This window comes from Natrix helvetica (assembly GCF_964273705.1).
Source record: "Natrix helvetica genome assembly, chromosome: 4".
NCBI lineage: Eukaryota > Metazoa > Chordata > Lepidosauria > Squamata > Natricidae > Natrix > Natrix helvetica.
Window position 1 is genome coordinate 113,643,023 of NC_138550.1, and position 288,358 is coordinate 113,931,380.

The 288,358-nt window shown below is 37.6% G+C and overlaps 1 protein-coding gene across 1 annotated transcript; it reads right to left on the reverse strand.

Annotated features, from left to right (window-relative positions):
• Positions 1 to 70,507: 70,507 nt before the first annotated feature.
• CDH7 (cadherin 7) lies at positions 70,508 to 202,600 on the reverse strand. The gene is made up of 12 exons (XM_081950529.1): positions 202,470 to 202,600; positions 183,662 to 184,081; positions 135,899 to 136,193; positions 116,869 to 116,988; positions 105,573 to 105,740; positions 103,497 to 103,684; positions 96,511 to 96,764; positions 91,324 to 91,460; positions 90,421 to 90,542; positions 86,548 to 86,665; positions 80,439 to 80,690; positions 70,508 to 72,393 (listed from the first exon to the last, which is right to left on the reverse strand). Exons 2-12 carry the CDS (start codon positions 183,869 to 183,871, stop codon positions 71,900 to 71,902), a joined length of 2,358 nt encoding a protein of 785 aa, XP_081806655.1. The 5' UTR covers positions 183,872 to 184,081; positions 202,470 to 202,600; the 3' UTR covers positions 70,508 to 71,899.
• Positions 202,601 to 288,358: the final 85,758 nt, after the last annotated feature.

Consider the following 288,358-nt stretch of genomic DNA (forward strand, 5'->3'; position numbering starts at 1 on the left):
ATTTGCATTTTTTAGCTAGTCATTAAGGTCACCTTAACATAGATAGTCTCACTGACCCCTTTTTCAAACCAGAGGTCCTCTGAGCAATGTAGTATATGCAATTCAAAGCAGGGAGCCATGTGCAGATCTGTACATCGGGGAAACAAAACATTCACTTCATGGACGCATGGCACAACGTAGGAGAACAAACCCATCAGGAGTATATTCGGCAGTCCATCCAACCATTCTTTAGGGACCGTTCGAAGTTAAAACAGCACTGAAAAAAGTGACTTATGACCATTTTTTACACTTACGACCGTTGCAGTATCCCCATTTAAAAAACAAAGGCTACTCTTTAGAAGACAGCAAAGTCCACATTTTGGACAGAGAGGACTGCTGTTTGAAAGAGGGATCAAAGAGGCTATCTATGTTCAAACTGACCAGCCGTCTCTCAATGGAGAGGGAGGGGTACCACATCATCTTTCTCCAGTCTATAACACAGTTCTATCAACAGTTCCAATAAGGCTCTACACCCATGTGCACCACTCAGGTGACTCTGATGACACAGATAAATCTCCAGGTGACCTTAACAATCTGCTAAAATAATGCAAATAATCAGCTGTCTCCAAGGAGTATAAATCCTTCCATTTCCCACCATCTAGTCAGAGCTGAAGAAATGTTTTTTTTATTAGAAGCAAAACATCTTCAGAGAAAAAACAGAAAGTCGAACTTGCCTCTTGAAAAAATAAAGCACCTTTGAGTCAAAACTGCTCTGCATTCAGTTATTACCATGCACCACGTGGTATACAGACATCTACAAATTCATTGAACCTCCTAAGCTTAAAAATTATATTTGGTTCAGAGCAGTGATGCAGCTTCCCACAAGAACTCTGTGAGACATTAAATATTTGGAGCCAGTGATGGATGGAGCAATTTAGAATAAAGATGTTATGTCATCAAATACAGAGAAATTCTTTTCTGAGAACAAATAAAACTATTGTTGCATAATTGCCAGTGAGGTGTCAGACAAAGTTTGGACTCTGAAATGTCTGTGATTCACATCAAGAAGCAGAGATAAGAAGGCACATTAAATAGCTTGCAATAGTTTCTTTAAGGAAATATGATGTATTTATAAATTAGAATCAAATGGTTTCATTAAAAAAAATCCATGAGAAGAATATTAGAAAACTGAAGTAAAGCCTAGTTGAAAGAAGGGTGAACCGTTTAAATACATTGATTTCAGTCTTCTGTAACATACTTCTACTAAACGGAGAGAGGAAGAGAAAGAAACAATATTATTGTTCCAATTTCTCAATGTACAGGGAGTCCTCAACTTACAGCCATTCTTTAGGGACCGTTCGAAGTTAAAACAGCACTGAAAAAAGTGACTTATGACCATTTTTTATACTTATGACCGTTGCAGTCACATGATCAAAACTCAGACACTTGGCAACTGGCATGTATTTATGACAGTTGCAGTGCCCTGGGGTCATGTGATCCCCTTTTGCGATCTTCTGGCAAGAAAAGTCAATGGGGGAGCCAGATTCATTTAATAACCAAGTTACTAACTTAACAACTGTAGTGATTCAGTTAACAGCTGTGGCAGGGAAAGTATAAAGTGGGCCAAAATTCACTTAATAGCTGTCATGTTTAACAACAGAAATTTGGGGCTCAGCTGTGGTCATAAACTGAGGACTACCTGTAATTGAGATATAAGCATTTAATGTAGTATAATCTTTATTGCCATTGTACAAAATAAATACAATGAAATTGGTTTCACTGGTGCAAAATTATAGCAGAAAGGAAAAAAGAAAGAAAAAGAAAAAACTAGTCATACATTTCCGCCTGTGCATGGAGTGATTGTGGTTGTATTTAAAAGTCTGACAGGCCAAGGATAGAAACTATCTTTAAACCTATTTGTTCGGCTGGCTATACTTTGATGTCTTCTGCCCGATGGTAGAAGTGCAAAGAGACACTGACCAGGGTGGAAATCATCTCTGAGTATCTTCCTTACTCTGCTAAAGCTGTGAAATCTGGCAATGTCATCCAGTGGTAATAATACAATACAATACAATACAATCAATACAATACAATACAATACAATACAATACAATACAATACAATACAATACAATACAATAGCAGAGTTGGAAGAGACCTTGGAGGTCTTCTAGTCCAACCCCCCTGCCTAGGCAGGAAACCCTATACAGTTCCAGACAAATGGCTATCCAACATCTTCTTAAAAACTTCCAGTGTTGGGGCATTCACAACTTCTGGAGGCAAACTGTTCCACTGATTAATTGTTCTAAGTGTCAGGAAATTTCTCCTCAGTTCTAAGATGCTTCTCTCCTTGATTAGTTTTCAAGTGGTATTAACTCTTCACGTGACCTTGATTCTATCCCTCTGTTCATGTAGCCTAGAACTGTGTTCGCTTTTTTGGCAGCTGCTGTACACTGCTAGCTCATATTTAAATGGTTGTCCACTAGATCCCTCTCACAGTTACTACTGTTGAGCAAGGTACCACATATACTGTACTTGTGCATTTTGTTTGTTTTTTTGCCTAAATGTAGAACCTTACTCTTTTCACCATTGAATTTCATTTTATTAGATAGTGCCCAATGTTCAAGTTTGTCAAGATCTTAAGCCTGTCCTCTGGAATGTCGGCTATTCCTGCCAGCTTGGTGTCATCTGCAAATTTGATGAGTTCCCCATTTATTCCCTCATCCAAATCATTGATGAAGATGTTGAAGAGTACTGGGCCTAAAACAGAGCCTTGGGTACTCCACTGCACACTTCCCTCCATGTAGATGCAGTTCCATTGAGGACTACACTTGACTGCAGTTGAGTGCAGTTGGTCAGCCAGTTATGAATCTATCTGATGGTGATGATGTCCAACCCACATTCTTCTACTTTATCTAGTGGTAGGTAATAGTCTACCTTATCAAATGCCTTACTGAGGTTCAAGTAAACTATATTGAAGGCATTCCTCTGGTCCACTAATTTTGTCACTTGTTAAAGAATGCAATAAGATTAGTCTGGCATGATCTGTTTTTGATAAACCCTTTTATTTATTTACTTTACTTTATTTGTGCTTATAGACCGCCCCCTCTCCCAGAAGGAACTCGGGGCGGTGTACAGTCCATACATAAAAATACATAACATGAATAGTTAAATAATTAAATAGTTAAATAGTTAAATAGTTAAATAGTTATGGAGGAGGTTAAAAGAAGAACTGTACATCTAAGTAAAGTATCTAAAATATAATTTTAAAAAACCCTTAAAAAAATATCCCATAAGTTAAATTTAAAAAACAATTCCCCTAAAATACCAGTTAAAATATATCTGCCAGGAGGTAGAAGTTATGAATGTGCCAGGCCAGCTAATCGGAACAGGTGAGTCTTCAATTTTTGACAGAAGGAGCGGAAGTCGGTGGTGGTTCTAATGTCGGGGGGGAGGTCATTCCAGAGGGTTGGGCCCATCACAGAGAAGGCCCTACTCCTAGGCGTCGCCCGTTGGCATTGCCTGGTGGACGGCACCAGGAGAAGTCCCTCCCTGTGAGAGCGGATTGGTCGCAGGGATGTGTGTGGCAGGATGCAATCCCGCAGGTAACTAGGTCCTGTGCCATGGAGCGCTTTGAAGATGGTAATCAAAACCTTGAAACGCACCCGAAAAACCACAGGCAGCCAGTGCAGCTCGCGCAGGAGAGGTGTTACGTGGGAGTACCTAGTACTCCCCATGATAGCCCGCGCGGCTGTGTTCTGGACTAGCTGCAGTCTTCGGGCACGTCCCAAGGGAAGCCCCATGTAGAGAGCATTGCAGTAGTCAAGGCGAGACGTCACCAGTGCGTGAGTGACCGTGCGTAGGGCATCCCGGTCCAGTAGGGGGCGCAATTGGCGCACCAGGAAAACCTGGTGGAACGCCCCCCTTGCCACGGCTGCCACATGATCGTCCATTGACAGCCGGGCATCTAGGAGGACGCCCAAATTGCGCTCCCGTTCCACGGGGGGCAATTGTTTGCCCCCTATGGCCAGTGATGGAGTCAACTGGCTGAACTGAGATGCCGGTAACCACAGCCACTCAGTCTTGGAGGGGTTGAGTTTGAGTCTGTTGTCCCCCATCCAGACCCCGACGGCTTCCAAACACCGGGACATCACTTCGACAGCCTCGTTGGGGTGGTTTGGGGTTGAAATGTACAGCTGGGTATCATCAGCGTACAGATGGTACTCAACCCCAAAACCACGGATGATCTCCCCCAGTGGCTTCACATATGCGTTGAACAGAAGGGGCGAGAGGACCGACCCCTGTGGCACCCCACAAGTGAGTGGCCTCAGGGTTGACCTCTGCCCTCCTGTCAACACACATTGCGTCCGGTCGGAGAGGTAGGAGCCGAACCACCGCAAAACGGTGCCTCCGACTCCCATCCCCTCCAGCCGGCGCAATAAGATACCATGGTCGATGGTATCAAAAGCCGCTGAGAGATCTAATAGGACCAGGATAGAGGAACAGCCTCTATCTCTGGCCCTCCAGAGATCATCAACCAACGCGACCAAGGCCGTCTCCGTGCTGTGCCCGGGTCGGAAGCCGGACTGGCGTGGGTCTAGATATTCAGATTCGTCAAGGTGTCGCGGAAATTGCTGTGCCACCACATTCTCAACAACCTTCGCTAGAAAGGGAAGGTTGGAGACTGGACGGTAATTAGCTAGTTCCGTCGGGTCAATTGAAGGCCTCTTGAGTAAGGGCCATACCACCGCCTCTTTCAAGGCAGTTGGTAAGGATCCCTCGCCCAACGAGGCGTTCACCAGGCCCAGAAGCCAGCCTCGTGTCACCTCCCAGGATGCCAGTACCAGCCAGGAGGGACACGGGTCCATTGAACATGTGGTGGGTCGCAGCCGTCCACGTAACCTGTCCAAATCCTCGGGGGCAACAGAGTCAAACTCCTCCCAGAATGGTCTCACAAGACTCACTGTTGACGGCTCCCCTGGTCCACTGAAGGGGGCCCATCTGCTCCGGATCTGAGCGACTTTGTCCGGCAGATATTCCCCAAACTCCTCTGCTCTGCCCTGCAAGGGGGCTTCCCGCGTCCTCTGCGATAAGAGGGAGCGGGTTACCCTAAACAGGGCGGCAGGGCGGTTATCAGCGGATGCAATAAGAGTGGCACAGTGTCTACGTTTGGCCGCTCTTAATGCCACAAGGTAGGTCCGTAAATAGGCTCTTACCTGTGTTCGATCAGATTCGGAGTGTGAGGACCTCCACCTGCTCTCTAGACGTCTCCTATGGCACTTCATCACCCTCAGCTCCTCGGTATACCAAGGAGCCCGGGTGGGTCGCTGCCGTAGGAGAGGTCGCAAAGGCGCAACCTGGTCCAAGGCCCCAGCCGCCGCCCTATTCCAGGTGGCCACTAGGTCCTCCGACCGAGAGCGGGTCAGGGCTACAGGTAGTGCCCCAAGCTCCGTCTAGAACCTATCCGGTTCCATCAGGTGCCTGGGGCAGTACCAGCTTGGACAGTCTGGTGGGGGGTAGTGCCAGGGAAGTCCAGCCGGAGGGATGAGTGATCTGACCATGACAGGGGAGTAATAACTAAGTCCCCTATTCCCAGATCACTTGTCCACTGCTCAGATACAAAAACAAAGTCCAGTGTGTGGCCGCCTCCGTGTGTGGGGCCCTGAATTAATTGGGTCAGGTCCATGGCTGTCATGGAATTCATGAACTCCCGAGCCACCTCAGATGCTGCTCCCGTCGACGGCAGGTTGAAATCCCCCATAACCAAAAGTTTGGGGATCTCAACTGCCGTCTCTGAGATCAGCTCGAGGAGCTCGGGCAGGGCTGCTGATGTATAGCGAGGAGCCAAGTATACAATCAGCAGACCCCACTGCCTCCCTGGGCCCCATTTCACACCTAGGGACTCACACCCGGGTATCTGAGGAACAGTGAACTCCCTCGGCTCTAAACATTCCCGTATAACTACCGCCACTCCACCACCCTTACCCAGGGCCCAAGGCTGATGGAATGCACGGAAACCCGGTGGGCACATTTCCACAAGGGGTAAACCACCCTCGTGGCCCAACCAGGTCTCCGTTATCCCTGCAATGTCCAGCTCCCCCTCAGAGATCAACTCACTAATGAGGGGGGCCTTGTTGGTCACGGACCTTGCATTGCAAAGCATCAGCCGCAGGCCCTGGCTCTGTAGTTCCTGGCCACCTAGACTGCGGGGGTTGGTACAAACGACTGGGCGTAGCCAGCAGCCACGGTCTCCCAACCGACCTTGTGATCTTCTCTTGTCCTCGCATCCCCCCCTCCCCGCGACCGTTGTAATAAAACAACCCTCTGTTGGAATAACTTGTTCCCTCCCCCCCCACCCCACTCACTTCCCTCCTGGACTCACCTGTTCGTCTGGCACTGGCTCCCCTCCCGGCCTGGTTAACCCCCCCCCACCCTGGAACCCCCTAACAACGATACAAAACATTTACTTAAAAATCCCCTTAGCTTCCGTTTCTTCCACCTCTCGGGGTTCACAAACCCGTCATCAAGGCAGGCCCTTGAGAGAGCCAAGGGCCATGCCTGCGAGAGAGGGGCCTCCTGCAGGCGGAGCAGGTCTGACCTCGAGTAGATTGTTAAAAACCCGGTGGGGTCAGGGTGCTGGTGATGGAAAGTTAGTATCGGTCAGGGTCTCAGTAGGAAGTAGGAGGCTTCAATGTCCAGTTAGTACTTGGATGAGGGGGGAGGGGGGCGGGAAATGATCGAATGTCTCCAAATGGTGAAAGATGGCAGAGATGACAAAAAGGTGGGTGGTAGTCCAAGGTGGTCCCAGGTGAGTGTGAGTTCCTTAATGGGTGGGGGGGTGTTCTTGGCCCAGTCGTTCTTGGCCTAGGTAACCACTCCGGCCTATCCATGGCCCTGAAACAGGGCTTCCGGTGGCCTCCGATGTTCCAGGCCACCCCCAACCATTGTCCTGTACCTTCACCCTCACTCCTGGCTCCCATCCAGAAAGCCCGGTGGGCACACTCCACCCTGGCCCCCACCTGACACTCCGAAGTTCTTAATAAACACTCGGCATCCTCTGCTGGCGCCGGCAGGCCCAGGGGCATAGGAGCCGCCAGGAGATGACAGAAAACCACAGAGGAATCCCTGGCAGCGGCGTCACTCTTCTCACTCGTCCCGCCGCCGCCGCCATCCCCATCTGCCTCTCCCGACTGCTCCGATATTGTCAGCCTCGTTCTCAGCCTCGTTCTCCTCACCGGTGTCTCTCTCTCCGCCAGCGCAATCCTCATGCCGCGCGCTGCCGCCATTACTTCCCAGCTTTCTCTCCCCGCCTTCTGCTTACTGCCGTCCTTTCGTCCTTCTCCTCCGACCTCCCCCGACCACCCTGGCGGACCAAAACGAGCCCGAAACAAGCCAGGGTGGTCAAGCTGTCAAACTCTCGGCCCTCCGATGGAATGAGGGCCGGCCGCAGTCCCTTCCTCCGTCGGGAGCTCCATAACGTTCTCGGGAGCTCAGGAGGCGACCGCCATCACTGGAAGCTCCTCCTCCAACCCATGTTGGCTTTTGGCTATTACTTTGTTTACTTCTAGGTGTTCACTAATTCATTGCTTGATTATCTTTTCCAGAATCTTTTCTGTAATTGAGGTCAGGCTGATAGGTCTGTGGTTTCCTGGATCTATTTTTTTCCTTTTTTGAAGATAGGAATCACATCAGCTCTTTTCCAGTCCTCTGGCAGTTCCCCGTTGCTCCAGGATCTCTGAAAGATATAGTTCAGTGGTTCTGAGATCTCATCTGCCAGTTTCTTCAGAACCCTGGGGTGTAATCCATCCAGTCCTGGTGATTTGAACTCGTCTAGGGTAGACACTTACCATTTTCTTTCCTATTTCAATTTGCGTTCCTAATCTGATTTTTGTGGTGCTGTTTTTGATAGGATGGACTGTTTTATCCCTTTGTGTAAAGACAGATGCAAAAAAATGAGTTAAATAGTTCTGCTTTCTCCCTGTTACTTGTCACCTTCTAGCCACTTTCTCCCAGCAATGGACCAATTGTTTCCTTAACCTTTTTCTTGTTTTTAACATGTTGGAAGAAGCTTTTTTTGTTATTCTATGGTGTCAGAGGGCAACCAATGGTTTCTTGTGCCGAATTGATCATTCTCTTTAGTGCTTTCCTGTCCGCAGCTTATTAAACCAGCATACCATACTATAATGCAATATGTGAGGACACTTTCTATGGTGGACTGATAGAAAGAGGCTATCAGCCGTTGTTCCACCAGATTTGTTCGCAGGACTCTAAGGAAATGAAGTCTCTGTTGGGCCTTTCCAATCACCAGAGATGGGTTGTTTTTCCAGGTGAGATCTTGACTAATAAGCACTCCCAAGAATTTAAAAGAGGAAACCCTCTCCACACAGCGCCCCTCGATATACAGTGGGGCCGGCTCCTTCTGTGCTTCCAGAAATCTAGCACCATCTCCTTTTTCTTACTAGTATTTAGTTGTAAGTTGCTTCTTGAGCACCATGCAGATACCTTCTGGACTTCTTCCCTGTATGCTGATTGGTCCCCTCCAGTTGAGACCCAGCACCGTTGTGTCATCTGCAAACCTTATTATGATGTTGGATGGATCAGAAAATATGCAGTCATATGTATACAGCGAGTACAGTTTGGGGCTGAGCATACAGCCCTGAGGGGAGCCTGTGCTGAGCTTCAGTGTGGAAGATGTAAAGGACCCAACCCTTAATGTTTGTGGACAATCCATCAGGAAGTCTTGGATCCATTCACAAGTGAGGGGAGGGAAATTCAGGTCAGTCAACTTTTCAATGAGAATGCCTGGTAAAATGGTGTTAAAGGCTGAGCTATGGTCTATAAAAAGCATTCTGACATAATTCCCAGATTTTTCAAGGTGGCTCAGTGTAATATGTAGAGCAGTGGCGATAGCGTCCCCTGTCGACCTGTTGCTTCTATAAGCAAACTGGTGTTGATCAAAATTTGGTGGAAGACAGAACCTGAGATGTTGTAGGATCAGTCTCTCAAAGCACTTCATCATTATAGATGTCAGCGCAATGGGTCTATAGTCATTCAAGCTATTTATGGCTGCTTTCTTCAGAACTGGGATAATTGCGGCTGCTTTAAAGCATGATGAGACTCTAGCCTGTTGCAGGGAGAGGTTAAAAATCCTTGTCAGGACCCCTGTTAATTGGTCAGCACAGGTTTTTACCACTTTCCTCAACACCCCATCTGGACCTGCAGTTTTTTGGGGGGATTTACGGCCTTCAGCTCAGCTCTTACTTGACGTTCATCCAGGGTGAGTGGCTGGAGGTTAGAGGGACTTTTGGCTAGAGCCACAGAGACTGATCCTTTGACCTCAAAGTGGGCAAATTTATCACTTATAATAAGCAACTGACCTTATTAAAATATGTTTAATATAGTGTCATTAGGAAGATCAAAATTGATTTTGAATCAGAATAGAGCTGGAAGGGACCTTGGAGATCTTCTAATCTAGCTCCCTGATCAAGCAGGAGACCCTATATCATTTCAGAAAAGTGACTGTCCAGTCTCTTCTTAAAAACTTCCATTGATGAAACACTCACAACTTTTGACACAAACTGGTTAGTTGTCCGCACTGTTAGGAAGTTTCTTAATTCCAGTTTGCTTCTCTCCTTACTTAGTTTCCATCAATTGTTTCTTGTCCTGCCTTCTAGCACTTTGGAAAATAAATTGACTCCCTCTTCTTTGAGGCAGCCTTTTAATGATTTAAAATGATTGTAATCAGGAAAAATCATTAAAATAACCATTATATATAATTATTTAAAGTCCCTATCCCAGCTCCTACCCATGGTTTCCAATAAACCATTTTACTACCTATTTTTAAAGCATTTTTTTTGCCAAGGGTTATATGAATCATAAGTAATATAAAAGCCCAGTCTATGCCACAATATGATACAGAGATTACTCATGCACTCCTGGAAATAAAATAAAAAACTTTTCCACTGTTAAGTTGTTCCAAGAACTTACTATGACTGTTTTAGAAATACATAATCACTTTCCAACAAAACTCAATATTTTACTAGATTTTCATTCCATGTACATCTGGTTGCCAGAATACAAGCCCAATGATAATTTTGCAAATGCAATAAATTGAAGTTTCAACCCTTGAAAGGTAATTCTCAGTTTAAATCCTTGTTAGGCTATTATGTCAAACATTATTTTCTAAATAATCTATCAAGCTGAATAAAATATTTGGAGTTATCATTGGGATGCCTCTTAAAGCATAAATCAGATGAGGGACAATGTTCATTTTAATGGTGTTAATTTTTACCCACAGACTCTTTTCTTCTTATTTCTTGGTTAGTTTAATTTTAATTTTGTTATTGCTATGCAATTTCATACCCGTCTTATATTTTTGTAATCTTTCAAAATAAATAGTAGAATTTTTTTGAGTCCCCTTATAAAATTTACAGGAAAATGGCAATGTATAATCAATGATAGTGATCATTTGAATAACTTAAGAGTCCTCTGTTAAAGAAGTCATTCTGGTTTTAGAGTAATGATTTATCGAAGGAATGCTGAAAGATATTGAAAGAGTGAAGAGAAGAGCAACAAGAATGATTAGGAGGCTGGAAGCTAAGCCATACGAAGAAAGATTATAGGAATTGGGTAGTCTAATGAAAAGAAGGAGTAGGGGAGACATGACAGAAGTGTTCCAGTAATTGAAAAGCTTCTGCAAAGATGAGGAATTCCAAAGGATTCAATCTGGGTCGGTCACTGGGACCAGAGGAGGTTTACTCTTCCAAGCTTTCAGACTCATGCTGGAGCCCACCTTCAGGGAACTTCTGTCTAGCAGACTCACACACTCCCTGAGAATGAGCTCCAGCACAAGCACAGGTACAGTATAGGTGGTACCTTGCTCATTAGTAGTAACTGTGAAAGGGATCTTGGAGTCCTAGTGAACAACCATTTAAATATGAGCCAGCAGTGTGCAGCAGCTGCCAAAAAAGCCAACACAGTTCTAGGCTGCATCAACAGAGGGATAGAATCAAGATCACGTGAAGTATTGATGCCGCTTTATAATGCCTTGGTAAGGCCACACTTGGAATACTGCATTCAGTTCTGGTCGCCACGATGTAAAAAAGATGTGGAGACTCTAGAAAGAGTGCAGAGAAGAGCAACAAAGATGATTAGGGGACTGGAGACTAAAACATATGAAGAACGGTTGCAGGAACTGGGTATGTTTAGCTTAAGAGAAAGAAGGACTAGGGGAGACATGATAGCATTGTTCCAAATCTCAGGGGTTGCCACAAAGAAGAGGGAGTCAAACTATTTTCCAAGGCACCTGAGGGTAGAACAAGAAGCAATGGGTGGAAACTAATCAAGGAGAGAAGCAACTTAGAACTGAGGAGAAATTTCCTGACAGTTAGAACAATTAATCAGTGGAACAGCTTGCCTCCAGAAGTTGTGAATGCCCCAACACTGGAAGTCTTTAAGAAGATATTGGATAGCCATTTGCCTGAAATGGTATAGGGTTTCCTTCCTAGGGGGTTGGACTAGAAGACCTCCAAGGTCCCTTCCAACTCTACTATTGTATTATTGTATTGTAAGTCCAAAAGCTTAGAAGACTAAATTTCTGGTCCTGGTGACCAACCCAGATTGGAACATTATCCTGTGATATGTATATTTGCCTTCATTCATATTTTCCAAAGCATCAAAAGGCAAGGCAAGGCAAGAGACAATGGATAGAAACTAACCAAGGAGAGCAGCAACCTAGAACTAAGGAGAAATGTCCTCACAATGAGAGCAATTAACCAACGGAATAGCCTACTTTCAGAAGTTGTGGGCTTTCCATCACTGAAGGCTTTGAAGAAGAGACTGGACAACCATTTGTCTGAAATGGGTCTCCTGCTCGAGCAGGGGGTTGTACTAGAAGACCTTCAAGATTCCTTCTAACTTTATTATTCTATGTCCTAAGAACTATCTCACCCATTATATATATTCTAATATAGAAGACCTAAGGGATCTGCAGGTTTCATTGTAATTGCTTTTTCAAACATATTAATCCTTGGTTTTAGCCACATTTTATTACTAATAATTCCATTCTGTTTCTTGTGACTTTCACCTCCTAGCTATCAGTGATAAATATTAAAAGCCATTTTAACCGTGTTACATTTCAGGATGTACCATCTGAGACCATCGTTGCCAGAGTGTTTTGGGCTCTGCAGTTCTGGTTCCATCAGCTGGTGTAAGGGAGGGAAGCCAGACACTAAAACCTTTGTCTCCTTCCAAGACAAAGCAAAATGATCGTGCCACTTAGAGGTAGCGTTTAATGTCCTCTACAACTTTGGTTGAATGCTATCACATAGGGAAAGTGCTGAACATAATAAATGTGGGACACAAGCATGCCCTACTCTTACATGGACATCAATGTGTTGATCCTGTAAATATCTCCCAAATTCAATTAATACTTTTTTTTGGTAACATCCCAAGGGTAACCTCAAGCGAACCTGGTCCTGCATATGTCCCTGTAGGTTTTTTAATCATAGATTATTAAACTGCCTCATTCTGATGGTGTGTTGTCGTGATAAATCATTAGAGTATGCTGCTGCTGGGATGAAATGTGGCATCAGTATGCCATTGAAATTGTCAGTCTGATAATGTATTATTAAGGCATACTGATGATACCTTCTGCAAAAGATGGCTCAGCCCAAGGAACAAAAGGCTTCAAAGCCGATTCAATGTAATTACAAGATAAGAGTCAGCCAGCACATGGCAGGCTACAAATGGCTTTCCCGGCTGCACTAAATCACCTTAGAATCTTGATTTCTTATTTCCTCCCCCCACCCCCACCTCACCTGCTCCCACTTGTCTGAGGGGGAAATAAAGACAGGACTTGTTTCAGAAGCACTAAGGTGCCAAGGTGTAAATATTTTTTCCACATGAAAAGCAACTGTCAGCTTTTAATCATACTTCCACAGAACTATCAATTATTAAAATTAATTTTAACTACCATTTACATTAAACAATGGCAAAATCATCCTCTTTTCTTTCTTACCATTCAAATTACATTTTAGATCAATTTAGTTCTTACACGGACACTAAGGAATTCAGCTTTGCTGCAAATGGAGTTTAAGGCTGCAAGTGAAAACTTTGCAGTTCAATATTTCCCCTGATATACAAGTGAAAAATATGAAAAAAATAGAAATAAAGTTTCAGCACTAGCTTACCCCTTCTACTTTTTAAGGTTTTATGATTCTGTTTATTTAAGAGCATTTGACCTTAACATGAATATGAAACAGCTTCTGTATGATGACCCTGATATTGCGTAATTTAATTTTCAAGCTAAGACTATGATATTCACCTAACCTTTTATGGTGAAATGATTTTTGATTAACTAATTTAGATTGTGTGTTATTGTTTTCCAAACATAGAGCCAGTTAAAAATATTTGAATAAATATGCAAACGTTCAATTAAAATCTGAAATAAACCTTTGTGGGTTTTTTTTAAAGTTGATTCTACCAGCAGTTTTACTTTCAACATTTTTTGTTCTCTCGTACATTGAAATGATAGACAATGAAGTGTAGTGGGAAGATTGTTATGACTTTTGTGACTAATCAAAATTCTTACAGACACATAGTAGTGGCCCATGATTCTTGCTTTTACCACTTTTACCACTTTTTCTATGGGCAACATATAATAATATTTTTGTGGTTGGTTTTGCCAATCATTAATAGAGTCCCACAGTCTATTTTTTTTTTCTTTTTACTAAGTGCCACTGGCAAAAAAAAAAAATCTCTAGATTTGAATTCAATTGTTTCAGGAGAATATCTTCCATGTGTATTTGATTTCAACCCAGCTAATCAGAATGTCTCTCTTTGCCAAATGAGGAAGGGAGACATTTTTGATAGGATAGTTATAACAATTTTGAGAAAGATGTGATAAAGCAGAATTCTTTTCCATCTCAATGTTTTATCTGAGATAGAGAAGGCTTTCTTTTTCTAGCAGATCCTTCCATCAACCTCAAATTCTTGACATGTAGGAAATCTCCTGGGTTCTCTATTGATTGCCAAAGATCTAAGAATGAAGGAAAAAAATAAGATCAAACACCATTGTATTTTTTTCGTGTTAAAGGAAGCTTAGTGCCTACAATTAGATCTGCTATTGCTCAGAATAGGGCTTCCCTTTCAGTATGGTTGGATTTTATATCAGCTTTTTATGGTTTTGTTTCTTAGGCACTGCATAAACTGTCCTCAGTGACTTTGTACATAGAAATCAAACCATTCTTTTTAAATTATTTTTTTTATTTACAAACATGTAAAATACACAGGCACAAAACTTAGACGTACACTACATTTACACAATGCAATACAAACAGGAACTTCCTGTTCTTTCTAATAGCAATTCCCAATCGATATCACTCACCTTATATTATTTCCCCTTCTATTATATTTCATTTGCATTTCACCATTCTTAACCCTCTTATTTTACTCATCTGTCTGCTATATTGGCTTATTACCTCTAGTAAATTTAAACCACTTGGTTTAAATTAACCATACATGTGTTAATTTTCCTTAACTACTATTTTGGGGCTTTGTTGTTTTCCTTCATTGATCCTTGTTTCTTTCCTCCATCCATCATTTATCCCATATCTGGTAGTATTCTGTTTCTTCTTTTCCCTAGATTTCTTTTGTTAATTTGTCCATTTCAGCACAGTCCATAACTTTTCTTATTATTTCATCTTCACTTGGAATTAATTTGTTTTTCCATTTCTGGGCAAAGGCAATCCTCGCTGCCATAATTATATGTAATTGTATTTCGCAGTCATTATTCCAAATAAAAAAAACTTCAGGTTTCCATTCTATTTTGACACCTGTTATTGCCTCTAGCCACTTTTTTTTTTCAAAGAATTTTATTGGTTTTTAAAACATTTATAGGGAAAAGGGTAAATGGAAGGGTATACAAATTTTGGCAGTTGCAAGTGTGGCAGGCGCCCCCTCCCTCCAAACTCATAAAATACATTTGAATATAAAACATTAGTACATAATCATATAAAATCAGCATATTAATTCTAAAAATATATTTTCTATCAGTTTATATATTGTAATATATATTCTACATGTAATTTCATTACTACTTTCGGTCTGTTTATAACAATGTGGTTTTCTTATTCATTTTTGTGATCTGAGCTTTCTTGGTGTTGCCCCTTCTCCCCCCGCTGGCAGAGCTCCGGCCCCTCCCGTGTCCTGCATAACAGTTGTAGAGTCTTCTGCTTTTTCTAGGTTTGCTTTGTTTTTTTCCATAAAGGCCTGTGCCTCTATGGGTGTATTGATTCTAATTCTTGTCTCCCCCCAGAATATCAGCATACCTTCAGGCATCAACCATCTAAACCACACCCCCTTCTGGTATAATTTATTCGCCAATTGCGAATAATTTTTCCTTTTTTCCCTAATTTTTTTGGGGATCTGCTTCAGGATGGTTATTTCCCTGTCGTGGTATATCAATGCTTGCCCCCTTTGTACACCCAGAATTTCGTCTCTTGTGCTTTTCCTAAGGAATTTAATATGGACCTCCCTGGGTACATTGTGTGTTCTGGCATATGCTGAATTCACTCTATAGACCAGATCTATCTCCCATTCCATCTGCTGTTTATCTTTATGTATGTATTCAGCTAGAATATTAGTCATAATGTCCCTTATATTTTCCCCATCTGCTTCTATAACATTTTGAAATCTAAGATAAAAGGACATTCTCTCAAACTCTGTTTTCATTTGTTGGATATCAAGTTCTTTGTTTCCCTTCTGCAATGCTTCTACCCCCCCCCCCTCACCTCCGCCACCCCACCCTCCACCAGGTCCAGTCTCTGTGAGTTCTTATAGATTTGGACTTGATTCTCTTTAATTTCTTCCTTCATTTCCTTTAATTGTTTCTTAATTTCTTCCTGGCCCTGTATAAGTTGCTGGAGCATTTGTTGCAAATCCATCTCTGTACTCTTAGGTTGCATCAGTTCTGTAATCTTTGACTGTGTGGCAGGACTGGATGTTGCAGATGTCGGTGCAGAAGTAGCAAAGCCAGGTTTTCCAGGGGGTGGTCTTTTTGGAGACATAGTTTATAAAGTAAAGAGATCAGTCAGTATAGAGAATGGACAGCTGGAGAAGTAGAGCAGACAGATGAGTCCAGGAGGCAGAAGATCCAAGCAGATGGGAGTTTCTTTAGTCAGTCTAGCAATAGAGAGGAATTTTCCCCCCCAGAGAGTTCAAGAAAATAACAATCCACAAGAGATTCTTCTGGGTGACACGGAGACAAAGACCAGAAGCCTGAATTTTAAAGGTGGAGTCAGGTTTCACAGTTCATGAAGACAATGGAAGTGTGCCATCTTGCCCTGCCAGCTTTGGGCTCAGAGGCATAGTAAAGTTTTAAAAGTTCACAAAATTCTCAGGTCATCAATAAATTCTGGAGCTAAATCCAGTGAAAATTAGTTTTACAGGGGTGAGGCATCATTGGTTGGCTCTCCCCCCTCCTCCTTCCCCTGGGGGCAAAAGCAGAATTTTCTCAAGCCGCTTGTCCAAGGGGGGGGGAATCCCCCTCCCTCCAGCCGCACCTCCAAAAAAATCCGAGAGTTTAACTTTTAAAGTTGCTGAAAAGTCCATCAAGTCAAGAGAAAGGGAATGAAGACAGGAAGCGCCTCACCACACCGCCGCTGCTTCCTTCAATTTTGCATCGTCCGATCAGCCTGAAGCGAGACGCACGCGCACCCTCCGAGACTGCTCCTCGATGCCTGGAGCAAAGCGGAGAAGCCCCCACCAGCCACCGCCGATGCCACGGTCCTCCACGAGCCGCTCCTTCGGCAGGACGCCTCTCCGGGGCGTCCTGTGCCCCCCCAGAAGCGGGGAAGCCTACCGGGGAGCGGGAGCGGGCAAGGGACTTGCCCGTCACCGTAGCAGCCGGAACCGGAAGTCCTGCCTCTAGCCACTTTTTGATCCTTTTCCAAAAATATTTAGCCTCCTCATAGGTCCAGCATAAGTGGTAGTATGTTCCATGTATTCATTCACATTTCCGACATTTGGGGGAGGTATTTGTTGAGATTTTAGCTAATCTTGTTGGTGCCAGGTACCATCTGTAAAGCATTTTGTAAAACCATTCTTCTGCTTCCTTTGTATGTTACAAATCCTGTCTAATCCAGATGAACCAACTACTTGCCCTCCATTGGTGGGTTTCAAAAAAATTTGGAACCTCTTCTGTAGGTGTGGCCTGCTTTGTGGGAGTGGCTTTCCTGCCATGTGAACTAGGTGGGAGTGGCATGCCAGCCATATGACCGGGTGGGAGTAGCTTGGCAGTCATGTGACTGGATGGGAGTGGCTTGGCAGTCATGTGACTGGGTGGGAGTGGTCACGACGATGTCACTGAATTATTTGCCCCAATGGATGATCTACAAAAAGATATAAAAAGGGAAATTTATTATTTTGTGTACTTACTACTTAAATAAGATTAAAATAAGTGCACAAAACAATAAAACAGCTACTTACAGAAGGAAGATGACTGTCCTTGCCAGTCTTCAATATCACTGACTCCAATGAATGGTCTGCACAAAGAAGAGACACAGAAATGAACTCTTTCATTGCATGCACTGCATTAAGATGAAACCAGCACACAAAATAATAGAAAAGGAAGAGTACTGTCCTTTTGTGTGTTGAAGTCACCCACTGACCATCTTGCTCCAATGAATGGCCTGCACAAAGAGATACAGAAAGGAAGACTTTAATTGCTTGCACTACTATATTAAGGATGAAACAAGCACACAAAGCAATAAAATAGCTACTTACATAGGAAAGATGACTGTCTTAGTGGTCATACTCTGTTGCCTCTTCATCCTGTTAAATAATACTAACTGCAGAAGAAATAAAACAATATTGGACTTTATTGTGGTTGTAAGCTGAGGACTACACTACAGGTAACAGAAGGGACCTCTGTTTTCACCCAACAATGTAGTCTTTTCAGGAAGGATGTCCCCCAACAAACAGGAAAGATATAGTTTTTCACCTAAGAAGTTAGATCAAGAATAAATGTCATAGGTAGATTCACAGAGCAATACATATTTCTTTTTCTGAAATTTATTCCTCAGTTCAAAAAATAGGAATATATGAATTAAGTTCAGTACTTAGGACAGACCAAGTAGCTATTCAAGAGTTAGTGGTGTCATGGTTAGAAGCAATGGTAAATTAAGATATGGATTTAAAACCAGTACTATTTGGTTGGTCATTTCAAAGGGAATACAATACATATTTAATTTTACACATGTTAACAGCTGCTGGAATTGTGTTTGCACAACAGTGGAAAAACAAAGATATAAAAATGAATAAATATTAGTATGTGCAGGAATGAATAAACTGACAATTAAAATAATGAAGGCTTCAAATACTTTTTCACATGAGATTTGTTTTATCAATTGCTAATTAACAGAAACAGAAATTTGAAATCTAAAAGTATGAAAGAAAACACCAATTATGTAAGGAAAGGTCACTAAAATGTATAAGGAAATATTATTAGATCATTATTAATGTGTAGATAACTGTGGAACATTACACACCCACAAACACAAACTATGACAGTGCCAGGAAAACTCTAAAAAATAACAATTTCCTCCCAAAAGACTGCAGATGAAACCAGTTTTTTTCCCTAACCCTAAGGACAGGAAAAACAAAGCCACTGGAATAAAAACCATGAAGGCATTGTGGGAAATTATAAAGGACAGTGCCAGGAAGCTCACAGAACCAAGAACCACAATTACCTAAACACCCAGATATCACACAGAAACACACAAAATCTGGCAAAGCTGCCTTGCACCAACCTGGCCTGCCCATAGAAAAGCAGCCACTTTGAGACACATAAAGCATGCACCAACCTGCACACTTAAAAGCAACATATTGCATCACAAATAAAACATTTGCAAAAAGGAATAACATTTCTTGTAATAAACATATTCTATAAACAATAAATAAATAAAAAATCCCTAAAATATATCTTTTTAAAAAAGATATTCTATAAATAATTTTAAAAATACTTAAAAACCATTTTAAAATATTCTATACACAATTAATTAAAATAAAACTCTCCCTACCTATCTACTGTATTTCTCTAGATCTTTCTTTTCTCTATATATATCCCTCTACCTACCTATCTATCTACACACACTCTCTCTCTCCCTACCTACCTACTGTATCTCTCTCTATCTCTCTTATTTTTTTTTATTATAGCAGAGTTGAAAGGGATCTTGGAGGTCTTCTAGTCCAACCCCCTGCCTAGGAAGGAAACCCCATACCGTTCCAGACAAATGGTTATCCAACATCTTCTTAAAGACTTCCAGTGTTGAGACATTCACAACTTCTGGAGGCAAGCTGTCCCACTGATTAATTGTTCTAACTGTCAGGAAATTTCTCCTCAGTTCTAAGATGCTTCTCTCCTTGATTAGTTTCCACCCATTGCTTCTTGTTCTACCCTCAGTTGCCTTGGAGAATAGTTTGACTCCCTCTTCTTTGTGGCAATCCCTGAGATATTGGAACACTGCTATCATATCTCCCCTAGTCCTTCTTTTCATTAAACTAGACATACCCAGTTCCTGCAACCGTTCTTCATATGTTTTAGTCTCCAGTCCCCTAACCATCTTTGTTGCTCTTCTCTGCACTCTAGAGTTTCCACATCTTTTCTACATCGTGGCGCCCAAACTGAATGCAGTATCCCAAGTGTGGCCTTACCAAGGCATCATAAAGTGGTATTAACACTTCACGTGAACTTGATTCTATCCCTCTGTTTATGTAGCCTAGAACTGTGTTCGCTTTTTTGGCAGCTGCTGCACACTGCTGGCTCATATTTAAATGGTTGTCCTCTACGACTCCAAGATCCCTCTCACAGTTACTACTGTTGAGCAAGATACCACATATACTGTACTTGTGCATTTTTTTTTGCCTAAATGTAGAACCTTACTCTTTTCACCATTGAATTTCATTTTATTATATAGTGCCGAATGTTCAAGTTTGTCAAGATCTTAAGCCAGTCTTCTGGAATGTTGGCTATTCCTGCTAGCTTGGTATCATCTGCAAATTTGATGAGTTCCCCATTTATTCCTTCATCCAAATTATTGATGAAGATATTGAAGAGTACTGGGCCTAAAACAGAGCCTTGGGGTACTCCACTGCATACTTCCCTCCTTGTAGATGCAGTTCCATTGAGAACTACACATTGAGTGTGGTTGGTCAGCCACTTACAAATCCATCTGGGGGTGATGATGTCCAACCCACATTCTGCTACTTTATCTAGTAGTAGGTTATAGTCTACATTATCAAATGCCTTACTGAAGTCCAAGTAAACTATATTGATGGCATTCCTCTGGTCCACTAATTGTTAAATGCCAACTATAAAATATTTACAACAATAATAGTGGAGAGATTGAAAAAAACTGTTAAATGACTATATACATCCAGACCAAAATGGATTTCTCCCAACAAGACAAATCACGAATAACACTAGAATAATAGCAAATATTTTAGAGTACTATGAGGTGCATCCAGAGAAACAAGTGGCACTCGTCTTTCTGGATGCACAGAAGGCGTTTGACAATTTAAATTGGGAATTCATGATACAACAAATTAAGAATATGAAATTAGGGGACCAATTTGAAAGATTAATAGAAATCATATACTCCACCCAAAGGGCAAATATACTACTAAATGGGGAAAGTACAGAGACATTTAAAATAATGAACGGAGTAAGGCAGGGTTGCCCATTATCTGCTCTTTATCCTGACACTTGAAAGTCTTTTAATAAGAATTAGACAAAATTTGGAGATAAGAGGAACTAAAATTTAAAAAGAGGAGTATAAAATCTATATTGACGGCATATCTCTGGTCCACTAATTTTGTCACTTTGTCAAAGAATGCAATAAGATTAGTCTGGCATGATCTGTTTTTGACAAACCCATGTTGGCTTTTGGCTATTACTTTTTTTACTTATAGGTGTTCGCCAATTCGTTGCTTGATTATTTTTTCCAGAATCTTTCCTGGTATTGAGGTCAGGCTGATAGGTCTTTGGTTTGCTGGATCTATTTTTTTTCCTTTTTTAAATATGGGAACCACTTCAGCTCTTTTCCAGTCCTCTGGCAGTTCCCCGTTGCTCCAGGATCTCTGAAAGATATAGTTCATGGTTCTGAGATCTAATCTGCCAGTTCCTTCAGAACCCTGGGGTGTAATCTATCCGGTCCTGGTGATTTGAACACGTCTAGGGTAGACAGGTGCTCACTTACCATTTTCTTCCATATTTCAATTTGCGTTCCTAATCTGATTTTTGTGGTGCTGTTTTTGATAGGTTGGACTGTTTTATCCCTTTGTGTAAAGACAGTTGCAAAAAATGAGTTAAATAGTTCTGCGTTCTGCCTGCTTGTCACCTTCTTGCCACTCTCTCCCAGCAATGGACCAATTGTTTCCTTAACCTTTTTCTTGTTTTTAACATGTTGGAAGAAGCTTTTTTTGTTATTCTCTCTCTCTATCCCTTTATCTACCCACCCACCTAACTAACTATTCTCTCTCTTTCCCTACCTATCTACTGTGTTTCTCTCTCTTTCTCTCCCTCTCTCTTCCTCTATCTACCTACCTCCTTTTTTTTAATTGCCTCTTCAAAACCTTGCTGTGTCTTATACTCTGGTGCATCTTTTTTTATTAATTAATTTATTTTTTGAATAGACACAAACAAACAAGATACAACAAACACCATAAAAACATATTCCATTACAAATTATAAAAAAATGTGTCAATTGGTTACAAAGAACTTGCATGCATCCCTTCCTCAGTCATCACCTATAATCCATATCAAATTATATATTTACATCAAATATATTTATATATATTACTATCATCATATCTCATCCTTTATATGACTATAGTTGTTTTAACATCCCTTTATACCAAATATTCCAAAATTCAAAGCAAAACCACATAATGGCATTCCATTGTCTATTTTCAATATTATCCAACAACATTCTATCTTCATGAAACGTTCTAAATAAAAATTAATTATGTTTGATAACAAAGTTTCTAAACCTCCTTTCTTAATCACTGTTTACAATTTTTATCCAATTTCAATATTATAGGCTTTCATGCATAACGAAATTTCTAAACTTCCTTTCATGGTCACCATTTAAAAAGTTATACCAAATTTTCTCTTGTCAAACCAATACATATGTATACATTATATCATTATCAATTATCTATCTAGCTATATCCATTATCAATTCATTTTTAACATAATGCTCTAATTTTAACTATTTAGCTAGTATTTTGTTAATAGTTTTCATATCTCAACCTGTGTCTTTCCAGTAGTAGTACTGTCTTATTTCTTTTGCCTTATGGGGGATTAATCTTCTGGTTATTTCCTTAATCAACTTTGTGTGGATTTCTCTTCACACCTTGTTGCTTGTTGCATGTCTTATAAATTCTCGAAACCCTCCATCAGCTTCTTTAATCAGCTTCTCTTTTTTTTTCCTTCTATACCTTGAAATCTGGGGTAGAGCTCCTTTCCATCTCTCTTCCAGTTCCATGTTCCATTCTTTCCATTTCCAACCACGCACAGATCACTGTCAATATCCACAGTTATCTTGCCTCTTTGTTCATTTTCCCTTGGGTTTTTGAGACTCTAACCTCCACTTTTTCCATTAGCTGGCTATCTTAAATTTCATCAAATGTTGCTATATTACCATCTATATTTCCAATTTCTTCTCAATTCTCTCTGATTTTTCTAATAATTTTTGAATTTCAAACATAATCTGTTATAATGTTATGGTTTCTTCTTGGTATTGTGTCATTGTCCAATTTATAAACACTGCCACTCTAGTTGGAAAACAAAACTTTGTTTTTCACTTCTCTCTCACTGCCAAAGAGACATCCAAAGGGCACCTGCATAAACAACCCATCTTATCTCTTTGCAAGCTAAAATCTTTGAAATGCTAGGTCAAAATGATCAAAGAAAAGAGAGAGAAAAATATTTCCAGAACTCAGCCTCCAACCTCCAAGTGGCAGTGTAACTTCTTTTCCTTCTGATGTTACTGCTCTCTTTATATTCCTTTTACATCCTCTTTATATTCCAAGCTTAAAAGAAACAAGGCTCTTAAATAGAAAAAAAGGAAAAGAAAAAAAAACCCATCCAAGCCAGTATTGTGAAAATAAAATAAAAAAAGATTTAATCCATAGGTAAAAAAAAAAAAAAGTAGAAGAAGAAAAGCCAATACTTTCACTTTAAAAAGTAGGAAGTGTTTGCAAAACTTCCATCCATAGAAGACAATTTAAAAAATAGGATAACACATTGTCCAAAATAGCTTAAATTTGCCGCTTGTTTTCTTTTCTTTTCTTTACAAGTTTGATTTGGTTTTAATCTTTTTTTGGGCAGTCTCTTTTGTAAAAATAAAATTTCCTCACCAGATGGACACACTTTCTCTTTCCGCTTTCCTCTGGTTGCAGAGCTGTCCTGACTTCAGCAGCTTGGAGCTGCACTTCTATCGCCGGCTAGAAGAGATTCTCTTGGATCAATCAGGGACTTTTTGATATCCCTGAGATCAGCAAGACGTACTCTTCCCTGTCACCATCTCTTCGGGATGATTTTTGTCCAGATGAACCACCCAGCGGTAAAAGTATCGGCTGCGATCTTGGACCTCCGAGATCGCACATCCGTATCGTCGCGATGTCAGCTCCTTTTTCTTACTCCGGTGCATCTTATACTCTGAAAAATATGGTAAATTCTTATGGGACACTTTATCACTTTCCATCAACTGCCTGATGCTCTAACACAATTGGGTTGGATTCTTCACTCCTAAACCTAAATTATTTCCAATTTTGCACTCCAGATTCCATCACTTATTTTTACAATTCCTTTATAGCTGCGTCGTGGTAGGTCAGTGGGTAATATACTGAGTTTTAGACCATTAAAGGTCTACAGTTCAGCACTAAGATCTGAGTGCTGTGAGATAGAGGGAACTATCATCATTTGTCCCAGCTCCTGCCAACCTAGTTCGAAAGCATGCAAATGCAAGAAGATGAAAGATACCACACGTGGGAAGTTAACAGCACTCCATATTTCATCATATGCTCTGTGCTGTGGCATGAGGTCATGACAGTCGCATGTTGTCCACATGTCTTTGGTCAATGCTGTCTCTTTGGCTTTCTATAAATATTTTCCCTAATGTGTGTTTTTGTATATGTACTTTGCTTTACTACATACATATTTTTTATTGCAGGATGCATCACCAAATTCTGCAAGCTGATATTTCAAATGCATATGCACTCTGATTTGCCTGTAAAATTACAAGGTGGAAATTGAATAACCTCAAATCAAACTTCAGACAGGATGAATTTGTCATTTATCATTACACATATGTCAAAGTATCAAAATTAATGCTAAGTGACAAGGGAATCCAATAGAAATATATTCTGGAAGGTTGGAAATAATTCACCCAATTCCTAAAAATATGTCTCTGAATAAAATAAAATAAAATGCTGAATAGATTATGTACTACTAAATAAAACTAAATAAAATAATATCACCTGCATTTTGCAACCCTCATTCTCTATATAGCAATCTGTCTTTAAAAAGAAAAAAGAAACACCTTTGCTAATGGCTTTTTAATTATAATGTCTGATTAGAAGGCTAAACTATGACACCATGACTGTTAAGGATCTTTTTTTTAATCATAATAGCAATATGTATTCCGCTCTCAATTAATGAGGCACAAATGGTCACTACTGTTTTGAACAACTTGTGGCTTGCAACTGAATGGTGATATATATCCAACATTTGATCAGAGTTTTTGGAACTCAGAGAACCATACCAACTCTTCCATGGTTTCCAAATATAAGGGTTCCTACATTTTGTGGAGTCAGATAACATCATTTAAAAAAAAATGCACACCTGCTGTAACTCCTCTGTAACTGCATTAAAGTGATATTTGATCAAGTTGATATTGTGAGAAACAGAGCCTATTGTTTTTACAGAATTGTAAGAAGACATCTAGCCTGTGAAGAAAATGCATTGTATGTTTCTAATGTCATGAGCTAGGCTGAAGCTTGAGAATTGTATATAGGAAGGCCTCCGCTATGCTAGAAACCGGCCCTAACCAGAATTTACTGATATGATAGTTACTCTAGAAACAACCCCTAGGAAGTAGGACCATAAAAGATCATTCGTAAATAAGTGCAAGGAGCAATAGAATTAGAGTAATGGGAGATGTAATCAGGGGCAGAGATAATGTATTCATTTTAGTTGCTTTAGATAGATAGTGACATCATAATGACTAAGCCAATGAGGAAAAAGGTGGGAGGAAAGTTTATAATGGCACTAGAGAATATAAGGCAAATGTACAGATGATTTAGGGCAGGCATGTCCAAAGTGCGGCCCGGGGGCCAAATGCGGCCCTTTTTCAAATTGCAAGTGGCCCGCAGCATCTTCTTCCCACTGGAGTTATTTGTTTAGTCTTTCATAAAATACCATATTTTTCGAAGTATAAAGATGCATCTTTTTCCCCTCAAAAAAGAGGCTAAAAATCTGGGTGCACCTTATACACTGAATACAGCATTTTTTGCCTCCCAAAACTCTGCCCCCTTCACCAAAATGGTTGTGCATAGCCTTTAGAAGGTTTTCAGAGTGCTCCTGAGGACTGTGGAGGGCATAAATGAGCAAAAAAGGGCCATTTTTTGCTCAACTTTGCCCCCCCCCCCAGCCCCCAGGGGCACTCTAGAAGCCTCTTAAGGGCTATTCATGCCCTTTAAAAAAAAGGCCCATTTTCACAAAAAATGGGCCGTTTTGGGGAGAGTGCACAAACTTTTTTTTAATTTGCCTCTTCAAAATCTTGGTGCGTCTTATACTCCGAAAAATATGGTAGTTAATTCGCATTTAATGTTAAGGGTTCAAAGAATGTCAGGCTGAATGATCGGCCCCACACATTTTCACCTCACCAAATCTGGCCCTCCTCGCAAAAAGTTTGGACACCCCTGATTTAGGATGTATTTACTGTACCTGAATGTGGATGGTCCACCTCTTTGCAAAGTGAAGAATAAAATTACCATTGTTCTCTTGGAAGTTTTGGCTGGTGATTGCATATTTCCAAACTAGACAATGAATCCCACAATATAAAGACCAGCTACTGATTTATAGACACATTTGAGCAACAACACTAGGATGACCATGGGCTAGAGGGGAAATAGCAATAAATTATAAGACATAGGTGGACAAAGCAACTAAAAATAGAGTTAGAAAATTAATGATTATTTTCACAAGAAGGTTTGGGATTGGGAATAGTCTACTCTTTTATTTTATTTTTTAAATGTAGATCCCATTCCCAGGATTCTTTTTATAAAATAATGAAGTAAGTTTTATAAAGTAATAAATGAATAGTAATAAATAAACTTGTTTCTCTGAAGAGGCAGAGAAGGTTGAGTTAATTGTTGGGGGTTCATGGCCGACTATTTTCAGATTGAACAGTTACATTTGTAATAAAAATATCTTAATGGAAAGCCATTATTTTAACCCGGTTGACTCTCAACTTGCTTGCTTTTGTAATTTCCCCACAAATATTCATCTGTCGTGTAACTTCCTTTTTCCTAGCTTTTACTATTTGCAGCACATGTTGTGCATCTAAAGCATATTGCTGTATAAATGTTCAATATGAAAACATTCTCATGGAAGACAGGAAAACAGAAGGATGATTTTCTTAGAAACTCCCAGGATTTGTAATACTCATATTACCTTATTATAATAATAATTACTATACAGCTTTCATTCCTTAGGATGAAACATTTCCTGATCTCTCCTATGTTTTTTGCCAAATATTTCAGCATCCTATATTGTAGACCAGGGGTGTCAAACTCAATTTCATTGAGGGCTGCATCAAGGTTGTGTTTGACCTTGGGGGGCCATGGTGGGTGTGGCCATGGTGGGCATGGCCAGCTCGACATCACTCCTATCAGAGGCACCTGTGGTGGTCCGAGCACTCTGCCCAAGTTCTGTTTTTGGCTGCCAGAGCCTCCTGCAACCCTCTGCCAGTAAAAATAGATTTTGGGAGGGCCGCCGGAGCTCCGTTTTCGCTGGCATAAGCACCGCAGGCCAGTAAAGGAAAATGGTGGAAAGTAAAAAAAAAAAATCCTAATCAGAGTAATAATAGACAGTATAAGACCATTTAGTTTGTAGCACTGTCCTGGATTATCACCTTTTAGTTTCTGGCTCTGAAGAAGTTCTGAAACATTTTATGGTATTCCAATTCTTGATTCTAATTCGGCTTTTATTTATATTCTTATACTTATTATACTTATCCGTGATAAAAAATGTTGAAATATGTCAATCGATTTGAAGTCTGTCTACCCTGTATCTGGTCTGAATTGGTTCTGGGAAACAGAAAATATTTTTTTAGCCAGTTAATGAGTAAATGGACACTATATAATTATTTTTAAGAATTCTAAAGCCTAATGACATAAAGACAAATTGAGACATATCACTGAATGTCTTGTCCTGACAAATAACTTCCCAATAGCACTACATCATCCAAGATACATTAAACATTTCAGAGTAGAATTATAGTTCTGTGTGATAGATTGATTTGTTTTCTTTTTTAATTTTTTTGTAGCTTATCACTAATTGGATCTATAATAATAAACAATGAACAAACATGCCTACATTATATGAAATTTTAAAAATATCTAATTTAAATGCAAAGTTTCCATCAGTCAGTTGCTATTAGTTTTCATCTTCTACCTATTAAATGAGAACTTTGTTTACATACCAATTAAAAGAATATAAATTAGGTAAGAATTATATTAGCATTGATTCTTTATTGTTGCTTACAGCTAAGTTTCTCAATTGTATCTGTAAAGAAAAAAAATAGCTTGGATTCTATATACACTTGAATATAAATAGATATCAATGTAGATACAGATAGATACAAAAGTAGAGCTACCATTTCTGCACTGAAAAAATAATAAACAAAAACTAGATTATAATTTAGTGGCAGGAGGTATATATGAAACATACTTTTTTTGTAATTCTGAGAGGGGAGGTGCCACGTTGCAATGACACAATGTGCGGTTTCGACACTTCGAGACCGCTGTTGACCGCTGGACGGTCCAGCTGGACCTAAACTGTCCCGTAGAGATGGTGACCAGGAAGACAAAGCCTTGCTGGTCTCAGGGACATTGCAAAGTCCCTGATTGACCCAAGGGAAGTTCTTCAAGCCGGTGGTAAACAGGTAGCCCCAGGCTGATGAAGTCGGGACAGCTCCAGAAGGGAGGAAATGAAAAGAGGAATGGTAATTCTAAGGTTATTTCCCCACTAGTGCAGCTTCATAGCCATAGTGGCAACTATGAAGTGCAGTGGTTCAAAAATGACAAAATGTATATCATGACATCAGGATACAAACCTAGCACCTTTCCATTCTGATGTATGTAAGTCATACAATTCAGTTCATGATGACACAGCACATGTTGCATCACATGTCCTCCTTCCCCTGTCATGGAAGCTTAACTTCATAGCCTCATGTCCCAACTGTTAAGGTAATAGTCTATCCTCATAGCTACTATCTTGGCCCAATAATAGTTTGACGGCTCTCAAAAATGTTATAAATTGAGAAATGACTAAAGCAGTATAAGTGAATCTTTTCATCTATTTCAAAAGAACAACATGCTAGGCAATGATGCTCTTGACATCAAGATGGGCAAAACATAAATTTAATTAATAAATAAAAGCACCAGCTCTCCATCAGCTATATTCTATGTTTAAGTCCATGTATTATCATATAAGCTACCAAAAATATTTTTGCTGCCTGGGCTAAATAAAATACTGTCTTATCCCTCAAAGTCCATGAAAAGAATGAATGAGTTTCAGGAAGAAACATTTTATTTCTGCCATTGACCCTCTGAAGATTGCAGGGACTATTAGAGAGTACAGAACAAACTCCCATGGGGTACCTATATCCTTCAATGGCCTTAATGACTCACTAAAAGGATGCAAATGACCAGCTGTCTGCAAGGAGTATAAACCCTTCCATTCCACACAATCTAATCAGGGCTGAAGAAGCTTCTTGGATGAGAAGTGAAATGTTTTCAAAGAAAAACAGAAAGTCCAGTTGAAAAAGCACCTTTGATATGACCATGACCTGGATGACTGAGAATCTCCATAGACATATACCCTTCAACATTTCATGGATTTTCCCCAGTATTATTTTCCCACCTGCTAGTATTTATCACAATTGTGTCAATGGACATGTTTGTGTGACACACTTAATTGATCATATATGTGGTTAGTACATGTCAGTCAGTCAGGTTTAATTGTAAGATCCAGTATCTTTGAAGGTTAAATTTATCTTCCTTCAAACATGGTCCAAACTGATTAAAATCAGTTTGGACCATGTTTGAGCTCAACCCTTCCAAGACGGAGTGGCTGTGGTTACCGGCACCCCGGTTCAGCCAGTGGGTTCCATCTCTGGCCATTGGGGGTGAGCAACTCACCCCCGTGGACCGGGCGCGCAATTTGGGCGTCCTTCTAGACACGCGGCTGGGCGCGCAATTTGGCCGTCCTTCTAGACACGCGACCACGTGACGGACGTGGCTAGGGGAGCCTTCCACCAGGTTCGCCTGGTGCGCCAATTGCGCCCCCTACTGGACCGGGACGCCCTTCGCACAGTCACTCACGCCCTGGTGACGTCCCGCCTGGATTACTGCAATGCTCTCTACATGGGGCTCCCCTTGAGATGCACTCGAAGGCTGCAGCTGGTCCAGAATGCGGCCGTGCGGGCAATTATGGGGAGTACCAGGTACTCCCATGTAACACCTCTCCTGCACGAGCTGCACTGGCTACCTGTGGCCTTTTGGGTGCATTTCAAGGTGTTGATTCTCACCTTTAAAGCGCTCCATGGCTCAGGACCTAGTTATTTGCGGGATCGCATCCTACCCATACATCCCTGCGACTAATTCGCTCTCACAGGAAGGGACTCCTCCGGGTGCCGTCCGCCAAACAATGCCAGTGGGAGACGCCCAGGAGTAGGGCCTTCTCTGTGACGGGCACGACCCTCTGGAACGACCTCCCCCCTGACATTAGAATCATTACTGACCTCCACTCCTTCCGTAAGGAACTCAAGACCCACCTGTTCCAATTAGCTGGCCTGACCCAATCGCAATCATGATCTAATCCCTTGATCTTCCTGACTGGTTATTTTAAATTGAGGTATTTTAATTTGGTTTTAATCATTAATTAATCTAGACATTATTGTACAGACTTATGTTTAATTTGTTTTTATGGGGTTTTGTAATTTGCTGTATATAATGTTTTTTATAATATTTTTATTCTGTCTGTACACCGCCCCGAGTCCCCTAGGGGAGAGGGAGCGGTTAACAAATCCAATTAAAGTAAAGTAAAGTAAAGTAAATATATAATCAATAGATCTCAAACTGATTGTGCACTCTTACAAAAGAACTAGTACCTCTGTGTTTTGGCAAGTGACATATTTTAACTGTGATTTATTGAAGGGTTGGAAGAAAAATGATTGTCCTTGCATTTGTAATTTACATCAAAAAAAGTTCCAAATTAACGAATATTATGATTATGTCAGATTACAAGAACTTGGAATACAAATGAACATCAAATTATGTTCCCTACAAACAACTTTCAAATAATAAGCTGCAGTAGAACAAGTTCCAAATATACACACTCTCTAAAACATTTATTCACAACATACCCAAATATTAATATTTATTAAGCTTTAGTGTAGGTCTTTTTTAAATCTTACTCTGTGAAGTTTTAATATTGTAATATTTTCTATTTGTTTCTATGCTCTATTATAACCTGTAAGCTGCCCAGAATCACCTTACGGGGGAGATAGACAGAATAAAAATTTGCTAACTAGCCAACTAACTGAGTTTGTCCAGTACCCATAAAAAGGAACCCTGTGTTGTATATTAAGAACAGAGATTGCTAATTTAATAATTTTCAGATATAAATTACAATGATTGTGAATTTCAGAATCTACTTTTTATCAATGATGTTAATTATTTAAGAGTTTCAGATGCTTCTAATCTTTCAAATTGACATTCTAAAGTAAAAATATGATTTACTTCAATATATTAGTGTTGACTGGTTTTCAGCAATCCAAATTTATTTTAGAAAACAAAGAAAAAATTAATGGACTGATAACAATGAATGATGCAAAGTATAATACAATTTCTTGTCCATCAGCTCCAGAATAAAAGTGTATTGGTGTCTTTCCAGTTGGGAATATTATACAATTTCAATTTCTAATGAGAATTAAGACCTCATTTAAGTTTTCTGTTCAATATCCTCACCGACTTTAGTGGAGGAATAACTGATTTACACTATAACTAAAACAAGGGAACAAATCCCTGCTCAACTATAAAATATAGAGAATAATAACCTAATCATGCCCATCATGGCTTCTGAGATAAATCATTTAAATTTCCTGAAGAAAAAAGGTCAGCTTGAAATTGAGAAAGAAAAATTCCATTCCTGCCCATATTCATATATAAATCATAAAGTCTAAAGTCATAATCTAGATTATTAAAAAAAAACCTTACAGATCTGATGTCCCATATGTAAGTGATTATGCGAGTTTGTGTGTTGGAGTGGCATTCGTTTTATTTATTTATTTATTTCAAAAACTCATGTAATTTTAAACTGTCAAAATACTAAACATTGATAGACAATAAATGTCAATTATATCAGTGAAGAAATACTTATAGGAATATTTTTTTACTGGAATATAAATTCAAATGCTCTGTAAAGCCCATTTTTACAGATATTCATTGAAATGGGTTGTTCTTATATTGTGATTACTGTGTATTGGTTTTTAGAGTCTTTTATTGTGGTAATCCTCTAGGAGTTCCTTTAGATTAGAGCTATCAAACTTGTGGCCCGTGGTTTCTGGATTTGATTATTTGGTTTTTCTCTTCCTGGTGTACCTCCATGTCTTGGAACAGTGAAGGAGAACTAACTTTTTACTTTCGGATTTGCCTGCTGCCCTGGACCAGCCCGGCTGCGCGCTCTGGTGACACCATTTTCTTTGCATAAGATTCACCATCTCTGAACTTAGTCAATGGGACCTAAGAAAACTCCAACGGTCAAGTCACTTTCGGCTCCTGCATCTGCGACTTCCAACCCAAGCACCCAGCAGCCCAAAATTACTTCATTGTTACAAAAAGAAGCAGCTGGAGAAAGTTCAAAAGAATTATCTGTCAACCAAATGTTTCAGGAAATTATGAGAGGTCAAAACGAACTGAGGAAGGAAGTGGCAGACCTTAAAAATGAATTCAGAGGGGTACAACATAACACAACAGAGAATAAACAGAGGATTGCGGTACTGGAGGAAGGTGCAGCTGGGATGGAGGAAAGGGTAAAGGAGGTCCGAAGGGGAAATTTAGAACTGGAAAACTTTATGGCCAAAATAGAATTGGAAAGAATGTCTTTTTTTCTCAGATTCCAGAATCTACCAGAGACAGAAAATAAAGATCTTAAAGATATTATGAGCACAATTTTAGCAGAATACCTTAAGAGAAATAAAGAGCAGATGTGGTGGGATATGGACCTGGTCTATAGAATTAATTCAGCATATGCTAGAATTCATAATGTTCCAAGAGAGGTACATGTTAAATTTCTCAGGAGGACCACGAGAGATGAGGTTCTAGGGGCCCAAAGGGAGGGACCTCTAAAATACCAAGATAAAGAAATTACCATTCTAAAGCAAATTCCAAAAAAGATTAGAGAAAAAAGGAGGAAGTACTCTTCCTTATCAAAGAAATTATACAATAGAGGAATTTGGTTCAGATGGTTATTGCCAGAAGGAATGCTGATTTTCTGGGAGGGAAGCTGAGTTAGAATTAAAACAGTGGATGAGGCAGAGGCCTTTATTAAAAAACATCTTTCCCTCCCAGAGGACGAAGATAGTGGAGGTGGGGAAAAAGGCAGCAATGTACAAGATATGGGGAGGGGGAGCCACAGCTCCACCTGGGGGCAGGGAGGAGGGAGCAATATCGAAAAGGCTCAGGTCACAAAAATAAATATATCTGAAATATTATTGCAATTGTTGATATATTAGAAAGTGACAAAGAAAGAGATGATTGAACATGTTGTTGATATAAAGTAAGCATTCTGTTTATGCTATCCTTTACACATTATCTTTAAAAATGTAAAAGTGTGAAATTTGGGGGGATTTCTACTGCTAACATGGGAGCTACTAAAATTTTCTATGTACCCTATTACCATTTCCCTATAAATGTTTTAAAACTAATAAAAACTTTTTACAAAAAAAAAAAAAACTTGTGGTGAGTGGGTGAGATGTGTCAAGTGCTGGCCATGCCTTGCCTGATTTAGCAGAGGGGTGAGTCGTGATATGTCATGTGATGCTATGAGTTTGACATCCCTGCTTTAGCTTGTCATGGTATTAAAATAAATAAATTAATACACTGTTATTTTTATTTTTTGATGTTATTAGAAATGCAGCAAATATGAGAAGGAGGTGACGTCGCAACAACACGACATGCAATCTTGGAGTTCCAAGATTGCAGAAGATACTTTTGTCACTGGATGGTCCTTTTGGACCTAAACTGTGCCAAAGAGATGGTGACAGGGAAGAGTATGTCCTGCTGATCTCAGGGACACCACAAAGTCCCTGATTGGTCCAGGAGAATCTCTTTTTGCTGAAGTGCAGCCATTGAAGCTGCTGAATTGGGACAGCTCCAGAACGGGAGGAAAACGGAAAGAGAAAGTGTGTCCATCTGGTGAGGAAATCTAATTATTATAAAAAAGACTACCAAAAAATTTTTAAAGCTAAATTACATTTGAAAACGAAGAGAACAAGCTGTGAAATTAAGTTGAATTAGACAGTGTATTATCCTTTTTTTAAATTTTCTTTTACGGATGGAACTTTTGCAAATGTTTCCTATTCTTTAAATTGAACGGATTAGTTTTTCTTCTACTACTTTTTACATTCTTTTTTTAATACCTATGGATTAAAATATTTTCCTTATTTTTATAATGCTGGATTGGATGGGGTTGGTTTTTTCTTTTCTTTTTTGGCTCCATTTAAGAATTTTGTTTTCTTTAAGCCTGGAATATAAAGAAGACATAAAAGGAATACAAAGAGGGCTGTAATAACAGAGGGAAAGGAAGTAACACTGCCACTTGGAGACTGGCTGCTTGGAAGGCTTGGAAATATTGTCTTTTCTTTTTTCTCTTTGATCATTTGACTTTGCATTTCAAGGTTCCTCAGCTTGTTTACAGAGAGTGATAGTGAGGAGAGCATGGGTTGTTTATACAGGTGCTCTTTGGGAGCTTTATTGGCAGCTGGAGTGGAGTGAAAACAAAGCCTTGTCTTGAAAGATTATAAATGAACTTGCATTAAATTTAATTTAAAAAAATTGAATGCCAGAGTGGCAATGTTTACAAGTTGGAAGAATGTCGCAACATGAAAAAGAAACCTTAACATTGCAAAAGGTTATGTTTGAGATTCAAAAATTATTAGAAGTAACAGAGAAAATTGAGAAGAGATTGGAGAACATAGATCGTAGAACAGTAAAATTTGATGGAAAAATTGAGGATGTTTATAAAATGAAGAAAGTGGAGGTCAGAGTTCTAAAAACTGAAGGAAAAAATAAACAAAGAGACAAGAAAATTGTTGGTACTGACAATGAACTGAACGTGATTGGAAATGGAAAGAGTGGAATATGGAAAGGAGAGATAGATGTACTGGAGCTCTACCCCAGATTTCAAAATATAGAAGAAGAAAAGAGAGAAGAACTGATGAAACTAAGGAGAGAAATTTTGCCAGAAGCACTAGTTATAACCAAAGATAAGCTGATCGAAGAAGCAGATGGAGGGTTTCGAGCTTATACAAGATATGCAATAAGCAATAAGTTGTGAAGAGATGTCCATACAAGACTTACTAAGCAAATAACCAGAATACTAATGCCACAAATAGCAAGAGACATAAGATTACATTATTACTGGAAAGATACAGGTTGATGTAATGAAAGCTTATAATAAAAAATTAAGTCAAATGTAGTTAAATTTAGAGCATTATGTATAAAATGAAGTGATAATGGATACAGTTAAATAATTGATTGATAATGATAATAATGCATATATATGTATTGGTTTGATAAGAGGAAATTTGATATAAATTGCAAATGGTGACTACGAAAGGAGGTTTAGAAACTCTGTTATTAAATATAACCAATTTTTATTTAGAACTTGTTATAAAGATGTTATGTTACTGGATGATATTGGGAAGAGCTAATGGAATGCCATTATGTGGTTTTGCTTTAAAGCTGGAATATTTTATATAAAACAATTATATAAAAACAATTATAGTCAAATGAAGGTTGAGGTATGATGATAGTAATATATATAAATATATTTGATTTAAAATATATGATTTGATATGAATTGTAGGTGATAACTGTGGAAGGGATGCATGGAAGTTTTTGTAACTGATCGACACACTTTCTACAATTTCTAATGGAAGATGGTTTTGTGGGGTTTTTTGGTGTGTTTTGTCTGTTTGTGTTTATTCAAAAATAAAAAAAATTCTTTAAAAAAATGAAATGCAGCAAATACGACATTGTTTTAAAGGATTACATGTTTTCTTTTCCTTCATGGAAACAATTTTCTCCCAATTGGTAAACAGAAATACCTTGCTTGAAATTCCTATTCTGGGAAAGTCAAATGATACTCAGGTTATTAATATGATGTAAGGATAACAGAAATGCTAGCAGATGAGCCTTGAAACAAAAATGTTGAATTATTAAGGAAATGACCAGGGTGAAATCAGATGGTGCAATGAAGGCTAAGAACCTTAAATGCCCAATAGTGCTACATTTTAATGAAGGCCAAAGTGACACTGCAATGGACCATTTCTTTTACCAGTCTCCATTAACCTTTTGGATACTATGCTCTCAAGTCTTTAACTTGTTAAGACAAAGTGCCTTTTAATGACAAAGGCAGCTGTTCTGTTTAAGTGTATCTTCCAAACTAGAATAAAATTACGGAGCAAAAATCAATGGGAACTAAATATGATACGCTCTGGCCATGATGAGGAAGCCACTAAATTAAGAAAAGGGCAGCTGAACATTGACATCTCTGGTTCATTGGTGGCATCGAATCCATTCTAACCTGACAGTCAAGGCAAAAAGAATTATGAAGGAGCAATTTCTCTAATCGTTAAATGCACCCATCTTCTGCTTTTCTAACATTTTAAATGCTTAGAATTTGGCCACGTATCATAATGTTTCATTCCTATTTTATTGTTTTCTTTTTCATTTATAGGAGAGACTATCCAAAATGCCAGATATTTCTTACTGCATTGTATATGTGAGCAGTGCGGTGGCCTACTGAAGAAGATGCTTGCCTCCCACTCAGAAGGTTGACAGTTGAATCCTAAGTAGGGACAGATGTTTCTCTCCTAGGGCGCAAAGAAAAAAAAAATCTGCTGCAAACCCCGCATGACATCAGGATGGGCAGCCAGACAGTAAACACTCAGCTCCATCAAATTAAAGATTACAGGGTCATAAAAAGGGAGTTATTGCACTTAGTGGTGGGTTGCAGGTGGTACGCTCCAGTACGGGCGTACTGGAGCCTGCCTGGAATATCTTGGGGGAAGAAGTTTAAAATATTACAATTGATGTGTACACATTCATTTAGTGATTACTCAAAGTTAGGTAAACGTAAAGGTTTCCTTCGCACATATGTATGTGCTAGTCGTTCCCGACTCTAGGGGGCAGTGCTCATCTCCATTTCAAAGCTGAAGAGCCAGTGCTGTCCAAAGATGTCCTCGTGGTCATGTGATTGGCAAGACCAAATGCCAAAGGCACATGGCACACTGTTAACCTTCCCACCAAAGATGGTTCCTATTTTTCTACTTGCATTTTTAACATTCTTTTGAACTGCTAGGTTGGCAGAAGCTGGGACGAGTAACGGGAGCTCATCCCATTATGTGGCTCTAGGGATTTGAACTGCCGAACTGTCAACCTTTCTGATCAACAAGGTCAGCATCTTAGCCATTGAGCCACTGTGTCCCATTACTCAAAGTTACACCAGTACTAAAAAGGGAATGTATTATTTTTATGTAACCTACTTCATGTTCTTTCCCAGCTGAGGGATCAGGGAAAGCACTTTTCTTTTTTCAACTTATGAATGAGAAAAGAGGAATGCTGTTGGAGCAGGATGATTTGTGGGGACCTCAATGCAGATGGGGAACAATTTAAGAACACATTAGCATTTTAAATGATCAATTATATGGAAGCATTCATTCAAGGAGAAGTAAATAGGTAAAATATGATGCTGAACATTCTTTCAGCATTCCGAGCCTCCCCAAACATTCCTACCTATTGCATTTTTGACTTCAAATGATTTTTTTTTAAATGGGAAAAAAATAGCCTCACGTAGAATACATTGAGAAAGAAGTGGATTAAGAATGAGGAAAGGTAGTTTCAATTGGGATCAATCACCACTTCCCACAACACGAAGACACTTTTTCTAATTAAGCAAACAGCAAGGTCAGGTGTCCATCAAGTATTGATCATAGCAAGTGTGATGCTACTTCGATTCAGATGAAAAAAAAATAGATCAGTGACATTTATGAGAGTAGGAGTAATATTCTATCTATATGTTAGGAACTTTGGATGAAAGCCATTGATTAGGATGATTAATGGAAGCATTACTCTAAAATTAAACCTACATAATTAGCAAGTTGAGTAATTGCACAGTACATATGTTGATTCTACCCCCGGAACTGTATGTCCTGCCAGCCCACATCTCCATGCTTGTCTACAAATGACAAACCAGCCCAAAGCAGATAGATGATTTCCATTAGTTGGGACTCAGTAAACTTTGAATTAGAGATATCAGACCAACATATGGACAACAAGGAAGTTGACTAACAGCAGATGTGAAGAAAACATGACCAAGACTCAAGTCATATGTTAGATTATTTTTTTAAAAAAAAACCTAATATAATAAAGTAAATTTTACATCCAAGTTGCTAAAACTGAAATAACAATAACCGGCTTATGTAAAGATAATTCTGTACAAGTGATTTTAAAAGTTGAAGCCATTTTTACCTATGTATAGTTTGATATTAACTATAGATACCTGAAAATGGGTTTACATTTAAGTGTCATTTAAAACCCCAAAATTAATATATGAACTGAAGGCTAATTATACAAAAATGTGATGTTCACAATTTTGTAAGTTTCTAAAGCCAAATTTTTGGTGCTAGATTTCTGGTTAGGGAGATGTGCTTCATGCTAACACTGTTTTGCTTCCAGGGACAAAAGTTGCAGATTTTCTATTCTCCCATCTCTTTAAAAAAAAAAAAAAAAAACCCACATCTGATGGTGGTGGTGAGAATTTGCCTGACCAGTTTAATTTGCAAACACAGAGGGTCTGTGTTCATTTGTATTTGTAAAGTAAATGTCTTTAAGTTTTACAAAAGATAAAGCTGCCTGCAGTTTTCACTTCATTTAAGCTTTATTTGAATCCATAAAGGAATAAGGTTGGGGAGTGAGGGTTAAGTTCATCGTTCGGGTCGGCTGTGGTTCAAAAACTTTGTTTTTTCTGGGTTCAAGGAAATATTTTAAAACTGCATAGAAATAAAAACAACCTTTTAGAAAAGTGATACATGCAGGCTATGGTTGTATTTTAGGGATTCTTTTTCCTATCTCCAAGGTGCCAATTTTAAAACTTCATGAAAATTAAAAGCATCATTAGGGAAGCATATATTTCCCAATGCACAAAATAGGGTTTGCTTCCCAAATATGATGCAACCAAGGGTTCTGCTAATTATTCATTTTAATTGGTTTTCAGATGGATACTTACAGAGTTAGGAGATTTGGGGTTAAGTTTATCATACAGTCTAGGGTTGAAAGTCTCCCATTTCTTGATGGGATTAAATTTACAATATCATGTCCAAGGTGTCATGTCTAGCATCATGTGGAGAGAAAGAATGCATTTCATATTCAATCAGGGTTTGCATCACATGAAATTTGTTTACTTTGATGATGTCACCAATTAAACAACCAATAAGCTACTGTTAAAGTTAGTATATACTTTTACTACTCGCAGGCATTGAGAAGTGACTCCTCTGACTTTCTTTAAAACTCCAAAGAAATAACTAAATAACTTTTATTGTACTGTAAAAAAAAAACAAAAAAAAAACCACAAAATGGTACCGCAATATGTTTTGCTGTAGGATAAGCTAAGTAATCTTAAAAATAAATCAATTAATCAAATGGACAAATTGTCTAGATTTGTAAGTATGTATTTTTTTTCCTTAATGAAATACAGTGGCTGCGAGGAGAGAGACTGCCTTCATTTATTTATTTTGATGAAAGGAAATAAACCACTAAATGCTAATTAGATGAGGAAAGCAAGAAATAAAAACGTATGGCGGCGATTTTCATTGTTCTATTTTAAAGCAGTTTCACAGACAACAAATGGCACAGTAAGATGATAGGATGATATAGTTTGATTCAAAGCGGTTGTGCTCCATTTTGAGATCTCATCTTAATGGAATCATTGCAGATTACCGTTTGATTCAAGATGGCACTTTAGTTCAGTTGTTCCACTTCTACACTTCAATATAGACATCTCAAAGGAGATGTTTTTCCAATTGCTTCAATCCACGAAAGAGAATCTACATGTTACCTCTTTTAGCTTTCAGTGTCTTGAAACAGTCAATCTGATGCTTCAAAAGAAAGTACCACTTTGCTTCAAGGATTCATTTCAACTAAAGCATTTATCCTTCTGAAGTACCTCTTGAAGCTCACATCCACTTTGATAAATTCCTTTCCTTCCATATCTCTAATCTAAACGATCCATAAGATGTAACCGTAGACAATCCCTGGACAATCTTAATTTGGTTTTAAACCTCATTAAGAATAGCAATATTTATTGGGCTAAGTGAAATCAGCTAGTCTCTGATTATACTGTTTTTGATTAATATTTGACTATGAACATAAAAAAATATCATATCATTAGTAGATATAGTCAAGAATTTTCAAATACTAGTGATAGCATTTGTCCTCTGAAGAGAAACTGAAGAATGATAGATTGCCAACTAACAAAGCTCTGAAAATCAAAGAGTTACTTTTTGATCACAGGATTCATCTGAATATATTAGGCTTAAAAATGATACAATTAATTTACAGTATTGCTGATGTTAATCCTTAAACGAGTCATATCAATATATTAAAAGTTGTGCAGAATGGATTTCCCACAGTTTAGGAAACTTTGGCCTCTACAGAATTGAATAATCAGATAATTTCTGTGTGGATTCATAAAAATCATGTCACTTTACATATATTTACTATTAGATCAAATGCTAACATGCCATCCTCCATCTCCCTCCCTCCCTCCCTCCCTCTTCCCCTCTTCCTCTCTCTCTCTCTCTCTCTCTTTCTCTCTCTCTCTCTCTCTCTCTCTCTCTCTCTCGTGTTGTTCTAATCATTCATTTCATAGACACAGAACAGAATAAAAAGATATCTTCTTCTTTAGTTCTCCAGCCAAAGTAGTGAGGGTTTTTTAAATAAAATATTTGGGTACTTCAGCTTGTAGCTAGCATCATGATGAATCCACTAAATGTCTTTTCAAGGATAAGGAGAACAAACTTTTTATTTTAGGATACCAGAATTTTTTTCACATTGCTAAGTTCCTTGGGAGACATTATAACCTCAGTTCATCTGTAAAATCTTTTCTAATAAAAGAAATAGTTGTCAGCTATTTGAGGGATCAAAGGATTACATCAGGCAACAGATAATGCAAGAAGTGCATGCTGGAAATCTATTATTGTTATAATAACAGAATCTTAAAATTGCAGAATATCTATCTGTCTCCAGAATTAAGACAAGGTTATTCTGTTTCACTTTCAACTCTTGTTCTTTCACAGGACTAAATAGTTTACTTGATAGTTCCTGAACCCCCTTTTTAACATTATCTCTATATATTTCGATACTATTTACAAAAGTTCTCATTTTTTTTTAAAAAACCAAACCCATCCTTCTTGCAAAGACAAGCAAACTCAATCTATTCTACTTGTTCCTGAATTTCAAATATTTTCTTTGCAGAGATGATTACAAAGGAAAAGACAGTGTAAGGTGATTTGATTTCATTTTACAAACTTATGTATATTATTTTAGGCTTCGAGAGATAATTTGTTATTGATAGAAGGGATAATTTGTTTTCATCAGCTTTCCTTTATTTTAAATAAATGAAAAAGTAATGTGCGATTCCAGTTTTTGTTTGTTTAATGAGTACTCGTCCTGGGTATTACTTTTAGTCGGCACATTTGTAATATAATATTTGAATTGTTTCAAATCAATTATATCAAATATAACATTTGGGTTGTTTAAAAAATATTAGCAGTCTTCAATTTAAGCAATATCCTTTCTCTTAAAGGGGCTGTCTCTTGAAGAAGGAGAACGAGACCATTTTTGCCAATTCTCTTTTTCATTACACTACTTATATCCTGATCTTCATGTTGTTCTGGAAAGTCTTCCAGCATGGAGGCAAATTTTCAAAATGCCCTTCCTTCATATGGCATAAGTCCATCCCTGCCAATTACAAACCTAGATCCCAATTTGGGTATGTATTTTACACAATTGTGTACATTACACAATGTACTATTTCTCTGTCAACCCAGAAAGGTCAGATTGCCCCAAGGATCTGATACAGTTCTACAGATGAATTGTTGAATCTGTCATCAATGAAACTGTCTGGTTCGGCACAGCAACCAAATGGGACAGGAGCAGACTTCAACGGATAGTTAGAAAACACAATTACAAGCAGCCTGAGCTCCATTGCGGGTCGAACCATAAGGATAGCTGAGAAAATAGACCCCTACATCCTGGACATAATCTATTTCAACTTCTCCCCTCAGGGCACTGCTGTAGAGCACTGCATGCCAGACAAAGATAGGTTTCTTTCCCCTGCGCCATCACTATGCTGAACAGTTAATTCCTACAGCACTTTCTCATTTCTCGCCTTTTCTCATCTCCTCATCTTTCTCATTATCTTCTCCTATGGCAGCGACGGCAAACCTTTTTTGGCTCACGTGCCATAAGTGGGGGGGAGCGCAGGGGAGTCATGTGCAGGCGTATCGCACCCATAATGCAATGCGCAACCCCCAGTGCGCATGTGCGCACTACAGGCCCTTCCCCCCCATTTTTACATGCTTTTTTCTCCCTCCCCAGACCAGAGGCTTTATAAGAGGGTGAAAACAGCCTCCCCCGCCCCCCCCGGACGCCCTCTGGAGCAAACTCGGAGGGTCATTTTAAGCGTTCCGAAGGCTTCAGGGACTGTCCGGAGGCTTCCCTGAAGCCTTCAGAGCTCTCAAAACGACCCTTGCTCTTTTCACCCTCCCCAGGCTCCTATAAAGCCTCTGGAGCCTGGGGAGGGCGAAAAATGGCTTTAAAAAAGGGTGAACTCAGCTGGCCAGCGCGCGCATGCCTTGCGTGCCCCGATAAATGGCTCCACGTGCCACCTGTGGCACGCGTGCCATAGGTTCTCCATCACTGTCCTATGGGTTTCTTATGGTTTATTAATTGTTGTTTGTAACTTATGATTAATGACTGTAACTATGATTTAAGATCTATGTCCTTTTCCTTGCTGTTTATATGTACACTATGTGCTTATGCACTGGAGACAAATTCTTTGTGTCCAATCATACTTGGCCAATAAAGAATCCAATCCAATCCTATCCTATCCTATCTACAGGACACTTTGAGCTACAAGTTCTGTGGAGTAGGATACAGATTTCTATTTGTATTTGGGGGCTTTAAATTAGTCCTGGCTCCTAGTACCTATATGACCAGTTCCCTGCAGTATTCTCAGCAACATATTTGAAAGTGATTGGTGGCCTTTTTCCTAGGGCTAAAACATGACTAGCCCAAAGTTACCCAGCTGGTTTTTTGCCTAAGGCAGGACTAGGATTCAAACTCTTTTGGTTTCTAGCCAATCACTGCACCATAGGGGCTCCAAAGTTAGAGATACATAATCTTTTATTCAGGTTAAAGGCTATAACTTGAGCTTTAAGTGGTATATCAAAGGCCATAGTAAACGCAATGGACAGAATGAGGACAAAGGATCAGCACAATTACATTATATTCACTTTAAAATAAATTTAAATTAATTAGACTCAATTAATAGAATCAAATGTATCATATTAAAAATTACAACTTGGCAGAAGCTGTAGGCCCTTTGGCCTTAGGCTGTATATCCCTGTGGTGGGATTTTACCTCATTGTCTTCTTTATTATACAATATTAATCCCAGGTTTTAATGAGAAATGTCTAGGAATGTGAATTGCTAACTTATGAACACCATTATTTCAAAGTGATGGCCCTGTTACATATCAGACCTATCACTTGTGAAATGAGGAGGGTCTATTTTAAAGCTCTAAAAAGACTTTAAAGTTTTACATATTTTTCTCCTTGGAAACAGATTTTTAAGCTAGCAAATTAAGGGCAAGGCATGAATGGAGAGTTAAAAAATAAAAACTAAACAGGAATAAGGAGAAACATAATATAAGTTTAATATATACTATATAATTTGAAGCATATTCCAGACTGTACAAATTACAGTGAGGTTGGCCCAACCCTCCCATTCTTTCATAAGGGCCTAAATATCTGGCTCTGCCAGTTGGCTTGGGACCCCAAAGGGGAAACAGTACAATGGAGGTGGTTGATCGAGTAACAACAGATCCCACCTACCCCATTCTGCCCTTGCCCTCCCCATGTGCCCTTAGATTTTTTTATGCTTGCTTTTATTTTATTTATGTCTGTCTGTGTGTGTGTGTGTGTGTGTGTGTGTGTGTGTGTGTGTAAATTATCTTTAAAGTATGAACTGTCCATGTGTGACATAGAAAGTAAGCTTAAAAAAAAAATCCCAATTGAGAAAATGATTTGGTTGTCAGACAGCTTTCTTAAAGAAAGTTAAAATAATCCAGTGATATGTCAATGGGATAGAAGAGGCTGTGGAATGGAGTCAAGTGGAGTTGGAGAGATATCATCAGTCACTAAGATATTGTAGATGGTGAAATAATGGAGCAATTAAAAAATTAAAACGCAAACCAACTTGACTGCCCACAGATTGAGCTGGAAATAAAATGGAAACAATGTTACAATGTCACTTAAAGCTGTTAGCAAGGCATTTCCATATGGTATGATTAGTAAGGATGTAAGGATGAGTCCTCTGATACATCTAAATATGAAAGAAGTAGGTTTTCTAGGATATCAATTACCCTATTGGTATTTAAAAGACTGAAAAGTTCATGTGGCAGCTATCTTCCCACATCACGCACAAGTGCTGACTTTCACTGTCACAATTCTCTTCTTCTAGGGGTGAATGTCACATATTGGTTTTTCAAAAGTTCAATCCATGGAAATATTTTTAGCTAGAACTTTTAAAACTCATTACACAGTCCCCAGCTCAGGATTAAATACATACAGCTTGAATGCTAAAAATCTAGTACAACATGAGACTTACTGAAAAATGTTGCCAGAGACACTCTAAATTATTTCTCTAGTAAGAAGAGCAGAGCTTTAGGGACAGTGGCAGTAAAAATATTGACTCTGAGGTATCAAAAGTGCCATGTTTCTTGGCATATTGGGATCAACAACTTTCTTTCTATCTCTGTGGGTTTCATTGATATGGAGACCAGACTTATCAAATCTGAGGAAAGAGGTGTCAAACTTTGCTTCATTCTTACTTAATATCTAAGACTTCCATTGTTGTTCTACAAAAGTCAATAATCTAATGATCTAAAAAGGGTTGATTTCCTATCTGGTTGTGAGGCATTGGTGGCATGGGGAAATAAATCTGAGCTATCAAAAGAAACCTGAACAATATCCCAACTAACTGGCCAAATAGCGAGGTAGTCCTTTAGGTATTGCTCCACGGGCTCCAATTACAATTGGGACAACACACGATTTCTTTTTCCACAGTCGCTCAACTTAAATTATTTATTATTGTTATTGTTGTTGTTGTTGTTGTTGTTGTTGTTGTTGTTATTGTTATTATTATTATTATTATTATTATTATTATTATTATTATTATTATTATTATTATTATTATTATTATTATACGATTGTATCACAGCGGCCAGTTGATTCGCCGGATTTGGCATTGATTACTATTCGGGCCCCACCCAGGGGCCTAGGACGTCGTAACGTATTTTCGTAATATGTGTGCGGATCCAAGCAGTGTAGCTTTTTGCATTTGACTGATGGTGATTTTGTCAAGTTTTAACTGTTTTAAATGTAATTCCAGTGCTTTTGGAATAGCACCCAGTGTGCCGATTACCAATGGAATTACCACTGCTGGTTTGTGCCATAATCGTTGGATTTCAATTTTTAAGTCCTGGTATTTCGCGACTTTTTCATGTTCCTTCTCCTCAACCCTGCTATCACCTGGTATTGCGATGTCTATGATTGCGATGTCTATTATTATTATTATTATTATTATTATTATTATTATTATTATTATCATCATCATCATCATCATCATCATCATCATCATCATTATTATTATTATTAATTATTATGTTAATCTTGGGTGAGATTCACGGACCTTGGGTCTGGTTGGTAGCTCAACAGCTCGAGTCCTAACCAAGGACCTAGGAACTGTTAAGGTAACATCGGAGGATATAAGTTGTTCCAAGTAGGGTGGTTTTTTGTAGAGTCAGAATGTTCAAGTCAGATAAATGTAGAATTTTCAAATAGCGAGGTAGCCCTTTAGGTATTGCTCCAAGGGCTCCAATTACAATTGGGACAACATATGATTTCTTTTTCCACAATCGCTCAACCTCAATTTGCAAGTCCAGGTATTTTGTGATTTTTTTCTTGCTGTTTATCTTCAATTTGTGCATCACCAGGTATTGCAATGTCAATGAACCATACTTTTTTTCTTTTCAATTATTGTTATGCCAGGTGTGTTGTAGGCCAAGTGTCTGTCAGTCTGGATTCTGAAGTCCCACAAGATCTTGACTTTCTCATTCTCTAAAACCTTCTCAACCTGATGGTCCCAGTGGTTTTTGCTGTACTCAAATCCAAACTTTTAGCACAATTTCCAGTTAATAATCTTAGCAATGCAGTCATGGCATTGTAGGTAGTCAGTTTGTGAAATTTTGCTGCACCTGCTGATCAAGTCGACTGTCTCATCTTTCTCATTACAGAGGCGACATTTGCTGTTATTGTTGTTGTTATTGTTGTTGTTGTTGTTATTGTTGTTATTGTTATTGTTGTTATTGTTGTTATTGTTGTTATTGTTGTTATTGTTGTTATTGCTGTTATTGCTGTTATTGCTGTTATTGCTGTAATTGCTGTAATTGCTGTAATTGCTGTTATTGCTGTTATTGCTGTTATTGCTGTTATAGCTGTTATTTTAATCTTTGGTGAGATTCACAGCCTTTGGGGCTGGTTAGTAGCATTATAATTGTTGTTATTGTTATTGTTATTGTTGTTATTGTTGTTATTGTTGTTATTGTTGTTATTGTTGTTATTGTTGTTATTGTTATTATTGTTATTATTGTTATTATTGCTATTATTGTTATTATTGTTATTATTATTATTATTATTGTTGTTGTTGTTGTTGTTGTTGTTATTATTATTATTATTATTATTATTATTATTATTATTATTATTATTATTATTATTATTATTGCATCAACAGAAGTGTATCACAGCGGCCAGTTGATTCGCCGGATTTGGCATTAATTACTAGTCGGGCCCCACCCAGGGGCCTAGGACGTCGTAACGTATTTTCGTAATATGTGTGCAGATCCAAGCAGTGCAGCCTTTTGCATTTGACTGATGGTGATTTTGTCAATTTTTAACTGTTTTAAATGTAATTCCAGTGCTTTTGGAATAGCACCCAGTGTGCCGATTACCAATGGAATTACCACTGCTGGTTTGTGCCATAATCGTTGGATTTCAATTTTTAAGTCCTGGTATTTCGCGACTTTTTCATGTTCCTTCTCCTCAACCCTGCTATCACCTGGTATTGCGATGTCTATGATTGCGAGGTCTATTATTATTATTATTATTATTATTATTATTATTATTATTATTATTATTATTATTATCATCATCATCATCATTATTATTATTATTATTATTATTATTAATTATTATGTTAATCTTGGGTGAGATTCACGGACCTTGGGTCTGGTTGGTAGCTCAACAGCTCGAGTCCTAACCAAGGACCTAGGAACTGTTAAGGTAACATCGGAGGATATAAGTTGTTCCAAGTAGGGTGGTTTTTTGTAGAGTCAGAATGTTCAAGTCAGATAAATGTAGAATTTTCAAATAGCGAGGTAGCCCTTTAGGTATTGCTCCAAGGGCTCCAATTACAATTGGGACAACATATGATTTCTTTTTCCACAATCGCTCAACCTCAATTTGCAAGTCCAGGTATTTTGTGATTTTTTTCTTGCTGTTTATCTTCAATTTGTGCATCACCAGGTATTGCAATGTCAATGAACCATACTTTTTTTCTTTTCAATTATTGTTATGCCAGGTGTGTTGTAGGCCAAGTGTCTGTCAGTCTGGATTCTGAAGTCCCACAAGATCTTGACTTTCTCATTCTCTAAAACCTTCTCAACCTGATGGTCCCAGTGGTTTTTGCTGTACTCAAATCCAAACTTTTAGCACAATTTCCAGTTAATAATCTTAGCAATGCAGTCATGGCATTGTAGGTAGTCAGTTTGTGAAATTTTGCTGCACCTGCTGATCAAGTCGACTGTCTCATCTTTCTCATTACAGAGACGACATTTGCTGTTATTGTTGTTGTTGTTGTTGTTGTTGTTGTTATTGTTGTTATTGTTATTATTGTTATTGTTATTATTGTTGTTATTGCTGTTATTGCTGTTATTGCTGTTATTGCTGTTATTGCTGTAATTGCTGTAATTGCTGTAATTGCTGTTATTGCTGTTATTGCTGTTATTGCTGTTATTGCTGTTATAGCTGTTATTTTAATCTTTGGTGAGATTCACAGCCTTTGGGGCTGGTTAGTAGCATTATAATTGTTGTTATTGTTGTTGTTATTGTTGTTATTGTTGTTATTGTTGTTATTGTTGTTATTGTTGTTATTGTTGTTATTGTTATTATTATTATTGTTATTATTGCTATTATTGTTATTGTTGTTATTGTTGTTATTGTTGTTATTGTTGTTGTTGTTATTATTATTATTATTATTATTATTATTATTATTATTATTATTATTATTATTATTATTATTATTATTATTATTATTATTATTACCTGGTATTGCGATGTCTATGATTGTAACCTTATTTTTCTCAACCAGTGTGATGTCTGGTGTATTATGCGCCAGTATTTTATCCGTTTGTATGCGAAAATCCCACAAGATTTTGACCATCTGACTCTCGATGACTTTTTCAGGCTTATGTTCCCACCAGTTTGTTGTTGTTTTAATATTATAATTTTTGCACAAATTCCAGTGGATCATTTGTGCCACTGAATTGTGCCGCATTTTATAGTCAGTCTGCGCGATATTTTTACAGCAGCTGAGTATGTGGTCAACAGTTTCATCAACTTCTTTGCAGAGTCTGCATTTGGCATCATCAGAGGATTTTTCGATTTTGGCCTTAATGGCATTTGTTCAGATAGCTTGTTCTTGCGCAGCCAGGATTAGTGACTCTGTTTCTTTCTTTAATGTACCTGTTGTTAACCATAACCAAGTTTTTTTACTGTCCACTTTATCTTTTATTTTTTCTAGAAATTGACCATGTAATGCTTTGTTCTGCCAACTCTCCATTCTTGATTTTATCACATCTTTTCTGTATTCTTGTTTCGTCTGTTGGGCCTTCAATAGATTTTTATTCTTTACTTCGATTAATAGATGTTCTTGACTTTCTTTTAAATAATCAGCCAGTGCATGTTTTTCTTCTTCAACTATTTGCTTCACTTGTAATAATCCTCTGCCACCTGATTTTCAGGGCAGGTATAGTCTATCAGTGTCACCACGTGGATGTAAACTGTAGTGCATTGTCATTAGTTTCGTGGTTTTTCGGTCCAAAATGTCCAAATCAGTTTGTGTCCAGTTAACTATACTAGCTGTGTATCTTATAACTGGTATTGCCCAGGTATTTATGGCCTTGATTGTATTTCCACCATTTAATTTAGATTTCAAAATTTTCCTAACTCTGTTGGTGTACTCTCTCCTGACAATAGTTTTTACTTCTCCATGTTTGATGTTATCCAACTGCAAAATGCCTAAGTATTTGTAGGCTTCATTTTCATTGCATTTAATTAGTTGGCCATTGGGCATTTCAATTTCCTCACATGTAGTGATTTTGCCCCTTTTTATGGATACAGTGGCACATTTTTCATGCCAAACTGCATTGAAATATCGGTGCTGAATACTCGGACTGTGTTTGTCAGTGATTGGATTTCTATTTCTGACTTTCCATAGAGTTTCAAATCATCCATATATAATAAATGTGAAATTTTTTCAGCTTCTTTGGCTGTTTGGTAGCCTAATTTCATTTTTTTTTAAGATTACTGATAGTGGGATCATTGCGATGATGAAGAGAAGAGGTGAAAGTGAATCACCCTGGAAAATTCCTCGCTTGATATTGACCATTCCGTAGTTCTCATTCCCTACTGCCAACTCAGTTCTCCATTGTTTCATTGCCTTTTCAGTGAAGGATGTAATATTTTTACTAATGCCAGTTGTTTCTAAGCATTTTATGATCCAACTATGTGGCAATGAGTCGAATGCTTTTTTATAATCAATCCAGACCATATTCAAGTTCGTTTTTCTTTTCTTACAATTTTCTAATATCATTTTATCAATTAGGAGCTGATCTTTTGTGCCCCTACTCCTTCTTTTGTTGCCTTTTTGCTCTACTGGCAAGATGTTGTTTGTTTCCAAATAATCCATAATGTTATCTGCAATAATGCCTGTGAGTAATTTAAAGGTTGTTGGCAAGCATATTATTGGTCTGTAGTTTTCAGGTATTGTTCCTTTAGTTGCATCTTTCTGAATCAAGTATGTTTTTCCAGTTGTCAACCATTCATCAATTTGGCCATTTTGTAAAATTTCATTCAGTTGCCTGGCCAACATTGCATGTAAACTGGTCAGATATTTGAGCCAGAAACCATGTAATTGGTCATTTCCAGGTAATGTCCAATTCTTTACTTTTTTTACTCGATTTTTGACCATCTCAGTTGTTATTTCTAATACTTGCATTTGTTTATTACCAATGCTTTCCTCAAAGTCATGTATCCACTTTGCTTCCTTATTGTAGTCCTTTGCATTTTCCCACAATTCTTTCCAGAATTCAACTGTGGCCTGCTTTTCTGGTTTTTGACTTTTGGTGCCACCATTCACATTAAGACTTTGATAAAAACGCCATTGGTCTGATCGAAATTGCTGATTTTGTTTATACTGGATGATTCGTGCCTCATATCTTTCAATTTTCCTAGCTGTTGCTGTTATCTGCTGTTTTACAATCTCTACAGCTTCATTGATGTTTCTTGTATCCAATCTATACCTTCTGATTAGCTGATCTATAATTTTGTTGTTTTTAAGCCGTTGCTCACGCATGTTCTTCAAGTTGCTAGCATCTGTCCTTAATTTTTTGACTTTTTGTTCTAATCGGATTTTCCACTTTGGCTTTGATGCTTTTTCCATTGTGTGATTAGGTACTTTGATTTTAATGCCTAGTTCATTAGTGACTATTACAGCTGCACTGTACATTAACTGATTTGTTTCCAAGATGGATCCCGATTCAATTGTTGAAAGCACTGCATTAACCATTTTCATGATAGACCCAAAATTTTCTTAGGGACAGTTTTTAGTGATGGTAAACGTTGCCTTTCCTCCCTAGCCAGAAAATGCTCCATGATCTTGTCCTTCAGTTCATTTTGTTTTTGAGTTGGTTCATCAGTTGGTTCAATGGTAACTAGTTCTGGTGGTAGTATTGTTATTTCCTCTCTGGCAGCTTCCTCTGGGAGTTCTCCTATGATTTCTTTAGTTGTGTCATGAGTATCAGTTATTTCCTCTTGTGATGTTGTTGTTTTGCAATTTGCCTGAATTTCCTCAAGTTCAACTTTGCTAAACACTTTATTCCGTATAATAAATCGCCTTTGATCTGCTAGTCGTTGTTCACTAACATTTGAATCTGGATATTGTTGTTTCCATAAATCATACATTCGCTTTAAATATCCTCCTTTTTTGGCTCTGAGTTGTAGTAACAGGCCATTATGGCACGATTTTCATCTGCACTATATTTCTTTCGTTTTGTTGGTTGGTCCACTTGTAGCCCACTTGTCGACGGATGCCCAGGGACCTCAACATCCGCCGCGGCCTTTGGTAACCCGCGCGACGACCGATGCGGTATAGAATTTTTATTCGTTTCTTTCACCATGTTGTATGGGTTGGTGAGGTTTTTTTTAATGGGGCCAGGTTGCCAACCTGACCCCAGCCCTCCTCCTTTCTCATCCGGGCTTGGGACCGGCAACGGCGGAGTTGTTGTTGTTGTTGTTGTTGTTGTTGTTATTATTATTATTATTATTATTATTATTATTATTATTATTATTATTATTATCACAGGGAAACTCCACTCTCTATTGAGATAGTACAATTCGTCTATTCTGATGAGTTGTCACATTACAGAGTTGGGAAACGATGGCCTTTCAGAACTTTGCTCCCAAACATCACTCGCTATTGCCTTTTCAATTCAGATTATCCAGAGGCTCAGTAGAATATTATTGCCACATGCTCAGAGTCACCATGTTTGTTGGCCAGGTCCATATTATTCATATGACTATAACTGAAATAAATTAGGAGCTAGTTTTATTTTAAAAAAAGAAGGCTCATCATTCTTTAAAGGGACAGTGAAAGCTAGACAAATAAGACTAAGATTTGAGCGACTATCTGGAACAATTTGAGGAAGTAATAAGGATTATTGTGACATATCAAATTGGGATATGGGACTTGAAATATGAAAAGAGTCTTCTTTGAATTCTGTATGGCACATAAAGGTAGAATGAAGGGACTGAAAACTGTTCTTCCACTGTGTGAGGTCAGAAGCAGACAAAATATTACCTCTGTATTCAATGACAGGGATACTTACCTTTGCCAGCTGGCATCACAATGTCTGCATAATAACACTGTTGCTGCTCTTGCTATAAATCAATAAATTCCAGGCTTAGCTCATCCAACATTTGTTTTTCAAGTCTTCAGTTCTGGAAGGGCTCTGTTTTCAAAATGCAACTGTTTTGATTAATATATTCAGATTAAATGGGTAAGTGTACTATAAAATTGGACAATTCTATTTGAAGCCGAACTTCTGAACTACACGTTCCTTCTGGATAAAGCATTTGGAACAATAAGTTGGCAACATCAGAACTAGAATTAGAAGCTCAATGTATTGTCCTCTAAAGAAGCAATATAGTATCTACCGCAATATATTCAACTCAAAGTGAGAAGACAATGTAGCAAATTATTTCTATTTAAACAGTGAAATCAAAATTAGAATGCAATGCAATCTGAATATATAATAGATTATGTTATGATTGGTAACTCAGCCAGCTGTTTGGCATTTTTGTCTACCTTTCAAGTCTTTTCCCAAGGACCTGGGATAGGCAGATGTTGTTGTTTGATGGTGTTAAAGTTATTGTTTCAGATTGTAAGCTGTTCCAAGTAAAGTCACCATTTGCAATTGACTGATAGTGATTTTGTCAATCTTGAGAATTGGTGCTTCAGTTGTTTTGGGATTGTAGCCAAGACATCCATTGGTACTCTCTTTGCTTTCTTTTGTCACAATCATTTTACTTCTATAATAAGGTCTTCATATTTTGTGATTTTCTCCAATTCTTTCTCTTTTATTCTGTGCTCTCCAGATATGGCAATGCCCACTATACAGAGATTTTTTTGTCATTAGGTTCAATAATGGTTAAATCTGGAATGTTGTGTAGCAGGTGCTTATCTGTTTGAATTCTAAAGTCCTTAAGCACTTTAGCATATTCATTTCCTATTACTTTCTCTATTTTATGATCCCAACAATTCTTGCTTGCAGGCAAATTGTGTTTCTTGTAGATTTTCCAATGTGCCATTTTTTATAGTCAGTTTGTGAGATTTTCTTGCAACAGCTAACCAGGTGGCCCACTGTTTCTTCAGGTGTTGTTGTTTTTGCAGGGGTGGCAATTGCTGTCTTTTGCTGTCTTCTGAATTCTGACTTTGTATGCCATTTGCTCTTAGCTTGGTCCTTTGCATTCAGAATTAGCCTCTCTGTCTCATTCTTGTTACTTTCTTGTTCTCTTACATTCCTATTCTTAACCATTGCCAGTTTTGTTATTATCTGCTTTACCTGTTAATTTTTTTAAGAATACTAGCTACACAATAGTTTGTCTTGCAATGTCTATTTTCTGTTCTTCATCTGGTTTTTCCTGTAGGCCAGTTTGGTTTCTCTACCCTGTTTCCCTAAAAATAAGACCTCCCTGGATAATAAGTCCAATCGGGCTTTTGAGCACATGTGCTAAAATAAGCCCTCCCCAAAAATATTGCAACACAGCAGCAGCCATGAGGTGACCACACTCCCCACTTCCTGCTTTTCAAAAATAATAAGACCTTCCTGAAAATAAGGCCAAGTGCTTATTGGGTGTGTGTGTGTGTGTGTGTCAAAAGAAAATAAGACCCTGTCTTATTTTCGGGGAAACCTGGTAGTACTTAATAAGTCTTTCCAGCATATTAGCTTCAGTGCATCTCCTTCACTGTCCTTCAGATGTTCTTTCAACGGCCCTGATTTTTTTAGCTGTCACCCCACATCCAAAGTAGAGTCTGTCAACTTCATTGTGTGAATGAAGGTCATGATTCATTGTCAACATTTTTCTGGTTTCCCTAACCAGGGCTTTTAATTCTGGTTGAGCCGAGTTCACTATTTTAGCTGTGTATATATTGACTGGAATTCACCAGGTGTTAATTACCTTGATGGTATTTTCTCCACTGAGTTTGGATCTACTTTACTGAGTAGAATCTACAATTCCTCCTTGATTTCAGTGTGCTTGATCTTGTCATCTTGAAGGATGCTCAATAATTTGTAGTGATCATTTTCATCCAGACTCTTGACGTTATTTTGATGGAGCACCTTAATTCCTTCGGTTTCCACTTTTTTCCTGTTGATGATGAGAGTAGCACATTTGTCCATACCAAACTCCACCACAATATCTTGGCTGTATATATGGAAAGTGCTGAGCAGTGATTTTATTTCAGATGGTGTTTTTTCATATAGCTTTAGATCATCTATTTAAAGAGCTGGAATAGTCCGGCAGATGTTTTTGAAGTTTTATAACCATGGCCTGATTTGTTCAGTATTGTTGACAGAGGTATTAATGCAATGACAAACAGTTGTGATGATAGTGAGTCTCCTTGAAAAATTTCTTTCGTGATATTAATCTTCCCTAATCTTTCCTAGTCTATCATCACCGGCCAACAATTGTGTTTGCCATTGTGCCATTGATCTTTGCACAAAGCCTATGATGTTTCTACTGTTATTTTTAGGAACTTGTTTATCAAATGGTGTATCGGGAAGTCAACTGCTTTCTTGTAATCAATCCAAGATACATTCAAACTGGTCTTCCTCCTCTTGAGGTTTTCCAGAATCATTTTGTCAATTAGGAAGTAATCTTTTGTTCCTCAGCTCTTTGGGTGGTTTCCTTTCTGCCCAGCTGGAAAGAGCTTGTTTTCAGCTAGATGTTGTTGGATTCATTTCAACTACCACACCAATTAGCAATTTTAAAGTTATTAGTAATCAGGTAATTGGCCTCTAGTTTCCTGGTTCTGCTCATTTTGTTAGATCTTTCATTGTTAGGTAGGTTTTGCCAGATGTTAACTACTCTTCAATTTCACTTTCTTGCAGTATGTTATTGAACTGCTTGGCAATGAGTGGATGTTACTAGTCAGATGTTTCAATTTACAGTTCATGCCATTCATCTGCATTTGGTGATGACCAATGTTTGATTTTCCTTGTCATTTTCTCCATTTCTGCTATTATTATACCTCCTTTCATTTCAGCTTCCTTTTAATTCTTATCTACCTCATTTATTCAAAGTGCATTCTTGTTGTATTTCCTTAGGGCAGTGTTGGCAAATCTTTTCAGCACTGAGTGCCAAAACGTTTGTGTGGGTGGGTGCGCGCAGCACGCGGAAGTGCTGAAACCAGAAGAGCAGCTCCCCAGCATGCATGTGCACGACAGGAAGCTAAGCTTCCAGTTTACAGCACTCCCAGCACATGTAAAGATCAGCTGGTCAGTGCATATGTGCACACCAGAACCCGGGAGAACAACAGGCGGTTGCTGGCACGCCCGGAGAGATGGCTCTGAGTGCCACTTCCAGCACGCGTGGCATAGGTTCGCCATCACAGCCTTAGGGTGTCCCATAGCTGTGCCAAGAGTTGTATCTTTTTTTGTCAAATACTCACTGGTTCACAAATTCTTCAATAATGGATTAGTAGAAATATTTCTGATTGGACTAATATTGAAATTATGTTCATTGTGTGCAGCCAAGGCATCTATGTTTGCTCTTTTTATTTTTGCTGCAGTCGTTCTATTTCTATTTGTAGGTCTTTATATTTTGTGATTTTCTCCAATTCTTTCCCTTCTATTTTTCTGGTATGGTGATGTCCACTATACAGACATTTTTTTATCATTGTGATCAACAGTTTTGTATGCTATTCTTTCTTGGCTATAGCTTTTGTTTGCTCCTTTATTATTTCTAGCGATGCCTTGTTTTTAGGTGATGTTTCTTGATCAGGTATTCTTTGAAACTTCACAATCATATCAAGGTAGGAGCTCCCTAGGTCATGATGGTAGTGATTTCTTCTAACTATAATATCTTATCTTTCCTATGGCTTCCCTATACTACTTGCTTTGTTAAAGATTATTGGCTTTAAATGCATTAATTTGAGATATAATTAGGCTTTACCAAGTTATTATTATTTTTTGTTATTTTCATTTCTATCCAAATGAAAACATCTCAACAGAGCTTGAAAGCTTTTGTCCTACTTCATCATTGCATAATGAGTCTGCAATAATAAATGGAAAGTTCACACTGTTTCTCACTAACAAACTCATCCCCAATTAACAAAGCCCTTATGTCTTAGAAAAAAAGTATACTATTTCTCAGACTAAAGTCTGCAATTCAGTTAACAGGACCAGAACAAAGAAAGATGAAGAGTTTAATTAAATGAATATTGGTAATATAATTGTTCTTCATATGTTTATAATTTCATCTTTAGCACAATACAACTTACAATTCAGCAACAAATGTAGTTTTGAATATAGGATTTATTGAAGATTTTCCAGGGCCACAAGTTATGAACGTCTCTCTCAAAACTGTGGTTCTCATTGACCAGGCTACTTGAATAGTTTCTGATTTATATTTTCCAGATACTAAATACTAAGTGGAGTCACTTTTGATAAAGAGGGAGAAAGATCCCTCCTGTTGCAGAAAAATAAGGGTTTAGCACAAAGGATATTCCAGAAATACATTGGCCTAGAAGGTCCCTTCCAACTTTGTTGCTCTGTTAAGATAGCAATCTCAACATATATGAGAGTGACTGGATAGGCAGATATAATTGTAAAAATATTTGTTCTCACCTCAATCATTGGTAATTGTAATTTAGCTCCAAAGGGAAAGAGAAAAAAAGGAAATATAATCTACTATAAACAAGCCTTTTTTATGTCAGGTTTCTTTCTGCCTATTTAATGGCCTTTGCCTAGAGTGTCCATTGCTGCAATACAAAAATTAAACATGTACTGAAGGGGAACTTGAAAGTGGGAGTTTCTTAATGAGTTTTAATTAATTTTAATTGCTGACATTTTGCGCAGTAGTGTAACATCTTGCATTCTCCTTCACCCTTTCCCTATTCGACTAATGACATTGGGACATCTGCCAATTTGGTTATTGCTTTGAGCTCCCTAAATGCAGTTTGAAAATGAAGAGTTTGAGCAGGTGAACAGTTTAACGTTGGCTTAAGTAAAGTGATTATATGGAAATAGAATATTGTGTGTGAAGTTCTCCCACTGCCAACCAAATCAAATATGAAGTATCAATGGGAGATGGCAATCTGTCTTGTGAGATTCATGCAGACACTCTGACTATATAGAATAAGTAATGAAAAATCTTAGAAAGCAGATGTGCATAAAAGCCTCTGAACTATATGGATTAACAAATACAGAAGCATTCCTGAATATGAAACTGCTGAATTTCTTTCTTTCTTAGTTTCCTAACATCAACAATTCACTCTTTATCTAATAGTAATAAAATATAGTTTGTAGTATCTTTAAAAATATGTTTACACTGTTAACTCAGGGCCAAGCTCTATATTTTCAAGTGTATATTGTAAATGTGTGGGTGGCCTATATCCAGTCATCAGGATATTCAATAGATCTGATTTGTAATGGCACTGAAAAAATCGTATAAGATACTGTTTAGCTTGGTATGGAATTGTTTATGTTACTGATGCAATTTGTATTAATATAAAGGACAAAAATTAATGTACAAACCATATCAGCTCTATCACATGCATATACATTCAAAGGGTGAACACTCCTGAATTAATAAATTTAAATATGATACTTATAACAGTGACACAATAAAGATCGTTCATAGTTCTAGCAGGATAACACCAATTATATTGTAAAAAAAATAAAACAGTAAAATGGATTGACTATAAGAGCAAACAAATATAAGGAAAAAGTGAATGAAAACATCTACAGAAGTAGCAGATGATAGCAACTCTGGTTGATCTCACGAAGCCAGACAAAGTTGGACCTGGTCAATCCTTGGAGAAAACTACTAGGATGACCTAAGCTAAACTGAGAAACTGAAAAAAAAAATCCTGGAATAAAGCAGTAGCAAACCAGTTCTTCATTAAGAAAACTATATATGTGTTTCTATGTCATCATCATGAGTCAATTTTGATTCCAGAAAGTATTTCGTTTCAAATTAAGATGAAGTGGAAGTAATCAGGAGAAGGAAAAAAAATCTATTTAAATAGTGCGAAGAGGCAGGTAACTGGTATCTTATTGTTTCCTACTAGCAATCGAATTTTAATTAGCCATGAATTGTTGCTTTATACATTCATGATCTAGAAGAAAGCTGGTTTCTTTGTATTTGTATGAAATACAATTATTATATTCAATCTCCTTTCTTCAGCTTTATTTATTCCTAATCGATCATAAAATTAGTATTTCCAAGTTGATAGTTTACCAATGGAAATCTTTGGATTTAAATAAGCCATCCTGGATATTTGCTGCACTTCATATTCTTACCTTATGTCAGGTTCGCATTATTTGTGTTTTGATATATAATACCTCAGTTCTTGTGTCTTCTAAAATTTTTGGTAATACTTAATTGGCATTGGAACAGTAAATGTCAAAGATCAGATTACTCATTTCAGTAACTCACTCTCTCTCTCTCTCTCTCTCTCTCTCTCTCTCTCTCTCTCTCACACACACACACACACACACACACACACACACACACACACCTTAGCAATAGAAGAAAATATATGTACCTCAGGGTTGAAGTGTGGAGTCCTTAGTGCTCTCTGAGTTTGGTTATTTGCTTGCAGACTTTCCTGATAATGAAATGTCTGCAAGCATACATCCACGGTCAGAGAGCACTAAGGTCTGCACCAAATGGAATTTGTAGAATGTTCAATAGGAGACCATGCAGGTGCCCTCTAGAACATAAGTGACTTCAAAAAGAATATAATTTAAAAATGAATCCAAAGATTCTGAAATTCCCACAATGTAGAAATGGTTGGTGAGAATGATAGAATTTTTGTTGGAAAACAGAGAAAGACGATCTTGTAATTTATGGGTTTGAAGATTAGAAAGAGTGGCTTATGGAAAGAAGGCAATTATTATGTAACTTTAGAGAGAGAGAGGGTAAAATATAAATATATTTATAAGTACTATCAAGGAGTTTGAAAGCTGCTTCATTATAATGGTTTTTTCTTGTTTCATTTTTTGTGATTTTCTTTCTTTCTTCGCTATTTATTATTATTTTTTTACTTTGTTAAAATATCCTCAAACACTCTGTGTGTGTGTGTGTGTGCCCATATATACCCATTGACATATACCTCAAATGGGTAGTTTTCTAAGAAGGAAAACCAGTCAATTATACATGTAGCCACCTCATTTACAATAAGACCATAGATAAGGGAGCTTTGTTACAAAGCAAGTTGAAATTTAGCAAAAGCCACAGCTTCTGACAATCTGGCAACCTGGCATAAGGACTGAATCCTGGGCAGGAAGAAGGAATCATTTTAAGATATCAACTTTATTTTTTCTATGGGTTTTGTGCATAAGAACAATGTGAAGATCTGTGGAATGATAAATCACAGCTAGAAGAAGATGTGGCTTCATTCCTAACTATGCATTCATTCACCAACAAATACACATTATTGCAAAGTAAGTTACTATTAATACTACTTTGTTCCCCCCCCTCCCAAGAAAAATGCATGGTGTGGGTTAATATATTTCACCATACTTTATTGTCCCAACAACCTTATGCTGAAGATAACATTACCATTTCCTTAAGAAATGACTTGTTCAAGGATAATGACTGGATTCTCTTGTGTTTAAACTTTATGCTTCAGTGATTTGATGTAGTGACTCTTAAAAATCTTCATCACATTTAAGCAATATGTTCCTTTTACTTAGTGATATGTGACACAATAAGGAAGATATTTCTAAGGGATTTTAACTCTTTAAGGGAATGTTGTCACATCAATAATGTAACTGGAATAACATATTCATTAATGATTGCTATTAGTCTGTTTACATATCCACAAGAACTCATGTCCTTTTCATCAAATTGTTATCTCATTTGTACAATTCCTATAATTCCATAACTATTACAAGCAACTATATTAGAAAAGACACTTGCAAATGATTCAGATTTTCCTGATTTAAAAACAATTTTGGATAAGTAACAACCTCAACATTTTTTAGGAGTCCAGATGACAATCTTAACCTTAAAGATTCTAAATCATTTAATTGACTCTATATCAATTTAAGTTAGACGTTAAGAACAATAGACAATCTCCTCAGAAGATGTCCTCCTGTTTGGGTGTCTCCAAAGTGATTTATTAAATTCTGTTTTGCTTCTCCACTTGGGCATTGAAGTATACAATAAGTGTAATGCCCTTTTTCATCCTAAAGAGCTATTTGTCTATTAAGTTCTCCTCCAAACCAGTTGTGATTATTGCTGTGATCATACAATTGAAACCTTTATATTTTAAATTCATAGATCCCTTACATGAGACACACATAAAAATGTACAATTCAGTGGTTTCATCATAGCTGCCATCTTAAATTATTGACACCATTCATCCCACAGACATCTCTGTCTCCAATATACCATCCTGATTTCCAATGCGCTCAAAAAGTTCTTCCACTTTTAAGTATTAATAATCCATGTAACAAAACTTAGATCCCATTGCATTTAGCGTATATGGATGAACCCCTTGCTATAAAATACATAGTTGCTTGCTATTAGTTATTTATATATTTTACATTTATATCCTAAATGTTTATGGAATATTTATGTTTAACATTATATATAAACCCAGTCACTATAGCTTAGCCAATAAATTACAGTTCACAAAAACATCACATCTTAGCATATTGGATGAACCAGCTACTATGATAGTAGAAGGTCCATTTGCAGAATTTTTGCACTTATAGTAAAAGCAGAATGGTCAATTGCATTAGGAGCATGTTCTTCCTTTCCTTTATCAATAGAATGTTAAAAAGAGAAAAGTCTCAAATGGCTTCTTCCCTGAAGTTTCATTTCAGTATTGACTATATTTGCATTCATGATGATCAAGTTGTGATCAACGCAGGCTGATGTCTACCCTTTTTTAGTTGAAAGTTTAAACACTGAGCAGAATTGCACTCTGAGCTAAATATTTCATAATTAAAAAAGTAACCAGCAATATAATGGTTAGAGTACTTTCAAATTCTGCTTGAACTAAAAATATGTTCCTGGCATATATAACGTAGCAGATACCTTCTTTAGAAAGCTTTGTAGTAGAATTTTAAATAAACTAGCTGCACATTTCCAAGAACGTGCACTCAATGGACTGAAAGATGTGGTTGAAATCTGTCTTTTCAATATACGATTTGCCCTCGGGCAAGTCTGATTCACTAGTTGAGGCTAGAACCTTATTAAGGCAAGAGAAGAGAGAAGATAAATAATGGCATGTTCTGGCCATGAGCAACTTCGGTGTTCATTTTTGCAACACTTTCATCTCATTGGTCTATTGTGCAGCCAATTTGTGTTTCATCCAAAATAAAAAAAAGTGCCTCTTCAAAAGCTTTCTCATCTCATGTTTGATGGAATAATAAGATAACTATTTCAAATCCTATTAGATTTGCTAATAAGACTAGCCCGCTGTTCTATTCTTGTTTTATATGGAAAAATACTGGTGTGTAATTAGAAATGTTCCTAAAAAGCTAAATTTAGATTTCAATGACAGCAATTCAGATATTTGGATGGTGATCAATGTATAAGATCTAATGTTAGGTTCATGTGGAAGATGAAATCGTTCCCTTAAATGCAAAAATACAACATCTGCACATGTTCTCATATTTACTCCCAGAATGATTTGAGAATGGAGGCACTCATTTAAGTTTTTGTGAAGAAATTACAATGGTGGGAACTACTCAGTTCTGCAAAAAGGACCCGTGAATATATATATTGAATGATACAATTAGCAGCCAAAGAACTCTAAGGGAAAAAAAATAGCTAAAGTTATACAGGCCTTTTATGTAACTGAACTTTGAGTCAACCCAGTTAAGAAACAAATTATCAGATATTCAGCTATAATTGAAAACTGGACCATTAAGATTCTGAGCTTCCATAGTTTATCAGATAAACAGTGTACTGCAATACTATTTGCACAGCTATAATCCGCAATAGCTTTTGTTAAGTGGGTATACTACCTGGATTAAAATAGTATCTTAAACATCCTGTTCTTTTTATTGACTAGAAAATTCCCCCAAGACAGATTCGTTTGTTTGTTTGTTGTGTAAAATGCTGTAACAATTGTGATTTCCCACCCCACCCCCTTTGTATTGTACACTGCCATGGCAGCCACTAGTTCTATAAACAGCATCTGCCTAAAACTGCTTGACAATGCAGCTCAGATAACCAGAGAGAAAAATTCTCCTAGGCCCAGTTTTGACCTTGAAAATATCTGTTCTGCTTTCACTGAAGTCAATTGATGCTAGCTTTCTGCATGTAAAGACCCTTGCAATTCCTCCTTCTGCTATTTCAAGCTATGTGTGTGTGAGATAAAGAAGGAGGAGGAGGAAGAGGAGGAGGAGGAGGAGGACATATTATGCCACTATTTTTATTATAATGCCACATTAAACTGTGGTCAGGTATGCAAGGTAAGCAATTGCACCTTCCAGAGCACGACCATAATGGCCAAGCAAACACAGAACTGATTGTTCACTTTATGCAATAAATAAATTGAGCAGAAACATTATATTTGCATTATTACTATTACATTAGAATTGTCTACCGACACATTGATTGTTGGGACATCTTTCTGGGTATATACTGAAATCCCAACAGTTGTCATTTTCTTTATGTGCCATCAGTGGAATTGATGCTGTGGGGAGGATGCTAAGCATATACCTACTGGGAGCAGTTCCACACACTGTGTTGAATGTCACCATTTCTCTCTTTTCTCCAATCTACCCTCACTGGCTTTCTCTTTTCTTCCATGTGTTTGGCTCATTTCCTCTGTTGTTGTTTTTAATTCAGCCTTACTGCGAACATCTCAGACATGTTCTCCTTTCCATTCACTTCCTATATATTGGCTAGACTGTAGAGTTTCTCCACCTAAGCAACATTAAGAAGAATGGATTTCATCTCCCAGAATTCCCCAGTCTGCATTGGCTGGGGAAATATGGGAGATGAAGTCCACACTTCTTAAAGATGCTCAGGTGAGAAACATTGTAGTAGTATGAAGTTGCAGTTATACCCATCACCTTTATTTCCCTAGAGGGCTTCAAGGGAAGGGAGGAAGAGCAAGGACAAGACCTCTCATTAAACTAAAATAAGGATATTTCTTTGAATTTGTGCACTCTCCAGGCTGTGAATGTCTTGGTTGGTCCTTGCAATTTAATATAAATAGTAATCCTGATTACTACATTTTTATGTGAAGAGAAAAGGCATTTTAGGATATTCCTAATATTTCTCAGTGGTAACAAGTTCCAGAAAGCTTCAATTAAGAGAGGTTAGCAAGCTGTTTTCAGGCAGCCAACTCTCAGTTACTATATTCTTTCCAAGGGACAACCACACTTTACTTGTTTCTATTTTCAGCAATCTTCCATAAGAACTATAAAATACATTTGCTACCAATAATACTGTCTTTTTCCACCCACGTTGCAATACTTATTTTTGCAAGCAACCTAAGGAACCCAAGGACATCAACTCTATGAGATTAAGTGCACTATACTGACAGCTATTAAATTTTGCCATTAAAGCATCCTTGCCAGAGAGTCACATAGAAAAAGAGCTTTATACTTATTAAGTTGCAATGAAATAAAAGCTCGTCTATATAAGGAGGGATGAAAAAGTAATTAAGAGACTGGTGGACCATTCAGATGTTATTTTCCTATCTTTATTTTTTTAATGGATCTAAATGGCTCTTTCATATCCTTCCCTTTGGCTGCATTGCATTATTTTGCAACCATTTAACTAATAGTCCATACCATCCTGCTAATGTGTGGTATTTTTCAGGGCTGTGTATCTATCTATCTATCATCTATCTATCTATCTATCTATCTATCTATCTATCTATCTATCTATCTATCTATCTATCTATCTATCATCTATCTATCTATCATCTATCTATCATCTATCTATCATCTATCTATCTATCTATCTATCTATCATCTATCTATCTATCTATCTATCTATCTATCTATCTATCATCTATCATCTATCTATCTAGAAGATGAGAGAGGGGGAGGGAGGAAGAGAGAAAGAAAGAGAGATTTAAAAATTCTGGTTCAACTTGAATTGTCTAATGGTATTTCCAGTTTTTGGTTTGATATCAAAGCTACTCACAGTTGATAAATAGTCTCAATGAGACATTGCACTACATAGGTAGCTTTCGACTTACAACAATTACAACACTGACAAAAGTGACTTTATGACAATTTTTCACAATTATGACCATTGTAGTGTTTCCCATGATCATGTGATCTAAATTCAGATGCTTGGAAACTGACTCATGGTTGCAGTGTCTCGGGATCATGCAATCACCTTTTGCGACCTTCTGATGAGCAGATCAAAGGGGAAGCCAGATTGACTTAACAATTGTGCCACTAACTTAACAACTGCAGTGATTCACTTAACAACTGTGGCAAGAAAGGTCATAAAATGGGGCAAAATTCCCTTAACAAATGTCTTGCATGGAAACAGAAATGTTGGGCTCTATTGGGGTTGTAAGTCAAGAGTTACCTGTAATTGTGCCAGAACGCTAAAGCAGTCATAATAAATTTTATGTGTCTGAATGTGTGTTTTAGACAGACAGAAAAATGGATTTTGAGCTGATTTGTTCCTTTTATATTTGTTTTACCTTTGTTAAGTGTCCGATAAAGCGTATGTTACAAAGGTGATGTAGAGATCATGTGCATAAAAGATATCTGGGTTTGTTTTGCGTGTTAACAATAGGTTATATTAAAAGGGGCTTAGAACCATATCAGAGACCTTTATTCAGCTTGAGGACTATCAGTCCTGTTAAAACAGTGTTATTTCATTTATAGTAACAAACATGGAAGGTGGTGAAATAATGCTGGGAGAAGCACAAGAAGCACAAAAAGTCATATCCAGTGACTTGAATGTCTTGCAAGGGTGAAGCTAGCAAGAAGGGTGGGGTGGGGGTGCAGTTTAATCTAGGGGTGGGATTCAGCCGCTTTGGACCGGTTCAGGTGAACCGGATGTTAATTTTAATCTGGTTCACTGAACTGATAGTTACAAGGACTGGCTGACCTTGCCCACCCCTCCCTGCCCTGCCCAACCTCCCAGGAGTCTCCATGTGACCTGTTCATCATGCCATCATGGGAGGGTGAACAACAGGCCTACTGGAAGTACTGGAAGTCTGGAAACAGGTCCATTTTCTGCCACCAGAGGCTGTTTTCACCCTCCAGGAGGCTCGGGGAAAGCCTCCGGAACCTGGGTAAGGTGAAAAAACAACCTACAAGAAGTACTGGAAGTTGGAAAATGAGCCTGTTTATTTTGAGGGTTTCCGGAGCTTGGGGGAAGCCATTTTCACTCTCCCAGAGGCTCACAGAATGCCTCCAGAGCATGGGTAGGGTGAAAATGCCCCCTTCCTCCATGGTGGAGGAAGCCTACTAAGCCACGTCCCCATGGCCATGCCCACCCAACAACCAGGCAGAGAACTATATATATTTTTAGCAGAGCTAAAAAATTTCAATCCCACCCCCGGGTTTGATCCCATATGTGGATGCTGGATGCTTGAGGAAGACAAAGAGATAAGAGGTTCACTCATTGTGACTTGATGGCATCAATATCTTTCTTCTCTCTCAATTAGGAACAATATGCATGAGAAAGGAACACATTGAGGGTTTTTTGGACCACCAGCCCTTTCTCACTTCTTTCCTTCCATCTGTAGTGAAAATGTTGTTTGTTAACAGAGCAACAGCAGCACAACCCTGGTTACTTACAAGTTTTAGCAAGATCAGGACAGAACATCGTGGCTGTGTTCAGAAGTAATCTCAATTGCATGAATTTGGAAGATTACCACATATTGTCCTAAACCATATTGTAGTTTCTTTTAATACAGCTTAACACGCTGTGTGAGCTCAGCCTTCGTAATTAGTAATGTAACTATAATTTGTAAACCATTGGTTATGGACAAGCATTCCATGCAAACTCCAGATGATTTTTTTTTCATGAGCCATTTTTAAACATATCATGGCTTAGCACTTTTTTTAAAGGAAGGTGAAACATCAGTGCCACTGATTCCAACAATGTGATGGAATTACACGACATTTTCCCTGCCAATGGAATATAAGCAAAGGAAAATAACATTTTAAAAAATAGGATACGGCTAGCAAAAAAGTACATGTTACAGAGTAGAGAATAATTTTTGCGTTCTGTTATATATTACAGGTATCCGCATTAGAAATTGTGACTTTGGCCCAGATTTTAAACAGAACAAATCCAATAGAGTTAACTCTGAGATTCTGATCTTCCTGAAACTTGGCAATGCAGTCTCAGCAAAAATGACTTGCAGAAAAATGTGCACATTCTTTAAAAAAAAGTTGGGTGTAAAAGTGTAAATGTTAACTTAATGTGATTTACAACTGTTCAAACATATACTGTGTATTAGGAAAAGTTGCATGTGAAATAAATGCAAAGCTTGCACACTTTTTTTTAAAATTATAGAATAATGTAGATATTTGGTGGAATAGAAAATCCTGAAAAACAAGACAGACAAAATATAAATATAATGATCGTATACAAAACCATAGCTAATTTTAGTCTAATTAATATCAGCAGAAGTCACAAATGTTACTTATATTTCATTTTAACAGTTCATCTATTGATACACTATGGTAATATGTTAATATCTAATGCATAATTTTGGACTAGGTCAGAAATTGATTTTGCTACAAGAATTGTGGATGTCCATTATGGCATAGCAAAATAACAAGATGTACAACAAACTAAGAAAAACAATGCATATTGCACACTTCATTGATTATCACTCATCAGATCTATAAAAAACAATTTAAAAAAGGTTTCACATGATGTAGTCAAGCACCACAATTCAACAATTGCTATAGGTGCATAAACTGATCACACATGGATCCTCACTTATGAGCAATTTCCCTCTCATTTCAATGGATATGGAATACTTGAGATGGAATCTATTTGTAACAAACTGGAATTATTTGTTACAGGATCCATTCAGGGTATATGCCCCGAAATAATTTAAAAACTAACTAAAAATATTTGTAATGAAGGAGCATGTGTGAGAGGTATAACCAATGGTAACATTTGAAGGGTTTTTAATGCTTCAGGTAGTATATATTGGGCAACAAAAACAATAATGCTCTCAATATTTTATAGAAATAATATCATACAGCTTTATATAAAAAAGAATTAGAGAGGCAAATTTGTACATTATAGTGGTTTACTCTGAACTGATATATGTTAAAATCTAAATGCAAATATATTGACCAAGAGTAACACAGATTTGAAAGTATAATTCTATGCACGTCTCCTTAGAAATAAGTCCAGTTCATCAATACTTTAACTTTATTAAAGTTAACTTTAACTTTATTAAAGTTAACTTTAACTTTATTAAAGTTAACTTTAACTTTATTAAAGTTAACTTTAACTTTATTAAAGTTAACTTTAACTTTATTAAAGTTAACTTTAACTTTATTAAAGTTAACTTTAACTTTATTAAAGTTGAAGTATTTATTTATTTATACATTTATACATTTATTTAAATACATTAATACTTTAATGTATGACCAAGTAAGAATACACAGGACATAACTAAAGATTCTCGTTGACTATGCTCAATGGGATTTTCCTTCTTTCTTTTTTAATGATGTCAGCTGAGAAGTCAATTTTGAAGGTCCCCTGAGTTTAAGTAGGAGTTTGCCACATAACATGACATGACATGATGTATTATTATTTAAGAAGCACATGCCAAACCACACCTTGGATATATTGATACGTAAGTTAATTGCATAGTTCTTTGGATCCTGGTCTTGAACTAGAATATATTTTTTCTAACAAGGTGATTTTTTAAAAAGATCTTCTCATACAACAGCTACATAACTCCTGCAGTTCAATTAGTTATTAATAGTTATTGAGTTTTATAGAGTTATTTTTTTTTTACATTTATTGAAATCTTACATTTGTGATGAAGAGTTAAGATAGTTTTTGAGTTCATTACAATATATATATATATATATATATATATATATATATATGTATGTATGTATGTATGTATGTATGTATGTATGTATGATGTATGTATGTATGTACACATACACATATATACATACACACTAAATTATGAAACAATGATTGTCTACAAAAAAGTTACTCAAGGTAAATAATTGTATTTCTCCATGGTCAAACTTTATTCCTTAATGAAGCTGAAGGCCACTTGGATGTAGTTCATTGACACTGCTGAGCTGCAAGAATTACAAAACCTTAAGGGGATTTCCCTTCTGTTCTTGATGCAGTCTAGATTCATCCATCATAAACATTGTATAAAAGAAAACATTTCATATTGAAAAATACGGTCTCTAACCTAGGTTTTCAAAAAGCCAGACGAGCCTTTCTATAGTGGTAGGTAACTTTCTAGGTGAAGGCACAAATTTGTCTTGGAGAGTGCCCTGATTTTTGTATATGTTCTTTTCAGTTCAGTAAGTAGAGAATAAAACTGCGTAATACTCCAGCTATGTTAATGGCTTTTATATATAAGAAACTTCTTAAATTTTAAAGGGCCAATATTGTTTTGGACCAGATTTCAAAATAGTCTTTGTGGAGGTACAGAATAACAATTCTGGAAGGGACCTTGGAGATCTTCTAGTTCGAACACCTGCTCAAGCAGGAGACCTATATCATTCCAGAAAAAATGGCTGTCCAATTTCTTCTTTAAAATATCCAGTAATAGACCACTCACAAATTCCATTGATTTTTCTCACTGACAGGAAATTTCTTCTTAATTCTAGGTTGGATCTCTCTTTGCTAAGCTTCCATCTATTACCTTTTGTCTTGTTCTCAGGTGTTTTGGATAATACATTGACTCCCCTCCTCTGAGGCAGCCCCTCAAATATTGGAAGACTGCTATCATGTCACCCGCAGTCCTTATCTTCATTAGACTAGACATTCCCAGTTTCCTCCTTCATCATATGGTTTAGCACAGCGGTGGGGAACCTTTTTTGGCTTGCGTGCCATAAGTGGGGGGAGCGCAGGGGGGTAGTGTGCGGGCATACTGCACCCATAATGCAATCTGCAACCCCCCCCAGTGCACATGCACGCACTACAGGCACTCCCCCCCATTTTTTGCATGCTTTTTTTGCCCTCCCCAGGCTCCACAGGCTTTATAAGAGCCTGGGGAGGGCAAAAACAGCCTCTCCCGCCCCCCGGAAGCCCTCTGGAGGCTTGAGGGTCCTTCAGGACGCTTCCCCGAAGCCTCCGGAGCAGTCAACGAACCTCTGAGCAAACTGGAAGTGACTTCCAGTTTGCTCAGAGGGTCGTTTTGAGCACTCCGAAGGCTTGAGGGATCTTCAGGACATTCCCGAACTTAGGGCCATTTTTTTTTGCACTCCGGAGGCTTCAGGGAAGCTCATGAAACCTCCAGAGGGCCTCCGGGGGGGGGGAAAGGCTCTTTTCATCCTTCCCAGGCTCCTATAAAGGGTCTGGAGCCGGGGGAGGGTTAAAAATGGCTTTAAAAAGGGTGGACTCAGCTGGCCAGTGCGCACATGTGCGCTGGCCAGCTGACAGGGCAGTACCTTGTGTGCCCTGATAAATGGGTCCACGTACCACCTGTGGCACGCGTGCCATAGGTTCGCAATCACTGGTTTAGTATCTAGTCCCCTAAGCATCTTTGCTACTCTTCTCTGCACTCTTTTTAGAGTTTCAACAAGTTTTTTTGTATCATGGTGACCAAAACCAGACATAATATTCTAAGTGTAGTCTTAACAATGTAGTGTAAAGCAGTATTAACGCTTCATGTGATCTTGATACTATCCCTTTGTATAAATATGGTATCTATCTGTAAGTCATATATATCAAGCTACCACACAATCTTGGGGAAAAGATGTGGCTGCTTTAAAGAGTCATGGACATTCATATTTTCGAGTGCTCTGAATCTTTTGGAATCGCATCTGAAGGGATACACATCCCTACCATTCTTCTTTAAAGTGCTTCAGAGCACATTAGGATTTTCAGCAACCACTCCCTGATTTGATTTTTTATTTGTTTAGCTGCCTGTAAGAATAGGCTTGACCAGTTCATGTGTCTGTATAAATTAAATTTAGGTAAGAGTCAAGCCATTTGCTTCTTGATTCAGAAATTTTCATATAAGAACATGCTCCAAATCTCTCCATTCTAGGGAGTTCATAATATCTTCTGAGTTTTTGCTACAAGAGCTGTAGCTGTAATTAATGTTTTCAAAACTGGTCCTTCTTCAAGAAAAGAGAGGGAGAGGGGAAGAGAGAGAGAGAGAGAAAGAAGAAAACAAAGTATTAAAATAAAGCACTATTCTACTTCAATCCATGTCTTATTTTCTAACAACAGCTAAAATATAAATATTGTCTGAACCATAAAAGTTGTCATATTCTAAGAAATCCTGCACCAACCTCCCACCTCCCCACTATTATTTTAATGAACTGCAGTAGTCATGCTTCACGTTTGGCACACCTGAACCAGTATAGAAGTGATGCGTTATGAAGTGACCTCCCTGGAGAAAAATGCTTCTGTGACTTGTGAGTATCTGAAGACAGAATTGGTGCTAATCATATCATGCTGCTTAACATATGAAAGAAATGTAAAAAGAGTACTTTTCTGTGATTCCACAGCAGCAAAGAGGTAGGGAATTTGATAGAAGGAGCAGGTTTGTTTAAATTGCCGAAGCACATAGAACGGATGACCTTGAAAAACTACAACTTCCATTAGAGACACTCCTGGCTGCATCTGTAGTCTCCTTTGAAAATTCAAAGTACAAACACTTTATTCAAAAATCTCAGACATTGTAATGGCTCAGAAGAACAATGACAGCCATGTGTCCTTGTAGCAGTGTTCCTCTTGGAGAGATGAATGGTGAGCTCAATTGCTTTACTATAATTTCTCTATTTCCATGCTTCATTTCCTTCATGTAGCTGAGACTGGAGGGAAAAAAAACAGCATGTTCCCAAGTATCTAACACCACAATGCATATAACAAACCTGAATGTAAATGGAGATCAGAACTCCAAAACGAATATACCTCTACATGTCAACATTTTATTTTTTTAAAAATGGAAAAAAAAAAAACACCTTCTCCTGTATGAATCAGAAGACATCATATTAATATTAATAATAATCAAGATATAGACAGCAACTGTCCCCCCATACCTACATAGGCATCATAAAACTGTGAGAATCATGTTCCATTTTTTCAAACTCACATTTCCTGCAAACAATTGTAATAAGGCAATGGCATATTTTGCAGATTTTCAGAATAGGAACTGCAGTCTATTTTCAGAATTACCCAGATATTTACAGATATATATTTTTTTGGACTTAGTAGCCTTTGAAACAAATAGAAGTCACTGTGTTGGATTGTTTTGAGCCAGCAACTTGCATGCAACACTGCAAATGAAAGATGAAACCTTGCATTAATAGTATACAATATATTGTAATACTATTTTAAATGGTAAATGAACTTGTTCCCCATTCCTTCACTAAGCAGAGACTCTGAAGTCTCAACTCAGCAAAACTCAGAAGGCATCTACAGGGTATCATTGGCTCATTGAGGTCACAGTGCAGTTACTTACTCTTAGAGGTTAATTGCCTCTGCAGGTATATGAGATATGAGGGTTGCTATCTATTTGTATATGGCCAAGCATCTTAATTTTACCAAAAATGCCATTTGATGCTCACTATTTGTTGTTCAGTGCAGTTCCTTGGACAATTTTCAAATGAAGATAAGCTTCATCGAGTTAAAGAAAAAGAAAAAAACAAGTTTAAAAAAAGATGGAGAAATATTTACAGATTTTTCTTAGTCCAGATACTGAGTTTCTCTTTCCTTTTTCCTTTAGTGCATTGTCATAAAAAAGTTCAAAGGCTATGAATACAAATTTTCTGGTCCAGTTCCATACATATCTGCAAGCCGTTTGAAACGAGGCCCCCAGTCACTGAGGTAATCATAATTCTGATCAGAGTTTGAACTGACCGAATCTAAAGAGCTGAGTGACTCAGCCACTGAACCATTTCCCTCAAATGCATATGTCTGCAGGGAATCATATGGTGGAGCGCAGGGATCCACATCAGCTTCTTTTAGCCTTTCCCAAATAAATTCCCGAAAAATAACATTATCAGGGATGCTTTTAAAAGATGGTCTGCTCAAGAACTGGATCTCTGGAGTCACATCCCTCCTGATCTTGGTATCACGAATGACGTTGAGGTTCCTCAGGGCGGCCATATCAAATGCCTCGGTGTCCTCCTCTCCACCTCCTTCATCATCATATCGGACTATATTTTCCCTGATATCTCTCTCTTCGTCTAAAATAAGAGGCTCTTTTTTCCGTCGCCTCATTGAAACAATCAGCAAGACAAGCACTGCAATGGAAAAAAGTAAAGCTTTAAGCAAAGTTAAATCAAGCTAATCCCCAATTCATTACATTTCCCATTCAGAGTAAAACTATTTATAAATTATGCAAGATAAACAGTTTTCTGATGGTTACACAATAAGGTTTGTTTGGGATTCCTTATAGTTCCTTAAAGTGGATTTAAAGGCTTTTAGACATTAAAGAATCTATTATTATGTTCATTCTGATTTAATGTCATTATATGTATTGTTTATTTGGTACAGATTGCTAAAAGATACATTTTAAAGCAAATTCACGTTGAAAATTACTCAGCCATTAACTATAGAGACCTTTTTCTGAACTCTTAATTGCCCGAACGATAAAAACATGTTTATAAACTCTCTATGTGCACTCTAACTGTCAGAGTTTGGCAAGTTAACTCTATTATTGAAGGGTATGAGTACAGATTATTGATAAAGTATCTGATTGGAAAATTCAGAGTTGTTAAATAATAGCTATTATTTAACAACTTTTGTGGTTCATGCATTAAAAACATTATAACACAGAGCGCTTTGCTTTAACATGCAGAATACCGATCACAGATCTGTGAATTTTTTTTGCAATAAGAAACCATAAAGATTTTGATATTTATTGGTCCAGATCACTTTCCTGGATAACAACGTTTTTTGACATTTCTAATATTGAAGATAATTTCTTTGTGGCTTTAGAAATAAGATATTCAAAGAATTACTGAAAAGACTTAAATACTTAGTCTGCATATATACCCATTTAATTATTTGCAGGTGATATTAAGAATCAATAAAAACAAAATCCAATCACACTGCTCAAATTTCAAATTACACAACACATTTATTTTTAAGGATGACTTTTGCTAAAGATCTAGTTATACCATTATGCAAAATAAAAAACAAAACACTACATTATACATTTGCATTAATTAAATATTCCTAAACTCAATCAACATATTAAGGAAATCCATGATAATCCAAATTGCACTGGATTCTTTTTAATAATGACCACTTGTGTTTTCGCAATTATCATTTTCACAATGTAAAATAGTGGCTCTTAATGTACTGTAGGTGCAAACAATTGAAAAATTGATCTTAACATCTATAATTACTACACTAAATACATTATTCGATAAAAGAACATATCAATGGTTGTACAGAAAGAAAAAAAATGAAATAAAATAAAGACGACAGCTGGCATATATTTTCCATATCAATTGGAAAACAAAAAGTTACTGTGGGGGTTCATGGAGTAACTATATAAGACTGGTAGGATTCATATCATCATTTAAGTTTTATAAAATGAATATATATATATATTGATAAGGAGGAGAGCCTGTGACTTAGTGGCTAAGACTCCTGCCTAATATGTAATACAGCCCAGGTTCAAATCCCAGTAAGGGTATGGCTAGCTGATGAGAGCTAAATAGCTTGAAATAGATCTGTACTAGTCTCCCTTTATTTATTTATCAGCACAAATACAACACAATATATATAGCCCTCCCGATGGATGCTGCTAGGCTTTTCTTTCTTTTAAAATTACTTTTGGCTATTCTAAGTTCCTAACTATGCCATGTAGCAAGCAGTTAATCTGTTCATTACACCAGTGAAAATGTGTTTTCACACTGTGACATGTTCAACAGACTTTATCTGGGGAGTTAAATACCTGCTAATAAGTGCAAAATATATGAAACTTACTAGATTTATCTGCTGAGAGGTACAATAAAAAGCAAGATAAAAAGAATGTTTTATGCAGCTTTGCCTTACACAGCTCATGATTGCTTGAAGCCAAACCAAAAAAAAGTCCTTTGAAATGTTAAACAATTTAGCATATAAATGGCTTTAAGAGAATATTAATTTCTAATCACTTCAACTGCTCTTGCACAATATTTTTTAACCTCTATCTGAATAAAAGCTGTATGAACAGCCATGCAAAATCCATGGAAATGTTTGAAAAACTAGTCAATTTTGCTTCCAATGTACTAATTTCTGGATTTGAATGGGAACTATTATAGAACAGAGTTATAAAATTAACAATGATGACAGGTTTGAAAAAAAAAGACCAGTATCAGCCAACACTAGTTTTAAAATAAGATACAGCTATTTTAGGGTGTCTGTGTGGTTTTTTTTTAGCAGAAAAGCGACAAAGAGTTTGAGGTACTTTAAATACTTTAAAGGCTAACAGTTACATTGATCGTCCTTTCTCACCTCTATATTCTTGCTAGAGGATTGTGATCATACGTATATATTTTGTATAAAAATAAACATGTATGCTTTTATAATACTATGGGATTCTTATTAGTGTTAGGCTAAACAAATAATGAAATTCACAGACAGGATTGTTCATTACTTTCACCGTACAAAATTATTTTAGACTTCAGAACAAAATACTCCAAATTTGTTTTCAGCTAACTTACAAATTATTTGAGACCTGTCGTCACCGAAACAAAGATAACCGAGGAAAAGGAAGAAGGAATCCAAAGGATCAATATGTTATAATCTAATGTGTCTCCAGCTTTTATTTACCTGAACTTAAGGGCACAAGAGCTTTCTTGAAAGGATACCCATAGTCCAAGAGGATAGGAAGGAAACCTTATCCCCAAACTTTCACCTTGTTTAAATAAATGCAAGAGCAGGATAACAGTTATGCAATAAAAGTTGCTTTTTCCAAGTCAGGAACATATTTCATAAGGAGACCAATTGAATAGGACTGGGTACTTATTGCTGAGTACTAAGTGTGAAAAACAGTCATAAGTCACTGCTTTCAGTGCTGTTGTAACTTCAAACAGTCACTAAATGAACTGTTGTAGATTAAGGATCACTTGTTCTTAATACATTCACAAATATTAAATGCTTAAGAAAGTCATTGAAGCTTCAGTTCTAAATGGTAGTCAGTCTAAACTCACTGAAGCATGTTCTGAATGGAAGATTGTTGATGCTATTGAAGTCTAACTGCATAATAGTGTTCCGTATATGATTAGCATATATGCTACCTCCACTGGTTTAATATGAATATGCCAATTTTGTAGATCATTTTAAGTGCTGAAAGAGTAGAAGACTTATCTCTGCTATTGTAACATTGTCTCCTACAAAATACAGCCTTGACTTGCTAGCTAGCTACCGAAATCATATCTTCATTTCTATTTCTTACATTTTAGTTTAACTTACAGTGTTTTTTTTTAAATCATTGCAACAAAGCTTTTACTGATTGCTCAATAAAATGCAAGTTCTAGATGTGAATGATTGGTTTATTTTAGATTTATATATGCAGGCATTTATTTATTATTGACATGTTGTTTTATGCCAATAGAAGAAAATATCTATAGTTCAGGGCTGAACTGTTGAGTTCCTCGTGCTCTTTGAACTCGGTTGTTTCCTTATAGATGTTTCATTACCCAACCATTATTTGATTCTACTAAACTGCTTTGAAAGGAAATATTGTATAAAAAGGCAAACCCTAAATTAAAATTAGATCTAGATTAAATACACGCAACCTAAAAGGTTCATGCAGAACTGCAAAAAGTCATCACACTGTCTTTATTAAAACAAAACAAAACAAAATCTAATAAGGTGTTCTTTCAAACTTTGAGGCTGAAAAGGTAAAAAACTATAGCACAAAACTAGAGGTAATTTTTTAAAAATCCTACTCCATACAATACAGTCCCTTGTATTGTAATAAAATGACCTTTGTTCTCAGAAATCATTAAGTTCAATCCATAGTCATTAAAATTTACTTATTCCTGATCTGAAAAAGAACTTTATATGACCTTCTACAAATCAAGTATCCTATGTGAAATACTTATGCAGCTCTGGAAAGTAGGTGAACTAGACTGCATCATGTTCAAATATAACATTTGGTGGGAAGAAAATATGGAAAAAGAGTTATTGGTATGCACAAAATCATAACTAGAATCTTAAGCAGTTATTATAAAAACAAGATTATGACTACAATATTAAGCAGTTATTATTATTATGCTTCTTTGATATTAACAGAAAAAGTATACTGCAGCTGCCATATTATTGTCAGAGACATTAAAGATTTTCTTCATTTCTCTTTAAAAATTATGTACAGTGTAAATAAAATGAAACACATCATAACAATTTTCATATGATTTTGCAAATTACTAAATAAGTTTTAGGAGTTTACTTATGTTTTATTTGACCGCAGGCAAATAATGTAAAATCAGATTTCCATCTTGACTTACAGGTAAAGTTTTCAACTACTGTGTAACATAAGTTTACAGCAAATTTTGAAACCTGGAGTCATTCTACTATGCTGGATTTGCACGGCAGTAAAGCAAATATACAAAGAATACAAAGTATTCTTCAAAGCAAGAATACTTTGAATGATATCGGAATTGTTTAGAAGTATGGATTTAATCTTTATTCTATATCTAATAAGTTATACTGTCTTCAATATAACTTGCAGTTCTCAGCAAAGTTGAATGCCTTCAAATCTGCTTTAGTGCCAGTTGCATTTCTAGATTTAATATATCAATTATGAAAAGTGTTTGTAAGCTTTAATAAGGTAAAGGGCCATCTGGAGATCTGAGTCTTTTATTTTATCATTACTCAGCACAATAATTACAGTGCTCGGTAAAGTACTGTCATCTTAACTTTTACACCTAATATTTTTGGTGAAAACTGTTTTTAAACAGAAAGGAAAACAGAAAGTTAAAAAACTGAAAGTTAGAAACACTTAGAAAGGTAGCAGAAAAAGCTAGGAAAAGAGCTTCAATTATGAAAAGGTTAACCAAACAAAAGCAAGAGTTATAATGAGATCTGAATTTGGCACATCTGTTGAGAGTTAATTCTAAACAGTGAGCAACCAGATAAAAATAAACCTTATTACTGTAAAAAGGGACAAAAAGGAACAAATAAATCCCCCAACAAAGAAAAAGAGCATGTTCTCTATCATTTAGGGTGGAGATAAAAAATAAATGTAAAAAGAATGTATTCCTGTATTTATAAATAAGGCTAGTTCCATAATTAATAGTAAATTCTAGGGGTATTGTCTTTCTACTTCCTTCAATAAATATTACTTATACTTGGATTTTCCTATGGGCTTATCTAATTGGCTCCAGTCTACCTACCAGATAAAACTTGAAAGAGCCTAGCAGTAAATACATGTCATTTTCTTAGCGTAGTTTTATATTTTACTATATGGGCAATTTTTGACAACCAGGAAGAAGTAGCTATCTCCGTGAAGAAATGGGCATATCAAAATAATAGTGATGTTACCGTTTTCTCATCAAGTCCTTTCCAGCCTATTTGAATTGCTATGCTTGAGAAAAGAATGTACTTTTAAATATACTTGTAAATCTATAAGTGGATTTCTTCTATTCCATATATAATTGTTTTGTTTAAGAAATAATTCTAAGCAAGCAGAATTCTATAGTGCCCTTTGACATGGGGAGCATTATGGAAATAGATCATACAGATGGTGATTGGAAGTTTCTAGTCTGACTGATTGAATGCAATGTGATAGGGCTGTGAAAAGTTTCAGTTCAAAGTTTATTATATAAATGGGAATGATTTCGTAAATAGAAAATGCAAAATTTTCGGGTTTTTCGGGTGCGTTTCGGGTTTTTCGGGTGCGTTTCAAGGTGCTGATTACCATCTTTAAAGCGCTCCATGGCACGGGACCTAGTTACTTGCGGAATCGCATCCTCCCACATACATCCCTGCGGCCAATTCGCTCACACAGGGAGGGGCTTCTCCTGGTGCCGTCCACTAGGCAATGCCAACGGGCGACACCAAGGAGTAGGGCCTTCTCTGTGATGGGCCCAACCCTCTGGAATGACCTCCCCCCCGACATCAGAACCACTACTGACCTCCGCTCCTTCCGGCAAAAATTGAAGACTCATCTGTTCCGATTAGCGGGCCTGGCATAATTACAACTGTTCCTCCTGGTAAATGTACTATCAACTGGTTATTTTAGGGGTATTGTTTTTAATTTAATTTGTGTGTGTTTTAGGGTTTAAAATTATATTTATATATACTGGCTCTGTACAGTTCTTTTAATTCTATTTTTAACCTCCTCCATTCTAACTGTACATAGTCAATTCTATTTATTGTATTTTGATATATTCTTTACATGGACTGTACACCGCCCCGAGTCCCTTTTGGGAGAGGGGGCGGTCTAGAAGCACGGTAAAATAAATAAATAAATAATAAATAAAATGTTCTCCAGTAAAATAGGTATTTTAGATTAACTTTGGGCAAACTCTATTTGTCCAGAAATATCAAGACCTAAGCAAAGCCATAATTACAAAATAAATAAAACACTGGATAATAACTGAATAAACATACGTTATTACAGTTCAGAACTTACTGTCTACACTTAAGAGATTGTAACCCATTTTAGTGCTTCCTTAATATATTGCTTTACTACCATTTTGCTAATGTAATTTAGTTCTAGGTGATTGTTTTTTTTTTTTAAAAAAAAGAATAGAGCACACATTTTGAGTCTAAAATGTGTACATTCATAAGGTGACCAACCATCCTCCTTTAGGGAGGACAGTCCTTCTTTTGTAAGTTCTGTCCTCCCTCGAAAAGTGTCCTCCTACATGTCCTCCTTTTTGATATTTGAAGGCTAATCTGTTGCGCGTTATGTGACGTATTTTATTAAACAGTTTTTAATGGTTTTTTTTACTTCATTGCAAGTATATTGAACAGATATTGAATCTTGTGTTGAATTTTTATCTAAAGAAATGCTAGACATTAAAATAGACGACAATTGTCTCTCTGAAGAAATTAGAAGACTGAATGTATATTTAAATTCTGAAAAATTAATACAATGGGAAAATCAACATGTTGAAATTGATAAAAGATGGGTGGATATTTTCAGCCATTTCAAAAATGAACATATTCCATGTGAACATTTATTTATACTTGTTCAATTTACGTTGTGCTGCCCTGGAACTAATGCAGCAGTTGAAAGAGTTTTTTTCAATTGCCAATGATTTTTCGACAAGTGAGAAATCGAGATTGAATGTTGATACTCTAGCTGCAGCACTTGCCGTAAAATTCAATATGAAGGATATTTCTTGTTCAGATATTTCCAATATATTGTTAGAAGATGATACATTGACAAAAAATATTAATTCAATGGAAAAGTACTCATTTAAATAATAATTAACAGGCATGTAAGCATAATTACAATATAAAATGTTGCAAATGTTTTTATTATGCATATATCATATTTTAGTGTATTATTGTTGCAATGAATAAAATATTTCTTTTATTTACGATATATTTTTTCCAATTTATTTGTCCTCCTTTTCATTGTAAAAAAGTTGGTCACCTTAGCATTTTGGACAATAGAACGTGTTTTGTCCTCCTTTTCATTGTAAAAAAGTTGGTCACCTTAACATTCACATAACTTCCAAATAAACTAATCTGTGATCAGTTTTATAACCATCATAGATTTTGATGCCTTTTGTATGAGATAAAAATAAGACTGCATAAGCACATGTTATATGCAGTGTAAAATGACCTGATAAGAATTCTGGCTTCTTTCAAATTCAGTTCACATTGTTGTGTCTGTCTTTTAAATGTTCAACCGGCTGCAGGATATATGGAAAAAAAAATGTTTCCTCCCATTATAGAATTTCCACCCAAGGTCATCAGATATCATTACCATGAAAACTTGTGAAACACTGTTCCATCGATTTAAACACAATAACGCCACTGCCTGATTTTTGATAAGGCTAAGATTTCTTGCTATTTATTTTTTGTAATTACGCATCTTCATTTCTTGTGTTAACTATTAGTCACTCTAAAAACACACCAAATAAGTTACTTTTTTTTTAAAAGTCAGACATTACAGGAATTAAATGTTATAAACATCTAAAGAGATATCAGATGCAACCACATCTACTGAGACGAAGAAAATCTGGACCTTTATATGAGATGATCTTAAAAATTACTTTAGCCCCTATACTTCTTGCAATAAAAAGGCATTAATTAAGAAATGAAAATAACAGTATTCCATGTATTTTGAAGGAAGATTGCTCCCTTCATTGAAGAAACCACAAAGACATACCTAGCAGTGTCAACACGCAAGCCAGGATCGCTATGAGTGCTCCAGTACTAAGTCCAGCTGGCAAGATGTAGGCCTCTGCATTACACGTTTGGGCAATGCCATCTGCATCGCAGTCACAGACTCGAATCGTGAGTGTATTGGTGCTACTCAAGGAAGGTGAACCACTGTCTACAATGAATATTGGCAAATAATAAACGGATTGCTCTTGCCTTCGAAAGCCATTTCGTCTCGTAAGTATAGATGCCGTATTGTCTAGATCAAGGAAAAGATAAAAGGGAGACAACATTTTCTTAACGAAATACAAATCTTTAGATTTTTAAATTAATTTTAATAGTATCTTAGTTTGACTATATATGCCTCATAATTTGAAAGCACAAAGCACAGTCCCTGGAGGTAAGCATAAAGACTGCAATGGCCCTTTGTAAATAGTTAATAAAAAGATTTATTCCTAACCCCTCATTCTCATTTGCTAATTGAACTATGACAAACCTTCCATCGTTTCCTGATGGCAGACGTGAAATTCTAGGTATTAATGCAACGGCATAAGAAAGACAATTGAAAAGGTTAAAAGTTCTTGCTTCAACTGTGCTAAGGATAGTGGAAAAATGTCCTTAGATACGTTGTTAAAATACAATTCCCAGCAATCCTAGCCAGTTAATGGTTGGATGCTGAAAGCTGTAATTCAGTAATACACAGAGAGCCATAATTTCCATCCGTGACTTATGACCATTATAATTGGCCCAGCTGAGATACAGTTCCACTCTAACACATTCAAATAAAACTCCTTGGATTTTGAACTTGGCTCCTAACATCAGATGGAAGTATGTAAGTCATGACATATATTTTGCCACTTGTTGCCTCCTGGCCCCAGTGGAGATCTATGATTCATGTTCCTCTTTTTGGAAATGCGGAGACTACACATATAAACTGTATAATGCATGTAAGAAGAATAGTGAACAGATGTATCATTCAAGAAAATCGCATATTCTCCAAAGAGCATCTCAGTGTCCAGTTAAGAGTTCATTATGACACACTAGGATTTCGACAGATGTATTACACAGAATATTTGGAGCAATTGCTATTACATCCATTTGAGTCATTTTGCATGGCCTCTTCAGGAGTGTTCTCCAGGTGGTTTGATCCAATTCATAAACGCCAGTAAAGACAGTATATTGCAATTATACTGTCAGATATAAGCAAACAGAGGCAGAATAAGTAACCATTTTTGTCATTTGCTTCAACTTGTCTTTGGGGTAATGGAATTTATCTTCTTCAGGCAGATCTCTACATTTTGTAAGAATTATTCTTGGCAGTAGGTCCCCGATTCAAGACACTGAGGTTAGCGCTCTTACACAGAACTACCATATTTTTCACAGTATAAGATGCACCTTTTCCCCTCAAAAAAGAGGGTGCGTCTGAATACAGCATTTTTTTGCCTCCTGAAACTCCGCCCCTTCACCAAAATGGCTCTGCATAGCTTTTGGAGAGCTCCTGGGGGCTGGGGAGAATAGAAATGAACAAAAAATGGACCATTTTTTTACTCGATTTGTTCAACTCAGCCCCCAGGAGCACTCTATAAGCTTCCTGATGCCTTTTTTAAATTTAAAAAACAGGCTCATTTTTGTGAAAAACAGATCTTTTTTTGCTCATTTTTTGCCCCCCCCCCCCCCCAGGAACACTCTACAAGCCTCCTAAGGACTATTCATGCCCTTTTTTGGGAAAAAAAACGGGCTGCTTTTGAGAGGTTGCAGAGTGCATTAAAAAAAAATTTTTTTTTTAAAAAAATTGCCTCTTCAAATCCTTGGTGTGTCTTATACTCTGAAAAATACGGTAATTTTAAAAACTAACTTTCAGGCAGGAGGCCCAGAAGCACCCAGTCCCGACAAATGTAAGCAAAGTAAAAGGAGCTTTAACAAAGCTGCCAACCCTTGGCACCATTAACATTAAAAAGAATCAGACAGCTTTTGTTTTACTGTGGAAACCAGATTCTTTCACCTATGAAGCCTGATTTTGAAGGGAAAGTTGCCTATTGATAAGAAAAGCATTGCCTATTGTTGGCAAGTTGCCCGTGGTTAACAAAGCAGTACGTAATAGCTTCCTTTTTTCTTTACTTCAGCAGTGCTATGTTGTCCCCACTATTCTGGGTTTTGGTGGCAGAGATCTCCCTTAACAGTTTTGGCAGAAATGTTATATTTGTTTAATATGGGAGAATATACCCAGTAGTGTAAGAAGCAAGAGTAAGCATAAACTATTCATAGTAAAAGGACTAAGTAGTAATCACAACTGCAATGCTAAATTGGCAATGAAATAATAATAATAGTAGCCTCAACCACCTCCCTATTGTTCTCTAGTGATTATTCCCAATTGATCCCTTTTCTGTAAAAATACGTAAGGGATTGGCTTTCTTTATGATCCCCTTCTCAAATGATCTCCAAAGTGGGTTGCTACTAATTTAAATAATAATATTCCTGAGTCTTTGCTTAGGGAGAAAGCTTGCAGGCAGAAATATTATGCAAAGACAACTGAGGCTGAAAAAATGGTTTTATATATATCTTTCAAATCCCAAGGTTTTTTTTTTCCTGACTGCTCTTAGACCTTATAATTGTAATCAAGTCATAATATAAGATCAAAGAAATTTTGGCTTTCTTCTTAGCATCCCCCACCCATGGAAAAAAAATTAACTGAAAGCAAGACACATTTACTGTAATCATATCCTTATGTGGCTTGGACTAAAAATAAATTCTTATTCCCTCTTTAGAATAATCAAGTGAAAATCACTTGATCTTGCCTGCTGGCATAAGGCAGCATGCACAAAACACAAGCAACCAACCAAACAAAACCTTAAATATGTTATAAAACAAATCTATTTATAAGTCCATCTTCTTTTCTCCATATTGTGGGCAAGTTAAAAGCTGCCAAAGAAGAAAATGCAGATTGGATTTTGGACAGTCGTGCCAACGCCTTTTTTTTAAAGGAATGTTCCAGTAATGTTGAAAAGTTTGTCTCTTCAAGAAATCTGGCTTAGATCCACAGTGATGGACTATTGTCCTATATCCAAAGTTCCTTCTTGGTTAGGTTAGGGTAAAGTGGTAGACAAGCAAATGCAAAGATTCTGGAAGAAAGGGACTATGTGATAGGCAGTAGGAGTGTAAGCCAGGAATGAGTCAGAAACTCCCTAAGTTGCCCTCCCTGTTGTCCTGTAATTGGCCGTGTATGGTGGAAAAGCAACCATTATTGCCCTGCTAGAAATTTTTCAACTTTCAGTTCTGTGAATAACAGCATATTTCTGGCTGTCAGTGAGATTTAGAATTGGGAGGGACTATTGGCCATGGTTCCACCCATTTCCTGAGGAGGAAAGGTCAATATGAGGTTTCCAGGGCTTATTTCTCTTCCTCATCTACATGGATGAGATCATCTGTTGGGATGGAGTGAAGTATCATCAATATATTGATGATATGCTGATGAGTCAGATTTATACAGCATCAGATTCAATCGAAGCAACAGAGAATGGTTGTTGGTTCATAATCTACTTTGGCTGTTCTTGGAAGTTTCACTCCCCTGAAAGTGCTGGCTTACAGTCAAGGGATCCTCCTGGATTCCAGGTTTAGGCTGGCGAAGCTGTGGATACTATGTCCAGAAGAGCTTCTGCCAAGTAGTTGTGGTCTTATCTAGAAAAGTACAGACTGAAGATGGTCATTTATGCTCTTGCTACTTGTATTTGTACTAGTGCAATTTACTCAACATGGGGCAGCCCTTGAAACCACAAAGAAACTTTAGCTAGTACCAAATAGAGCCATCCTCGTGCTTAATAATATTGTGAAAACCCTGGTGTTATGGTTTGTTTCAAAGATTCAGTTCAAGGTCCTGGACATTGCCAATAAAATACTATATGAAACCATGCTTGCTATTCATGGTTTATGTTTGAAATGTGAAATGGCTTTTAAAACAAAATATGCATATCAGTTCATAATCAATATTTAATAAACTCGAGAAAATACATTGTTGTCACAAATCTGAGTATAAATTAAAATGTAAAAAATCAATCTATGTAGTCAGAAGAACATCTATCAGAAGATGATTCATTAATGTGAAAATATATCTCAAAAATTAAAATGAGTGCAAATGAATTAGAAATGCAAATTTTGAATATTCATTTGTCCTTCACACAAAAATTACATTGCTATCTATTTAAAGAACTGCATTTGGAATCTAATAATAAAATGGCACCTGATTTATATTTGAAAACTACTCTTAAAAATGATACATAAATCAAAGAAATATTACACTGAACTGATTTTCAATCTTCAGGATCAGGGCTAAGCAGATACAAGAACAATTAATTTTGATAATGGAACATATCTAAGCTCTTCAAATGAGGTCATAGCAAAGATTTCAGTTTAGATACGAAAATAGGTAATGATTTTAATAACAGGTGGATAATGTTTTTTTGTAAAAAAACCTCCCAGTTTTAACATTTTAAAACTAAAATATATCTTATTTCTGGAAGACTTTGTATTATATATTCAATTATAGTAGGCATATATTTTTTAACTATAATCCTCATGTGATGGATTGTAAAACTGCATGTGAGGATATTTTCTAAAAATAAACACAGTCTTCTACCAACAAATAAATAGCACATATGGAATATATACATCCTTGCTCTTATACGGTGCAATGTGTTGAGTAGAAGATTTTAGTGCTGGGCTGAACATAATCCTAAAACCAGATCCAAAGCATTGTCTAAAATGCCACATTGGTGATAAGTTTTCCTTCTATTTTAAGGGAAGGATGGGGACATATCCAAAGGCCATAGCTGACCCTTAAAGAAGTTCTTTTCAAAAAATGTTGAGTGTGGCTCCTCATCATCCAAAACATGTCCATCTTTAAGACAGAAAATGAACAGGTTGTCTAGTTTGAAGAACAACTCCAGTTGTCTGAAGTATCAAAACAGAAGTATAACTGATATGGAATGCCTAATAACAATAGAAGAATTGACAGGGAAAGTTCAATGAGAGGGATCAAAAGGACAGCGTGATAACATAGTACAATAGAGCAAGAAAGATATACAGTATAAGCAAAAGGGGAAAAGAACACCTGCATTCTTGATAGGGTGGTAAGCCTTAGTCTACTAAACTTGGAACGTCAATAACCCTGGAATCAATTGCAAACTACAAGGATTTTTCTCCTTCCAAACATCATTTACAGGCCAAGAACCAATATGTTTCTGGAGAATGAGTTAATCACATTCTTTTACCGACAGCTGCCTCATGGCTGAGACAAAATGTTTCCTCCAGGATTTTTCTTCAGAATCCAATATTAAAAATGAATAAAACAATAAAACAAGATTGAAACTTTGCAAAACAATACTAATCTGTACCCATCAGGAATATTTTCAGGAGACTGAAATGACATTAATAGCCATAAATGTGGAGGTTTTAGCTCTTGCCTCCAATATATGATCGATGTGACACATATATTGCAAGGGATATGTGAGAAACTATTTTTTACAAGTTTTTAAAAGTTTACTTCTTTTATTTCTGGAGCCTATAAATGAAAGCAATTTGGTTAGTGATTAGTGCACCTGGCTAGAAACCAGGAGACCATGAGTTCTAGTCCTGCCACAGGCACAGAAACCAGCTGGGTGATTTGGGTTAGTCAATCTCTCTCAGCCTGACTTAACTCATAGGTGTGGTGTTATGGGGGACATAGGAGGAGGAAGGAGTATTAGGTATGTTTGCTGCCTTAAATAATTTGCAGGATAAAAAATAAAAAAATCTACATCTAAATCTGAAGCCCAGTAACGTTAATGCTCTGAAGTATAATTTCATTTAGAAAAAAAGAAAAGAAAAAAGTGAAAATAATTAGTTTAACAAAGGATTTGAAGCCCATCTCTTTGGCTCAAAGAGTGAAATGATTTAACTAACACCTTTTTTTTCCTTGACAGATGATCTATAGATAAGAAATCACTATGAGGTCTGATTGCTTTTAATTAATGTTTTTCCTGACAAAGAAGTTGTCTAGATGACAGTCAGTCAGTGAAGAAATTAGAGTGGTAGCGTGTTTGTTCTGAAATGACCTTAGGCTAGAACTGTGATTGATACCTTACCTTTGTTATCTTGTAATGTGAAGTTATGGTTGTTTGTTGCATCTCCTACCAAACTGAAGGAAAACTGATGACCATTAGGCGGCTCATCTCTGTCAATGGCACTGATTCTTTGAATGATCTAAGGAGGGGAAAATATCATCTTCATATCAGATCTTAGTTTGTTTTCATTACAATGTAATTATTTTGTATTAAGAATACATAATTACTCATAGAGAAAATTTAAATATTAATATGACCTCAAATGTATTTTTGTTAAAAGTACTTTTCAGAATGTGTATTGAAGTATTTTTTTAACACCTCTCCTTGCTGGAAAATAACATGATAGCAATAAGACTTATATACCGCTTCTCGGTGCTTTGCAGCCCTCTCTAAACGGTTTACAGAGTCAGCATATTGACCCCAACAATCTGGGTCTTCATTTTACCCACCTCAGAAGGATGGAAGGCTGAGTCAACCTTGAGCCTGGTGAGATTTGATCTGCCAAATTGCAACCAGCCAGCAGTCAGCAGAAGTAGTCTGCAGTACTGCACTCTAACCACTGCTGCAGTCAATTAATCTCTTGCTAAAACATAATATATCAGTAAAATAAATTTCACTTCCTCAGGCAGAATTTATTTCTTGAAATTGGCTCCAAGTGGTTGATCTTTTACAATTTTTTTTGAACAAAAGACAACAAAAACGTTTTGAAAGGGTTTCTAGAAAGAGGCAATTTCCATATATATTTTTGTGCTGATAAATAAATAAAGGCATACCAGGGGTTGTAACACAAATACACACACACACACACACACACACATACACACACACATTATTGGATAATGAAATTATAATTTATTAATATAATAATAAATTTATAAATTTAATTTCGATTCATACTATATCACACATTTTAATGTTGTTATTCTAATGTGTAATCTGGCCCATTTATTGCTTTTGAGGGAAAGTATTTTCCTGAAAATACTTTAAAATCCAATTCACATTGTTTTGGGCAATGTTATCATTTCAAAGGCCCAGAGAGTAGATTAAATTATTATTTTTAAAAGAAACAAATAGGGGAAATGATAGCTTTGATGGGTTCAGTGATTTTAATGAATTTTAAGAGGAAAAAATAATACTGTCGGCCAACGAAATCTTTTCTAAAGAAGCTGCAAATAGTCCATCAAACTGAAAGCTTAACTTTTTGCCTAAAGGACTTCACACAAACTCAAATATTTGAACTCTGTTATCCTGACACTTACTTATTTTCCCAAGACATAATAACAGAGCTGATTCAAATGTATGTTGCAGACTTGCTTTTCCGCATGACAGGAGGACACCTTGAGATTCATGTATAGTCCTTAAAAGCTTTGGTGGAACCCGAGTGCCCCTCCAAAAATTCCATGCAAAGTGTATTTTTAAATAATAAAATAAACTATAAGTACATTATAAGTAATAATAACTGCAGTCATTAATTTAGTTCACTTAAAGATCAGTCAAGACCTGAAAACATCAATCTTAAATGGAAAGATGTGGAGACTACAGATCAAAAATTGTGGAGTATGCTTGTAGCCTCATGTAAATGTTGCTATTTGTCCTGATTCTACGTAATCTTCCTCTTAGTCATCTTTTCTTGAAGTGGACTCTCTAGGACACTACTCCAGCACATCACTCATCCTGGCCAGGGATTTCCAGAGTTAGAGCCCATGCATCTTAAAGTTGCTGAAGCTGAGAAACAATGCTGTAGAGCAGCCGTTCTTTATTATCCTGGAGGATCCCTTTAAATAGTTTTCAAGTCTCATGGAAGTCTACTAAAAATTGCATACATTCACAATACAATTCACTCTAGCCTACACAATCCATATTTCATAAGGTTTCCCACAGCAAAGCAGCATGTGGGCAGCTATGTTCCCACAAGTCAAAATTCCCAACGATGCAAGGACTAGCTTGCATGGCACGGGAAACTGAAAAACTTATTTTTCCCCAATTCCGATCTTGTATGTATGCAGAAAAGATGAGGATACAACAGTGTCTTATGATACAACAGTGATACAGATGATATGACAGTGGTGGGACTTATCTCGGGGGGAGGGGGGGAATCAGTCTGCCTATCGAGATGAGGTGGACCAGTTGCTTTTGTGGTATGGAGACAATAACTTGGTCCTTAACACCAATAAGACCAAGGAGCTTATAGTGGACTATAGAAGGAATAGATCAGACATCCAACCCTTGGTTATCAATGGAGATCAAGTGGAGAAAGGGGCTAGTTTTAAGTTTCTGGGTGTTATCATAAAAGAAGATCTGACCTGGGGCTCTCACATTGCAGCACTGGTCAAAAGGGCCCAACAGAGATTAGACTATCTGAGACTTCTCAAGAAACAGCAACTGAATGAAAAACTACTGGTGACCTTCTACCACTGCACCATAGAGAGTATTTTAACTTACTGCATCTGTGTATGATTTGCACAGTGGCAGATAGGACATCACTAGAGACTCATTGGTTGCCTTCTCCCCTCTTTGGAAGAGCTTTATAGCTCCCACTATAAAGAAAGTTCAAAACATTCTTAAAGATCCATCTCATCCTCGGCACAGTGTTTTTTTTTTTGAACTATTACCATCTGGCAGACGGTACAGGACAATAAAAACAAGGACAAATAGGCTGAAAAACAGCTTCTATACCATAGCAGTAACTATATTGAATTCTACTCTATAGTGCAATATTAATGCAATATCAGGGGTTTTCAAGTAAATGTATAGAATGTATAAGTTTTTATTTTATTTTTTATGTATAATGTACACTGAAGATTGCATTTAATTTCATTGTAGGAGGTGCAATGACAATAAAGTAAAATAAAGTAAATTAAACTTACATGGCTGCTCATCTCATAAAAACAACTCTGGGTGACTGACAGTAATAACAGAATAAGTGTGTTGGAAGCGACCTTGGAGGTCTTCTTGTGTCAACCCCTGCTCAGGCAAGAAACCCTATACCATTTCAGACAAATAGATGTCCAATCTCTTCTTAAAAACTTCCAGTGTTGGAACATTCACAACTTCTGGAGGCAAGTTGTTCCACTGATTAATTGTTCTAACTGTCAGGAAATTTCTCCTTAGTTCTAGATTGTATTTCGCCTTGATTAGTTTCCATCTGTTGCTTTTTGTCATGCCTTCAGGTGCTTTGGAGAACAGGTTGACCTTCTCTCTTTATGGCAATGCCTTCGAACACTGCTATCATGTCATCCCTAGTCTTCATTTTCATTAAACTAGACATATCCAGTTCAAGCAATTGATCTTTATATGTTTTAGTCTCCAGTCTTCTAATCATCTTTGTCGCTCTTCTCTTTCTATAGTCTCAACATCTTTTTTATATCATGGTGATTCTATCCCTCTGTTAATAAGCCTAGCACTGCATTGGCTTTTCATAAACTTTAAAGATAATTAAGGCTCCTACTCCTCCCAAAAATCCTGTGGAATTCCTAGAAGTTTCTCATAGGATCCTAATGTTCTCCAGGGCACTTGTTGAGAAAGGGTGGTCTAACAATTTTGACGTGTCCTTCAACTTCCCAGGAAGTGTTGTATGAACTGGAAACATTGTATAAAATAGAAACCAGAAATGTTGTATTCCTATAGGGATATGTCTAAATGAATGGAAATGGGTTATTTTCATTGGTTAAGAAGTCTAGATGATGTTCAAAGCAGTCTGTAGTGTAGATTCACCTGTGCATTTCTGTAGTGGGATCTTGGATGATAAAGGTTTCAGACCTAATTAATGCTTATTTAGCTTCAAATCAACATGTCAGTTTTACTGCATTGAATTGATTATGTTTTAACTCGCGGTAAATCAAATCACTGTTTTGCAGAAAATATCATCAAGCTGTTTTGAATATAAATCCACACCTGGCCAGGTTCTGAATTTTCACAGACTGTTGTTTCATAATCCATAGCAAACTCAGGTGCATTGTCGTTAATATCCAGGATAGTGATGGCCACGTATCCCCTCCCAATTTGTGAAGGGTTTTCTGATAAAAAGAACAAAAAGGAATTATTATTCTTTATCATAAACCAATTCTGCAGGTATCTAATATATTCTGTATAACTGCATTAACAAAATGAAATTGTCAGTGGAAAAAAAAGTGACAAAATGCAGTAATTGCAATATCTCAACAAATCAATGACTCGTTAGATATGTTCTGCTTTTATTTGCACTACCTCTAGTTTACTATTTTAGATAAAGGCAAAGGAATAAACTTGGATGATGAAGCTTGTTGCATTTGATAGTTTCAGTCATCACCAGCAGAATCTAATGAAGCTACTCTTTTAAACTAAGATATAGGTATTGACATAGTAGTTAGACACAGTAAATTCCAATTTGCAGTAGCAGTTGACTAATGAACCTCTATTATCCATAATATAAGTCAAATATAATTCTAGGGTTCCAAAGGTTTACATGATCAATCAAATCTGCAGTGTCCTTTTAATGCTATTTATTAACCAATCTATTTCTTTTCTCTGAATCCATAAAAATGGTTACTGCAGTTTGCATTTTAAAAAAAAACATTACAGTAGAGCTCTTTCTAAAACAGCGGACACATATTTTATCCTATGATACACAGAAGTACTTTAATATACATAGAATTATCAAGGAATAGAATAAATATTAACTTTTTGTATGTCATAGTTTATAACTAGAAGCTTCTATTGACATGGGTTTTAGAAAAAAAAGATTCAAACTTGATTAGCTAATACAGTGAAAATCAACACTTTATAAAACTTCTATTTTTTAAAAAAATGGCAACTTACGGCTTTCCATTGCTAAAACTGTAATATTATGAACAGCATTTGTCTCTCTGTCCAATGTCTTTGCTGTGGTAATAACCCCAGTGTTGGCATCAATATTGAAATATCTTTCTAAGTCTGTATTTCGATCTATTGAATACCTGGATGAAAGATAAAAACAAAATTTTGATGAATATATATGTGTGTGTGTGTGTGTGTGTGTGTGTGTGTGTGTGTTATATTTGTACTGATAAATAAATAAAGGGAGACTAGTATAGATCTATTTCGAGCTAATTAGCTCTCATCAGCTAGCCATACCCTTACTGGGATTAGAACCCGGGCTGTATATATCTTAGGCAGGAGTTTTAGCCACTAAGCCACGGGCTCTGTTCCTTATCAGTTGAGCCAGGGAAATAGGTATGTATTTACAGGGAAATAGATATGTATTTACAACCCCTGGTATGTAGTCATACCAGGGGTTGTAACACAAATACATATACATATACATATACATATACATATACATATACATACATACATACATACATACATACATACATACATATATAATTGTACATTTTTAAAAATGTTTTATTGATTTCACATTAAGGTGAAAGAGTTTTTATTATTTTCCCTCTTCAGCTAAATTATTTTTTGAATCTGATGTTTTATTGTCTTCCTAAACTAAGGTAGTACATTATACTGTGTTATCTGCTTCTGTAAAATGCACTGTGTTAATTTAAACCCTATATTTCATAATGGTTTTGTTAAGGGAGGTCACAGGTATATTCTTGCCTTTTCTGTTATTTAATTCCTGGATACAGCAAGGGTTTTGGGGGATGGGTGAGAGGGGATACTCTACATGTGAATATAACCATGACATAAAATAGATCTGGAAAGCAGCCATTTGTATTTAATTTATTCCATTTCCATCAGAGCTTGCACAGTGAGATGTAATGGTTTAAAAAATATTTTAGAGGCATAAAAAGGATGGATAAAGAAATCAGAGAGCAGATCAGGTATTACATATCATCACATTTGCTCCTGGAGTTTGATTGTCATCATACAAACTCAGGCTCTTATCACTGAACACCTTTGACTTAAACACACTCTCTTTCTTCCTCCAAATTCTTTTGGAAGAAAATTTCAAAGCAAAAATAAACAGCAAAGAATGCAGAGAGATTATCCAATGCTCACAGGTTTGGTTACCCTCATTGCAAACAGCCACATCCTTTGAGATTCATTACAAATGATTCCAGACTTGGGTATGTTGACAGGATAATAGGATAACTCTAAATCATATTCCTGCCATCACAATAAAAGTAAAAAATCAGAGTTCTCACAAACTGGTAGTATGAATCATTCTACATAAAGCTTTTTGGTGTGCAGGGCAGCACTTCAAGAATGACAAAGAGCTTGTGGCATGATTTAAACAGTAGTGGAGTAAATGACTTAACTAGAATTTTACACAGAATCCATAATTTGATTTAAGTTCATCGGGAAAGTGAGTAAGTGAAAGAAAGGGGTAATTTAGGAGGATGGCAACAGCACTGTAATTGATTAAAACAAATGAGTAGAGAGAGAGAGAGAGATGTGCCTCTGTCATCTAAGTTCCAGAACTTTACTAATTTTAATGAAGTTATCATTTCAGAATTTTCACCTCTTTTGGCTATGCAGCAATGGGAGATATAAATGGCAGAGAAATGTAAACCTTTCATCAGCTAGTTCAACAATCCTGACAGAAAATGGAATATTGCAAAAACCATGGTTTAAAAAAGAATATGCTTCTATTCACATACAAAATTTTCACATTCTGCCAAAATTATTCCTAATCAAATAAAATGACTTTAAGTAGATATAGGTCTAAACAAATAATTCAGTTCAGTGTTGACCAAAAGGATGGACATTTCAGAGTTAGGAGATGAAATTGGTTGCAGGTAGAAGCCATCCAGTTGATGTTTTATATCAGGGGTGTCCAAACTTGGGAACTTTAAGACTTGTGGACTTCAACTCCCAGAATTCCACAGCCAGCATGGCTGGCTGGGGAATTCTGGGAGTTGAAGTCCACAGTCTTAAAGTTCCCAAGTTTGGACACCCCTGTTTTATATGGAAATCTACGTACATCAGTGGATCAGTCACAAATATAATTTGAAGATTCAAGAAAGTGATATTTTTTTATGTGAAACAATAAATATTGATCTTTCTGGACTTAAAAAAGGCAGATTGGAATGTAGAGCGAGATAATTAACAAGCTGGCTAGCATAGCTAACACTAAGCCTTTGTCATATTTTTTTTCTTACAATTATTGCAGTTTTTAAAAAGAACATTTCAGAAAAGTAACTGGGGCAGCTGAATTCTTACAATAACTTGCATTGAAAATTTGCAAAAAAAAGTTCTACAATCCTCCTGTTTTGCAACCTCTCTTGCTGTTTATTGTCTATATTTGGTTTGTCTATTTATTTTAAACAGCTATCTTTTCTCTAGTTATGTGGATCTAGAATCATTTAGTGCATGCTACTTTTTCCCTCTAAGGCCACATAATTACAAACCAAAAGAGACTAATGAGCAACTATTAGCAATTAGAATTAAATTTGAAAAAAAATGAGGACATTAGATGATAGCTTATAAAACTTAAAAAAATATATAACCATAACTAATGTTAAAACTAAAAAGTGGTGGTGGCAAAGTGGTTAGAATGCAGTACTGCAGGCTAAATCACTGCTCGCTCCAAGAGCTCAATTCTGAATGGCTAAAGGTTGACTCAGCCTTCCATCCTTCCAAGGTTGGAAGAATGAGGACCCAAACTGCTGGTGGCAATATGCTGACTCTAAACCACTTAGAGAGGGCTGTAAAACACTGTGAAGCAGCATGCAAGTCTAAGTGCTATTGCTACTGCTAAAATTTATTTTACAAAACAGAAAGATTGGGTTCCAAAAATATAAAGAGTTTATGAAATAACATTAATTTCCAATCTAGAGTATATTCTGTCTGGGCTTCTGAATCTTGCAGAACGATTTTATTTTTGATCGTTTTTAACAGATTAGTTATCACAGAAGCTTTATATCATTCTGTCTCAAATGTATAACTATTATCCGAAATGCTGCTGTTAAAATGTATACTATCATCTAGGTCAAACTGGTGGCCTGCGGTCCAGGTACATCATGTGCAGGCCATGCCCGTCCCAGCTCTGAGAATGGGAAAAACATCACAAAATGTCGTGATGGCAATGTTACGCAGTGAGTTTGACACCTGTGACCTAGAGAGACTAAATTACTTGAGATATTCTGGTTTTGGTAACAGCATTCTGATTTGATTTTTGCTACTCTTTCTTTAAGCAGTATCATGTAAGCAACACAGTGCTCTTGGGGTTTTAATATAGTAATTCATAACCTCATTTATTTTGAGCTTGTGAATTATTAATGAAAATGTTCAAATTTTGTCAAAAACGTACATTGAGCGAGGTAACATGCAGTAAATGGATAACATAATTGCTAATCCACATGTGCTGGATTTGAATTCCCATAAGTACATACAAGACTGTAATCATATGTTCTATATACCTACAAAGCTTTAATATCCTTTGCCCACATCCTCTGAATCATGAGTGCTTTGCTGAATTATTTTATTTTAGAGGAATTTGTTGTGCATATGTTTAATTGGTATGGTTTGGCTTGCTTTAAATTCTCCCACTAAGGATAATTTTTTTAAAAAGTTTCATTTACTGATTAACCAATTTAAATCAGTTTGCAGAAAGCTGGGATGTTACCTCCTGCCTAAATTAATTATTTTTATTTTTCTGCTAGAATTCCAATAGTGTTTCTGCAACAATAGTACATTTATCTGTTTCATTTTAGTGCCTGTGTGTATGTTATATCTTGTGAATGTATTCTAATATTTGGCCAGGAATGCCAAACTTGTAAAAAAGCTTCATGGTCAGCACCAGAGATACTGCTGGTCATCTGATAATATAATCATTCCTGAGAGGTACAGGTAGATGGAATTTAATTTCTGGTCAGCTTTTAACCCTTTAAGTTAATAACTCTACCATTGTGTAGTATTGCTAATAAACAGTCACAATGGAAGCCATTTGTGTATTTTCTTGAGAAACATTCAACTGATTATAAGTAATGTAATAACATTGTTTCAAGCATTTTGTGCTTATCGTTTTCAGTTTTGGCTCAAATGAAGTAAGAACCTGCCATTTCTAAGTTACAATTGCATAGCTATCAGACCCTTTCTGCTCTTACATTCAACAGTACTTTGAGTTAAATTATTTTGAAGAAGTTCCTTTCCAGCCAATCTAATATCACAAACTAAAATTCACACACAAAATAAGGACATCACACACACTATAGATATACATATTCATATACATATGGATTTTTTTTGAAGAATAAATACTGAAGCAATATCCAGGACTGATTTTGTTTCTAGAAATAGTCTGTTTCTGAATAGCGGCTCGTATAATTTAGAGAGAACAAAAGCTATGGTTTGTGGATAATGAGAAATTCTTGTCATCTGTGGAATATTTTCCTCAGATTTCATTTACGATGCATGTTGTTCCTCTTTCTGTATTATACAAATGCCACAAACCATTGCATTTTGCCTAGAATACTGATGTAGTAGTATTTACCTATTCAAATGTTTATAAATTGCTGTGCCCCAAAGAATCAAACCTATTTGCAATTACAACAGAAAAGCAAATTAATATTATGCAGATTTAGCTGCTTCCGCCTCTTAACAATTTAGTGAACTGCACATTTATAAAGATCTTTGGTATTTCCTGCACACGGTCCTTGTTAATATACTTGTGCACAATTTTAAAGTGAAATGGAACCTTGTTTCAGTTGATCAAATCACGGTCATGTTCTCTCTCTCTCTCTTTCTCTCTCTCTCTCTCACACACATGGATGTTCATCCCTCCCCCCCCACCTCTCTTTCTCTGCATATGTGTGATTGTGGGTGCATGTGTGTGGCTGTTTCGGAGATATATTTTAGAGCACTGCCCCAATTCCTGAAGAATTCTCCAACTTTGGGATTATGAAGGAAGAAAATAAAGGGACGAAATAGAAATATCCCTCCAACTGAACTGACCAAGGTTTCATATTCGCAAATACTCCTGTGAGAAAAGCAACATATAACAGGAATAAATGAAAAGAATACACTGAAAACAAGCAAACAAACAAAAATGGAAATGAGCTATTAAATTACCTGACAGGACTGTTAGATGCATCTGGATCATGGGCTGCTACAGTACCAATAATAGTGCCTACTTTGGCTGCTTCAGATACCACCATGCTATACGAAAGTGAACTAAACATGGGTGGCTCATCTACATCCTCCACAATAATCTTGACTGTTGTCACATCATTGAATGGTCCAAGGCTTAAGAAGCGGGCATCTACCTGCTTATTTGCTGCTTCAATTCTCAGCGTGTAGCTGGTCTTTGTTTCAAAATCCAGCTCCTAAAAATGGCAAAGTTCAATTAGCAAAGTCTTTGATTTATGACTACCCAAGAATATACAGGTTTCTCCCATCTTTGTATGCAAAAATGTCAGTCTTTCCAACTGACCTAAGAAAATTTATGTAAACTAAGTTTTTACAATTCCAAATGAAATTTTTGCAATCAATTCAAGATGCTTGAATATGGTATTGAGAAGTTTATGCTGGAGAGAACTGGGGTGAACTGGATGTATTTCCAAGATGAATACTGCTGCTTTCAGTCCCATATCCATCAAACTAATGAATGTCCTATCAATGTAAAGGATTATGGTGCATTATAGAAATTCCCAACCTCTAGAAATTCTTACAGGGGAAACTTTCCATTAAAATGGCTGCATGATGATATAATCGTATTACATAAAGTAGGTAATAGTTTGCGCTGATAAGTAAATTGCATTTGTTTTCATCATTCATTTTCTGATATGTTGGTTTGAAATAATCAAACCAATATTATGTATTCTTATTACTACCTGGTGATTTCCTCTATTTCTACATACCTGCGAGTTTGTTTTGTGTGGGATGGGCAAATTAGTAATTAGATTCCAAACACTATTAATGAATAATTACATGCATAATAGTATTTTCTGAATATGCAGAACTGGATACGAACGATATGAATCAGCTGCATGGAAACTGATTGAAATACTGCTAATCTCAGAATCAAACATGAAAATTAGATTGATTAAGAATGCCGATCGCTGTTACTGAAATTCAGAATGTTATAATGGAAGAAACAGACAAGGATAGTTGCATGACAGAGAAGGTCAAATCCGAGAACACAGATTCAGTTGTTTGACAGCTTGCTTTTTCAGTTCACGGTCATTGAGCACATTAAGAAAAGACAGGCACCAACCTCTATGGTTTCTTGTGGATGTGCCTGCACATGCTGATTTACCCCCATGACCTACATGCCTTGCCAATAACTGTGGATACCTTGTTTAGAGTTTTAAGATTCTAGTATCATCTCTTAGCACTGCCACTAATATGGAAGCAAATCTAAACTATGTGAATTATTCTTTTTTGTTAGCCTGATTATGCAAATATGCTCTTCTATGCTTCTACTACCATGTGTTGGAAGTAGATATGAAGCAGACAAGCTTGTAATATAAACAAAGGGAATGAAATGAAATGTGCCATACCTATAATTTCCTATTTTGAGTAACATTTCCCCCCCTCTTTTGAATCAGAAAAGGGTGTGTCATGCTGATAATCTTATCTCTTATTATTACTGGGATTGATGTACACTATCTGGAAAGGTCTTGAAAATTATCCAAATACTATTGTTATTAAAATGAATATACTTATTTTAATATCTGAAATGCTAATCATAAAACCCACTTAATGACTCAATCCATTAGAAAGCAGTCAGAGTGCAGTATCATCGCAAAATATGAAGATTCATCACTTCAGAAAAGAATACCATTCTCTTAGATATTTTTCTTCCTCTTTCAAGAGCTCTATATAGAAGACAGAGCACAACACATGAAATCAAGGTGGTGAACTTTAATATACTGAACAATAAAGGGGTCAGGGAGGCAAAGGCTATTTCAAACTCAGTAGACCTTCAGTCTTGATACAGAAAATTTTCTTTTCAAGTGTTCTGAGACACTTTTGCAATGAGACTTTAGTTTTAAAACAGAAAAAAAATACGGAACCATTTCAAGTTTTTGTTCTTAAAGGATACACTAAACTTAGAATGCTCTTAAGAAACATGTAAGCAAGTGGGGGGTTGTTTTGTTCGTAACTTAACGTAAAATGTTTCCCATTTTGTGCATAATCCTAATTTGATGCTTCATCACAATCTTATTCATTAATACTATAGTAAATTATGATCATGATGTCACACCTTTATTGTAGCTTTTAATTTGTTTAAATCAGACATAAATACAGTTATTTTTTATAACTACTATATGTTTTTATAACTACTATTATACATGTCTTCTAACATATTTAATGTAATATATCGATTCATCACAGGGACTGTTCCAACTCCATTAAAAGATTCCACTACAAGTTTCTTAGTTAAGTTCATAGGTGTCAAATAATGAAATGCATAAATATCCATTCTATTCTAGCTACTGTATAGTCATTTGACAACTGCTCATCTAGGGCACTTTCATATTCAACAAATTATTTGGTGGCTGCTATTGAAAACATTCCAAATGCTTTCCACACTCCATTTGTTTTTGCTTGTTCCACCATATCCAGCAGAAATGGAGTGTAGCAGTGAAATCCTCTGAAGTCTGCTACTGGTTCAGTGAGTTTGCTACTGAGGGTGCGCTTTGCGTGCGTGTGCACCTGAGGCACGCCCACGCAGTGCCAAAAAAGGAACATTTTGAAGCCTTCTGAGTCTGCAAAGGTAAGTAGAACAGTGATGGGGAAGAATCCGCTGTGCCACGCGATTTAGATTAGCTAGAAAGCAGGAAATCTGACGATTCTAGCTAATATAAATCGTGCGTCACAGCTGATCACTGGAAATACCGGTTTGCCCCAGCTGGTAACATTTTTTTTTTTACTATTGGTTCGGGTGAATCAGTTCAAACCGGTAGCATTTCTCTCCTGAACAGAGTGCTCAGTCCTTTTTATCAAACAGTGCTATCTTTTTGCACCTTGTAGATAGGTCTTCACGAGACAGTGCCTGCCCTAAGAACAGTACCACTCTGAAAATCCAGATGGCCTCTTCCCTGTTAGCTTTCCATAAGGTCCTGGCTGTTTCCACAGGCATTTGGGCCAGGAGGTAAAGCATGCTCTGCTGCTGCTGACGTGATTTGAGAGAGATGGAGCCATCATGGTATTTTTGTTGTGCTTTTTGTTTTAATCATTCTACTCTACCTAGAGTTATTTTTATGAGATGGGCTGATATGATTCAATATCATATCATAATAATCAGAGTCAGTTTATTGTAGTGGTTAAGGTATCAGATTAGAAACTGGGAGACCAGTTTCTGGTCCCATCTTGGCACAAAACCGGCTGGGTAACCTTGGAAAAATCACCCTCTCAACCCTAGAAAGGAAGCAATGGCAAAGCATTTTCATATAGTTGCTGATCAGTAGAAATAGGTACCATTTTTTTCACTGCACCAAGTACTGCTGACTGAAGAAAAGGAGAGGTTAGCTTGATTTGGTTGATGGGCCTTTCAGACTCAATTGCTGATTTAACAAATTTGATCTAAAATAAGCATTGTATTGATTTCCTTGTACGTAGTATTATTGTAACATCCTAGGATAGATATCAAAGTAAAATTCAAATTAAAGCAATACTCTGGGTTATAATATAAGGATACTATTCCATAAACATTTTTCTATTTAAATTTTGAATTAAAAATAATTCATGTACTTTGATACTAATTATCATTGAGTTAGTCTTTGGATTACTGCAACTAAAATATGGGTTTGAGATACGTACAGGTGAAACTCAAAAAATTAGAATATCGTGCAAAAGTTCATTTATTTCAGTAATGCAACTTAAAAGGTAATATATGAGATAGACTCATTACATGCAAAGCAAGATAGTTCAAGCCATGATTTGTCATAATTGTGATGGTTATGGCTTACAGCTCATGAAAACCCCAAATCTACCATCTCAGAAAATTAGACTATTACATGCACTCAATAAAACAAGGATTGCACACAGAACAATATCGGACTTCTGAAAAGTATAAGCATGCATATGTACTCAGTACTTGGTTTGGGCCCCTTTTGCAGTAATTACTGCCTCAATGCGGCATGGCATGGAAACTATCAGCCTGTGGCACTGCTGAGGTGTTATGGAAGACCAGGATGCTTCAATAACAGCCTTCAGCTCTTCTGCATTGTTTGGTCTCATGTCTCTCATCTTTCTCTTGGCAATGCCCCATAGATTCTCTATGGGGTTCAGGTCAGGCAAGTTTGCTGGCCAATCAAGAACAGTAATCCCACAGTCATTGAAGCAGGTTTGGGTGCTTTTGGCAGTGTGGGCAAGTGCCAAGTCTGCTGGAAAATGAAGTCAGCATCCCCATAAAACTCATCTGCGGAAGGAAGCATGAAGTGCTCCAAAATCTCCTGGTAGACGGCTGTTTTTCTTTAGCCCATGTAAGACGCTTCTGACATTGTTTGTTGTTCAGGAGCGGCTTGACAAGAAGAATACGACATTTGAAGCCCATGTCCAGGATCTGTCTGCGTGTGGTGGCTCTTGATGCACTGACTCCAGCCTCAGTCCACTCCTTGTGAAGTCCCCAACACTTTTGAATGGCCTTTTCCAGACAATCCTCTCCAGGCTGCGGTCATCCCTGCTGCTTGTGCACCTTTTCCTTCCACTTTTTCCTTCCACATAACTTTCTATTAATGTGCTTTGATACATCACTTCGGAAACATCCAACTTCTTTTGCAATTACCTTTTGAGGCTTCCCCTCCTTATAGAGGGTATCAATGATGATTTTCTGCACAACTGTCAGGTCAGCAGTCTTTCCCATGATTGTGATTCCTACTGAACCAGACTGAGAGACCATTTAAAGGCTCAGGGACCCTTTGCAGGTGTTATGGCTTAATTAGCTGATTAGAATAGGACACTTTGAGCCTAGAATATTGCACCTTTTCACAATATTCTAATTATCTGAGATTGTGAATTTGGGGTTTTCATGAGCTGTAAACCATAATCATCACAATTATGACAAATCATGGCTTGAACTATCTTGCTTTGCATGTAATGAGTCTATCTCATATAATAGTTTCACCTTTTAAGTAGCATTACTGAAATAAATGAACTTTTGCACGATATTATAATTTTTCGAGTTTCACCTGTATAATAGCAAATAACAACTATCCTTAAGGTTAAAGGGACAATTGCATTCTCTAATTCTTTAGTATAGTGAATAAAGCTTGAAGGCTTCATTAATATCTATCTTCTAGTTTTATCTCCTTAGATCTTCACCTCATCTACTTTTCCAGACAACAATTTTAAGACTCATACAGATAAAATGATACATTTTAAATAATGTAATTTATATCACATTTCCATTTCCAAAGTGATGTGGGTTATCTCTGAATACTGCTCAATCTTGTTAACATGTTTGAATTAGACTTTTGCTTCATTTTATTAATATTTAAAATTCAAATAGTAGTAAATTCTCTAATAAAGAACTGAGTCCGATAATGTAGAATCACATTTTTAATGTTTTTAGACAACTTGTTCTTAGATTGTATAAAACATGCTTTGTCTATTTTTTTGTAAATTTAGAATTGAAATTGACAGCAATACGATCAGCAACCTGGCATACCTGTATCTCTGCTCTTTTCATTCATTTGTAAAATTGTAAAAAAGTGGAAATAGTGTGTACCAGTGGTGGGTTTCAAATTTGTTTAGAACCTATTTGGTAGGTGTGGCCTGTTTTGTGGGAGTGGCTAAGCGGTCATGTGACTGGGTGGGCATGGCCAACTTGGAAAATGTGATGAAACTCATTTAACAATGCTCTTGCTTAGCAACCAAAATTTTGGGCTCAATTGTGGTCATAAGTTCTCTTTCTCTTTCTTTCTTTTTTTCCTTCCTTCCTTCCTTCTCTCTCTCTCCCTTTTTCTTTCTTTCATATCTCTTTCCAACTTTTTTTCTTTTTTCTTTCATTTTTTCTTTCTTCCTTTCTCTTTCCTTCTTTCTCTTTCTTTCTTCCTTCCTTCTTTGTGTGCATCTCTCCCACTTCCTACCTTCCTTTCTCTCTTTCTCTCTCTCCCTCTGAAACCCTATTTCTATGCCGCTCGGCGGATGACCTGATGGGTGTCCGAAGGTGTTGGGCACGCCACAGAAGGCATGCACGTCATGCACATACACCACTTTCTGCAATGCAAGGCACATATGTAAGGGAGACTGGATCAGCTGAGAGGCTGGCAAAAAAGAAACCTCTCTTTCTCCGCTGCCGCAGCTTGCAAACAAAACAGAGAGGATGGCTGACGCTCCCTCCTCGCCGCTTTCTCGGCCAGCCACCCAGCCGGCTGCAGTAAATGAAGAGAACACCAGCCAGCATCCCCACCTCCTTCCTTTGTTTGTTGCCTCTGTTTCCTTTGTTTTCTCTGTTTCTCAGCTCGTGGCTCACAAAGGAAGGAGGCGGGAATGCTGGTTGGCGTTCTCTTCATTTATTGCGGCCTGCTGGTGTGAGCCCTGCCTGGCTGGGTGGCTTGCTGGGAAAGTGGCGGTGTGTGGTGTGTGTGTGAGAGAGAGAGACAGCCGCCTCGTTTCTAATGAAGTGGGTGGGGAATCCATGTGATTTCCTCCCACTGCATGGATTCCCCACCCCCTTCATTGGAAACGAGGCGGCTGCCAAAGAGAAGACAGTGCGCGCCACGTGGGCTTCTTCCAATCCTCCACTCTGGCAAAGGAAGTGGGTGGATGGGGCAAGCCTGGTATGGACAGGCGGGGTGAGTGAGCGAGCAGCAACTGGGCGGGCAGGCGGGGGAAGCGAGCGAGCAGCGACTGTGTGGGTGGGGTGAGCAAGTGGGGGGCAGGCCAGGGGAGGGAGCAATTCAGTATGGGCCTCCGGAAGAATGAGTACTAGAAGGCACGCTAAATTTCACCGACCAGTATGCCTGTACCAGTCCGTATTAGCCCGTACCAGCTGGAACCCACCCCTGGTCTGTTCACTAAAATACATTTTAGTGACATTATAGTCTAGTTAAATACTTTATCTATTACCGAATTCCAAAGCTCCCCCAAAAATAAACCAATCTTACCTTTTGTATCATAATAATTCCTTCTTGTGTCTCCTTGTCCACTAAAATTTTGAAAACACCCAAGCCATCACCATCCACAATCTTATATTCCATTTCAGCATTAACCCCTATGTCAGCATCTGCAGCCTTTAATCTAGCCACCATTGAAGCCAAAGGAAGTGATTCTGGAACATTATATTGGTACGATCCTATAAAATTAAAAGTGATTAGTGAATCTTTATGGTTCGTACATCTAATAATCTATGACCTTCTTTAGCTAATCATAAAGGGTAGATATAAAATGAGTGCAGTTTTGAAGCAGTACATTTTGTTTCCATACGCCCATCTAGGGTTCTCCGCATCCTTTTCACCAATGTTACTCCTTTCTTCTATACTACAAAGGCACCATGTATAAATATACTATGGAAAAATACCTAATCCATCATATGGGCTGGAACTGGAACATCCAGAATTTCTGTCTAAAAAGGGGAATTCCCAGGAATAAACACAAACAGTTTTTACTTCTTAAGATCTCTAAAGGGAAAAAAAAAAACATCCCTTAGGGGAAAGTTGAGGATGGAGGACATAGCCAAGTATGCAATAGTAGTATTGTATGCTCTGGGCCCTCAGTAGGATTTAATTATATGAGAAAGATAGTGATCTGTCCCCACTTTATGTAAAGCTACATAACGGGCACAATTGATTATTTTTGTTGATTTATTGACAGTTCACTGGAATGCCACAATCAACTCTTATGCTTAATTTTTGGAATAAAAGGTGAAAGGTATGGACTTTTGTGATGGCACATTAATGTTTTCTGCTCTTTTAATTCAGTCTACATTTCTTTGAGAATATTGATGCACAAATGCATTGCTGAAAATAATGCCTAACCTAAAGTTTCTGTCAAAGGGAAAGCTGCTTCCAATGGCCTTTTAGCTCCTATAGGCCTCAAATCACTAAAGGAAAATAATAAATGAATTTGTAGGATCACAGATAAATCTATAGTGTCTTAAGGAGACAATTTTTCCACGTCAAATAATTGAGATAAATTCTAGTCTTGTTCTGTATTGGATTTTCTTGTGGCTCAAACTGAAATTGATCAGATTACAGATTAAGAAAACAGGAACTGACACCACAAACCTTTCCACTTCCAGAAATTGAATCTGTTGCATTTTATTATTTGTCTAAGTAATTTAAGATGGGGAAAAATTAAAATTCCATTTTCTTTTCCACTTGTAAAGAAACTAGTTTTAACAATTTGTATATATTCTGCACATTAAGGTAACTTTCTTTTGCAATGGGACTATTAAGAAAAGCAGGGAAATATAATACTTTTGAAAAATAGGATAACTGAAATGTGGAAGCAGACTTCTTTTTCTTATTTGATTTAGCCATAAAACAGCTCTGGTTTCCCCATATTGATTTTCCCTCTCCCTCCCTCCCTCCCTCCCTCCCTCCCTCCCTCCCTCCCTCCCTCCCTCCCTCCCTCCCTTCTTTCCATAAGAGACCATAAGAACAAGACTCAAACGAAAAACTAGTTTTGAGACTTTTGGGTTTCCAAAAGATAAGTTGTTACAAATATTAGGGAGTTTTGAAACAAAAGAAAAAGGCAAACATCAGAATTACACTGTTGGATAATAACCAATTCAAAGTAGAGTGTTGAGTGACAATTGATATTTGCTTTATATTCCAAAATAACTTTTACTATCATCATTGGCATTTCATATATCTCTAAATCCATGCCATTCCGTCTTCAGTGGCAATTGGTAGATATGAATCCTCAAAGAAAATATATTTGGATAATTCAAGGAAACATTAAGAACCCTACATTATCAGGATTTATTAAAAAATATACTATATCACTAATAACATCTTTATATTTCTGTATATGAAAAACAATGAACAGCTGTTGTCTGTAATCAGCATTTTCTATAAGAAACAGCTAAAGAAGCTGAAAGAAATTTAATTCATAATTTGAATCTTTGTCCAAAATTAATTCCAGCCATTAAATAGCTGAATTTTAGCCATTCTAAGTACCATACCAATATAAATTTGTTACTGTGCAAATTACCTTTAATTATCACTATAGAAACTTACTGCGTGGAAATCGTGGAGGATTATCATTGACATCAGTCAGGGTAACAGTGACAGATGTGGTCCCAGAAAGACCCCCATTCTGACCAACCATATCCTTGGCTTGAATGACAAGCAAATATTGGTCTTTTGCTTCTCTGTCCATATTGGGAAGTGCAGTCTTGATAATACCTAAAGTATACCAAAATAGTACATAAAATAGTAGTAACCATCTTATCAGTTACTAAGCATGAACATACAGCAGCAACATTTGCATTGTATCCCCCCCTCCCCCTCCCCAAAAGCATAATACAAAATTCTGGGCTACCATGACTTTAAATTATCAAGTATTTCAGTGAGCATCATTCAGAAAGTATGTACTCTAGGTAGGCCCACTTATATTAAACAATCGCTAATTTTAAATATCCAGCAAAGGAGCAGGGGTAGTCAACCTTTTTATACCTACCGCTCACTTTTGTATCTAAGTTAGTAGCAAAATTTTCTAACCGCCCACCGGTTCTACAGTAATGGTGATTTATAAAGTAGGGAAGTAACTTTACTTTTTAAATTTATAAAGCAGAGTTACAGTAAACCCCTACCGCCCACCATGAAAGCTGGAATGCCCACTAGTGGGTGGTAGGGACCAGGTTGACTACCACTTATATAGAGACTTTCTCTTGCCCAATATATATGACCTTTTACCTCCAGAACTTCTTTTCAGCCCAATCAGGTTTATTACATCTACTTTACTGTTGCTGATTTTTTTGCTAGCCTTATTTGTTTTGTTTCACTCTTCCGTAACATTATTTATCTTTCCCATACTTAATGTTCTTTCTTTTCTCTATGTTTTAAATGACATATGCACCACTTTTTTTAAAAAAAAATTGTGGGTCACCTGAAACATCCCACTGACTGGGGCTGGGACAAAGAAGTAGATGATTTAATTTAATATTAAAACCAAAAATTCAAAATACAGTCAATATTATCACTTCCTAGGTATTAACTATTTTTCCCTTTGTCGTATCAACATGTTGTACCACTGCTTTAGTAACATGAAAGAAAAAGAAGATAATGATTCATAAAATGACCCAGATTTGCTTGGTTGTCAACCCAATATAGGCTATACCAGTTAAAAGACTAACACTGTACATAATACATTGTGTTTTAATTCATGCACCTTAAAATTAAGCTCCCATAACTAAATAGAATATTCTCAATATAACTAGAACTGCTATGAATACTATGGACTACCAAATTGCCATACTTAAGTTTTCATTCCATCTGTCCCAAATTCCTATATTTGTGAATGCAGCTGAAGAATATAAGAGCTCTGGTGTTGGTCAGGTCAGGCCAATAACTCATTTAGTTCAATATTGTGTTACACAAGGTCCACCCATAAGCATTCAGGAAGCTTATAAGTACATTGAGATTCCCATTCTTTAAAAACTGAAAAATTGCAGTGCTTGAAACCATACAGTTATCTGCCATGCTGTTAAACTCCAAATTTGAATAGTCCAAATTTAAGATCTGAACACTCAAATGATTTGGGAATACATTATTGCACAAACATTCAAAATAAACAGTTCCAATATTCTGCAAGTTAATAGTAACAAGCGGGGGGCGGGGGCTGAAGTTTTGGAAAAAAATATATTGAAGGGCCCTTGCAATCCTTACACTTTGGAGTGTTAAAACTCCAAAAGACTGTTTTATTTCTATAATGTTGAAAGCTTCTGTCAAGAATGTACGGTGACAGCTGAGAGACACACCATACAATGGTGTGGATACTTTGGGTAAAATGAGTTACTGCCCTCAAATGGATTATGCCTGGTACAGAAGTTATTTCATTTTTTTAAGGTAGTCATTGGATACAGCAAATAAATTCTTTGTCTCAATCTCTGAGATTTTCACTACTCAAAGTTGCTTACTTTAAGGTTTTCTAGTGAATTGTAAAAAGAAAAAAAAGGAAAGAAAAAAAGAAATAAGATCACATGACGGGGATGTTGCAAACTGGCACGTGTCTTGAGTTTTTTCAATGCTACAGTGTAAACAAGATGGGACTAATAAAAATTAGGTAACCCAGTCAACATCTAATGGCAAGAAACTGTAGGAGTTGCAATTCCTCTCAACAAAACAAGGAAAGACATTACATTTCCTACTTCCATTATAGTCTATGCACACACAGAGACTGATTTGTTAAACAGAAGTAGTCAAAGCCTTTTTCTCTGCCATCAAAGTGACAACATGGAAGAACAATAGCATTTATCATTCTGTTGCCAAACTCCCATGCTGCCAAAATGAGTTTCTTAAGAATCCCAAACCATAAATGACCCAGTACAATCTTTGGTGCTATTAATAATCTGGTGCCATGCTGTGCATTTAAATGAAGCTATTCTAAATTAGCTAATATCTTAAAAATAAAACAAAGCAAAATCACTCACTATAATTAGAGAACTTTGATGTAGTAGCTGAAGCACTGCATTGTCTGAAGCAGTTTTAGAGCTATCCATTTGGCCATCTCTTTGTCACTGGTAATTACTCTTTGAAATTTAAAAGAAGAGGGAAGAAAGGAACAGAACAAATGTTCTGTTACCATTCAACTATGAAGATAAGCATTGGGCAATTAAATATCTCTCCTTTAACTAGGAAGGTTTTCATATTGTTATACAGTACAGCAGGCAGAGATATAAGATTTTATCTCACCATTGTTCCATGTCACCAGTTGAGAAAAGACAAAATGTATGATCAGCTAAGATGCATTGGCCTTCTGTAACATCCTTGATATTTATAAACTCTAGATCCAGATGTATTTCTTTCTGCTTTTTTTTTTAATTTAGAATATTCTAACCAGAATGTGTTCACCCAATTATGGCTAGACTTCTTTATAATTTCAAATTCGTTGAAAATCATTACACAATTTAATTATTATTAATGTATTTATCAAACACATTTTTTATCCGACCATTAAATGACTCTTTCGCCAGCTTACACAGAATATTAGTAAATATCTACCATAGCATCTAAGGCTTGATGCATGATAACAAATTTACAATTCACAAACTATAGGAAATACAGGCAAGAATCAATCAAAATTAAAAATCAAAGACAGCATCATAAAAAGCTTAAGGAAAAGCCCCCTAAAACAATTTGTGAAATGTTAGCAGGGAGGAGGTCATCACTGAAAGCAGCAACTTCTTGCTTGGTCCCCAAAACCGCCTGAAAATGTGAGATTTATAACAGAGGTTGTTTTAACTGATTACTGAGAAGAAGCAAAATCAATATAAGACATTGCCTTTTATCCTCATCCCTTGCCAGTTATTCCAAAGAAATAAATTGATTGATGGTATCACAAGCTATGAAGAGGCCCAATAGGATCATGATAAGTGAGTACTCTCCTCTCCAACATCATCCAAGGAAGTGAGCAATGCTGTTTCTGTCCCATATTTAGTCGTGAAAAAAAGGTAAAAGAGTCCCTGTGGATTTTACTTGGCTAGTCATTGCTGACTATAAGGGGCAGTGCTGGTTTCCATTTCAAGGGCATTTAGCCAGTGCTGTCCAAAGACATTTCTGCGGCAGCATAGCATCATGGAGCATTGTTACCTTCCCACCAAAGTTGTACCTGTTTATCTATTTGTATCTGTATCCTTTGAACTGCTACATTGGCAGGAGCTGAGATAAAGGCTCATCCCATCGGATCTCAACCTGGGCTGCCCACTTTCCAGCCGACAAGCCCAGCATCTTAAGCACTGAGCCACTGCATCACCCATTTAGGCCTGAACCCAGACGGAAAATGATTCAAATAGTTTGTTTCCTTTAAGGCAGGGATGTCAAATTCGTGGAGCATGGGCTGGATGCGTCACATGCTACCCCCCACCCCCAGTTTAGTGAAAGGGGGGGAATCATGACACATCATGTGACAATGTGACAACATGAGTTTGACACCCCTGCTTTAGGGTGTTCACAGTTGATTCACCAGTATCAACTCTATTATTCAACACAGTTGATCCAAGGATGGCCTCTTTAGACCTTTGGCAAAAAAAAAGGCAGATCTTCTTGGTAACAATCATTCTTAGGATAAGTTGAAAGATGGAGAATAGCTTAAAGTTATGGACAGAGGTATAAACTGAATAAATCTATGAGCCCCTCATAAAACATTGCTCCTGCTTCAGCATACTAAACTTTTATCTGCTTATTTCTAGAAAAGTGAAAATGGATATTTGTGCTGCTTTATGGCTTAGAGAATTGTTACTACTAAGATCAGCAAGTGCAAATTAATATTGATCCCCTTCCTTGCTCAGGAAAACAAAGTGAAATGTGGAAGAAACAAAATGAAATGTTATTATGCTCTCTATCCAAATACTTTTCTTGATCAATACAAGAATATTCCATCTTTCCATAAAACAGAAAAGCACATCATGTTGAGCAATCACATTGGGTATAAATTTAATGTTTCAATAGTACTTGCAGAATTCAAGGAGTGGCAAGGAGTTTCTGTTAGCAGCAATTATTCTAATGTACAAATACCTTTAAAAAAAAATCTGATCCCAACATGAATTCATGTGAATTTACATTCCTGTTTGGTGATTCTGCTTTGACCTGGATTTAAACCTTGGGCTTCGACCCGTAGATCATTTTGACAAGCCCTTTCTTATGATTCCTATTTATTCCTACCAAGAGACATACAGTAGGCATTCTTTGATATCATTCAAGGGCAGATCTAACAATGGAGTTCTGTGACCTTTTTATTTCTTACACTCATAATACATAACAATATCATAGTATGAAGTAATGTAATATAATGTATACGATGACAGCATTCTAGGTACTGTCATTATGTTTTTAGCAAATATGGAAAGTTCTTTCCAGACGACCATAGATTCTTGATTTTCTCCTTAGAAATTTTAGGACATAAATTGCCGTGATAATTTTAAAAAAGTATTCTTACAAATACCATGCATCTATTTTATTGGTAATAAAATAGAATTTTTACAAAAAAGTGAAATGTTTGAGTAATACAGTGCAGTCAGGTGTAGAAACGTATCTTCACAAAGACAGCATTTGTGGAAAGCTTTTCAAATATAAAGCAATACATAGCTTTGAGAGTTTCAGAGCATACTGGCGAATGAGGAAGGGAAAACGTATAAAGAAATGAGTGAGACTGCAAGAATAAAAAATAAAAATGAACTGAAACAATATTAAGTATTTACACATTTCAGATATATACTTGAAACAGATTTTAGGCTTGTGATAATAATTTCTTTTTACTTGCAGTAACACATCAATAATCAAATTGAGGGCAGATACGATATTGTTGCCATTACAGAAACTTGGTGGGATGAAACCCACAAATGGAACATACAGCTAGAAAGATTTAAATTATTTAAAAGAAATAGACCAAATAAAAGAGGAGGTGGAGTTGCACTATATATAAGAAATAACTACATCTCTACAGAAATAGAGCACAACAATGATGAGAACTATCTTGAATGCATTTGAGTCAATATTAATGGCTGGGGGGGGGACACAACATTTCCATAGGTTTATACTACAGGCCACCCAACCAAGCAGAGGAAGTAGATGAACTTTTTGCTAGTCAGCTAACTAAGGTATGTTGGAAGCACACCACAATAGTAATGAGGGATTTTAACTACCCTGACATCAACTGAAAAACAAACTCTGCACCAAGTGGAAGATCCAACAGGTTCCTAACAAACCTAGCAGACAACTTTGTTTCCCAAAAAGTAAAAAAGGGAAAAAGGGGATCGGCCATATTAGACTTAATTCTCACTAACAGAGAGGAAATTATAGAAGGCGTTGAAGCCGTAGGAACCCTGAGGACAAGTGACCATGCAATATTGGAATTCAACATTATGCAAACACAAGTAGTAGAACAAAGTCAAACTAGAGTCTTGGATTTTAAGAGAGCTAATTTCAATAAACTTAGAGAGAGCTTGGGAAGAATTCCATGGATGAGAATCCTCAAGGGGAAAACAACTCAAGAAGCTTGGGAAATTTTGAAAAATGAGATTACAAAAGCTCAGTCTAGCACAATACCAACGAAGAAGAAAAATAACAGCTCCCAAAATAAACCAGCATGGCTGAATAAAGAACTCTCTGACAAATTGAAAGACAAAAACGTTAAGTATAAAAAGTAGAAAGAGGGGGACATAACGAAGGCAGAAAATCAGCATATAGCCTGAGCCTGTAAAGATGAAGTAAGGAAAGCTAAAGCTCACAATGAAGAAAGGCTTGCCACAAAAGTAAAAAAAAAAATAACAAAAAAAGTTTCTTCCAACATGTTAAAAACAAGAAAAAAGTTAAGGAAACAATTGATCCATTGCTGGGAGAAAGTGGCAAGAAGGTGATAAGCAACAGGGAGAAAGCAGAACTATTTAACTCATTTTTTGCATCTGTCTTTACACAAAGGAATAAAACAGTCCAATCTATCAAAAACAGCACCACAAAAATCAGATTAGGAACACAAATTGAAATAGGGAAGAAAATGGTAAGTGAGCACCTGTCTACCCCAGGCGACTTCAAATCACCAGAACTGTACAGATTATACCCCAGGGTTCTGAAGGAACTGGCAGACGAGATCTCAGAACCACTGAACTATATATTTCAGAGATCCTGAAGCACCGGGGAACTGCCAGAGGACTGGAAAAGAGCTGATGTGGTTCCCATCTTCAAAAAAGGAAAACAAAATAGATCCAGGAAACTATAGACCTATCAACCTGACCTCAATACCAGGAAATATTTTGGAAAAGATAATCAAGCAACGTATTAGAGAACACCTAGAAATAAACAAAGTAATAGGCAAAAGCCTATTGTCAAAAACAGATCACACCAGACTAATCTTATTGCATTCTTCGACAAAGTGACAAAATTAGTGAACCAGAGGAATACCGTCGATATAGTTTACTTGGACTTTAGTAAGGCATTTGATAAGATAGACCATTACCTACTAATAGATAAAGTAGAAGAATGTGGGTTGGACAGCATCACCACCAGATGGATTCGTAACTGGCTGACCAACCGCACTCAACGTGTAATCCTCAATGGAACTGCATCTACATGGAGGGAAGTATGCAGAACCCCAAGGCTCTGTTTTAGGCCCGGTACTCTTCAACATCTTCATCAATGATTTGGATGAGGGAATAAATGGGGAACTCATCAAATTTGCAGATGACACCAAGCTGGCAGGAATAGCCAACACTCCAGAAGACAGGCTTAAGATACAGAAGTATCTTGACAAACTTGAACATTGGGCATTATCAAATAAAATGAAATTCAATGGTGAAAAGAGTAAGATTCTTAGGCAAGAAAAACGAAATGCACAGATACAGTCTAGGTAGTACCTTGCTCAATAGTAGTAATTGTGAGAGGGATCTTGGAGTCCTAGTGGACAACCATTTAAATATGAACCAGCAGTGTGCAGCAGCTGCCAAAAAAGCCAATACAGTTCTAGGATACATAAACAGAGGGATAGAATCAAGATCACGTGAAGTGTTAATACCACTTCATAATGCCTTGGTAAGGCCACACTTGGAATACTGCATTCAGTTTTGGTCTCCACGCTGTAGAAAAGATGTGGAGACTCTAGAAAGAGTGCAGAGAAGAGCAACAAAGATGATTAGGGGACTGGAGACTAAAACATATGAAGAACGGTTGCAGGAACTGGGTATGTCTAGTGTAATAGAAAGAAGGACTAGGGGAGACATGATAGCAGTGTTCCAATATCTCAGGGGTTGCCACAAAGAAGAGTGAGTCAAACTATTCTCCAAGGCACCTGAGGGTAGAACAAGAAGCAATGGGTGGAAACTAAATAAGGAGAGAAGCATCTTAGAACTGGGGAGACAGTTAGAACAATTAATCAGTGGAACAGCTTGCCTCCAGAAGTTGTGAATGCCCCAACACGGGAAGTCTTTAAGAAGATGTTGGATAGCCATTTGTCTGAAATGGTGTAGGGTTTCCTGCCTAGGCAGGGGGTTGGACTAGAAGACCTCCAAGGTTCGTTCCAATTCTGCTATTGTATTATTAGGAAGAATGAATCTATTTCTTTAGCTGACTGATGCTGGGATGAAATAATGGTAATTGTCCTAATCATTCCTCCTAAGTTTCCCACCCTTCCAAAACAATCTTTAAGTTTCCCTAAATGTGCTGCCCATGTTGCCTTGAAAACCCTACAAGAAGTTTTCTATCTTCAGAAGCGATTGAAATTTTAATCTAGTTACCCGTAGCCAATTTCAATTTCTAGTACAGCACACTAATACATGGAAGCAAGGGGAGCAATGTGGAGGGCAGGTGGTCCTTTTTCTTTGTCTTCAGCACCAGAATGTCATGGGCTTAATCTGCTGAATGGAAACCATCAAGAGAAAGTAATGTGTGATTGGTTCCTTTCCTTTCAAGGAGGAAATAACTGTGGCATGTGTTTTGAAATAACAATTTAATTGGGTAACTCCAAAAGGCTTCAGTGACTTTGAGATCCTTATGTATGGTACATGTTACAACTTCAATTATATGTGTTTGACTCTCTGATATTGACATAAATAACTGGCTATTTGTGGTTTCTCACTTCCTTAATCTCTGGCTATCAGAACACAGTTGGGATGGCAAAACTGACATTACTTGGGAGATTCATTCACTTTCTCAGCACTTCATTTCTTTAATACGTTAAGCTATACATCCTAACTTCATTCTTCCTTGCAGTAACTTCTGTGCTCTCCTGTTCACACAACTGGGAATTCAACTCAGCACTAAGCATTCTAAATATAAACTCATGACTGACCTTATTTTTATAGTTTGCATTACTGAAGCAGATTTAAGTCTCTTGACAATGAAGGATTGGGTGCCAGGTTAATATTTAATGGCACTAGCCCAAACTTTTAACATCCTAAAAATAGAGATCAGGTGGAAAGACTACCATTTTTTTTGTATTGCTATCACGGTTATTATTATTTTTTGTATGCTGGTATAAACCCACCAGGAATATGGAGGTATAGAAGTAAATAAAGCAAATAAATAAATAATCAATTACACCACTTTCTCTGTCCAATTTCCTCCTCTGTAATTTATTATACAATCTCTGCAATTATATAACCATGTATTGTACTTTTTGACTTCTGCTACCTACTCTAAGTAAGACAGAGCATTGATGGTAAGCCATAATCCTCACAACCATGACTTGCAAGTAACCAGGAAGTCCTTTTGGGAAAGGACCAGGTTTGTCACCAATTATCTTACCCTCCAAGCACCAAATAAAGCCCAGTCATCAGAAGCGGCACAGTTATATCATAAACTTTAACCAAAAATCCTAATCAGACTAACACCCAACCAAAATCAATTATGAGAGGATCCATCCAAGGAAAGGCCAAGTTTGGTAACAATTATGTCCATCCTGACCTCAGAAGTGGTATTCTGCCTATTAGGACCGGCTCACCCAAATCGGTAGCGGAAATTGCGTGTGGCCCCGCCCACCGACCCTGGCTCTATGGCATTCCATTTAGGGACTTTTTTTTAGCCAAAGCACATGCGCGGAAGGCTGAATGCATGAGCGGATGTGCACGCGCTCACATTTGGAACCGGTAGGGAAGGTAGGTGAATACCACCCCTGCCTGGCATCCATACTTAATTATCAAAGGAAATGAAGCTCTACACGACTGGCAGGAAAAACAAGTAGAAAACTAGGGGGATTTTTTTAAAAAAAGAACACCAGTTTTTAAAGTGTGCATGTTTAAATTAAACTAGGTTATTATCAACAGTATCTGGCTTTGAAAATGGCTCAAATCAGATAGCCAATGAATTTTAAATTACAGATTTGAATAGAATCTGTAGATTTGAAATCTCTAATTCAAATGGAATCAGAGGTGATTCACAAAGACTTATTTATTTGCTGTTAAAACTCTTGGGTTTGTATCCTTAAACTGGGCAAAACAGCACATCACAGGACAAACCCTTTTCAACTAATGTAAGCCTAACTTAGAGAGTTCATTATTTTTGTGGAAATGAATATTTTGAAAATTCTTGCTGTTTCAATGCCATTGCCCTTCATTTCCACAGCTGCTCTGCCCCAGTTATGTGGTTCTCATTTCCTTTCCACAAATCAATGGGGAAGTTTGCAGGAAGAAAGTCAATGGAGATCTCGTAACTGCAGCTGACAGCAATGGCACTTAGCACTTATATACTGCTTTACAGCCCTCTCTAAGGGGTTTACAGAGTCAGCATATTGCCCCCAACAATCTGGGACCTCATTTTACCCACCTCGAAAGGATGGAAGGCTGAGTCAACCTTAAGGCTGTGAGATTTGAACTGCCAAATTGCAGGCAGCCGGTAGTCAGCATAAGTAGCCTGCAGTACTGCACTATAACCAGAGGTGGTATTCTACCGGTTCAGACCGGTTCTCCCAAACTGGTAGCAGAAATCACGGGTGGTCCCGCCCACCTGCCCTTGCTCTATAGCAGCGATGGTGAACCTTTTTTGGCTCGTGTGCCATAAGTGGGGGAGGCGCAGGGGGGTAGTGTGTGGGCGTGCCACGTCCATCATGCAATGCGTGACCCCCCAGTGTGCATGCGCGCACTACAAGCATGCCTCCTATTTTTGCATGCTTTTTTTGCCCTCTCCAGGCTCCAGAGGCTTTATAGGAGGCTGGGGAGGGCGAAAACAGCTTCCTTGCCCCCGGAAGCCCTCCGGAGGCTTGAGGGACCTTCAGGACGCTTCCCTGAAGCCTCCGGAGCAGTCAAAATGACCCTCCGAGCAAACCGGAAGTTCATTCCTGAATTTCCGGTTTGCCCGTAGGGCTGTTTTTTTGCACTTCGGATGCTTCAGGGAAGCTCATGAAGCCTCCGGAGGGGTCTGGGGGGGCGGCGGCGAGGGAGGCTCTTTTCGCCCTCCCCAAGCTCCTATAAAGGCTCTGGCTTTTTAAAACCTTTTTTAAAATGGCTTTAAAAAAGGGTGAACTCAGCTGACAGGGCAGCGCCTCCCGTGCCCTGAGAAATGGCTCTGTGTGCCACCTGTGGCATGCGTGCCATAGGTTCGTCATCACTGCTCTATAACATCTCATTTAGGTACCCTTTTAGACAAAAGTGTACGCACGGAAGTCTGAGTGCATGCGCGGAGGTGCCATGTTCACTCAATTTTGCGAACCGATAGGGAAAGTAAGTGAATACCACCCCTGACTCTAACCACTGCGCCACCGGGGCTCCTGATGGCAGCAACATGACAGTTATTTTGGACTACTTTCTTTAAATATGAAAATATATCTGAAAGACTAACGCAATGGATCTCAGATTGCTAGTTATAGATAAAGGCACAGGAGAATATTTACCTGTCTTTGGTTCCACAGAAAAATAAGGCTGACCTTGAAGGATGCTGTAAACCACTCTGGCACTGTTGCCATATGTAGGGTCATCTGCATCAGTTGCTGTTACTTGTACCACAGAGGTTCCTGGAAGTGTTAAGAAACAATAATGGATTTGTTAATGTTTGCCATGAAACAGAGAAACATAATATTGTGTTTCTGAGGTGAGCATTTTTAATGGTAATAATACTACAGCTCCAAACCATGTTGATATGTATGTCATTTAGATTACACTGAACTTCTTTGATGCTTTTAACATCAAACGAGTTGATAACAATTGTCAGTTATTCATCAAATGTTACTCTTGAATTGCAAAATCGGATAGTGCCTGAAATAAAAGACATCTTCCATTTGCTCCCAGAGAAAATGCACACAAGATACAAATGAGTCAAGTCAATGTCAAGGCAATTCAGCAATGTATTCATCCATAAGACTTTAATATTGATCATTTAAAAAAGATTTTGTGCTGTAAAAGTTGTAGTATCAGTCTTTTCCTGCTATTAGAATCAATTATTCCAGAGCAGAAAATGGAGTTTTGCAAGCATGTGTCAGGAAGGTATGAATAAGTGTCATCTATGTTCCTGGAGTGCATATGAAGATAGGAATGCACAGATTGATGATAGCTGCCTTGACGCTCCAGGGAATTGTTAAAATGGAAGAATCAGAGACAAATTCACAGACAAACTGTGCACATGTTGTCTGTTGTGAGGAGTAAATGTTGAAAAAAGCCAAAATGACTATATGCCTTTGCTTACTTTGTTGTATGAAGGAAAAATTGGATGTGTTAGGAAAAATATTCCATTATTTTAAGTGGAGTACTCAGGAACTAAATAAGGTAAAAGAAAAGATATAGGATAAGAATGGATTGGTCCTTGAGGAACGTGAATTAATACAAAAGTGTATAATCAATATGAAAGAGTTATGCTGAGGTGGTTTGATAATCTAGGAAAAAATAAATCAGGCTCAAATAGGAAAAAAAATTAAAGGGGTTAAAAGGAGAAAAGAGAATAGAAAGTCATGATTTGATGATGTCGGTGATGGTAAACATTTTAAAAATGGAAAAGTTTAACTAAATACGAATTGGTCTATGGGCAGGAGATAAACAAGGATAGTTTACAAGGATGCAAAAGTTATAGTAACATATGTTTGGTGTATATGTTTGCCTTTCATATCTCAAGTCTTTAATTCTACAGCATAGTATTTCTCATTCATTCGTTTGTTCATTCATTTTTGCACTTTGAATAATAAAATGATATATGCCAAAATGCCAATAGTGTGGTATATATGAGTATATGGCATCTCAATATGTGCCAGAAAAGTTTTGTTTTCTTTCTTAAGACTGTAACTACTATGCAGCAAAATATTATGATTAAGGATTCTAAATAAGGATTGTTTCAGGATTCTAAATAAGTACAATAAGAATATATTATCTATCCCTTATTAGCAAATGCCCTTTAAAATAGATGATTACTCTTACTTATGAAAATGGTTGTATACTTTTGTTTCTTTAATAAAGAATTTCTCAAATATTTCCAACAAATAAAATTGCAAATGGCATCACATATATAATGTTTGCAAGTATGTTGATATGTTTATCTAGTCTGTTTGGAAGCATATGACAATGCAATTATGACATTAAAGGTAAAAGTTCCCCTCACACATATGTGCTGGTCGTTCCTGACTTGAGGGGACGTTGCTCATCTCTGTTACAAACACCAAGAGCCAGTGCTGTCTGAAGATGTCTCTGTGGTTGTGTGGCCGGCATGACTAAACGCCAAAGGTGCACGGAATTCTGTTACCTTCCCATCAAAGGTGGTCCCAATTTTTCTACTTCAATTTTTACATGCTTTCGAACTGCTAGGTTGGCAGAATTTGGGACAAATAACGGGAGTTCACTCTGTTACGTGGCGCTAGGGATTCGAACTGCTGAACTGCCAAACATTCTGATTGACAATCTCAGGTCTTAGCCACTGAGCCACCGTGTCCCCTAGTCATGCCATTAGGGCAAACTATAAGGTAGAGTTCCAGGTTTCATTCCCCACTGTGATCTAGAAAGTCCATAGCAGGGATCACCCACACCCCCACTTACTGAAATAAGTAAGTAACCATAATATGCATTTTGGTACTACCTAAAAGCACATTTGGATTCTGCAGAGCCTTCCTATTCTAAGGGCCTTTGTACATCCCTTGTCTCTGTCACTGCTGCCTATCTCTGACCCAGGAAATGCACTAACCTTGATACGACACTTACTTAAAACAAGCTTATTTTATCACATTTAAGGAATAAGTCATTTGAGAACAAAAGTGCCTGTAGAAAATTATTCCCTTGGGCAGCATGACCAAAGAAAAGGATTGCTGAAGCTGTAATTAAATCTGTGGAGGATTCCAAGTTGCCTGGTTGCGTACTAGAGAAACCTTTTTCTTTTCATCTAGACTCTATTCTGTTAGAAGATAAAATCAAATCAAATCTTTATTGCGGTCATAGACCAGCATAACTGCTAGAAGATTGTTTTCCCCAAATACATAATCAAGTTAGCCTTTAGGTACGTTGTCCTAAATAGAGAATGTTCTGAAAAGATTGCTGATGTGGGAGTAATAGAAACAAAGTCGGAGTTTTTCACCAGAAGACAAATTGTAAAGCAAAGAAACAAAGGCTTGTGGCAGATAGGAGAGGGGAGAAAAGATATATAGACAAGGAAAACAGCTATGTAATGATATTGATACCTCAGTGTACAAGGAGCAACAAGAGTGAGAAGTGAGGGAACCTGGAAAGCTATAAAGAAAGGAGAGAGACATTAGAGGAAGGGTGAATTATTACAGACTTTCTTTATAATCTGTCTAAAACTGTCTACAAGAGCAGTGTAAATTTTCAGAGATATCCAGAAACAAAACAAAACAGAACAGGTGCTCATGGATTCAGCAGGACTTTACAAGACAAAACTGTAAATTACAAACTCCCAGAGCAGGTTCACATGAATAGATGAGTGGACAAACTACCTCTCCAATGATTCTCCTAATCTATTCAAGACTACCTAAAGTAGAAATGCAGGGGCAGCCCAAGCTAAACGGTACCAGCAGAGAGATTCCAACCTTAAAAATGAGAGGAAACGAGAGGGAAAGTCCAGCAGCAACTAAACTGATGTTTTGCCAAGGCAAAACCTTGAAAAAGCAAAAAAATAAAATAAAATGCTGGCACTTTAAAAGAGAATATTCAGGATAATGAAAGGCATTTCATTATAGGCATTTAAAAATTTTAAATATGTATGTATGTATAGATGTATGCAGAGAGACACGGTGGCTCAGTGGCTAAGATGCTGACTTTGTCGATCAGAAGGTTGGCAGTTCAGCGGTTTGAATCCCTAGCGCCGCGTAATGTTACTTGTCCCAGCTTCTGCGAACCTAGAAGTTCGAAAGCTTGTAAAAATGCAAGTAGAAAAATAGGAACTATCTACGGTGGGAAGGTAACAGCGTTCTGTGCGCCTTTGGTATTTAGTCATGCTGGCCACATGACCACAGAGACGCTGCTCTTAGATATGGAGATGATCACTGCCCCCTAGAGCCTGAAATGAGTAGCACACATGTGCATCTTTACCTTTATAAGATGTATACATGTATGTATGACATGTATATCCAGCCTGATTGTCTCTGAACATAAGCAGAATGCTTCCAATGAAATGGAATAAGGTTCTTGTAAAATAGAACCAAGACTATTTTTTTCGGAATCAATTGTTGGACAAAATTTCTTAACTTTTTTCATCCCAATACATACAGGCAGAGATATATCCACACATACAAATCCAGAAAAAGATCCCCTTCTGGTGAGCACTAGCTACTGTTACTGCTATCAATAATGGCCCACAGTTCTGTGCAACTTCTCTGTGGAGAGAAAAAAAAAATCATTGAAAAGATCTCCAATTACTCTGTCCACAAACTGGATAGAGAAATTACTATCAGGAAGATTAAATATACTAAGTATGCACAAAAAGCCTTTCTTTTATGATCTTTCCTTTAAGGTCAAAACTTTCTGTTTTGAGAATTCGACACCAATACTTTCCATGTTCTGTGTCTTCAAAGAACAGCTTTTTACAAGTTTAATTCCAGGAAAGAGGAGTTCTCAACATTAATAATAATGATAAATGTTGTTGAGGGCTGAAGCATACAGTTTATTGATATTGCTGTACCAGGAGATGCTAGAGTCAAAGAAAAAGAACTGGAAAAAAATCATGAAATATGGCGACCTGGAAATCGAAATCATACGGCTATGCATGAAACATGGAACAGCGATACCCATTGTCATTGGGGCACTTGGCACTATGTCCAAGAATCAATAAATTGCAGCTTCCTGCAGTAACACTAGCGGAACTGCAAAAAACTGCACTACTCGGAACATCGTATATTTTAAGAAGATACTTGGTTGATAACCGAGGATGCTGTAGCAACCTGTATCAACCATTAGCACCAGTCAATGGTATTTGTGACACAATTTTAAATGTTCAGTTAACTTGAGTGTCATATTTAATGAATAAAGTGTATAGTAGTAGTAGTAGTAGTAGTAGTAGTAGTAGTAGTAGTAGTAGTGGTGGCCTTTATTGTCATTTTCATCATGTATACAACGAAATTGGTTTAGCCTCTACTGGTGCAATCCATAACAGAAAATACAAGGCAACATGAATAGTATAGAGAATAAACCTTATACAGATAATTAGTGGGGGGGACGGGGACTAGTCATATGTTTCCATATGTATGTGGAATGGTTGTGATTGTGTTTAGGAGTCTGACAGCCACTGGGTAAAAGCTGTTTTTAAACCTGTTTGTCCAGCTGGATATCCTTTGATGTCTTCTGCCTAATGGTAAAAGTGAAAACAGGCACTGGCCAGGGTGTGAATCATTCCTAAGAATCTTCCTTACTCTTCCTTACAATTCACATGCCGAAATTTATCTTCTATATTTGTTTAAAAATTATTAAAAAGCAACATACACTGACAACACTCTATATATTATACGCCCGAGTTTTCTATTTTACATCTGAGCAACTGGATAAAAGAATGGTAGTCTAAAATTTCAAACTGGATTTATATAAGTGTTGTGCTATCTGCAGTAAATGTGATATGAGGTCATACTGCATAGTTCCTAACATCTCCTTATTCTTTCTCTTTTTTAAAAAAATATTATGACCATTATTTAGTGCCCTTTCCTTTGTTCTCCTGAGTACAATGTTGCCATTCTAGAATTTATAATCTCTCTTGGAACCACAGCCATTGCTCTTGAGACTTGCATTTACTGACAACAGTCTTTTACAAATACCTCCAGCAATCAGCTCTATTTTTACAGTTAGTAATTCTTGAGGAAGTCACAGAAGCATATATAAACTTCAGTGACAGCCTCTACAATTCCACTAGGGAAACTGTATAAATCCAGAAGTTCACCTACAGACAATATCATAGATTTTGCCAACCCCGTTGCTGAACTGCAGGAGTCAAATTAAAAGAAAAAGAAAAATTAGACTCCTGACTAAATCCATATACATTTTTACGTGTGAAACCTCTTCCAATTGTATAAATATATAGAAGACAAGAACAAGGATTTCTAGCCAGAAAAAAACTACTGAATGTTTTGCTGAAATTTTTAGGTATAAAAAAAGGGTTTAAGCATATATATGTCTCACTTTTATATAATGGTTTCTAATAAAAAATGATTTAGGCAGACTTAACATTTCTTCCAGTTTGTACTCACCAACATTTTTATTGCTGATGAGTATAAGGATTTCAAATCACCGTATTATAGTAAAACTTACCTGGGAACCAATAAAGCAAAGATTCTCCTTTCCACTCTTTAGCTTTAACACATCATGTCTTCATTTCCTAAAAGCATACTCATATTTTTTAAAACTAACACATTTTCATTTATTACTTTGTTATTCTTTTTTTTAAGTCCTGGATTCCAGACTCTTAGAGATATCAGTGTGGATTGAGTGAGCGATGGAGAATTTAATTTGAACATACAGTAGGTATCATCCTACATCATCTTTATTTTTTTAAATTACATTTTCATTTTTCTCCCAGAAAAATCCAAGGACATGTAGAAAGTGTTGGCCTATGGTTAATTCTTGTGCAAAATTATTTATTTAATTTATTATTATTTAATAAGAAACCAAACTGGAAGCAAAATATGGACAGCTTTAAGAAATGAACATATTCCATTAGATAAATGTAAAATATGAAAAAATAGGATAATGATATTTTTAAATACTGGTGCCTTTCTGTAATCAGTGCTATAATCTAAATAACTAGAATGTTATTTAAGAATTAAAGATGTCTTAAGCCTTTAAACATCAAAGAGATTGGTAGTTTTTAAGCTTTAATAGCTCATTTTGGCTGAAATTACTTTTACTGTCCTCAATACCCAATTAATAAAGTCCTTGTCATGGATCTAATTTTAAAATATGTGAGGTAGTTACTTCATTTCTCCTTAGTATTTCATGAATGCAGGAGATGTTTAATTAGAAATGGTGTCATATAAATAAACCATGACTTACTGTGACTATATAAGATAAATGTCACACAAGTAGTTCATGAAGCTAAATTCAGTATTAATGCAGTATTAAATATTACTCTACCAGTAACCACAAAGGCATTTAAATATATCATTCTATGAAACTTGAATTAGATTTAATGTTCTGTAATATACAAAACTCATGAACTATATATAATCCCATTTAGATATTATTTCTCTGCCTTTTGTTAGACTTCCTTTGTAGAGGAATTGCAATTTTGCTGTTTTTGCCATCTAAAGAATACTTATACACAAAAATAACTTCTATTTGCAAAAGAATAAGTAAAATGGTTTGTATGCATGGTAAAGCTATATGGATTTCTATCTCAATATATTTTCTAATAGAATATAATTTCCATTTCAATTACATAACATGTAAAACCTTACAATTAATAACATGCTACATGAGGAGTATACTGATTGAATGGTTCAGTGAAATGTGGTGGATATAGTATACTTGGATTTCAGTAAGGCATTTGACAAAGTAGATCACAGCTTACTTTGTGGTAAGCTAAAACAATGTGGGATAAACAGCATCACCATCAGATGGATTTTCAACTGGCTGACAAATAGCACTCAATGTGTAGTCCTTAATAGAACTACATCTACACAGAAAAATGTAGTGGGATACTCCAAGGTTCTGATTTAGGCCCAGTACTCTTTAACATCTTCATAAATGATTTAGATGAGGGAATAGAAGGGGAACTCAACAAATATGCAGACAGCACTAAACTGGCAGGAATAACCAACACTTCAGAAGACAGAAGACCGGCTCAACAAATTCAACAAACTTGTATATTGGGCCCTATCTAATGAAAATAAATGTACATTTTTACATTTAGACAAAAAAAATCAAATGTACAGGTATAGATTAGTGAAACCTGGCTTTAAAGCTATAACTGTGAGAGGGATCTTGGAGTCCCAGAGGACACTAAATATGAGCCAGCAATTGTGCACAGGAGTCAAAAAAAGCCAACACAATCCTAGGTTACTTTAACAGAGGGATAGAATCAAGATTACGGGAAATATTAGTATTGCTTTATAAAGCCTTAGTAAGACCACACTTAGAATACTGCATCCAGTTTTGGTCACTGTATTATAAAAAAGATGTAGAGACTCTGGAAAGTGGACAGAAAAAAGCAACAAAGATGATTACGGAGTTGGAGGCTAAAACACATGAAGAAAGGTTGGAGGAATTTGGTTTGTCTAGTCTAGTAAAAGGGGGTGATATGATAGCAGTGTTCCAATATTTGAGGGGCTGACACAAAGAAGAGGTGGTCGATCTATTTTTCAGAGCACCAGAAAGCAAGAGAAGAAACAATGGATGGAAAATAACACAGGAGAGAAGTAAGGAGAAATTTCCTAACATTGAGAACAATTAACCAATGGAACAGCTTGCCTTCAGAAGTCATGAGTGCTCCATGAGGATTTTAAGAGACTGGACAGCCATTTATCTGGAATGGTATATGGCCTCCAGCTTGTGCAGGGGGTTGGACTAGAAAACTTCCAAATTCCTTCCAACTCTGTTATTCTGTTCTTCTGATTCTTCACCATAGCTTCAGAGAGATACGCAAAGTAAGCTAAATATTTTTGTATTTGTGTTTAAAATGTTCTATGCAGGTATATACATGGACGAGTACATCACATTTTGACATATGATTTGCCACTTGCTTCTTTCTTGCCAGGTTAAGAAACACATATTTGATACACATATTTGAAAGTGAAGAAGAAAAGATGGGGCAAAGCTCCAAACTACAACATATTAATAGAGAAATGAGTAGGACTCAAGCTGGTATGTCCTGAGCATTATCTAGGTAAATTTTTGTTTAGGTATTAGAACTGAATTTCCAGAATGGTGCTTATGTTCACCAAGGGGGCACCCATAAGCATGTTTGGATATTGCTAGACCACCACAGAGACTATTTTATAAATGGACTAGTAATCAGTTTCTCTGCCTAATTAGGAACCTGCAAATTAGAGGTAACAGTAATAACCAGCTTTCTGTAGCATTGCCATTCAGAAAGTTGTTAAGAAGACTGCATCCTGGCCCCTTTTTTAAAATAGGTATAGCAGTTCAATGGTCATTGCCTTAACTAAACAGGAATTCCAGCCCACTACACTTAAGACAGTTGACTCCGTTCCTATATCAAGATGATGAAAATATTATTTTCGTCACTGAAGTTGGTCTTAGAAGACAACTACTGGCTCTTACTGTAGAGAAGAATTGCTTACAATTAACTACACCAAAACTAAAATTATGGTCTTTTCAAGGGGATTGAGATGGTGTAAGCATCAATGGCGAATGAACAATACTACAGACCAAGTTTCATCTTTTAAATATCTCAGCACACTATTCCAGCAATCCGGCAAGAACTAATTAAAACTATTTCTAATACAGCTAATATTAGCGCTAAAGCTACACTCAGCTTTTTTTCATGCTACAGGAGGTAAGAATGCACTTGCTACCATAACACTTTTCAAAGCTAAATCTGTCTCCAAAATGTTATATGGTTTGCAGGTATGTGCATCCAGTAACCTAAAATCCCTTGATACAATGCAGTACAAATTCTTGAGAATGCTTCACTCAGAAACTGGGTCGAGTTCCTTGGATTTCAGGGCCCACGTATGTGGCTCTGGTTTGGGCTTCAGTTTTCCAGTAATTCCCTAGCTGTCATGATTCTTTTTAATAATTTCCCCCTTTTCGGAAGCTAGGATACAAAGTGACTTACCATATATCATTATGTTTCCTAGCCTTGGGAATTCCAAAAGCTACAGCTATAATGTAGCAGCAGGGGATCACATATCTCTTCACATAGAACAGGATATATCAGGCTACTGTCACTGGCATTATATAAACGGGAGGTCTATCCAGCCAGCAAGCTAACATCACCTGCGATCGCATCATAGAAATTATTCTTTAATCTCATTTAATGTCTTACCCTCTGCATTGTCGGAAATAACTTATAATAATATTCCTTTGTAGATCAAACCTGTTTCTGTGCTTTGGAGGAACCTGAGATCCTAGCATACATGTTCCTTTGATATTTATAGTAAGCTACATTCGATCCTTATACTTTCATTTGACAATAGAAGTCTCTTCTGCCTGAAGGACAATCCTAGTTGTTCCTTGCTACCAGACCAGAATCCCAACAGTTTCAAGAGAGCTGCAAAATTTCTCAACTGAAGTTGCCCTATGTAGAAAAGTATTTTGTTAATTTTATGATTTCATACAGTATACATAAGCTCATGTTCCTGTGTTATTACTTAATACTAAGATATTCAACAGATATTGACCCAGCAGTTCAAAAGCGGGCGACCACAAGTAGAAAAATGAGTTTAGCTCATTAAGAAGAGACTGGGCATCCATTTATCTGGAATGGAAAAGGTCCCCTGTTTGTGCAGATGTTGGACAACTTAGTGGGGACAGGAAAGGAGACTTTAACTGGTGTTTCCCAGGCAGTAGATGTCACCATTCCATCTTTTCAACCCAAAAGCGCTTTGGCACTCAAAACATGACAACAGTAGTAGTAATAGTAGTAGTAGCAGCAACAGTGATAAGTAGAATTCTAGCATTTTATTTTAAAGTATTTTTTTATTATTTACTGTAATTATTTGGTTTTTAGCATTCAGGTGCCACTTATAATATCCTGCTATCTGTACTTATTGTACTATAACAACATATAGTCCTGATAATATCCTAGCAAGTTTTCCAGCTTCTAGGCATTTTATTCTTCTTTGTGAATACTGTCTATATTTTCTGTCATGGTTTTCTGCCTTTTGCCTCCTACTCTTTTAAGATGTCAACGTTTAATTTGCTAGTCAGAGACTATAATGAAAACAAACAAAATCTTGTAATCTCCCAAAGCGCTCCGACTGCCCGTGGCATGCTAAAAAAAAAGATGCAAAATGTAACCACTGGCCAAAGAATCTGGGGAACAAGACTCAGAGAAAATATTTGATCTTTAAAAACAAGACCCCTGACAAAATGTGCTGCCACTTTTTCAATAAAGAAATGTTTTTAAATGCTGCCTTGGACTTAGCCTCTGCCTCATTTTTCCCCCTCTTTGATGTCAACAAGTTACTGCAAGGTTAAAAGACCACACTTTCATTTAGAGAAAAGTTATCAAGCAGATTTACTATCTGCAGTTTGCAGTCGTTGGTGGAAGTCACTATTCACGCATATAGTTGACATAACTAACCCAAGGTTGTCATCAAGGAAAAATGTCCATAATGTCCTGAAGCAGGATTGTAGATTTGTTCCCTCAGGAGAATCTCTAAATGGACTGGGTAAACAAGCAATAGATGAAAAATATCCAAGTACAGGTGTCGGTGCACAAAATGCAACCCTCCTGGAATATAACTGGAATCATAATAAAGGAGACTATCAAATCAGGCATAGAAGCAATTATTCTGACTAGAAGAGGCAAATATCCTAGTATGTATCATTTGACCAACAACATAGCAGACAGAGTGTTATAAGGATACTAGATGCAGTTGTGTGTGTCTTGCTTGATGTGTACACAAAGTAGAGCGATATGAATTATCTCTGAATCAGAGATGTGAAGACTGGGGGGGGGGGGGAGACAAAGACACATACCCAGAAGCAATAGGGGAAGATCAGGGTGGGAATTTTTGTTTGTTCTCTTTTCTAAAAAATTGAAAATAAATAGATTATGAAATATTTCCTATTTTTTTCTTTTTCTTCTTCATGGCTAAAGTGTCAAATAAAGTGGACCATATTTGGAAATACAACAAATTATAATCATAATCATAATAATTAACATGTAAAAATATAGAAAAGCTTGTCACAACAGTAGATTTCAGATACCCATGACACTGGAAAAACAAAAATAAAGTCTCAGGAAAATGAAAAGACACAACATTCCTAAAACCTGATAGTTCAATGTTCTTAAAATTAAGAACATTTTAAAATAAATTCATGTCAGCTTACAATCAGTGTCAGAACCAAATACATTTTCAATGTTATATAATAAACAAATCATTATAATCCAACGCATTTAAAAGTCACCAGATTGGGAAGGTGATTTAAAATTGTGAAATCCTCATAATACTTGCTTCAGGGAAGATTGCAAATCAACATAGGGAATGAGAAAAAATAATACTAATTAAAATTTTAAGAATAGACATAAATACTCTTCAGGATCAAAATAAAATGTTCAAAGCTGTGTGTTCTGAACTTCAAGAACAGTTCAGTAAAAATCCAGTAAAAATCTTTATTTATCTATCTGTCTATCCATCCCTTCCACACACCAGTGGCGCGATTCAAAATTTTTCACTACTGGTTCTGTGGGTGTAGCAGGGGAAGGTTACTGCAAAATCCCCATTTCCTCACAATCAGCTGGGATTCAGGAGGCAGAGAATAGATGGGGGCGGGACCAGTCAGAGGTGGTATTTTCCAGTTGTCCGAACTACTCAAAATATCCGCTACCGATTCTCCAGAACTGATCAGAACCTGCTGAATCCCACCTATGCCACAGACAGCTTAAAATATGTAAAATGCAATTTATTTCTATCTTTAAGAGAAGCCACTTTCTTTAAATAGATATTTGGAAAATGTTGTGTGATTTGTGCTTAAAAGTACTTTAAAATTGTGTACCCTCTCCTTTAGAGGAACTGTGTATAACCCCAGCCCAAGGGCTGCATGTAGCCCTGGACAGCTAGTAATGCACCTCCACAAAATTTACACATTAAAATAGTATACTGTATATTTCATATCCAGCTCAAGTTAATTCCTCTTCACAATGTGGTCCAGGCAAGCCAAAAGGTTGGACTGCCATGATCCAGAGCATATCTACAAGCATCTTCAAGAATAACACCCAGTTTCATCTCCATTTCTTCTCCAGAAGTTATTTCTTTTTGTCTAACTTCGCTTTGATGTTGTATTAAAAGAATGAAAGGGAAAAGGCTAGCCATCGAGCTAGCAATAACAGTTTTACATTCGTGTTAATAAAATCATATTGCAGTTAAAGTTATTTATTATTCTTCCCTCTGCCCTCACTAATATTTCTACTGTTCCTCTCCTTTTATGTGGCTACAGGGATAAACTATTTCAAATACAATGTGTAGCAGCTTGAGTCTTTTCTGATTTAGGTTTTATATTTTCTCCATACAATCTGGATGAGTATCTTCTTAACATTCTTATGTACGAATTCAAATGAAGAAAACAGATTTTCCTCCCTGCTTTCCACACCCCAATATAACACCATCTATTTATAAATTGCCATTTCTGAGGGGAAAAAATATCCAGTTATAGATTGGGTGCTTATTGGTCCCATGAAAGAAACAAGAAGAGAAAATTCAGTTTAAGATACAATTGATATTATATGCTATTTATTTCAAGTCAGCTTTTAATTGGGCAAACTTGTCTGTCACATTATAGTCTTCTATACATATATGTAGAAAATCTATTAATTTTAATGGAATCTACTCCCAAATAAGAACAGCATAAGCAAACACCCTTTCTAAGGCTGTAGAGCATATTGTTTTTCCTATTTATTTTTGATGGCTCGGATGATAATAAGAGCCAATGTGGGAAAATGGTGAAGATATATCAGCTAGAAACTCCAGTCGCATTTTAGGCACAAAGCCAGCAGGGTGAAATTGGGCCATTCACTTTTTCTCAGTCCTAGGACAGAGGGAATGGCAAATCAATTCTGAAATCTTGTCTAGAAAAGTGCAGCAACTTGTCAAGGCAGTTGCCAGGAGTCACTACTGATTTGAAGGTGCATGACTGAATGCCTGCATACACACACACACACACACAGACAGACAGACACAAAATGATGATGATAGTGAAGATTATGATTATTAAACAGTTAATAATTTAAACCTATTGCAAAGCTTATCAACCATTTTCATTTGTTCTTTACTTTAAAGCAAAAGAAAACCATGCTGTCAACCTTTGCAAAACTAGCAAATTTTCATGACAGGGTTAGAGGTAAGATAAGGGGCTACAACAACAACAACAAAAACGGTTGTCTTTTCCCCAAATGTCACCTTACATGTATCGAGTGACAGGTGTTATCAGATATTAAAGTGAGGTGATAATAAATCACTAGCTATATTAGGGAAACCCAGATGATTTTACAGATCATTGTAGCAAGAATAAAATAAAGATTATGATCTTAGTCACCTAAGCACCTTTCCTTCACTGGTAAAGCTATAGAGGCTTAATATATAGTCTTCCTGAAAAAGAAATCATCAGGGATATGAATAAGAATTCTGTGGAAAGAGGCTTGTAGGCCTAAAAGAAACTTCACTTTGCATTAAGTGGTTACAGCAGATACTGGTATTTTAATTATACACTTTTATGAACATCTAAGGACTTAAACGTGGTCATACATATGGATGAAAATATACATTTATAATTGGTGACATTCATTCACATAATTTATGTTCTGGATTATCATACCATAATTTTCTATAACAACAGATAACTTGAGTCCTTAGCATATTCATTATAAATCTTTCCTGATATATTTATTTCCTTCTACTGACCGCTAATGCTCAAACTTCAAAATTGTCTTATAAGTTTTTTCCAAACATAAATAGGTTTGCCACAGGAAGATTTCTTTTTTAACTTAAAGGTCTTAAATCAAGTTCATTTGAGCTTTTAATCTTTTTGAAACTTTATTTAAAAAAAAAAAACCACTAATCATACTTTTGCTGTATGTTGAAAAACTTTTTTTTATAGATATCAGATTTAGAAAAGTTTTTTTTTTTTAAAAAAGTATTGAATACTCAGTGATTTCATTAACTGTTGATTCTCAAGCTACTCAATCTTTCTGATGCAGTGGGGAAAAAATCCAAAGTGATTAAAAGATCAGCCTCAGTCTAAACTAGAGCCCATATAAGCTACATTAACAATAGGATCCTGCGACTTCCAGTTGGCAACAAGTTAACTGCAAAAATCAGCTCCTGCCATACATTCATTGTAAAATAGATATTCATAGTACATGTAGGTAAGCTTAAGATCTCTTTCTCAGGAAAAAATCTGGAAATCCAAATCCAGCATTCACATACCATTTTCAGCCACAATATTAGCTCTCTATTTCTATTTCCTTTATTTCAGAGAAAGCCCTTCTTTTCTCACTTTGGATTTAATTTTTTTCACTGCTTTTTAAAAATTGAGAAACTTCATAATAAAAATGTTTTATTGTACTCAATGGGTCCGTGTTGTTCAATTCTTTAAGAATGAGGTTTTAATTATAAATTTAAGATTTAGGGGGAAATGGAACATTCAGCAAAGGGTGATTGGGGTGCTGATTTTAGAAAGTTTTAGGATTCAGATGGACTCAAATTAATGACTTTGAAATTAATTGAACCCTTCCTATGTGAAACTTTCCATGTTTACATTTAGGAACAAAAATAACAGATAAGATAACTTTGAAGGTTGATCACTAAAAGGATACACAAATATATTAATGGATCTAATGAAAGGGAATGAATACTGAATTAAGAAATAATTTCATAGCCACTTTTATAGATAAACTGAATGGAATCATGAGAAAGGAATAAGTTTCATTGCATTAAACTGAAATTGATTTCAATGTGCCTTTAAAACAAAAAAGATGAAATGCTGGATATAGAAATGAAACCAGCTGATGTTTAGTAATCAAAGACATGCAAATACTAAACTAGAAGAGTGATGCAGAGAAAGAGGCTTGTTAAAATTGTCAATTATTTTGTAAGAATAGACAGTGAGAATATAAAGTGTGACTTGGATATTCTGTTTATAGTGGACTTGTTAAAGTTTTCAACAACTTTGAGACAAGAAACAGAGTGTGAAAAGAAAAGAGATGTTAGGATGTTATCTGGGGAAAATAAGATTGTTGGAAGAAAGGAAACAATACAAAGTTGGTTTATTTAATCAAGGTTAAAATGAATGAGTTGCTATTCCTAGTAACATTTAATAGATTCTTGCTTATTAGGACAGGATGATGATATTGTACAGGTTTTATATATCTAGAAGAAAATGTGCTGCATTTTAAAAGCATTCAATTAATAAAAGTAAGGGAAGGACTTCAAGCACATTTATTAGCTATAGTTTTTAACAGTTATGTTGTTATTTCTGATAACTCTTAATGAACTTCTGCTGATTAAGAGAGAAATGCTTTAAAGATTTGTTTGTGGATAATGGGTAATATTTGGAATGAAGCACTGTCTGATCTATTTTAAGATATATTAATTAATTGTTAATGTTCATTTTATTGCTGGGAATGGAGGAGGGATTCTTTTTCCTCCAATTTTTATTTTTCTATTTTCTTGTCTATTTATGTTTTATCTTTTGTAATCTTAGATTTGATAAAATATAGAGAGTTGTATTTGGAAATATACTGGCAACCAATGTACCAACGGCAACAAAGAAATAATAGCGATAAAATGGCTCTCAGCTTCCAGGATGCAGCCTACTGCATTTTGCATCAGTCAAAATTTCGAGGTAATCTTCAAGGGCAATTCCAAATAGAGTTTACAATAATCCAATTGCAATAATCCAATTAAGAAGTAATGAAGACATAAGTGACTGTTGCCAGGTCCTTCCACTCCAAATGAGATACAACTGACATATGGCACTGAAACCGAATTACTCTCCTGGCCATGGACTCTACCCTCTTTTTCAAGTCGAATGCAATAGTATACAAGTGACAGGTCTACTCTTTCAGGAACTGTATAATCTAATTTAGAACCAACATAGATACTATCAAAACATAGCAGTTTCTGGATAAAGATGAACTTTGTGTTGATAGGGTTCAACTTCACTTTATTTGGTCCCATCTACTTTTTTTACTCATCTAAACAGCTGGTGAGAACATCTACAGCAGCTCCTGTCTGGCAGTGGAATGTACAGCTAGGATACATCCATATACTGATGATATCTCATCCCATACAACCGATGATCTCACCAAAAAGAATGAGAAAAAGTGAAGGCTTTTCTGATCAATGCTTTCTAGTGTTTAAGACTACATTTGTCTATTTTAATAATTGCTGGTACAGCCTTTTTAATTTCATTTAATTTCATTCATACTTCAGTATTCTTGTCCACACATGTATATTCCTTATCTGTTCAATGGGCATATACCATTTCTACAGTATATACAGAGGAGATCATAAGGAGGAATGCAATATTATAATATTAGAAGTCATATGAATGCATATGATATAGTCTGTGCACACTTGGAAAGGGATTTGGAAAAAGTGCTTCAGGTATCTTGCAAAGACAGCACAACTCTATTATTTATTGAGACTAAGGGTGACTTTTATCAGACATCTACAAGACATTGAAAAATGTATGACACTGTTTCAAGAGTTGCACTAAACCTAATGAATAGACTTTCCTATAAGCCTGAAAAAAGGTGGTCTGCTTTAATGTACAGCAGAGAGATACATAAGGTCCCATCTTTTTTTTTTTACTCATCTAAACATCTGGTGAAGAACATCTACAGCAGCTCCTCTCTGGCAGTGGAATGTATAGCTAGGATACATCCATATACTGATGATATCTCATCCCATACAACCAATGATCTCACCAAAAAGAATGAGAAATCTTCTGTAATCCTTTGAAGTCTGTTACCGTTCAGTGAGTCTGCTACCAAGTGCAGGCTTTGTGTTCATGCACACCTGAGATGCGCCCACACAGCACTAAAAAAGGAACATTTTGAAGCCTTCCGAGTCTCTAAGGGTAAGTAGAACAGCGAGGGGAGGGGGAGAATCTGCTGTGCCATGCGATTTAGATTAGCTAGAAAGCAGGAAATCTGACGATTCTAACAAATATAAATCATGCGTCACAGCTGACCGTCACCCAGCTGATCGTCAGAAATACAGGTTCACCCGAACTGGTAGCATTTTTTACAACTGGTTTCATGTGAATCAGTCCAAACCAGTAGCATTTCACCTCTGCATGAGCTCCAAAGCATTACTTCAAAATCATTTTCAATATATATACAACATGATACTTGATAAGAATATATGAAATTTTTGTATCTAAATAGCAACAAGTAGGCATCTTGATATTACAAGCCTTCTAATCTGGACAAAGAGAAGTCTTTTTACTCTTATTAGAATCTGCACTTTTTTCAGACTTATAAGAAAGTCTATTCATTAGGTTTAATGTCTTCACTTTATGATAGTGAGTACAATACTGCAAAAGAAATGTGTGGTAAGGCAACTGACTGATTTCCATGTAAGCAGAGATAAATGGAACTGTAAACTGCAATAAAGGTAGCTTAATGTTAAATGCGCTCATGTTCGGTCTCATTGAGAAAACTCAAAAAGTATTTGTGGTTGCATACTGAGATTTTTGGTTAAAAAAACACAGCGGAAAATATTCCTTCATACATTTCCACTAATTTAATTTACCATCAAACAGCCTATCTGAATTTTTTTTTGAAAGTTGTCTTTAGAAATATAACTACTGACATTAGATACAAATATCTTGTATGAGAACCCGTACTAAATGTAAGAATAGGTGCAAGAAAGCCCTGTTATTTTCTACAGTAGAAATAATTTTGAGAAGGCACTGTATCTAAAGATATTGTGCTTTGGCATTTCTATTTAACAGCATATCACTTGAGATGAAGTAAAATTATAAGAATTTATTAGTTTGAAAGGGAAGCAATTATTCTTTCTAAGAGATGGTAGACTATCATCAATATTTCTTTTATTGCTGCTCAACTGGAACTATTGATCATGCTGTGAAGTCCTAGAGGGGACAAAGGTGACATGCTGTCCTCCATTATTTTGGACTTCAATTTTTATCAATCACAGGTCAATGGCAGGAGATTCTGGGAGACTAAATCATCTGGAAGGACCCAGTGATTCAATTATCTTTTAAGTACTTTTCTTTTTGCCCCTCCTTTTCATCACCCAAATTTCTACTTTTTCAGAAGCAGAGACAAAACAGGAGGTTTCACACAAAAGGTGTTTATTTACTTCTAAGCTGAGCAGGATGGTTCCAGCAAAAACAGATTGTCATTTTCAAACTCAGATTTAAAAAGACATTGGTCTGTCAGCTACGCTGGCCTTAATTACCCTCTTCATTTTGGAAAAATATAAAGTTTTGCTGATGAAAGAGACAGCTGAGTTAGAAGTACACATCATCAGTCTATGTAATCTTAAATTAAGAGTTTGGCAAAGCTTGGGAAGTTTTTTAGGTTGCTACATTAAACCAAACTTTCTAGAATGCAGTTTCTAAAAAAAAAAAACCATTAGTATATACCGTTCCAGTTTCAGAAAACAGTTGATTTGTCTGGATCGTGGCTTTATTTTTGAAATAGCTAATCCAAAATTTAGCTCAATTTAGTTCAGTTCTAAATTTAGAATAACAGAGCTTTTGTTGTTCAATCTTTGGATCATAGATCCTTTTGGGTATCAACATAATAAATAATAATTTGGAACAAAACAAACATTATAAGCCATACGTACTTACCCACAGGAGACATTTCAGGCACTCCGGCAGTGTAAGGACCATCCAGAAATTTAGGCTCATTGTCATTGATGTCCTGAATCTTAATGACGAATTCCGACTCGGGCTCCACAGGTTTATTTGTCAGTCTATCTAGTGCTTGTGCACGGAGGGTGTAGTAGGCCTGCTCTTCCCGATCAAGCCTCTTTGTAGCATGAATGTCCCCCGTGTTCTCATCAATAATGAAAATGGAACTTGCCCCCTCTCCTGACAAGATGTATTTGATGGAGCCGTCGCCTTTATCAACATCAGAGTGAAGCTGGTAAAAAAATTGATGAGAGATGAGATTAACGTACAGGACAGTGGCGATATGAATATATGTTTAAAAATAATCTGCATGTCATGCCTTAGTATATGAAATTGTTTGTTCTTGGGAAATTAAGGCAAAATGTTGAATGTGCACAGCATGTGGCAAATGATAGGAAGCTTTCAACTAACTCCCCTTTGTCAGGCAGTCCCATGTCATACCCAATCTTATTTTCAAAAGCTGTCAGGTCAGATGAAGCATTTTCTGAGAACACAGTTGATTTTACAAGCCTTGGTAATCTAATGCGATTTACTCAAGAGTAATCCTGATAAAGCCAGATGAAATCCTTTGAAGAAACGCAGCCTGGGTTTTGCATTCCTTCGGGGATCAATGTACCTGCTTGCTACATAAAACTTTTAATATTTAGGTTTCTCCAAGTCATGAAAAAATAAAACAATGAATCAGCATACAATCTCCATCCCCCTTCATATTTATTACAGTGGTTTATTAATAGGAAGTATGTCTATTTCCATTTTGAAAGATCACAGAACTGAACAAGAAGCCTAAATCGTTCATCCTGACATCATTTTTATTTTTAAAAAGGCAGCATTTATAAACCATAAGCATGAAATAAATGTTATCACTGCATTTAGGTAGAGATAGTAGCTAATCTACTTCATCGAGTTTCATTGTGATATCATCTCCAAATCCATCAGAACTTTAATCCTAATATGCCACCCCCTTCAAAAGACTAATCTTCTGTAAGTACAAAAAACTATCCATATTTAAGGCTTTTTGTAACCTTCAATTAGATAAAACAGTGCATCACAAGACAACAATTATTGAATCTAGGTACATCAAATAAGCTGTCAAATAGTTATGTAAAAAATCTGGGATCCACTACTCCTGTTGAAGTGAGATTTCAAAGATCCTCAGATAAATTTTATTTGCAAACTTGTGGTTACTGCAATGCCACCTGTCAGTTGCAATCACATATTCATGATTTCCAAAAATCCCTGCCATCTACAGTGGGACCTCTGATCACGAACAGTTCTGACCACAGCCAAATCGGGTGCAAAAAATCTGCTATATATTTCACTCTGTTCACGAGCACATCCTCGGGTGGCGATCAAATACAGCCACAGCAATTTTCCCTGTTGCAGCGATTTCCCCTTCCACGCCTTTTTTTTATATGTGCGCACATGCACAATCAGTCTTGCTTCCGGTCGTGACCAAATCAGGTGCTGACCAATTATGGATTATGGTCATGATCTGAGGTTCCACTGTACATGCAAGCAAAGTCAATGGGGATATATGTCGGAAGTCAAAAATCGCTTCTAATCCCACTGCTATTTTTGTCCCTCCCTCCATGATCAATCTGTTTATCTTTTTAGGCAAGGACGCATCTCTCAAAGGATAACCCAATGGGTCATGGGTTTTCTAGTATGAATTGAAAGCCACAATTTCTAGATGCTATCAATCTGGAAAAAAAAAACTTAATGCAACTTTTTTTTCCATGTATGTATATATGCATGGTAAGATGTATGTATGTGTGCATGTATGTATGTATGATGTATGTATGTATATATGTGTGTGTATGTATGTATGTGTGTGTGTGTGTTGCAACCCCTGGTATGCCCTAATATGGGAGGGAGCTCACTACTCCCCCTTTCTGTCCTTCGGCTCATTACAGAAAGGGGAGTAGTGAGCTCCCTCCCATATTTGGGCATACCAGGGGTTGTAACACAAATACATACCTATTTCCCTGGCTCAGCTGATAAGGAGGAGAGCCTGTGGCTTAGTGGCTAAGACACCTGCCTAATATGTAATACAGCCCAGGTTCAAATCCCAGTAAGGGTATGGCTAGCTGATGAGAGCTAAATAGCTTGAAATAGATCTATACTAGTCTACCTTTATTTATTTATCAGCACAAAATATAACACAAACATAGCAAAGGCAACATTAAAAATAAAAATATGGGTTTCTGCCTGTATGGTCTTCTGTAATGAGCCGAAGGACAGAAAGGGGGAGTAGTGAGCTCCCTCCCATATTTGGGCATACCAGGGGTTGTAACACAAATACATACCTATTTCCCTGGCTCAGCTGATAAGGAGGAGAGCCTGTGGCTTAGTGGCTAACATATCTGCCTAATATGTAATACAGCCCAGGTTCAAATCCCAGTAAGGGTATGGCTAGCTGATGAGAGCTAAATAGCTTGAAATAGATAATACAATACAATACAATAGTAGAGTTGGAAGGGACCTTGGAGGTCTTCTAGTCCAACCCCCTGCCCAGGCAGGAAACCCTATACCGTTTCAGACAAATAGCTATCCAACATCTTCTTGAAGACTTCCAGTGTTGGGGCATTCACAACTTCTGGAGGCAAGCTGTTCCACTGATTAATTGTTCTCACTGTCAGGAAATTCCTCCTCAGTTCTAAATTGCTTCTCTCCTTGATTAGTTTCCACCCATTGTTCTACCCTCAGGTGCTTTGGAGAATAGTTTGACTCCCTCTTCTTTGTGGCAACCTCTGAGATATTGGAATAATGCTATCATGTCTCCCCTAGTCCTTCTTTCTCTTAAGCTAAACATACCCAGTTCCTGCAACCGTTCTTCATATGTTTTAGTCTCCAGTCCCCTAATCATCTTTGTTGCTCTTCTCTGCACTCTTTCTAGAGTCTCCACATCTTTTTTACATCGTGGCGACCAGAACTGAATGCAGTATTCCAAGTGTGGCCTTACCAAGGCATTATAAAGTGGTATTAACACTTCACGTGATCTTGATTCTATCCCTCTGTTGATGCAGCCTAGAACTGTGTTGGCTTTTTTGGCAGCTGCTGCACACTGCTGGCTCATATTTAAATGGTTGTCCACTAGGACTCCAAGATCCCTTTCACAGTTACTACTACTGAGTATGGTATCACCTATACTGTACCTGTGCATTCCGTTTTTGTTGCCTAAATGTAGAACCTTACTCTTTTCACCATTGAATTTCATTTTATTAGATAGTGCCCAATGTTCAAGTTTGTCAAGATCCTTCTGTATCTTAAGCCTATCTTCTGGAGTGTTGGCTATTCCTGCCACCTTGGTATCATCTGCAAATTTGATGAGTTCCCCATTTATTCCCTCATCCAAATCATTGATGAAGATGTTGAAGAGTACTGGGCCTAAAACAGAGCCTTGGGGTACTCCACTGCATACTTCCCTCCATGTAGATGCAGTTCCATTGAGAACTACACGTTGAGTGCGGTTGGTCAGCCAGTTACCAATCCATCTGGTGGTGATGCTGTCTAACCCACATTCTTCTACTTTATCTAGTAGTAGGTTAGATAGATCTATTAGTAGATCTATTGAATAATTCAATCAGAATTTAGTATCAACAGAGTCAATAATAACATTTGCTTCAATGGATACAGTATGTTCAAAAGACATTACAGAAGAAATATCAGATGATGAATAAGATTTATTTCAAAGATAGAAATGGATCTGCAAATGATGGGCTGTGGGAATGAAATGGAAAGAGATGGTTCATTGGGCAAATAAAAGAAACTGATTGATGTTTGAAAATTCAAAAGAAAATAAAAATAATACAATGAAAGTGATCTGGATAAATTTTTATAATGGAAATAGAAAAGAGGTTTGTTAAAGCTTTGAATAAACTTTTGAAAACAGACAAAGAAGAAATGAAAATAATCTAATTCTAAAACATAACTTGAATGTATTAAATATTAAGACTAGTAGAAGAAAAAGGAAGGAATATAAAGTTAGTTTATTTGATCAAGGTTAAAATAAGATATATTATCATTTTTGGTAACCCTTAATGGAATTTCTGCTGACCAGGGCCAAAAAGTTGATGCTTTATGGATTTGTCTATAGTTCAGAGATTTGATATGAGATGAAGAGAATATTTGCCATAAAGAGTGGGTGAAGTATTAACAAACTTGTTTATATTTGTAGTGATCAGACCTGAAATTCATTTCTTTATATATTTCATTTCTCTCTTTACTAGATTCTTTTCTATTGCATTTTCTTTCTCTTTTGCACCTTCTATTCTTTCTCTTCTTCTTCCTTTTTTTAGCTTATATTGTATTTTATTATTGTAACTAGAATTTGTCTGTCTCTCAATCTGCCTGTCTGTCTAAGTTTTATGAAATGAGGTCCCAAGAATTGAAATATTCCCACAAAAAGGAAAAACAAGAAAAATAAATAAATTAGCCAGCTTGGATATATTCAAAAGGCTCTAAAATGCTGAAGAGAAAGAAAGAAATAATGGGAAGTAGAAAGAATACAATATACAATTAACTTATGATGGGAATTGGGATTTGAATTTCCATCACCAAGTGATGTGGCCATAAAGCCGAAACATATTGATTAGTGACAGCAATCCCTGCAGTCCCAGTTACCAAATCCCATGTTTGTTAGACAAGGCAACTTCTTTCTGGATTCCTACAACCACATCAGCAGAGAATGAAGCAGAAAGTAGTAAGTACCAGGTGGCTTGCATTGAGGCAGGCAGGTAGATAAGTGGCTGCTGCCAGGTGGGAGGAGGGTGCAAGGAAGAAAAGGACAGGGAGAGTATGCAGGCATGTGCGAGGAAGGCAAGAGTTAAGAAGGATCTGCAAGGGTACAAGAGAAATGCAACAGGGGTCAGGGATAAGTGCAAATGGCCAGCAGAGAGAATGATGAAGGCAGCACAGGTGAGGGAGACTTATCTTAATGACTCTCCGAAATTGTCTACTCGTGTTCTCCCCCGCCTGGCAGCATATACTTGGCTGCCTGAATGCAAACCACCTGAATTCTAGAAAACCTCTATATTCCCTCCCAACTCTAACTCTATGATATTTGATTCTTAATATTGATTTTATTAACAGTGAACATTTTATGTTTGACCTCTTTCATACATTCTTTAAAATGCCGCCTGCAACTTTTTTCTTTAATAACCATGGACAAAAAAAAGCAAAGAATAATAACACCCGAATAATGTTCTGCTACTTCATCTTTAATATACTTATATCCCTGGTCTCATTTTAAATTATTTTTCTCCTTCTCTGTCTTATATGATATAATGTCATTAGAAGGATGGCTACAAGCAGAGGGGGAAAAAGTCTCTGATAGAGAAGAAAGATTGCCATCTGGATTGTCAGGCCGAAGCGTAAAGATGGCATAGTGAAATTTAATTGAACCCAATCCCTTATACCGAATGGACAGAACATTGCCAAACTAAAACTATAACCTTCTAACCTATTAGATCAGGGATGTCGAACTCATGATGACACTTGTCTTCACATGACGTATCACAACTTTTTCCCCTTTCTCTAAACTGAGGGTGGGGCAGAGGTGATATTCAGCTGGCAAACCGGTAGTGGCAGCTGCAGGAAGCTCTGCCCACCTGCCCCAATGTAATGTGCGAGAGCTGCACATGTGCAGAATGAATGAATGAAGTTCATTCATTCAGAAGTAAATGAATCCTGCCACTGGGGTGAGGGTGGCCAGTGTGAGACACATCTGGGGCCGCGGGCCGCGGTTTTGACATCCTGTATTGGATATATCCTGAGAGATTCGAGTGTGTGGCTTCTCTAAATTTCTTCCTCTCCCATCCAGCTCGGGACTGAAGTATCTTAATGTTCTCTCTATAATGCATTTGTCTGCTCCTTCAGAAAGCTCTGTGCTGCCAAGACTCCCCTCCACTGCTTCTCCAGGTGCACATTCCATCACAGGATCAAGAAATTGCACAGTACAAATCAATTAGATGATAAGACAGAACCAGACTCACAGTGCAGAGGGCCATTATAATTTCCATATGCTAAAAAAAATAATCCCTAACCCTCTGAGGTACATCAGATGCTTTCTTGTTTCAACTAATCTGAAAAAAGAAAAGAAAAAAAATATAATATTCACCCATCAAAACCAATGCACATGGAAGAAGTTGACCAACAGTTCAGGCCAGAGAATTATCCTTTTAAAGTTTTCAGGTATCATTTGGCATAGGAAAGGTGAACTTCTGAAGTTGTTCCTAAAGTTATCCATGGTTTGCAACTGTAGCTAGAAGCTACAATATGCCAGTCTAAGCCATCTTCAAGGCTGCAACATTTCCCATGGAGAAATTAATGTTTAAATTAATATGAAATTTATTTGAGGAATAAAACATAGATTTTAAAAAGCCCATGTTAACTAAGGGGGGTTCCTGTTTCACATCTGCATTACTGATTTATAGTCAGTGTATGACTTAAATTACTGTATTTGCTTTCTGCGCACTTATGATAGCAATTAGCGTGTAGCACTTTAATGAATAATTGCTACTCAGAGAACTAAAAATATTATAGTCTACTTTGATCTCCAAAGGCTAGCACTTCTAGCATAATCTTAGGACTATATTTTCTGGATTTTCAGTAAAAGTTCTTTTAAAAAGCACAGTTCTGTGTTAAAAACATTGATCCATTTTTTAGTTGTTGTTTTGTTTTACAATTACCATGGGTTGGCTCATTACAAAATTAACAATGTTCCCACTGCTGTAAAAAATACTCTGAAGAGTTTGGTGAATACTATTTTGAGTGTTTTAGTGCCAAGAAGAGGAAAATAAAAGGACATGATGAGGGGAAAATGTATTATCCAAATACGTTGAAATGAGTCAGCTTCATATTTTCTCAGCAATTTTCACAATTGTCATAGTTTAGATACACCCCACACACAAACACACATACTATCTCTCTCTGTGTGTATATCTATATCTACAGAGATATAGATTAGAACAGGTGTTTCCAGCTTTCACGTGTCTTAAAATTGAAATTCTATATTATCCAATTAGCATAATCCGTATCCACTTAGAGAATTCTGTAAGAAACTTTTCTGACTTACAGCGTTAGCAAAACATGTTCCCTTCTGGTCTTTGTAAATATTGGTTACTTTCATTCCAAGTTTTTTTTTTGGCATAAAGCAATCTGTAAAGTTTACAAAAGTGATGCATGACTTACAGGAGATAAACCTATTTAGAATATTAGAAGGGGCATTTTTTTAAAGAAAACAACTATTAAAATTGAAGGAGGAAAATAAATGGTTTGAGCACTGAAGAACATATAGTATTCTGAAGATATCTATTGTGAACTAGCTGATATCCCAACCCTGTATTAGACAGGAAAGGTGATGTCGAGTGGCAATGTAAGTGTGGAAGTGCTGTCCTCCTTCTTTCTATCAACGTCACCGCAATTCCTGAAGAGGCTATGGCAAGAGCAACTTCTCCCTGATTTTGGCAACAATTAAATTAGTTAAAAATGTTTTCCCTGCGCCCCCAGAAGCATTTCTAATGTTCGATTTCCCTCCCTTAGCAGAAGGAGCCCCCTTGTGGTGTACTATGAAGCCGTTGCCATGACAACTCCACTGCGCTGCAGAGTAAAATCCATTTTAAGGCACAACAGGCTGTATCTTAACAGAACACCCCCCAGAAGGGTGTAGGGTATCTTACTCCCACAATATTGCTTTCCAGAGAGTAAGTCATCTGTGTATCAAGTTTGGTTGAAATTGCTCGAGGCATTTCAGAGTTATGCTGGAACATACACACACACAGCCATTTTTATCTAGATTGGGAAACGAATATCATAAAACAGAATATAACCTGTTTTCCAAACTCACAAAATTGATGAGCAATTCTTTCCTAAATAGAATTGAAGAAACAAAAGGTTGGGTATACTTAATCTAATAATTAAAATTATCCTTGAAGGTGGAATTAGCCATGAGGTTAAAATTTATATACCATATGAGGAAGTGTAACGAGCAGTAAAAGATGAGATTTGCTTCTCTTTTTCCAAAAATGGTGCTGCTTGCTTCCAATGTTCCCTCTAAGGTGCACGGCTGCGCGGCCGCGCACGTGGCAAGAAAACACCGTGCAGCAGTTTTCAACTGCAGTGATTTCTATTGCCACAGACTCCGGAAGCTGGGGAGGTCCTTTGCAGGCAGCTAGAACGGGCCGCCCGCAAAGGACTTCCCCGGACTTGCTTTGATGAGCACGGGGCGACTGAGGGTAGTTGTGAAGCCCCAAAGCCCCCACCGCCACCAGAATAACTGCTGCCACCTCCTCCTCCTCTAACAGCACTGCTGGATTTGGCGCCCGGCGCTGCGGCTAATTTGAAGCCACCAAAGCTCCAGCCGGCATCCCCGCGCGTGGCAGCGCCACCTCCCCTCCGCTCGGAGCACCTGAACTCAGTGCTGCATTACCCCTGCCCCCCCTCCTCCTCCTCCGCCATGCTTTTGAGGAGCCATAAGGCTGCGGGAGCCAGTAGAAAGGCGGCGGGGGGGGGAGCAGGAGAAAAAAGCCTCATGGCTCCTCAAAAGCACAGAGGAGGGGGTAGGGGTAATGTGGCGCTGAGCTCAGGTGCAAATGTGGTGGTGCTGTTGGAGGAGGAGGAGGTAGCAGCAGTTATTCTGGTGGCAGCTCGTCGGCATCTTCAGCAGCAGCCTTGCCCACGATGAAGAAACCAAAGATGGAGCAGATCCACGCAGATGACGTCGCTGCAACATGACTGGAGGAGGAATTCTGGGAGTTGAAGTCCACAAGTCTTAAAGCTGTCAGGTTTGAAGACCTTTGCGGTTTTTTTCTAAAGGGTTAGGGGAGCAAGGGTCTTGTAACTTGAAGCTTTAAGACTTGCACACTTCAAATGCCAGAGTTCCTGAGCCAACATGACTGGAGGAGGAATTCTGGGAGTTGAAGTCCACAAGTCTTAAAGCTGTCAGGTTTGAAGACTCCTGGGTTTTTTTCCTAAAGGGTTAGGGGTCTTGTAACTCGACAGCTTTAAGACTTGCGTGCTTCAAATGCCAGAGTTTCTGAGCCAACATTTTGGTTGCTAAGCAGGAGCATTGTTAAGTGATACTGATATTATATAATACTTTTAATTAAGCGGGTACCTTGAAGAAACATAACTTTGAGTTTCAAATAATACTGATTTCGTTGTTGTCTTAGGTGACATCTGTGAAAAAAATTCAGGTGCTCAGGCATGAAAATGTGCCGCTCAAACACTATACTTTTCTGCTCACATTGAAAAAAAATTAGAGGGAACATTGCTTGCTTCTACTAATCACAGTATTTATGTGAGATTATATGTCCATTACAACAGGATTCAGATCAGCTTCCTCCTAGTCAAGTTCTCTATGCTTTTGCTAAATACACTTTTAACAATCCTTCTAAGATGCAATTAATTCTGAACCTGCAGTCTCTTATTAAAACAACTTTCTAGCACCAGTCTGTAGAGATTCTCAGTCATCCAGATCATGGTTGTCCCAAAGGTGCTTTTACCAGGAGGCAACTGGAATTCCTTGTTTTTTTTCTTTTGAAGATGTTTTATTTCTTATCCAAGAAGCTTCTTCAGCTCTGACAGGATAGTGGGGAATGAAAGGATTTATACTCCTTGCATACAGCTGGTCATTTGCATCATTTTAGAAGGTCATTGAAGGACTTGGAGGTTTATCTCAGGGTCACTTGAGTGGTGCTCCTGGTTCCTGTAGAATGCAATTTTTCTCTGGAAATCAATTCCTACTCCTACACTATTCAACCACCAGCAAATTATATGGACATGATTCAGATGCAAACAATTGCAAGGATACTTTGGTTTGGATTTTATGAATTGATTGTGATGATGTAAGTCATCACTATACATCACATTTGATGAAGTGAAGGAAAAGACAAGAGAATATAATCAGTGAGGTCAGAGCATGTCCATTTTTCAGAGGAATATTGATTGATTATTGATAAAGAGGAAAACAAAATCAGATATAAGACAGAATGAAGGGGGTTATTCAAAAGACGCTAGCATTATTCATTATTTACTTTAAGTGCTTAGGTTCTTATGGACACTTGTATTATTCAGCATAAAAGTATTCCAAAAATATTAACTTTATTTTCTCTAAACAGTAATATTATTCTTCAGATTTATATTTCAGTAATATTGTACTGCTCTACAATTAACACTCCCATAAACACACATTCAATGTCTATCAAGGAGAGAAGCAATTTAGAACTAAAGAGAAATTTCCTGACAGTTAGAACAATTAATCAGTGAAACAACTTTCCTCCAGAAGTTGTGAATGTTCCAACACTGGAAATTTTTAAGATGTTGGTTAACCATTTGTCTGAAGTGGTATAGGGTTTCCTGCCTAAGCAGGGGGTTGGACTAAAAGACCTCCAAGGTCCCTTCCAACTCTGTTATTCTATTCTATTCTATTCTATTCTATTCTATTCTATTCTATTCTATTCTATTCTATTCTATTATTAATGTAAATAATTTCCCAAAATATCCGAGATACAATCTGACAACTGATTTAGGATATGAATCAGAATGTGAGTGATTGGACACAACTGCATCAGTCTGCCTTCATGACTGAAAAATATCAATTGAGATTTGAAGTTTTATTAAAAGGATTAAATTAAAACTTATAAATAAAATATTGAGAAGAACAGAAATGTTCCATACTAGTCTCAAAAAAACAAAGCAAGCAGTGTGTAACATAAAAGGGTTGAAAAGAATAGTGACTCAGAAGGTCTGTGTGACCTGTTCAAATTAGATCAGCAGCTAATTTTTTTCATTTAATTTTACATCTGTATCACCTTCAAGACCATTGCCATCATATTTTTTTTCCATATGAAGATTTGATGTATCCTCAAAAAGCCAGCACGTCGCTGAAGTGGAGAATATTACGGGGCAGTGAACATAGCTTCTCTGGATAAGGAGAAGCAAAAGAGAGGGTCCATATGTACTTTGGAAGACAGTTTCCTGTGAGGAAGCCTGAGAACTCCTACAGGTAACTCACAAGTAAGAGCATCAGAATCTAAGAAAGAAGGATCATGTTCCAGCCTCAACAGATTACACCAGAACTGATCTAATTACATTTTCTAAAATGCATTTGTATCATAACTATATAAAAACTACAGAGATCTTTGGAGCAGCTGAAAAATTACACCTCCTGATGAGTGTTCCTATGATCCATAATGTGAATAAAATGAAAGATATACGTACAATGATTAAAAAAAATAATCTACAGCAAAAAGCTTAGAATTGGAGTAATTGGACTATGAAAATTTAAAATGATTAGTGGTTTTGTCTAAATTTGGATATTGCTTATTTTAAATATTAAGTATACTGTTCAGGTTTTCCAAGTGAAATGATTGGGGGATTTTTATAAAAAAAATGATTGAGGGATTTGTATAAAAAAATCAAGGAACTGTTGTTAAAGAGCAAAGACTGCAGAACATGTCAAATAGGATTAATAAATTAAGAAGATGGAGAAATGGAAAAGAAAAAAAAAGAGAGAGAAGAGCTCTCTTTTGGCAGTTTCTTTCCCTTGTTGAACAAATTCAATAAAAGGGAGAGGGGAGAGAAGAGGAGAGGGAGAGAGAGATGGCTATTATCAGAGAAGCAGTGAGAAAAGTGAGAAAAGGATCATTAAACTGCATTACACCAGGGATGTTACAAATAACGTTGAGAAATGGAAAAAGAATATAAAATCACTGACAACTTTACTGGCTGAAAGATTTGCAAATATAGAAGACAAAATGAATAAAAGATTAGAAGAATCTGCAATACAAATAATTGAAGACGTTAAACAAACTGAGAGAGAGAAAATGAAGATCCTAAAAAATAAGCTGGAAATAACAACCAGGGAAATGAATGAAGATCTGGAGGTCAGCATCAACAGAAGCCTGTGGAACCTGAAGAAGTAGGCAGAGCCCTCTGAGCTGCTGATTCAGTCACTTGTGTATTAGATCTATGCTCCTCCAGACTTATTAAGGCTGTGCATGAGGGGACATGAGTCTGGGTGGTAATTAATCCTCCTTGAAAGAGGGAATATTCCACCAGCTCTTAAAGAGGTGGTGGTGCACTCCCTCCTCAAAGGACAATTGCTCAAGCCAACCAAGCTGGGCAGTTTTCATCCATTTGACAATCTTCCCTTTTTTAGTGAAGGTGGTGGACAGTTGGCTGCATGGCAACCACAGAGGACTCTGGATGAAGTAGACCTAGACACTTTCAATCATGGTTCAGGCCAGGGTTTGGGACTGAGACAGCATTGATCGCACTCATGGTTGACTCAGGTGGGATTGAAATGGAGAAAGTACATCCTTCCTGTCTCTTCTTGACCTCTTAGTGGCATTCAACAGCATTGAACATGGTATCCTTCTGGGAGAGCTTTGAGATATGTGGGTGAGCAGCACTTTGGTGTGCTGGTTATCTTTCCTCCGCTATCAGTTCTAGTTGGTGTTGATGAGGGAGGAGAGGTCCATCCTCTCCTATTTAACATCTACATGAGGTCATTGGGCAAGGTGATCCATTGGTTTGGGGTGAAATATTATCACTCATGACATCCATCTCTATATATCTACTCCTGAGTGATGCTGTGGATGTCCTATACTAATCTGGAGGCTGTTCAGAAGGGAAAAATATTTTGTGTGATTTCATGATTTGTTCTTATTTGCTTTTTTACTGTAGAATCAGCTTCACCCATTTCTTTTCCTTTTGTGTCTCTATACTTTGTTCTTTCCCTTTTTACTTTTCTCCCACTTTTCACATTCCTTTGCACCATTGCCTTTCTCTGTCCCTATCCTTTGTCAGCTTTCCTCTATTTTTACTACTGCAAGGTTTCCACTTGTACTTTTTTTCCTTTTCTCTTTATTTTTATTTTTTGATTCACATTCTCAAAGTACTATTTTTGAATTGTTGCTGTCGCTATAGTTATTTTGAAAATTGATACAGCAATAGTACAAAGTAAACATGGAGACTAAAACATATCATGCTTCCAGAGCAATATTGTTCTCTTTGTACTATGTGGGATATGTGGGTGAGCAGCACTTTAGTGTGCTGGTTATCTTTCCTCTGCTATCAGTTCTAGTTGGTGTTGATGAGGGAGGAGAGGTCCATCCTCTCCTATTTAACATCTACATGAGGTCACTGGGCAAGGTGATCTATTGGTTTGGGGTGAAATATTATCACTCATGACATCCATCTCTATATATCTACTCCTGAGTGATGCTGTGGATGTCCTATACTAATCTGGAGGCTGTTCAGGTCTGGGTAAAATGAAATGGGCTATGACCCAAACTTAGCAGAATTGAGTTGTTGTGGGTATTTGGACCCTCTGGAGACAAGACTTTTCCATCTCTCATTCTGAATGGTGTGGCATTGTCCAGACAGAACTGCTGCACAATCTGGGGTTCTCCTAGACTCACAGCTCCTGCTTGAGGAACAGGCAGCAACTGTGGCTAGGAGGGCCTTTGTATATGTTAGATTGTACATCAGTTGCACCCCTTTCTGGACCAGGAGGCCTTGCTCACTATTACTTACTTACTTTACTTTATTGTCATTGTATGTATATACACATTATACACATACAACAAAATTTACATAACACCCAGAGACCAGGCCCAACACACATAACAATCCCCAAACAAATCCCCACCCACCAAAAAAATTCCCGCTCCTAAACCACCCAAGCAACCACACAACAGACCATGTAGTGCTTTCCAATAGCTCACTGATGGTGGCCCTTTAGTTCATTGTTGAGTGCAATTATAGCTCTGGGATAAAAGCTATTCAGAAGGCAACAGTCTAAAAAGATTGTAAGCAGGATGGGAATATTCTTTAAGAATGCTATGCAACTTTCTCAAACAGCGAGATGCCAAGATGTCATCCAGGGCTGGTAGCTGGAGCCCATACCTTTGCAACCTCTCACTTACTGTAATATGCACTACTTGTGGCTGCACTTGAACAGCATTCAAAAACTTCAAGTGGTACAAAATGCAGCTGCACATGTGGTAAATGGTGCCAGCTATATGGCACATGTAACAGTATTATTATTGTTTGAGCTGCATTAGTGTTGCACAGGTGTTGCTGGGTATTATTCAAGGTGCTGATTGTCACCATTAAAGTCCTACATGATTTGGGATCTGGTTACCTGGAGGATTTTCATTTTTCCAATAGTTTTTGTATCCAATTGAATCCAACATATTGCAGATTCCATCAGTCAAAGAGCATCAAAGAGCTGGTGGGGACCAATTATGGTGTTTTTCTATTTCAGCCCCTGGTTTATGGAATATTCTCCCATCACAGATTAGAATAGTGCCAACTCTGATGGCTTTTCACAAGACTTCAAAAGCTTGGCTATGCACCCAGGCCTGGGGCTCAAACTGTGTTAAGCATCCTGTTTCTTGGCTTTATTGTTAGTTAATTATCTCAGCTACTCTTTGTGTTTATTTTCTAGATGTTTTTTACTGTTTTATTGTTTGTAATTAATTTATTGTTTTAGAATTTTAGAATTGTAAGCTGCTCAGAGTCAGTTGGTTGAGTTGAGCATCTATAGAAATTGAGAATGAATGAATAACTAAATTTAATTCTGCCCGAAGAAATATTTATTAGAACATTGCCTATGATGAAAGAATGCAATAAATTTCTTTTATCTCAATTTTCTCTTTTATATTTTATCATTACTTTTAATCAAGTAAAAGCTTTTTAATAAAATTATATATAAACATATCATCATTATAGCTAGCTCACAAGTAATTGAAAAATAATAATATGAATATCAGAATAACAGAGTTGGAAGGGACCTTGGAGGTCTTTTAGTCCAACTGCAAGAAACATTACACCATTTCAGACAAATAGTTGTTCAATCTCTTTTTAAAAGGAGCATCCACAACTTCTGAAAGCAAGCCATTCTATTGATTTAAGTGTTTTGTCAGGAAATTTTTCTTTGTTTCTTGGTTGGTTCCTTTCTTGATTAGTTTTTTTTTGCTTCTTGTTCTGCCTTCATCTCAATTTCTGAAACTGTTCTTCATATGTTTAACTTCTAGTCCCCTAATCATCTTTGTTGCTCTTCTCTAAAGTCTCAACATCTTTTTTTGTATTATGGCATCCAAAACAGGATGCAATATTTCAAGTGTAGTTTTACAAAGGCATTTTAAAATGATACTACCACTTCATGTGATCTTATTTTGTCCCCCTGCTAATGCAGCTTGGGGCTGCTCATATAATTAACAATTTTTTTAAAAAAAATGCTGAATAAAAATCTTCACCAGGACCAGAGAAACAATCAAGATAGCACACAATGAGCTTCTTTGGAGAACTCAGTTATTTCCATTCAAAAGAAATTATGTAGAATTAAATCAGTCTCAGTGAGCTTGACAATGGTCGCCCAAACTAACATTTAAGAATTTAAAATCCAGTCAGCTAAATGTCTGGAAGATGTTTCAGATAAACGATGAAAAGAACCAGTAACATTATAATGAATAAAAGTGACAGAAGGTATATAAACATGAGATAATACAGAAAGGTATATTTTAATAGACTACTAACCCCTTGCACTTGATGCTTTATAAATAGTTGACTTTAGAGCTTTGCTGTAACTCAAATGTAACAAAAACACCCACAATTTTATATAAATACCATCAGTTAGAGAGTACTATTTAAATCAGCCTAGATTTGAAATGAAGTGAGAATCGGTACAAATGACTCAACAATATGTTCAAAAGACACTGTGTGATGGTCAAATAGGTAAATATGACTAAGTATTAGAAGAATAAGCAATTTTGCAGAAAACACCCTTGTCATGAAAATCACCAAGTTCTGGACAATTGGCAGGATTGCATTCAATCATGAAAAGCTCTTATTTATTTTTTTTCTTATTCCTCCTGACAGTCCATTCAAATTTTTAAAATTTTTAAATTGTGTTATTACTAATGGGGTATTTTAATGGTGATTTTTAACTGTCTAAATGTGATGTAATTTGTTACCTCCTCCGTGCATGTATGTCTTTGTATATGTGTATGTTTATGTGTTTGTACATATGTTTTATGTTTTATATGTTTTATTGTACGCCGCCCCGAGTCCTGTCTGGAAAGGGAGCGGCTAATAAATTCAAATTTATTATTATTATTATTAGAGAGAGAGAGAGAAAACTAATTGGACAGAATCTCTCCAAACCTCTCCAGTTTGAGTTTGAAAATATTTACAGGTAATCATCATTGATAAAATTGTGAAAATGTGCATTATATTGTGCATTATACAGTGAGCCACCCCTTCATTTAAATCAGATGCCCATGAACTTATCCCTTTACATTTTTGACAAAATGTGCACAATTTGCATAGTGTCAAGCCTGGGCAGTATTGTGAATGGGATAAAATTGTGAAACCACCATTGCAATTGCCCTCACAGCTGGCTCATTAGGTGTGAGGCCTAGCATTGCCATGTTGCTGCAAAATTTATTATTATCTGTCCAAAATCTGCTTGTTTTTTCAAAGTTTTTTAGAAACTGCAGTGTAGCCCTCCAACATGATAGTGATGTGAAATTCAAATAAATCCATGTGAATACATGTGTGGTCCCCCCCCCCCAAAAAAAACCCCCTATAAACATGATTTTATCTGCTTAAAGCTGGGTTTTGCGTTTTTCCCCTATGGGCCAAGCTTTGTGGAGATATGTCATGGGCAAATGCTTCAAGACATCGACCTCTAGTAGAATGTTTAAGGTAATGGTAAAGGTTCCCCTCACACATATCTGCTAGTCATTCCTGACTCTAGAGGGTGGTGCTCACCTCCGTTTCAAAGAGCCAGCGCTGCCCGAAGACGTCTCCATGGTCATGTGGCCAGCATAACTAAATACCGAAGGCGCACGGAATGCTGTTACCTTCCTGCCAAAGTGGTTCCTATTTTTCTACTTACATTTTAACATGCTTTCCGAACTGCTAGGTTTGCAGAAGCTGGAACAAGTAGCAGGAGCTCACTCCATTACGCGGCACTAGAGATTCAAACTGCCAAACTGCCAATCTTTCTGATCAACAAGCTCAGTGTTTTAGACACTGAGCTGCCGCATCCCTAGTAGAATGTTTACTAATGTAAAATATATATATGTGCAAACATATTTTTTGTGTTCTGTCCAGCAATAGGCTTTTCTACTAAAACTTACATATGTTTTTTTTACAGTAAACCATTTATGGAACAGCTAAACCAATTTCTCTTTCTAGAATCTGAACCTAGCTTTGGGCAGTCTGAGCTAAGTAGACTTACAGGAAATATTACTTTTACTAGACTTTGTATTATTATTATTTTAATATTACATAATCCCTGTAATATACTGAATAATATCATCTGCTGAACCACTTCTGATTCCTTTAGGATTCACAATGATAATAATTAATAATAATTTATTAAATTTCTAGACCGCCCCCTCTCCCCGGGGGGACTCAGGGCAGTGTACAGGAATAAATTTAAAAACATACAAACAATCATATACATAGCTAAAAATCAAATTAAACAACCCCTGTACGAATTTATAAAAATTAAAAACATTAAAAACAGACCCTAAAAAATTTAGAAATAAACAAAGATGACAAAAACAAAGAAAAAAACAATAAAGCAGTAGAAAAAGACTAACTCTAATTGCTAAAAAAAATTCATTCAAATAATGCTGCTGTCTCTTGGGTAAAGTCTGAGGTATATATACAGCACATGTACGTATACGTATACGTATACGTGTGTGTGTTCCAGCATAACTCTGGAATGCCTCAAGTAATTTCAACAAAACTTGGTACACAGATGAGCTACTTTCTGGAAAAAATACTGTGGGGGTAAGATACTCCTAGCACCCCTTGGGTGGGTTTTCTGTTAAGATACAGCCTATTGTGCCTTTAAATGGCTTCTATTGTACTGCCGTAAAATGGCTTCTACTGTACAGGGCAGTGGAGTTGCCATGGTAATGGCTTCACAGTACTCCACAAGGTGGCTCCCTCTGGTAAGGGTGAAAATCCAACATTAGAAATTATGTTTGGTCTGGATATACATACCTGGGCAACACTGGGTTATCAACTAGTAAGCGAATAAAAAAAATGTTATAATCTAAAGCATGACCTGTATTTTTATAAATAAGATCCCCAGACAGAGTTTAGAAACTTTCTTAGGAAAGAAATTGAGGCTGGTGTGAGCCCCATAATTGAATGTCTCATCCCAATGGGATTGGCCAGTCCACTTGTCCTGGTAGAGGAGGCATGCTGTGAGCCCCACAGGTCTGAGTATTTTGGCTGGCAGTTTCCAGAAGAATCTTCTCTGCCATTGGACCTGCTCTTTGGAGTGGGGTCCGAGCCATCTTGCCTCCCAGAGTGAGGTATGTGCCAACTCTCCTATCCTTTCTTAAGATCATAAAGACCTGGCTCTGCCAATTAGCTTGTGGCTCCAATGAGGGAGTATCTTGGTAGAAGTGGTTAATACATTAACAACAGATCCCATCTCTCCCCATCTTGCTCCCACCCTCCCATCTTTTAATTGGAGACAGTATTTGGATCTTCATAATATTTTAACTATATTTTTTTAAGACTTTGTATAGTTTTTATATTTTTAAGATTGCAATCCACCAAGTTACCCTGTGGTAAGATGGGTGTCCAATAAATTTTACAACGTACAATCAAACAAACAAGATTTGTTCTTTCCACTTCCAAAATGTCAAACATATGAAAAAGTAGTAAAATTATCCTACAAATTTCAATAAAGTGATAGAAATCAATCTTGCAACTTGGCCTCCATATAAATAGGTAGTTGGTGCCTGGCTATGTTCTTTATGGCTGTTACTTTGAGGACTTGCTGAAAGTGCCCCAACATCTTTCCAAAATATCAAATATGCTCATCAGGATTTGGTGACAACTGCACTAGTGGATTTCTAAACTAATCATCATGACAGTGGTGGGTTCTAGATTATGTTCCAACTGGTATGGTTGGAACAGCCCCGGCATCACCCACATGCGTGCACACGCACACAGCGCATGCATGCATCATACTTGCCTGCGACGCTTCCGCAAGCCTCCGCAATACTTCAGCTGCTCGGCAGAGCGTCGCGCAGGTGCTGTACACGCCGTGAGCTTGTGAGGAAGCGCCAAAAGCTTAAAGCACAGGTAAGGGCGAGGGCTGGCGGGTGGGCCCTCTGGAGCACCGTACCGGAACAGTATCCAGTGGTCTGGGCTGGCTCCGGTACGCCCATACCGGGACGTACCGCCTGTAATCCACCACTGCATCATGGCTATGTAGAGAAATAGAAGATGACTTTCCAGAGCAAAGAATGAAAGGTATGTAGAAGAAAATAAATGAATTCCCAGAATGAACATGCTTACAGAATTGCTTGGTTTATAATGTCAAAGCATAGGTCAAAGTCCCAAGCTACTTGACTTTGGTTGGTGTCCTGTAGGGTTCTAGGGAAAATCAAGGGAGATCCCACAAGCCTGAAATCAGTTCATTCTTCAGTCTGGCCATCTAATCATGCTTTATTGTGTGTAGTAAGGAACAAATGTCTCCATCAAATCAAACTGCTCTATCCATGCTGCTAGCATAGAAAGACGTCTTTCTAAAACTGATTTCTTAAAAAATTTCAAGCAATATTCAAAACCCATATACCTTGTAAACAATCACCTGTTCCGATTAGCAGGCCTGGCATAATTACAACTGTCCCTCCTGGCAAATGGACTATTAACTGGTTATTTTAGGGGTACTGTTTTTAATTTATTGTGTGTGTTTTAGGGGTTTAAAAACTTATATTTATATATACGGCTTTGTACAGTTCTTTTAATTTCATTTTTAACCTCCTCCATTCCAACTGTACATATTCAACTTTTTATTGTATTTTGATATATTTTGCATGGACTGTACACCGCCCCGAGTCCCTTTTGGGAGAGGGGGCGGTCTAGAAGCACGACAAATAAATAAATGAAATAAATTGCCAGTCTTTATTCAATTAGTCAATTTATATATGCAAATGAGATTTTCCAGGGAAAATCTCATTCAAATAAATATGTTAAGAAATGGATTTTAATATTCTCAAATATATGTGTATGAGAATGTGGACATGGGAACATTTGACAACTAAGAATGATGTACAAAGTGGAGATCCCCTGAAAATGCATCAAGACCAATACTTTTTAACTTGTTTATAAAGGACAGTAAGGATGATCAAATTTTTAAAAAGCCAAGTTTGTTGATGACATTAAATTATTCAGGCTTGAAAAGTTCAAAGAACTGGATGAATGAGTTTCAATTTAGTTTTATGTTAACAAATGTGGTCTCAGAATCATGTGGAAAGCTCAGTGAAAATATCATACTAGTTTTATATCTATGAATTTTATGTTAGGGATCATTAGACAAAGGATTGTAAATACTTTCGTTAAAATTTATTATAATTTTTGATGCTTTGTGTTGCAACATCAGAATATGGTAGAGCAATGTAAGGGTTTGAAAATGACAACCAAAAAGTTTAGAGGAAAGGTTTAGAACTTATTTTACTTCAGAGGAAAAGTAGATAACAAAATAAACAAAATAAAGTGTTCTCTATTTCTCTAGCAATCTAGTATGAAATGGAAAATGTGGAGAAAGTAAAGTTTTTGTTGTTAATGTTTCTTATTGCCTACAATGTTTGAAGATGAATAATCCCACTAAATTAAATGAAGATGCAAGGTCAATCAATGGAAGCATCTGTTTAGAAATTCACAAGTAAGAATTTGCTGTCAACTTTAAAAAGACACTAGACATAATTTGACTATGAATAACTGGTAATCTTAATCACTGTATTTTTCAGAGTATAAGATGCACAGGAGAATAAGATCCACTAAGGTTTTGAAGAGGCAATTTTTTAAAAAGTAGGTAGGTAGAGGGATAGAGAGGGAGAGAAAGAGAAATACAATAGGTAGGTAGGGAGAGAGAGAGAGTAGTTAGGTAGTGTTGTGGCCCAGCAGCGGCCGGCTGAGCTGTTGGTGGACTCTGACAGTTCAGACCATTATGGGACTGCTCTGGAGGATGAGGAACACTCTGGAGGATGTTTGGAGTCAGAGCAGGAACTAGAGAGGCCTGTTGACCACCAGGTGGCATCTGAGTCAGGGAGCAGTGAAAAGGAACAGAGGGAGGTTGTCCCTGATGTGTGTGTATGTAGAGCTAAGAGGAGAAAGGAACAGCTGTGGAGAAGACATCATAGAAGGAAGTAGGGACAGCTGGCTAAGGTTGTGGCCCCTCCCAAAGAGTTATAGGTGGAGCGACGGGAGGGGAATCTTTGCAGTAAACAATAGTCCCTTTTACTAGCTGTTTAGAAAGCATTCCGTAAGTTTAATCTTGGTTTCTTGAAGATAGCTTTCTAGGCTCCTAGCTAAGGGGTGGCTTTATCTAGTTGTGGCAGACAGCCAAGCCGGTGTCTGCATATTCATTGGAATCATGGACAGAACAAGTAGGTAGGTAGGTAAAGAGATAGAGAGAGAGAAATAGAAAGAGAGAGAGAGAAATACAGTAGATAGGTAGGGAGAGAGAGAGAGAGAGAGAGTAGGTAAGTAGATAGGTAGATAGAGGGATAGAGATAAAGAGAGGGAGAAATACAGTAGGTAGGTAGGAAAGAGAGAGTAGATAGGTAGATAGATGTTTCCAGGTGTATTTATCCATATGTTGGAGAAGGAAATCGCTGACAATCCGCAGGACCTAAGACTTTGTTTCTACTGGCATCAGTAAAATAGCTTTCCAAAAGGAAGAAAAAAGTTTTTGCACTCTGCAAAACTCCCCAAAATGGCCCATTTTCTGCAAAAACGGGCCCATTTTTTTGTAAAGGCATGAATAGCCTTGCAGGGGCTTGCAGAGTGGTCTGGGGGGGAGGCGCAAAAACAAGCAAACAAGGCCCATTTTTCAGGAAAACGGGCCCATTTTTTGTCAAAAAAATTGCATGCATAGCCTTATGGAGGCTTATAGAGTGCCGCTGGGGGCTGAGGGGGGGGGCGAAAAACTGCCCATTTTTTTGCTCATTTCTGCCCTCCCCAGCCCCCAGGAGCTCTCTGAAGGCCTCCATAAGGGTATGCACGGTCATTTTGATGAAGGGGTGGGGCTTCGGGAGGCAAAAAATGCTGTATTCGATGTATAAGACACACCCAGATTTGCAGCCTCCTTTTTGAGGAAAAAAGGTGCATCTTATACTCAGAAAAATACGGTACTAGATATTGATAGCACTATCAAAATAGTGAAATTGTGATAGTGATAGTGATATCACTAGATATAGATATCACTGGAGGTTTTTAAGAAGAGATAAGATAGCTACTTGTCCAAAATGAGCAAGACTTCCAAAGTCCCTTCTGCACTAAGTTGACCACTCTATTTGCTGTGTGCTCGCAAGTATCAGTTTAGTAAGTATAAGACAGAGAACATCCATGTGTTAGCATCCATGTACCTATTTGTAGGAACAGAGTCATATTGGTGTTAGTAAAATATTTGGTTTGCCTCTTTAAAAAGTTCCTCAGAACAGCCTTGATCACATTATTTTGTATGGAGAACAACATAATTAAGTCAAGTTGTGCATCTCTCGGTCCATAATGCTGTAACCATTAACAGACACATCTCTCTTGTTTGAGCTTTTTTTACATCCATCTGGGCAAGTACTGTAGTAAGCTTTTTTTCCCTTTTCTTTGTACTTTAATAATAGAACTGAAAGCCCTTTGGCTATAAAGAAATGTGAAGCCAGTCCATTAAGATGAGTTCAACCACAGCAAAAGCACAGGGCAGCAGCTGCTGCAAGTAGGGTAGAACAGGAAAATGTTGATATACTGTGGAAATACGATAAGTGTTAATGGACCATCGACTTTCATGTCCCTCAACCCAACAGGTGTATGTCAGGAAGACATTTAAAATGCATTCAGCAAGTCTGGGTGATAAAATCAATGGTATACTACACATCATGTCATTATTTGATACTTAACAGGTAAAGTTTCAGTCCTATAGTGTTGAATGACCTGCTTCTTTATCAGGAATCTTTATCTAAACAGCACCCACATGTCACTTTTAAGCCTCATAAAAAAAATGTAAATCAAGGTTCATATTACCATCTTAACAATGAATATATCCAGGGAATTCAAAGGCATTAAAGGGAAACTAAGCTGTGTTATAATGAATTAAGTATTTAGGCTACATTTTAATGTGATGAAGAAACTATTCTACACTGCAGAACTGTAGCGATTAAAAAAAAGATAAAAATTATCTAGAAATAAATAGCAACACTTGCAAAAAAAAAATTAGAAGAACTGCAATACAGCCACATTTCAAACAGATACTTTCTGGATGATAATTGTGGGGTCAGGTTATGTTGATTGAAGGAAAATGAAATGTCACTTAATGCAACCAATTAAATGTAGCTTTTTTTAAAAAAAAAAAAAGCAGCCCAAGGTTTTTTCAAGGAAAAGTGGGCAAATAATTTTGAAATAATAATGAATTAGCTGATTCATTCTTTTTATTCCAATTAGCTTCCATGCATGCATTTCCCAATTTGCTTGTTAATCAAAATTACTCTAGAGGAAAGTTTAACAGATTCTATGCTCCTTCAAAGACAGTAATGCAATGATTTCTCATTATTTAAGTGCATTTTAATAAAAACATTTGAAATCCATGCTGTATATTTTGGTCCTTATTAAAGTTTTTTTACATAAAGTGTAGCAAAGACATTTGTGACAGCAACCAAGCTTACTCAGTCAGTCTCTGAATAGGTTCAAGTTCTATAATCCCTTTTCAGCACATCAAATTCATGATCATTGGTACCAATGCTGAAGAGGTAGAAGATCTGACTCATACTATTCGATTGCTGTTTATATAAGGGGACGAGAGATAAGTACCTTCATCCACATAGTAAATGTATGGCCCAGTGGGAGGCCCATATTAAAACAACATACCAGGTCAGAATCTGAAGACGACATTTAATATAGCATAATTTCTAACTAAAATGGTCTGCATATGTTGCCCTGATTGGGGTAGATTGTAGGGGTGATAAAGAAATATGTTATGTCATTTTATTTTATTTTTTATATTAATGTATTAAGTTATGGTATTTTATTCTATAACTATTGTGTGTGTGTGTGTGTGTGTGTTTGTGTTTGTGTGTTTGTGTGTTTGTGTTTGTGTGTGTGTGTGTATGTGTGTATACACAGAGAGAGGGGGGGGAGTGGAAGACCTAAATACAGAATCCATTTTTCTTTTCCTTAGTTACTTCTGCTCTTAACTTTATTTTCTGGTATGTGCATAGAATGAATCCTATTAATTCAGCACAATTGTTGGTTTGAATGCGCATGTAATTAGTTGTCTTCAATATCTGATTCTATCTATTCAATCATATCTGATTCTCAGGAACTGCTTGGACAAGTTCCTGAAACTGTCTTGGCAAGATTTCAGAAACGTTTTGTTATTGCCTTCTTCATAGAGCTGAGAGTGAGTGACCGGCTCAAAAATCACCCATTGGTTTTGTGCCCAAAGCGAGACTAGAACCCACCGACTCCCAGTTTCTACCTTAATGCCTTAACCACTGTATCATACTTATTTATATAACAAGATACTTCTTTGGTACTACTTTAAAACAGTTTGAAAGTTAAGATTTGGTTGCTACACTTTGAAAATTGCTAGGTGAGGTGGGCTGACCTTTAACTGAAAGTCATCAAGCTAGATATTTTAAGGATTGTTTAAACAGGCAGGCTATTTTAAGTTCCATAAACATTATTTCTACCAAGTATGGTGATGTAAACAGTTGCTTCAATCAGAAATCCAATTGTTCAGATTGGAGAGAAAGGTAAACTCATATGAAGTTAATAGTATGAGACAGACTTACATTCATTATTTCTCTTACATACTTTTCTTGCATGACTCATGTTATGCTGTATGATGTAATTCCTAGACTTCAAGACTACACATACTGTACTTTTTAATGATGAAAAATATATGATAAAACTACAGTAAAGTTGGATCCTATCTGAACTTTTATTTCTGTAAAAACAATTCATCTTTAAATCAAAATTGTGTGTGTGTGTGTGTTGTATTTGTGCTGATAAATAAATAAAGGGAGACATATATTTGGGCATACCAGGGGTTGTAACAGAAATAGAAATATATATATATATATATATATATATATATATATATATATATATATATATATATATATATATATATATATATATATATATATATATATATATATATATATATATATATATATATATATATATATATATATATATATATATATATATATATATATATATATATATATATATATATATATATATATATATATATATATATATATATATATATATATATATATATATATATATATATATATATATATATATATATATAATCTATCTCTATCTCTATCTCTATCTATCTGTCTGTCTATCTATCATCTATCTATCTATCTATCATCTATCTATCTATCTATCTATCATCTATCTATCTATCTATCTATCTATCTATCTATCTATCTATCTATCTATCATCTATCTATCTATATATATCTACCAAATATATATATATATATATACCAAACTTGGTACACAGATGACTTACACTCTGGAAACAAATACTGTGGGGGTAAGACCATTGGTGGGATTCAAATTTTTTTACTATTGGTTCTGTGGGCATGGTTTGGTGGGCATGGCATGGCTTGGTGGGTGTGGTAGGGGAAGGATACTGTAAAATCTCCATTCCCTCCCCACTCCACGGAAAGGTTCCTGAAAAATCCCCATTTCCTCCCAATCAGCTGGGACTCAGGAGGAAGAGAATAAATGGGGGTGGGGCCAATCAGAGGTGGTATTTACCAGTTGTCCGAACTACTCAAAATTTCTGCTAACGGTTCTCCAGAACTGGTCAGAACCTGCTGAATATCATCTCTGGGTAAGACACTCCTAACACCCCTTGGAAGTGGGGGGGGGGGGTGTTGTTAAGAGACAGCCTTTTGTGCCTAAAAATAGCTTCTACTGTACAGCATTGTAGAGTTGCCATGGTAATGGCTTCACAGTACTCCACAAGGGGGCTTCGTCTGGTAAGGGGGGAAATCCAGGAGGAGGGTTCATGGAAAGAGGGTTGGGATAAATAAATATTCAGGCAATGCCGGGTTATCAGATAGCTGTTGAATAAAACATGACTAAAACTATTAATTATTTTACAAATCCTCTATTTCTTAACCCTTTCAGGCAATTTAATTCATAAAAATGCATACCAGTAGAAAATGATGGCATATTATTAATGCCATGTCTTCCACCTTCACTGAAGAAGCCTTAACTGGTAAATACTGTGCTTTCTCTTGCAATTTTGATGAAATATTGTTGAAAATGGGACCCAAGGTATATAATAAAAACTCAATTTGCATGTCTTCTGCAGAGATAAAAAATCTAATTTTTTGTCCATCACAGAATTTCTTACTAAGCAAAACAGAGTGATGAATAATTTGGAAACACACATGCACATGATGATAATATAAAAGAGGGAGACAAAAGGAAACCAAAAGTAGTGAGTAAGATACAATGGGTTTTCACTTGAATTATGCCGATTAGGGGAAAATGTCAGAGGAAGAAAATTTCCAAACTATAAGCATATGCTATCTGGATCCAAAACATCAATCCAAAGACAAAGATAAGAAGCACTTAAATGTGGAATACACTACAACCCTATGCAAATTTATTCAATAGTAAGTCCTACCGGTATTATCTTCACTACTAGCATGATGTATGATGTTAATGAGATAATCCTAAATGATATTATAGTGATGTAAAAAATGTAAACCCACCATCTTTCTCCACATTTTAGATGCTTACAATAACCTTGTTTAAAGATCCTATTTCCCCTCAACTTTTATTTTAACATCCCCTTTCACATTTGTAAATACTGGAATTAGCTACACCATCTCTACATTAGTATATCTGAATGCCTCAATTAGCTCCTTCTTTATAAATGGTAGCTCTGCCCTTTGAGTGTCTTTATGTTATCAAAAGAAATCAGATAACTAAAATAGATGAGAGTCTCTGTACCAGGGGTGTCCAACTTGGAACATTAACACTTCTGGACTTCAGCTCCCAGAATTCAAAGCAGCATGATCAGACACCCATGCTCTATACATTGGTATAGAGGGTATCTCTACCCTCTATCATTGGAATGGGGTGTCTCCAATGTCAAAAAAATAAAAATAGAAAATTTATGTGGGATGGAAGGAAGATTAAATAATTATGGGATCCTAATATATTTCAGGATTTTAATGTTCAATTACACAACTAAGCATCATAATTTATTAACAAGAATAAGTTCATTAATAAATTATCTGTTTCTTGATATAGTGGAGAATTAACTACCTATCTTCTTACCTGATAAAAATGTATAATTCTGTTCTGACATATATATATATATTCAGGTCAGCTATTTTGGGTCTTATAATAAAAAAGAGAGCTTTTTTTTTAAATTTGTATTACTTTTTCTAAGAACAAAAAGTGAAACAGATATTTCTTTTAATATTAAAAGAACTGATAATTCTGCCCTCAAACATTTAAATTTTACAATAAAGATTCTCAAATTGTGAAATAATGAAAAAAATTGTTTAAAATTAATTGAGATTATTAATAGATTTCTATTAATAATTTTCAAAACAGAGTTACAAGCATATATGTACTGACATTATTCTGTAAAGCAGGCTATTTATTCAAATCAGTTATCATCATAATAATAACACTTAAGACTTATATGCTGCTTCATAGTGCTTTTACAGCCCTCTCTAAGCGGTATACAGAGTTAGCATATTGCCCTCAACAATTTGGGTCCTCATTTTACCCACCTCAGATGGATGGAAGGCTGAGTCAAACTTGAGCCAGTGAGCCAGTGAGATCTGAACTGCCGAACTGCAGATAGCAGTACTGCACTCTAACCACTGTGCCACCTCAGCTCTTAAGTTGGATAAAGAGAGTTTAGACATAAAATAAGAAAACAGGAAAATTAAAACTATAGAGATATAAATTGTGGGACAACACATAATCACATAAAATCTAAAGATTATTAAGATCACTACTGCTAAGAACAACTCAAAGAATTTAAAACTAAGTGGAACTCACTTCCTAGTAAACACGAACAAGCTATAAAAGCTATTAACAAAAAAAGATGTTGATTAATTGATTAAAATAAATAATAAATCAACTTATTAAGTTAAATTTCGTGGCATGGAACTTAATGCTGATGGCCATTTAAATAAATGTCAAGAGGGCACCTCAGCTCACTAAATCCAATGAAGATGACTTACAAAGAGTGGAAAGTAACACACTTACCTGGGTACTGAGGGGAGACACATTAGAGTTGTATTCAGGAGGTGGGCCAAAGCAAAAGAGAGTACAAAAAACATCAGAATCCCTCCTAAGACATCACTGTTGTTGGCAATTTTATTGTTTCAAAATAGTTCAGAGTAATAACATAAAAAAATCACTGGGAATTCTGGAGAAAATAAATGGAAGCTCTTCATCCAAATCTTGCCCACTAAGATGTTGATGTTGAAAGTATCTTTCCTCCTAAACCTAATACCTCCTAATATTCAAAGCATTGTGACAAAGCATTCTTACAAAGCCGCTAAGAGGCGGATTGAATATGATAGCCACTTCTGGACTACCATTGCCTGGTTTGAACTGTGCACACAAAAAAATGCAAGACAGAAGAAAAGGGTTTTATTTCATTCTGTTATCTTGGCCTTCACTGAATTTGGAGCCAAGTTGTGAGGAATTATGTTTAGTTCTGATAGCATACACTGTATGTTACATGAACAGAGGTTGTATAATTTTTACATACCACATAGGGCATTGACACATTCTATATATGCTGACACTAAGCTGCATAGGAACATTTCCGATACATTTGGTTCCCGCATCACATTGTTCCTTTTCATGACGAGGACATAATGCTGTATTTGCTGATATGCAGTCTATTTCAAATATGCTGTAGTTTCTAGATGAATACACTATGTCCTAATCTTTTCTCTATTTCCTTGACCTCAGCATTAACTTCTAAACTTGCTTAGTGTGGGAGGGAGGTTGTTCAAGGTTACATCACATTAGATAAAACAGAAGCCCTTTCAGCAAAACATTTCTTTTCTTTTTAAAAAAAGTGCTTAAGCGTAGAGTTTACCAACAATTTAGCAAGCAAATGGGACCTCAAGAGGATGCACAGAATGGATAGGGAGGTTATCACACCCAGAAGGCCTGTTTTGTTTTGGTGTTTGTTCATCAGATTTATTTCCTATCTTTCATCCAGATATTCAAGACAGCACATGTAACTTTCTGTTCTCCAGGTTTTCATTAGAACAAGAACCCTATGAGGTGATCTGGGCTAAAGTCACCTAGTCAGTTTCTATAGCTGAATCTGCATTTGAACCTACCATGTTTTCCCGAAAATAAAACAGGGTCTTATTTTCTTTTGACTCCCCTGAAATAAGCACTTGGCCTTATTTTCAGAGAGATCTTATTATTTTTGAAGTGTAGGAGGCCATGAGCATGGTCACCTCATGGCTGCTGCTGTGTTGCAATATTTTCGGGAAAGGGCTTATTTTACCACATGCGCTCAAAAGCCTGATTGGGCTTATTATCTGGGGATGTCTTATTTTCGAGGAAACAGGGTAGGTCACCCTTGTCCAAGTCCAACAATTTGCCACTACACTAAACTGGCTTGAGTGCCTTAGCAATAAAAGCATGAAAGTAAACTGGGTATACACAAACAAAATAAGGAATTAAAAAAGAAATAAATAAGCAGGCACGCAAAGGGATCAACAGCAACAAAGTAGATGAAATCACGTTATTATAGGTCCTCAGTAAGTAGCACTGGTGCCCTTGTGATTATGTAAGTCAGTTAGGCTAAAAATGTTGGTAACAAAAGCAAAGAATTCATTAAGAGACCTACATCCATGTATTTTTCGGAGTATAAGATGCACCTGAGCATAAGATGCACCTTAATTTTGGGGGAGGAAAATAGGAAATACCAGGTATTCATTTTTTATTCCCATAACATCAGAAAAGCAAGCAAACACAATAGTATAATAAAACAACACTTTTGGCCACTTTTTTGTTTCCCCAGGCGGGCCGGGGAAATTCTTAATAAGCTTAACTAGATATATGGGCATTCAGCCAAAAGCACTCCACACCTGTAAAAAATGTAACAAAGCTGATTCAACAAACTAGCCCAGTGCTTGCCTGAAGGAGACCATTGAGAAAATTCAGATAGCCGATAGGAAAAATCCCTGCCTTGCCCTTAAAGGGATTATCCCCAAAAGAATAGAAATCATGTAGTCACAGGAACTCTCTGCTCTTGCCCTTGAGAGGATTATCTCCCAAAAATAGAAACTGGCCAAAAGAAGTACCTCTTAAAGCAGTCTTTAAATCTTTCATAGTTGGCTTCTCCCAGCTGGAACGAACTGGGATTTTTTTCCAACAGTATGCTGCAGTAAAAAATATTAGAACCTTTTTTTCAGCCCTAATGAGGTGCTAACGAGTGAAGCAATCTTGTGATCTGATCTTGTGATCTTCCATGCCTTCCATGCATTGCCTGAAACGGAAGATTGCTTCATTTGTTAGCACCTCATTAGGGCTGAAAAAAGCTTCCAAAAAGCTACATTCAGAGTATAAGATGGACCAAATTTCCAGGCCCTTTTGGAGGGGTGGGGGAGAAAGTGGGTACAAAAATATAGTAGGTTAGAGAAGAAACATTTTTCCAGAGTTTTAAAGGAATGAATGCAAGGGTTTCCATGCATTAAGGGAGACAATAAAAGCCTTGCACAAATGAAATAAAACCCAGTATTCTTTTAAAATATATGCACATTTTCTCACAGCCATGTTTTCAAGAATGTATTCCTACTAAATATAATACATGGAGGTCACAGATCCATGACAGATTCATGATTTCTTATTTCATCACTCAGAACGCCTTTTCTCTTTAAAAAAAAAAACCAAGGAGAATAAGAGAATAAATTTGTTCTCTTTTTCCTTGTTTTGACAAATTATGTAAAAACATCTGTTCTTTAACTATGTGGCAAGAGTGAATATTTCCTAGCTGATGTTTTGGTTTCTCTGAACCTTGAAGGGAAGAACAACAGTGGAGCAGTTCACAATCATTTTCTAATGTTGAATAATGACTTTCTAGTTTCTTTCTGCTCAGAAAATAATTGCAATAAAGACGGAAATAGCTTTGTCCACTAACTTTGTGTATTTATTTGGGCTGCAAAATCATCAATACAATGACCATCAACTAAGAACTGATTTCTATACCCCACTGAAATATATCAAGTGATATAAAAAGAAATGGTTATCCAACTGTTTCTCATTAGCAAAAGAAAGTCCTTTGAAAAAGTACCTTCTGGAACAACAGAAGTTGGCAAGTGTATCCTGGTGGCAGCATGTTCATAGAATGGAGGTCATCAAGAAGATAATCATGAAATTCTATTTAAATAGGTTACTTTTCAGCATCCTTTCATATATATGAGATGATGATAACAGTAATAATAGCTCTACTCCTTTCCAATAACTGAGGTTCTCTGAGTCGATAACATTATTAAAACCATTAAAAACAGTAACAGAACAAGGAGGCATAGGAAGTGTAGAGTATAAAAACACTAACCCAGAAGAATGTTATCTGAATGCATTAAACATTTGAGAGTGAATTGTGATTCTGCCAACCACTATCTTAGTTAAATCTCTATTTCATTAATTACAATTCTGAAGTGGTAACCTGATATAAAGAAAATGGGTGATAAATTGGGATTAATAAAGGGGACAAAAAGGTTTGCAAAAGCAGAAATGAAAAAAAAATAACTGCACACAGGAGGTAAAGGGCAAGTATCAGGAATGAATTTAGTGTATATATAATACTTAATTATTACCAACAGGTAGGAATAATAAAACATCAGAGATGTTCTCTACCATAGAACAGTTCAGTTAACAGAAACAGTAGAATCTTGTTCTATTCAGTCATACATACTCTCAGAAGCATTTGTGCATTGCCCTCTTGAATCTCCTCACTGCTGTCAACTCTGCAATGCCAAATGCTCCCTCTGAGCCAATTAGACCTCTCTTCAGCATAACAGTTCAGAGGTGCAAAAATTCAGCTGGCAGCACATCCCTTGCATTGCAAGAAAACAAAGTCTTCCTCTCCTTCCCCTCCCCACTCAGTTCAAGGAGTTGGATGATATAATATTAAGAGAGGAACAGAAAGAAAGAAGATGATCAAAGAACCCGAAGATGAGATAAGGGAGACATTCACAGTAATAGGAAATCATTAGCTGGATCCAATCTAGTCACCGGGACTAGATGTTTGTTCTTCCAAACTTTTGGACTTGTGCTGGAGCCCATGCTTGGGGATCTTCTCTGACACATTCTGGAGAGAGAGAAGTTCCTTGAGGATGGGCTCCAGCATAAGTCCAAAAGCTTGGAAGAACAAACCTTTCATTCTAGTGAACACCTCAGACTAGGTCCTGCAATATTACCCTGAGACTCATATATTTGCTTTCATTCATGGGAAATCATTAGCTCTACAACTCCAAAGTTAATGGTGCAAAACTCTTTTTACAGCACAGATGTTGGAAGTGAACCAGAAAGTAATCTGTTTGGTTGGAGGAATTACAGAAGACCCAAGATTCTGTGGGAGCAAAGGGCCCTAGCACTGGCCCTGAATTGGTACAAGCCAAGCATATGTAAAGACTTAAGATTCATTTTAATATCTTCTCATTTAAAACATTTTCACATCCTTGCGTTTTTGATAATTCAAGGTACTGAAACAAATGGACTATGCCAGGTGTAATATACACTAATATGGCAGCTGTTCCAGCATTCCACTTTCCTTTTATGTGTTCCATAATAGCTCAAAAGCACAAGCTTTAAACCATTTTAAACAAATGTTTTATGTTTCAATTTGGTTTAGTACTGGTCATTAAGATAAGCTCTTCCAAATACAAAGTATGATATAATTTAAGAATTATTTATTATTACTGTCACAAGGAGAGTCTGGAAATACAGAATGAAAATGCATGCTTGAGTTGCATTTTGATATGAAATTAACCAGTTTGCATTCTCAAAAACTTGCATGTTTCCAAATTTTAGAATGCAGTCTGTTAACTCAAAAAGAAAAAAGAAAAAGAATGGAGCTGACGTCACGATAATACGGATGTGCGGTCTCAGACCTCCGAGATCGCAGCCGATACTTTTACCGCTGGGTGGTCCATCTGGACCTAAACTGTCCCGAAGAAACGGTGACAGGGAAGAGTATGTCCTGCTGATCTCAGAGACATCGCAAAGTCTCTGATTGATCCAAGATAATCTCTTCTAGCCGGCGACAGAAGCACAGCCCCAAGCTGCTGAAGTCGGGACAGCTCCGCAACCAGCGGAAAGCGGAAAGAGAAAGTGTGTCCATCTGGTGAGGAAATTTTATTTTTACAAAAGAGGTTTTCCAAAATAGATTAAAACCAAATAAAACTTGTAAAGATAAGAAAAAAAATAAGCAGCAAATTCAAGCTATTTTGGATAGTGTGTTATCCTTTTTTTAAAAATTGTCTTCTATGGATGGAAGTTTTGCAAACACTTCCTACTTTTTAAAGTGAAAGTATTGGCTTTTCTTCTTCTACTTTGTTTAAACCTATGGATTAAACCTTTTTTTATTTTCACAATACTGGCTTGGATGATTTTTTTTCTTTTTATTTTGTTCTATTTAAGAGCCTTGTTTCTTTTAAGCTTGGAATATAAAGAGGATATAAAAGGAATATAAAGAGAGCAGTACCACCAGGGGGAAAACAAGTTACACTGCCACTTGGAGGTTGGAGGCTGAGTTCTGGAAATATTTTTATCTCTGTTTTCTTTGATCATTTTGACCTAGCACTTCAAAGGTTTTAGCTTGCAAATAGCTTGCAAAGAGATAAGATGGTTTGTTTATGCAGGTGCCCTTTGGATGTCTCTTTGGCAGTGAGAGAGAAGTAAAACTCAACCCTTCCAAGACGGAGTGGCTGTGGCTTCCGGCCTCCCGGTTCAACCAGGTGCTTCCATCTCTGGCCATCGGGGGCGTCCAACTAGCCCCCATGGAACAGGTGCGCAATTTGGGCGTCCTCCTGGATACCCGGCTGTCCATGGATAACCATGTAACAGCCGTGGCAAGGGGGGCGTTCCATCAGGTTCGCCTGATGCGCCAATTGCGCCCCTTATTGGACCGGGATGCCCTACGCACAGTCACCCATGCGCTAGTGACGTCTCGCCTGGATTACTGCAATGCTCTCTACATGGGGCTTCCCTTGAGATGCACTCGGAGACTACAGTTGGTCCAGAACGCGGCCGCGCGGGTGATTATGGGGAGGACCAGATACTCCCCTGTAACACCTCTCCTGCGCGAGCTGCACTGGCTGCCTGTGGTCTACCGAGTGCGTTTCAAGGTTTTGATTATGATCTTTAAAGCGCTCCATGGCACAGGGCCTAGTTATATGCAGGATCGCATCCTGCCCCACACATCCCTACGACCAATTCGCTCACACAGAGAGGGACTTCTCCGGGTGCCGTCCGCCAAACAGTGTCGGGGGGCGACACCCAGGAGCAGAGCCTTCTCTGTGATGGGCCCAGCCCTATGGAATGACCTCCCCCGTGACATCAGGATTACTTCCGATCTCCGCTCCTTCCGTGTACAGCTGAAGACCCACCTCTTTCAATTATCCGGCCTGGCTCAATCGCAATCGTAATTTTCCCATTCCTCCAAACTGTTTTTTAAATTGTTCTTAAATATTAATTTTATTGGGTTTTTACAATTGGGGTATTTTAAAGTAGATTTTTAACTGTCTATTGATGTAATTTGTTTCCTCCTCCGTGTATATGTATATGTGTTGTGTATGTATGTACGTTTGGTGTTGTTATGTATTTTATGTTATATGCTCCATTGTACGCCGCCCCGAGTCCTACTTGGAAAGGGAGCGGCTAATAAATCCAAATTTATTATTATTATTATTATAAGTGAAAAACAAAGCTTTGTTTTCCAACTAGAGTGGCAGTGTTTATAAATTGGACAATGACACAATACCAAGAAGAAACCATAACATTACAACCGATTATGTTTGAAATTCAAAAATTATTAGAAACATCAGAGAGAATTGAGAAGAAATTGGAAAATATAGATGGTAATATAGCAAAGTTTGATAAAATTGAAGATAGCCAGCTAATGGAAAAAGTGGAGGTTAGAGTCTCAAAAACCCAAGGGAAAAATGAACAAAGAGGCAAAATAACTGTTGATATTGACAGCGATCTGTGCGTGGTTGGAAATGGAAAGAATGGAACATGGAACTGGAAGAGAGATGGAAAGGAGCTCTACCCCAGATTTCAAGGTATAGAAGGAGAAAAAAAGACAAGAATTGATGGATTTAAGGAGAGAAACTTTGACAAAAGCACTACTGATAACCAAAAATAAGCTGATTAAAGAAGCTGATGGAGGGTTTCGAGAATTGATTAGACATGCAACAAGCAACAAGCTGCGAAGAGAGATCCACACAAAGTTGATTAAGGAAATAACCAGAAGATTAATCCCACGTAAGGCAAAAGAAATAAGACTGTACTACTACTGAAAAGACACTGGTTGAGACATGAAAACTATTAACAAAATACTAGCTAAATAGTTAAAATTAGAGCATTATGTTAAAAATGAAGTGATAATGGATATAGCTAGATAGATAATTGATAATTATATAATGTATATGTTACGGTGAAAGACCGAAATCTGGTGAATGTCGACATTCACCTGTGAAAGACCGAATATTTCATTACATTGTTTTACATTCGGACCTTCACCGGTGAATGTCGACATTCACATAGTCGCTTGGTGTATGTCCGAAAATACCCTTATCCTCTCGACACCCTTACCCTAATCCCCTTACCGGGGACTCGGCTCTGGATCCCACCCCTGCCTCTGCACCGTTCAGCCGGAGCTCCCTGAACCTAGAAGCGGAACCTCTTCCGCAGATGAGCTGTAAAAAGCAGATTACGAGGATTCAATCCTGCCCGATGGGGGCGGGAAAAGACCGTCAGGACAAAAGGCACGTCAAGTGCCACTGTGATCGTCCTCGCCACCCCCGTCGGGAATTGACTGCAGACTCAGACTTCCTACCCAGTCCACATGCTGGCTTCGCAGCACTTCCAAAGGTGCCACCGCGCCGCGTGCCTCACAAGCAGGACAGGGTATCCATCGACCCTTCAGAGGCTGTGCAAGGACCCGGTGATCGATCCGGAGCCGGCGGCCTGTCCCTTCCCCTTTCTTTTCTTCCCAGCTGCGCTGCGGCAGTCGCTGGACGGTGGTGGTGGAAGCCCTCCCAGCCAGCTGCTGCACGCCCCCCTTTATGGAGCCTCGCGCCCCCCCTGGGGGGCGCGCCCCACTATTTGAGAAGCACTGCCTTACCCTAATACCTCGGCTCCTCGCTTCCTTTTAAGCGTCTTCTTAAGGATCGCAGGTTTTAAAAAAAAAAACTCCGCGAATAGAAGACGCTTAAAAGGAAGCGAGGAGCCGAGGTATTAGGGTAAGGGTGTTGAGAGGATAAGGGTAATCCTCTCGACACCCTTACCCTAATCCCCTTACCCTAATACCTCGGCTCCTCGCTTCCTTTTAAGCGTCTTCTATTCGCGGAGTTTTTTTTTTAAAAACCTGCGATCCTTAAGAAGACGCTTAAAAGGAAGCGAGGAGCCGAGGTATTAGGGTAAGGCAGTGCTTCTCAAATAGTGGGGCGCGCCCCCCAGGGGGGGCGCGAGGCTCCGTAAAGGGGGGCATGCAGCAGCTGGCTGGGAGGGCTTCCACCACCACCGTCCAGCGACTGCTGCAGCGCAGCTGGGAAGAAAAGAAAGGGGAAGGGACAGGCCGCCGGCTCCGGATCGATCACCGGGTCCTTGCACAGCCTCTGAAGGGTCGATGGATACCCTGTCCTGCTTGTGAGGCACGCGGCGCGGTGGCACCTTTGGAAGTGCCGCGAAGCCAGCATGTGGACTGGGTAGGAAGTCTGAGTCTGCAGTCAATTCCCGACGGGGGTGGCGAGGACGATCACAGTGGCACTTGACGTGCCTTTTGTCCTGACGGTCTTTTCCCGCCCCCATCGGGCAGGATTGAATCCTCGTAATCTGCTTTTTACAGCTCATCTGCGGAAGAGGTTCCGCTTCTAGGTTCAGGGAGCTCCGGCTGAACGGTGCGGAGGCAGGGGTGGGATCCAGAGCCGAGTCCCCGGTAAGGGGATTAGGGTAAGGGTGTCGAGAGGATAAGGGTATTTTCGGACATACACCAAGCGACTATGTGAATGTCGACATTCACCGGTGAAGGTCCGAATGTAAAACAATGTAATGAAATATTCGGTCTTTCACAGGTGAATGTCGACATTCACCAGATTTCGGTCTTTCACCGTAACATATACATATGTATTGATTTGACAAGAGAAAATTTTGTATACATTTTTAAATGGTGACCATGAAAGGAAGTTTAGAAAATTTGTTATGTATGAAAGCCTATAATATTGAAATTGGATTGATCATGGATACAGTTAGATAAATAATTGATAATGATATAATTTATACATATATATTGGTTCAACAAGAGGAAATTTGGTATAAATTTTAAATGGTGACCATGAAAGGAAGTTTTGAAACTTAGTTATGTATGAAAGCCTATAATATTGAAATTGGATATAAATTGTAAACAGTGATTAAGAAAGGAGGTTTAGAAACTTTGTTATCAAATATAATTAAATTTTATTTAGAACGTTTCACGAAGATAGAATGTTGTTGGATGATATTGAAAATAGACAATGGAATGCCATTATGTGGTTTTGCTTTGAATTTTGGAATATTTGTTATAAAGGGATGTTAAAACAACTATAGTCATATGAAGGATGAGATATGATGATAGTAAATATATAAATGTATTTAATGTAAAATATATAATTTGATATGGATTATAGGTGATGACTGTAGAGGGGATGCACGAAAGTTCTTTGTAACCAATTGACACACTTTTTATAATTTGTAATGGAATATGTTTTTATGGTGTTTGTTGTGTCTTGTTTGTTTGTGTCTATTCAAAAAATAATAAAAAAAAATCCACGAATAGAGAATCATAAGGAATGGAACCATAATGCACACTGGAAATCAAACAAAAGCAAACCAAATATCATGGTTATAAGTAAAATACATAAACTTCACATTTTTGGAAAAGAAGCTGGGAATAGAACAGGCGGTTCTGATGAGTCACCTGGAAAAGTGGGAGGAAGATATCTTGTAAAACTTGAAGTGGAAAAATCAAGTCTCAAAATATAACAATGTTGTATGCGCCCTGTCAATCTACAGTGTTATCAGGCACAGTCAGGCTTTTTGAACCTGTCCTAAAGGGAAGATTTGTCATCCCATTATGCTGCTAATACTCCTAGCATGAAATAAATGAAAATCTCCTCCATATAAGTAAATGAGACCTATTCACTTACAGTAACAAAGCACCTTGCAGCATTTACAGTGCAAATGAAGACATTAATAGATTACATTTGAGACAGTGGTGCATTAGCTGTTTTCCTCTCACCTGAAACAATAAAAATGGCATGACTTTGTATTTTGCTATGCCCTTCTCCCAGCATTTCTTGTAAGTTAGCCATGATTGTTAATTGCTGGTGTTATGGTGGATTTATGTTCCATTAACGATACAATAGTGGGAAATTATAGAAATGACTTGTGCTGTTATATTTTGGTCTTGTGGGTTTGCTGAACCTTCATTAACATTCAAATTGTGCTGTCTGAGCAATTCTTGAAAGAGCTCAGAGTCTGCAAGAAACATTTCCAGCTTCATATTATAAACTATCTTGCTGCCGAGAAGCTGGGATTTTCCTGCAGACTCCCTTGATTAGATTCCATAACTCAGACACAACTTATCCTACAAAGTATTTGATGGAGGATATATCATTTCAGCACACGCAAAGGTTTCCCAAACATCGCTGATTGAACTTAAAGAGTTTTCTAATCTAATCCTCCATATTTTTTTCTTCTGCTATCTCCTCTAAATGAAATGAACTCTAGTTAAACACAGTGAACTATTAACTGAATAGTTAACTTTTTATTTAAAATGAAAGAATGTATTCAAAATAACAGGTAAGAAACTAGTTATTTTCATTAGTTATTCCACCAACAGAAAACTAAACCAGATTTTTCCTTTCTCTCCTGCCTACTTCAAATCTATCTTCATTCTAGTTTTACATGGAGCCTCTCATCAGACATCTCCTGAAGGAAGCCATTATAACTTCCAAATCCTGCTCCCCCCTCCCGTAAAATATAATTTTGTAATATCAATTTCTCTCTAAACTTGTGTTTGTTTATTATATGTCTAAAGTCGATAGTGCCTCCTCCAACCGTAGTGAATGATCATTCTGAGGTTTCTTTTCACAAAGTTTGTAAATGTTTTCACCAGATTGTCTAAACCATCTCTAATCCTAATTGATTCAATTTGTCAATCTCATCCTGGCACAAATGCTTTTCTGTTTTATCCATGTGAGCTATCTGAGCAGCGTCTTATTACTATAACTACGAAACATATGGTAAATAGTTTCAGGATTCCATTGCCCTCTTTCACATGCTCATGTTAAAGCCTTCTGTCTCCAAGATATTTCAGAAAGCTTTTATGTAAAGTACTACAGTTGCATTGAACGGCCTTCTGTCAATACATATAACTTGCTTTATAAATGCATCATGCTTATACAATAAAGTGTGTAATTTAAGTCTTTTTACTGTTTTTAGAATGCTTGTTTTATTTTACACCCTTTTTCCAATTATTTTTAAAGAGCAATGCAGTGTGCTATTTATATGCCTTTTTGATTCAAGAAAAGATCAATGGGAATTTTGCCAACGACTTCAAGTGTAGCAGCTCAGTATGTACCCATTATGACTGAGATATTCAAATCTAAATGAGCAAGCAATCCAGTCCTCTAGATATGAGTACATTTTGGAAGTAAATCAACTGAAAACAATGGGGTTCACCCTCAAATAAGAGTGCACTGTGGATCACATGATGGACTTTACATCCTGAATAGGCTACAAATGACAAAATTTTACTGTAGAAGTTTAATATGCATAACTGTAACCAAGCTAATTTTGTCACAGAAGTTCATATTTGATGTACAAGACTTTATATCTTGCAACTCTTAGCCTTCAGAGTAATGCTGTACCTACCACCATTTTCATCTAATATTCTAGATGCAGAAGATAATTGCCACCAAGTATATAGACAGTTCATTGGTAAGATGAACTGGTTGCCAATAGCTTTTCTTGCTATTCGGCTTCAGTTTATTGCCCTTCCTTTAGTCCATTAAGAAAACTCAGTTTTAGTATGCAAATGAAGAATGGTGTACTCAGCACTGTAGAACTCTCTTGCTGGTAGCATATATTTTTTTCTGTGATTATAATATTACATTGCTGATATGCATTACATAACATATATTACGCCTGTTTAAAACATGTTCTGTTCTTTTGCAGCCATGATATATTAGCACAAAAATATGGTATTTTCATTTATCAGCATAGCATTTTCAGTTATGTATTGCTCGTATGTAAGAATCTATGGAGTTGTCTACTTTAACTTTCGGAATTAGATGCTAAACAGCTGTGCTAGTAATGCAAATGAAATCCTTAAAATAAGTAGGGGGGGGGGATTTGCAAATTTACTGTGTTAGCTTACCCTTCCTTCAGGAAGGCCCAATAAAATTTCCTAATCTGTATTCAGACCAAATACTGTTTTATTATCTGATTTTAAATGCCAGGCTCCCCAGATCCAGCCAGTTTTATAAAAACTTTTTCAATTTTCGTACATTACAACCAGTAATAAAAACTCTGCAAACAAGGTTATACATGGTTGCTGATGGAATGATGGGAGATGAGAGAAAGAAGGAACAATGCAAGAAATTATCCTTTATTCAACTTTCACCTTTTTTTAGCACTTTTGGACAACAGCATACTGAGACCAATTGTAAAAGGCAAGGATGTTCCGAACGAGAGTGCAAATAGTCTTCTGATAGAAGGTAAGTATCTTATTTTTTCTTATTTTCTTTCCCTCAGGAACTCATCCCCTTAAGGTTCCTTAGGACTATATTTTAAATCCTAAGTAAAACAAATTTAACTTTTTAATCTTTATTTTTGGATAGTGACCCCAGTCCTCACTTTTTAGCCAACCAGTTTCAGAGAGTCTGATTTCTCTATGCTGCACACCACCACAATTGTAACTATGTCTGTGATAGTTAAGATTTCAGGAAATAAGGCTGTAATCTAAAGTAACGATTCCACATAATAATTCTAATTAAATGCAGAATGCATAGATATATTTACCTATACTTAAAAATCCCCCCCCCCCGCTGCTCAATCATATCCAATTCTCAAAGATGCCACGACAAAGTCCTGCATTTTCTTGGCAAGGTTTTTCAGAAGTATTTTGTCATTGCTTCCTTCCTAGGGCTGGGAGAAATTGTGACAAGCCCAAGGTCACCCACTGCCTTTGTGACTAACATGAGACTAAAACCCATTGTGTCCTGGTTTCTTGCCCAATGCCTTAAACCACTATATCAAAATGACTCTTACAAAGTATAACATACTTACCTTTGTTTTTAAAGACTAATAATCAACCCTTTCCAATGTTCAGATCAATATTGAAGAACAATATAATAATAAAATAACTAATCAACTTAACATAGCAATAAACAATGAAACCAAGCAATTAGCTTTTAGAGGAAACAGTTTACAACTGCTTTCTGGTATTGAAAATGTTAAAAATCTTAGGTGTGCAAGATAGAAGGCTGGTTACCCTTTTCTCCCTACGATGAAATCCTACATTGAAAGAAATATATGGTATATTTTACCTGCACCCAAGACACTAACATGTCCTTAACAAAATTATAACAGAATGAAAACTCAGAACATACTGAAAGTCTAACCATGAATTTTGAAAACTTCTAGTTCTATAGATTTCAGTTGCCATGATTCCAAGCTAGCATGCCATGGCTTGCAATTATGGAAGTTGAAAGTTCACACAGTGGGAATTTCCCAACTCTGAGCAGCACTGCAATACAATAGTTGTGTTGCACAGAGATGATCCAATGCTTTTGTTGGTTTGTTTGTTTACAAAGGGTTAAGTGACTGGGTTGTGGTTTGGATCAGATCTACCATGAAAAGGTTGAAAAGAATCAATTCTTCCCCATAGTAGGTACTTTAATTTGGATTCCTTGTATTACATTACACAGGAGTTAAGGGAAATCATTTTGTTAATGTTAATAGAAATTCCTTCCCTCTACCCTATCCTTCTCATGAAATAGAAAAGTTTAGCTATAGCATTCTACAACTTTAGGATGCTACACTCTGAACCACATGTACATCACAAGCTCTAACAAGATTTGTATTGTATCTACCCTTTTCTAAATTCCTTACTTACCTGTGTCTGTGGAATATAGATGTATTGACTTTCAGTATCTCTGAAATTCCCCAAAATTACATTTTGAACCACATTATATCACAACATGTTGCATTGATTTTAAACAGAATTTGGTAAAATCCAGCTATACTTCCATGAGTCTTCCAATGCATACTCAGAGTATGTTAATTTAAAAAAATGTTTAAGAGCATGAGGAAAAAAAGGTGAGCAGGGCAAAAGAGGAAACTACTAGTCTAGTTTTCTCAACAGGAAGAAAAAATGGTATGATTAATAACCATTCAGTCAGTAGCATTTATCTTTAGAGAATACAGCACCATGGACAGTGATCTCCACTAGAATAAGCAAGTTAGTGCAGAGATTTTCAACCTTTTTGAGGCTAGATAGCATGTTAATAAGGAGGGGGTATCCTGATAACCCCAATTAAGAAGAAAAGGTCTAGTGAAAGGAAATTAACTGCATTCACATTCTTTCATGCTTTTCCTACATTCTTGTGAAAATTTAGAGTTCCATCAGTTTCAAAATCTCTGTATTAGTCAAAGGGAATTGTCTTCCAACTTTGCCCCCCCCCCAAAAAAAAAAATACTCTGTATTTCAAGTTCTCCATTCCAGGCTGGCCTAGATGAGAAACAGACACACTCCTTTTATGTGCCAAAGACAACCAGTGGCTTCCAATAGTTCAGTAATTGCACAATTATTATCAGCAAGGCCAACATTTAAGTGTTGTGAGAGTTCTAACCATTATCTCAGCAGATTTTCGGTAAAATGATCTACTTCACAGATTCAAAACCCTCCTTGACCCTCCTTATCTGTTTGTTTGTTATTTTACTGGAAAAGTAAAATCATTAAAATTAAATGGTATTTAGACCAATAGTCGGTGGATTCTCATGAGACAGGCTTAAAATATAGAAGCATGTTGTTTCAAAAGGTTAAATTACCAGAAGTAAAGCTGACAGTTTGGTCAATCCCTTCTTGTCTAAGCATTAGATTGTGTTAGCTTTTGATGCTTAGAGTTGATTTAGGATTATTGAAAAGAAGAGTATGTGGAAAAGGGATCATAAATGCTTATAATGAAAAGAAAGTGAGGACATTTCATGCATATTAAGGACAAGATTTTAACTTGCATTTCGTTTTCTTTTTTATTGTGGTAAGTCTATTCTGGGCTCATTGTTGTGATATTCATATTTGTATGAAACATGGTGATGCAATTGATGGGGTTGTACCATATGAAAGGATTCAGTGGCCATTTATTGACCAGGGTTAGCTGGCCAAAATATAGTAGAGCTATATTAAAGGACTTCATAGGTCTACTACTAGCAACTGAACTGAATTTATATTTTTTTTATTACAACTCCATTAGTAAAACCCTTACAAAAACAACTCAAATCAATAATTTTAGTCATTTATCAAGTTGTTTCCCCTTCACTAGAGATGGTAGAAAATGAAAATGCACAATGAGTCTTTAATATTATAATTGGAATGGAAGACAGGTGGCAGCTTTGTAGTGGCTTTATACTTGAGGGGGAAAAGACAAAAATCCATAAATAATAGGTCCAATATCTCAGCATTTTCTTTTATGTTTTATCCGTAGGGAAAAAAAAAGTTCCTAAACTTAAGGGAGAAAAGTTTTACCCTGAATGAAAAACTTCCATATATTTACTTTACATACATACATACATACATACATACATACATACATACATACATATATGTATGAATGTGTGTGTGTGTGTATATATGTGTGTGTGTGTGTGTGTGTGTGTGTGTGTGTGTGTGTGTGTGTGCTGCACATATGGTCTTATATTCATGAACGGGCAAAGCAATTCTAGTTCCAGATTCACTGGCTATGAGATTTAAAGTGAGGATAAAGATGCTCTCCATTCATTTGTCTAATTGGGTTCTCTTTATCTAGATTTAGGACTTATGTGGAGAACAGATCACATTTTAGATCCTATTGAAGCAGTAACATTGAAAATTTTCAAGCGTTCACAAGCCTTTAAGAACCATTGTAACCAATGTCACAAATTTATTTAAAGTATCATTTCTTCAAGTCTTAATCCTCCTACAACAGGATCCTAAGCATATCATTTTACTATTTTACTTCCTTATTTCACTTTGGTGTGCTCAAGCCCCACAAACAATATCACAAAATGTTTCAGTGTTGCCTTGAACCATGATATGGGTGACAAATAGATTTTCTAAATTAATAAAAATATATTTAATATTTAATATGAATCTAGAAATATGCAGCTAAGTTTATTGCATCTACCTCATAGTTGATAAATATTCTCTATATTAGAGATCCTGGCTTGCATAGAAAAAAAAAGAATATTCTTGAAATAAAATAGGGCTTTAGTTGCAAATGTGTCTCACTGATATTGACCTAAATATGACCTATACCACACAAGTGACTAAGAAGTATAACCTGGTCCATGTTTTATCTGTAGCATATGAAAGCCTTTATGGATCAAGGCCAAGAAGGCCAGAGAGATTGGTATCTATGAATCAAATGATATTCCCTTTCATATTTCTTTTTCTGTCTCTTATATTAAGTCTTTCATCTCTTTTCCTTCCTATTTCTTACTCCTTTCCTGCATATTGCATAAAGTTGCTTAACCTGAAAAGAAATACAATAGCATGATTGGTTAGTGAGTTCCCTGCTGAGCATGGCCTTTTTCTGAAAAAGGATAATCTTTCTAAGCACCGTTATAATCCTTTTAATAATTAGGAGAAGTTGCTAGACTGGGATGCAGTGAGGAATTTTTGTTACTCCTTCTTACAGGATAAGATACAAAGATAGGTAAGAAAACAAAATACTATCCAAACTATCTTCAAATCATTCAAAACGTTTTCCAATGCCCCTTTACCAATCTGTCATTAAAGAACTATAGAATAGAGCTACAACAGGTAGCCTGGACTGGTTATGTATAATCACAATCAAAGTCTTTGGAAAGAACAGATCATAAGCTTTACAAGGAAAGAAATGGCCTAGGGATTGGCCATTTGTCACAGGCCTGAAAGCATTTTACAGCTGTGAAAGCTGGCCGGGGGGGGGGGAGGGGGGCAGAGAAGTTGAAAAAGTATCTGAGCTGTAGACCTGATGAGGGTACTAATGAGCATTTGGTATCTTGGGAAGAAGAGATGCTTAAAAGCAAAGTGAGGTGAAAAGTTACTTACTACATCAGGGCTGTCAAACTCGCAGCCCATGGGCCAGATGTGTCTCACGCCCATGCTCGGTTTAGTGAAGGGGGAAAAGTCCCGATATGTCACATAATGGCTCCGTGATGCCATGAGTTTGACACCTATAATGATTTCCATTGTGATTAATTTTAGGACAGAATAGTAAAATTTTGAGGCAAGGGGAAAAAATGTGTAACCTCCAACTGTTAGACTTGCACCATTTGCAGGAATAAGATATTGTGACAACCAAGCAATAAAACTATAGGTAGATATAACTAGGGCATAGGGTGCTATAAAATTTCCTTCACGATTGTTTTGAGTTTGCTTTCAAATTGTAAACAGCTGCCCTGCTATTTGGTCCAAGGCTACTCTGAGGGCATATGTGGAACCTGAAAACATCTAGTTTTTCTATTCATTTCTCCCTTTCCCAAATTGTCATTCCACTGAAGATGATCAGCTGCTAACCATGCCAGTTATTTGTGAATGGTTTGGAGTTTGCAGTGTATTTCTTTAAAGTGTCTTTCCCCAAACACAGATTTTGGATTCTGCCTCCTTCCTTGTGGTGTCATTTCTCCATTGAGAATTGGAACTGGATCTAATCTTAGGTGTATATATTGAACTGTTTTAGTTTCCTTATTGTAAATTTCTGCTGATGTTTTAAATTGGTTAATGGGTTGCAGCAATAATGTCATATGATTAGAAACCCATTTATCATTCAGCTTGTTTAGATTCCAGATTTTCTTTTACGATGCTGTACTTTGCTTGCTCGTTTATTTGGAAATGTACGATAACAGCAAAAGCTATTGAAATGCAAAACTCATACCTTTGGGATTCTTATCAGTACCAAAGACAAAAGAAAATAGATTAAGGCACATTAAGGTTGCATGCTTGAGCAACCAAACAAAATACGGACATTATCATACTATGGTCCATGTACCCTGTTTAACATGCATGTATTTCCACATATGTGTTGCACAGCTTCAAACATATGTGCACCGAATCTTAGATTATTGTGCCCTTATTTGCATGCCATGCAACACTTTGCTTAAGTACAAAACCCATCAAGAAATCAATTTCACCTCAGAAGTGGGTAGCATCTACTCACTCTGAGTAATCTACAAAATTAAGAAGGGTTGGCGTAGTAATTGGATGGCTACCATCAGGAAATCCTAGTGCCATAGAATAGGTTAAGGAGGTTTTAAAAGCATTTTTAAAGAAGTAAATGGCAACTACTTCCAATCATGGCAAGAAAATTATATAGATACGCCATGTAGGTCACCAGGTGACTTGACTTAATCCATTTAAGCCAGTGTTTTCTTCAGTAATAACAAACATATTTAACTAATCTAGTCCCAGTGCACCAGTCATTGCCAGCTATTGCTAGCATAATCAACTGAATGAAGACAGATATTAAATGTCCCCTTATTATTTGACTCAATGGGGTTCTTGAGTTGTTGAAACTGAAGAGACAATCCACAGCCTCCAGAGATTATGGTTGTACTCCCCGAGCATATAGTGCTATACCAAAAGTGTGTTTTTATAAGGCAACTGGAATTTGTTTTTCTTTGAAGACATTTTGCTTCTCATCCAAGCTGAAGAAACTTCTTGGATCAGAAGCGAAATGTCCTCAAAGAAAAATATGGAAGTCCAGTTGCGTCTTGAAAAAGCACCTTTAAGACAATGACCTGGATGCTGAGAATCTCCATAGGCATGTAATGCTGTAGTTCTCCAAGGCAGTGCAACTCTGAGACTGTACAGGAACATAAGCACCCTAGTAATGGGTAAACATTTGGGGAAGTCATATTGCCGGTTACTTTTTGAAGTAAAAATTCTTAGAGACGTCTGCAAGTAAAATAATTGCTTACAATTGCAGTCCTTGCATTATCAGTCTCATATAGCTTTATCTATCTTGTGTTCTGGCATTTGGGAGTTATAGCCTACACAGAACAACATGACAGCTGGTTGAAGATGGCACTTTATCAACACAATTCAGAATCACATTGTAATGGTTTTCATTAGGCAAAAAGTTGTGTCATATAAAATTAGATAAGTTCTCCTACCTTTCCCACATAAAGAGGATCGCTTCCCATGTATTCCTCCAGGACAAAGAACTGATTCCACACCCAACTGCGTTTGGTTCGTGGTCTCCCAGGTTGGAAGTAGGGCTTTGATCCTGATCTTGGCAGTTCTGCTTGGCTCATCCCAGAAAGACAGAGGAAAAGAGCTAGTATCTGCAAAAAATGGCAGAGCTCTACTTTGCCTAATTTCATTTTTCTTCTTCTCCCTGTGCAAGGAAAAAAATAAAGCAACAACAGCAAAACAAACAAACAAAAGAAAACTTGAGAAAAGAACGGGCAAAGTTCCACTTGGCTTAGCAAGATATTCGCTGGGATTCCAGAGGTAACGACTTGTGTTCGATTAAAAAAAAATCACTGTCCACTATTGAACATTCTTCACAAGAGACACAGCATAAGAAGTGCCTATAAAAGAAAAGGGAAAAATAAATAGGAGAACTGTTGTCAGATATATATACATGAAAATTACATTTCTTTTAACTTTCATATGTCAGATCAGTCAGATATGAGCTAGGGGTAATATTTCAACCTGCTGAATGCTGTTCCTTCAATTACATTAATACTTTTCAGTGGTGCATTTACATCTAAGTACTATGGGTATGAGAAGGAAGACATGTCTGATGCCTCAACCAACCAACCAACCGTAACTGGTAAGAGCTCATTTGAATTTCCAAATCTCCCTCCCTTGATTTCTTCCTTTCATCATAACAGTCAAATTAATCAAAACGTATTGAGGAAGTCAATGAGTCCAGTTACATCCTAACCCTGGTCTCATAACCTGAGAAATGAAAACAGATATTCATCCATTGCCTCAGACTTTTCCAAACAAAACTGAACAGGAATAACTCAAGAACGTTATGCTTATGGTTCATGATGGGTTTTTAATTTTACCAGCAAATATATCAATATGTTTTTTTTTATATTTTAAAGCCACCTATACACTGCCCTTAAGCTGTCTCGGTGGTGCATATTGGATACCAGTTTGCTGGTAGATAGTTTTATCATTTTCAAAAGCCACATTAGAGGTTAGTAAGTGGAAGAATGAAGGCTATTTAGAAATTTTAGCTCAAGATTCCAGAAATAGGTACTGATTCCTGGACTATGATATGCTGCAGCAAATCAAGGTTGAAATAAAATATGCATTATTTCCAGGTCTCTTTTTAACATTTGATACTTCAATTTCAAAAATAAGCATTACTTAATAGTTACGAACAACAGTTTGAAAATATGCAGACATTAAGTGTGATAAAGTAGAACCACTTTATTATCTATAAGTCCCAAGATTGCAGCATACTTATCAAATCAAAGGCACTGAAAAAAAGGATTTATTTAACTTAGCTTAATTTACTAATTTATAATCCACTTTTCACCATAAAATGAATTTAAAAAGTTATACAGCAATAAAATAAGACAAATACTATAATAGAAACCAATAGTACATAATAAACACATTATCAATACAAATGTATTCCAATTAAAAACAAATATTTCATTAAAAGAATAATTAATTAGACAGAAATATATAATACAAACCAAATATAATCATGCATTTTTTTACAATCAGGTTGCTAATCCTCTTGATATAAGTTTAAAAAAACATTGCAACAATCTTATCTGTTTGAAGCCAAGAGTTAACCCAATTAAAATCAGGTGACTCATTAATTTCCAGAAATTGGTTTATATTAAATGCTACTCATAAAGAGTAGAAAACTATATTCAGTCATAAGACCTTAAGATTTCATCGGAAGACACAATGTACGCAGGGCAAGATTGAACCAGTCACTTGTTCACAGCCGAACCTAATTCACAGGATTTTTGACAGAATGCGAGTAAAGGAGGAAGCAAATAATACAATGTTAAGAATCACTGGATGAAAATACGATGCAAAATATAATGAACTGTATGCTGCTTCTTGGAACAATGCCATTAGTTTTAATGACAAGAAGTTAATAATGCATGCCTCTTCTGTATAATATTTATGATATACTTTCCAATATGTCACAGCTAGGCAACATGGTATGTCTTGACACAACACCCTGAAGATACTTCTCTGGAGAAATTTATTTTTGTTCCTTCGTGTGTGTGTGTGTGTGCGTGTGTGTGTGTGTGTGTGTGTGTGTGTGTGTGTTTGTGTGTGTGTATATATATTAGGAATCAAAGAAAAATAAAAATGAATGTTAGTCCTTAGTAAAGCATCTACTTTTGTTAGTTATTTATAACAACGCTTCTATCTGTGAAGCATTGTTAGTATGATTGTAAGACAATGTTTTCCTTAAAAACAAAAAAAGAACAAAGAAAAATAAGGCCTAAAGAAGATGGAAAAGTTAGCTAGGCTTGTAGAAAGCATGGTGGGGGGCTACACTGTACCTTGTAGAGCAATCTTCTAGTAAACAAGGGTTTCAAGACTCATTCCCACTTCGCAACCACTTTTGAGAAGAAACTTTTTAAAGTTACGCTGTAAAACTGCATGCGCTTAAAATTAAATATTTGTCCAGCCTGATAATAGAAATCCTAACCGAGATGTGAAAACTTCTGAATAACTGCTGAGAAAGAGTTTGTTTTATGAAACAACTATTCTATTTATGGATTTCACCCTTAACTTGAAGCAGATGCTACCTTCCTTTCCTTCAAATCTCCTGGACCATATAACAACATTCAATTTGAACTATTCAAACTGGGGATCCAATCAATTAAAAATGAAAGTGGGCACATATTTATATTCTTTACTGAATGGCTCAACTGTTTAGAATCAAATGTCCTGGACATTCAGACAAATATTGAACTCGTGATTGATGGGGATTATGTCAATGATGATGGCGTTTAAGTTTTGTGCCGGTAGTTTTGGGATTGCTTGCAAGGCATCTATTACTATTGGTACCATCTTTGCTTTCTTTTGCATTCTATTTCTATTTGCAGGTCTTTGTATTTTGTGATTTTTCTCCAATTCTTTCTATTAGCATACTGATTCCAAGTATAGCTATGTCCGCTAGTCTTTCTTATCAACAATTGTTAAGCCTTTAAGATATGTGGCAGGTGTTTGTCTGTTTGAATTCGAAAGTCCCAGACTTTCATTTTCTATTACTTTGTCTATTTTGTGGTCTCATCAGGTCTTGCTTGCAGGCAAATGGTATTTCTTGCAGATATGCCAATGCATCGCTGTGGCTACTTTGTCATCCGGTAGTTTGTAGTCAGTCTATGTTTTTTATTATTTTTTAGCAAAGACATTTTTCACTGTTTCTTCAGCTTCTTTGCAGAGGAAGCACTGCTGATATCTCAATTCTGGCTTTGTATGCATTTGCTCTTAAGGCTTGGTCTTCTGCATTATAGTTATTATGTTGCAATTGCTCAAACAATCAGCCAGATATTTAATTGCATTTGGCATTTTTAAATCTACCAATCAAGTCTTTCCGAAGGACCTAGTATAAGCAGATATTGTTGTTTAATGGTGTTAAAGGTGCTGTCACTGGACATAAGCTGTGTCAAGTACAGCTGTTTTTTTGCAATTGATTGACGTTGAATTTGTTAATGCTGATGGTGTTCAAACAGTACTCAGACGTTTTAGGATTGCATCTGAGGCTGCTGTTGCTGCTGCTACTACTACTACTACTACTACTACTACTACTACTACTACTACTACTACTACATTATTCAATTGTATCACAGCGGCCAGTTGTTTCGGCAGATTTGGCATTGATTACTAGTCGGGCCCCACCCAGGGGCCTAAGACGTTGTAACGTATTTTCGTAATATACATGCAGATCCAAGCAGTGCAGCTTTTTGCATTTGACTGATGGTGATCTTGTCAAGTTTTAACTGTTTTAAATGTAATTCCAGTGCTTTTGGAATAGCACCCAGTCTGCCGATTACCACTGGAATTACCGCTGCTGGTTTGTGCCATAATCGTTGAATTTCAATTTTTAGGTCCTGGAATTTTTTCATGTTCCTTCTCATCGACCCTGCTATCACCTGGTATTGCGATGTCTATGATTGTAACCTTATTTTTCTCAACCAGTGTGATGTCTGGCATGTTATGCGCCAGTATTTTGTCTGTTTGTATACGAAAATCCCATAGGATCTTGACCATCTGATTTTCGGTAACTTTTTCAGACCTATGTTCCCACCAGTTTGTTGTTGTTTTAATATTATAATTTTTACACAAATTCCAGTGGATCATTTGTGCTACTGAATTGTGCCGCAATTTATAATCAGTCTGTGCGATTCTTTTACAGCAGCTGAGTATGTGGTCAACAGTTTCATCAACTTCTTTGCAGAGTCTGCGTTTGGCATCATCAGAGGATTTTTCGATTTTGGCCTTAATGGCATTTGTTTGGATAGCTTGTTCTTGCGCAGCCAGGATTAGTGACTCTGTTTCTTTCTTTAATGTACCTGTTGTTAACCATAACCAAGTTTTTTTCACTGTCCACTTTATATTTTATTTTTTCCAGAAATTGACCATGCAATGCTTTGTTCTGCCAACTCTCCATTCTTGATTTTATCACATCTTTTCTGTATTCTTGTTTCGTCTGTTGGGCCTTCAGTAGATTTTTGTTCTTTACTTCGATTAATAGATGTTCTTTACTTTCTTTTAGATAATCAGTTAGTGCATGTTTTTCTTCTTCAAGAATTATTATTATTGTTATTATTATTATTATTGTTCTTGTTCTTGTTGTTATTGTTATTATACAATTGTATCACAGCGGCCACTTGTTTTGCCGGATTTGGCATTGATTACTAATCGGGACCTACCCAGGGGCCTAGAACGTCATAATGTATTTTCGTAATATACGTGCAGATCCAAGCAGTGCAGCTTTTTGCATTTGATTGATGGTGATTTTGTCAAGTTTTAACTGTTTTAAATGTAATTCCAATGCTTTTGGAATAGCACCCAGTGTGCAGATTACCACTTATTCTCCAGGTATTGCAATGTCAATATTATATGATGATTATGATTATGATTGTTATGATTATTATGATTATTATGGTTCATTAAACAGTCAGCCTGATATTTAGACTGGATTTGGCATTTTTCCTACCAATCAAGTCCTTCCAAGGACCTGGTATAGGCAGATGTTTTTATTTAATGACATTAAAGGTATTGTTGCAGGATGTCAGCTCTAACGTTGCCTTTTGCAAATGACTAATGGTGATTCAAGTGGTGCTCCAGATGTTTTGGGATTTTATCCAAATGCCTCTATTATTTATTTATTGATTGGATTGGATTTTTATCCCATCTTTCTACATTGCTGGTCCAATGAGAGTTGATAGGTGATGGTTGTTTTTTAGTTGCCAGTCTAAGGTTTAAAGAGGACACTGGCCCAAAGACATCCTGCAGGATGCTATGGGTCTCTCTGCTCCTAGTTCAACAATTTTACCACACTAATTCTGATACAATATACATGTGCTTTGACCCAGTGCACGTGCGCGCACACACACACACACACACACTTATATATAGAAAGTAAAAGCATCAACATCCATGTAGTATACACATAATATACACAGACATAATAAAAAGTTTTTAAAAAAACTTCCCTTTCTATTGTGTTTCTTTTAAAGGGCTTTCTGATCCTCCTCCTGTTCCCTTAACATAACTCCTGTAAAATCACAGTGTTTGCAATTCTTGTCTATAAGTCAAAGATTTCCGGTTCAAAACCCAGCAGAAATATGCTTGTTATTACATATTTTCAGGCTTCCTTGTACACTGCATTTTTAATAAGTTCGGTTTCACCATTTTCCCAACATTTGAGACATAACGTTCTATCTCCAACTCCCAAATAATCTTTGATTTACAATGCAAATGACATGATAATTATGCTACTGCATGACCACAATAAAGGAGAAATCTAAAAATGACCTAATGACTTAATGGTAAGTACCAAATTAGTTAAAGGGGGTGCTTATTTCTCTGCAGATAAGGAAGTTGTGACATCTATTATCTGTGGTAGAAATAAAACCCTAGGGACTTCTAACATCTCTGTTTGGAGAGTTAGTGGTTGTTTGTATTTTTTGCAGCACAGATACAGTAGCCTTAAACCTGTTTTTCATCATTTCATCACAGATGAAATCTGTATTTCATCATGAGAAAACAAGCACAGAAAATAGGGGGGCTTGAGTGTTAAAATCTGGCTCGTACTACAAGCATATTTTATTCGTAGGGTTTTAGGGTTAAGACAAGTTTTTTCCTTCACTTTTTTCAAAGCAAAATATAAAGCCGTGAAGACAATTTTGAAAAACATTCTCAACTGATTAACATGGAAACAAGAAGGCAATTAAAATGCATATCAGGTCACATGATATATGAGGAAAGGGGAATATATTCTAGGAAACCACAAAAAAATAACAATTCACTTTTGCCAACTTCTGTATCAGTGAACCACTAAGCTAGGAAACATCCTAGATGGTAAATAAATTTACCTCATGTATTTAATAACTGTCATCTGCCTTAAAAGCACACTTATGCTAATAACCTCTGGCTCTCCGCACAGTTCTTTCAGCTTTGCAGCGTCTGTGTAATACTTTCAGAAAGGTATCCAGAGGGCAAAACCATAATGCAAATAAAGGCATTTCTGATTAGAGAATCCATTTAATGTCTTTTACAGTAATCCCTTCTGATGTACTTCTTTGCCCCAAAAGGTCTATAGTTAGGGGGCTTGTGAAATAAACCAGAAAAAAATCCAGTGTTAACTAGGTGGCAGCAATTTAAAAGCACTCTCTTTAAAACACTGGTCTTCTCTCCAAAGTGGCAAAAGAATATCATCCTCCAAATGTCTAAAATAGAAAAATGGCTAACAGGGAATCACAGATCAAGATTTTGTTGTAATACAGTAACTACAGCCAATTATTAACCCACACTGTACCTATTAGTAGTAGCAACAGCACTTAGGCTGCTTCATAGTGCTTTACAATATTCACTAAGTGGCTTACAGAGTCAGCATATTGTCCCCAATAATCTGGGTCCTCATTTTACCAACCTCAGAAGGATGGAAGGCTGAGTCAACCTTAAGCCAGTCAGGATTGAACTCCTGGCAGTAGGCAGAGTCAGTCTGCAATACTGCATTCTAACCACTGTACCACTATGGCTCCTCAGTCATCAAAACGTGTGAATTCATATATTTCCATCATTTCTTTTGATAGTATTTGTTGACTCTTGAGATCAAATGAAGACTTCTGAAATCAGAGCTGACCATCAGCATATGATTTGATCTGAACCATGACTGGCCTCTTGTAACTAACTTGGATGTCTCTAAAATCACAATACAATTGAAAAGAGTAAAATGATTACAGTGGTGGGGATTTCATTTTAGAAGAACACTTATGGATTGCTCCCTTGTTCTCCCTATTTATCCATATTAACCATTATTTACAAGTGTGGGACTAATCAATACTAGTTCCAATTTTTAAAGGTGACAAGCCTCAACCCAGTTACTTACCATATAATCACTCTACTAACCCAGACTACTGAACTGTGTCCTGGACATAGTGTTGTAAAACATATTCATTATGAAGGAGCTATTGAGAAACAAGTTGGTTTTGGAACTAAATAGTCAACACTTGATCAATGCATCACATTGCATTATTTGGTACAAGTCCAGCTGCTTAAGAAGAACTTTTTGTGCTACCCTTTCTGAGTGAAAGGTAGCTTTAACTTGATCAATAAAGCGAGGCTTTAGAGAAAACTAAGAAAACTAAGTCTCCTGTATACATCCATGTTTACCAAAGTTGATTATGATGCTGTACAAGAACATGTATTTATAATTAAGAGGTACTAATACTGCAGGCATATTTATTTTAATTCCTATATGAAGATGATAATAAAGACACAGTATATTCTTGCACTATTTCTACAACTGAGTCTTTTAAAAAAATATGTCCCAAAATGAGTTTCACACCAAAATGTTAGACCACAATCCTATTTCTATTTTACTATAGGCAGAGGATGATGTAATATGTTCATTAATCCATACCGATCTTTGCTAAATTCCGCAAGTGCTTGCAACATTCTCTTGCAGCAAAGAATTTAACATCAATTATTCCAAAAGAAAAGTGTTTAATGGTTTATCAACCATGGTACAAACTGCATCATAGGTGGAAACCCAATGAAGTGACATGCAGACCAAACAGAGCAAGATTTTTAAATACCAAAGAATCTGCTTTCAATTTTCTACTTGTGCGGAGATATCAAACTGATAGCCTTTCAGTTTTTGCCCAGAAGGTTTTAAATGCTATAGTGTGTTTTGTCAGTCATAACAGAAACAATTTTGCTGCAACTGCTGCCAAGCTCTTTAGAGCAAAGGGACCAATTCTCTGGTTATATAGAGTACGCTCCATCTCTGTAAAGGCTGCAGCAGAAACAATGCAATCAAACCTTTTATGAACTTTGTTTTGTGACCCTTGCTATGTGGCTAACACACTTGTTCACTGGATGTTTGGTTTGGCACGAATGGAGCTAAAACATGAACCTGACAATAAAAATTGGTTGAAAAATCTTTGGGATGAATTCTTGGTTCAATCCATCATTATGACCTATTTTTTGATGGGAATAAAACTATATAGTCAGGATTTAGCCTACTGCTGCCTTCCAAGTGAATCTCTCATCATGCTAAATTCTCTTTCTATTACAATTGCCATCCAGAAACATTGGGTTTGAATTTGCTCTTTCATATTATTCATTGTTTGTTTTTGTTTCCAAAAATAGAAAGAAAGATGATAGATAGATAGATAGATAGATAGATAGATAGATAGATAGATAGATAGATAGATAGATAGATAGATAGATAGATGATAGATAGATAGATACACATTGTAGATTTTCATGGGTGTAGGTATGCTGGTCCTGTTGTATTCGGGTCTTTTCCCATGTAAGATTGAGATTGTCTTGGCAACGTTTCAGCGAGGTCTCAGTCGCCATCTTCAGAATGGTTTTTAAGCCCTATGTGTGTGTGTGTGTGTGTGTGTGTGTGTGTGTGTGTGTGTGTATGTATGTATGTATGTGTGTGTATATATATATATATATATATATATATATATATATATATACATACATACATACATACATACATACATACATACATACATATATATATATATATAAAAATATAAAAATATATATAGATAAATAAATGGAAATTATGGACTATGAAAATTGATTAGTTCAGCTTTAAAAACATAAATGTTGTCATTCAAACAAACCTAGTTAGCCTTTGAGGTTTCTCTTCTACTTGTCTACATAGAATTACTTCAGGTATATAATTGAAGAAATATAGATCAATAGAAAGAAAAAAGAATACATTATTTTATTGCTGTGATAACTGCAATTATCTTTGATAACCACGCTGGTCATGAAATAAGCTACGTTGTAATCATTAAATGATAAATCACAAGTATTTGTCAAATGACCGTTGCTGTGTCCCAAGACCATGTGATCCCATTTTGCGACCTTCTGGCAAGCAAAGTTAATGGAGAAGCCAGATTCATTTAACAACCAGGTTATTAACTGATCAACTGTAGTGATTCACTTAACAACTGTGGCAAGAAAGGTCATAAAATGGGGCAAAACTCATTTAACAAATGTCTCAACAACAGAAATCCTGGGCTCTCAATTGTGGTCATAGGTCAAGGACCATCTGCAATGAAAAGCTACTACAGTATAGCTGAACTATTTAAAAAAACTAACACTGACACAATGACAATAAGACACAGAAAATGATCTTTGTTGGCATCTAGTCACTATTTCTACGTTCACTTCTTAAATATAGAAGTCTAATATAATTTCATCTTTAAATAGAATTAAACAATCCACACAGTTGATGTGTAATTTAATCTGATTTCAATTCAGTTAAACATAGAGGTACAACACAAAATGAACATGGAAACAGAAAGATGCTACATACACAGAGATGCAACAAGAAAATACAGATACTTTTTACAGCCAATTCTGGTAAAGGATATGGAAAGAATTCAAGAAACCAAAGTCCTTATCATGCTTAATGTGCAAGAATGTTGAGGTAACATGAAAAATCTTAATTTAAAACAAACCATGATTGCAAACATTCGCTTGCCTGCTTCTACTTTACAGCTGGCTACCAAGAAAGAACTAGGGCTGTTTTGTCATTGATAAATCTTACCAACCAGATTTAGTATAAACCATGCATTCCAATTTTGGAATTTTCTTCTAATCATGGTTTCTAATTTTCTCCCTGATTGCAAATCTTAGTACATTCAGCTGAACCACAATTAAGCTTAACCTTTGTTGTTCTCTCAGCTGTCACTAAAGTCACACAATTCCAACTTGGTTATTGTAACCATCTGATATTGATAAACTGTCATCTTATTTCAGAGAGGCAGCAGATTGTTATTTAATGGGGATAAAAATACCAACTCAATTTTCATAAGAAATGTCAGTAAAACATTTGCAATGTGTTAGGGTCTTTTTTTACCCCAAACCACTCTGAAATTTCTTGCTCTGAAGAAACATTTATATTCCAGGGCTGCCATAATAATCTTGATTATTGTGACACAAAATTGCTGCTACTTTTCCTTCTAAAGTTGAAGAAGGAGCATGAAAATTGCCAGGTTGGAATGGAGCATTAATGTACAACTTCAGCCATAAATTGAGAAGAATCAAATGCATTTTTGCAATGCCATTGTAAAATTGTACAGTATCAGGAATTGGGGGCTCCTAAAGAAACTAGCAGAGAAGTAGTGTGGTGTAATGATTAAGGCATCCAGCTACAAAATGGGAGAGTGTGAATTCTAGCTCTGCCCTGGGCACAAAACATACTGGGTGATCTTGGGCCAGTCATTTTCTCTCAACTCTAGAAAAGAAGCAATGGCAAACCATTTCTGAAAAGCCTTGCCAAGAAAACTAGAGGACTTGTCCAGGTAGTCTCTGACAATCATACTGGCAGTGGAGGCAGAGGGATGCCGCATATTACATTTTTTCTCTCCACGAAATATACTTTCCAGATATATTTTGCCTTAATTTCTTAACTAAACATTATTCCAAATCTGCTTATATCATAAAAACTATATACAACTTTCTCCATTTTCCAGAGACCGTATTTTTGTAATTTATACCATTTGAGCATTCAGGCTAAACTGACTTTGTCGTCACCCAGAAATCAGCTTCCTGCTGCATATGAACATTCATCAGTGCAAAAAAGTTGCCGAGGCTTTGGAAGGAATTCAGAGAAGAGAAACCAAAATGATTAGGTGCCTAGAAGCTCAAACATATTGCAGGAATCTAGTGAAAAGAAAGACCAGAGGTGACATGATAGCAAATTTCCAATGCTTGAAAGGCTGCGACAAGGAAAGGGGGGGGCAAGTTATTCACCAAAAAAATCTGTAGGCAGGACAAGAAACAACAAGGAGAGAAGCAACTTAGAACTAAGGAGAAAATTCCCAACAGTGAGAACAATTAACCAGTGGAACAAATTGCCTTTGGAAGTTGTGGGTGTCCCATACTGAGGCTTTTAAGAAGAGACTGGATAGTCATTTGTCAGAAATAGCATAGGTGTCCTGTCAGAACAAGGGGTTGGACAAGATGACCTCCAAGATCCCCTCCAACTCGATTACTGTTACTAACTGTCGTCCCCACTAGCCCCAGCAAAGTTATAGATGTTGGCTTCCATATATTTTGAAAGTATAAGGGCAGAGGTAATCCACTCACAAAGGGGAAATAATATCTGCAGTAATGTGTAGACCATGGTCAGGTACAATAATGCCTCAGGCAGACTTCCTGCATTTGTAGCAATAAATATACCTGTCTTGAAATGACAAAAAGCTTTCTTAATAACAGAGAAAATGAAAATCTTTCTCAAGACAATGTGTTGTTTAAAAAAGGTACTATTCTAAAACAAAGGAATCATGTCCCAAAATAATTATAGCAAAAGAAAGAAGAGAAAAACCCGGGTATACCCAATGTCAGACATTCAGAGGTCTTTTTATCTATCTAGGATACTAAATAAAATGTAAATGAGTGAGTAAGTTTGGCCTATAGAATCCTTGCATCCTTTGTAGGAACTCATTATTTACCCATTGCAGAAGAGTTTAAAAGCAGAGAGTTTTGTCATTCTAATTATTTGTGTTCAGTTAAGTGGCAACACATTTTTCCAACTGGATAGTTTACTTGCTTCAGCCTTAATGGTTGTTATTTTATCTGCAGAAATTCTTTACTTTTATGTTGTTGACTTTCCAGTTTGTTTAACACGGCAATGCATTCAGTTTGTTAAAATATGAGAAACGGTCTCTGTAATACCGCTGCATTCTTGAGGAACAGCCAGTTGTTTATTAAATATGCTTGATTGTGTTTCATATAGATGTATTACTAGGCTATGAGAGCGTATGTTGGAATAGCCATCCTTTCAGGATCATTTACTGTACAAAGTCATTAAATATCATCATGGCTTTCAAGTTACAGAAGGCCTTTTAACTGCCAAGGCGTATATTTAGCCTTATGTTTGTCAGCTTGAGCAACAGATACTAATGCTATCAAAAGCAATAAAGTGATTGTACCTTCCTCCTACGATTTAGGTGTCATTTGTGTCATCTCTGCTTCAAGGAATAAAGTACTAAGTGAAGGAGAAAGCAACTTCAAGTTTTTGTTTTAAAATGCACTTGTCTCAACTTTGAGTGTCTTTAGAATATACAATATATGCTTGGGCAAAACACTAGAGGAAAACATTTTTCAGTCCCAAACACATAAGCTAAACATCTAATGGTAGTCAAAGATTAAACAGTGCACAGGTTTTGTTAAAAAAAAAAAACAACCTCCATCTAGTTCCATATATCTCATGTTTTGCTGAAAAAGAGACTTACTTTTAGACTGATTGTTTTAATGTAAGAATAAAAAACTAATAGGGTTAATTGCTTGTGTGTGTGTGTGTGTGTGTGTGTGTGTGTGTGTGTGTGAACAATTATATTGAAGGTATAACTATTTTGCAGCTAAGAGTTGAAACCAACTCAATGGATTGGATTGGATTTATATGTCGTCCTTCTCCCAAAGGACTCAGGGCGGCGTACAACATTAAAAAACACATATCACAAAAGTTAAAAGGAAATTAGATAAGTATCCAAAAAATAAACCCAGTTAATACAACAATAACATTTTAAAAACATTTAACATTTACTGATTAAATGGCATTTAATCAGTAAACTATATGCTGTCACATACAGCTAAGGTTTTGTTCATCTTTTAAAAATGTCAATTACTGCATTTGATGATAATGAGCATCAATAATAACCCAGACAGACAACAGTAGTTAGCCAAAGTTAACTGATCTCAAAAAGCTAAGTTAAAGTTAACTCATACCTGGTTAGCTGAATGGATATCAGGAAATCCTAGGACTTAGGCCACACTAGGAATCTGAAATAAAGCACCCCTGTCCATATTCCTGACACAGAAATGTGCCCATCTAGTCCTCAAGAGATGAGGTGAATTCAAAGAAGGGTCTGCCTTTTTATTCTCAGTAGCGTCTTAATTAGAATGTAATGTAGGTGACTCTGAGGCCTTGAATCATTGAATGAAACTCATTCCATGACATAAATAGCATGTTTAATTACAGTAAAATCTCCTCCTACTCTTACTGTTTTTAGAAGTGCTGTTTATAACACCAGTATACTCTTTTTCAACTCATCTACAGATTTTTGTATTACAGCTATCTGCCTTTCATATTGCATTGGCCTTTGCTTGATTAATATCTCCCTTTGTCTCTGTACTCATAACTACTTACCAAAGCACTACAATTGTGTGTGTGGTGTGTGTGTGTGTACTATATGTATGTATGTATGTATGTATGTATGAAGGTCTTGGCGTATTCGGGTCTTGGCGAATTTGGGTCTTGGCGTATTCGGATCTTTTCCCATGTAAGATTGAGAGTATCCTGGCGACATTTCGACGAGGTCCCACTCGCCATCTTCAGGCTTTCATAACATCCTGTGTGACTGAGGTAATGGCTGTGTGCTAAACAGCCAACTAATCTGCAAACATCAACTCCATCAACTAATCAAGATGTTACAACACAGCCAACCAATCTGCTTACAGCAACAAAGCCAGCACTCCACACACACCCATCAATATTTATAGAAGGACGACAGCTCCGATCACGCTTTGTTTGCACAAGCACGAAGCTAAAGGCACCAGCTGAAGATGGCGAGTGGGACCTCGCCAAAACGTCACCAAGATACTCTCAATCTTACACAGGAAAAGACCCGAATACGCCAAGACCTGCGTATGTATGTATGTATTTATGTATGTATGTATGTATGTATGTATGTATGTATGTATGTATGTATGTATCTTAGGACAACTGTCTTTTATGGTAAGATAAAGAGTTTTCCCCAACATAGATTCTACAGCAGAGCTATCATCCTTGTTTGCAAATACATTTGTAGCTTTTTAAAATCCTCCATGAATTGCCTCAGGGTTTTTTTCTTCTTCTTTTAATGCCCCAAATAATTCAGTGTTATAGAACTGACCAAATGTTGACCCTGATTCTTACTATCCCTTGAAATATCCTTTATAGGAAAGCACAGATAATGTTTTCTTGAAAATTGTATCTATGAAGGTCACCAAGAGTAAGTCCTTCAGCTCTGAGCTCTTTATTTGAAGCAACTCCCACTGTGTTGTAATAATCCTAATGTTGATTAATACCCACGGCATCTGAACGATCACTCCTTCAATACTGCCGAAGCAGCAAGATTGTCCCATGATAAAAAGACCAGATGTAGTTACAAGCTTTACAATTCATCATTTTGTTTCAGAATTCCCCTAAGAAAATTGTCACAACTTTTGCTCCCTCCCGTGGGTTTTTAAAAAGTACTTACTCTTGTCTTGGGATTTTTCTTTTCCTTTTTTTAAAAATTCACAATCAATGCTGTATTTTTTTTTTCTGTGAACAGTTGCTTTTTAAGAGAAGGAAATTACAGTATGCATTATATAATTAACTGACAATTAACTTAGATTACAAGTGCAGTTTATTGGAAAAAGTCTGGAAAGACTCCTTCAGGTAGATAGGTCTTTGAAACTCAAGCTGCATAATTCAGGTCATACAACTTTTTCTAGGTAAGTATACTAAATTCTAAACACTTGCTCCTGTTATTAAAAATTAATGTCATACAGTAGCACATATGTTTTGTGAAATCTGAATGAGTGCCCCCTGTCCTACCCTATTGTCTTGCTGTACTGTTCTAACTTCAGGTTCTCTCAAAGGCTCCAAGTTTACCCACAAGGAAAGGGCACTCTTTTGTGAACGGCACAGCTTTCTACAAAAAGAAAAACAGAAAAGCAACTACAATCCATTTCAGGAGGCTCTAGAAATAGTGCTGAGTTGTAACAATTTGAATTGCTTTGATAAAAGGGTGCTTTGATTTGAGAAACAGAGCTGGAAAATCCACATCATTTGTTAACCGAAGTCAGAAGGAGCCTTTCATATTAATGAAAGACAAATCACCTTTTAAACTTTTCCAATTTATTTCAAATATGCATTGGTCAGTTCAAATATATAGAGAAGGATTCCATTGCACCTCTTTGAATGCTTTGTTCTTTGTAATGGCAGCTTCCCTTTCTTGTCCTGATGATCAGATATACCAACCCTTAGTCTATCTATAGCACATGTTCCACCATTTGAACCGAAGACACAAGGATGACCCTGATGTCCATATGCAAACAGGGGAAAAGAAACACACTATTGATCTATCCTACAGGCATTCAGATTCTAGCAGTCATTTTGCCTTTATCCATAATTTCCAAGGATGACTTTGTGACAGTTCCCTGCAGAGCCATTATATTCCCAGAGGAGGCACTCATGCACTGCTGCTTATAGCTGCATGTACAGCTGTGGCAAAGGCTGAGGTAAGCATCATCTGTCTTTACTATGCTCCCTCTCCAAGCAAGGTTTAGCTGATGCCTTACTCTCCTGAAAAAGCAGAACAATGGAGCTGGAAGTATATTCAGTACAAGTGGTGCCTAATCAACTAAAGTAAGTGAGGATAGTACCTTCTCAAAGGTGCCCCTGAAATAGTTGGTGGTGAAATAGCTAATGAGATGCATGTTGAAGTCTCAGTTTGTTCCAGGCTATGCTATATAAATAACTGTCTACTCAGATCCGATTTCAGTTCCCTTAGAAGTTGATAAGAAGCAACTTATGATTAGCCAACTGCATTTAGAGGGCTTTGACCACTAAAACAATCACAATCACCTCTCTTTGGGGAAAAGGACAATGATTTAGAATGAATCAAATAGGTTTCCATATGAGTGGCAAACAAAAGCTTTGAGAAGATGATTTTTCTAAATATTAAGCACACAACTAAACACCTAGGATGCTGCTCTGAGGCACAACATCCAAAGGATAACGGCTGTATTTTTAACAAAAACAATTGGCATAAGGCTGAACTACAATTCCACAGAAGTTCTACAATACCCTTTTTACATATTAGAGAAGCATCATAATCATAAACAAGTAGAAGGAAAGTTGTGAAAGTAATGTGAATACCATCCTTCCAACCTACCAAGATATTTATTAATTTATTATTCTACTTTGCACAGATAACCTTGTCTTTTGGTAAGAGTTTAGCGACTTCACATGTACGCATGTATACACCCACACCCACACTCACACAACTTATGAATGGGGGAAATTTTCTCTTTCAGACTAATCAACTCAATCCTTCCAGATGTAGTTCTAAAAAAAGCTATAAACTTTTGACATTTACATTTGAAGAGCCTTATTGATTTGGGTAGTAGATTATATATTGCTATGTTCTGCTTACTGGTCTGATATGCCATCAGTGATGCTTTAGTAATAGATCTAAATCAGCAAAACCTTTTTTTATTGATTTCACCCCCTCCCATCCAACACTCTTAGTCTTATTTGTTGATTAGCTGATTCTTTGTCATTATTTTTAAACAAAACAAGATAACCATTTACAGCTGAATCCAGTCTTTAGGATGCCTCAGAAGCTATATTTTTCCAGAAGCCTGAACCTATTTTTAACCACAGGTTTCAAAGGTAAACATAATAGGAGAAAGTACTTTGCATGAGACACATAGTCACAGTGTTGCTAAACTCTAATGACCTTGATGTTGCTTAACATACTGGCAATTTAATGATGCTTCTTTCTTGCTAATTTTTCATTATAATGTGTTGAGCATAATATCACACTCAGCATTCCACTTTTTCAAAACCAGTCAAGCTTACAAATTATATACATACATACATACATACATACATACATACATACATACACACACATACACACACACACACACACACACACACAAACATTCACCTTTTTGCTAAAAGACATTTGGGGAAAGACATCTTTAGGGTTAATTTCAAAACAACTTTCACTAAAATTGGTCACCAAAGAGAAAAAAAAAACCTCATCCATCGGTGTGTGCGCCCCCCCCCCCCCCATCATTGCCTAATATAGGAGATGCCAGTGATTGACAATATTGGGTTCTTGGCAAAGTACCCTGGATTTTGTCTAGCAAAGGATTAAAATCACCTCCTTTACTTTGTAGGGGTGGGAACAAAAGAGATACACCAATAAGACTTTTGAGAAAGAACCCATAATGACAAACAAGCCACTTCAAGTCTGTTCTGACTCTAGATGTTACCAAACAAGGCTTCTCGATAATGACCAATAGTATCAATTTGCACAATCAAAAAATACCCCCTAGCCACAACCTTTTTTTCATAATTGTACCTTTTTTTCCTTAAAGTAATTTAAGGTTATTAGACTCCAACTGAATCAGAAAAGCAAGACGTGAATATTGAGTCTTTTTTTTAATTTTACTTTATTGATCTAACTTGACATCTGAGCATTAAGTCCAACAAGGCAAAAAGCTATCTCATTCTATCTAGGGCAATCTACACACATATGCACACGAAGCAGGTCAGCAGGAAACCTTCAACCCCGCAAAGTCATGCTTACAAAGTGAATGCTAATTTGAAAACATGCCCGCGTCTCGCTTGCAAAAACCGGGAAGCACCGTCATAAACAGAGAAGAGTCAGCGGCGGCGAATTTTGCCCGCATCACTAGGCAGTTCCAGCCGACGGCATTAACGCCAAACATGAGGACTAGCCTTAAAAACTGGCGGCACCTGAGTTTGCCCGCAAAAACTGAGAGAGGGCGAAAAGGGGTTGCTATTCGCTCCTTTCCTGCTTTTCTTGCTAGCGGGTCGTTTCCTTTCTCACAAGGACGGCTGACTTTGTCCCAGCTGCCTACGTGATTTATACCGCGCCCGCCGGAGAAATTTTCCGGAGCCTTTCTAATTTGGTTTTTTTATTATTATTTTTTAAAGATCGTTTTTAAAAGCAGGACTTTCCAGGTTGACTCAGCCTTTCATCCTTCAGGGGTGGGTAATAAAATGAGAACCCAAACGGGTTGGGGGCGATAGGCTGACTATAGGTAAACCGCTTCTAGAGGGGTGCCAAGCACTGTAAAGCGGCATAGAAGTCTAAGTGCTTATTGCTATTGCCGCTATTGCGCCCAGCTATCTCTTTGCTGCATGACAGATCCGGGCGGATTGGGGTAGGTGGGGAGTGGAGGAAGAGGACCGATCTGCTCCCCAGGAAGGCTTTTCTCAGGACGCTAGATCTCCACTTTCTCTCCGGAAAGGAAAAAGAAAAAGCTATTGCCATCGTAGGGATCTGAGCTAGTGGAAGAAGAACCGCGCGATGGAAAGGAAACTTCGGGAGTCTCTCTGCAGCCTGGTACCCGCCTTTGCCCCGAGACTAAGGTTGCGAAGAGGGCTGTGAACAAACCCGCTGTCCAAGGAGGCAGCCTTACCGGGTCGTTTTCTTTGGGCTTCCCTTTCGCCGCTCAGGCGCCGCCGCCGCCGCCGCCAGGAACCGTTAATCCAAATGGAAGGGATGCAGCGGCGAAAGTCCTTCGCTGCCGGTGCTCGACCATGTGCCCCCCCTCCCCCGGCTCCGCTGTAGAACTTGCTGGCTTAGGCAAGCCTCTTTGCTTGAGCGAGACTCCCCGACACAGGGGGGTTCCCTTCCGTCCAATCAGAGCGCGCCCGAGAGGCCGCGAGAGCCAGTCAGCGGCGAGGGGGTGCTGCTCCTGCCGTGCGATCCCCACCCCACCACTCGCCCAATGGGCCGTTCCCGGTCGAGCGCGGCGGCGGCGGCGGCGGCGGCCGTTCAGCAGCCCGCGCGCGTCTTTCTCTCCGCGCTGAAGAGAAGAAGCGAACCGACTGCCGCTCCTTTCCCTCAGAGGGAAGGAAAAAAAAAAAAAACACGAGCGCGGAGAGGAGATATTTAGTCCTGCCCTGCCGCGGGAGGGGTAGAGAAAAACGGATATGAGATTCAGAAAAGCCTTACTTACCCTTTAGGAAGATCGAGTCAGTCCGGAGTTTCGGAAAGCCTCACAGCAGTGTGGCAGCCTCCTCCGCCCCCGCTCCCCCCCCCCCGCCTTCAAACACACACGGGCTTTGCAAACACAATACAATCTCCACACACACACGCGCGCGGACACGCGTGCGCGAGTGGAAATCGTCCTGCGTCAGCAATTTAGGGAGCCTGCCTTTAACAAACCTGCTTTTTCTCGAGGCTGAGTCTTCCGGGTCCAAGTGGTCGAGGACATTCGCCAAGTGGCAGGCGGGGGTTCTCTAGGTCAGGCGCATCTCAGGACGCGGGCAGGAACTGCGTGTGGATCATCCCTCAAGACAGCCCCCCCCCCCTCAAAAAAAAAAGAAGTTGAATATTTTAGGTGTAAGGAGGCTGGGTCTCTCTTCTTCTCTTCCCCTTTCCCCACGCGTTATTTTTTTTTTCTTTTCTGTTTAGGCATATCAAAACTCGCTCTTTGCAACCAGGGACGATTTTTTTACCCCTTCTCTTCTATTCTCCATCCCCCTCCTTCCAGTTCTAGCCCCTTACCATAACAGCCCATAACCTTTGAGAAGGAGGAATTTAGATGAGCATCAAAGGGGAAAGCTAGGCAAGGCTTTTTTTTCCCCTTGACCTAGTGGCAGAGTTGGCAGCTAATCTAGCTCCTAGAAATGGATTTGCGTTTAAAAGTGCATGAAAACTGAAGCTGGTGTGTGTGTGAGAGAGAAGTGCTGTATTTACAGGCAGCATATCATAGAAAGCAACGATCAATTGGGCTCCCTGGGCAGGAAGAGAAATCATGCCCTAATCAGAAGTTATTTTCTTTAAAGGTTTGCTCCTTGCGCTTCCTCAGTCTGCCTTAGTTCTACTTTCAAAGAGAACTGTAAGTGAACTTTCCCACCCACCTTTCATTCATTCCATGCTTATCCTTCTAGTTGCAAATATGGAAGAAGGGTTAGGAGACAATCCAAACCTGAGGTGGTGACTCCAGACCTGCTACTCTGGTTATGGATCTGAGGCTTAAAAGAACAACAGGACAATAAGATAAAAGAATATCAGACTATTTTTCAAAGAAAACCCCCCAACAACCTAGATTCAAGTCCAGGAAGGTAAAGGATTGCTATAGTAGATGGATGCTTTCCAGAGAGTACAGTCCACGGACAAGACCCAGTCCTTTTTTTCCTCAGGAACCATCTGCCTCCTTACTGAAGGCACCAGGAGATCCAGTGAGACCCCTTGAAAATGATCAAAATACAACCAGCTGACCTTAGACTACTGTAAAGCTAACACTTAAGCCATAATCATTAGTTACTCAGAGGTAAATGCCATCTTCTGAGGGGGGGAAAAATCAATTAAGGACACAGGTCTATCCACACTTACTAGGAACAGAGCTTAATTGGCCATAGGGGGACATATTCTTTCAGCAGCATTCCTATGACTGAATATTCTTTTGGTAATATTTTTATGAATCAATATAAATGTAATAAAAGTAGCTGAATATATGCAAGTGCAGCTCTCCATTCTGTATGCTGCAATATGACCATCTCGCTAGATTTAGGAGAATAATGCATGCAACAATATACCCTAAAATCTTGAATCCCCAGTAGGTTTTCTTATAGAGAGTAAATATTACTTGCACTGTCCTAACAAACATAAGACAATGTTAACATTTTCAAAGTCAGTATAAGAAAAGCTAGGAATAAGTTTTCTCTCCCTCTAGTTTAACCTGAGATTTTTCTCTCCCTTCAGTTAGCAGCTCCCTTTGCAACGCAGGATTTTTCTGGTTCTATCTGTTGCTTACCTTATTAAGCATTTCTTATTTCTAGAGTGGAAAGGAAAGTGTGAGAGAAGCAGGTTGCAAGTGGGATTAAGGGAGGGAGACTGATTTCAGAAGTAAAGAGAGAAAAAAGCACATAGTGTTCAACTTAATAAGAAAAGCTTCATGTTCTAAAAAAAACTAGAATGAAGTGGAAGGGTCATGTTGTCAAGATACTTTTGGAATATCGTGTGTGGGAAGGCTGAGTTGCAAGAGCAGTGCAGAAGTTTGCAAAAAGACTGATAGGAAACAACTTTGCACATGCAGATGGACAGAATTTAAAGGGAAACTAAATGAGTAGACACTGCAGCCAGTGCTACTTCATTCCATGAGTCAGATCCTCAATGTTCCCAGAAAGGGAAGCTAAGAAACTCTTGATGGTGTCATTTAGAACTGGAAAATAATTTTCATTCCTAATTGTGACAGCCCGATTTAACTGTTGCAATGCCATCTCCTTCCCTGAACATTTCAGTTGCCAAGATTTTCCCCATCTTGGATTGACTGCAAGTGGGTATATATGCAAGGTTTGCTCTAGGCCACGGGTATCAAACTCATGGCGTCACATTGCTGTCTTGTGACATTTTGCAGCATTTTTCCCCCTTCAGGGAGCTGAGGTGGGCATGGCCTCCGCGTGACGCATCTGGTCCGTGGGCCACCAGTTTGACACCCCCGCTCTAGGCCTTCATTTGGAGAGGGACCTACTATATATACATATACATATACATATACACACACACACACACACACACACACATACACACATATATATATATATATATATATATATATATATATATATATATATATATATGTTTTCGTAGATTTTCACGGGTGTAGGTATGCTGGTTTTGTTGTATTCGGGTCTTTTCCCGTGTAAGGTTGAGATTGTCTTTGCAACGTTTCGGCAGAATCCCACCTGCCATCCTCAAGCGTGGGCTCAAAATGTGGGCTTAAAATGGGAACGGAGCTGCCGTCTTTCTGTAAGTCTTGGTGGGAGGGGATGGGGTGCTGGCTTTGTTTCAGTAAGTGGAATGATTGGTTGTGTGGTTGTATCATGATTGGTAGATTGGTGCTGATTGGTGCAGGTTGTGTGTGCATTGTTGTTTTGTATTTTAACGGCTTGGGTGGTGGGTGGTGTTCATTTGTTGGCTAGGGCTGGTTTCCAGATGTTTGGTAGGCGGGAGGTATCATCCCGTTTGTTCATGCTGTGGGGGTGTTTCTCTATTTCGATGGCTTCCATGATTATTCTCTTGTGGAGGTGTTCTGTTTTGGAGATTAACCTGGCTTTTTTTCCCCACAATATAAATGCTAGACAATAGCACTAGCATAGTTGGTATAGAAATCACATTTTTAAGATATTTTTTTAACTTGTCCTGCTCCTACAACCATGGATCACAACCATGGAAATCTAATTGAAATAAACTTTGTCTTTTGATTTGTCTTTTAGACAAACTAGCTTTTTCTTCAAAGCTCTTGTACATTTTCAAAGAAAAAAGCTGTTATGTGGATTTCTAATTAAATGTAGTTCTTTAATTCAAAGCACATTTTGAACTCTGGCAACACTGATAAGAGAATATCTCAAGAATAAAGCAGTTTTCCTTATTTAAAAATGAAAATGGTGATGGTGTATATGTTTTGTTAATCACTGAGAAAAATCAAATATGCCAGTTTCAAATTGTGCAGCTTTTGAAATGCAGCCACAAAAAGAGATACTTCTCTAAGCATAAAATCAAAGAGCAATGTGATCCATATCAAGCCCTCTTAACCTGATTTTTAGGTCTGTATTTTTGTTGTCATGCTTTTACTCAGAGTTCAACAACAACAGATTATTCTTACACTATGCATTCAGGGGAAAATGTTTGAAGCCACAAGAAATCTATCTCAAATCTATGCACCCAAGGTTATTGATGCATTGTAATAGGATCCATTCAATCACAAAACATCTGCAGTATCCTTCTATGTAGCTCCATGCAGACTTCGTATAGTTAACCATAGAAACTGTTCTTCAGATTCATTTCTTTTTATGTAAAAGCAGAGAAAAGAAGAGTAAGAGACAAAATATATTTAGAACAAACACCTCAATTATTAGTTGAGTTGAGATCAAACATTTTAGATTTATTTATTTATATGCCTCTTTTCATTTCAAAGCAGTTTCCAACTACAATTTGAAATAAACTAATACTTAAAATCATCCCAAAGGTGCTTTTGAAAAGGCAACTGGCTATTTTCCTGATATTTGCCTTGAAAATCTTTCACTTCTCATCCAAGAAACTTCTTTAATTCTTGAGTTCCAGGTTCTTGGATAAGAAGCAAAACTTTTTCAAGAAAAAATCCCAAGAAAGCATATTAAACAATAACATTTCAAAGCTAAAAAAGAAAAAAACAGCTATAGCATAAGCAACCAGAAAATCTTTACAGACTAATTTAAGGGCCACACCTAGTGCTTTTAGAAGAAAGAAGGGCCTATCAGTTGGCTGGACCTTGTTAGAGAGCCTGAAGCAGAAATTCTGAGGTGATTTATAAGGATCATGGTTTCACTCAATCCTTCAGATAACCTCAGCTTGTGTCCCCAGAGAGGTGATTATCAGTGGCTGCTTACTAGTGATGTGCAGTGGGGATGGAGCCAAGAGTGAGTGGGGGGAAAAAAATTTTTTTTCTCCTACCATCATCATTTTTGCTTCTTACTCCTGAAAGTCGAGTTGCATTTTCAATGCATAGTCCCTATTCTGTCACCTTCCTCTGGATCTCCAGTTTGAAAATTAAGAATATTTCACTGGATGATTTTGAATGCTTCTTAGATCTCTTCAGTGATGCTGGTTACAGCAAGGACAAGATTGTGCCAAGCTAGGAGAATGTAAACGGTGGCAGTACAAATACCTGATTGGATCTTAGATATAGGTCCATTTGTCTGGTATTGATATTACAATGCCTCCTTTACAATAACAGCACTGATAAATATCATCTATTTTTAACAACTCCTGTTTCCCTGATTTGACAGCCAAGCAAGGAAGGAATAATCAATTTTTGCCAGAGAGTTGCAGTAAAATTAGTGCAGGTCAGGAAAGGTTAAATTTGTGGGATGCAGGAAATCAGCTAGATTGTGGGATGCAGAAAGTAAGAACTAAGAGCTGAATTGCCCTTTTTGTGAGACTCTCTGGCTTTAGGTTATACTTTATTCAATCCCTAAAGGTCATGTCATGAGAGGGGGATGGAATGACAGGGCATAAAGCAAGATACAGAGAGCAAGCAGCTAGCTCCGAGACACATAGAGGGCCATTTTGGGTGCAACAAATGAGAAGAAGAAGAAGGGAGGGAGGAAAAAAAGGAAGGAGGGGTCTTTGGAACTGGAAGGGTGGAGGAGTTCTCCTTAACTTGCTTGAAAATTACTTACAAGAAGAGACAAAGGAGAGAAGACATAAAGTTTTGCACAAATAGTTCTAGAGTAAGAGTTGGCCGCTTGGTCAATGTAGCATATTAGGAGTTGGAAGTTTGACCTGTGAGGTAATCGCTTAGTAGATTTGGCTGGAGGAGACTCATAATTTGGAGGAACATCAACAGAAATGGAGAGAAACAGATTGGAGTCCAAAAGGGAGGGAGAGCAAGGAGAACCACTACATAAGGCTCTATGCCAAAAGCATTACAGGAGTTATACAGTATACGCCAGGGAACACGAGAAAGTTGGATTGTTTCAGTATGTCCTGTACTTTTAGACTATTGTATGCCATTAAAGAGGTCATTCAAGCTCTGTGTGAGGACAAAATTCTTATTTTGGACCAAAGCCAATATGTAGGGTACTAGAGAATTCATCCCCATTGAGATCACTAATTTAGGATTGCTTAGTATTACCTCAGGGTTACAATGTTCAGATGTCTGCACACTGTTTCCTAATGATATAAAAGTGATGAGACATCCTCAGATATAGGTGGATTTTTTTTCTTTATTGAATGTCCCGGAAAGGAGGGAAATCCCATAGAACAGTGTGTGAGTGTGTGTGTGGTTTGTTTATTTGTTTGTTTGTTTTAAGGCTGTAGGAGGGCTTTTGGAAATAGGCCCAGGGTCACATATAATCCTGGTGTCTCAGGCTGTCCTTCCACTAGTTCAAAATTAGCACTTTAAAAGCGAGCCAAAAAATGAGTAAGCAACAATTATGCCTAGCACAGTCTTGGTGCAACATGTTCTGGATTCTTGGCCCTCACAAACAGTTTGACAATTTTCCCTGTCTTATCATCAGAGATTTCTGAGTTGTCTCTAAAGGTGTCTTTATATACAGCATTGCAGCAGTTCTGTTATTCTAAATATATGTAATTTTGTTTTCGGAAATCAATCATTGCCCCCGAAATAAATTTCTCTGCCAAGTTTAGTTGCTTTCCCAATACCTGGATTTAGAATGTCCTCACTTTGCTTTGGAAAATTATCAACAGCAACAACAGAAAAAACGAAGAAACTTATAAAACATTTTCTGTTATTATGTCATCTGCCTAACAGTCTTTTAGTTAATCAAAGTTCATGATACATTTATTTTATTTGTTCCAAGTTGCACACACATGCACATGCACACTCACACATACACACACAGAGAGAGTATACACAGATATATACATAGATATACTTCTGAAAGAGTATAAAAATGCAATAAAAAGATTCAAAGCAAACACAAATATTAACTTTTAAAAACATTACACAAACAGTACATACCATTTCTACTCAATATACCATGCTGAATGATTATAGAGGTTAAAGGTAAACATGAAGCAATAATATTAACTATATTTCTTATGTAAACAAATGGAAAAATAAATTTTGAAGTCAAAAATAAATCATACAAACATCATCAAAGCAATCAATCGGTGGGCAGTCTTTGTTATACAATGCACAGCAGAAAGAATTGAGACCAGATAGAACTTGATAACTTGGATCAGAAAACAAGAAAAACTAATGACAATATACCATATACCATATAACACTCAAAAGGCAATATTGATTGGCTGTTATTTGTCAAGAGCTGAAAGTCCCTCTACCCAGGACTCCTACAGGTGAAACAAGCTATAAAGGAATAAAAACATGGTTTGAATAACTATATTAAGAAAAGTGAAAAACCCTTGTTGACGGAAGTCCATCAAGAAAACTTGAAAACAACAAAGGTGAAGGCTGAGCATAGAAAAGAAACAATTGAAAATTGATTTACTAATTGGAAGAACAAGCCAATGCATCATCAATACTTGAATGATATATATGGAAACCCCAATAAAACATGGAGCTACTTAAAATCAAGAGCATTAAAGAAAGAAACTGAAGGCTTTATTGTATTTTAGTGACTCAAGAATACACTTTGCAGACTAACTGCATAAAAGCAAAAAGAAATCATGTAAGTAAATGTTGCCTTTGTAGAAAAAAAAGATGAAACAACCATTTGATCAGGGATTGCAGCAAAATTTCACAAACTGACTAAAAATGACATCATAACTGAGTTGCCAAAATTGTTCATTTGAAACTGCCAGAGGTCTGGATTTGAACATAATTAAAAACTACTGGGATCATCAAGTTGGAAAATGAATGGGTTAAAATATTATGTAACTTTAAGATCCAAACAGATAAGCATCTTGTTCATAACTGATATATATATTTATTTTTGAAAAGAAGAAAGTCTGGTTCATGCTAGTGACCAGGTGATGCTATGATTCAGAAAAGGCCATTGGAAAAAAATTATGAAATACTGGAACATGTAAATCAAAGTTGAACACTTATTGAAAAAGAACTCTGTTTTTATACCATTTGTGGTTAGAGAGCAATACCTAAAGGACTTTCTTAATATCTGGAAATATTAAATTTATCATCCCTGAACACCCTAGTTTTACAAAAAGGCACCAGGCTTGGAATTGCATATATACAGTACTTAGATGGCCTGAGAACACCTCAAGTGTAAGACCAGCTCCATGGTTATCTTTATGGCTAGCAATTTCAAGAGTATGCTGCATGATTATCCCCAGGAAGACACCTTGCTAGTCTTGAGTCTTCTCCAAAACATTCACTAAATCCTTTGGAGAGATAAAGAGGCTAGCAAAGTAGACAAACACCTTCAGCACAACTTCCAAATACTTGGAAGTTAATAAATCATTCAGAGTCTAGCAGTTTGAAAATATATATCTTTTTTGTGTAATTGACTTCTCTGTTTGGCTGCCTGGTAATAAAAAGCCAATAGCAAAGAAAGCTTCTTGGCCAACCAATCACTTAAAGCTGATGAGTAACAAAACTAGCATGGAACCACTAGAAGTCCTTCTAAAATATTGATGACCAAAACTCTGAGGTTGAGTGGCACTAAAGGAGATCTATCTGGTCTCTGCTCTGAGGTGGAGTGTGCACTGAAGGTCTTCCAGGCTTGGTGGCTCTGGTGGCAACTGGACAACTTTGAAGTCATTCACCCTGGAAGCATTTCATGGAGAAGCAGACAGAGAATACCCTTCTTGGAAGCATTGCCCACCAAAATATTAAACATTAGACAAATTGATGAACGTGAGACAAATGTGAAGGGATGCAGTTCTTACCTTGGCAATAGGGAATAAATGAGACAGGCATTAAAAGGAAATGTTGAGAAACAATTACTCAGTCCAAAGAAAGAGGAAAGGTTGAGAAAGAAACTTCAAATAACTCCATCTTGATTTTGTAAGGAACTTGGGAAAAGGTATTCAAGATTCTTGGTTGGGGTGGGAGGGATGTTCAAGACTATGCTACTCTTCTACAATAAAGACTATTCTTGGAAGTCTTGCTTTTCCTATTTCTTGATCCTGCTTACCTTGAAAATATGACAGCAAATTAGGTGGCTTCCTTGCTATTGCAAAGCATTTTTTTTCAAGATTCAGAGATGAATCATTTCATTGAAGCAAATCTGAAGCAACTTTACACATATAAAAAGATACTCTTTTTTAAAGTGAATAAGACTTCGTGTATTGCTCCTATATCAAAGCATTCAAAAATAGATGCTATATATTGGTCTTTCATAAAGTATTAAACCACCTGGATTCAAGTATCCTTATCTTTATCAATTGAAAACAGAAACATTTCAGGCCCCAGGTGTATGTTATTACAAGTTTTCCTTATTATTCTGAATATTATTTTGAAAATAATGATTTTGTTCTTTTGGTTTAATCCTCCAGCATGTTTAGACTCTCGGCTTCTTCTTGTAGTCTTCTAATCTACATATATGTGAAAAAATATAATAATTATTCATCTTTCAGAATTGTACATATGAAACACCATTCTAAGTTGTCAAAAGCATTCTGTACATTGAGAAAAATCATACTAACCTTGTTTATATTTTGTTGATAACTTTTAAAATATGTTGTTTCTAATGTGTCTCTTCAGAAAAATCCAGTCTGGTCAGAATTCAATTAAAATATATTCTCTTTGCAAGTATTAGATACATTTATAGTAGTAAAAGTATACTGTATTTTTCGGAGTATAAGATGCACCGGAGTATAAGATGCAGCAAGGTTTTGAAGAGGAAAATTTTTTTAAAAAGTTTTTGCACTCTGCAAACCTCCCAAAAATGGCCCATTTTTTGTGAAACCGGGCTTGTTTTTTGTCAAAAAAGGGGCATGGATAGCCTTTAGGAAGTTTACAGAGTGCTGCTGGGGGTTAGGGGGCAAAAACAGACAATTTTTCGCTCATTTCTGCCCTCCCCAGCCCCCAGGAGCTCTCTGAAAGCCTTCTAAAAGCTATGCATAGCTGTTTTGGTGAAGGGGGTGGAGTTTTGGGAGGCAAAAAAATGCTGCATTCAGTGTATAAGACACACCCATATTTTCAGCCTCTTTTTTGAGGGAAAAATGTGCGCTTATACTGTAAAAAACATGGTAATTTATCATTATTAACCATTTCCTTTTATGATTCCTACTGTTCTGTCCACTGTCCCAAATAGTTGCATTCTAATTAAAATTGAATGCTTATTTTCAGGTATATATAAAAACATATAACCTTTTAATGAAATATTTTTTAAAAAAACATTTTTTTTATGTTTCAAACCTGCTTGTTTATCTGGTCTATTTTATAGTCTTTTTTATTCTTTGTTTCACATTTATCTTACTTTAATCTTGATTGCTAACAAATATTCTTGTCAAATTTATTTATTTCATTTTCCTTCCACCTAAAATACGACAATATAGTATAGAAATGTTTTTTTAAAAAAAAAAATATTCAAAACACTGATTCTAGAAGATAATGAACCTGGCAAATCTGTTTTCCTTAGTTTCTCAGTTTTGTGAATTTCGAAAAATCCCCTTAAAGCGCATGAAAATAATTTTTAAAATCTGCATGGGTCAAGATGCATATTGTATTCCTTTTAGAAGCAGTTTTCACTTCAAAGAGATCCCAAAGTTTGGTGATACACAGGAATTGCCAGGTTGAGGCAATGCTAGACAAAAATAATATGTTTTATGTAATGCTGTTTCTCTAAAGATAGTGGTTAAAAAAACTATTAAAATATACTAAAACTTCAGTAAATTCTTGCAGAGGGTAATGACATCTTTCTATTTATTTAAAGCAATGCCCCTATTTGTTATCTATATATATAAGCATATTGTCCCAATACCGGCTCTCATTTGAGGACATTTCATTAATTTATTTCTGCAATGGTGGAACGGATGCAAAAATAGCTGATTATAATGTAGAATTTACTCTTGGGGCCTAGGGCCAATAATTGAATAAGTGAGCAACAGACGCCTAAAGGAGGATAATATACTGCTAGTTACTCAGCTGCTTCATCTGTCTTTTTTTATGAAGACATGTCAAGGGTGGCCTGAGTCAATATGATGATAAAAAAACAAGTGTGTTTGGCAGAGTAGGAAGGAGAAACAGGGAATCATTTCTCTCTTAACCATCGAGTAAAATTAACACTTATTTAATTTTATTTTTTGTAAAGGGTGCAATGGAAAGGATTTAGGCAAGTCACAGAGGAATTGGAGAGAAACCTGTCTAAATAATTATCTAAAGGGGGGGACAATAACGTAAAACTCTCAGTACAAGTGTTAAAATACTACCGTTGCCACTGAGCTATGATTAGCCAACTTAAATTAATGAGAAAATTAAAAAGTAACAGTTGTGAACCAATGTTAAGCATAAATTTCTTCACACTTCTTATTAAGTGTGTTTAAGATTAGGGCTGTCAAGCATTTTATTTATTTATTTGAAAGACGAAAAGCAAGAAGAGAGAAATTTAACAGTTTTGCGCTCCTATAGACCCATGGATTTTGTAAGTGGAGGAAGAGTAGCTTTTGGGAGAATTTTACTCAAAAGAGGACAGACAAATGGGAGAAGTGAATAACATGTTTTTCTTCCCTCAAAAGAATCGCCACAGACAGGCCTTGAAAAGGACCAACTGTGTCTGTTGGGAAATACGTCTCAACCTTCCTCTCTTGAAGCCTTCCCCCACTTGCATGTCAGTGCTTTTTGAAAAGATATTGTCCTAAGCCAAAGCTCAAGTGAAAGACAACAGATGTTGCTAAGATTGTCCCCAGCCTGTCTTCTGTCCTGTTTTCACCTCTAAAAGGGGAAGAAGAAAAAAAGACTGAGAAAAAGAGAGAGTCCAAAACTTGCTTTAAATCACTGGAGCATTTTGTCTTTCAGCAAAACCTGTTTGCACATGCTCCAGTGGCCCAGCAGAAAAGGCTGGGTCTCTTGTGTTCAGCCGGAGGTCAGTTTTAATGCTCTGTGTAGTGGTCCATGCTCCTTTCACACAGAGCAGCTGCCTCTCAATAGCTAGAACAAATTGAGGTAATTCAGGCCACCAGCAGCAAGGCTGGGTTGCTTCTATCCTCCAAAAAGGAAGGAAAGCCTTAGAACAGGACCCACTGGGGCTGACCACAACAAACCGTAGGATTAGATTTGATACACTCAAAATTAAGACATTCTCCTTCTTGATAAGTAGGCCATAATGACATAAACTACAAGACAGCTACATGGGAGAGAATGGCGCTTAAACATTTATTAAGTTACACCAAATTATTTCATGTGTGAATATGTTTAATTTAAAGGAAGGGGGAAAGTAGACAGAGGCATAATGAGTCTCCTTTCCACAGAAACAAGGCCTGTGTCTTTAAGAGAAGTGGTCTTTCGCTTCCTTCCCTTTTATATCATTGATATAATCAATGCTTGTAGTTCTCTAAAGGAGTTGCATATATCTATATATATGAAGATAAAAGTGACAAACTACCATTCACACTGTTTTATCAGCTTGCTGAGTGTTTGGAAGCAACACTCTAACTGATGATTAAATAAAGGAAGCCTAGCAGGAGTCAAGCAAGCAGACTTTGGTAAGTATATTGTTACTTCTTTTCAAATGTGTTCCGGTTTATCACTTAAGAAATAGAGTTGCACTCTATGCTTTCACAGCCTTCCTTGCCCATCACACTTCAAAAATCTATGCCTCAGCAATTGGACTGATATGCAATCAAGTTCTTTCAGTTGATGGTAAGCAGATCAAATTTCTGTAACCCTTACCATTCCTTCCAGTGCTAAGAATCATTCTAGCAAATCTGTGAAATGAGACTAGACATAACAGGTGAATTAACACAACAATGGCTCACTGCTCTTCTGCGATGGCAGTAGGGCATAGCATTTAGCAACAATGCAGATCAAGTAGTGGCACTAAATTCTACTTGTATCTCCTTCCTCGCCCCCCTTCATGACAATAGGGCAAGCAACAAGGCGTCCAACTACACAAATAGAAGCTGACCTGTCAGGCAGATGATTTGAGGTGCTCCATGTTATGGCGTTTTAGTGCCATTACTTGATCTGCATTGTTGCTAAATGCTGTGCCCTACTGACAAATGCTATGCCCTGTGGCCCTCTCAATTCCTGGCAAATAGATGGGGGGAAGAAATGGAGGTAGTGAAAGAGTTTATTTTCCTGAGATCCAAGATCACCACAGATGCGGACTGCAGCCAAGAAATTATGCTTGTTCCTGGGAAGGAAAGCTATGGCAAATATAGACAGCATACTAAAAAGCAAAGACATAACCCTTCCAGCAAAAGTGCATATAGTGAAGGCTATGATTTTCCCAGTTGCAATGTATGGCTGTGAAAGGTGGACCATAAGAAAGGCTGAGCGCCAAAGAATTGAGGTTTTTGAACTATGGTGCTGGAGAAGACTCCTTTTGAACTATGGTGCTGGAGAAGACTCTATGGTGCTGGAGAAGACTCCCTTGGACTGCAAGATGATCTAACTTGTCAGTCCTAGAGGAGATCAACTGTTCTAAAGTTCTAAAGAACTAACTGTTCTTTAGAAGGCCAGATCCTGAATATGAGATTCAAATACTTTGGACACCTAACGAGAAGGAAGGACTTCTGGAGAAGAGCCTAATGCTGGGAACGATTGAGGGCAAAAGAAGAGGACGACAGAGAATGAGGTGGATGGAGTCACTGAAGCAGTAGGTGTGAGCTTAAATGGACTCCAGAGGATGGTAAGAGGACAGATAGGCCTGGAGGAACGTTGTCCATGGGGTCATGATGGGTCTGATGACTTCACAACTAACAACAACAATAATGTTATGGCATATTTATTAATTGATGATTATTTCATTTTTCCTGACCGGTGTGTGTGTGTGAAAGATGCTTATAGGATTTCTTTTCTTTTCTTTTTTTGCACAAGTGCCAAAGTGATTTGAAGGAGCATAACAATTAGGTACTTTGGCTTTGATGGGAAAGAGATATTACTATTTTGGCAAGCTTATTAAGATATCAGGAGGTAAGGAACAGAGTAGCAATATTAACATACATGTGTTTGTTTTGGACTTTGAACAGAATGATGATTTTATGATCCTCAGCACTTGCTGAATAAAGTTATCTTGGATGGGCTCAGAAGACCTAAGATTTTTAAATTTGATTATTGTAAGACAATAATATAAAGATGTAGGTAATATTGGGTAGTGACTAATGAATTAGAAGTTACATTCACAGGATAAGTTCATTTAAATATTACTTTCTTGTTTCATTAACTCTTTCTTGCTGAATTGATACTGAACTGAGAATATAACCCAGGTTCCACGTTGTTCTCCTAAACTCACTTTTTGCTATAAAATTTTCTTAAAAATGGGGTTCCAAATCAGCCTCTGAGAGGCAGGTGCTGTTTTAGTTGCTTTTTAAAGTGCCCATATGAAAAGAAAATTACACAAAATGCCACTAAACAGGCTAAAAAAAAACATTTCATTGTTTTTGATGTTAGGATTGAATGTGAATTTTACAGATCAAGAATTGTTTCAAGCAAATGATAGAACATTTACTAGATAGGAAATGGATGGATTTATTTAAGACTTTAAAATGCTGGCAGAAAGGTAGTCATTATGTCGCCTGCTGTGATTTTTTTTTCCAAAATAAGAAAAAATGGTTTGTCAGACCTGCAGCCATTTTTTTCTGTTGGATCTTTGGCCTGACACCGTCTCTGTTATTCTACTATGCGTTTTCTATTGTGGGAAAATGGGAGGAGGGATTGTAAAGAGTTAGACGTTATGTAGCCATAACAAAATTCTTTCTAGAAAACCAAGGTCATCCTTTGTCTTTGCACCTTTGGACCTGACTGGAACTAGATGGGTGGAACTGCCAGCATGGCAGTGGAAGACTGGACCATGTGATGGACTTGTGAGTGTGGCGGCAAGATCTTGAACTTTCAACGGGGTGGGGAAAACCGGGAAGCTTTCAGATTTGGGTTTTCCCAGATGTGCCAACATGGCTCTCGTAATAAATAGGAACTTTGAGCAATGTTTTGCCTTGTACTCTGATTTACTTTTGGATGCTATTTGGAACCCTGACATGGTCATGCATATGAACTTATTATGTCTATCTTGTTATAAGGAAGCTATAGCTTGGTATGTCAGGAAAAATATATAAATGCATTGAATGTAATATAAATGATGTATGTAAGAAGAATATGTGGTAAAATAAGAGACGAAAGATTTTTAAAAATGGATGCTGGATGAATGTAATGGAAAGAAAAGTGAATGAAGATTATGGAAGTTATACATTGAGGTGGTTGGTTATCAAGAATGACTTACAAAGTAAATATATAAGCAACAAGTGAAATGGAATGGAAAGGTCTGGGAAAAATAAAGTTGAATGGAGTTGAGATTCTGGAAAAGAGAACAAGAGGATTAAAGAACAAAATTAGTATATTGGGTGAAATGAGTGCTAGAATATGGAAAAGTATACTGGATATATTTGTATAAATTAAATTAGGGAATCTTTTCTTTTTGCTTACTTTGTGTCTTTAATTCCTTTTACATACTTTTTTAACCTGTACGTATTTTGCATAATTTATTATTGTAAAAGGGAAGAACTTGATGGGTATGTGATTAGCATTTCATCCAATATGTTTTCAATATTTCAGGTAGAAAAAAATGAAATGTGATGTCTCGGATCTAGTAATCAATTGTTTACTACTTTTCTGAAACTGAATCACAGTCTTGTAAAGCAATGCAATTAGATTTTTCAAATTGGCACAGCACAGATAGCAAAATACACTTTAGTTAGATAGTGTAGATGTATCAAAAGATTACAAGATGAGAGGCTCTGTGGAATATAGTAGAAATTAGTCTATTGTTTTTGTTTGTTTTATTGAACTGAAGGTTAATTTTCTAAGGTTCTTTGACTTTAACTCTCAATGCTATTATCTCAGAATTTTCTTTGCAGCACAGAAAGTTGATATTTTCACTGTGGTTTCAATGTTTGCCAATCATTTTTATGTGGGCAACAGCTGTGCTCAATGCAGGGAGATAAATATCTTTACATTTTCCAAAACCAAAGTTTCAGATGATAGAAAGAGCTGGTTTTCACATTCTTTATCCAAGAATATATTTTTCATCTGGGTTGTCAAACCTTTATATTATATATATATCACTTTCTTTAAAACTCTCAGCAAATCCAAATATTGTACACACTTGATTCCATGTAAGTACTGTATACAAAGATTTTAATCTTTAAAGAAACTTCTTGTGTAACTCCCAATATTTTCTATAGAGGCTAAAATAAAGTGTGTATTAGTTGTTTGATTGTTTCTTTGTTCATTTGTTTGCTACGTGAAAATAAGCTTTTAGAGCTACCATTTGTCCTAAAATATGCATCTATTTTAAATGTATATCAAGGAATATTCAGCATTATCTATATCTTAAAGAAAGTGAGTGTGTGTTTGTGTGTGTGTGTATGAAAGAGAGAGAGAGGGAAAGCGAGAGAGAGAGAGATTAGATGATAGAAATGGATGGATGGATGGATGGATGGATGGATGGATGGATGGATGGATGGATGGATGGATGGACGGACGGACAGACAGACAGACAGACAGACAAACATACAGACAAACAGATAGATGATGGATGGATGAGGTAGATGAGATGGATGAGATGTATGATAGATGAGAGAGAGATGGATGAGAGAGATGGGTGATAGATGAGATACATGATAGCTAGATTGATAGCTAGATTGATAGACAGACATACCAGCCAATGCCTGATCTCATTATTTGTTTATTCATTAAACCCACTTTTCCTCCAAGTTATTCAAGGCATTCAACAGTGGGAATCTTTCATTTTAACATACACACATCCATATTGAAGTTTGCAATGTGAAATAGGTGTCATTGAAAAGAAGTGTTTGACTTAAGTCACCCTCTGAGCTCCTTGGTTAAGTAGGCTTTTGAGGCTTGGTTTCCCTGATGCAGTGCAAGCACTCTTGTTCTCTTATGATTTTAATTGTGATTTTATCACTGTACTCATACAATTTAAAATGTACACATGCATAAAGGTTTCCATTAAAATGAGACTTTAAGTAAAAAAAGGTAACAGCCATAAATTTGACAGTTTTAATAGATATTATGCCAGGTTACTTATTTTTATTTTATTATTTTATTTTATTATTTCCTCAAGTTTTTATCTGAGCTGTCATTGATATGATCTGACATTACTTTCATGCCTTATATGTTGCTGCCCATTAAAATATGGGCCCAGGATACAAAAACTGTACAGCACTGTGGTACTTTGACAGCTGTCATGAGGGAATAAAATGTGCAGTGCAATGCAGTGCATGAAGGAATAAAATGTGCAACAGACTTTAGAAAATTATTGACATATAAGGAAGACACAGAATTTTCAGGAGTAAGAGGCAGACAACCTTGTAATTCCTGCCAGAAGGACTATAATGAGAGTATAACACCTTATAGGAATGGTGTAAAAATGTTAAACTAGTGTAATAACTGACAAAGGTTCCAGGTCAATCTTTTTGTAGTTCTTATCTAGTCTTCCATATATGGTTGAGACACCAAACAGAACATTGTATTGCTGTTTTCTGACTGGCTGAGTGCTAATGACAAAGCAAATAAGTATATTCTAAATGCAAAAATGTTCAGCATTTTCATACTTTCACAAGACTATCCCTTCTGTTAGGCAGGGTGAAGTGGTTTCTTCTAACAGTATATGAAATGGATAATCTGTCATGACTGCTCTCTTCATACCCGATCCTCACCCCACCAAGGTTGGTTTGATTATTTGGCTAGAGAATGCTTAATCTTATTCTCTCACCTGACTCACCCTGAAAGGAACTTAGTAAAATTTACATGACAGGACAACTATGGAGATTAGAGAAGCTAGATACCTTCTGTCTCAGGTTTCAAGTGTCCCTGGGCTTCTTCAACATTTGTGTCAAATGAAATTCTGAAAATGTGAGGCAAGCCAATCCATCTAAGAGAAGGAAGGGCAAAACCAGATCCAGAAGTCAGTATACCATTACTGAGAAAACTGTATGGACATATTTAGACAATTTGGCTTAGGTGATGAGTATCTCAAAATGTATTTTTCTAGCTACACGCTCTAGAACAGCGGTCACCAACTGGTGGCCCATGGACCACTGGTTGCCCACAAGAAATTTTTGGTGGTCTGTAGAAAAATATTTGGATTTTTTATATTACAATAAATCAGGGGTCCTCAAACTACAGCCCTTAGGCCAGATATGTGCAATGAATGTTTGTTGTTGCTTCAGAAAGTCTGCCCCTTCAGGGTCATTTTGTGGGGGTTGGAGGAGGGGGAGGTAGGCCATATCCAGTGACGTGCGGTGAGGTTTACGGCTGGTGAGGCTGGTGACGTCATCAGGAAGGCCGGGAATGGGACCACATGTGCTGGAGCCTGAGGCTGCCTCAGCCTCAAGCACGCGTGATCCCATTCCCCACCTTCCTGAGCGCGCTTCGCCGGCTACGTTCCGCAATCCCCAACAGCAGCTGCTTTTCTGTGCATCTGGCATTTAGGACATCCGGCTATCTACCTAAATGCCAGACGCACAGAAAAGGATCGCGGAGTGCTTCGCCGGCGGAGCGCGCTCAGGAAGGCGGGGAATGGGATCGCTTCGCTGGCTCGGGTTCTACGATCCCCAACAGCAGCTGCTTTTCTGTGCGTCTGGCGTTTAGGACAAGCCACTTCGTCTTGATGACGTCGATGATGTCGCTGCTGGGCGCGGTCGGCCGGAGGTAACCAGAGTGGCGCCGAGGGGTCTGGGCGGACGAAAGAGCGAGCGATGGAGGATCAGGCAGCCTGATCCTCGGTCGCTCGTCCACCGGACTGCCTCGGCGCCACTCTTGCTACCTCCGTCCATCCACGCATGGCAGCTGCGGCGACATCATCAAGCCCCTGCCACTTCTGGACGTCTATTGCAGTCACGAGGAGCGCGCAAAGTGCAGCAGAGGCAGGAAGGTTATTGCCGCTTCCGAGAACCCTCCTGCCTCTGCCAGTTGCCCAGCTGGCACCGCCCCACGCGCACTCCTCCTCCTCCCTCCTCTTCCTCTTATATATATGAAACTCCCTTGTGGATATTATTATTATATATTATTATTTCATGATGAGAGGTGAGGCTCTGCCTCCCCTGCCTCCAATGACCACACATCCCTGGCCAGATCAATTATCAAAATGACCAGACAAAAAACGGCTTAAGTACAAAACAAGTGGAAAGTATGCATACATGAGTCAAAAAGATACCTTCCTAAATCACTTGAGCATAGGAAGGGGAAGAAGTACACTAATACTTGCAAGATTCCTTTGTTATAACCACTTAAAACTGAAACCACTCTCAACAAAAATGAAATAGCCTTTCTGCAGAGTTGATTTTGGTCTGGTATAGCTAGCAGGCCTGACATTGTATGAAGCCGTGGCTGGAGAAACACAGGAAGAAATTTTTTATCACTGATGGTGCCATTAGTGAAGAATAGTTCCTTATTTTATAAAGACAAATACAATTGGAACATGGCATATAAAAACACATGAACTGGGGACAGTGTGAAATTTTCAAAGTGGAAATGTAGCAAGCCAGATTAGATATTTTTGGAATAAGTGAATTTACTCAAATGGGCCACTAAATCATACAATTATATGATACAATATTTAGAGTATATGACCATAGGATAAAGGAGAATGTTAATGAGATTCAGCAAAGATATATTGAGGATGTGCTCATCTATATCTCAATAAGTTATATAACTGCATCTATTATAATTAGTGGATGTCTGGTAAGGATCAATATTATATAAGCATATCCCCCTAGCACAGATACAGCACTGAAAGATATTGATTAAATGATACGACGAACTGTAAGAGGGGATGACTGCAACATTTAGAAAAGGCATTGTGCCAGAATGCCAAAGGTGGAGAAGGAGGACAGAAAAGTGGATAAAAACTTGATAATGGAGGAGTTAAATTAATAGAGCTTTGCAAATACAGTTTTGTTCATGATTCAAGCATATGTTCCAAGCAATATAAATGGAGATTCTACAGCTGTATTTCAAAATCCATAATCCATTTGACTATAAAATAGAACATAGACTATGTAGAAGAGCAATCCAGAGAGCAAGACCTTTTGTGGTACAGATTGTGGATTAGACCAGAGGCAACCTTGGCAACTTTAAGGCTGGATGACTTCAACTCCCAGAATTCCTTTGCTTTGCTGGCTGGAGAATTCTGGGAGTTGAAGTCCTCTAGGTTTAAAATTGCCAAGGTTGGAGACCTCTGGATTAGACCATCAATTGCTGATATCAACCATACTGGTTAAATTTAGTAAATTAAAGTGGGTAATGTATCAGTAAGATTTTACTTGAAAGGCCCGTTGTCAAAGGCCCGTTGTGCAGTGGAGTACCCCAAGGCTCTGTTTTGGGCCCAGTACTCTTCAACATCTTCATCAATGATTTGGATGAGGGAATAAATGGGGAACTCATCAAATTTGCAGATGACACCAAGCTGGCAGGAATAGCCAACACTCCAGAAGATAGGCTAAAGATACAGAATGATCTTGACAAACTTGAACATTGGGCACTATCTAATAAAATGAAATTCAATGGTGAAAAAAGTAAGGTTCTACATTTAGGCAACAAAAACGAAATGCACAGGTACAGTATAGGTGGTACCTTGCTCAACAGTAGTAAATATGAAAGGGATCTTGGAGTCCTAGTGGACAACCATTTAAATATGAGCCAGCAGTGTGCAGCAGCTGCCAAAAAAGCCAACACAGTCCTAGGCTGCATCAACAGAGGGATAGAATCAAGATCACGTGAAGTGTTAATACCACTTTATAATGCCTTGGTAAGGCCACACTTGGAATACTGCATTCAATTTTGGTCACCACGATGTAGAAAAGATGTGGACACTCTAGAAAAAGTGCAGAGAAGAGCAACAAAGATGATTAGGGGACTGGAGACTAAAACATATGAAGAACGGTTGCAAGAACTGGGTATGTCTAGTTTAATAGAAAGAAGGACTAGGGGAGGCATGGTAGCAGTGTTCCAATATCTCAGGGGTTGCCACAAAGAAGAGGGAGTCAAACTATTTTCCAAGGCACCTGAGGGTAGAACAAGAAGAAATGGATGGAAACTAATCAAGGAGAAAAGCAACTTAGAACTGAGGAGAAACTTCCTGACAGTTAGAACAATTAATCAGTGGAACAGGTTGCCTCCAGAAGTTGTGAATGCCCCAACACTGGAAGTCTTTAAGAAGATGTTGGATAGCCATTTGTTTGAAATGTTATAGGGTTTCCTGCCTAGGCAGGGGGCTGGACTAGAAGACCTCCAAGGTCCCTTCCAACTCTGCTATTGTATTGTATTACTATCTCGTGCAGATACAGTTAAGGTAGGATGGATGGATTGACAGTCAAGCTAAAAGAGAGCTAAACAGAAGGAAGCTAAACGAAGATATACAGTAAGCATGACATTGAAAGGTTTTAGAAGTGGAATATAAAATAACGAACAGTTGAAGAAAAAACATATATTAAAGAATTATTCCACTTAGGGTGCAAACAGTAATAAAATATCTGACAAGTAAAAAGCACCAGGTGTTTTCACTGAAATACTCACTGAACTATTTAGAAGAACCTAACTATTTAATAAAGGTAAAGGTAAACACAGCGGCTCAGTGGCTAAGAGGCTGAGCCTATCGACCAGAAACGTCAGCAGTTTGGTGGTTCGAATCCCTAGTGTCAAGTAATGGAGTGACATCCCATTAGTTATCCTAGCTTCAGCCAACCTAGCAGTTTGAAAGCATGTAAAAAACGCAAGTAGAAAAATAGGGACCACTTTGGTAACAGCTCTCCATGCGCCTTTGACATTTAGTCATGCAGGCCACATGACCACGGAGATGTCTTTGGACAGCGTTGGCTCTTTGGCTTTGAAATGGAGATGAACACCACCCTTAGAGTCAGGAACAATTAGCACATATGTGCGAGGGAAACCTTTACCTTTAACCTTAACCATTTAACAAACACAGAAAAAACAATTGGAAAATAAAAATTATAAATACCTAAAGAGGAGATGCAAGAGAATGTGAAGTTTATCAGCTGGAGAATCTGAACTGTGGTGCTAATTTGTGACCCAAGCAAAATTTCGCTTCTGATCTTACAAAGAAGAATAGAGCCTTACATGGAAACAAAAATGCCAATCAATAAGCAAGTTTCATAAAAGACAAAAGACGAAAAATGGAGAAAGCAAGAAAGTTTAAGAAAGAAGTTTATTGTTCCCTTATTGGCCACGGCCATAGCAACACTTTTATCTGCAGGTATTCCTTGTTTAGTGACCACAATTAGGAACAAGAACTTGATTGTTAAGTGAAGCAGTTTTCATATAGATAAGACATTGAGAGATGGAGGCAAATGTTCTGAACTAGACTTCCGGATAAAGCATAAATCACAATCTTAATTCCCCAAACCCTCTTTTATTTATATGGCTGCAAATTATGGTCATTAACAGTTCACAAACAGTCTGTGAAGGTTCCGACAGATGTCTGCTCGAGTTGCCACAGTCTTTCAGGGGAATGTTGATAAACACCCTCCTTATCTCCCTGGGAATTCTGCCAGAGACTTAATTGCCACATGCAGAGCAAGGACAAACTTAGCACAGAGTCAAACAAACCTTTTCAAAGCTTGAACCGACCAGATGAACTAATTGCTTCCTGCAAAAGCTCACATCTGGTTTGTTCCTCTTTTATATCTTATGGGAGGGGCCAATCATCTCCAAGCCTTACTCCCAAGTTGACCCTGTTTTCTTAATTGTTCTTGCCACACTAGGAACAGGGTCCCGTTGTTCTTCTGCCTTGCTGATGTCAGACTCCGGAGGCTCTGGAGGCAGCAAATAACTACCAGATGACCATGGTCCCTTCTCTGCCTCTGACGCAGAGCCCTCATCTGAGCTTTCCCCAAACTCCAGGACTGACCCATGTTCCTCTCCAATCTCCTCAATGTCCGAATCTGCTGCCATCTCACAATAGCTAGAAAGAAATGCTGATCAGGGAATGATCAGATAAAAGAGCCCACAGCTGCTTAATGAACAGAGAATGAGGGGCAGAAGAGACCCATCATCCCTATCTCTGGGTGGTAAAGAAGACAGCAGGGGATTTGGACTTATAGACTTAAAAAATGATGTTCGCTTTTCCAGGTAGATTTCACAAGGAACACAACTGGATGAGCTAATTCTACTTTATCACAAGGATTAACAGAATCTTGCAAGTCAAGAGCGTATTTAGCTTCTATAAACCTTAACTTCTATCCTTCAGGCCCAGCACTATTAATTCTTCAAGGCAATTTTCAAATCACATAGATCAAGGCAGTTGAATCTAATATTTTAAAATCTAGGCTACTCTCTCTCCTCAGTTCATAAGATGGAATATGATCAGGCAAAAGGAACCCTGGAGCAAATGATAAGGAATATGGAGTGACAAATAGATCTAGGGAAGCCTTCCTGTTACCAGTACACAACAAATATATTGTCATTGCTGCCAGCTATGTTGCACAGCTAGAAACATAGCAACATCGGAACACTTTCGCTTTTGCCCAGTGCCGTGTTCTTGCCTCTGCAGTATTAGATGGATAAAAAGTACCTTTTCCCCATTTTGTGGAGACATCCAAACCAGATTTGTCCTACATAGATATCCTGGTTCCCCAGATTCAGCCTATACTCAGATGCTGTTTATATAGATGAACTCTCTTTTGTTACAGTATATGCAGCTAGGTTTTGTGTGTGTCAGCAAAGGAAAATCCATCAGATCATGATGGACCAATTTTCCATAGTGCATTCCATTTAAATGTAGTTCATTTAAATTTTAGATACTATCACTGTGTTGCGATTTTACATGTTATCATATTTAATATAATTATAGTGTTTATATTATTATTTCAGATGAGTGACACAATGATGGCCTAGAGATGAAGATGCTCGCCTCACATTCAGGAGGGGAAGAGTTCAATTCTAGGCAGCAACAGATGTTTTTCTATCAGGGCGCAAAGAGAAAATATCTGCTGTGAACTCTGTGTAGGTGTCAGAAAATGCATCCTGCCAGTAAACACTCAGCTCCATTCAGTCACCCTCCCATAATTCCATAAAAAGGATTACAGAATAGTAAAAAGAGATAGGTAGATAGATAGATAGACAAATAGATAGATAGGTAGGTGGGTGGGTGGGTGGGTGGGTGGATGGACAGACAGACAGACGGACGGACGGATGGACAGACACACACACACACAGACAGAGACAGAGAGACAGAGATATAATTTCATATAAGCAGCATTCTGGACCTCGCCTATAGATGTTAGTTAAGTTGTTTTATAAATGCATTTAACTTTGTCTTAAATTTTACTTTACTTATAATTTAATAGAATAGATTACCCTCACGCAATAATGTATTTTTGTTCTACAACTGCAATAAACTTAAACTACTAGAGTGTGGAATGTATTAAATATAATGGATGTATCAGAACAAATGCTTTCTCCTCTGAGAAATTTTTTTCCGGTGAACAAGAAGGTACTGTACAAAGTGAATTTGGTTCCAGATAGGAAAGGGAGTAGGACAGAGATAGATATTATTCCCATAGCTGTTTAAGTTGTAGAGCGAATATATAACAAGAATGGAAAGATTAGAAAATATGACAGCTGCAATCAAAATTGGAAATTGAAACACAAATAATTTGAGATATGCAGTGACACCATTGTGTTAGCTGAAGGTGAAGAAGCCACAGAAGAACTTATTATGAAAGTAAAAATGGAAAGTGAATACTGTTCTACATTAAAGGCATTGATAATACGAAGCAGCATGTTTAGTGACTTCACAGTTGATAGCAGAAAAATGAAGATGAAAGACAGTTTTGTTTGGTTGGGCTCAAGAAGAGATCAACGTGGATAATGTATTGGACAAGTAAGGAAAATATAAAGAAAGTAATGAAGGATATTTCAATGATAATAAAGATTAAAATAGTAACAGTGATGCTTTTTCCAATTCATGTGAAAACTTAAAGATAAGGAAAAAGATAAGACACCTTTAAATTAAAAACGTGGAGAGGGTTAATAAGAATATCAGAACAACCAATTATTCAGTTCTGGATAAAATCAAAACTGGATACTCTCTTCACGTGACGATTACAAAAACAGAAATCTCACATATTTTGTCTTTGTGATTGAAGCAGATGCTAAACTGGGAACAATGGTTATAAATAAAATTTTATGAAATTAATTCATCTCATTTAATTAAACCTAGACTGTGTACCATAGTCGATCAGAAAGGTCAGCAGTTCGGCGGTTCGAATCCCTAGTGTTGCATAACAGAGTGAGCTCCCGTTACTTGTCCCAGCTTCTGCCAACCTAGCATTTCGAATGCACGTAAAAAATGCAAATAGAAAAAGTAGGAACCACCTTTGGTGGAGAGTGTTCCACCTTTGGTGGAGAGTGTTTACGGAACAGTGTTCCGTGCGTCTTCAACGTTTAGTCATGCCGGACATATGACCATGGAGACGTCTTCGGACAGTGCTGGTTCTTCGGCTTTGAAACGAGATGAGCACTGACCCCTAGAGTCAGTAACAACTAGCGTATATGTGCTAGGGGAACTTTTACCTTTATGTACTATGTCTTCTCTTCTTTGGAACACTCCCCTCCCCCCAAAAAATCGGTAACAAGCTCATACTTTGGATACATCCCTTAAAACCAGGATTATAATTTTCACACCAGTTAGTGAGATGAACCTCTTTGCTATATCCCAGACAAAAACTTTTTAAGTATTTGAATAATCATGTTAAATAGAGCTATTCACATCGGCAACTCCCTACATGTCTTCTAGAGTTCTGATTTATTTTATCTTTTTCCTTCCTTCCTTCCTTCCTTCCTTCCTTCCTTCCTTCCTTCCTTCCTTCCTTCCTTTCCTGCTTCTCTTTCTTGTGTCAAAATAATCACAGCTCTTTTTTCATTCCATTTTCCTTCACTTGGGTCATTTTTCTTCCTTGAAAGTGTTCTAAGCCAAGATCATTGCCAATGTAGCAAAGTGAATATTTTAAATGTATTTTTATAACAAATAATTTTGGAAAGAAATAAAATGTTAAAATGTATTCAACTGCACATTAAACTGATGCTTTAAACAACATTGTATATTAAGAGTATTTTTTTTTAAATTTCCATTACTTAATTTACTAGATCCTGTTAACTTTCTCCTCAATTTGTTGGTAGTATCCAAAATAGCCCACAGTTTTCTATTCAGCCATGCACTTTTGCTCCCCCCAGTGGCCACCTTGTAAATTATCGTGTTTCCAATCTTCCAATCTTGTCTTGCTTAACATGATCTACCAGCAAACCATTTTATTTTAATTTGAATGAAGGGAAGAACAGGCTTTGCTTGCTAAAATTAGTGAATCCAGTCACACAAACATACAAAGTAGCCTTGAACTACAAGGAAGACTTATCTGGCATTCTCTTCAATAAAAGCTAGGGTTGAATATTCCTATTGTATCTTATTACAGAAAACTAAATTGTTGCATATTCTACTAAGAGTTAAGATCGATTATAGCCTGGAAATAATACCTTTCAGACAATTTCCCAGAAAAAAAACTTCAATATAATTTTGAATAAAACTATGTAGCCAATGCATACTTAAGTAGAAAGAAAAAAACACACACATGAGCAAAATGAAATAGAATTGGAAAGCCCCTTAATGACCCAATTTACATAAAATCATTTCAAATAGATTTTTATCAATATTTTTTTTCAAGGAAACAATTGATAGAGCAAGTGACAATTGGAATTGTTAGCTCAGTTTTTTGTGATCTGCATTTTGGGATGAATGAGCTGTCAAGTCAATGGGGTATTGGGAAATATGGGAAAAATAAAAAGGGATTGAAAATAATTTCAACACAATATTTCAAATTTGTGCTAACAGACAATAATGTGGCAAATGCCCTTTACCAAAAAAAATATATAAAATAAAATAGTGATTTATTCCTGCTAGCTGTTGAGATCTTCTAGCTGTGTTACTGAATTAGTTATTGCAAGGTATGGCAGTTACAGAAAAGAATTTCATGCAAGAGATAATGAAGAAATGATTTTAAAAAATGAAGCTGTAATATCATAATACTGCTATATAAATCTATTCCTCAACCATTTTTGGAATAATAAGTCTAAAAAAAGAGAGATATAACAAAGGGAGGAATAGTCCCATAGCTTTGAGAAAAAAGATCACAATATTTGGAACTTTTGAATGAAAATATATTACCGTAGTAAATGGTTAAAACACAGGGTCCATCCCCCATCGTTTATTGGGGAAGAAGGTAAATTGAAAGAAATCTTATCACATCTGGTCAATCTGGAACCTCCCAAAAATACTGAGATCTTCACCATGGGGAAAAAGAATGTATTTTTTAAATTAACTTCACATAAATTAACTACGATTAAAGCAAAATTGGGATTTTACATTTACAACTTTTTCAGTCTGCATGTGAAAATCCATGATATGCATGTGCATATCAATTCTTATACAACTGAATGAATTTGCTTTTGAAATGTTGTAGATATTTTTGGTGCTAGTATATAGTGTAATATTTAACTGCAAAGCAGCTGATGAATGTGAGCAGATGTTCTTCCATTAGGTGTGTGTTGATGTACGGTCATCTTTCCAACAGGCCATTGTTTCCTTGATTTCACCATCGTCTTTTAATGATAGAAGCAAGATCACGTGAAGTGTTAATACCACTTTATAATGCCTTGGTAAGGCCACACTTGGAATACTGCATTCAGTTCTGGTCGCCACGATGTAAAAAAGATGTGGAGACTCTAGAAAGAGTGCAGAGAAGAGCAACAAAGATGATTAGGGGACTGGGGACTAAAACATATGAAGAACGGTTGAAGGAACTGGGTATGTCTAGCTTAAGAGAAAGAAGGACTAGGGGAGACATGATAGCAGTGTTCCAATATCTTAGGGGTTGCCACAAAGAAGAGGGAGTCAAATTATTCTCCAAGGCACCTGAGGGTAGAATAAGAAGCAATGGGTGGAAAGTAATCAAGGAGAGAAGCAACTTAGAACTGAGGAGAAACTTCCTGACAGTTAGAACAATTAATCAGTGGAACAACTTGCCTCCAGAAGTTGTGAATGCCCCAACACTGGAAGTCTTTAAGAAGATGTTGGATAGCCATCTGTCTGAAATGGTATAGGGTTTCCTGCCTAGGCAGGGGGTTGGACTAGAAGACCTCCAAGGTCCCTTCCAACTCTACTATTGTATTGTATTGTATTGTATCCCATAATCCCTTGCAGGGTGGAGTCTGGGCAACTGAATGGACTTGAGTGTTTACTGGCTGGATGGTCTTCCTCTTGCCAATGTGGAGTTATATTCAGCAGATATATTCTCATCGTACTCAGAATGAGAAATATCTGCCTCTATCTAGGATCAAACTCACAGCCTCCTGACTGTGAGGCGACAGCTCTACCTTTAGGCGCCCGCACCACTCCCACTGTTTCCTTGATTTTCCACACTGTATTTAGTTCTAGACTAGAGAGGAAACTCTTCCCATTGGGTGGGGTTTTTTTTTTTCAAATTGGAAAAATAGAAAGAAGATATCAACCCAAGCAGAATCACCTTCCACCACTTCTTTGTGGCATCCTTGTAAAATTCCAGCTCACCATCATGTGAAATTTTGAAGGACGGTAGGAAGATAATAGAATGTTGTTTGAAAGTTCCAAGGTAGATTTCAACAGAGCTTTACACTGTATATGGGATATTCTAAGAAGTAGGATACAAAGCACATTCAAACTGAGTTCCACTTCAGATCTCTTGTCTTAGTGAGTGACGGTCAGGTATTTTATTGACCGAAATAGAATACCGAAGGCAAAACACTGAAACAAGATCCTAGATCTTGGGTGCCCTCTGTCATGCATCCATCAAAGCTAGATCGATTTTTAGCGGTGTTATATTATGATGTAGCAACATTACAGAGAATTGAAGAGTAGGTGCAAAAATGTAACACCCTTACTATAAATAGTCTTTTTTTTCTGTACAGGATTGCAGAGTCTTTGAAATAATATGTCAAGGATTATATTCTGGCAGTGGGCGTCTCTGAAACAAGTATTAGACTACCAATTAACATTCTGCACAATTTTATTTTATTTCTAAATGCTTGCACACACTCTCTCTCTCTCTTTATCACTCTCTGACTCCCCCCCTCTTTTTAAACATGCCATCTTCACTCTCCGTTCTAATGTCAGTAGAAGACAGATTGTTCTTACCAAAAATGTGAATTTATCACTTACAGAATTTTCAAAATGAGGTCAAGGGTTGCATTCAACCTTAGATATAAAAATAAAAATGTTTAATTGCACAATTTTGCAGTCCAAGAAAGTGTTAATAAATTACAAACACAGGCTTAAGGATTCTTAAGGATCAATTTCTCAAATTATGATAACCAAATACCAATCTGTCAACTCTTACTCCTCTTTTAAAACCCTGCATTTGTTGAGTAGCAGATATAGCAGAAGGAATGAAGAGAAACAAATGTTGACATTAGAAATACAACTTTTGTAAGAATTCTTGAGGCTGCTGCTCCTGTGAAAGGAAATAAAGATATATTTTATTTATGATACAGAAGGGTGATAGGAAAACTTAAGTTACTGAAGTCTATCTGCAAAGAAAGACCCTGTAGCATGTCCTCCTCCATTAGGGATGAAGAACAAATCAGCTGACAATCTGAATTAAAGGAGGAAAGAAGTGATGAAAATCCTAAAACTATCTTAAAAAAAAGGCAGCGGATTGTATAAATAAATGAAAAAAAATATGTTTTTAGACAAGGAGAGGAGATAAATGTGCAGAGTCCCTCGCTTGCTCCTAGCAAACATTCATTCTATCAGCAATGATCTACATTGATAAAGTTTACCAGAGCATACAGTATGTTCCTGTTCATTAGCATGAAAGTAGAATGTGCATAGACTGTTGTAGCATATTAAAGATAGCATATTATCCACTAGTTCAATAAATGGGATGATAGCCTATGTTACAAAAAGAGTCTGTTTGGTGTAGTGGTTAAAGCAGCCCTACTTAGGAGATTGTGAACTCTAGTCCTGCCTTAGTCACAAAGCCAGCTGAGTGACTATTGGGCCTGTCACTCTCTCTGACTTAGGACCAAGCAAATGGCAAACCACTTTTGAAAACATTGTCAAGAAAACTACAGGCACTAGTCCTGGCAGTTGTTAAGAGTCAACACTGATTTAAAGGCACAAACAAAAGTAAAAACCAGTGTTTATTACAATGCAGGATATTTGTATATTCATGTCTATAGAAATGAATGTCTATATTTAAGTGCCTATGATTTCGTTTCAAATCATCATCGTGACAAACAGCCTCTTGAATATGGTAAGCAATCAATTCATTTTAGTGCATATTATTTGCATTCTGATGGACCATCCTTTTTCCTTTTAATCGTTTAACTCTGATCTGATTTTATACCTAACTTGGGAAATTCCCATCTGCTCTTAAAACATGTATAAAATTCTAACAATGTGTTACCACATAACTACATTGATTTGAGTTGCTTAAAGCCGGCACACATTTGTCTAAGGCAAGTTTCAAGGGTTTGTCAATTTTAATTAGAAATGACACAATAGCTGTGCCCAACGTAGCAGATTATCAGGGCAACTTGTTAAATTATTAAAGGTTGCATGAATTTTGGAGTGTCCAAATTAGTATATTTGATAGTGCATCCTCCTAGTAAAAGAAATGGCTTTTTCTTCTTCTTTTCTCTCCCCCCCACTTCTTTTTTGGCAAATTGTGCTTTTATAGCCACCAAAATGGACCTTTTCTAAAAAATTCTGACTATGGAGAATTGAATCTGACTATTTAACATTACAAAGAAGTGAAGTGTCGTGCCCTCTAATCTCTCTCTTCACTTACTTTTGAGGTGCCCTCCTTCTCATATTAGAATATTAAAATTTCCTTTGTTACCACATTTTCATATACATTTTTACAAAAACTCTATAGAAAGGATGCTAAATTTAACAGATCAAAAGCATGGAACACAGAAGAAATAGCATAATTTCTAGTCATTGCTAAGGTTTAGTTAGGTATTATAAAAATTACATTGATGAAGAGAAGATAGGGATATTTGCTCTGATCTACCTTATGGCCCACCAATAGTTTTATATTGTGAATCCAATAGATGTAAATATACTTTTCTATATATAATGTGACACAAAAATATGTGGGGTGCTTTAACCAGTTATTATTGACACATACGGAACAAAAAAACCAGATCAATAACTCTGTCGGATGTCTATTGGATTGTAATCATTGCCCAGGGTCACTTTATGTGAGAAGGGCAGGCATATAACTCAGCTCCTCATAATTGCAAGTTCTGTGCAGGCATGTTTTGGTATTATTTAATATTATTAATTTGATGAAATTAATAATATTAAATAATACCAAAACATGCCTGGACAGAACTTGCAATTATGAGGAGCTGAGTATGGTTGGCCTTCTACACAAGGCAGTAACTCCACCATTCGCTCATATAGGTGATATATTTACAATACTTCCCCTCCATCCTTACTTCCCTATTTTGATGGGGAAAGAATTGTTTCTTCCTCATTAAAGTTGGCTGAAAATAATTACAGCATACAGCACCACCTGAAATGTGTGCAGTTAGGTTCAGATTTCATGACTGTTATTCAAAATTATAACTACGTTTAGCTAAATATAGTTACAGTTTGGGTAGTAGTACCTTCAGTATCATGAGAAAGGTTGAAAACATTCCCATACCTCCTTAATTCTCAGAATGTTTGAACCAAGGCTAGAATGGATATAAAACTAACATGCAATTGGGAATGCATTCTTCATTCTTGAGGGGAAAAATATCTTGTATTATTCTCATTCCTACCATGTTCTGTTGAGTTCTGAAATATAATATTAATAAAAGATGAGGGATCACAGTATCCAGCAACCAGTGAATTCCTAGTTCCCCAAACCAGCAAGCAAACTGATCCACCAACAAATATAAAACTCAGGGAGTTCACTGTTAACTCATGAAACAGATATGTCTAAACTTTTATTGTTTGGTTGATTTGGAAGGTGACTCTAATTCTCCTGGTGGTATTCTTTCTTCACTGTCCATCAAGACTCTGCAACGTGTTGAAATCTGCTAAAAGGAATATAATTTATATATTTTGAAAATGTATATTAAAGGGCAATTTGTTCTTACCTTTTTTATTCAAACTGCTCTTGGTCTTGAAGTGGTAATACCATACCTCAGGAAAGGGTTCCAATATTCTATCCAATTTTTTTTTAAATATTTATTTTTCAAATGCCTTTACATAAGCTCAGTTCTTCTCCTATAGAATAGAACAGAACAGAACAGAACAGAGTAGAGTAGAGTAGAGTAGAGTAGAGTAGAGTAGAGTAGAATAGAATAGAATAGAATTCTTTATTGGCCAAGTGTGATTGGACACACAAGGAATTTGTGTTTGGTATAGATGCTCTCAGTATATATAAGGAGAATAAAATACATTCATCAAGAATAAAAGATACAACACTTAGCAATAGTCAAGGTTACTAATAAGCTATCAAATCATACTAGGAAACAAATAGAAGCAATATAAATTAAAGGATATAAGCAACATGGTTATAGAAATAAATGAGAAGAGATAGATATGAGGAAGGAAGAGAATAATAATAGTAATATAGTCTTAGTAAATTATTTGACAGTGTTGTGGGAATTGGTAATTAAGCAGAGTGATGGCATTCGGGGGGAAAACTGTCAGTGTGTCAAGTTGTTCTGGTGTACAGAACTATAGCGTCATTTTGAGGGTGGAAGTTGACATCCAGGATGTGAGGGGTCTGTAAATGTTTTCCCAGCCCCCTTTTTAACTTGTGCAGTATACAGGTCCTCAGTAGAAGGCAGGTTGGTAGCAATTGTATTTCTGCAGTTCTAAATATCCTTTGAAGTCTGTCTTGTTTGGTTGCAGAGCCAAACCAGACAGTTACAGAGGTGCAGATGACAGACTCAAAAATTCCTCTGTAGAAACACATCATTAAATTGTTTTTAAAAACATGTGCCACATGCCGTATGACATTACAAATAATATAAATGTGTTTAAATGTCTTCTCTTCCATGTCCCATTTTAGTCCTACTGATAGGTATGCATGTGGAAATACATTAGGAAGTTATCAAAGAGTTTTAGGAGATGGAGACTTGAGGTAACAGTCATCCTGTCATGGCAAATCATTATTGGGAAATTGGGAACACAATGAAATGGTCTCATCAAGCACTTGCAATATTGAAAAATCAGGTAATACAGAAAGCCCAGCACTGATTTTTAATTAAATGCAAAGAAAGCTAATGTAGCAAAACACCGGCTTCAAACATAAGTTATATTTCCAACAATGGTTTTGTGTCTTTATGGTAGAGGGTCCTATATGAAGAAATAATTTAGCTAATATTAGACACAAATTTTGGTCTGGAACAAATTCAATAAAGTTTAACAAAAAATTGCATAGTTCAGTCATTATACACATTGTCAGGAAAGGATCATAGCTGATTCTAAGACAGCAATATCACAAGCTGATTTCACTAGAGTGTCTGTGTGAATATTTATCAAACTTTATTGCAATTAAGATAGCCTTTGCTCAAACTGGTACTTTAAATTGCACCACGTTTCCAGTTAACAAGATATAAACTCACTTATTCTTATAAAAAGTGAGCAAAATAACAATTTGCATAGACATAATGCACAAAATGCACAAACACATTCTCATAAATTTACATATAACAACAATGGGAACAAAAAATACATAATAATGAAAAGGGAAACAATTTTATTTAGTAAGGCAAAATTGCTTAGGATGAATACACCTAATGATGTCTGTCTTCCAGAATTATAAAATTGTAGTTCTATTGTTTCTTAAACCATTGCCATGTTCCTTGGCTTTTCTCTTCATTGTCACATTTGGGTATTACAGAGTTTGAGACATCTGAGCAGATATATTTCTATGTATCTTTCCTCTGGAAGGATAAAATACAAAGCTTATAAATTAGCAGCTGTGAATGGCCCATAAAACAGGATGAAGCTGCAGTTATTATACAAAGATTTTATTTTCCCATTTCTCTAAGTAGAATGATATCTCTTTTTGCCTCTGAGGCAAAACTAAAATGTTTTCTTCTCTTGATAGGTCCAGGAAAATTCTTCTTTTATGTTGAAATTAGATATAGCTGGCTTTATGTTAAAACTATAGGGAAGACTTTGAATGAACAGATGCATCTCCAAACAACTGTCTTTTTTTTTTGCCTTACAGTATGTGAACAAGGAGGGAAGGGGAAAGGAAGGAAGAGAAGGGGACAAGAGACTGTAACCTAATATATAAATACATGGCTTGTAATAATAGATTTGCAATTGATTTATATTAATTGATACATAGTTGGAATAAAATTTAAAAATGAAATGCAGGTTGACTGCTTGTCCACATGCAAATTGTGGGATCTAAGATATGATATCAAAATAAACCATTGAAGAAGATCAACATAAATTCAATTGCCAAATATTTAATCAAAGGCTGTGGTGTTCCTTGTATTCATCTTCATTTATAATGCCATAGATAATCTTTTGAATTCATATACTTTGCTATACTGTACAACGTTAGTCAAATGTACATTGTGTGGAGAATACATTCAGAATGGTCTCATGACATTGCAACGTTGGGAAAGACCTGGATATCAAATATTATAGATGTGTGTACGTAGTGTGAATAGGTGTGGGGATGTGCACACATGCACATTGTCTAAAGATCATTCTGGAAATGTGGAAATGCTTCCAAATAGGCCTGTCTCGTTTAGCACAACTGATAGCAGATGGACAAAATCAGCAATACAATACAATACAATAGTAGAGTTGGAAGGGACCTTGGAGGTCTTCTAGTCCAACCCCCTGCCTAGGCAGGAAACCCTATACCGTTTCAGACAAATGGCTATCCAACATCTTCTTAAAGACTTCCAGTGTTGGGGCATTCACAACTTCTGGAGGCAAGCTGTTCCACTGATTAATTGTTCTAACTGTCAGGAAATTTCTCCTCAGTTCTAAGTTGCTTATCTCCTTGATTGGTTTCCACTCATTGCTTCTTGTTCTACCCTCAGGTGCCTTGGAAAATAGTTTGACTCCCTCTTCTTTGTGGCAACCCCTGAGATATTGGAACACAGCTATCATGTCTCCCTTAGTCCTTCTTTCTCTTAAACTAAACATACCCAGTTCCTGCAACCGTTCTTCATGTTTTACTCTCCAGTCCCCTAATCATCTTTGTTGCTCTTCTCTGCACTCTTTCTAGAGTCTCCACATCTTTTCTACATCGTGGCGACCAGAACTGAATGCAGTATTCCAAGTGTGGCCTTACCAAGGCATTATAAAGTGGTATTAACACTTCACGTGATCTTGATTCTATCCCTCTGTTGATGCAGCCTAGATCAGTGGCATCAAATGCTCTCAGAATCTTCCTTGTATTCTTCAGGCCTCTGGCACAGATGGAAAGATCAAAATGCCCTGTGATACTAGGTTCTGCTAGTAGCAGTATAGCCGAATGAACACTTGTAGGCATTTGGTGTGACTTACAAGTGTTCTTTTGTACATAGGCTGAAATCTAACAGAGACAGAGTATACTAGATCTTTTTTTTCCCTTTCCTTTGGAAGATTTCTCCCCCCCCCCCTTATGGGAATGTATAGTGCTATCATGATAAAAAATATCAAGTCTTTTGCCAGCCCTTCTCTAAGATTTATTATTTTAGAATTTCACTAATAGGCCTTTACAGGTGCCAATAATAATTTGGCAGGCCTCCAGGTTTTGCTAATGTATGAGTTGATTGTTCCAAAATAGATTAAGTGAAGCAACCAACGGTTGTCTTGAGACTTAACCGATTCACTGAATGGTTCAGCAAAGAAATTCATGAAGTTCTAACAAAAAGTAACTGCAAACATTGCACTGATTCAATCAAATTTTAGGATCCAATGAGTAAAACTATACAATATCAGTAAAAGTTTCTACATTTGAAACAATATTATTCATACATTAGACCCACATAGTAATTCATTGGTACTTTCACTTTTTTAAAAGGCAATTTTTAAAGCTTTCTTCTTGGTGAATTATGTCCATTATATTTTCTCCTTAAATAATCACTGAGTATAATTTAAATAGGAGGGGTGGGGGGAAGGAAAGCAATATCTTTTTGAATCTAGAGTGTAAAAATGAAGAAATTACTGGCAATCTTTCATTTTCTGCCAGACTTAATGTAGATAATTTTGAAGCAGTTCTAATCACCACGAAGTGAGAAACAAAAAGAATAAAGTGATCCAAATGGAGGGGACAAATAAGCATCCCTTCATCAATCAATGTCTGACCTCAAGCAATTATTTTACCAAGTCTTTCCTGGCCCGCAGTGAAACTTCTTTATGATTTGCTGCAGAAGATTGTGGGGCATAGGAATAAAGAAGGTTGATGGCCAGATAGCTTTAGCTGATCCTGGCATTAAATCACAACATGATGCCATCACACAGATTTTGAAAGGATAAATTCTGTTCATTTATCAATAGCAGCCCACTCTGTGCATCCCAGTCTGATACAATTGTGGAAATCAAGGTGTTTAGTGTTTTCCCCAACTTTAAAATGATTTATTTTATATACGTTCTCAGAGCAAAATACTAGTCACTTGTCAGATGTTCTCCACTCTTCCCTGTCCTCCATGAAACTCCTACAAGCCTGTGCCCCACCAACCTCCATGCACACCCGTCAGAGCAGAGAGTACCCACACCACAGCCGTGAAGAAGATAAATTTCCTCACTACTGACCTGCTTGATAGAAGCGATCCTAACAAAATGAGAAATAAATTCAGGCATCTTGTGGTCTTCAGAAGTTACCGTATTTTTCAGAGTATAAGACACATCAGATTTTAAGACGCACCAAGGTTTTGAAGAGGCAAATTAAAAAAAAAAAGTTTTTGCACTCTGCAGACCTCCCAAAAACAGCCCATTTAAAAAAAAAGGCATGAGTAGCCTTTAGGAGGCTTGCAGAGTGCTCCTGGGAGGTGGGGGGGGCGCAATAACAAGCAAAAAAGGGCCCTTTTATCAAAAAAGGGCATGCATAGCCTTTAGGAGGCTTATAGAGTGCTCCTGGGGGCTGGGGGGGGGCAAAATTGAGCAAAACGCAGCCCATTCTTTGCTCATTTCTGCCCTCACTAGCCCCTAGGAGCACTCTGCAAGTCTCCTAAAGGCGCTGCATGGCCATTTAGGTGAAGGGGGAGGGGTTTGGGAGGCAATAAATGCTGTAATCAGTGTATAAGACGCACCCAGATTTTCAGCCTCTTTTCTGAGGGAAAAAGGTGTGTCTTATACTCCGAAAAATACAGTATCTAATATAGTTCTAGATCACGCCCATCCTCAGTATTTTTAGGCCAGTGAGCAAATTTGGAATCTGGAAAGCATGTCTTCTGCAAACTAATAGGTTGTATGATACATACGTATAGCAAGTAACCAAATAACAGAATTGGAAGGGACTTCAGAGGTCTGGAAGCTTTTTCTACTGGCTAATTGTTCTCACTGTTAGGAAATTTTTCCTTAGTTCTAGGATACTTATTTCCTTGATTAGTTTCCATCCACTGTTTCCTGCCTTGCCTTTTGGTGCTTTGGAAAATAGGTTGACCTCCTTTTCTTTGTGGTAGCACCTGGTTTTGTGGGAAATTCTGGTTAATTTGCATTTTCATAGTTATTTTATGAAGGGGGGGGATTTTCCATTTCTGCAGTAATATATCTAATTTGCTTAACTTTGTTTTTTCTTTGTTCCATTTTAAAATTTATCCTAAATTTTGATTTTTTTTTCCCCTTCAAGAGCCACCTTTTCAGTCTTCTGGAATTCCTCAGAATGTCAGAGTTGCTTGTCAAAATTACGGAGTATCTATGGTTTCTTTCTTTTCCTGACTTTCCAAACCTTGTTTCAAACATTCTTGTCTGTTTTTTAAAGTTTTTGCATGTGTTGTGTATTTATTTTAGCACTCATTACAATCATTTGATTTCAATGTTTACTTCCACATTTATTCCCTCCATTTTGTTTAATATTGTCTCTTGTGATTGTTAGAATTTTTCCCTTAAGGCTTTTATTTCCAATGTTCATTTCTCGAATAGTTGGCTAAGCGTCTCTGAGTCAATTGCCTCTTACTTCTTCACCCCTCTTCACATTTATCTCCTCGTTTCTTTGTAAGTCATAAAAAATATTTTCCATACATAGTTTTTTTTTTGTTTCATTGCTGTAACCAAATCATTATATTGCATTATATCTGTTCCATTTTATGATAAATTGTGGCTCAGTTTATAAGGTGGCCAATTTTTTTCCTGATGCAACCATTTTCTCCCTATTTTCTTAACCCCCTTAGGGTCTCTTTCCTTTAGTGTCTTAAAATCCTTTTTAACCCATAACAAATGAACCATTCAAAAAGCCTCCTATTTTCTTTCCATTCATACATCTCACCCACCCCATTCTACATTTTTTTAAAATAAATTGAGTTTCCTGTTATACCATTCAGTACTTTCTAGTGGGCTGTATCATTTTCTGTCTTTATTATTTGTTAAAGAAGAGTTCTTACTTTGATAAATCCATGGTGGTAGAAAGGAAGATTGTAAACAAACAAAAGAAAAAAAATATTAAGTCTTGTTTTGTAAATCCCAACTTTACAAGGACAACAGGAGCACTTCTACTCAATCACTTGCCATATTGTTATAGTTTCACACATTCACAAGAGTAGTTAACAATGTGATTAAAGTCCACAGCTCACTCCTTTAAGCAAATCATGTAGCTGTTCCAAGCGTAAGTCTGAGTCCAAATTGAATTAGGATCAGCTCAGTGGAATCTGTTTTCCAATTCTCCACTTAAGTTTCAGCTTTAGAGCTCATTTTGACATTTTTTTTAATCTTTATAAACTAATGGCAATGTTCAACTCTAATAAAAGTACATCTCTAAGGAGATGTCGCGATGATACGGGTGTGCGATCTCGATGTTCTGAGACCGCTGCCGATACTTTTGCTGCTGGATGGTCCAATCGGACCTAAACCATCCCATAGAGACAGTGAACAGGAAGAATACATCTTGCTCATCTCAGGGACACTGCAAAGTCCCTTATCGATCCAAGAGAAGTTCTTCAAGCCGGTGACAAAAAGTCCAGCCCCAGGCTGATGAAGTTGGGATGGCTCTGGAACGGAAGGGAAGCGGAAAGAGAAAGTGTGTCCATTTGGTGAGGAAACTTTATTGTTTTGGAAAAGACTTCCCAATTTTTTTTAAGTTAAATTAAATCCAAAAGCAGAAAAAAATAGGCGTTGAAATTAATCTATATTGGATTGCTTTGAATAGTGTGTTTAATTTTACTTTGTGGATTGAAGTGCTCACAACTTTTTTTAAAAAAAGAGAACGGATCAGTTTTTCTTCTATTTTTTTTAATTTTTTAACCTATGGATTAAAGTCTTCTTCTAATTTTAACAAGGACTTTTATTACTTGCTATTAATTCTATTTGAGAACTCTGTTTCTTTAAGTTTGAAATAACATTAAAGAGTGGGAAGCAATACTGCCACTTGGAGGCTGGAGGCTTGAGTTTTTGAAACAATGCACTTTCCCTTTTCCTTTTGATCTCACTGACTTTGTATGTCAAGGCATGGCAACCTGTTTATAGAAAGTGATAAGAAGCAAGGACACGAATTGTTTTTACAGGTGCACTTTGAGAGTCTTATTGGCAGTGGAAGAGGAAAAGAAACAGAACCTTCTTTTTTGAAGATTATAAACGAACTTGTGTTTAAGCTAATTTAATATAAGAAGCCTTGAAAGCCAGAATAGCAGTATCTACTAGCCTGTCAAAATGGCACAACATTCAAAAGAAACAATAACTTTGCAAAACATCTTGGCTGGAATACAAAATTTATTAGAAATAACAGAGATAATTGAGAAGAAGATGGGAAAAATAGAGTTTATAACAGCAAAAAATGATGGGGTCAGAGTCCCAAAATCGAAGGGGAAAATGATTATAAAGACAAGACAACTGATTACTTTACCAGTGGAGTGAATCTGGTTGAAAGTGGGAAAAGGGGAGTATGGAAAAGGGAAGTAGATTGACAGGAACTCAGGAACTATACCCCGGATTTCAAGGCATGGAAGAAGAAAGAAGAGGAAAATGATGGATTTAAGGAGAGAGAACTTCCCAGAAGCAATATTGACAACCAAAGATAACCCGATTAAAATAGCAGATGGAGGACATCAAGATTACTTAAGTGATACTACAAGCAGTAAGCTGCAGAGAGAAGTCCACAAAAAATTTATTAAGGAAATAAATAGAAGATCAATTCCACAAATGACAAAAGAAATAAGACTGTATTATTACTGGAAGGATACAGGCTGATATGTGAAAATTGATAATAAAAAATAGTTAATTTTTAGTAATTAGTGATTAGTAATTTAGTAATTTCTAGAGTGCTATGTTAAATAAATAATTGATAAGGATAATAAGGTACATACATGTGTTGGTTTGATGAGAGGAAATTTGATATAATTAGCGAATGAATTTTGTTAATAAATAATATCTATAACAATGACAATGAAATGACAAGGGATAAATTGTAAACAGCGATTTGAAAAGGAGGATCAGAAACCTTGTTATCAAACATAATTAATTTTTACTTAGAACATACTATAAAGGTGTAATGTTATTAGATGATAATAGAAATAATTAATGAAATGCTACTATGTGCTTGTGTTTTTTTAATTTTGGACTATTTCATGTAAAAGGATGTTAAAACAACCACAGTCAAATGAGAAGTGTGGTATGTTTCTTTTTTTTGTAAAATTTTACTGGTTTTTTACAAGTATTTTGAGGAAAAAGGGTCGAAGACGGCTTGCCAGGCGGTAATTTTTTAGGACCCATGTCAAAGTTCAGAGATAGCTATAAGTCTGCACAGAGAAATGGCGTCTATGGAAAGACACAACCGGGAAAAGTCAAAAGGCAAGCAAATCCAGAGGAGAGTGTTGGTCTCTGTATAGCTCCAAGCCAGGTGATATAAATCAAGTGTTCCAAATCCAAGGGAGATACGTGCAAGGAGAGGCTCCTGGAGATCTCTAGGGTGTGATATAATACAAAGCCAGAAATTCTTTCTAAAGGGAAACTTCATTCATAAGTGCAAGAAGAAGGAGGAAGTTGGCCATCTTGGCTCCGCCTTCACAAGAGATCAGAAAGCAACGTCCAAAGTTTCCATAAAATAGTTTAAAAGAATTAACTCAGCAGTTCTCCTTTGCAATTGTAGCAAGATATCATCGTCTCATTGCTTAGAGCAGTGGTCGGCAAGCTGCGGCTCACAAGCCAAATGCGGCTCTTTAAACATTTTAATGCAGCTCTTCTGTGTGCCGGGCGCCCGCTTTCCTCCCTCCTCTCGGGCTTCGGAGAGAAGCTTCTGCAAAACCCCGGTGAGTGACAAGTCTCCCAGGCTGTAATTTGCCGAGCTGTATGCGCGCGCCTGTTTTCCATGGCGTGGAGCAGCGGCGAGATTCTGGGCGGCGAGCGCTGATTCCGGGGGCCATCAGTGGGGGGGCAGGGTCCCCCCTCGCGTTCCTCATCTTCCCGGATGGCCCCTGGAATCATCGCTCGCCGCGCAGAATCTCGCCGCTGCTCCACGCCGTGGAAAACAGGCGCGTGCGCACAGCTTGGAAAATTACAGCCTGGGAGACTTGTTGTCAATCGCCCGGGCTTTTGCAGAAGCTTCCCTCCGAAGCGTTCCGAGGGAGGGCTGTAAACTTCCCTCCGAAGTCTTGGGATGTTCTGAAGAGCCCCCCAAGGCAAAACGCCGCTGCCAGGTAGTTAAAAGTACGTCTCTGATTCATCTCTGTCAGTCTCTCTCTGATTCCCTCTCTCACTCCCTCTCTCTGTTCCTCTCTCTGTCTGTCTGTCTCACTCATACACACACACACTGTGGTCACCTTGTTGAGTGTTCCAATCACATTTGAAACACTCAACAACTGGCCTGCAAGTGTGTGTGTGTGTGAATGAGACAGACAGACAGAGAGAGGAACAGAGAGAGGGAGTGAGGGAGGGAATCAGAGAGAGACTGACAGACACACACACACACACACACAGACAGAGAGGGGGAGGGAGGGAGAGAAAGATAGACAAACAGAGAGAGAGACACACACACAGAGTGAGTGATTAAGTGAATGAGTGAGAGACAGACACACCCACATACACAGAGTGACAGAGAGAGAGGAAGGGAGGGGAGAGAGACAGAGGGAGAGAGAGAGACAGACACACACACACACACACAGAGTGAGTGAGAGACAGACAGACAGACACACACACACACAGAGTGACAGAGATGGGGGAAGGAGGAGAGAGAGACAGAGATACAGAGAGAGAGAGACAGACAGATAGACACCCAGATAAAATAACAGAGGGAGACAGAGAGGGAGGGAGGGAGAGAGAGACAAAGAGCCAGAGAGAGAGAGAGAAAGAAAAAGAAAAAAAGAAAGTGGGAGAGAGAGATGAAATTAAAAACAACAACATACAAACCTGACTTACTCAAACTATCCAAGGAAATGCAAGGCCAATGTTCACATTAGTGGTTGTGACTTTGTCAGTCATTGTCAGGATGTAATTTTCTCTACATTGTAAGGCAAATTTTACGGAATTTAACGTTATCGATAAATAATATCGTTCTAAAGTTTTTGTTTTATTAGTTGTGTTATTTGTATCCTCCCAACCTATGTGGATACTTGCATGCAGAATATTCTCAATAAAAACTTATTGAAACTAAAAACAGTGTACCATCCTATGTATTTTTGGTTTTAAAAATGCGGCTCTCCAAATAAATTTAAATCGTGGTTTTGGCGAGATTTGGCTCAGTTGAAAAAAAAGGTTGCCCACCACTGGCTTAGAGGAAGAGAAAGTAGCTTTTAACTCTCTTTCTCTCTCTTCCGAGAGAGAGGGATTTTCCAATTGCCGCTTTTCCGAGGGGGGGGTGAAACCCCCCCTCCAGTCTAACACTTCCAAAGATTGAAAACACAGTTTAAGAAAGGCTGCTGTTCATCGATTGAGTAATTAAAAAGAAGATTGAGGGAAATTTCCCACCTCACCGCATTTCAGCTGTAACGTCCAATTAGTTGTTTCCTTCCAGGCTCCGCTCGGTGAAGGCGCGCTGGTGTGCACCCCCCCACGCGTCCTGGCTCGTGGGGTGAAGCTGGGGACCCCCCTGCGGCCGCTGTCAATCCAAGGGGCGCCAACAAGCTGCCCTACGGCAGGGATCCCCTCCAAGGCTCCCTGTGCTCCCCCTAAGCTGAAGGGGAGCCCACCGAGAAGACGAGCAGCAGACACGAATGTCCGTCGCCTTCGGGGACCGGAAGTCGTCTCAAGTGTGGTATGTTGATAGTAAGATATATAAAGATTTTTGATTTAAAATACATAATGTGATTTGAATTATAAGCAATGACTGTAGAAGAGATGCATGGAAGTTATTTGTAACTAATCAACACACTTCTACAATATGATTAGTGATTAGTAATTTAGTAATCTTTAATGTGATATGTTAAATAAATAATTGATGATAACAAGGTACACACATGTGTTGGTTTGAAGAGAGGAATCCTCATATATTTAGCGAATAAATTTCTATTAATAAATAACAATTATAATAATAATAATGAAATGACAAGGGATATACTTAACTTATATATATATATATATATATATATATATATATATATATATATATATATATATATATATATATATATATATATATATATATATATATATACACACACATGTGTGTGTGTGTGTGTGTGTGTGTGTGTGTGTGTACTGGTTCAATAAAAGGCATTGGGATACAAATAGTAAAGAGCGACTTGGAAAAGAGGATTAGAAATTTTGTTATCAATCATAATTAATTCTTACTTAGAGCATGTTATAAAGGTGTAATGTTATTGGATGATATTAGAAATAATTAATGAAATGTCATTATGTGGTTGTATTTTTCAATTTTGGATTATTTTATGCAAAAGGACATTAAAACAAGTATAGTCAAATGAGAATTGTGGGACATTGATAGTAAGATATATAAAATTTTTGATTTAAAATATACAATGTGATATGAATTACAAGTAATGACTGTGGAAGAGATGCACAAAAGTTATTTGTAACCAATCAACACACTTCTACAATATGTAACGAAAGATGATTTTATTTTATTTTTTTGTGTTGTGTTTGTCTGTTTAACCAAAAATAAAAAAAAAATCTTCAAAAAAAAAGTACATCTCAAGACAAAGACATTGGCAGCTGCAGTTAAATTAGTTCTTCTCTTATTGTGGTATCAAAACAGTTTGGAAAATTGTTTAAATAGTTATACTTATAAAATGCAATACGGGAAAGGGATAATCCAGTGGTTAGAAGCTCCTTCAAAGCTTTCTGTCAGAATTGTGTGTTTGTGTAGTAAAGAAGTCAGCTTCCAGCAGTCATCTTTTGTGTGGGTGTTTCAAATCAAGGTCTGAAGCCCTAGTGCCATCTTTCTTACTTTATCTCCTAATTAAAATCACTAGGAGTTAAATAAGAAATATCCCAATTTACAAAGCAAGATGGAAAAAGTTCTCATTGGCAAACTCTCACAGCTCTATGTCACTTCCTGTGAATTCTAGCTAGGCTTTTTGAAAGCAGGTCTGGGGGTTTCTAAATATCATTTGGGCTGATGTGTGCATGTCTATGTGTGTGTGTGTGTGTGTTGTATAATGTACACACACACACACAGAGAGAGAGAGAGAGAGAGAGAGAGAGAGAGAGAGAGAGAGAGAGAAAGAGAAAGAGTATGAGTGGTGGGATTCAGCCGGTTCATACTGGTTCAGGCAAACTGGTTGTTTAAGTATCCATCTACACACAAACACCGCTATCAAAGTGGATCCTGGGTGCTGCGCTGCAATGGAGAAACAGGGAACAGAGCATCTGGCACGAGGAAAGGAGAAGCTGAGTTCTCCATTGCAATGCAGTGCCCAGGATCCACTTCAATGGTGGGGCATAATTTAACAACCGGTTTGCCCAGGGTTAGGTTGGCCATCATGGAATTCTCCTCCCGCATATGCGACAGAGCTGGAGAATGGGGATGAGTCACACCTCCCATGACAGCCAATCTGAGTGAACCAGTTGTTAAATTATTTGAATCCTACCACTGATACACACACACACACACACACACACACACTTCAAATGTATGTATGCATTTTTTTGCATGGATAAGCTACTTTTTATAAAAGTAATAAATATGGCAATGACTCTGGAATATAATTCATCATGGAATCAGAATGTACTTTGTATATCTCATGTATTAAATTTGTGCAGTAACAATGTCTATCTAATATAAAACCAGCATTAATATTATGTCACTTGGTCATTAAGTGTCCTGGAACTATTTGATGTTAATTATATTTTAACCTACCGACCTAACAATTTCCCCCAACAAACAGACTGCCGTCATCCTGCCTATAACCCACTTATCAAGGTTCCCTATTACTTTGTCTAGAAACATAATAATTACTAGTTTCTTTCTCTGGTCCATTACCATCTCCTTAAAATGTTTAAATAACTTTCAAGTTCTGACAGACTTGGAGTGCCTATCAGTTTGAAAGAAATTCTGTTACATATCTTCTTATCATCTATCACATCAAAGCACTTTTAAAGAAAATGCGGGCACGATTTTCTTATTAAGATATGTTATAATAAACATAAATTATAATATTTTCAGATTTGTTGCCAAAGATTAATTATGTCAGTATTAAAATCTTTAGCAACATACGGTATAAACACTGATTGAGTGGAACCCTTAACTAGTTTTAGGGAGTAAATAAACTTGTATAAACTCCTAAAATGTATCAATTGACTATGTTAATTAATTCAAAAGGAGTTAGGTTTAATCCAGTAGTTCCCAATGTGGGGCCCATGCCCCACAGGGGGCAATTTGATTTTTTTTTGGGGGGGGGAATTTTAACCTTGTTTAAACCAAGTTAATGGCCTTTTAGGCTTCCTCCGTATGAGTAGAGTTCACTTTTTGAGTAAAATAAGAATTATATGTCACAGGGGGGCGGGCATATCAGGATTTTAGAGATCCTTAGGTGGGGCATGGCCAAAAAGAGGTTGGGAACCACTGGTTTAACCCCAGACTCCCATCATGCAAAATAATCATCCAGGGATTGTTTATTGCAAGACCTGATGATTGGTATAAAACCCTAGAAATACTTTCATGTAAATTGCCCATTTCTAGACATTGTCGCTGTGGCCTATATAAAAAAATGTGTTGAAAAGGGAACAATAATGTAAGGTGTGAATCCCAGAATCTGTGGCAATGTCATATACCAATATAATACCCTAGTGCATGATGGCAAACCTCTAGAACACATGCCACAAGTGGCATGTGGAGCCCTCTCTGTGGGCATGCAAGCTGTCACCCCAACTCAGCTCTACTGCAGACGAGTGCATGCCTCTGGCTGGTCAGTTGATTTTTTCGTCTCTGCCGCATATGAACAGGGGGTGGGGTACATGGAGGAGATGCATGCGCATATGTGGTGATGGTGGGCACACACATAGGGGTGGGGGGAGCATGGGTGTGTGTGGCATGCCCACTGTGCCCCATTTTTGGTTCCAGGAGGCTTCAGGGAGGCCTGCTAGGCCCAAAATGGGACAGGGAAATCTCACGCGGATGTGCAGGAGTGAAGGGTGAGTGGGGTGGGTGTGTCACATGCTCATTGCATTATGGGTGTGGGCACGCACTTTTGGCATGTGATGACAAAAAGGTTACCCATCACTGCCTTTGTGCTTTCTTTCTCTGTCTTGGGATGGAAAATATCAGGTAATGAAGGAGGAGTTAACAGCCTCCCAGTATCCTTTGCAGCATTGGGAGGACTAAGACATGCTGATTCAGTGTATGATTATGTCATACCAAATCATGTGACACTGACATATAAAGAAGAATCCATTGTTTGAATATTGGGCTTCACTAATTTGCTATAGTAAAAGCAATAGAAGGCAAACAAGTGATTTCCCCGTAAAAATGAAACTTGTTAGCTTATGCAATGTTGTATTTTAAAGTGGGCAGAGGGATTCATAGTAACTTTTTCTGATAGTTTACTCACATGGTGTTATTCATGAGCCAATCCCTTTTTATACTGTTTTCCTTCTAACAGGGAAGATCTCAGTTCGATCTATGTCTCATAATAGGACCAAAGTGAGTTACAGTACTTGCAATGAAATTATTTAAGATTGATTAATGGTTGAGAAAGTTGGGCCTTAAAAAAAGAAAGACAGAAAAAAATGACTTACTTGAGCTGTGGTGCTGGAGAAGGCTCCTGCATATTCCTTGGGCAGCAAAGGTGACTAATAAGCAAGTACTGGAAGGCCTAGTACTGGACATGTCACTGGAAGGAAAAAAAAAAACCCACAAAATTGTGTCCCCCTTATGCTTAGTGGATAAGACGCTGAGCTTGTCGATCAGAAAGATCAGCAGTTCGGCAGTTCGGCGGTTCGAATCCCTAGTGCCGTGTAATGGAACTCCCATTACTTGTCCCAGCTTCTGCCAACCTAGTAGTTTGAAAGCATGTAAAAACCCAAGCAGAAAAATAGGGACCACATTTGATGGGAAAGTATCAGCGTTCCATGTGCCTTTGACGTTAGTCATGCCAGCCACATGACCACAGACAATGCTGTCTCTTCGGCTTTGAAATGGAGATGAGCACCGCCCCCTAGAGTCGGGAACGACTAGCACATATGTGCGAGAGGAGCCTTTACCTTTAATGTGGGGGAATTCAACTGGGGAAAACAATTATGTTTGGCAGAGTTGGCAGCAAAAGGAAACCAGGCCAAAAAAGAACATCAAATCTGATACCAACCAGAACATGAACAACTCAAAGAAGAGAAGCAATATTGGAAGATGTGAAGAGACCTGGCCCATAGAATCACCAAGAGTCGGGCTGAATGGATAACATCATCATTATTATTATTAAAGTCATCATTAAAAGGAGGGCCAATTGTCTCATAGCTTTAAATGTTGTCTTGGGCTTAGGAAGAACCAAATTCATGCTACTATTTAAACACAGAGATCTCTAGGTTGTACGGAGTTCTGGAAGTTCAAATTATTCACCTATGTTTTTATGCTATGAATTACACAGCAAAGCTCTCCTTTTTATTTATTGTGTTCCATATAAAACCAAATAATGAAGGCAAATCAGAATCCGTGGTTGTTGCCTTTTAGATAGTGAGATGATTTTACCAGAGAAAATGACGTCTTGTTTTCATTATGAGCCACTGTGATGCAATGCGTTAGAGTGCAGTACTGCAGGCTACTTCTGCTGACTGCCGGCTGTCCTCAATTTGGCAGTTCAAATCTCACCAGGCTCAAGGTTGACTCAGCCTTCCATCCTTCTGAGGTGGGTAAAATGAGGACCCAAATTGTTGGAGCAATATTCTGACTATGCAAACCACTCAGAGAGGGCTGTAAAGCATTGTAAAGTGATATATAAGTCTAAGTGCTATTGCTATTATATGTACTGGCAAAGGATCTTTATTTTAAAAACTGGTAGCATTCCACAAATATACAAATACTTTTTTTCTATAGTCTTAATTATTGAAATGAAGTTGCTGTATGTTTCATGTAATTCAAGCTTTCTCTTCCTATGAAAAAACGTGATAAAGTCAACATTAGTTTTGAGAAGTTTTGCTTGTTGCTTGACTATTACCTATTAGGTTGGCTTCTTTCAAGTAGCCACTCAGAATGTGCTTATGTAGGATAATGTGCTTTAGAGGGATTGGTAACCTTTCTAGATAAACGGAAGGCAATACCAGAAATTAGCACTTGTTCTGCTATGATGTTCAGAAAGGGATAGAACTAAAATTGAAAATTGCAGCATTTGCTGACATGAGCTAAATATTTTATAGAAAAGTTAGGAGGTCTGACTTTATGTTACCGTTTCTGTTACCATTTATGCTAAATGCAATGAGTAATAGAGTTTTCTATTTTTTTTAAAAAAAAACTGTGTTTATAGCAAAAACCATTTAAGCTCTGTGTTTGCCAGCTTGTTTAAATCAAAGCTAAGTTTATCTTTTATTTTCCAATAAAAAGGTTGTGCACCTCAGATGAATTAAGAAGGAACATAACATCCTTGTGAATCTTGACCTAAGAAATTAAATTGCTTGTAAATACTAATTCATAGCTGATGATTATACAGAGATGGTTTGCCCTGTGCAATATTGCACTGCCCCTTGTTGCCAAGATCTGCATACTTATTATACCAAGGAGCTGTAATTCAAATATAATGATGCAATTGAAGTTGTGATGCTGTCTGAATTTCAAAATTGTTTTGCCATTCTTCCATCTTAGTAGGAAGAGGGTATAGAGAAACAACCTCTTCCCTTACTTTGGAATCCACTTCTTGTCTCTAAATGGAGAATGCCAAATGCATCACAACTGGACTGTCGATAAATTTGTTTGGTCAAAAGGCAGTCTGTCAGATCCGTCTGCTTTCATCCACTTGCAAAACACAGCATGGGGCTGTGATTTCTTTGTCTCTCTTTTCCAGCTTAAAGCTAGAGGATTTGGAAAGCAGATTTATATTGCTAAGCTTCAGGCTGCATTCAAGTACCAAACACCATCAGAAATGTAGTGATTTCTCTTGCAATAAGAGCCTCATTCATGACTCTCAATGATGTTATTGGAATGTTGAGTTAAATAGTTACAGCACTCAATCAAACCTATCTATGTCCTTAGGCTTTATCTAGTCATAGGAACATTTTTTATAAGTGAGGATAGAAATCATTTGGTTAATATTGGGCTTAAACAAGATACAAATTTATTAAATGAATCGTTAAAAGCAATGTGCAAGGTTCAGAAGAATCCCATCAAGCACAATGAGAAAGGAACTGTGCATTTTATACTTTATATATTTAGACAACTGCCTATAGGACTGCCTATCTCACACAGTGATACTAGGCAGCTCACAACAACCAGAAAAACAACACTATAAAACACATAAGAGAATCACCCATATCATTGATTCCTGACTTACCCCACCCTAGCCAAGGGTTGAAAGAAGAGCCAGGTCTGCATGGCCTTCAAGTAGGCTAAAGGGGAAGAGGCCTCTAAAATCACAGGTAGAAGGTTTTTTCCAAAGGGTTGGGGCAGCTATAGAAAGGAAATGCTTCCAAGGTCCCACTAGGTAACAACATTTGAGGAAAGGGACCTGCACCTACTCTATCAAAGCCAGTGGGGCAGATAATTCGTTCTCAGGGAGAGATAATTCTGAAAATAAATTGGCCCTGTGGGGCAACATAGAGATGTAATGCTGATAACAATAACTTCTATTGTACCAGAAGGCAATGGGAAGCCAATGCAATTTGTGCAATAAGACTGTAACACAGGGAAGCTCCCAGAAATGTGCTTCTGGATGGTTTCCAAGGGCAGCCCCTTATAGGGCATGTTGCAGTAATCCAACCCAATGCAATGCAGTATTCCAACCCAACTCAATGCAATGCAATGCAATCCAACCAAATCCAATAATGTTTGATCAACTACAAGCAAGGTCTTCCAATCCAGAAATAGGCACACTTGGTGCACAAGATGAATTTTCACAAAGGTTCACTTGCCCTTGGCTGCTACCCAGTGGTGGGATTCAGCTGGTTCACACCTCTTCAGAAGAATCGTTTGTTAACGATGTTTCTGAGCAGTTTGGTTGGAAGTTGTTGGAAGAAATCATTAGGGCAGAGAACCAGTTGTTAAATTATTTGAATCCCACCACTGCTGCTACCTACTCTTCCAGCAACAGGTACAAGTCTGGCCTGAATCCTGAAAATGGACAAAATAATCTGCTTCATCCTTCGTCATGAAGCTCACTGGTCCCTCTTTTCCCAGAATGGCCTTGGTTACCTAAAATAGGCCACTGGTTTTCCACCAGTGTGAAAATGTCTGTATATATACAGTGTTACTCCAAATGTATAGATATAGTTTAACTTGTATAGTTCAATTATGTCTGTTACATATTGTCCCTACATTTCTCTCATACATTCTTTTAGTGACACAATAATCATTGAGAAATATGTGTTGAACTGATCAACATTCCATATTTACAATGGGAGCTGTGCAGAGCTGCTTTGATCTTACATATTTGCAAAAGTCAACGATGAAGCTTAATTCAGCTAGCCATTATTTTTATCACTTACATTTGTATCTGGCATATTATCTATTCCCTAGCCCCAGGAGCAGAAATTAATAAAATTGGTACCATCAAAGCTGTATCTTCATGCAAATCCACTTTATATGTGTAATATACAATACAGCAGCCATAAAACTCTGAACATTTAATAGTAATTAAATTATTTGGTATTTTTGATATTATCATTGCTTCTTTTCTTCTGTGAAACTAATGGAATAATAGTAATTGGGGGAGGAGGAATCTACCATCTTGCATTTTATTGCTTGTATCCTGAGAACCTCTGTGAACACTTGTGTCTTCTGAGTAAATTTGCCTACCATTACTATTAATATACTAGTTCTATTGAATAATTGAATTCAACTGAACTGAATCAAAATTATCTGGGAATATAGTTATAAAACTTTATATCTAATCCATTTCAGAGCCCATCCATGCCTTTAATTGCATTGTGTCATATTTTGTGCACAGCCCTCCCAGAATCTTTTAAAAATAAATTTTGTCTCAGGGCCTGTGCTACCCATTCATTTAAAATACCTCACATTACCATGTCTTTCAATAGTTAACACCAACCAGTTTTGAGACGATTGCGGAGACCATTTTCTGGAAAATTGTGTTGACATCTTCCTTCACAATATTCAAGGTAACCTGACTTATATTAGCATATTTGAAATCACTGGCATTCATTATAAACATGCCCTGACCTCCATTTTGACAGATAGCTGCACAGTCCAAAGATCACGTGAATTTCATTGCCTGTCACCTAGGCAACAAATGATAACTCCCCTTCATCTTTAGCCTGACTTTTTCCTGATCAGCTTTTAAAGAAATTCTACCTTCTTAATTTAATTGATGGCTTTAACACATTGAGAGTTTGGTTTTAATTAACCTTCATTAGCCAGCGAAGGGGAATTTCATATGCCTGAAAAGGTCCTGTTTGGAGCACAAGATTCAGGACTGCCTCTCTCCTTGGAAGAATAATTAAGAAAATAGCCCCAGATGTTCTTTCTAGCATTAGCTTGCCAAGTGGGGGGGAAGATGAGAAGTAATTTGTTTTTTCTCTAAATTCTACTGGCTTTAAGGCAATTAAAAGCACAAGTAAGGAAGAAGCTAGGAAATCATGATAGGAAATGTATCTAAGCATCACTTACACTGGCCAGAGCAAAGATAGGCAATCTAATGACTTCTAGATATTTTGCACTGCTACATTCCCACAATTTGTTGCTTCCAGAACACCTGCACCAGGATGATTACCTTTGCCTTTAATCCTGGACATCAGTTTTCATGGGTTCTTGCTGTTTTCTTCAGGCTGCACATGATGCCCTTTGGGGGACATGCATGCAGCATTTCAACAAATGCAGAAAAGAAATGGAGGCATTGCAAGGCTACAACACTGATGTTGCAAGGCTACGACATTAGTGGCATCAATGTGACTCCTTTTGCTCCCCCTCCCTCTCATTCCAAGAAAGCTTAGAATTCTTCATTAGCACTTCAGGTATTTAAAAGATGGTGTGGCCATGTGATCAAGTCTTATCATAGCATTTTGCTTGGCCAGTAAATCTAAATTACAACAGGATAATCCAATTGGACCAAAACACTATGGTTGTACAGATTTGATATGTTTGGTTAGAGCCTGAGAAGACAGTACATAGTTTAAGGCAAATCTATAAGTTCTTAATTGAAGCTGAATAGTAACTGAAAATTCCTACATTACTTCACCCTGTACAGTGTGCTTCAAAATAGTCATAAGGTTGTTTCAAGCCAATTGGCAAGTAATAACATTTAACCTGAGCAACAATATTTCACTCTGTATGGGTTATGTGCATCTGTTAAAGTTGTCATCTTTATTTTTGTCATTGTTTATCCCATCATGTTTCACAAAATAAATCTTTATCTAAACACTTCTGAACAAACTGTCACAAAGAGAGAGTTTAACAAAACAGTTTTACTACAAGGAAATTGGCCAAAGATAATTGACATGATCCTAATATGTCTTAAAATAGGTTTCCTGACAAAAATTTCTGAACATAAAATAAATTTTAAAAACCATTATAAAACATTAGGAATGCCTTACAAGATGATTGAAGATGCTAAGACTACCATTAAGGGAAACGGAAGCTGAAAAGCAGATTAATGTCAAATTGGTGAAGGATAGATAATAGCCATTAATTCACCTGTACAGTACTTTACATCTCAAGAGCAGCTTTATTGATTTCAAGGGGAGCAGTGCAGTGAAATGAGTTCATCCAATAAAAATGAAGCTATCTTAAAAGTAGCTATATAAAAAAAGTCAGGTATTCCTACTAATTAAGAAATGGATGGCATTGTAAGAGGTCAAATACATTTCCTTTTATACCTGTGAAAAATCAAAACTATCCAAGCTTGTCTTAAATGTATTATTCTTTGTTAAATTGTTGATAAAATTCATCATCCACTTTTTGTTATAATTACAATCAAATCCATGTAGTCTCATACAAAATTCTTATTAAAGTATAAACTTTTGGGTATTAATCTACAAGACTCTATGAGATATCGAAACCTAAAGTCAGGAACATTCAACCAATGGGCTGGTTTTGAGCCATCATCCAAAATCATGTGAACAGTAGTCCCCAAAAGAAATATATTTCACCATCCCATGAAAGAGAAGGATAGAACATTTGTTGGCTCCTCAGACAGTCATTTCACCAGCTGCTTCAGCATGGGTAGATCAATAAATAGGCATAATAGCAGTGACATGATCTCTGGCCCCTATGCAGAAAGAGGTTACTGACCTCTGACCTGACCTGAAATACTTTCTCCTATGTGTATATGATTAATCCTAGCAACCACAACAAAAGTCTTCTTGACTGCCTCATTATGTGGACGTTCACTTGGCATCACTTTGAAGGAGGGCTCTGAACATCAACCCCCTAGACATAAAGTACTTTTGCGCTTTTATTTATTGATAAACTTTATTGGAGTTTATTACTCACAGATGAAGACATCTTTATTCACCCAGCTTATGACATCTCAAGATGTTACAGTTCTGCAGCTCATTGCCACTGGCTTGTATGTTAAAAATATTACAAAATGTGTTAAGCTGTTGATGGCTACGCTTAATGTCTTTATAGTGCATGAATTTATTTTAATGTTGTGTATTGCCTGGAGATGCATACTGTGTGACAGGTGATGTACAAATATTTTAAATGACGTATGTTAAAACCATAATGCTATAAATATACAGCATCTTAAAAATCAGAGATGAGAGAGGCAGCAGCATATATTCAGTTAAATGCCTAAGTGAAGAAATGTATCACAGCAATCCTTGAAAGTGTAGGAATTTGGCACCAACCATAAATAAAAGGAATTAATTGTAGATTAAGAGAATATTCTCAGATTTTTATATAACAATGTTCAGGCAAAAATGCCACTATCAATATCTAGGCCTACATGCATGTAGGTATGTGTATGTGCATCCAATATATATTGGCAACCAGGCTAGTACATAATTACCTTTTCAAAAGAAAAGCAAAATAGATTGCAATATGTTCTATGGCTCCACCATATTTGAACATCTCCCAAAACTGAATACAGTTTACACCTACATGACTGAATTGTGATGGACTTGCACTGATAAGCCTCATGGGCATGTTTCATCCCTATGTTTGCAACGGTAAGTGATGTTCCAGTCAGTTAACTGAGAATAACACTGACCTAAGGAAATGCCAGTGATTATTGCAATACATGACAAAGCCTTTCTAAAGAAAAGAGAAGCTGACCTTCAGGTGTTTACAGCTGATGATTATACTTCTACCGTAATTCTAGAGCTGCAGTTTTACCCTTGGTTGGTAAGAAGAGAGAAGATGGTTTTTAATATCAATCTTAGAAGTTCACCCTTTCAGAAGCTGAATTAGCTGTGCTGTAATGTAACAGACCTTGTCTCATAGGAGGCTACAAACTAAGCCTAACTTCACACATCTCAAAAACTTCAAAACTACAGAACTTGTCAGGAAGCAGATGATGCTTCTGATCTCCTGGGTAGGGCAAACAAAGCCTTTGTGGATTGCTCTGTACTACCCTCTAGCTGTTGGTCTCTGAACAAGTGAGATGCAAGTTCTTGGAGATTAAATATTCTATATATTTGGTAACCAGCAGCTGACCTGAGGCTAAGGAAAGAAAAAAAAAGTCTTTCTGAGTTTGCTCAATGAAAAACAAGATGATGACACATACTAGCCAGGACAGATAAGTCTGCCATTTTCATTTCTGCTTAAATCTCATTTTATCAACCCTAAATATGGTTCATTACCTCTTCTGAATTGCATTACATATTGTGTATATTTCTTTTGGATGAAAGACAGAATATAGATATAACTATTAAGGAAACAGACTGCTTCTGCAAATCTGCCCCAGAAAAATGGAGAATTACTTCCAGAATAGCATGGAATATGGTAGTATTCACTCCACTCCCCCTTACCCAACAAAAGAATAGGAGGATGACCTTTCCAGATTGACTCTTTCCAGATTGACTCTTTACCTCTCATCTCCCCATGCTGATAAGGAAAAGTTCTAAACAAAATGGCTTTATTTTACAGAATTGACAGATTGCAGAAGACTCACAAATATGTAACAGGTTGCATTATCAACATTATCAAGACCCCAAAACTAACTTCTTAAATTCTTAACATATTCCTAGTTATACCCAGTTTAAGAGATTGGTTGGTACATTTGTACCAATTGACATTTTCAGATGCTCCTAAAGAGTAGTTCTAACTAAAGTACTTATGCAACCCTTCAATGATGAGACTGTACCAGGTCTGGTCAAGCCAAGAATTAAATTAGCTGACAATTAGATGCACATTTTGTGATTGCCACCATTTTGATAATCAGATTCCTCTAAGATTGTGAATGTGTTCTTTCAGAAAAAGTACAAACCTAGAGGATAAACCCAGAATAGACTGCAGCTGATCTCAGATACCGGTTTCCTGCTGACTGGCAACAGCTTCATTTTATCTCTGTTTAATTTCAGCTTGTTCACCTGCATCCAGCTCATTACCAACTTCATATTGTTTACAGGAATTAATTGCATCCTCAAAGATGTCAAGGGGCAGTAGAGCTGACTATAATCAACTTAATAATGGTACCTAATTCCAAAGCTCTGGATGATTTCTCCCAATGCTTTAATTAAATATAATATAGCAGACAACATGATGCCTTGTGTCAGCCTTTCAAGTAGGCCAGGTCAGGAAACATTACAGAAGTGCTTTTTTATTTTATTGAAGTCAGATGTAATTAAAGGGTCTTGAAAGCATTTTATCCTTTTATACCAAACAGAATCCTAAGAAAGTTATTTTGAGTTTCTTCTCAGGCCTTCCCATTTTTCCAGGACTGGGTTGTATCTTATTTTTCTATTACTTGACCATATTTACTTTAATCAGGATTCCTTTTGCATTCCTCTACATCACGCCACAGATCTGTGATCTAAGCTTCATGTAGTTGCTGATCGTTTCTGAAAGATCCTTGGGCACAATGTAATGTAGTTTCTGGCATAGACCATATACCAAGAGAAACAAAGCAGTCTCTGTCCTATATTCTTGTTGAAAATTCTTCTGAAATGTATCTGGATAATGTCTGTAACTTGGTCAGACTATCTGTTTATGGAGATTCTCAGTCATCCATGTCATGGTTGTCCCCAAAGTGCTTTTTCAAAAGGCAACAGATTTTGAGAGAGGAAAGGAAAAATAAAATCCAGTTGCCTTTTGAAAAAGCACTTTGGGGATTAATCCAATGTTTTCTAGTTCCTTCAGGTTAAGAAATGTCATCTTGATTAATGGTCCTAATCACTGACACATTTTCCTATAAAGAATCATGAATTATCTTCTTTAGGCATTAGAGGACACCTCCCTTGATCTTTTAAATCAACTTGCAAGGGAAAGGATCAAGGAAACAGATTGCACCCATCATTTTCCTACATACATTGTCAACATCCTCAAGAATTATAAGATGAAAGAATACAGAACAAGAGATTGGCATGAGTACAGCATCATAGTTTGCCCCAATATCAGTGAGTCTCTTTGTTTATATCTGTATCTATTTGTGTGTGTGGAGGGAGGGAGGGAGGGAGGGAGGGAGGGAGGGAGAGAGAGAGAGAGAGAGAGAGAGAGAGAGAGAGAGAGAGAGAGAGAGAGAGAGAGAGAGAGAGAGAGAGAGAGAGAGAGGCTGGCTGGCTGGCTGACTATCCAGGTAATGCCACAGGTTACAATCCTTATAAATTAGATACAAAAAATAAATCCATATATGATAAATAACAGATTCATTAAAATCTCACAAATTAAAAAATATATCACAACAAGCTCATTTTTTTTCTACAAGTAGTGCTGAGAGCTGCCTTTATTCTCCCTAGCCAGATTTTACTAATGCTTTTAGCACGCAGAAAGAAATCTATGTAAACCTTTATAGTAATGGTCTGTTGGGGATAATGGGGAAACTTTGTAAAATCCAAAATCTGACCAGTTACCTATCAGTAGTAATCCCTCTGTTACTGCTAATGATGGATTTATTTATTTTTTTGAAAAGTCATGTTTTAAATCTAAAATTATTATGGAGTTCTCTTGAAATATCTTTCTGCAAGTTAAACTTAAGAAAACCCCTTTCTGGCCAATAATATTGCTGTAGGAGGATTGTTGATGTCCTTCAGAGACCCTTAGATTCATTTCCCTGGCTGATTTTGTTAAAAGATATTTGAAGGGTAAGAAAAATAGCAGGATGTTATGAATGTCAGTGCGATTATGATGGAAAGGTTTTATCAGAAGAGAAGGTCTTGAAGTATGACCTGAAAGTTGGCCAGACTCTGAATTATTCTAATCTATTTTCTAATCTGTTCTTAAAGTTCATTCCACAAGCATAGCCCATGACCAAAATCATCTTATCTCTAGCTTTCAAATTCTTCATTGTGTTTGTCTTGATCTATATCCTTGAATAGCAGTGGAAATAAGTTAACAATTCACCACAGAAATGATCCTTGCTTATGGCAGACACCTGGTTCCCCAATTTTTTTAAAAAATTAAAATAAAGTTCTTGATCGAAAGAAGTTGTTAATTAAAACAAAGATTAATTTTAGCCAAGAGTTACTTGGAGTCTGCTCTGGAACACCTTCCAAAGCAAATTTTTAAAAGTTTATATTGTCACCAAGGGATTGCTATGTTTTTTATTGCTTTGCTTCTAGAAATTTAATATTTTAAATTTAATACTTTAAGAAAAATACATTTTTACTAATCAAGCAAAAGACACTGGATCCACCATTATTTTTCAGCATTTCAACTGGCTAAGTTTTAGTAACTAGTTGTCATGGTCATCAATTTCTGAAAAGTATGTATAGGATAAAAATGAAGCATATGCTTAGCTCTACTTCTTATTGTTTTCTTCCTGTTTGTACACACTGTCAGATATATGCACAAGTTATTTGCCTTGGACATTTATTGTAGAGTGGTGGTCATGAAGCAATTCAGATTACTGGCGTATTACAATTATATTCAATTTTTATGTAACATGACTTGTTCTATATTTTTTACTGATTAGCTTCACCAAACAAAGATGGGAGCATGGTATTGTGAATGTTTTGCTTCAACTTTAACATAGTTACATTCATATACGTTCTTATAATGTAAAAAGTGCAGCTTGTGAAAAACTTAATGAAGAAAATTACATTCAGTCCATCGGTATGCACAGCCGATATAAGAAATCTCTGATTTGACTAAGATACCATTGGATGCTGATTCCTATCAGCAAGTGCAGTAGTTAGGAATTATGGAAATTATCCTTCAGAAATATCTGAAAAGCTATCAGGTATGCTTCCAGTACTTTTTATTTTCATAAATAAATTTTATAATTTTTATTTTTATAAATGCCAAGGCATTTAAACTTTATGAGAAAAAAAACAAAAGCATAGAGTTTAGGGCCTAATGAAGTAGATTAAGAAAATATAAATAGAAGTTTAGCCTAGAAAAAAATTTAAATACAAAAGCACACACACACACACACACACACACACACATGCAATGAAGAAGGTAAGTAAAAGGGAATAAAAATAAGTGAAAGCTGCAACAAAGGCTGCTTTGCTAAAAGAAACTTTCAGAAATTAATTATAGCTTTCTGACCGCTAATATCTTCAGCTCAAATAGTTTTCATGTCATTGATTCTTAACTCATAACAAGACTCTATTATCAACTCTCTAGTTTCCTTTAAAAGAATGTTATTATAGAGAGTTAGTATCACAAGTTGAAAACCCAGAGAAGTGGTATTATGCCACAACACAGTGAGGCTCTTGCTTGATGCCAGGTATTTATCAAAGGCAATGATTTCAGGAGAATTTGCAGCTTTACTATTTCCAGAGAGTAGAAGACTGTTAACATGAATGAATGAGGAAATGAATGAATGAGGAAATGAATGAATCTAACGTTTTTTTGACCTTGGGAAATTTAAGATGCATGAACTTTAACTTATTTATGGATTTAGCATATGGCATCTATACAGATCAAATGCCATATGCTTAATAAATAAATGCTCACCTGCTGGCTCTGGAATTCTGGGATTTGAAGTTGACACAACTTAAAAGTTCCCAAGGTTGAAAAACACTGAACTCCTCTAGCTCCTATCACAGTGATGGCTAATCTTTTTGTTCTCATGTGCTGAAAGCACATGTGCACGCAGAACAGCATGTGCGTAAATGCCCATACCCATACTACAATGTACATGTATGTGCATGTGACCCTCCATACCTCATTTTGGGTCTAGCAGGCCTCCCTGAAGCCTCCTATAACGAAAAATGGGGTGCAGGAGGCTGCACTCCCCATGCTCCCCTCTGTGCATGCGACACTGTTACAGGAGTTATGTCGGCCTTGTATGCAGCATTATTCCTCTCTAGCATTCATCTCCATTGTTCAGTGATGCATTTCCTGCCTCTCTAGGATTTACCTCCATCTGCTCCTGTGAAGCACTTCCTGTTCCTGTATCGATGGCTTATATAGTGTTTTGTAGAGACTTGAAAATCAGCTGGCTGGATGCTTGGTGGAGCTCAACTGGGGCTTGAGTTCCGGCAGAGAGGCCGCCGCTTGCCACTTGGGTCCTATAAGCTATTTTTAGCTATGAGTAATTTTTCAAAAAGTTAAAAGCTGACAACATGCTTATGGCTGGAAGTCTTCTTATTTTTATGTTAGGTTAAAGAATGGTTGAGAGGTATCTTGTGTTTTGTCATACAAAAGCCTCTCCTGGACTTTGAAACTTTTCACACTCAAAAGAATAAACTGCCTCATGGTGATTTTTCACTTCAAGAAGTATTAACAACAAAGGCCATGAAAGTGATGGAAAAATATGTAACAAACCCAACATCCTTGGCTAGTGTGCAACAGTTGATAAACTGTTGCCTATATATTGCCAATAAATTTTAAAATATTCCCATGATAGACTATAAAAACACATACTTTGGAGAAAGAAACGGAGGAAAAGAAAAACCTTGGGAAACTGAAGGACAGATTTCATCATGGAGAATTTTTTTCCATAAAATGTTGTCTTCTTCAATTTTGTGAATTAAAACCCAGTGAGAAGAATTAATTCGGTATTAATAGCCATGATAACTTTTTGTCCAAGTAAAGCTGTCCTTCATGTTATCAATTTCAAATTGTGATCTAAAATGCCAAAGTGTGAGATCCTTTCCCCTTTGTTTCTAAAACATAATACAATCCAGATTGTAAAGCATTACAGATGTATTCGTCATTTTCTTTTTCTTAAAAATAAGTGGATATTTGTTTGAAGATAGCAATAAGGGGGTGGGAATTTACTAAGCAACAGTGGTACCTGATCACCAAAATTACTGAATTAAGTTATTTTTTTAAAAAATAAGGAAAAATGTTTTGCGCATAATAAATGTCATCATGTTCACGGTAATTATTTAATTGAATTTCCTGGGTTATTTTCCAAGGTTGAAATGTGTAAAGGAAAAGTGGTCAAAACTGCAAATGAGGTAGCTGAGCTAAAATAAAATGATGTATGTAATACATCTGAAGGTTTGGCAAGAAATACTAACAAGTTTAAACCATATCAAGTTGGGGCACTTTGATTCTGCAAAATTACCGAAGCACAGCAGGCAAATTTGCTTTGTTTTCTCCCCTATACTTCCCTTCTCCCCTTTTACAGCTTGGATGGATTAATTACTGGTTCAGCACAAGGTTAATAATAACAATCAACTGTCAGATTCACTTAAGTGTTTACTGAAGCGATATTAACAATATACTGACATTGCAAAGCTTTAGACTTTGGGTAGCCAGCTCTGCTAGAGAAGAGATTTGGGAACAGTCCACAAAACGCATTAACTGTATAAACATTGATCCATCAACAGTAATTAAACTAATATAAATAATAATAGAATAGTGACATTATCTAAAGCATTTCTCTTCCTTAGCATTGTTTCTAATTTATTTATTTATTTATTTATTTTGAGAGAGAAACATCATCCGGAGATCCAAACTATATGTGATATATGAATTCTCCTTACATATGAGTCACCACAGAAATAATTAAGCTAACAGAAAGACTGATTGCACAAAGCAGCTCAGATTAATTTAAAGCAAGGAAGAAAAGGCCAAAGGAAAGAAGTGTACCCTCTTCCCAGATTATAAATGCATCACCAATTCATCCTTTTTATAAACAACCATCTCCTGTAGGTGAATAGAGCTCTCCGAGCAATCTGTGACCTTAGAAGTTTGCAAGCAACCTTAGAAGAGATCTAATCCAATCCCTGTATGATGCACAAATCCTCATATCATTCCAGATAAATCATTGACCAATATTTCATGAAAACTTTCAGTGTTGGAAAAAATCCATGACTTCAAAAGGCAGGCTATTCCACTGCTTAGTAATTTTCTGTTCAGGAATTTCCTCCTTAATTCAAATTTGGATCTCTCTCTATAAAGCAGAGGGACACAGTGGCTCAGTGGCTCTGTGGCTAAGACACTGAGCTTGTTGATCAGAAAAGTCGGCAGTTTGGCAATTCGAATCCCTAGCACCCCATTACTTGTCCCAGCTTCTGCCAACCTAGCAGTTCAAAAGCATGTTAAAAAACGCAAGTAGAAAAATAGGGACCACTTTGATGGGAAGATAACAGCATTCCATGTGCCTTCGCCATTTAATCATGCTAGCCACATGACCCTGGCCACATCTTCGGACAGCACTGGCTCTTCGACTTTGAAATGGAGATGAGCACTGCCCCTTAAAGTCGGGAACGACTAGCACATATGTGTGAGAGGAATCTTTACCTTACCTATCAACCTTCTCTTTATGTCTTATTTTTTCCTCAGGGACTATGGAGAGTAAATCCACATCCTTTGTCCTGTGACATCTCACCATGTATTGGAAGACTACCATGAAAGAATACCCTTGTTTTCTGCAAGCTGAACATACCAAGTTTCTTTAATAGCTCTTGGAAAATTTAGCCTCCAAGCTTCTTACCAATTTTTGTCACACTTCTCTGCATTCTTTCTAGTTCCTCAGAATCCTTTTGCTAATGCGACAATCAGAAGTGCACGCAGTATTACAAGTGTGGTCTGATACGTGCAACATACAGCAGTACTATCACTTCAATTAATTGTGACACTATACCTATGTTGGTACATTCTAAAACTGGCTTTTTTTGGCAATTGTGTCACATTGTTGGCTCATGTTTAATGTATGGTTTACTAGGATACCCAGATCCTTCAAAGAAATATGGCTCTTGAGTCAGGTATTTTCCACCTTGTAACCTGTTTCTATTTTTTCCCATCTATTTTTTTTTCCTGCCTAGAAGTAGAAAATTACATTCCTCATCATTGAGGAACATTTTGTTGTATAGGGTTGGGTGTTCAATTAAGATCTTCTTGACACTGTTTTGGAAATTGTAGCAAGGTTTGTATCATCCACACATTTTATAAGCATCCCTTCTTTTCCTCCATTTAAGTCATTTGTGAAAATTTAAGAAGTACTGTAGTACTTCTTAAGTGCTACAGTACTTCTGTACAGCAGTTCTTACTGCTTCGTTGGGTGAGGGGTCTCTTCCGGCCGCCTTGAAAGAGGCGGTGGTGAGACCCTTGCTCAAGAAGCCTTCCCTGGACCCTACGGAGCTGGCCAATTATCGTCCTGTCTCCAACCTTCCCTTTCTGGCGAAGGTTGTAGAGAGTGTAGTGGCTTCTCAGTTCCCACGACATCTGGAGGAGAATGATTATCTAGACCCACGCCAGTCCGGCTTTCGCCCCGGGCACAGCACAGAGACGGCCTTGGTCGCGTTGGTTGATGATCTCTGGAGGGCCAGAGATAGGGGCTGTTCCTCTATCCTGGTCCTATTAGACCTCTCGGCGGCTTTTGATACCATCGACCATGGTATCCTGTTGCACCGACTGGAGGGGTTGGGGGTCCGGGGCACCGTTTTGCGGTGGTTCGGCTCCTACCTTTCTGGCCGGACGCAACGTGTGTTGGCAGGGGAGCAGAGGTCGACCCTAAGCCCCCTTACTTGTGGGGTGCCACAGGGGTCGGTCCTCTCGCCACTCCGGGTTCAACACATACATGAAGCCGCTGGGCGAGATCATCCGTGGTTTCGGGGTGGGATATCATCTGTACGCTGATGATACTCAGCTGTACATTTCCACCCCGAACCACCCCAACGAGGCCGTCGAAATGATGTCCCGGTGTGTGGAAGCCGTACGGGTCTGGATGGATGACAACCGACTCAAGCTCAACCCTTCCAAGACGGAGTGGCTGTGGGTTCCGCCCCCCCCCGGTTCAACCAGTTAATTCCATCTCTGGCCATTGGGGGCATTCAACTCGCCCCCGTGGAGCGGGCGCGCAATTTGGGCGTCCTCCTGGATGCCAGGCTGTCCATGGATGACCATGTGACAGCCGTGGCCAGGGGGGCGTTCCACCAGGTTCGCCTGGTGCGCCAATTGCGCCCCCTATTGGACCGGGACGCCCTACGCACAGTCACCCATGCGCTAGTGACGTCTCGCCTGGACTACTGCAACGCTCTCTACATGGGGCTTCCCTTGAAATGCACTTGGAGACTGCAGTTGGTCCAGAATGCGGCCGCGCGGGTTATTATGGGGAGTACTAGGTACTCCCATGTGACACCTCTCCTGCGCGAGCTGCACTGGCTTCCTGTGGTCTATCGGGTGCGTTTCAAGATCTTGATTACGATCTTTAAAGCGCTCCATGGCTCAGGACCTAGTTACCTGCGGGATCGTATTCTGCCCCATACATCCCTGCGACCCATCCGCTCGCACAGAGAGGGACTTCTCCAGGTGCCGTCCACCAGACAGTGCCGAGGGGCGGCGCCTAGGAGCAGAGCCTTCTCTGTGGCGGGCCCAGCCCTGTGGAATGACCTCCCTCCGGATATTAGGACCACCACTGACCTCCGCTCCTTCCGTATAAAGCTCAAGACCCACCTATTCCAAATAGCTGGCCTGGCTCAACCATAACTGCATAACGCTCCTGACGGGTTTTTTAATTCGGTAATTTTATTTAATGGGATTTTAAATTGTGTTTTTTAATTGTCTTCACTTATTAGTCTACCTCCTCCATGCACATGTAGATGTCTTTGTTTCTTATGTATGTATGTTGTCTCTATCTGTATTTTATTTGTTTTGATTGTACGCCGCTCCGAGTCCTTCGGGAGAGGGTTGCGGCTAATCAAATAAAATTATTATTATTATTATTATTATTATTATTATTATTATTATTATTATTGAATCCAGAATAAAACTATGAAGTACCTACTGCATACCTTCCTCCAGGGGGTCATAGACTCATTATGGATCATGAGCTGGCTACAGTTGTTGAGCCAATTGCAAAACCATCTGGTAGTGGGACCATCGTTGCACACTTTTCCAGTTTATCAATTAGGGAGGTTATGACCTTGCTTTATCAGAAGCTCAAATTATGCAGAAAGCTGAACTCATGTCCAGATCAAAAGTCATGTCCGACTTTTTCACAAAACACATGGACATAGGAGCAATACATTCGATCAGTGTCCATATTCCTTTCTCCTCTCTTTTCATTAAGGAGAACAGACCTCTAGCCATGTCTTTCCTGATTGAATCTCAGTTTCCTAATGTGATTGTTTAAACTCATTAGTATTCCCTGACTAACTGAAGATTTATTATTACATCATCTTACCATAGTTCATATGAAAGTGCATCCTCCAGTGCACTTTACCATCCCTTCCACCTGTCTACTTTCCATCTGTATATTTTCATTGTGAAAGGAAACAGCTGCATTTCCCCCAAGAGCCGTATAGGGTGTCTTTGTTCACCTTGGAAGAGGGAGATTGTTAATTGAATTCAACATTTTCTGAACTGCAGTTGCAACATTTCAACAACAATAACAAGAAGAAGAACAAAAAGCACTGCACTCAACCGGTGAAAATACTTGCTGATATCATATAAACATGAAGTTGGTGCAGCAGTACAGTTCATTTCACAGTACTGAGTTTGAAAAATAAACATGGAACACAATCTGTACAAGACTATTGACTGTTTCTGGTGCGAAGCAGCTAGTAGTGATTTTCCATAAAGCAAACAGGCATATTTAATATTAAATTAGTGTTGCCTGATCTGGACTAAATCCTGATAATCACCTGTTTATAGTTAAGTGACTTAGAAATCTATAAGACTTAGCCCTCTGCTGATTGTCTGGATTTTTGCAGCCTAAATTTTATAGTCCTAATTACATGCTTCCAGTTGAATTAAAGGGACAGGGTGGCTTAGTGGCTAAGACACTGACCTTGTCAATCAGAAAGATCAGCATTTTGCGGTTTGACTCCCTAGTGCCATGTAAGTGAGTGAGCTCCCAGTACTTGTTCCAGCTTCTGCCAACCTAGTGGTTTAAAAGCATGTAAAAATGCAAGTAGAAAAATAGGGACCTCCATGGTGGGGAGGTAACAGCGTTCCTTATGCCTTCAGCATTTAATCATGCTGGCCACATGACCATGGAGACATCTCTGGATCTTCAGCTTTGAAACTGAGATGAGCACCACCCCTTAGAGTCAGGAATGACTAGCACATATGTGCAAGAGGAACTTTACCTTTAGTTGAATTAAACAACCTAATATGGGATCATATAGCTCAGCACACAGGACTTCACAGAGAGTTTTATTTTAAACACATACCTGATTTTAAACATCACCATACATGTAATTTTATATTCTATTCACACCATAAACTATTTATTTTGTTTCTGATCTTGATTTGATTGTATAAGGGCTTGAAATTAAATGGAAAACAAGACCATACTAGCACATCTATCCAGGGGAAGTGGAAGAAAAGAAAGACATGTCATAATCCAAATCCAGCCCTTACATGCTTGCATGGAACATCATGATGTGTGACTATAAAAGGTGGAGCTTTCATCTAGGTATTAAAAAGCACATTTTGTAATTTGCAGTGTTGCAATGGTTAGGAATGACCGACTCAATACCCACAGCTCCACCTGTATTCACTCTGGTCTCCATGCATTAGCTACAACCAGTGACGTGCAGTGAGGTTTATGGCTGGTGAGGCTGGTGACGTCATCAGGAAGGTGGGGAATTCTTAGCAAGGCGCTGGCCACAACTCGCTTTCCAGGGTCCTTTCGTGAGCAAACTGGCAGGGAAACGGTCCGAAAAGTCCGCCCTTTCGCGAGCAACTTCCCGCAAATCTGCCATTGCTCAGTGCGAGGAAGGGAGCTGCTCATGCATGCGCGTGCGCATTCAACCTGGAACCATGAGCTCTGGTGTCAGAACCCGACAGAAGGCGGGGAATGGGACCACGTGTGCAGGAGGGAGGCTGAGGCTAGAGGAGCCTCCTGCACCTCCCTCTATCCTGCACACCGCCTTCCTGAGTCAACATGAAGGGGACCGTGCTCGCGCAGTCACATTCCCCGAGGCTCCTCAGCGCCTTTTCCCTTTTCCCTTTTTTTTCCCATGATGAGAGAGGTGAGGCTCTGCCTCCCCTGCCTCCCCTGACTGCACGTCCCTGGCTACAACATTTTAAAATAAAGTGTAAAACATGAGTGTAGCTCTTTGTATTATCTGAGATTCTAACAAAGCAAGGTTGTTCCAAATCATACTGAACTGTAAAGTCTTAAGTGGTATGTGTATGTCTTGCCTTCTCAATTCCTAGCTAATGGGCAAAAACTCTGAGGCTTGGACAGAACACACGTTTCTAATCTAATGAATTCAGGGAAATACTTTAAGAGTTCATATCTCCCTCCCCTGCTACTTCTCCCTCAGCAGACATCAGGTATATGTTTAAAGTTACGATAATGCTATAGATATACTAGTGTATATACTTACAATAAATTTCTGTTAATAGTGGATTTAGTAAGTGTCTCAAAGAATCCACGATCTCTATGTCTGCATTTTCAACTTTGCACAAGAGAGGGAAGGCAGCCATGGTAATAAAAAGCAACTTTTTATTATAATCAAATGCTATATAAATTAGTATGAATATAAATGTTCAATGCATATAATGTTTACAATGTTTATTGCTCTCTTGGCAACAATAAACTATTTGCATAAACATCAGGTTCTGCATAGTTCCAGCTACCTTTATAATTATTGTTGCAAATGCCTTTTTAAATTGTAATAGGCAGAAAACAATAACTAAAATGATAAGGGATAGTTTATGGGGAAAATCCTGTTTTGTTTTTTGCTTTTGGTAAGGCATATATTAGCATAATTAATATTTCAAGGGGCTGGGGACATTTAGAAAACCACTTTGGTCAAACAATCCAGCTTTCTTTTAATAAAAATTGCATCATCCCCTAAACTTAACTCTGCTGAACTTTTACATAGTATCTGTCAATAACAACATCTTCTCCAATCAGTATCTGCTGTTTTATCAAATGACTGCTGGTACCAGTCAGTTAAGGTGTAAGACATAACTGGATTTACCATTTAAGTTCCTTTGTTCCATTGTTAATGTCTGCTTGCATCTAACCCACTTGGGTTTAGGGTCAGGATTATGACAAATTGGCAAGGTATTCAGTCTGAACAGCAGGCATACCTCTCTTCCATTGGTTAATTCCCTGCTTCTATGCTCTCCCACCTATCTCTTCCAGAAAAGCAATGGCCAATTATTTTCCTTCCTGAAGAAGGAGCTTCTTGGAATTATACCTTTATAAACAAAAAATTAAAGCATAAAAATGCACAGAGTATACTTGCAGGTACAACAAAAATAATTTTTGTTTTTGTTTTTAAACCTTACTTCTACTATAATTGTTTCTAATGGCATTTTGACCACATTTTTCCTATATAGCTGTCCAGGTGTTGCTGAGTAAAACCTCATTTCATTTTTTTTAATGGTTAGCTGCCCCCCCCCCCCGAGTTTCTATGTTTGACTTTTGCTTTATGTTTTTTTAAATTGGTACAGTTCTATCTTTTCACATAAAGTAGGAATCTCCCTAGCCTATAGTTTGTTTGAACTATTTGGAAGCCGAACATCAAAGCCTTCAATCTCAAGTGATTAGAAAAACAGTGAAATGATGCTACTGTTCCGAAAGGAGACTAATCATTTTTTTAAAAAAAACAAAACCCCATTCCATCTGGATTTTAAAACAGCAAAATCTGAATTATAAATTAAGAATATAAAGGTATAAGCAACAACTAAATTGAAATTCAGTGAGATTCAGCCAGTTAGATCACTTGAAATAGTAACTCTCCTATCCCAGTGTAATTTTTCTCTAATACTCTTAAGAAGTCTCTAATAAATCATTTAGGTGTTTTCCAAGTTTTAGGGCAAATAAGGTAAAGGTTCCCCTCGCACATATGTGCCAGTTGTTCCTGACTCTAGGGATGGTGCTCATCTCCGTTTCAAAGCTGAAGAGTCTATACTGTCCGAAGATGTCTCCATGGTCATGACTAAATGCCGAAGGCACACAGAACACTGTTACCTTCCCACCAAAGGTGGTTCCTATTTTTCTACTTTCATTTTTACATGCTTTTGAACTGCTAGGTTGGCAGAAGCTGAGACAAGTAACGGGAGTTCATTCTATTACATGGCAGTAGGATTCGAATCACCGAACTGCCGATCTTTCTGATCAACAAGCTCAGCATCTTAGCCACTCAGCCGCTGTCTTCTCACATATGGTATTGCACAGGGATGGCATGAAAGGGGCAGGAAACCTGCTTTCTTCTAAAAAGCTTCAGGTTGCTTACCAATTAGCAAATTTAGGTTTGTTTTCTAGTCTTCTTATTCCATAATGCCAGCTGTCTTACAAGCAGTCTCAAAAATTGACAGAAGCAGACTGGACAAAGAACCCAGCTATCATTTAATCAATCTAGAGCAAAAGAAAATTTTCCTACAGCTGAGAACCAGGGAGAGTCATATTTTAATCTGGGTGATAGTTGGGATGCTGAAGTAAAAGGCAAGGAACTTGCAAACTATGTTATTGAGAAGGAAAAGAAAGAGGTTTAAGATCAACGTATTAAAACATGCTTGTGCACCGTCTTAGTATAATACATTTCATTTACTGTACTGGAAAAAAATCAATGTCCACAAATTCATGACATAAATAGTTTCCTGTACTTTAGCCTGAATTTGCATTAGGCTTGGCTGAAATCACATGACAATTAAAAAAAAATACATAGTCTGAGATAGAATATCCCAAGAATTCCTTCCTCTTCCTCTTCATGGTAGCAGAAAGTCATTTTCTTTGCAAGACAACCAAGGCCCAGAAAGAAGAGGTATGTGGAGATAAAATGTGCATTTCCTCCCCTAAAAATGGTCCTGGAATGTCTTTAAATTCTCATCCACTTCATGCTCCAGTGTTACTTGAGACTATCTTTATTGTCTGTCGTGGTGGCTAAATAAACTTCTAAGTGGTTGGACAGAGATTTGTCAAGGAGAAAGGCCAAGCTGCTATCACTGAAGGTTTCTCTCTACCAGGCCAACAGAGTTTGCCAGTACTTTGCCTCGACAAATCAAAGTTGAAAACTATAGGGGATCAGCATGTTGTTATTCTACAAATATGGAGGGCAAGAACACTCTGCAGGAAGCTTTGATTGATTTCATTGCCGTTGGTAAACATGCTCTTTAGACAGCCTGCTCTAACAAATATGCTTGGGAAACAACACCCCTGCCAAGCAGCACATGGTTTCCTTAAATATAGAATAAATCAATGTTTCAAGGACTTCCTTGCCATAAATTGTACTTCTCCTTAACTGCTTCAATCCCAACACATCAAAAAGATAGCAACAAGCAAAACCATAGGAAAGCAATGCTGCTTTTTAAAAACTCACATAGTCTCTTCAGGGATATAATCTCTAATGGGAGTTGTGGATCCTTCAAATCCATTTTATTTTTTACCCTCCAATGCAGAAAGACAATTTTTAGCTCTTGTTCTTCTTTGCAAATGTATTTTAAGAAAGATATACACATACAACATTTTTTTTTGCTATACCAGACAGGAATAGATAGAGATTGCATTTACTTTTTAAAAAATGTATGAGGTGGCTGAGATATTTCTTCCTGCTTTTTTTAACCTTTTAAAAGCCCTCTGCATTTACAGGAACACCAGGTTGTTTGCAAAGAGGTTTTCTTCATTCCCCAGTGCTTCTTGGCATTACCACATGACCTTTCAATGTGCTTTTGTACAGGAAAGGCCCAAGAAGAGAAGAAACAATTTCTGCAAAGAGCTATGGGAAGTTTTCTAGACTTGATAAAGGCTACATAAAGCTAGAAGAACGATCCCTCAGCTACTATGTACAAATTGTAAAAGTGTGTGTGGCGGGGGGAGGAAATCCTAACATATGGTTAAAATTGATGCTGCCATAGATTCAGTAATGGGCACACACACCACTCCAAAAAAAGAGGAAGGAATTTCTGGTTTATACAACCCTGTATTGTATAATATGAAATAATACTTTATGATAAGATATAATTATAATTATATTATTATATTATAACATATTAAAACATTGACATGCATCACATCTACTTTTGAACAAGCCTTCCTTCCTTCCTTCTTCCTTCCTTCCTTCCTTCCTTCCTTCCTTCCTTCCTTCCTTCCTTCCCTTCTCTTTCCCTCTCTCCCTCTTTCCTTCCTTCCTTCCTCTTGAAGCAACTAATATAAAATAAGAAATCTATATACTATTAAAACTCTTGCATTTCTATTACCGTACTTTGTGATCTTCAATTGGGCAAAATGGTGCATCACAGAGTGACAATTTTTGTATCTCATATAGGTTAATTTACAGTATGAGTTAAAACTCAGGTATAAACAATCATGATTAATATGGAATTGAAATTTGGCAAAAAAGAAAGAGAAAATAGTACAAGCCTGTATTATTGGGTGCGGGGGACGGACCCAAGAGGCCACAGGATATCTAGAAACCAATTAATAACTGGCAAAAACAGCTAAAATATTAAAAGTATAATAGGGTGACACAAAGGTTCAGATTTGCTTCCAAAAATGATGTACTGAAAGATAGAAAGATGCAAAGGTGATACTTGTCTGAAAGCCTTTAATGTATTTCCCTGAGCAAATGTGGTGGTTCATGTTATTAATATCTCTTTACTGCTATCTAATGGATAACCAGATGTTTGAAGGCAGATCTGGTAGACAGTTTTCATTCCAAACATCTGGAGACCACCAATTTAGGAGATTTGATGGAAATCAAGTATGCATATTCTTTATTCATAGGTAGCTTCTGGCAAATCCATTTCTACTCTACTATCAGCTTATTTGTCCTATATGACATCCAGTTTAATTTAGTGACTAAGGCTCATGCTAGAAACCAGGACACTGTGAATTCTAGTCTCATATTCAGTGTAAAATCAGGGAGATAGCTAGACAGACAGACAGATTTTAATTATACTTTGTTTCCCTTGGCAAACATATGATCAGCTGTATTTGTGGGATATATGTGTGTCAAATCTGATAAGATGGCAGTTGAAGGGTCATGGTGTAATGAAACCCCTGCACTTTTTAAATTACACACACACACTCAAAAGGATAGGGATTGTATATATATGTTTTCGTAGATTTTCACGGGGAGATATATATATATATATATATATATATATATATATATATATATATATATATATATATATATATATATATATATATATATATATATATATATATATATATATATATATATATATATATATATATATATATATGCTGGTTTTGTTGTATTCGGGTCTTTTCCCGTGTAAGGTTGAGATTGTCTTTGCAACGTTTCGGCAGGATCTCACCTGCCATCTTCAAGCGTGGGCTCAAAATGTGGGCTTAAAATGGGAACGGAGCTGCCATCTTTCTGTAAGTCTTGGTGGGAGGGGATGGGGTGCTGGCTTTGTTTCAGTAAGTGGAATGATTGGTTGTGTGGTTGTATCATGATTGGTAGATTGGTGCTGATTGGTGCAGGCTGTGTGTGCATTGTTGTTTTGTATTTTAACGGCTTGGGTGGTGGGTGGTGTTTGTTTGTTGGCTAGGGCTGGTTTCCAGATGTTTGGTAGGCGGGAGGTATCATCACGTTTGTTCATGTTGTGGGGGTGTTTCTCTATTTCGATGGCTTCCATGATTATTCTCTTGTGGAGGTGTTCTGTTTTGGAGATTAACCTGGCTCCTTCAAAGTTGATTTCATGTCCTGTAGCTTTAAGGTGCTGGAAAAGGGAGGAAGTTTTTTCTTTTTTTCTTACTGCGTTCTTGTGTTCTGTGATGCGTGCATTTATCCTTCTGTTTGTTTGTCCTATGTATATTGCTGGGCAGATTTTGCATGGTATTTTGTAGACTACTTGGTTTTCTAGCTGGATTTTGTCTTTGGGGTTTCTTAAGATGTTGGCTATTTTTTGGTCAGTGGTGAAGGCTGTCCTGATATTGTGCTTGTGGAGAATTTTGCTGATTTTATCTGTGGTGCCTTTGATATAAGGGAGGAGGGCGATGCCATTGTCCTGTTCTGTGTCAAATCTACGAAAATATATATATATATATATATATTTTCGTAGATTTGAAAATATATATATTTTCGTAGATATGTGTGTGTGTGTGTGTGTGTGTGTGTGTGTGTTACAACCCCTGGTATGCCCAAATATGGGAGAGAGCTCACTCCTCCCTCTTTCTGTCCCTTCGGCTCATCACAGAAAACCCAGGCAGAAACCCATATTGTTATTTTTAATGTTGCCTTTTTATATTTGTGTTGTATTTGTGCTGATAAATAAATAAAGGGAGACTAGTATAGATCTATTTTGAGCTAATTAGCTTTATTTATTTATCAGTACAAATACAACACAAATATAAAAAGGCAACATTAAAAATAAAAATATGGTTTTCTGCCTGCATGGTCTTCTGTGATAAGCCGAAGGACAGAAAGAGGGAGTAGTGACCTTCCTCCCATATTTAGGCATACCAGGGGTTGTAATAATAATAATAATAATAATAAATTGAATTTATTAGCCGCTCCCTTTCCAAGTAGGACTCGGGGCGGCGTACAATGGAGCATAAAACATAGAAAATGTATAAAAAACACATAGACATACATACATACCAAACACATATACACATACACGGACACAGACACGGACACGGAGGAGGTAACAAATTACATCATATAGACAGTTAAAATTAGCATTAAAATACCCCAATTGTAAGAACTCAATATGTAATTAAAAATTTAACATTTAAAAACAATTTAAAAAACAGTTAGGAGGAATAAGAGAAAAATTACGATTGAGCCAGGCCAGATAATTGAAAGAGGTGGGTCTTCAGCTGTACACGGAAGGAGCGGAGATCGGACGTAATCCTGATGTCATGGGGGAGGTCATTCCACAGGGCTGGGCCCATCACAGAGAAGGCTCTGCTCCTGGGTGTCGCCCCCCGGCACTGTTTGGCGGACGGCACCCGGAGAAGTCCCTCTCTGTGTGAGCGAATCGGTCGTAGGGATGTGTGGGGCAGGATGCGATCCTGCATGTAACTAGGCCCTATGCCATGAAGCGCTTTAAAGATCATAATCAAAACCTTGAAACGCACTCGGAAGACCACAGGAAGCCAGTGCAGCTCGCGCAGGAGAGGTGTTACAGGGGAGTATCTAGTCCTCCCCATAATCACCCGCGCGGCCGCGTTCTGGACCAACTGTAGTCTCCGAGTGCATCTCAAGGGAAGCCCCATGTAGAGAGCATTGCAGTAATCCAGGCGAGACGTCACTAGCGCATGGGTGACTGTGCGTAGGGCATCCCGGTCCAATAAGGGGCACAATTGGCGCATCAGGCGAACCTGATGGAACGCCCCCCTTGCCACGGCTGTTACATGGTCATCCATGGACAGCCGGGCATCTAGGAGGACGCCCAAATTGCGCACCTGTTCCATGGGGGCTAGTTGGACGCCCCCAATGGCCAGAGATGGAAGCACCTGGTTGAACCGGGAGGCCGGAAGCCACAGCCACTCCGTCTTGGAAGGGTTGAGTTTTAGTCGGTTGCCATCCATCCAGACCCGTACGGCCTCCAGACACCGGGACATCATTTCGACGGCCTCATTGGGGTGGTTCGGGGTGGAAATGTATAGCTGAGTATCATCAGCATACAGATGATATCCCACCCCAAAACCACGGATGATCTCGCCCAGCGGTTTCATATATGTGTTGAACAGGAGAGGCGAGAGCACCGATCCCTGTGGCACTCCACATGTGAGTGACCTCCGGGTCGAACTCTGCTCCCCTGCCAACACACGTTGCGTCCGATCAGAGAGGTAGGAGCCAAACCACCGTAAAACGGTGCCCCTGACTCCCAACCCCTCTAGCCGGTGCAACAGGATACCATGGTCGATGGTATCGAACGCCGCCGAGAGATCTAATAGGACCAGGATAGAGGAACAACCCCTATCTCTGGCCCTCCAGAGATCATCAACCAATGCGACCAAGGCCGTCTCAGTGCTGTGCCCGGGTCGGAAGCCGGACTGGCGCGGGTCTAGATAATCATTTTCCTCCAGGTGACGAGGGAACTGCTGTGCCACCACACTCTCTACAACCTTCGCTAAAAAAGGAAGGTTGGAGACCGGACGATAATTGACTAGGTCCGTTGGGTCCAGGGAAGGCTTCTTGAGCAGGGGCCTCACCACCGCCTCTTTCAAGGCGGCCGGTAGGGACCCCTCACCCAACGAGGCGTTCACCAGGCCCAGGAGCCAGTCGCGCGTAACCTCCCAGGATGCCAGTACAAGCCAGGAGGGACACGGGTCCAATAAACATGTGGTGGGTCGCAGACGTCCACGCAACCTGTCCAAATCCTCGATGGCAACCGAGTCGAACTCCTCCCAAAGCGGTCCCTCAAGACTCGCCACGGGCGTCTCTACTGGACCACTGAAAGGGGCCCATCCCGTCCGGATTTGAGCGACTTTGTCCTGTAGATATTTCCCAAACTCCTCTGCTCTGCCCTGTGGTGGGGCTTCCCGTGGTCTCTCAAACAAGAGGGAACGGGTCACCCGAAACAGGGCGGCAGGGCGGTTATCTGCAGACGCAATAAGAGCGGCACAATGTTGACGTTTGGCCGCTCTTAATGCCACGAGGTACGTCTTCAAATATGCTCGTACCTGTGCTCGGTCAAATTCGGAACGGGAGGATCTCCAACGACTCTCTAGGCGTCTCTTGTGGCGTTTCATCACCCTTAGCTCCTCGGTAAACCAAGGTGCCAGGGTGGTTCGTCGCCGCAGGAGAGGCCGCAGAGGCGCCACCCGGTTTAGGGCCCCGGTAGTCGCACTATTCCATGCGTCTACCAGGTCCTCAACCCGGGGGCGGGTCAGGTCCACAGGGGGTGGCCCAAGTTCCGTCTGGAACCTATCTGGTTCCATCAGGCGCTTGGGGCGGAACCATCTAATACCTTCCAGTTCTGTAACACAAATACATACACATACACACACACACACACACACACACACACACATATATACATACATACATACATACATACATACATACATACATACATATACTTACTTGTTTTCTGAGGTTTTCGCGGGTGTTTGTATGTACATCTTTGGTTGTTCGGGTTTTCTCCCACGTAGAATTGGAAGTATCTTCACGACGTTTCGATGAAGTCTCATTCATCATCTTCAGGCTGGTGCTTCCGGCTTGGTGCTTCCAGGAGCAATGTGAGATCTCAGCCGGTTCCTCTTTTTAACTGCCAGTGGGGGTTTGAGCTGATTGGGTGGGAGCTTGGCTGCATTCTGATTGGGTGGAGGTGTATTCTGATTGGTAGGGGGCTTGGCTGTGCTCTGATTGGATGGGGGCGTTAGCCACTTTAAACCCCTCCAATCCATACATGAAGCAAACTGATGCCCACCACGGAGATGTGGCACAACCACAAACGCGAAGCCAAACAACAGTAAAGCAGCTCACCAGCTCAAATCCCTCTGCAACTCAGACTAACACAAGCACAACCAGGCCCCCACCCAAACAGAACATGCCCCCATCCAATCAGAGCATAGCCAAACTCCCATCCAATCAGAGCACAGCCAAGCCCCCTACCAATCAGAATACACCTCCACCCAATCAGAATGCAGCCAAGCTCCCACCCAATCAGCTCAAACCCCCACTGGCAGTTAAAAAGAGGAACCGGCTGAGATCTCACATTGCTCCTGGAAGCACCAAGCCAAAAGCACCAGCCTGAAGATGATGAATGAGACTTCATCGAAACGTCGTGAAGATACTTCCAATTCTACGTGGGAGAAAACCCGAACAACCAAAGATGTACATATATATATACACACACACATTAAGTAGTCAATTATGGCTAGTGTTTATCAACACACCCAGATCAAACTAAAACTGAAAAAAAATCAGAGTAATACTACCTATGTTCATTGCATGCATATATTCAAACCATTAAAAGCTTCTACTTAAATAAAAGCTCAGTTTTTCTTTCTTTAACTGAATTGTACAAGATCATTGATAAATAATTGAATGGACATCCTTGCACCAGCATGTTGTCTTTAAAATTGCAGTTATTATTTAAAATCTCTTCCATCTTTGGATTCACTCTTCTTAACATAAGCTCTTGGGAGGATATACACTGTGTTGGGGCAAATGTCAGAAGCACATAAGAGTATTAGAAAATTTCTTTGTTCGGTTGAGATCAAATAGAGTTCAATTTCTTTGCTATATTCTCTTTAGGAATGATAATGAATAATAAAAAAAGAAACATTGGAGCGGCTTTTTAAGAAGCCAAGTTTTCACTTGGAGTTAGTAGAATCAGAATTAAATCTTAAATACTGTAGAATAAATAAAACAGTACACCTTATGAGATATAGGAATGAGTTCTATCATATATATATATATAAATTAAAAATAAAAATATGGTTTTCTGCCTGGATGGTTTTCTGTGATGAGCCGAAGGACAGAAGGAGGGAGTGGTGAGCTTCCTCCCATATTTGGGCATGCCAGGGGTTGGAACACAAATTGTGTTCCAACCCCTGGCATGCCCAAATATGGGAGGAAGCTCACCACTCCCTCCTTCTGTCCTTCGGCTCATCACAGAAAACCATCCAGGCAGAAAACCATATTTTTATTTTAATGTTGCCTTTTTATATTTGTGTTGTATTTGTGCTGATAAATAAATAAAGGGAGACTAGTATAGATCTATTTCAAGCTATTTAGCTCTCATCAGCCAGCCATACCTTTATTGGGATTCGAACCAGGGCTGCATTACATATTAGGCAGTTATATTAGCCACTAAGCCACAGGCTCTCTTCCTTATCAGCTGAGCCAGGGAAATAGGTATGTATTTGTGTTACAACCCCTGGCATACCCAAAGTATGTATGTATGTATGTATGTATGTATGTATGTATGTATGTATGTATGTATGTATGTATATGTGTGTGTGTGTGTGTGTGTGTGTATATAAAATGTTTTAAGCCCACAGCTTGAAGATGGCAGGTGACATCCTGCCGAAACGTTGCAAAGACAATCTCAACCTTACACGGGAAAAGACCCGAATACAACAAAACCAGCATACCTACACCCGTGAAAATCTACGAAAACAAATATATATATATATATATATATATATATATATATATGTATGTATGTATGTATGTATGTATGTATGTATGTATGTATGTATGTATGTATGTATGTACGTACGTACGTACGTCTTTGGTTGTTCGGGTTTTCTCCCGCGTAGAATTGGAAGTATCTTCCAATTCTTCGCGGGAGAAAACCCGAACAACCAAAGACGTACATACAAACACCCGCGAAAACCTCAGAAAACACACACACACACACACACACACACACACACACACACACACACACACACACACATATATATATATATATATATATATATATATATATATATATATATATATATATATATATATATAAAATATTAACAGGTTTTTGAATAAATAAATCTACTCTTTACTTTATATATTTCCTTATTTATTTTAGGGAATCCAGTGCAATAAAATTCTAAGGTGCTGAGTATCTGAAAGAACGTCAATTCAAATACCCAATCTATCAAATACATCCAGCAATATGTCAATCCTAGCTATGCAGATGCAGTTAGAGGCAGGTGGTTTGGGAAGTGTTCTTCCTTATTGGTGGAGTTCCCATTCCTAAGGGGCAATTCTATGCATGTTATAGGAGGCTTTTTTTTTTAGCTAGAATTGATCTTCATCTTCATTTGTCTTGGATGGCTTTGCATGTCCCCATTCATGACAGGGCAATTGAGGGTCTTCTTGGATTCAAACAGCAGATGGAGTCTGATCAGGAAGGCCTTTACACAAATCCCTATAATGCGACAATTGAGTATAAACACTTCATTTTCTCAGTATTGCCCATTCTTTCTCAGTTGCAGATATGAATACAATAAATAGACAGATGGAAGGACTAAATATGTATGAATTATTGTATTGACTTCTTTGATGCTGATTCATAGAACTGGCAAGAAGCAGAAGTTATAGTGCAAGTGTAACATTAATGAACAGGAGTTATAAATATATTCTAGGAAACTGACAATCTTTGGGCCATTTTCATTTAGGTGTTATATTTTCCAAATAAAAACTATTACATTTATCAAAATTAAGGTGTGGTGATGGAATGGCTAATGTAACAATAGCAATAGCACTCAGACTTATATACCACTTTACAATGCTTTATAGCCCTCTCTCAGCAGTTTACAGAGTCACCATATTTTCCCCAACAATCTGGGCCCACATTTTACCAACCTTGGAAGGATGGAAGGCTGAGTCAACCTTGAGCCTGGTAAGATTTGAACTGCCAAACTGCAGGCAGCCTGCAGGCAGCAAACGTAGCCTGCAGTATTGCATTCTAACCACTGTGCCACCGCAGCTGTTTAATATACTATAATAAATAATAAATTATACTAAATACAGTTGTACCATCTAATCAGTCAAAAGGTTGTGGCAGCACAATTGAAACCTGCCCCTTAGCATGTACAGTTTACAACTTCAGTTTTATTTGATAACGTCATCCCAAGTATGTCACTAAATAAACCAGTAGCTTATATATGCCACAAAAAAACAAACTGAGCCCTACATGTAAACAGAAATCAAACTCCATTCAATTCTACCGCTCTAGATGTTACCTACTGTAATCTGATAAAAAAAACATCTGTAAGAAAAAAAAAACCACAAATACACTTTATAGGTTTTTTCACCTATCTTGGCGATCACCAGTTGCTTTCATTTTTTTTCATACGTACAAAAAATATGACAAATAAATTTGCTTTAACTTCTATATTGGCTTAATCTTTTCTTGCATCAAGGAAGAAACCTTCTCTAAACTTTTGGTTGAGAATTCTGAGGCTTGCATCTACCTGGAGCAAAACAGCTTGGGCAGCTGAGCCAAAATTACATCTTTGTTCTCTGTGGTAGAAATAGAGGAAAGATTCCTAACCAACCATTCCAGTTGCTTCAGGCTAAATAGAAAATGGGAGTAGCTGTACTAATGCTTCACTGTGCGGTCTTTGCAGGGATGGAGGCCTGGGCAATATGTGTGAGTGGTGGGAAGCAGAAGAAACACAGTGTATGTATGTATGTATGTATGTATGTATGTATGTATGTATGTATGTATGTATATATGTATGTATGAATCCACACTTCTATAAAGTATAGTGTCAGCAATTAGATATGCTCAGCAATGACCGTGTTCTTTATTAGAGACTTACTCTTAAAAATCTCATTTACAATTTACCATATTAAGCAATCTGTTACATTAATAAATTGTGCATGATTTTCCAGTTCTCGTGGATTCTTCCATCTGGACTTTTGTTGTTTGACAGTATATTGGAGATTATTTTGGGATTTCTTGCTGTCCCTGCGTGATATTTCATTTGAACTGAAGAAGAGATTTTTCATTCCAAAGAACCCTTGATTAATCGCTTTGCCCAAATCCTTCTGCTAGCTCTTAATTTACAGTATTAACATTTTAAATGAATTTACTGCCAAAGTCTGCTAAACCATAAATACATAATTCCAGTGCGGAACACCTGAGGTAACTTTTCTCTAATCGTTTAAAATTGCTTAATTCCCAGGGCTCCTGTCAGGCAGCCAGATTTAGGCCTCAGTCCTGAGGAGAAACAACCGTCTTCCCTAGCAAAAAAATTAAAAGAGGAAGAGGAAGTTCATGGAGGAGGAAGACAGGGAGAAGAACAGCTGGTCAAAAGACAATTGAACCACAATTTTATTAGACTTCATTCAGTTTTTCATTAACATTACTATAGAAAAAGACAGAACATTAATAATATCATATTATTACAATATACCAGTGATGGCGAACCTATGGCACGCGTGCCACAGGTGGCACACGGAGCCATTTGTCAGAGCACATGAGGTGCTGCCCTGTCAGCTGAGTTCACCTTTTTAAAAGCCATTTTTCGCCCTTCCCAGGCTCCAGAGGCTTTATAGGAGCCTGGGAAGGGCGAAAAGAGCCTCCCCCACCCACCCGGAGGCCTTCCGGAGGCTTCAGGGAACGTCCGGAGGCTTCCCTGACACCTTCGGAGCACTTAAAACAACCCTTGGACTTCCAGTTTGTTTGGAGGGTCATTTTAAGCATTCCGAAGGCTTCAGGGAAGCCTCCAGACGGTCCCTGAAGCCTCCGGCGGGGGAGGCTCTTTTCGCCCTTCCCAGGCTCCTATAAAGCCTCTGGAGCCTGGGGAGGGTGAAAAAAGCATGTAAAATGGGGGGGGGGTCGTGCATTGTGAGCGCATGTGCACGGGGGGGTCATGCATTGCATTATGGGTGCGGCACCCCTGCACACGACCCCCCTGCACTCCCCCCCTCATGGCACGCGAGCCGAAAAAGGTTCGCCATCCCTGCAATATACAAAAAAGCATTATTACAAAAACAATTCATGATCATTTCTTGAATTACAAAATGTTATAAAGCCAAATTAATTTAACAATCATGTTACTAACTTAACAAGTGTAGTGAGTCGTTTAACAACTATGGCAAAAAAGGCTGTAAAATGGGGCAAAATGTTTTTATTAAATGTCTTGCTTAGCAACATAAATTTTGGGCTCAATTGTGTTCCTAAAATGTGGGCTCAATTGTGTTCCTAAAATGAGGATTGTATATACATTTAATACATGCATACATATAATGTTGTCACCAGTTTTAACAATGTTATTAGGCCTAACAAAGGACCCCAAGGCATTTATATAAAGAAAAGCCAAATGCTTTATTTGGATTTGTGTTAATATATTCCCTCACCCACCCCAAAAAACCCTTAATCCTGTGGATTTGAGGATTGTAGCAGATGACATTTTAATGATTTTGCTTCTACAGTAAACAAACATTTTATGACTACCATTGCACGCATTTTATGAATGGGCATTTGACAATTCTCAAAATGACAGCCATGGTTGCTTCTGCATGCAATTTTCTTAGATTTTTGATCCTGTGATGGAGTTCTCTGCTTTTTAAAAAGTGCATTATGCTTTGACTCCTTGTGACTTTTTGGAAAATTCTTCACCATCTTATGCTCCTCTGCTTAGCAACAGCTCATACTTTTTCACATAATTTCATGAATCTCTTTAATCCTGTCCTTCCACCTAAAGTACTGTTTTTTCCCCTTTCTGTTTTCTCAGTGTTGCCAAACACAATATTCTATTGTTATCTAGCATCTACTCAATTCGCATGTACAAAGCATATGAGTTCCAGCTTCCATTCCATTAACATTAAGAGGACAGTTAAGTTTGATTGGCAAAAGACAGTTTCTTCTTTGAGTCCATAGCAGTCATAAAAATTGCAAGATCCCTTTCAGCATCTGTGTTTTTCTCAGTGTTCAGTTTTTGCAGTTGTACGCTGCCACTAGAGAGACTATTTGCTTTAAATGATGTATTCCTGTTTTTGCATTTTGATATTCTTAATGTTATTTAAGGTTGTCATAGAACATCTATTCTAATTTTACTGACTTTACTTCTGTAGCACATTCTCTCTCTCTCTCTCTCTCTCTCTCTCTCTCTCTCTCTCTCTCTCTCTCTCTCCCTCCCTCCCTCCCTCCCTCCCTCCCTCCCTCCCTCCCTCCCTCCCCTGGTGTGTGTGTGTGTGTGTGTGTATAAAACTTTTCTCACCCCTAGGGGTGGTCTGTGTCTCAATCTGGGAGTCCGCACAGTATTTTCTAACAGTGTTCTGTTTCTAACACTGCACTCTTCTAGACAGAGAGATCTGATGTTATTAGATTCATTGGAGCTATTTCCCCAGCTTTGGAGTCGCAGCCCTAAATGCTCCTATCATCACTGAGACTACTTTGGCCTTTTACTTTACATATGCTCTTTAGTTTCTTCCTTCAGGCCATAAAACTTCTCCAGCTTCTCATACTTTTTCTTCCCAATATTGCTGTCACCTGGAATTGATACGTTGATCATCGCTGTTGTCTTCTGGTCATTATTTACTACTACAATGTCTACAATTGATTGGCTAGGTCATGGCTTTCTGAATCTGGAAATCCCGCAGTATCTTAGCCATGATATTTCCCATGACCTTCTGTGGACTTGGCAGGATCTAGCTCAGACACTGTGCAGATGTTTCTATATATACTGTCAACTATGTGATTGTACCTTCAGTGTTTGCTGCTCTTCTCTGCTTCTTATAGCCCAGGAGTCTCCAACTGGTCTGTGGCCTGTTAGGAACCAGGCTGGTTGTGTGTGAAACCATCCCACCCCAGTCCATGGAAGACATTTTTTTTTCTTCTGAAACTGGTCCCTGATTTCAGAAAAGTTGGGGACTACTCTCTTACACCATTCCAGTATGTGTTGGACTCTCTCTGATGTCTATCTGCACAATCCACACTTTGAGTCCTACTTAGTGTGGTAGACTAGCTTCCATTGCTCTGGTGCTTAGTTCCTTTTCTTGTGTTGCTATTATCAGTGCCTCAGTGCTTTCTTTTAGACCAACTCTTTCCAGACACTGGTAGGATATTTCCCAATATCTGCCATCGTAACTATCCATCAAGTTCTGATGCAGGAGTTTTTATTGCCATGCCACTTCCTCTGCTTGATCTTTCTGTTTGTTGCTGTCTCTCAGCAGGTTATCTTTGCATGCCATCTTACTGATATGCTCTTGGACACTCTGAGTTTCATCCATGGCAATGGCTTTCACTCTTATCGGACCCTGACTACTTTCTTTTTGTCTGGTATATAGTCTCTGGGTGCAACTCAATATATTGTGAAAGGCTTTCAGCTCTTCACATCGCCAGTTTCCATGTCCTCCTTTGGCCAGCTCACTATACTGGCAGGATACCTGATGTTGGGCATGATGTATGTGTTGATGGTGGGAAACTTGTTCTTCCCATTGAACTGACTCTTCAGGACCTGTCTTATCTTTTGTTGGCTCTTAGATATTACTGACTTTTTTGCATCCTCAGCATGATTCCCATGTGGCTGTGAAACACCAGGCTACTTGTAGCTCATCTTTATGTCTATTATGGCCTGCTGGTAATTCCACCATATTAGTCTTAACTGATACTTAACTACTTTACCATCTCTTGACTACTATCTGGCCATTACTCCTATCCAAATAGCATCACAATGTCCTCACTGTTGATCTGCATCAGGTGGATCAATGAGTCTATGTCATTTTTAGCCTATAACTTGATGTCATATGTCTAAAGGAGGTTGCTGATGATAGCTCCGTTCTTGAATCTGTATCCAGTCCTTGTGATTATTTGACTCACAGGGCTCAAGCATATATATAGAATTGATCTATAGCCCCTTGCGTGAGTTATTTTAAGTTAACTTCCAGTCCCAAATATTTCTTGAATAAAGTCCTTAGTGTCCTGTTGACTTTGTAAAATTCCAGGCATTCATAGATCCATGTGTCTAGCATTGAGTCATAGGCTTTCCTGTATTCAATCTCTCTCTCCCTCCCTCCCTCCCTCCTTCTTGCTCTCTCTGTGTTGTATGTATGTATGTATGTATGTATGTATGTATGTATGTATGTACACATATATACACAGATGGTCTGTGTAGACCTTGCGTCTTATAGTAGGTGAACTCCTCTATCTAGGAGCATCTGGTGGTTTGAATCTCTGGTGTTGTTTCCAATGCCCTTTTGAGCTGTGCTGATGTACTGGCTGATACGGTCCTTTACCTTGGTGGCCATGATGCCTGATAGGACTTTCCATGTTATTGGGAAGCAGGTTATTGGCTGGTAGTTGGGTGGTGCTGTTCCCTTGGGGAGGTCTTTCATTGATCAGAATCCTTGTGTTAGCAGTCTGGGTGGGAGCTTGCTGCTAACAGCTTGTTAATTTGTGCTAATAGGTATGTATGCACTCCTCTTAGTTTCTTTTGCCAGTAGATACGTATCATGTCCAGTTCTTCATATTCTTGACCTGCTATTGGATCTCTGCTACTCTTATTGATGGCTGGTTCCTTTTTTGGGAGATTGCTATGATCTGCTCTCAGTGCACCAATTTACACTGGTGTTATGTCCTTTCTTTCTTCCAAATGCTCTCCCTGTACTGTCCCATTTCTGTTGTTGGTGGCTCTGGGGTTACTATGTTTTTGTACTGCATTTGGAAGCATGCTTTGGATGGTTTTCGGGGAACAAAGCTTTTATATTCCACTTTTCTAGTGTAACTCCTTAGCCTAGTAGCCAGTGCCCTCCCCTCTGCCTGTCTTCTGTGTCAGTCTCTGTCTCTGTCTCTGTCTGTCTCTGTCTGACTCTCTCTCTCTCTCTCTCTCTCTCTCTCTCTCTCTCTCTCTCTCTCTCTCTCTCTCTCTCTCTCTCTCTCTCTCTCTCTCTCTCTCTCTCTCTCTCTCTCTCTCTCTCTCTCTCTCTCTCTCCTTCAAATCAGTTTTTTGTCTCTTGGTGACTGTCTGGACATGTCCCTGCAGTTTTCTTGGCAATAAGATGATAGAGACAGAGACAGAAACACAGATCCTTGAGACTAATAAATAAAATGATCCATTACATTTTATACTCAGCTAAGCATGCAGATTAATCTTAACTACTGTATATCTTCTTAACATTTAAGATCAGCCAGGATTCTTGACCTTCCCTTTTTATTCTCATAATGAACATTTCTAAATCATCT

What these genes read in the sequence shown, in the direction of transcription:
- CDH7 (XM_081950529.1), bottom strand. Translation starts at nt 183,871, where the DNA reads ATGAAATTAGGCAAAGTAGAGCTCTGCCATTTTTTGCAGATACTAGCT. An exon ending in GAATTATTATGATACAAAAG is followed by an intron (nt 96,765 to 103,496) that starts GTAAGATTGGTT and finishes TGCCATTTTTAG; the next exon opens with GAGCTGGATTTTGAAACAAA. An exon ending in GCATCTAACAGTCCTGTCAG is followed by an intron (nt 91,461 to 96,510) that starts GTAATTTAATAG and finishes TCTTTCATCCAG; the next exon opens with GTATTCAATAGATCGAAATA.